Here is a 280,038-nt window from a genome sequence, read left to right as displayed (position 1 = left end):
ACGGATGGTCAGAGTCCATTTAATGTGTATATCTTGATTGTAAGGCTTGATCTTTTTTTTTCTTTCTTTGTTTCTTTTTTTTTTTGGAGGTGGAGTCTTGCTCTGTCGCCCAAACCCAGGCTGGAGTGCAGTGGCGCCACCTCGGCTCAATGCAACCTCTGCCTCCCAGGTTCAAGCGATTCTCCCGCCTCAGCCTCCTGAGTAGCTGGGATTACAGGTGCCCGCCACCATACCCAGCTAATTTTTGTGTTTTTAGTAGAGATGGGATTTCACCGTGTTAGCCCTTTTTCTTTCTTTTTGAGACAGGATCTGACTCTGCCGCCCAGGCTAGAGTGCAATGGTGTGATCACAGCTGTCACCTCTGCCTCCTGGCTCAAGCAGCCCTCCCGCCTCAGCCTCATGAGTAGTTGGGACTGCAGGCGCCTGCCACCATGCCTGGCTAATTTTTGTGTGTTTTGTAAAGACAGAGCTCACCACGTTGCCCAGGCTGGTCTTGAACTCCTGGGCTCAAGCAATCCCCTCACTTTGGCCTCCCAAAGTGCTGGGATTACAGGCGCGACGCACCACGCGTCCCCCCACCCCGCCTTAATCTTTATAAGGACCTTGAGGTGCTTGGAAGATGCAGAGATAAACAAGGTGGAATTTGTCGTTAAAGAGCCCCTTCTTAGTCAAAAGAAGGAGAGGAAGAATGGCTTGAACTTGAACTCTGCCTCTTTTGAAATGCAAATATCCCCAATTAGTGATGACACAGATTCTACAAAATCAATTAATAGACATATCCTTGGCAGCCCAGCTGTGAAAGCCTGTCTCAGGTCACTGCTGGAGAGGCTGCTGATACAAAAAATTGACATTTGATACTTTTGCTCTCAAGATTTGGGATTGAGTAAGTCAATGTGTTCATCAATGAAATAGCAGCCTTTGAAAAACGCACCGTCGTGGCTGGGTGCGGTGGCTCACGCCTGTAATCCCAGCACTTTGGGAGGCCAAAGTGGGCAGATCACGAGGTCAGGAGATCGAGACCGTCCTGGCTAATATGGTGAAATCCCGTCTCTACTAAAAATACAAAAAATTAGCTGGGCGTGGTGGCGGGCGCCTGTAGTCCCAGCTACTCGGGAGGCTGAGGCAGGAGAATGGCATGACTCGGGAGGCAGAGATTGTAGCGAGCCGAGATCGTGCCACTGCACTCTGGCCTGGCCGACAGAGCAAGACTCGTCTCAAAAAAAAAAAAAAAAAAAAAAAGAAAACCATCATTAAATGGGATTAGCAAAGCTTTATTATTTACGTATTTAATTTTATTTTTGAGATGGAGTTTCGCTCTTCTCGCCCAGGCTGGAGTGCAATGGTGCAATCTCGGCTCACTGCAACCTCTGCCTCTTGGGCTCAAGCAATTCTCTTGCCTCAGCCTCCCAAGTAGCTGGGATTACAGGCGACCGCCAACACGCCTGGCTAATTTTTTTGTATTATTATTATTTTGAGACGGACTCTCGCTCTGTCGCCCAGGCTGGAGTGCAGTGCCGCGATCTCGGCTCACTGCAAGCTCCGCCTCCCGGGATCACGTCATTCTCCTGCCTCAGCCTCCCGAGTAGCTGGGATTACAGGCACCTGCCACCACGCCTGGCTATTTTTTTTTTGTATTTTTAGTAGAGACGGGGTTTTGCCACGTTGGCCAGGCTGGTCTCGAACTCCTGACCTTGTGATCCGCCCGTCTCGGCCTCCCAAAGTGCTGGAATTACAGGCGTGAGCCACCGCGCCCGGCGGACATTGGGATTTAAGATTTCAAGGCAGGATTAGGCTGAGGTCCTCGGGTGGCCGTGTGACCTCTGCACACCCAGAAGCGCCTTCCTCCCTGCGCCTGCGCCAGGTCCAGCTCTGGGCTCCTGGGGTCTCAGCCAGTGCGCGGTCTTCCTGCCTCAGCTCCACGGGGAGCTCTTTGACGCTCCGCAGCGCTTTCCCAGAGTCCCCGGTTCTCCCGTCCCGCCGGGACTCCAGGAAGGGGTGGGTGTTTGAAGGCTCCTCCCACGGAGCGTGAGCATTTCCTGTACAGCAGCTGGGCAGCCTCTCAGCGGACTGGTGTGAGCTGGGGCTGCGGGGAAGGTTCCAGAACACCGGGCTATGTTTAACCTGGCACAGGTGCCCAATTCCCAGCTCAGGGAAGGGGCGTGGTAGGTGGGAAACAATCTTGCTTTCATTGTTTTTATCATTCATTATTTTTTACATTAAAAAAATTTTTTTTGAGACAGAGTCTTGCTCTGTCGCCAGGCTAGAATGCAATGGCACGATCTCGGCTCACTGCAACCTCCGCCTCCCGGGTTCAAGCGATTCTCGGCCGGGCGCGCTGGCTCAAGCCTGTAATCCCAGCACTTTGGGAGGCCGAGGCGGGCGGATCACGAGGTCAGGGGTTTGAGACCAGTCTGACCAACATGCTGAAACCCTGTCTCTACTAAAAATACAAAAAAATTAGCCGGATGTGGTGGCACGCGCCTGTAGTCCGAGCTACTCGGGAGGCTGAGGCAGGAGAATCGCTTGAACCTGGGAGGCGGAGGTTGCAGTGAGCCGAGATCGCACCACTGCACTCCAGCCTGGGCGACAGAGTGAGACTCCATCTCAAAAAAAAAAAAAAAAAAAAAAAAAAAATAGCCATTCTCCTGCCTCAGCCTCCTGAGTATCTGGGATTACAGGCGCCCTCCAACATGCCCGGCTAATTTTTGTATTTTTAGTAGAGACGGCATTTCACCATGTTGGCCAGGCTGGTCTCAAACTCCCAACCTCAGGTGATCCTTCTATCTCAGCCTCCCAAAGTGCTGGGATTACAGGCGTAAGCCACTGCACCCAGCCCATCGTTTATTATTTTATTAAACATTTAGGATGCTGGATTCAGTGGGCATCTTCACCTGGTTTCATTGCTAGTTTTCCTTTTCACAAATCCTTCCGGCTTGTTATTAAGAAATAACTTTAGGGGCCGGGCGCGGTGGCTCACACCTGTAAACCTAGCGCTTTGGGAGGCCGAGGCGGGCGGATCACGAGGTCAGGAGATCGAGACCATCCTGGCTAACACAGTGAAATCCCGTCTCTACTAAAAATACAAAAAATTAGCCGGGTATGATGGCAGGCACCTGTAGTTCCAGCTACTCGGGAGGCTGAGGCAGGAGAATGGCGTGAACCCGGGAGGCGGAGCTTGCAGTGAGCCGAGATTGCACCACTGCACTCCAGCTTGGGTGACAGAGCGAGACTCCGTCTCAAAAAAAAAGAAAAAAAAGAAATAACTCTCTCCCCCAGGGGCCAAAGAGGGCCGGGGAGAAAATGAAATTGACCAAGTGTCAATGAACGAGGGCAGGGGAGGGATAAATGCTCCATCCTGCTCCTTCAGCTGTGGGCATGGGTCCAAGAAGACTGTTAGACTCATAAATTGCTCACTTATCCTCCCTGTTTGCTCCAAATGGCTGGAAAAGCTATTTCTGCTAATCACAGGCGTAGGCCCGTTGCTGGAAGGGGGCCAGCCTGGGCCCAGCAGGAGTGTGAATTGCACCCGGATTCATTATCTAGTCCAACATTTTAGTGGTAGGTTTTTGTTTGATTTCAAAGTGAGATGGTTAGGTCATTATTTGTTAAATTATAGCTTTTAATTAGCAGATCTATTGAAATGAAAAGCCTGGAAGAGACGCACACACACACACGCCGCTAAGTTTTTGTTTGGAATTTATAATTATTACTGTTAGGAAAACATTAGTTGGGGGCGTTAAAGTCATTTTTTTTAAAAGAAAATCTTCAAATTATGCGCTGTTGGGGGAAGGGGGGAGGGAGACACCAGTGAGCTAGAGACCTCCCGTAATGCCAACAGTATTATTACCCAGCCCCGGGTCCTTGTCTTTTTAGAAAGAGAGGGAACAGATGGGTTTATAGTAATTCATATTCTTTCTCCTCAGGGCGGGAATCAGAGATTAAATCAGTGGGTAACCAAGACTGGCTGCCATGGAGTTCTGCTCCGTTCCTAATTCCCCTGGAAGGTAGGGAGGATGGTTGAGGGGCGGTGGGGTTGGAGCAGGGCAGTGTGGTGGGGAGTGGGTCAGCCTTGGTAGATTTGCCTCTGGGGGTTTAGTTTCTGCCTTTTGGAGGAACAAGGAGAGGCTAATATTCTCTCTCTCTCTCTTTTTTTTGAGACGGAGTCTTGCTCTGTCGCCCAGGCTGGAGTGCAACAGCGAGATCTCAGCTCCCTGCAACCTCCGCCTCCCGGGTTCAAGTGATTCTCGTGCCTCAGCCTCCCGAGTAGCTGGGACTACAGCGTGCACCCACTCCCGGCTAATTTTTGTATTTCTAGTAGAGATGGGGTTTCAACATGTTGGCCAGGCTGGTCTCGAACTCTTGACCTCGTGATCCACCTGTCTCGGCCTCCCAAAGTGCTGGGATTACAGGCGTGAGCCATCGTGCCTGGCCGGCAGTGATCTTGATCCCCACCCTCTTCCCCAGGGTTGGGGTGCGGGGGTGAGTTCCAATTCAGATGTCTTCCATCTTCTCTTATTTTGAAGCCCCTTCCTTTGAAAACAGGACACTTTGCAAAGGTCACTTGTAACCAGAGGCTTTCTGGTTGTGTGTTAGGGTTTTTCTGAGTGAGCTTTCCCAGAAGGGGAGATGAGAAAATAGCCTATTAATAAATAGCACATTGTTCTGAAAGAGTTAGGGGCTTCTGGCCAGGCGCGGTGACTCACACCTGTAATCCCAGCACTTTGGGAGGCCGAGACAGGTGGATCACGAGGTCAGGAGATCGAGACCATACTGGCTAACACAGTGAAACTCTGTGTCTACTAAATATACAAAAAATTAGCCCGGCGTGGTGGCGGACGCCTGTAGTCCCAGCTACTCGGGAGGCGGAGGCAGGAGAATGGGGTGAACCTGGAAGGTGGAGCTTGTAGTGAGCCGAGATGGCGCCACTGCACCCAGCCTGGGAGACAGAGCGAGACTCTGTCTCAAAAAAAAAAAAAAAAAAAAAAAAAAAAAAAAAAAAAAAAGAGTTAGAGGCTTCTGTTGTTATTGGGGAATTGTTTGTTTGTTTTGATTTTGCAAAACCTGAGTGTGGATCTGATGCTCCGCCTCCCCATCTTGCCTTCATCCTTATGCTTAACAATCCCATTTACTCCACTCTAGGAGTAATCAAAGATGTACAACCCTCTCCCTGTGGGGGAGAACAGCACAGATAAGAAGCGCAGAATCGGGAATTGTTTTCTGATGAGCAAATGTCAAATTTTATCGATGAGCTTTGGGGATGAGAGAAAGGGTTATCATGATAGCCTGAGGCAACTTAGATTCATTGCTCTGGATCTCTGATGGCAGAATACATGTTTGGGAAGTGATTCCACGCGCAAATTTTGGTCTCTGAAAAAGGCTAGAGCAAGAAATAAATACAAGAAAAGGCATTAAAGCTTTTTACTCCAGTAACAACAAAAACCAAAAATTTAATTTTTGTAATTTCATGTTATTGAAAATCTACTCCAACTACATGTTTTGTCATTTTTTAAGCACATAATTGCTGCAGCGGCAGCTGTGTGCACTGGAGGGAATGGAATTCCGTCTGTCGTTCACGTGACTTTTCTTCCCCTCCACAGCCCCCAGCGAGGGTCCCCATGATCTTCCCTCCACAGCCCCCAGCGAGGGTCCCCATGATCTTCCCTCCACAGCCCCCAGCGAGGGTCCCCATGATCTTCCCTCCACAGCCCCCAGCGAGGGTCCCCATGATCTTCCCTCCACAGCCCCCAGCAAGGGTCCCCATGAACACAATTAAAACCACTGCACTAGGGGCCGGGCGCGGGGGCTCACGCCTGTAATCCCAGCACTTTGGGAGGCCGAGGCAGGTAGATCACGAAGTCAGGAGATCGAGACCATCCTGGCTGATATGGTAAAACCCCGTCTCTACTAAAAATACAAAAATTAGCCGGGCGTGGTGGCGGGCACCTGTAGTCCCAGCCACTTGGGAGGCTGAGGCAGGAGAATCGCTTAAATCCAGGAGGCGGAGCTTGCAGCGAGCGGAGATCACGCCACTGTACTCCAGTCTGGGCGACAATGCAAGATACAGTCTCAAACACACACACAAAAAAAGATGGGAATTCTACCAAACCTTTCAAGAGAAGATAATACCAGGGCTATTTAAATTGTTCCAAACTATAGGAAAAGAAGAAAAACTTCCAAAATCTTTTAAAAGGATGAGCACAAGACTGGTACCAAACCCAGAAAAGATTTCACTAAAAATATAAATGTAGAAATATCTCAGGCATTAACATTAATGCAAAAGGTACACATTCAATATTAGTAAACGGAATATAGCATATTTATTTATTTATTATTTTATTTTATTATTATTTTTTTGAGACTGAGTCTCGCTCTGTTGTCCAGGCTGGAGTGCCGTGGCACGATCTCGGCTCACTGCAACCTCCACCTCCTGGGTTCAAGTGATTCTTCTGCCTCAGCCTCCCATGTAGCTGGGATTACAGGCGCCCGCCACCATACCCTGTTAATGTTTGTATTTTTAGTAGAGACGGGGTTTCACCATCTTGGCCACGCTGGTCTTGAACTCCTGACTTCAGGTGATCTGCCCGCCTTAGCCTCTCAAAGTGCTGGGATTACAGGTGTGAGTCACCATGCCCAGTCTAATTTTTTTTTTGAGATGGAGTCTCGCTCTCGCTGTGTCACCCAGGCTGGAGTGCAGTGGCGAGATCTTGGCTCACTGCAACCTCTGCCTCCTAGGTTCAAGTGATTCTCCTGCCTCAGCCTCCTGAGTAGTTGAGACTACAAGTCTGTGCCACCACACTTGGCTAATTTTTGTATTATTAGTAGAGACGGGGTTTTACCATATTGGCCAGGCTGGTCTTGAACTCCTGATCTTGTGATCTGCCCGCCTTGGCCTCCCAAAGCCGGGATTACAGGTGTGAGCCACCATGCCCGGCTAGCCTAATTTTTTTTTTTTTTTAGATGAGGTCTCACTCTGTCACCCAGGTTGGAGGACAGCAAGGTGATCTTGGCTCACTGCAACCTTTGCCTCCCAGGCTCAAGCGATCCTCTCACCTCAGCCTCCCAAGTAGCTGGGACTAGGGGAGTGTGCCGCCACCCCTGGCCTGCATATTTAAATTAACATATCATGGCTGGGCATGGTGGCTCACACCTGTAATCCTAGCACTTTGGGAGGCCGAGGCGGGTGGATCATCTGAGGTCAGGAGTTAGGGACCAGCCTGGCCAACATGATGAAACTCCATCTCTACTAAAAATACAAAAAATTAGCGTAAGCCTGTAATCCCAGCTACTTGGGAGGCTGAAGCAGGAGAATCACTTGAATCCAGGAGGTGGAGGCTGCAGTGAGCTGAGATTGCACCATTGCACTCCAGCCTGGGCAACAAGAGTGAAACTCCGTCTCACACACACACAAAAATAATAAAATAAAATTAACATGTTATGACCATGTGGTGTTTATTCTGGGAGAATTCAAGGATGGTTCATCACATGAAACTTTACCACAATAACCCAGAAATTCCTCTTCTGGTACTAGTGGATTAGATAATTTAGGACAATTCTTTCCTTGAAGAGAAATTTAAATACTGGACAGAATAACAAAAACACTATCCAAAGCCTCAAAGAGTTAACAAGATAAGGATCAGTTACTGGAGATGTTAGAAATGAAGATTGATGGGCTGGGCACGGTGGCTCACGCCTGTAATCCCAGCACTTTGGGAGGCTGAGGCGGGTGGATCACGAGGTCGGGAGATCAAGACCATCCTGGCTAACATGGTGAAACCCCGTCTCTACTAAAAATACAAAAAATAAAATAAAATAAAATAAAATAAAAAATCTTAGGGGGAAAAAAAGTAAAAAAAAAAAAAAGAAATGAAGATTGATGAGCAAAGCACTCGGAATCACTTTCTCCAGAAATATTTGATGAAGGTCTAAGATGTCCTTTTTTTTTTTGAGACAGTCTCACTCCATCGCCCAGGCTAGAGGGCAGTGGAGAAATGATCTTGGCTCACCACAGCCTCCGCCTCCCGAGTTCAAGAGATTCTCCTGCCTCAGCCTCCCAAGTAGCTGGGATTACAGGCGCGCGCCACCATGCTTGGCTGATTTTTCTATTTTTAGTAGAGACGGAGTTTCACCATGTTGTCCAGGCTGGTCTCGAGCTCCTGACCTCAGGTGATCCACCCGCCTCGGCCTCCCAAAGTGCTGGGATTACAAATGTGAGCCACTGTGCCTGGCTTTTTTTTTTTTTTTGAGATAGGGTTTTACGCTGTCACCCAGGCTGGAGTGCAGTGGCATGATCACAGCTCACTGCAGCTTCGACATCCTAGGCCCAAGCGATCCTCCCACTTCAACCTCCTGAGTAGCTGGGACTACAGGTGTGCAGCACCATGCCCAGATCATTTTTCATTTTATTAGAAACTGAGATGTCGCTGGGTTGCCCAGGCTGGTCTTGAATTCTTGGGCTCAGGAAGTCCTCCTGTCTTGGCCTCCCAGAATGCTGGGCTTACAGGTGTGAGCCACCACACCCTGCCTAGTTTACTTTCTTAATATGTAGTATTGAAACAGCTGTATCGAAAAACAAAGTTAGAGCCATACTTACTGCATATGAGCAGAAATTCCAATTGGATCAAAGATTAAAATGCAAAAAAACAAAAGAAGAAAATATAAAAACATGATTTTATGAGTGCAGAGTAAGGCCTTTCTTACCATATCACAGTATCAAAAATCCACCAAAAAGAAATTGGTAAATTTGGCTAAATAAAAAAGTCTGCAGGGAAATTGTAAAGTTCCACGGTTTGATTGTTTATTCCCTCCACAACTCATGTTGAAATTTAATTGCCATTGTAACAGTTTTTTTTTTTTTTTTTTTTTTTTTTGAGGAGTCTCACTCTGTTGCCCAGGCTGAAGTCCGATAGCACGATCTCAGCTCACTGCAACCTCCACCTCCTGGGTTCAAGTGATTCTCCTGCCTCAGCCTCCTGAGTAGCTGGGATGACAGGCGTGTGCCACCATGTCTGGCTAATTTTTGTATTTTTAGTAGAGATGGGGTTTCACTGTATTGGTCAGGCTAGTCTTGAACTCCTGGCGTCAGGTGATCCGCCCACCTTGGCCTCCCAAAGTGCTGGGATTACAGGCGTGAGCCACCGCACCCGGCCTGTAACAGTGTTCGGAGGTAGGACTTTTAAGAGGTGATTAGGCCAGGAGGGCTTCACCCTTGTGTGTAGGCTTAACGCTATCATCTTATAAAAGGGCTTTGCCCTCATCTGTAGTGGATTAATGCCATCATTGTATAAAAGGGTACGTCTGGGGACCTGTAGCTGCTTGCCTCTCCGCCCTCTGCCCTGTAAGTAACACGCTCCCTCTCCCTGGATGATGAACTTACAAGGCTCTGTCTTGGAAGCAGAGATCAGGCCCTCACCTGGCACCAGGCCTGTCGCTGCTTTTTGCTTTCCAGAACTGTGCATTTCTGTTAGTTATACATGTCCCAGTCTCAGGTATTCTGTTACAGCAGCACAAAATGGACTAATGCAATAAGCAAAGTCAAATGATAAGTGACAAGTTTGGAAAAATATTTTCAACTCATATCACAGGCAAAGAGCTAAGTTCTCTGGTATTTAAAGAATTCCTACAAATGAATAAGAAAAAGATTAACAGCCCAAGAGGAAAATGGGCAAAAGACTTAAACAGATGGGCCGGGTGCGGTGGCTCACACCTTTAATTCCAGCAATTTGGGAGGCCGAGGTGGGTGGATCACTTGAGGTCAGGAGTTTGAGACCAGCCTGGCCAACATGGCAAAACCCCGTCTCTACTAAAAATACAAAAATTAGCCAGGTGTGGTGGTGGGCGTCTGTAATCACAGCTACTCGGGAGACTGAGGCAGTAGAATCGCTTGAACCCGAGAGACAGAGGTTGCAGTGAGCCGAGATCGTACCATTGCACTCCAGCCTGGGCGACGGAGTGAGACTGCGTCTTGGGAGAAAAAAAAAAAAAAAAAGATTTCCACAGAAAACAGAGAAATGGCTCTTATTATGAAAACATTCTTAAGCCAGTCATAATAAGATAAATGCAAATTAAAACTATATTGATATATCATTTTCATGTGTTATACTAGTAAAATTCCAAAATTTGATATCACACTGCATGGGCCAGGGCATAAGAAAACAAGCACTCTCAGACATTGTTGGTGGGGCGGTACATTGACACCATGCTTCAAGGGCAGTTAGTATTTAGCCGGGCATGGTGGCACATGCCCAGCTACTTAGGAGACTGAGGCAGGAGAATTGCTTGAACCTGGGAGGCGGAGGTTGCAGTGAGCTGAGATCGCACCGTTGCACTCCAGCCTGGGCAACAAGAGCGAAACTCCATCTAAAAAAAAAAAAAAGCCTCAAACTCCTGGGCTCAAATGATCCTCCTGCCTTAGCTTTCTGAGGAGCTGGCACTACAGGTGCTGGTCTGGAACTCCTGGGCTCAAGCATTCCTCCTGCCTCGGCCTGTCATAGCGCTGGGATTATAGGCATGAGCCACCGCGCCCGCAGAGAGTTCTGTGAGGGTCCTTACGTCAACCCAGAACAGACATTTTTGTTTGCCTGCTCCTTTTTTCTTGCCAACAAGGCTCTGATTTCTCATGGGGAAATTAACGCTTCCCAGGTTCTCAGCCATGTGGTTTAGGTGCAATTAACCTGCGCCCTCAGCTCCAGGGATAGATGCTAGTTGGCTTACGGCAGTGCCCCTGGCAGCAGTGATTGGTTTAAAATAGAACGAGACCATCCTGGCTAACAAGGTGTAACCCTGTCTGTACTAAAAATTCAAAAAATTAGCCGGGCACGGTGGTGCACCCTCTGCCTCCAGGGTTCAAGCGATTCTCTTGTCTCAGCCTCCTGAGTAGCTGGGATTACAGGTGCCTGCCACTGGGCCCTGCTAATTTTTGTAGTTTTAGTAGAGATGGGGTTTCACCATGTTGGCCAAGACTGCGCCACTGCACTTTGGCCTGGGCAGCAGAGCAAGACTCCGTCTCAAAAAAAAAAAAAGAAGAGGCCGGGCGCGGTGGCTCACATCTGTAATCCCAGCACTTTGGGATGCTGAAGCAGGAGGATCACTTGAAGCAAGGGGTTTGAGACCAGCCTGGGCAACATAGCAAGACCTTGTCTCTACAAAAAATAAAAAATTAGCCAAAGCAAGTCTCTCTCAGTCAGTCTCTCTGTCTCTCTCTGTCTCTCTCTTTCTCTTTAAGTTCCAGTTGGAGAACCACCAAAGTGGACCTAGTTCCCCCAGGGAGAGGTGCCAGAATCGAGAGAGATGTTAATTTTTTTTTTTTTTTTTTTTTTTGAGATGGAGTCTCGCTCTGTCACCCCGGCCGAGATGTTCATTTTTTATCTTATATAATTCTGGATTCTTCCGGTTTTCTTTCACAAGCCCTTATTGCTTTTGTAATTTAGAAAATGTGGAAAACAGAAGTTGCACATGAGACCTTTGCTTGCTTGTTTCTAGAAAGAGAGGCGTGGAATTGGCAGAGCCCTGGCAGCATGATGAGGAAACAGACCCCATTCTGCAGTAATTAGAAAACGTCATGATACGATGCCATGTGAAGCACACACCAGCACCTGCCAAAACGCTCAACCTGGATCAAATTACGGGGAAACATCAGATGGGTCCAGATTACGCAGGACACTCTCCATGACGACTGGCCTGGAATCCTCCAAAACAGCAATGCTGTGAAAGACATAAATAAAACAGGAAAAAAGGTAGGAGGGCTGGGCGCAGCGGCTCACGCCTGTAATCCCAGCACTTTGGGAGGCTGAGGCAGGTGGATCACGAGGTCAGGAGTTCAAGACCAGCCTGGCCAAAATGGTGAAACTCTGTCTCTACTAAAAATACAAAAAATTAGCCAGGTGTGTTGGCACATGCCTGTAATCCCAGCTACTCAGGAGGCTGAGGGAAGAGAATCACTTGAACCCAGGAGGCGGAGGTTTCAGTGAGCCGAGACTGAGCCATTGCACTCCAGCCTGGGCAACAGAGTGAGACTCCATCTCAAAAAACAACAACAAAAACCAGGCACAGTAGCTCACGCCTGTCATCCCAGCACTTTGGGAGGCCAAGGTGGGCAGATCACGAGGTCAGGAGTTCGAGACCAGCCTGACAAACATGGTGAAACTCCATCTCTACTAAAAATACAAAAATTAGCCCAGTGTGGTGGCGCACACCTGTAGTCCCAGCTACTTGGGAGGCTGAGGCAGGAGAATTGCTTGAACCCAGGAGACAGAGGCTGCAGTGAGCCAAGACTGTGCCACTGCACTCCAGCCTGGCCAACAGAGCAAGACTCTGTCTCAAAAAAAAAAAAAAAAAAGGTCCGATAGCTAGAATATATGAAAACTCTTACAACTCAACAATAGAAAGGCAAACAGTGCAACTAAAAATTGGGTTAGGAATTTGAATGGACAATTTTCTAAAGAAAATATATAGATGCCCAGTGGGAATGTAACTGCCCAAGGGGTTCACCCTGCCCACCGCCCAGACAGGGCAGCTTCATCAAGACAGGGGATCACAATAGAGAAAGAGTAATTCACCCAGAGCCGGCTGTGCGGGTGACTGGAGTTCTATTATTACTCTAGTCAGTCTGAGCACTGGGGAGTAGAGTTTTTTTTGTTTTTGTTTTTGTTTTTTGAGACGGAGTCTCGCTCTGTTGCCCAGGCTGGAGTGCAGTGGCGCTATCTCGTCTCACTGCAAGTTCTGCCTCCCGGGTTCAAGCGATTCTCCTGCCTCAGCCTCCCGAATAGCTGGGACTACAGGCGTCCACCACCACGTCTGGCTAATTTTTTTGTATTTTTAGTAGAGCGCAAATTTCACCGTGTTAGCCAGGATGGTCTCGATCTCCTGACCTCGTGATCCATCTGCCTCAGCCTCCCAAAGTGCTGGGATTACAGGCGTGAGCCACCGCGCCCGGCCAATGGGAACAGAGTTTTTAAGGATAACTTGGTGTGTGGGGGAAGCCAGTGAGCCAGGAGTGCTGATTGGTCAGAGATGAAATCACAGGGCGTCAAAGCTGTCTTCTTGAGCTCAGTCTTTCCTGGGTGGGGTCCGCAAGATCAGAGGAACCAGTTTATTGATGTGGGTGGTGTCAGCTGATCCATCAAGTGCAGGGTTTCCAAAATATCTCAAGCGCTGATCTTAGGAGCAGTTTAAGGAGGGTCAGAATCTTCTGGCCTCCAGCTGCATGACTCCTAAACCATAATTTCTAATCTTGGGGCTAAAGTTAGTCCTGCAAAGGCAGACGAGTCCCCAGGGAAGAAGGAGGTCTGCTTTGGGAAAGGGCTGTTACCGTCTTTGTTTAAACTATAAACTATAAACTAAGTTTCTCCTAAAGTTAGTTCAGCCTACGCCCGGGAGTGAACAAGGGCAGCTTGGAGGTGAGAAGCAAGACGGAGTCGGTCAAGTTAGATCTAACACTGTCTCAGTCATCATTTTGGAAAGGTGGTTTCAAGAGCATGAATATGTGTTCATCATTAATTATTAGGGAAAGGCAAATGAATCAAAACCATGAAGAGGCTGGGTGCAGTGGCTCACACCGGTAATCCCAGCACTTTGGGAGGCTGAGAGGGCTGGGTGCGGTGGCTCACACTGGTAATCCCAGCACTTTGGGAGGCTGAGAGGACTGAGAGGGCTGGGTGCGGTGGCTCACACCGGTAATCCCAGCACTTTGGGAGGCTGAGAGGACTGGGTGCAGTGGCTCACACCGGTAATCCCAGCACTTTGGGAGGCTGAGGTGGGAACACAGATTGAGCCCAGACTTTGAGACCAGCCCCGGCAGCATAGTGAGATCTCGTCTCTACAAGACAGTTAAAAAAATAATTAGCTGAGTGCGGTGGCATGCGCCTGTGGTCCTAGCTACTCAGGAGGCTGAGGTGGGAGGATCACTTGAGTACTGGTGCTTGAAGCAGCAGTGAGCCGCAACTGTGCCACTGCACACCAGCCTGGGCGACAGAGCAAGACCCTATCTCAAAAACAAAACAAGGCCGGGTGCAGTGGCTCACGCCTGTCATTCCAGCACTTTGGGAGGCTGAGGGCAGGCGGATCACGAGGTCAGGAGTTTGAGACCAGCCTGACCAACATGGTGAAACCCTGTCTCCACTAAAAATACAAAAGTTAGCCAGGCGTGGTGGCAGTCGCCTGTAATGCCAGCTACTCAGGAGGCTGAGGCAGGAGAATCGCTTGGACCCAGGAGGTGGAGTTTGCAGTGAGCTGAGATTGAGGCACTGCACTCCAGCCTGGGTGACAGAGCAACACTCCATCTCAAGAAAAAAAAAAAACCCCGAAGGAAACAACAACCAGAGAAACCACAATGAGATACCACATCACACGCACTAGGGTGGCTATGATACAAAAAATGCACACTAGTGTGGGAAAGAATGTGGAGCAGTTGGAGCCCGTATACGCCGGGAAGGTAAATTGACGTAGATGCTTTGGAAACGGTCGGACTGTTCTCTGATAAGCGAAATTCAGAGTGACCATATGAGCTAGCAATTTCGCTCCTAAGCAGAAACAGAGAAAATGGAAAACATGTCCACACAAAAACTTGGACACGGCCAGGCACAGTGGCTCACACCTGTAATCCCAGCACTTTGGGAGGTCCAGGTGGACGGATCACATGAGGTCAGGAGTTCCAGACCAGCCTGGCCAACAGGGTGAAACCCCATCTCTACCAAAAATACAAAAATTAGCCGGGTGTGGTAGCACACACCTGTAATCCCAGCTACTCAGGAGGCTGAGTGAGGCAGGAGAATCACTTGAACCCGGGAGGCAGAGGTTGCGGTGAGCCAGGATGGCGCCACTGCACTCCAGCCTGGGCGACAGAGGTAGAATCTGTCTCAAAAAAAAAAAATCTATCTCTCTATCTCTCTATCTCTCTGTCTGTCTGTCTATCTATCTATCTATATTTATATATCAGACAAAGAGCATGAATGAATAATATAAAGGACTAGACAGGCCATGGCCGGCTAGGTGGCTCATGCCTGTAATCCCAGCACTTTGGGAGGCTGAAGTGGGTGGATCACAAGGTCAGGAGATCGAGACCAACCTTGTTAACATGGTGAAACCCCGTCTCTACTGAAAAAATACAAAAAAATTAGCCAGGCGTGGTGACGGGCGCCTGTAGTCCCAGCTACTAGGGAGGCTGAGGCAGGAGAATGGCGTGAACCCGGGAGGCGGAGCTTGCAGTGAGCCGAGATTGTGCCACTGTACTCCAGCCTGGGCAACAGAGTGAGACTCCATCTAAAAAAAAAAAAAAAAAAGAAAAGAACTAAACAGGACAGGTGCAATGGCTTAGGCCTGTAATCCTAGCACTTTGGGAGGCTGAGGCAGGTGGATCACTTGAGTCTAGCAGTTTGAGACCAGCCTAACAACATGGTGAAACCTGGTCTCTACAAAAAATACAGAAATTAGCTGAGCGTGGTGGCACGTACCTGTAATCCTAGCTACTCAAGAGGCCGAGGTGGAAGGATCGCTTGAGTCTCAGAGGCGGATGTTGCAGCAAGCTGAGATGGTACCACTGCACTCCAGCCTAGGTGACAGAGCAAGACCTTGTCTCAAAAAAAAAAAAAAAAAAAAAAGAGCTAGAGCATACTGGCTCACGTCTGTAATCCCAACACTTTGGGAGGCCAAGGAGGGAGGATCACTTAAGCCCAGCAGTTCAAGTCCAGCCTGGGAAACATAGGGAGACCCTGTCTCTGCAAAAAAGAAAAAAAACCATAGCCAGGCATGTAGTCCCAGCTACTTGGGAGGCTGGGGTGGGAAGATTACTTGAGCCCAGGAGTTCCAGACCAGCCTGGGCAACAGACCTCAAGACCTTGTCTCAAAAAATATAAAAATAAAAAAAGGACTATTACAAGTCAACTCTAAAAGGATATCCAATAAAAAATGGACAAAAGATGTAAACAAACACTTCATAAAAGAAAATATGCAAATGGTCAATAAGTACATGAAAAGATGTTATACATCATTAATAATCAAATTAAACCACAACAAGATAGCATTATATACCCACTAAAGTGGCTAAAGCAAAAAAAACTTACAACACTAAGTGTTGACATGCACATAGAACAATGAGATGCACACACATTGCTGTTAATAATGGAAAACAGGCTGGGCGTGGTGGCTTACCCTGTAATCCCAACAGTTTGGGAGGCCGAGGCAGGCGAATCACCTGAGGTCAGGGGTTCCAGACCAGCCTGGCCAACATGGCGAAACCCCGTCTCTATTAAAAATACAAAAAATTAAAAAAAAAAAAAAAGGAAAATAGTACAGACACTTTGGAAAACATTGTATGGTAATATCTTTAAAAGTTAAACATACAGTTTTGGCCGGGCGCAGTGGCTCACACCTGTAATCTCAGCACTTTAGGAGGCCAAGGCAGGCGGATCACGAGGTCAGGAGGTCGAGACCGTCCTGGCTAACACAGTGATACCCTGTCTCTACTAAAAAAATACAAAAAATTAGCCGGTCACGGTGGCGGGCACCTGTACTCCCAGCTACTCGGGAGACTGAGGCGGGAGAATGGCGTGAACCCGGGAGGCAGAATGAGCCAAGATAGCGCCACTGCAGTCCAGCCTGGGCGAAACAGCGAGACTTCGTTTCAAAATTAAAAAAAAAAAAAAGAAAAAAGAAAAGTTAAACATACAGTTTCCTTATGACCCAGCAATCCTATTTCTGTATTTTTTGTGGGGAATATAAATGAAAACACTTGTCCACACAGAGACAACTCCAATGTCTATCAACTGGAGAATAAACAAATAGGGGTATATTCATACAATGGAATATTCTTCCACAATAAAAAGGAATGAATTACACAAACTTGAATGACTATCTTTTATGTTTGTTGAGACGGAGTTTTGTTCTTGTTGCCCAGGCTGCAGTACAATGGTGCGATCTTGGTTCACTGCAACGGCCTGCCGAGTTCAATCAATTCTCCTGCCTCAGCCTCCTGAGTAGATGGGATTACAGGCACCCGCCACCCCGCCCAGCTGATTTTTGAGTTTTGTATTTTGTATTTTTTTTTTTTTTTTTAGTGAAGATGGGGTTTCAGCATGTTGGCCAGGCTGGTCTCACTGCTGATCTCAGGTGATCCGCCCGCCTCGGCCTCCCAAAGTGCTGGGATTACAGGCGTCAGACACTAAGCCTGGCCCTGAATGACTGTCTTAATCTCATCAAACCACACTTGTTTATCTGCAAAATAATGATAATAACACTTTTGTCACAGCGTTAGAATGAAGGTTGAATGCCTGTTTCCACCTAGTGTGTTAAAATGCCTATTTCCGACCCTGGGGTATGGGAAGGGAAGGAAGGAGATGTAAATACACAACAGTGCAGGTTGAACTCAGAAACACTGTGCTGTTTCAACAGTCCAACACCAAGACTACATTCTTTCATACAAGATTCTAGGAAGGGGCCGGATGCGGTGGCTCACACCTGTAATCCCAGCACTTTGGGAGGCCGAGGCGGGTGGATCACAAGGTCAGGAGTTCGAGACCAGCCTGACCAACATGGTGAAACCGTGTCTCTACTAAAAATACAAAAATTAGCTGGCCGTGGTGGTGCATGCCTGTAATCCCAGCTACTCAGGAGGCTGAGGCAGGAGAATCACCTGAACCCGGGAGGCGGAGGTTACGGTGAGCCGAGATTGCGGCCACTGCACTCCAGCCTGGGAGACAGAGCGAGACCCTGTCTCAAAAAAATAAACCAAAAACAAAGTTTAAACTTAATTTGCCAGGCCCTGGGACCTAGTGGGTGCTCAACAAATATTTATTGAATAAAGAAATGCCAGTGACAGATGCACCTGGACCAAGTTCTTACAAAGCTGCAGGACTACAGAATCTAGCAGGCTGAGCGTGGTGGCTCACACCTGTAATCCTAACACTATTTAGAATCCAGCAGGCCAGGCGTGGTGGCTCACACCTGTAATCCCAACACTTTGGGAGGCTGAGGCAGGAAGATCGCTTGAGCCCAGGATTTCTAGACCAGGCTGGGGAACATAAGGAGACCCTGTCTCTACAAAAAAAAAGAAAAAAAAAAGAAAAAAAAAAAGCCGGGTGTGGTGGTGTGCGCTTGGGAGGCTGAGGTGGAAGGATGGCTTGAGTACCGGAGGTTGAGGCTGCAGTGAGCTGTGATAGCACCACTGCACTCCAGCCTGGGTGACAGAGTGAGACCCTGTCTCTTTTTCTTTTCTTTTTTTTTTCAAGATGGAGTCTCACTCTGTCGCCCAGACTGGAGTACGGTGGCACGATCTCTGCTCACTGCAACCTCCACCTCCTGGGTTCAAGCGCTCCTCCTACCTCAGCCTCCCACCTCACCCGAGTAGCTGGGATTACAGGCACCTGCCACCACACCCGGCTAATTTTTGTATTTTTAGTAGAGATGGGGTTTCACCATGTTGGCCAGGCTGGTCTCGAACTCGTGACCTCAGGTGATCCACTTGCCTCGGCCTCCCAAAGTGCTGGGATTACAGGCATGAGCCACTGTGCCCGGCCTACCCTGTCTCTTAACAAAAAAAAAAAAAAAAAAAAAAAAAAAATTCAGCAGACGAGCTGTGTGGCTTCTAACCTCTTTGACCTTCCATTTCTGTCTGTCTGAAGCGGCGACAATAATACCTTCTTCACAGGGTTGCTGTGAGGAATTAGAAGAGATAAAAAATGTATGGCAGCTAGAGGTGTGGACTCAATAAATGTCAGCAGCCTACCCCTGTCCCCGTGAGGACCCAGAGCCAAGTCATAAAGCTTGAGCTATCCACCAGCTGGGGACAATGCAGGCTGCTCCTGGGATCTGTTTACAGAAGATGATGTGTGCTGCCATTTCCAGCTCTACTGGTCCTTGTGGAAAAAGTTAGTGGTGTTGGTAACAATTTCCTTGGGCCAAAAGAGAATCATACCACGGCTTTAATTAAAGGACAGATTTGAAACTGTCCTCCCAGGGAACTTGCACTTTCAGAAATGGATGCGTATTAGTAACCTGTGGTTTTCTTTTTCTTGGTGCATTTAAATATACATACTGAAACAGTTTCCAATCAATATGCTGTTGCCTGGGGTCATCCCTCACTTCTGGACTGCGCTTCCTCTCCCATTCTGAAATCTGTATACAGAGGCCAAGATGTCGTGGACTCCCTTTGATGGACTCTCCCTGGCGTGGGCTGGCGATAGGCATAGGAAGCTTCTCAGTCCTTCTCAGTGGACAAAGGAGATTGTGATGAGCCCTGGGGTGTGCAGTGAAGGTGGGAGAGAAAGCAGGTTGAGGAGCTAGGTGAAGGATTGAGAAATCACTCAAACTGGGGAATAGGAAGTTAGCGCATTTTATTTTTATTATTTATTTATTTATTTTTGAGATGGAGTTTCGCTCTTGTTGCCCAGGCCGGAGTGCAGTGGCACAATCTCAGCTCACTGCAACCTCCGCCTCCCGGGTTCAAGCAGTTCTCCTGTCTCAACCTCCTGAGTAGCTGGGATTACAGGCGTCTGCCACTACGCCTGGCTAATTTTTGGTATTTTTAGTAGAGATGGGGTTTCAACATATTGGCCAGGCTGGTCTCGAACCCCTGACCTCAGGTGATCCGCCCGCCTCAGCCTCCCAAAGTGCTGGGATTACAGGCATGAGCCACCGCACCCGGCCAAAGTAGTGTATTTAAAACACATGGGTGGAGCACGGTGGCTCACGCCTGTAATCCCAACACTCTGGGAGGCCGAGGTGGGCGGGTCATCTGAGGTCAGGGGTTCGAGACCAGCCTGGTCAACATGGCGAAACCCCGTCTCTACTAAAAATATAAAAATTAGCTGGGTGTGGTGTCACGTGCCTGTAATCCTAGCCACTCGGGAGGCTGAGGCAGGAGAGTCACTTGGACCTGGGAGGCGGAGGTTGCAGTGAATGGGGATTGCACTCCAGCCTGGGGGACAGAGTGAGACTCTATCTCAAAAAAAAAAAAAAAAAATAATAATAATAACAAAAAACATATCCATTTCTCCATAGCAGTCTGGCGTGAAGACAAACACTGGGATGATTCATGCCAGTGGCACACCGAGTTAGAAAGAAAGAAAGAGGCCGGGCGCGGTGGCTCACGCCTGTAATCCCAGCACTTTGGGAGGCCGAGGTGGGCAGATCACGAGGTCAGGAGATCGAGACCATCCTGGCTAACATGGTGAAACCCCGTCTCTACTAAACATACAAAAAACTTAGCCGGGCGTGGTGGCGGGCGCCTGCAATCCCAGCTACTCGGGAGGCTGAGACAGGAGAATGGCGTGAACCTGGGAGGCGGAGCTTGCAGTGAGCCGAGATCGCGTCACTGCACTCCAGCCTGGACGACAGAGTGAGATTCTGTCTCAAAAAAAAAAAAAAAAAAGGAAAAGAAAAAACAAAGAAGGAAGAGGGATATTAGTAAAATGAGTAAACACAGACTTTGGCAAGAAAGGAAATTCTTTCTTGGAGTTGACGTGTGGGAAGCAAATGTGCCCCAGTCCGGAGTGATTCAGTACAGGAGAGCCCAGCAGGAGGCAAGGAGGGGGTTCATGCATCTGTCTGTTTGTTCATTCATTCATTTCTTTCCTTCAACAATTATCAGTCATCTCTATACCACACTCTGCGAGAAGGTGTCGGAATACAAAAATGAAAAAAGACACAATCTCTGCACTTGAGGGGTTCTTAGAGTAGGGGAAACAGAAGGTCTCACTGGTAACTATAATAAAGTGGAGTCCAATGCAGTGCCTCACGCCCGTAATCCCAGCACAGTGGGAGGCCAGGGCAGGCCGATTGCTTGAGCCCAGGAGTTCCAGAGCATCCTGGGCAACAGTGAGACCCCCATCTCTGCGAAAAATACAAAAATTAGCCAGGCATGATGCCACATGCCTGTAGTCCCAGCTACTCCGCAGGCTGAGGAGGGGGGATGGCTTCCGTCCAGGAGGTCCAGGCTGCAGTGAGCAGTAATTGCGCCTCTACCCTACAGGTGGAATAGCCCCAGTGGCTCATGCTGGTAATCCCAGCACTTGGGGAGGCAGAGAGGGTGGACTGCTTGAGCCCAGGAGTTCAAGAGGAGCCTGGGCAACATGAGATGATGGGGGCAACAGCAGTGAGCACGACTTTGAGATGGTGGATTTTTTTGTCTTTTTGGGGGATTTTTTTTTTTTTTTTTTGAGACAGAGTCTCGCTCTGTCACCCAGGCTGGAGCGCAATGGCGTGATCTTTGCTCACTGCAGCCTCCGCCTCTTGGGTTCAAGCCATTCTCCTGCCTCAGCCTCCCTTGGGAGTAGCTGAGATTACAGGCACCCGCCACCACACCCGATTAATTTTTGTATCTTTGGTAGAGACGGGATTTCATCATGTTGGCCAGGCTGGTCTTGAAATCCTGACCTTAGGTCATCCACCTGCCTCGGCCTCCCAAAGTGCTGGGATTACAGGTGTGAGCCACCGCCACTGGCCGAGATGGTGGATTTGAAATTTGTTCCATTTGCTCATGGCCCCCTGCCGGTTCAGGGAGTGAGATGAGATGGAGAAGCCGTTGTCTCTCTACAGGAAAAGAAACAAAAAAAGGTGGAACAAGGGCAAACAAAGATAAAAGGCAGGCACGAGATCCAATGCTGATACAAACAAGGGCGAGGAGGGGCTGAAAAGGTTCATCAGAGGGGGAGGTCCCCAGGCAGTGGGGACTTTTGCAAGCGTGTAGGGAGAGATGAGAAGTTCCAAGGAAAAGGAAAAGGGTGTGAGGTCTTTGGGGCCAGCTTTGAGCTGGAAAGGCTAAATTATAGGAAGAAGGCAGCGACGTGGGCAGAGACCAGATGTGGGAGGACTTCCTGCATCAGGCCAAGGAGTCTGGACTCCACCCTGTACACTACGGGAGCCAAGAAAGGGCTTGGCGCAAATACATGGCACATTTGTGGTTAAGAAACATCTTCCTTGCTTCCTTGTAGCCTTGAGGAATTAATTAAGGGGCTGGAGAAGTGGGAGCAGGACGGCCTGTGCCCATGGTTCAGGTGAGAGCCGGGTGGGTGGCAGGGGCTACGGAGAAGGTGGCTGAGTTTAGCTCCAGTCCCCAAAAGGTGCTGTGGGGAGGAAGAATTTCCAGCTGCCAAGTCAGCCTCTTAGATCAATTTCTTTTTTTCTTTCTTTCTTTTATTTATTTATTTTTTTGAGACGGAGTCTCACTCTTGTCGCCCAGGCTGGAGTGCAGTGGTGTGATCTCGGCTCGCTGCAACCTCCGCCTCCCAGGTTCAAGCAATTCTGTTGCCTCAGCCTCCCGAGTAGCTGGGATTACAGGCGTCTGCCACCACACCCGGCTAATTTTTGTATTTTTGTAGAGACACGGTTTCCCCATGTTGGCCAGGCTGGTCTCGAACTCCTGACCTCAGGTGATCCGCCCGCCTCGGCCTCCCAAAGTGCTGGGATTACAGGCGTGAGCCACCGCGCCCGACCTCTTAGATCAATTTCTTCATGCTTAAAATGAAGGAAACGTGAATCATTGATAAGGTGTCCCCTCTTTAAGAAAGCACGAGATGGTTTATCAGGGCCTCTCTTTGCAGGCAGTGGGGCCTCATCCACAACCCGGGAAAAGAACTGGAAAGCCTTGCTCAGCCAGGTGCGGAGGGCAGGGCCACGTGGGACCCCCGTCTCCAGGCCCCCTCTCCAGCTCCCGTTTCTTTCTTTCTTTTTTTTTTTGAGATGGAGTTTCGCTCTTGTTGTCTAGGCTGGAGTGCAATGGCGCAATCTCGGCTCACTGCAACCTCCGCCTCCCAGGTTCAAGCGATTCTCCTGCCTCAGCCTCCCGAGTAGCTGGGATTACAGCCATGTGCCACCACGCCCGGCTAATTTTGTATTTTTAGTACAGACGCGGTTTCTCCATGTTGGTCAGGCTGGTCTCGAACTCTGGACCTCAGGTGATCCGCCCACCTCGGCCTCCCAAAGTGCTGGGATTACAGGCGTGGGCCACCGCGCCCGGCCCAGCTCCCATTTCTTGTCCTCCCCAGGGGAAGTGTCTGAGGCCGCAAAGAGGAGATGGAGTGGGGGGGGGGTCTTCGTAGACACCCACGCGGACCCTCCGCCAGGCCGCGGCCCCTGCAGCCACGGTTGGACTCAGTCCCCGGGGAGTCCAGCTTTGAGGTCCCGGGCGCCTCTAGCAGAGCCGCTTGGCTCAGTCATCCTTGAGTGTTTTTCCCGGAAAAGCTTCAGTGAGAAGAGGAGAGAAGCTTACAGGGGCCGACAGAACCCCGAAGCGTTACCCCCAGATTTGGACTAAACTGCTCCGTGATCTTCGTCACGTGAGTTTAAGGCACGATCGCGCCACTGTGCTCCAGCCTGGGCGACAGAGCGAGACCTGGCCTCAAAAAAGGAAAATCAATCAATCAATCAATCCATCCATCCATCCATCAATCCCGGCGCAGGGCGACCCCGCGGGTCCGCAGTGACACCAGCCACGCCGCCTTCAGCCCCCACGTCTTCCCCCGGCCCGGCAGGAGGGTGTCCGGGGCCCCGCGCTCGGGTGCAGGGAGCGGGGCCGACAGGGGAGCGGGGCGGGCGGGGTCCGGGGCCGGGAGCGCGCGGCGGGCGGGGAAGGCTCGAGTCCAGGCCCCGCAGCTCCCGCCCTCCCCCGGCGGCTCCGCGGCCCGAGCTGGCTGTGGGATGCCCGGGGCGGGTTCTCATCCCCCGGGCGCCCGCCCCCGCCACGAGGAGCCGCTGACGTCAGGGAGGCGAAACCCAGGAGGAGAAGAAAAGAGGAAGAAGACGGGGAAGAGGCGCGAGGGCGGAAGGGGACACTTGATTTTTCCTCTGGTCTCTTCGGGGGCCGCGGGGAAGGGTCGGCGCGGACGGAGCTCGGGGCATGTGGGACCCCCGCGCGTTCGAGCGGCGCTGGCGGGCCGAGTTCCCCGGGGCGGAGGCGCCGGTCCCGAGGCTGGAGTCGGTGCGGGACGCGGAGCGGGAGCTGGAGCGCTGCAGACTCAACCTGGAGCGGCTGCAACAGGTGCTGGCGGAGGAGCAGCTCAAAGCCTCGCTCCTGCAGGCCGCGCTGGCCGGGGGCGGCGGCGGAGATTCCGGGGACCCCGGGCGCCCCGACCCCGAGGCTGAGTCTCCCCGCGGGGACCCCGGGCGCCCCGACCCCGAGGCTGAGTCTCCCCGCGGGGACCCCGGGCGCCCCGACCCCGAGGCTGAGTCTCCCCGCGGGGACCTGCCCGCCGGGCCCGGGGCGGCCGGAGAAGCGGGCGGGGGAAGGAGCTGGGCCGACGCCGTCCACCAGCAGCTCCTGCAGCCCCAGCTGCGGTTCCGGGCCCGGGAGGACGACGCGCCCCTCGGGGACCCCCAGGCGGCTCCCGGCACGGACGAGGGGGGCGACGGCAGCGACCACGACTTCGAGATGGTGGATTTCAACGAGAAGTTCATCCTCAGCCACTGGCTGGTGGCCCCTTGCCGGTTCGGGACCCGCGAGCAGGCGCAGAGGCCGGGGCGGGCGTGCAGCCCCCACCGCTGGATGCACCTGATCCCCGGGGGGCGGCGGCCGCAGCGGGGGACCCGCGACCTGGAGCAGCGGGAGGCCGAGGCCAAGGACCGCCCGGGCTCGCCCCTCGCCGCGGCGGAGACCCCCAGGCGCGAGCACCTGCCCCCGTGGAGGCGCCACAGGTTCCTGCGGGTGCCCGAGCGGGACTCGCCCGGCCACAGCTCGCCGGAGAGAGACAGCGACGGCAGCCGGCACAGCTCCGACCGCGAGGAAGACTTCTCCGCAGGTGGGCGCCCCCCCCAGACCCCGCTCGACCCCGCCGCGCGCCCCCCACCCCGGGCTGCTGGGACCCCTTCCCGGCCGACTCCGCGGCCCTGTTTAACCTCGAGCTCGGGGCCGGGGAGCGGGCGGGAAGGAGGGTGAGCTGCGCCTGTGTACCCCAAAGCCACCTGTGGAAGTTAGAAAACACGTGCAAAGCGACGTTAAGCTCGGGCGACTCTATGAAAATGAACTTGCGGCGGCGGCAGGGCTGGCGGAACGGGGCGTGTGGCCGGCGCGTGGGAGGAGCCCAGGCCGTTGTGCTCTGTGGCCCTGACATCCCTCAGCCCCTCCCTCCGGCCTGGCCCCCGCCAGATTCCTTGGCACCACCGGGTGCTGTCACCCTTCTGTCTGTCACCCCTCTCTGCACACACCCCAGGGGCTTCCCATTTCCCGGAAATTCCCGATCCTTCTGAGCTCCCCTTTCCTAACCGTGGAAGGCCGAACCTTCCACTCCATTTTCTGAACTTAGTCTCCTCTTCTCCAGGCTGCTCTGTGTGTTGGGGCCACGTGCAAACTTCAGGGAAGGGCCACGGCCTTCACCAGCCCCCTCTGCGGACTCGTTTTCTTCTTAGAAGGCGGCGCCCGGCCTCTTGGCTTTCTAGGAGTCTGGGAGCAAGAGGGGAAGGGGAGGCTTAGGCCCATCTCGTTTTCCAGCTGGCCTGGTGCCCAGAGACCATGTCTAGTCCAGCGTCTTCACTGGATAAAAGAGGAAACTGAAGCTCAGAAAGATTAAGTGCTCGTTGGGGTGAGCTGAGACCTTCACCGGGTCTCCTGTCATCTCTCTCCCCTCGCATCTGCTCTCTTTTCTGAGGACAGGGCCTGGTCTTAGTCATCTTTGAACCCCCTTCTGGTGGTATGGACGGTGCTTTGCAGCAGTCAAAGCTCAACGAATAATGGCTGAATAAATGATTGCTTGGAATTGAGCGTCCACCGAGCTCTTTCTAGGTCAGGGAGTGGGAATGGGGCTAAGGAGGAGAGGTCAGGTGGGGATGGGGGTGGCGTGGGAGCCCTTTGCTGTGTCTGTGAACTGTCACGGTCTCCTCAGCCACGCGGAAAGCAGCACACTGGTGGTGTCCGGTTGGGTCAAGCTGCAAGCAGGAATTTAAGATGCCTTCCTGCTCAGTGAAGGAGGAAAAAAAATCATTGATGCTGGGATTGTTCCAAAATCTCCATTATTAGATTTTATCTGGATGAGTTTGCATTTGAATGAAAAACTGTCCACTTTGCTAAAAGCACAGTTGGAAGGTCCATCAAGTCATCTGTTTTGATCAATTACACTTATTCATTAGCAAAGATTGACTGTGTTTCCCACAGGCAATGCTCTTGCCGCACATGCTGGTAACATTTTTATATGTCTCTTTAACTTAAGGGAAGAGCCTGAAGATTTCACCCTAGCGCCAAGTTCCAAATGCCCTTGGTGGAGGCTACCCAACTGGCCCCAGCTGCTTCAGAGCTGGCTGCAATCTTGTCTCCCCCCAGACCCACATCCATCACCCTCCCCGGGGTGCCCAGCACACTAGACTTTTCCCAGGGAGTGATTTTTATTTCTGTGAGTCGTCGCCTGTCTCTCTTAGGACACTCTAGCACATAGGGCACCTTGATGCACGTTAGAAATCGGCGCTGCCCCTGGGAATTGCAAAAGATGCTCCCCTCTGGGTGGACCAATGATAACAAGAGTCACCTTCCTCAGGACTACAGACGTGAGCCGGGGCACGTGTCTGGCACTCATGGCTTTGGCTAGTGATGCCTGGGCTAGATTTCAGGCGCCATTCCAGCCCCCTCTGCAGGGCAAGCTCCTGTGGCACACTGCACAGCTACATGTTCGGGTTCTGCCTCTGTCTCCAAAGCCTCCTCAGTGAGGAAGTGAGTGGGGGGTGGACTTGCACGTGGTTACATGCATGCACACATAAATGCATAGCAGCACATGTATACACATGGTACACTGCCACATACATGCATGCACACATATACACACATACCTGCACGCGTATACACATGGTACACGGTCACATGCATGCACACACATACACGCACAGCAGCACATGTATATACATGACACACTGCCACATACATGCATGCACACACACCTGCACATGTAAACACATGGCATACTGTCACATACATACATGCACACATTCACACCTTCACATGTACATGCATGCACACACACCTGCATATGTACATGTGCACAGTGCCACATAAATGCATGCACACACATACCTGCACACCTGCACACGTATGTACATGGCACACTGTCACATACATGCATGCACACACATGCACACCTACACGTATACACATGGCACAGTGCTACATAACATGCATGCACACACATACACACCTGCACACGTATATACATGGCACACTGCCACATGCATACACAGACACCTGCACATGTACATACATGTGCACACTGCCACATACATGTGTGCACACACAATCTAGGAGAAAGAGCCCTCAAGCATACAGGGAGGCATTGGATTGGAGCGATTAAGGGAAGGCGTTTTCGCACTGTGGGTAACAGCTCATTGAAATTAGTGCAGTTGGCAACAGAAGCACCTGGGAGATCTTCCTTGGCCACCCTCGTCCTTTGTTGCTTCATTTTTCTCTACAGCATTCCCCAAATTACCACCGTGGATGCTGCAATTTTGCATGTGGGTCTTATTCACTGTCTCCCTCCAGTCAAACGCAAGCTCCAGGCGGGCAGGGGTTTTTCTCTCTCAAGATGAGTGCATTGGACACGGCGAGTATTATTCTGTTTTTGGACTCCGTTTCGATTCTATGCGGACGCGTATGTGTACACTGGGAGCTGATGTAGAATGTATTTCTTGCTGTGAGATGAACAAAAAGGTTTGAAAACACGGAATTAAACCATGTTTCTGAAGCTAGACTGCCTGTGTGACATTGGGAGAAGTTATTTGACTTTTCTGAGCCTGAGTCCCCTCATCTGTAAAATGAGGCTAATAAGCACCTCTTCTCTCCTGCTGTTGATATGAGAAATAAATGGATCATATTTCTAAAGCGTTTTGGACGGGTCCTGGCACGTAGGAAGCACCCATAAGTGTTAATTAACCACTACTACAGGTCATTTTTCTTTGAGTTGTTTCTTTTTTCTTTTTCTTTTTTGTTGAGACAGAGTCCCGCTCTGTCACCTAGACTTGAGTGCAGTGGCGTCATCTCGGGTCACTGCCACTCCTGCCTCCTGGGTTCAAGTGATTCTCCTGCCTCAGCCTCCTGAGTAGCTGGGATGACAAGAGTGTGCCACTACGCCTGGCTAATTTTTGTATTTTAGATGAGACGGGGTTTCACCATATTGGCAGGGCTGGTCTTGAACTCCTGACCTCAGGTGATCCGCCTGTCTCGGCCTCCCAAAATGCTGGGATTACAGGCCTGAGCCACTGTGCCCAGCCGAGTTGCTTCCTCAGAGCTTCCCACTCCCCAGTCATTCTGGATCGCAGATGGTTTGGTTTTCCGTGGTGCATGTGGCTGGTACAATGGCTTACACCTGTAATTCCAGCACTTTGGGAGGCTGAGGTGGGAGGACTGCTTGAGGCTGGGAATTTGAGACCAGCCTGGGCAATACAGTGAGACCCCATTTCTTTCTTTCTTTCTTTCTTTTCTTTTTTTTTTTTTTGAGATGGAGTCTCACGGTGTTGCCCAGGCTGGAGTGCAGTGGTGCCATCTGGGCTCCCTGCAAGCTCCGCCTCCCAGGTTCACGCCATTCTCCTGCCTCAGCCTCCTGAGTAGCTGGGACTACAGGCGCCCGCCACCATGCCTGTCAAATTTTAGTATTTTTAGTAGAGACAGGGTTTCACCGTGTTAGCCAGGATGATCTCGATCTCCTGACTTTGTGATCCACCCATCTCAGCCTCCCAAAGTGCTGGGATTACAGGCGTGAGCCACCGCGCCCGGTGAGACCCCATTTCTAAGAAAAAAAGAATCAGTCAGTTGTGGTGATGTGAACCTATAGTCCCAGCTACTCAGGAGGCTGAAGTGGGAGGATCACTTGAACCCAGGAGGTCGAGGCTTCAGTGAGCTATGATTGTGCCACTGCACTCCAGCCTGGGTGACAGAGCGAGTCCCTGTCTCTAAAAAATATGAATGAATAAGATACGTGTTTCCCCCTCCCAGCAAGGCTCTGACTCTTTCTAGAACCTTTCAGGCAGTAGGGCAGGACTCAAGGCAGAGGTCATCTTGGCTCATGAGTCTCTTTTTGCTGGATTGGCCTCCACCAGCAATCACCCTCATTATCTGCATTCAGAGGTCCTTAAGGTCAGGTTTTATTGGGCAATCCAGGCTTTGCCTTAGTCTCAGGGTTTCAGAGAGAGAACACGTGAGGCCTCACCTACAGAGGCCCAGAAGCAGAGGTGAAAAGGGCCATTTCCTTTTAGATGAGGGGCAGATTCCTAAGCCAAAACACATTTTGGCTTTTTTGTCCACGCACGATAGCAACAGTAGAGTGTAATAAATAAGTTAGTCTGCCAATTCGCTTAGTATCTTCCTTTTAGCACCTTGTAGCCTTGCTTGGTACCAGGAAAGACAAAGACCAGGCCGTGTTGGTGTGGTGAGGAGTGAGGGGACGGGCAGAGCCAGGATCAGCTGTGTTGGGTGGTGCGTGCTGTGACGTCAGGCCTGCCTCTCCCCAGGTGTGAGACCACCGGCCAGCCACTGACCCTTCCAAGCCTCCGTCTCTGACAGATGGGAATAATAAACGTCGCTAACCCTAAGGGCTTGCTTTTGCCAGCTCCTGTTCTGAGCACTTCATATGCTTTAATTCATGGATTCCACACAGCACCTTCAGAAGACAGGCACTGATAGGGTTTGGCTCTGTATCCCCAACCAAATCTCATCTCGAATTATCATCCCCACGTGTCGAGGGAGGGACCTGGTGGGAGGCGACTGGGTCATGGGGTGGTTTCCCCCAGGCTGTTGTCCTGATCACGAGGGGAGTTCTCATGAGATCTGGTGGTTTTAAAGCGTTTGGAAGGTCCCCCGCAGGCTTGCTCGCTCTCCTGCCGCCTTGTGAAGAAGGTGGTTGCTTTTCCTTTGCCTTCCGCCGTGATTGTCGGTTTCCTGAGGCCTCCCCAGCCACGGGGAGCTGTGAGTCAATTCAACCTCTTTCCTTTATAAATTACCCAGTCTCGGGTAGTTCTTTACAGCAGTGTGAACACGGACGAATACAGGTGCTGTTATTATTTCCATTTTCCATGAGAATCACGAGGCCTGGAGAACTTCAATAACCCTGCCCATGGTCACCCAGCTTATAAGTAGCCCTTAGGATTTGAAGCCAGGCAGTCTGGCTTCCAGGTCCATGCTTTCGCACCCCAAGCTGTACCGCCTCAAATATTAGCACTTCCCTCTCAGGATAGTTACGAAGATTAAATGCAAGAGAATAATTAAAGAGTGTAGCAGAACACCTGGCGTAGAGTGACCATGGAGGGTATTCGTGTCTCTCTGTGTGTGTGTGTGTGTGTGTGTTGTTATTGATTTTTTGTTTGAGATGGAGTCTTCTGAGTAGCTGAGATTACGGGTGCCCGCCACCAAGCCCGGCTAATTTTTATATTATTTATTTTTTTGAGATGGAGTATGGCTCTTGTCACCCCAGCTGGTGTGTAATGGCAAGATCTCGGCTCACTGCAACCTCCGCCTCCTGAGTTCAAGCAATTCTCCAGCCTCAGCCCCCCGAGTAGCTGGGATTACAGGTGCCCGCCACCACACCCGGTTACTTTTTGTATTTTTAGTAGAGACGGGGTTTCGCCATGTTGTCCAGGCTGGTCTTGAACTCCTGACCTCAGGTGATCTGCCTGACTCGGCCTCCCAAAGTGCTGGGATTACAGGTGTAAGCCACTGTCCCTGGCCTATTTTATTTTAAGACAGGGTCTTACTCTGTCGCCCAGGCTGGAGTGCAGTGGCATGAACACAGCTCACTGCAGCCTCCACCTCCTAGGCTCAAGCGATCCTCCCACCTCAGCCTCCCATGTAGCTGGAACTACAGGCACATGCCACGAGCCGGCTAATTTTTAATTTTTTGTAGAGACGGGATCTCACTGTTCCCCAGGCTCGTCTAGAACTCCCGGGCTCAAGCAATCCTCGCTCCTCGGCCTCCACAAGTGCTGAGATTACAGATTTGAGCCACCACACTTGGCCCTGAGACTTTTTATTTTTAATCTTTATGGGAAATGAATTTCCTACTAAGTAGTCATGTTACCTGAACCTGATTCATCTGTAACCTGATGGGTTTTCTGCTCTTCCCATCAGTAACTAATGAGATTGTTGCTCCAGGAAGAATTCCTTGTGTTCAGTGGATGTCTGAGTAACTTAATTTGAAGGATTGAATTTTCAGCCTTAGCTGTGATAGAGTAATTTTTTCCCATCCCTATTGTGAAGAGATATTAAGAAGCCATTTGAGGCCGGGCACGGTGGCTCACGCACGCCTGTAATCCCAGCACTTTGGGAGGCCGAGGTGGGTGGATCACTTGAGGTCAGGAGTTCGAGACCAGCCTGGCCAACATGCTGAAACCCCGTCTCTACCAAAAATACAAAAATTATCCAGGCAGAGTGGCACGTACCTATAATCCCAGCTACTTGGGAGGCTGAGGCAGGAGAATTGCTTGAACCCGGGAGGCGGAGGTTGCAGTGAGCTGAGATCGCAACTCTGCACTCCAGCTTGGTGACAGGGTGAAACCCCGTCTCACCATCGGGATCCTCGATGGTGCTGTTATCATTATACTTCCTCGATGGTGTCTTTATTGTTGCTGTTATAAGTCCAGGAATTTTCAGTTGGCTAAACCAGGCTACTGCTTATATTTGAATCTCTCCAGGTAATAAAGTTTCCCAAGCTTATTTTTTTGCCTTTCTCTCCTTTTTTACTTACCGCTGTCCCTACTCCAGAGGTGTTTTGCATCTTCAGAGGAAGACAACCTTTCCAGGTCCCCTGGGGTCCCTGATGCTTCCCCGTCAAGCCCTGTCTCTCTTGGCGTCTGCAAAGCCACCATCTGGCTTCTTATATTCTGTTTTCTACGCAGATCCTTTCTGCCATTGCTCATTCCATCCGGCGTCTTTTCCTGTGCCCTTTCTGGCATTTGAAGAGCCCTCCCGCCTTGACTTCCCCAAACCAGCCCCCAAACCAACCCCTCCTTTAAGGGCTGACTTTCCGTGGAATCTGGGATTGGTCGATAGGGGTTTGCTGCATATGACAAAACTGAAAAAAAGTAGCTTAAACAAGATAGAGGCTTATTTATCTCACATGTAACAGAATTCCAGTGGCCAGCAGTCCGGCCGAGAGTATGGTGACTCCATGATCATCAGGAATGGAGGCTTTTCAGTCTTTCTGCTTCTCTGTCCTCAAGCTCACCTCCTGGTCTGAAATAGCTGCTGGAGATCCAGCCATCACATTCACGTTTCAGGCAGGAATTAGAAGAATGGGAAGAGGAGCGTAAGAGTGAGTGGTGGCTGTTTGTCTGCCTTTTAAGGCACTTTCCTGGGAACCTCTTGACAGTTTCTGTTTTTATCTCCTTAGCCACCTTGAGCTATAAGAGAGGCTGGGAAATGCAGTATTTTATCTCGGTGTATGGCCACCTCAAGTAAAATAGGGGCTCTGTTACAAGGAAAAATAGAAGAATTGATACTGCGTAGGCAGCTAGCGGCCTCTGGCACAGCCTTTTCCAACAACTCCAACCCATCTTGCGGTTCTTAGAGCGGGCCCCACACGGCACAATTGTCTTCTTATTATGCCATCTATTAATTTATTGAGTCAGTAAACAAATAACAACGGAGCCACGGCCCTGTGCAAGGCAGTAGCCTTTTCCATGTTTACTGTGAAGAGCTGCTCTCAAACTGAGTGGTTAGCTGACTCCTCGAAAGCGGGGACCGTCGTTTACCCCTTTTCTCTCCCACAACAGTACCTTTCACAGGGCTGGGCTCATGGCCGGCACTCGATAAGTTCCTGGTTGATTTTAGAATAGTCACGAATGAGAAGTTCAGTGAAAAAAATACATTCCCTGCCTTGGTTTACTGTGCTGGAAAATGCTGGTTGTGTTAGGTTTGTTTTCAGCTTGTTCTGGTTTTGAGGAACCCATTGCAAGGAGGGTGGGGATGGGTCGCCTCCAAACCTCAGGGCTGTGTTGTAGTCACAGGGACCCGTCGTCCAGGTGTTGGGGCAGATTTGGCTGTTTTGGAAACTGGGCTCTGTATACCATAGAATCATAAGCAGAAATCCCCGTGACCACCTGACTTTGCACCACCGCCCTGTGTAGCTGTATTTACACCACGTGAGTCTCTCCTGTTATTTCTGCACCGCGTAGCTGCAGGGTAAATCTGCAAGTCTTTCCACAGCGATCCCGTTCCTGTCTTCCCATTCGACGCTCGCTACAGTCGGCCTGAGATAACACTGTCTGAGGGGAGGCTGCCTGGACCTCACGTCGCGTTTTTCAACTGCTGAGAAAAACGATTACTTTAAATTTTTTTTTTTTTAGACAGAGTCTCGCTCTGTCGCCCAGGCTGGAGTGCAGTGGTGTGATCTCGGTTCACTGCAAGCTCGGCCTCCGGGATCCACACCATTCTCCTGTCTCAGCCTCCCGAGTAGCTATTTGAGCTCAGGAGTTTGAGACTTGCCTGGTCAACATGGTGAAACCCCATCTCTACTAAAAAAAACAAAAATTATCCAGACGTGGTGGCAGGCACCTGTAATCCCAGCTACTCGAGAGGCTGAGGCAGGATAATTGCCTGAACCCAGGAGGCAGAGGTTGCAGTGAGCCGAGATCACGCCACTGCACTCCAGCCTGGACAACAGAGTGAGATTCTGTCTCAAACAAACAAACAAACAAACAGATAGAAAAGGATACTAGAATTAAACACCATGCAATCCTATTGTGTTCCTGATGTCATTGACCTAGTAGTATATTAACTTCATCTGTGAGGGTGGAAGGCCTAAAGATCTGATTGCTCAGCTCCCTGAAAAACGCGATTTCCTTGGGGATTTTGCACATTTGGAATGTATGAGGAATTCAGAGAAGTCTAGAAGTACACTGCAGTTTTCCAAGGTCTCTGTTCACTGGACTTGGGGGCCCATCTTGGCAACCTACTCATCACTTACAGCATTATTTCAAATCATAAAGAACAGACTCATCGGCCAAAGTTTGAAATCGTCCATTTGTAATTTGGGGATAGCTGACTGTAATGAGATGATTTTGGCATGCCGAATGTTGAGCAGAAGGGTAGGTTACACACATACTTTAATCAGTATGTTCCCATGAGACTAAGGATCATTCTTCTCATTCTGTATTAACAAGTCTAGAGACATTGAGTCACTGGTCTGTAGTCACACAGCTCACAAAAGACAGAGCCAGGATTGGAACACAGCTCTTTCTGGGGCCAAAGTTATTCTCTACTCCAGCTCACCACTAACTGTTAACCTCTCCAGACTATAGCTTTTCACTTTAAAATAAGGTGACTGGACTAGATAATTTTCCAGACAGACCTAAATTTTATGGACGCCAGTAAGTTAAATGAGCTGGGACTACGTACCAAGTAAGGTTAAGAGCCTGGCTTTGAATCAGAGGAAACTGGGTTTGGATCCAGGCTGTAGCCACTTGTTATTTTGTGTCCTTAACCAAGTTAATTCACCTGTCTATAAGCCTATTTTCTTTTCTATACAATGGGGATCATTGTACCTCACTTGGTGTTGCAAAGGTTAAATGAAATAATGTAGCATGGGGTCTGGCATGTGGTGAGCTCTGTATAAATGAAAACAGCTACTGGTGTGATGATCAAGAGCATGCTGTCCGAGGTAGCGGATTACTTGAAGTCAGAAGTTCGAGGCCAGCCTGGCCAACATGGTGAAACCCCGTCTCCACTAAAAATACAAAAATTAGTCGGGCGTGGTAGCACGTTCCTGTAATGCCAGCACTTTGGGAGGCCGAGGCGGGCGGATCACCTGAGGTCAGGAGTTCAAGACCAGCCTGGCCAACATGGTGAAACCCCGTCTCTGCTAAAAATACAAAAATTAGCTGAGCATGGTGGCACGTGCCTGTAATCCCAGCTACTCAGGAGGCTGAGGCAGGAGAATCGCTTGAACCTGGGAGGTGGAGGTTGCAGTGAACTGAGATTGCACCACTGCACTCCAGCCTGGGCCACAGAGCAAGACTCCGTCTCAAAAAAACAAAACAAAATAAAATAAATAAGAGCACGCTGTCTAGGACCACATTGCCTGGGTTCGATTCACGGCTCTGCCACTTAACTGCTATGTGACCTTGGGCAAATTCCTCAACCTTTTTGCACCTCAGTGTTTATATTTGTAGGCTAGGGGACGATGATAATATAATATCAATAGCCAATTAAGTTGGCGTGAAGGTTAAATAAGTCAATATGTATATAACATACCTTGAACCAGACCTGACACATGGTAACCACTCAGTATGTGTTGGTTAATTTTATGATTATCCCCACTGTTACTAGTTTGGCCATGCTTCTTGCTGAAATAGACTATAAAGGTGAAACATGGTATCTTGCTCATCTTGTTGCCTGGTCATAACCTTAATTGAAACTGAAAATCCTGTAATTTGAATAATCCAAGAGCTGGAACAGCGAAGCATCCAATTACAGATGCGTCACGGCTGCAGCCTGGGGGGGGACGGTGAGGCGGCCGCACTGTGCACTGGGGTTGGGGTCCTATTACGGAGAAAGCCTCGTTTTGTAGGCAGCTGCCTCGCCTTCTGTTTGGCTGCATAATTGCGCCTTTTCGTTTTATTTTAAAGCATCTTGAGGAATCCAGAGCCCACTCCTGCTGACAGCAGGGAAAGCCGCCGCATGTCCCATCTCTAATGAGCCTCCATGATGCTCTGTGGCCCCACCTAGGCAGCAGGCTGGGCTGGCATCCACTGGCTCTCTGAGCACAGCTCACCATGCTGGGCTTCATTATGGGGCTCCCTGAACACCCCTAGGATCCCCCCATGCCTGTCCTCATTGTCTCAGAGGGCACAGAGTTGCTTCCTGAATGCCGAGCTTGTTGGTAACCTTTGTGGGCTGGCAGTGAGCACGCAGAAATTAATTATTCATATCAATGGGCTGAAGGAGCTGTTGTTCACTGAGGTGACTCCCCTTTGGCCACCAGACCCAGAGTTCCCCAGGGTCTTTAGACAGGCAGAGGACAGCGCAGTCCTTAGAGACAGCTGCATCAGCAGGGTGGCACGTGGCCGGCCCCAGGCTAAGTGCAGTCTGCTGATGTGCTTTGTTTGGGCTACAGAGGGTTAAAACAAAATTGGATCCATTTAAATTCAGGAGGTTTTACCTAGCAATCTGGATTTCTGGATTTTCTTGAAAGATGGGCAATGTGTATGGGAGGCATTAGTTAGAGCCGACGGGCCCCTTCAGGCTGGACGTGATTTTGCCAATGGCGTCAGCTTTTCTCTGGCCCCTTTCTCCACTTCCGATGTGAGAGGAGTGAGTCTAGTGCAGGGAACAGAGGAAGACTCGGAGCTGGGTTTGCGGCTGCCTCTGCTACTCACTCCCGCGTGACTCTAGGCAAATGACAGCCCCTGCGGGCCCCGCTCTCCTCCTCTGGAGCAGGGGGTTATAACAGCTTCCCTACCTCGCAGATTTGTGAGAACTAAGCAAGTTGATATAAGGGCTGAGCCTGGCACATAGTAAGTTCTATTTAGGTGTTCAGTTTCTTTCTTTTCTTTTCTTTTTTTTAGTATTTATTGATCATTCTTGGGTGTTTCTCGCAGAGGGGGATTTGGCAGGGTCATAGGACAATAGTGGAGGGAAGGTCAGCAGATAAACAAGTGAACAAAGTTCTCTGGTTTTCCTAGGCAGAGGACCCTGCAGCCTTCCGCAGTGTTTGTGTCCCTGGGTACTTGAGATTAGGGAGTGGTGATGACTCTTAACGAGCATGCTGCCTTCAAGCATCTGTTTAACAAAGCACATCTTGCACCGCCCTTAATCCATTTAACCCTGAGTGGACACAGCACATGTTTCAGAGAGCATGGGGTTGGGGGCAAGGCTATAGATGAACAGCATCCCAAGGGCAGAAGAATTTCTCCCAGTACAGAACAAAATGGAGTCTCCTATGTCCACCTCTTTCTACACAGACACAGCAACAATCCGATTTCTCCTTCTTTTCCCCACATTTCCCTCTTTTCTATTCGACAAAACCGCCATCGTCATCATGGCCCGTTCTCAATGAGCTGCTGGGTACACCTCCCAGATGGGGTGGCGGCCGGGCAGAGGCTGCAATCTCGGCACTTTGGGAGGCCAAGGCAGGCGGCTGGGAGGTGGAGGTTGTAGTGAGCCGAGATCACGCCACTGCACTCCAGCCTGGGTGACATTGAGCACTCAGTGAACGAGACTCCGTCCGCAATCCCGGCACCTCGGGAGGCCGAGGCTGGCGGATCACTCGAGGTCAGGAGCTGGAGACCAGCCCGGCCAACATGGCGAAACCCCGTCTCCACCAAAAAAATACGAAAACCAGTCAGGCGTGGCGGCGCGCGGGCAATCCCAGGCACTTGGCAGGCTGAGGCAGGAGAATCAGGCAGGGAGGTTGCAGTGAGCGGAGATGGCAGCAGTACAGTCCAGCCTCGGCTCGGCATCAGAGGGAGACCGTGGAAAGAGAGGGAGAGGGAGACCGTGGAGAGAGAGGGAGAGGGAGAGCTCTTTCTTTTCTTTTTTTTTTTTGAGACAGAGTCTTGCTCTGTCACCCAGGCTAGAGTGTAGTGGGGAGATCTAGGCTCACTGCAATCTCTGCCTCCTGGGTTCAAGTGATTCTCCTGCCTCAGCCTCCTGAGTAGTTGGGACTACAGGCACACACCATCACGCCTACCTAATTTCTGTATGTTTTGTAGAAATGGGGTTTTGCCATGTTGCCCAGGCTGGTCTTAAACACCTGAACTCAAGCAATCTGCCTGCCTCCACCTCCTACAGTGCTGGGACTATAGGCGTGAGCCACCCCACCTGGTCAAGAGCAACACTTTTTTGGTCTGAGTATTTTATTTGGAGAGAAATAGAACTTGGCCATTGAGCTTATATACACCGAGATAGCTGCCACATTACAGGGAAAAACTATGTACAATCAAATATATATATATTTTTCTTTGAGGTGGAGTTTCGCTCTTGTTGCCTAGGCTGGAGTGCAGTGGCACGATCTGGGCTCGCCGCAACGTCCGCCTCCCAGGTTCAAGCGATTCTCCTGCCTCAGCCTCCCGAGTAGCTGGGATTACAGGCATGCGCCACCACACCTGGCTAATTTTGTATTTTTAGTAGAGATGGGGTTTCTCCATGTTGGTCAAGGTGGTCTTGAACTCCTGACATCAGGTGATCTACCTGCCTTAGCCTCCCAAAGTGCTGGGATTACAGGCGTGAGCCACTGCACCTGGCCAGGATCAGAATTTTTATATTCAAATCTTATATCTCTCCTTTATATTCCTTTAAATTGCTATTAACTGTAGATATTCAGCATTGTTAGGGTAATTTAAACTTGTTAAGGAATAATTTAAATATTTTGCCTAAGTCATCCCTGGGGTGGTGGTTACTCATGGAGAGGAAATATATATATATATACACACACATCCTAGTATCATAGATTCCAAAAACTGATGAAAGCCAAAATAAATGTTCATTTTAGGTTGAAGGGACCTGAAGTTAGCTTATCTTTAGGTTTAAGGTGGTGGTGGGGGGCGGGGAAGTCCAAGTCCTGTGTAACATTTCACATCTCAGGCCGGGAGCGGTGGTGGCTCACGCCTGTAATCCCAGCACTTTGGGAGCCCGAGGCGGGTGGATCACAAGGTCAGGAGTTCGAGACCAGCCTGACCAACATGATGAAACCTCGTCTCTACTAAAAATACAAAATTAGCCGGGCGTGGTGGCGGGCACCTGTAATCCCAGCTACTCGGGAGGCTGAGGCAGGAGAATCACTTGAACCCGGGAGGTGGAGGATGCAGTGAGCCGAGATTGTGCCATTGCACTCCAGCCTGGGCGACAGGGCGAGACTCGGTCTCAAAAAACAAAAAACAAACCATTTCACATCTCTCCAAAATAGAAACAGCACCTTAGACTGCCTTGTTTTCACAGTTTTGTCGCTTTGGAACCATAGAGCCTGTCATCTTTGAAGAAGTGAAATCACTGTGGGGTTAAGACAGTATCTTTGCACAGTTTGCGTGCAATCTCTGAGAAGCTAGCACAGAAGGACTTAGGAGTTAAGACCGTGACCTTTGGCCGGGCGCGGTGCCTCACGCCTGTAATCCCAGCACTTTGGGAGGCCGAGGCGGGTGAATCACGAGGTCAGGAGTTTGAGACCAGCCTGACCAACATGGTGAAACCCCGCCTCTACTTAAAAAAATACAAAAATTAGCCGGGCATAGTGGCATGCACCTGTAGTCCAAGCTACTCAGGAGGCTGAGGCAGGAGAATGGTGTGGATCTGGGAGGCGGAGGTTGCAGTGAGCCGAGATTGCACCCCTGCACTCCAGCCTGGGGGACAGAGCGAGACTCCGTCTCAAAAAAAAGGCTGTGACCTTCAAGCTCTGCAGCCTTAATTCACACCAAATAGTACCTGCTTAGTCACCTAAACTATGGCTACGTCTTCCTGCTCTTTGGACGCCCCTTAGTTTGCTAGTTGGGTCTCAAATCATGGTCTTTAGGTGAATTAATGGCCGGCACAGTGTTTGGGAGAAAAACAGAATCTGCAGCTTCACATCTCATCATTTCCCGGGCTGAGCTGTCTCCCACCCTGAGCATATTACAAAATTAACAGGTTTTAGAAGCTGAAAAGTGGAAATAACCAGCTTTCATTTCTGGGCTGCAGCTTGTTTAGTGCCACATCTTGGAGAAAGCTCTGTGTGTGGTTAGATGGGTTGACTCTGATTGTCTGCAGCTCCATTCAAGGATTTGTTGGGGGAATTTCACACTCCTTTAGCTGTTTTGTAAAAGGGTGAAAAATTTCTTAAGTCCAAATCCCCATCCCAGATATAGCTTCTCCCCAAGTATCTCTTTATCTCTCTCTCTCTCTCTTTTTTTTTTTTAGACAGTGTCTCACTCTGTTGCCCAGGCTGGAGTGAAGTGGAGAGATTTTGGCTCACTGCAACCTCCAACTTCTGGGCTCAAGCGATTCTCCCGTCTCAGCCTCCCAAGTAGCTGAGATTACAGGTGTCCACCACCACGCTCGGCTAATTTTGTACTTTCAGTAAAGATGGAGTTTTTCCATGTTGATCAGGCTGGTCTCGAACTCCCGACCTCAGGGATCTGCTGGCCTCGGCCTCCCAAAGTGCTGGGATTACAGGCGTGAGCCACCATGCCCGGCCAATTTTTGTATTTGTAGTAGAGACGAGGTTTCACCATGTTGGCCAGGCCGGTCTCGAGCTCCTGACCTCAAATGATCCGCCCGCCTCAGCCTCTCGGAGTGCTGGGATTACAGGTGTGAACCACTGTGCCTGGCGTCTCTTTTTGTTTTGTTTTGTTGTTGTTGTTTTTTCTCTTTTGAGACAGTGTCATGGTCTATTGCCCAGGCTGGAGAGCAGTGGCATGATCAGGGCTCACTGCAGCCTCAAACTCCTGTGCTCAAGCGAGCCTCCCACTTCAGCCTCTCAAGTAGCTGGGACCACAGGCATGTGCCACCACACCTGGCTAATCCTTATAAAACTTTTGTAGAGATGAGGGCTTGCTCTGTTGCCCAGGCTGGTCTCGAACTCCCGGACTCGAGAGATCTTCCTGCCTTGGCCTCCCAAAGTACTGGGACTATAGGCGTGAGTCATCATGCCCAGCCTCTTTGTATCTCAGTTTAACACTTGTTTCATTCTTCTTCTTGTTATAGTAATTTTTTTTTTTTTTTGAGATGGGGTCTTGCTCTTGTCGCCTAGGCTAGAGTGCAGCGGTGCAATCTCGGCTCACTGCAACCTCCACCTCCCAAGTTCAAGCAATTCTTGTGCCTCAGCCTCCTGAGTAGCTGGGATTACAGGCTTGTGCCACCACACCAGGCTAATTTTTTGTATTTTTAGTAGAGACGGGGTTTCACCATTTTGGCCAGGCTGGTCTCAAACTCCCGACCTCAAGTAATCTGCTGCCTTGGCCTCTCGAAGTGCTGGGATTACAGGCGTAAGCCACCCTGGCCGGCCTTGTTACAGTAATTTACATGTTGTTCCCACCTTGCTAGCATTGCTGAAGGCAGATACCACCTTATGGCAGTAAAGGATGCGGGTTCTGGGGTCAGACTGCCCACGTTTGAACCTCAGCTCTACCCCTTACTAGCTGTGAGGATTTAAAAACGTTATTTCACGTCTCTGTGCCTTGGATATCTTATCTGTAAAATGGATGTGTTAATAGTGTCTATTTCCTGGAATGTTGTGGGGATTAATGAGGAAATCGCAAGTCAGACACCTCTGCAGGAACAGCATAAGAAGATCGATTTTTGGTGGCTAGCTCCACTGAAATGGAATCCCACTGGGTCAGAGCAAAACCTGGAATCCATATTTTTATTTATTTTTCATTATTTATTTATTTATTTGAGACGGAGCCTCACTCTGTCGCCCAGGCTGGAAAGAAGTGGAGAGATTTCTGCTCACTGCAACCTCCGCCTCCTGGGCTCAAGCAATTCTCCTGCCTCAGCCTCCTGAGTAGCTGGGACTATGGGCGTCTGCCACCACGCCTGGCTAATTTTTGTATTTTTTAGTAGAGACGGGGTTTCACCATATTGGACAGGCTGGTCTCAAACTCCTGACCTCGTGATCCGTCCGCCTTGGCCTCCCAAAGTGCTGGGATTATAGGCGTGAGCCACCGCGCCCGGCCAGGAATCTCTGTTTTTAACAAGCTCAGGAGATTTTTCAGCAGCCAGCCCAGCACCCCAGAGTTTGGCAGGCTTTGCCAAGTGCTTGATATAAGGTGGTAAATGTCTGGCGCCTTTAAAATATAGGGCCCTTGCCGTCCATCTGGCCCCACAGGTTGACGTTAAAAGGATGCAAAAATACGGTTCTAAATGTACTTAAGAGGTTAAGGTTGGTCTAAGCAAAGCATGGAGGAAAAAGCCCTTTTGAGTTTGTGTGTGAGTAGACAGGAGTTGCCAGTTGGTTGATAAAGTGATAAAGTAATCCTTTTGTGTTAGGAGCCAGGAAGCAGAGAGAGAGGAAACAGCCCAAAGTGATTTTTGGCTTGAGAGCAAACACAATAGCAGAAAGCTGAGTGACACCTGGATGATAGTGCAGAGAAGCTGAGTGATACGTGGACGATAGTGCAGAGAAGCTGAGTGACACCTGGACGATAGTGCAGAGAAGCTGAGTGACACCTGGACGATAGTGCAGACAAGCTGAGTGATACATGGACAATAGCATGGAGAAACTGAGTGACACCTGGACGATAGTGCGGAGAAGCTGAGAGATACGTGGATGATAGCGCGGAGAAGCTGGGTAGGAGAGATGGCGTTTCACCATGTTGGCCAGGCTGGTCTTGAACTCTTGACCTCAGGTGATTCACCCACCTCGGCCTCCCAAAGAGTTGGGATTACAGGTGTGAGCCACGGCGCCCGGCTTAGGTCAGAACTTTCTACGCAGGTAAAAAGTGACAGCCCCCACAGTACCAACACAGCTGGGCTGAGCTTCTGCCTCTCTAGATTCTGTTACTTTCTACCTCTACTTTCTCCCTGTCTCTCTAAGAGATCAGCCTTCACTAATTTAGTGCTTTACTAATTTAGGTGTCCTTGCCATGAAAGATATGTGTTTTCTTTTTTTAATTTGTTGGAGGTTCTGAAGGCACTTTGGCATATGTATCTGTTTTCTTCAGCAGCAAAGATCATCGTGGAGTTAAGATGGCAGCTTTGTTGTGATTCGTAAATTTGCTGAATTTGTAAATAATTGGGGATACCTGCTGGACTTTGATAAATGCAACTTTTTCCAGTGCTTAAAAGAATTGCTGCAGAAAATTTAGAGTGATTATACCTCCAAACTGCTCAATGAAAAAGGTCAACAAAACAGTATAATTATCTATGTATATGTGTAACTCGTATGTGTGTGGGGTGTCCACGTCACCAAGTATTAGAAAGTTAACAGAGAAGGATGTGGACAATAAAACACCACCCACTTCAAAGCAGGTGCAGAGAGTAAGGCATTGTATGTCTGATTTTATAACCACGAGAGGTCAGTTCTGGGCTACCATAAACTCTATCTGGAAGAAAGGGATTCAGGCACCATTCAAGCAAACTTTGGCTGAGCATGGTGGCTCACTGGGAGGCCGAGACAGGTGAATCCCCTAAGTCCAGGAGTTCGAGACCAGCCTGGCCAACATGGCAAAACCCTGTCTCTACTAAAAATACAAAAATTAGCTAGGCGTGGTGGCGCACGCCTGTAATCCCAGCTACTTGGGAGGGTGAGGCAGGAAAATGGCTTAAACCCTGGAGGTGGAGGTTGCGGTGAGTCGAGATCACACCACTGCACTCCAGCCTGAAGGACAGAGTAAGACTGTCTCAAAAAAAAAGAAAAAAACAAACAAAGAGGTTAAAAGAGAAGGATGTGAACAATAAAACACCACCCACTTCAACGCAGCTGCAGAGAGTAAAACACTGTATGTCTGATTTTATGACCGTAAGTTCCAGGCTCCCATGAACTCTATCAATTCCAAGCTCCCATAAACTCCATCTGGAAGAAAGGGATTCAGGCACCATGAAGGCAAACTTTATTGACACCTGCATTGAGCCGAGCAGTGAACCACGGGAGAGTTCAAAATTCTGCTTCAGGAGCCTTCAGTGTAACTGTGGTACTAGGCTAGCAAACAGGTGTTAACTACATACATGTATGTACAAGAGAGACCCATACTAAGCACTTGCCGTCTTTAACTGACTTGGCAGGCACAAAGCAGGCTTTTTTTTTTTTTTTTGAGACGGAGTCTCACACTCTCACCCAGGCTGGAGTGCAGTGGCATGATCTCGGCTCACTGCAAGCTCCACCTCCCGGGTTCATGCCATTCTCCTGCCTCAGCCTCCCGAGTAGCTGGGACTACAGGCGCCCGCCACCACACCCGGCTAATTTTTTGTATTTTTAGTAGAGATGGGGTTTCACCGTGTTAGCCAGGATGGTCTCGATCTCCCGACCTCGTGATCCGCCCGCCTTGGCCTCCCAAAGTGCTGGGATAAGAGGCGTGAGCCACTGTGCCCGGCCAGCAGCTCCCTCTTGAACCTCTCCCTTACAGAGTCAACAAGGGAGCAGTGGTCAGCACTTCTCTACCGCGACGTTAGCAGAGAACTCGAATCTCATTAGTAGCAGGGACTTCTCTGCCACAGATGTGGCTCTGAGACTGGTTCTTCACAGGCTGACAGGGGACCGTGGCATGCAGTGATGGTGTGGGAATCACCCGATCGAGACGCAGCACACGCTGCTACTGTTCCCAGAGAGGAGAATGTCAACTCCTCAGCTGGCCAAGGGCACTTCACACTGGGGTGCCCTGCATTGCTGCTCCTGACACCTAGTTCCTTCGGGTCACAGGCAGAGCTGCCTCCTGTGTGTCAGTTGCCCAGGAAGGCCAGGAAGAACAAGTTCTAGTATCCACCATTTCCTTTCCACCCAGGGACTCATCTGGGGGTCGAGCAACTTCTCTTTTATAAACACTCATAACTCAATGGGTCTGCTACACCCTCATTCCTAGACAAGAGCAGGGAGGCCATCTCTGATATCAATGGCCCCAAAGTGGTTGATCTGGACAGGTGCAGTGGCTCCGGCCTGTAATCCCAGCACTTTGGGAGGCTGAAGCGGGTGGATCACCTGAAGTCGGGAGTTTGAGACCATCCTGGCCAACATGGTGAAACCCCATCTCTACTAAAAATACAAAAATTAGGCGGGTGCGGTGGCAGGCGCCTTGTAATCCCAGCTACTCGGGAGGCTGAGGCAGGAGAATCGCTTGAACCTGGGAGGCGGAGGTTGCAGTGAGCCGAGATTGCACCTCTGCACTCCAGCCTGGGCAACAGAGCGAGACTCTGTCTCAAAAACAAAACAACAAACAAACAAAAATCAAAGTTACTGAGCTTCTAAGAGAGGCTGTGCAAGGAATTACAAAGTCATAAGGTCTGTGATTCCAACAGTTTCCTTTTCCCCCCCACTTCTCTTTTTTTTTTTTTTTGAGACGGAGTTTCGCTCATGTTGCCCAGGCTGGAGTGTACTGGCGCCATCTCGGCTCACTGCAACTTCCACCTCCCGAGTTCAAGCAATTCTCCTGGCTCAGCCTCCTGAGTAGCTGGGATTACAGGCGCCTGCCACCATTCCCAGCTAATTTTATATTTTTAGCAGAGATGGGGTTTCGCCATGTTGGCCAGGCTGGTCTTGAACTCCTGAGCTCAGGTGATCCGCCCGCCTCAGCCTCCCAAAGTGCTGGGATTACAGGTGTGAGCCACTGCACACGGCCAAATATATGCATTTTAAATACAAATAGATATTGTAAAATTATCCTTCAGAAAAGTTGATCCAATTTATATTCTCACTTTACTTCTTTTTGAGAGAATCTGTTCACTTTTTGAGACACGTCTCACTGTTGCCCAGGCTGGAGTGCCAGTGGCACAATCACAGCTCACTGGCACCCTTGAACTCCTGGGCTCAAGCAATCCTTCCACCTTAGCCTGTGGAGTAGTAGCTGGGACTATAGGCACGAACCACAATGCCTGGCTTTTTTTTTCGTTTGTTTTGAGATGGAGTCTCACTCTGTTGCCCAGGCTGGAGTGCAGTGGTGAGATCTCAGCTCACTGCAACCTCCACCTCCCGGGTTCAAGCTATTCTCCTGCCTCAGCTCCCGAGTAGCTGGGATTACAGGCGCGTGCCACCACGCCCAGCTAAATTTTGTATTTTAAGTAGAGACGGGGTTTTACCATGTTGGCCAGGGTGGTCTCGAACTCCTGGCCTCAGGTGATCCACCCACCTTGGTCTCCCAAAGTGCTGGGATTACAAGCATGAGCCACCGCGCCCAGCCTAATTTTTGTATGTTTTTGTAGAGATGGAGTTTCACAAATTTCACAAAATATTTTTGGAGACATGGTGAAACCCAATATCTGGTGAGCTGGTTTGCAGACCAACTCAGGCTAGCCTCAAACTCCTGGACTCAAGCAATCCACCCACCTTGGCCGTTCAAGATCAACCCATCTAACCACAAGCACAGAGCTTTCTCCAAGATGTGGCACTAAACAAGCTGCAGCCCAGAAACGAAAGCTGGTTATTTCCACTTTTCAGTTTCCAAATGCCTGTCATCCTGGCTACTCAGGAGGCTGAGACAGGAGAACCGCTTGAGCCCTGGAGTCCAAGGCTGAAAGTAAGCTGTCATAGTGCCACTGCACTCCAGCCTGGGTGGCAGAGCAAGAACCTGTCTCTAATATTAATAATAATAAATTAATGTAGTGAATCATGCAGATTGTCTAATATTGAGCTAGGCTTGTATTCCTGGGATAAACCCTGTGTGATCTAAGGGGTCAAGGGATGCTCGGTTGTGCACTCAACAACCCAGTCACGTGGCAGTTATACTATAAACGCATCAGTGTCTAACCCATCACAGTGATGTGACGTCAGTGGTGACATGAGAGCTCACTGCAGCCTCAACCTCTCTGGCTCAAGTGATCCTCCCGAGTGTGCCACCACACCCAGCTAATTTTGTTTCTCTTTTTTTTGAGAGGGAGTCTCCTTCTGTCACCAGGCTGGAGTGCAGTGGCGCAATCTCAGCTCACTGCAACCGCCACCTCCTGGGTTCAAATAATTCTCCTGCCTCAGCCTCCCAAGTAGCTGGGACTACAGGTGCGCGCCACCACGCCCAGCTAATTTTTGTATTTTTTTTTTCTTTTTTCGAGTCAGAGTCTTGCTCTGGCGCCAGGCTGGAGTGCAGTGGCGCAATCTCAGCGCACTGCAACCGCCACCTCCTGGTTCAAATGATTCCTCTGCCGCAGCCTCCTGAGTAGCTGGGACTACAGGCATGCACCACCACATCCAGCTAATTTTTCTACTTTTAGCAGAGATGGGGTTTCACCATGTTGGCCAGGATGGTCTCCGTCTCTTGATCTTGTGATCTGCCCGCCTGGGCCTCCCAGAGTGCTGGGATTACAGGCGTGAGCCGCCGCGCCTGGCCAATTTTGGTATTTTTTGTAGAGATGAAGTCTTACTATGTTGTCCAGGCTGGTCTCAAACTGCTGGGTCAAGCAGTCCTCCTGCCTTGGCCTCCCAAAGTTCTGGGATTACAGACGTGAGCCACTGCACCCAGCCAATGCATTTTCAATAGAAAAGATTCAAACGCTACTGAAATCTTGGAAATGAAGCCTGTCATTTCCTGTCACCTCTCCCCCCGACCCCACTCCTCTCTCCAGAAGGAGCCTACAGAACAGGCTGTTACAGATGATACATTCTCAGGCCTTTCACGGCATGCTTAGAAGTATTTGTATCTCATTTGTGCACTGTTTCATTTATTCTCACAACCAGAGAGGTTTGTATTATTAGCCCCCATTTGATGTATGAGAAAACTAAGGCCTAAGAATATTGGGTAATGTGCCAAACAGCCCAGAGCTCATTACAGTCACTTAATAATGGGGATAAAACCGGGTATGGTGGCTCAGGCCTGCAATCCCAGCACTTTGGGAGGCTGAGGTGGGCGGGTCACCTGAGGTCAGGAGTTTGAGAGCTGCCTGGCCGACATGGTGAAACCTCATGTCTACTGAAACTACAAAAATTAGCCGGGCGTGGTGGTGCACCCCTGTTATCCCAGCTACTTGGGAGGCTGAGGCAGGAGAATCACTTTAACTCAGGAGGCAGAGGATGCAGTGAGCCGAGATCACGCCCTTGCACTCCAGCCTGGGTGATAGAGCGAGACTCCGTCTCAAAAAAAAAAAAACAAAAAAACAAAAAAACAAAAAAAGAGGTTCTGAGAAATGTGTAGATGATTTCACTGTTGTGCAATCATAGTATATTTTACACAAACCTAAATACAAAAATCACCTGGCTGTATATTTCACACAAACCTAAATACTAACATACAGCCCAGGTACAGAGTAGGCTCAATGGTATAGCCCACTATGTGATACAGATATGATATATGATATAGACAGCTTACTGCTCCTAGGTACGAACCTGTGTAGCAGGTCACTATACTGAATACTATAGGCCGTTGTAACACAGTGGAAAATGTTTGTGTATCTGAACACGTCTAAGCGTACAAAAGGTACAGGAAAAATACAGGATTATAATCTTCTGGACCACCTTTGTATATATAGTCCTTTCAGGTCATATGGCTCAGGACTGTAGTTTCAACCCATGTTTCTCATTTTTTTTTGGTTTGTTTTTTGAGACAGAGTCTCGCTGTGTCGCCCATGCTGGAGCGCAGTGGCGCAATCTCGGCTCACTGCAACCTCTGCCTCCCGGGTTCAAGCGATTCTCCTGCCTCAGCCTCCCGAGTAGCTGGGATTACAGGCGCGCGCCACCACGCCCGGATAATGTTTTGTATTTTAGTAGAGACGGGGTTTCACATGCCGTCCAGGCTGGTCTCGAACTCCCAACCTCAGGTGATCCGCCCGCCTCGTCCTCCCAAAGTGCTGGGATGACAGGCCTGAGCCACCGCGCCCGGCCCACATTAAGTCTTTAAATGCCCCGCTGGGGACTAAGATGATGCCCCTGGTGGAATCCAGGAGCCCTGGTGGTGGCTTCTGCGGGGCCCAGGCCGAGATGAGGGAGAGGCCGGGAGGAGTGGACTGGGCTGGCCCGTGGGCCGGGGGTCGGTGGTTTCTCGCGCCCTCCCCTCGGCTCCAGGGATTTCCCCCGTGAAGCCGGCACCGAGGTCCGGACAGGAAAGCACTTTGAGCCATGGATTTATGTTAAATCCAGATGAGGAGCTGGAGCTGCTTTCTCCTCCCGCGTCAGGCGGCGCCACCGGAACGTGCTGGCGGGACACACACTCACGCCACACCCCCTGGCGGGTCCCTCGCCACACGGAGAGAGCGCCCGAGCCCCCTTCGCCCCGCGAGGTTCCCAGGGTGTAGGCAGGCCCGGGGGGCGCCATCCGCCTTCCTGCGCGAGTCACGGACACGGCCCGGGCCCTGAAGGCGTCTGCATCACCGCTCCCGCCGAAACCTCAGAAACCGAGGCCGAACACTCGCCAGGCTCCTCGCAGCGGCGGCGGGCGGTGACTCGGGGGTTCCCGACTGGATTAACCGCGCCTGGAGGACTAGGCAGCCCGGGTGACTTACCGCAGCGTCATCACGTGACCAGGACCTGCGCCCCCGCCCCCGCGGGCCCCGCGGGCCCCGCGCGCCGCCGACTCCGCCCCCCTCAAGGCACCGCCCCCTCAAGGCACCGCCCAGGCTCCTCCCCGCGGACCCCGCCCCATGGACTCCGCCCCCACGGGCCAGGCCACGCCCCCTGAGGGCTGCGCGGGAGCCTGGCTGGATCCGAAGCCCCTTCCAAGGGGCCTCCCCAGGATCCTCTGCTCACACCGGCGAATGAAAGACCTGTTAAAAGGAATGGGGCCGGGCGCGATGGCTCACGCCTGTCATCCCAGCACTCTGGGAGGCCGAGGCGGGCGGATCACCTGAGGTCAGGACTTCGAGACCAGCCTGGCCAACATGATGAAACCCCGTCGCTACTAAAAATACAAAATTAGCCGGGCGTGGTGGTGCATGCCTTTAATCCCACCTACTTAGAGGCTGAGGCAGGAGAATTGCTTGAACTCGGGAGGCGGAGGTTGTAGTGAACCGAGATCACACCACTGCACTGCAGCCTGGGGGACAGAGCGAGACTCCATCTAAAAAAAAAAAAAGTAATGGCAAAAACAGCAATTACTTTTGCACCAACCTAAATAGTAGGGTTCGAGGAGAGCTGAGCTGACCACTTTCTCCCAAGCAGTAGAAGCTTCCTTGTTGAAACAAGAGCGCCATTTGTCTCCAAGGTCTCTGTTTCTAGCCGCAGTGTTTCCTAACCCTAAATCTAGGCCTATTTCATCAAGGGTCAGCGGATTGGGAGTAGATGGCTATGGATCACCTTCCCTTTCCTAACAGGGTCTTCATTTCATGCAACATTTGCTGCCAGCTCATATGTGAAGATGTGAAAAGGGGGCAGCTGGGGCCTTTCAGAAGAGGTTCAGGAATCTGAGCCTCTTTGTCCATAGGGGAAATACTCTGAATGCAACTTCATCGTGAGTGGGCACGTGTGTGTTTGGGGACTGTTCGCTGAAGAGTATAGGAAAGAGACAGCCGGGATCCCCTTTGAATTTGCAATTTAGAATGAGTGATCTAAGATGAGTAATAAGAGGTTGGAGATTCTCTTTTGAATGTGCGCTCTGGGGCTCTGGTATGGCTGAATCTGTTATAAAGAGGTTCTTGGGCCAGGTGCAGTGTCTCACACCTGTAATCCCAGCACTTTGAGAGGCTGAAGGGGGTGGATCACCTGAGGTCGGGAGTTGGAGACCAGCCTAGCCAACATGGGGAAACCCCATCTATGCTAAAAATACAAAAATTAGCTGGGCATGGTGGTGCCCCAACCTGGGCAACAGAGCGGCTACAGAGCCAGACTCTGTCTCGAAAAATAAATAAATAAAAGGAGGCGAAGGGATTATGTTTTTCTAGATGGATCTTCTTTTTCTTAATCTAGCTGCTCTTGAATAGCAAAGTATGGGAGGAACACACTTATGAAGAATAGCGTTGCTTTGACTTTTTAAGAAACACTAGTAAGCAGGCTGGGTGCGGTGGCTCACGCCTGTAATCCCAGCACTTTGGGAGGCCGAGGTGGGCAGATCACGAGGTCAGGAGATCGAGACCATCCTGGCTAACACGGTGAAACCCCATCTCTACTAAACATACAAAAAAATTAGCCGGGCGTGGTGGTGGGCGCCTGTGGTCCCAGCTACTCGGGAGGCTGAGGCGGGAGAATGGCGTGAACGTGGGAGGCAGAGGTTGCAGTGAGCCAGAGATCACACCACTGCACACCAGCCTGGGCAACAGAGCAAGACTCTGTCTCAAAAAAACAAACAAACAAACAAGCAAAAATGCTAGTAAGCTACCTCTGCACTGTCAATGAGACACCCCCAGAAAACAAAGCATGTGGTTTTGCTTTGGTGACCTTCACACCACGCACAATATCGGGTTGCCGTCATCTCTTCAGGGATCCTGTTTCACTTTTTGTCTTGTTTTTACCCTCCGGAGAGAGGTGTTGTGTGCGTGTGTACCCGTGCTATACACGCTCACATAAAAGTCAGCCAGCATGATGATAATAGCTGATACTGCGTGAGCGCTAACGAGGGAACAGGCGCTGTGCGGGGTGTCTTCTTTTCACGATCTCGCTGGGTCTCCTTAACAATCTCAGTTAAAGCACTTACTGTCATTACTGAAGAGACTGAAGCTCAGAGAAGTTCAATACGTCATGACACCAGGCCGTGAACCGGGTCTGTTCTGTCTCTAGAACCCACATCCTGACCTAAAGCATTACGCTTTGCATCCGGAGCAGCAGCCTCATGGACACCGGCCCCGTGAAGCTATTGCTGATGTGAACAGTCTTGAGTGATGTGGCTGCCTGAGGGGCACCAAAGCCTCCCGCGGCTGCTCCTCTGATCATTTTATTCCTATCAGGGTTTGGGGCTTGGGCCCTGAATCCAAACCGAACTTTCCCTTTACAAGTCTTCCTGTACTTTCCTCCCCCCATCCTCCTTAGTTTCCATTGCTGAAAGGCTGATGTCATTAACACAGCCCCTCCTGAGGCAGGTGGGTGGCCCTGGCCAACCCCAAGGCTTTCTCCCAGTCTCTAAGCTGTAGCCCTGCCCAGAGGAAGGAAGAGCCCCAGGACCTTGTCAGGAGCAATTCTCAGCTTGTTACTGAGGATGTTATAGATGAGGCTTTATCTCTGGTGTCCCTGGACGGTGCTGACAACCCAGGTCATGTTCCTGTCTCCCCGAAGTAACCGGAGACATCTTGCACTATGAACAAACCGGGATGACGTGCCCGGGTTTCCACCATGGGGATCCATCTTTGTGTCTGCACCACGGAGGCCCCGAATAAAGTGAGGTCATAGCTCATCTAGGTGAAACTTGTTCTGCTTGATGTAACGGGAGGAGGGGAGAAAATGAAGCTGGACCGGCCAAAGATCAGGCTGAGAAATTCCTGGGCACAGTCTGGAGAGCCACTCCAATTACACCTGTCCCTCCATTTTCATGGGGGATTGGCCCCAGGACCCCTGGCAGATACCAGAATCCCGGGACGCCCAAGTCTCTTATATAAGGTGCTGTAGTATTTACATGTAACCTAATCACGTCTCCCATAGACTTTATTTAAAAAAATTTTTTTTAATGGAGACAGTGTCTTGCTATGTTGCCCAGGCTGGTCTTGAACTCCTGGCTTCAAGCGATCGTCCAAAAGTGTTGGGATTACAGGCGTGAGTCACCATGCCTGCCCCCCACCCCCGTGTACTTTAACTTATCTCTAGATTATTTTTAATACCTAATACATTGCAAATGCTATGTGGTTGTTATGCTGTATTATTTGTATTTTTTATTTTTGTGGTGCTATTTTTTTATTGTTTTCCTCCCAAATATTTTTGATCTGTGGTTGGTTGAATCTGAGGGTGCCCTTGGATAGGGATAGTGTGGCTTCCAGCCAGGTGGAGAAGGCCAACTATAAAACTTTGTAAAGAGCTCTATGGTTGCAGCACACGAACATGGCACATGTATACATATGTAACAGACCTGCACGTTGTGCACATGTACCCTAAAATTTAAAGTATAATAAAAAAAAGAAAAAAAAGCTCTATTGTATGCATACAAAAAACTCTGGAAAATGCTAATTGGGGTGGTGTATTTTATGGGTCACATATTACTCTTTTATTGTCTAAAAGTTTTTAAAATTCTCGCTTTATGACTTATATGACAGAAAAAAAAAACTGAATAAACTTATAGTTTAAAAAAATTGGCCAGGTGCTGTGGCTCACACCTGTAATCCTACCACTTTGGGCAGCTGAGTTGGGCGGATCACCTGAGGTCAGGAGTTCAACTGAGGTCAGCCTGGCCAACATGTGAAACCCCGTCTCTACTAAAAATGCAAAAATTAGCCGGGCGTGTGGCGGGCGTCTGTAATCCTAGCTACTTGGGAGGCTGAGGCAGGAGAATTGCTTGAACCCGGGAGGGGGAGGCTGTGGTGAGACTCCATCTCTCCCTTCCACCCCCCAAAAATATCCCACCAGCTACAGTGAGCTGTGATTGCACCACTGCACTCCAGCTGGGCAACAGAGCAAGATCCTGTTTCAAAAAAACCAGAAAACAAAAACCCCAACAGCCTGTATGCTTTGTACCTTCCGTGTGGCCTCTTGGTGGTCTATGACATGGGTACAGATGAGCCCCTGCCAGTGTGTTAATTGCAGCGTGGCTTCTGAGCCAGCAGCCCGGGTGATCTTCCTAGCCGGGCCCTGGCTCACTGCCTCTGTTTCCCCCAGTCTTCCCTGGCACCTGCAGAGCCAGAGAGAGGTTTTGTTTTCCAGAACCAGGCATTCGTGACCCTGACCACTCCTGAGCAAAGTTTTCACACCTTCCCCGGCCCCCTCAGAGGAATGAAGGTCTGGGAGGAGATAGGGCCTCGTCCTTGGAACCAGGCACCTCTTTTTTTTTTTTTTGAGTCAGAGTCCCGCTCTGTTGCCCAGGCTGGAGTGCAATGGCACCATCTCGGCTCACTGCAACCTCTGCCTCCCAGGTTCAAACGATTCTTCTACCTCAGCCTCCCAAGTAGCTGGGATTGGCCAGGCGCGGTAGCTCACGCCTGTAATCCCAGCACCTTGGGAGGCTGAGGCGGGCGGATCCCAAGGTCAGGAGATCAAAACCATCCTGGCTAACACGGTGAAACCCCGTCTCTATTAAAAAAAAAAAAAAAAATTTGCCGGGTGTGGTGGTGGCCACCTGTAGTCCCAGGTACTGGAGAGGCTGAGGCAGGAGAATGGCGTGAACCTGGGAGGCGGAGCTTGCAGCGAGCCGAGATGGCATCACTACACTCCAGCCTGGGCAACAGAGCGAGACTCCATCTCAAAAACAAAAACAAAAAACCAAGTAGCTGGGATCACAGGTGTACACCGCCACGCCTGGTTAATATCGTATTTTTAGTAGAGATGGGGTTTCACCATGAGGCCAGGCTGGTCTCGAACTCCTGATCTCAGGTGATCCACCCGCCTCAGCCTCCCAAAGTGCTGGGATTATAGGTTTGAGCCACTGTGCCCGGCCGGAACCAGGCAGCTTTGATTGCAGAATCAGGCAGAGGCCAGGTGGGAAGTCGCCGTCTGTTGGTGTCTCAGGCCAAGCTCTCCTTGTCCAGACAGAACCTCTTCCTTTTTGGTCCTGAAAGTCACACTAAAAATCAGCAGCAGCTCGGCCTTGGGCAACGTGCCACGTGTACCGACGTTGGGGTTAGTGGTCTTTGCAGGAAGTCGAGGTTGTCTGTGGGCCTGGAAGGAAATGTGGCCTGCCTGCATGTACAGCCTCATGTGTGGCCTCTGGGAGGGGGAGCAGACAGAACCTGCAGCCCCAGAGACTGGGAGGCTTCTCTGTGGCAGCTTCCTCATTTCTGGTTAGTTGTGGCAGGAGGCAGATACAGTCTCTTTTGCAAAAGCAGCTCCTTTATGTCCAGAAGGCGACAGCTCAGCTCTCCTTTAGGGCCCCCAAAGAACTAACCCGCAACGTGGGGCCGCGGCCAGCTGGGCGCAGCAGCAGCAGCAGTGTTCCTGTCTCAGCTGCCTGCAGCATGGCTTTGATCTGACAGTCAGCAGGGTGTATTTGCCCCCAAAGCCAGTGGTCTGAGGAGCCCAGCTCCAGTTAGGTCTTAGGTGGGGGCACCATAGATACTGCTCTCTGGGGAAAACCAAGTCACGGTCTGGTTTGGGTGAGCGCTGATCTTCCCTCCAGTGTGATCCCAAGCTCCCTGGGATGTTGGCTATAGGGAGCAATCAGGAGCCACTCCGCAAGACTCAGGGGACCAGCCTGGGGTTCAGGAAAGAAGACTTCCCAGCACCCTCCCCCTCTCTGCTGGTGGTCTGGCACTCCCCTCATGTGACAGGCATGTGGCTTTTTGGAGGAAAGAATCTTTCACAGTCAGACAGAAACAGCAACTGGGAAAATAACTCATGCAGGGGCTTGGGCAATGAGTGTCTAGAAGGCTGTGGGCCACGAGAAGGGGATTAGGGTGAGGTTTCATCAGAGCTGTGGCTAAGATCCGAGGAGGCTCCTAGAGCTCAAGGCTTCAGAATGACCGGTCAGGAGCCAGAGGGATGGTGTCTTTCTCTCTCCAACCTCTCAGACCAAAAATGGGGCATGGGGCTGACCCGGCCCAATTTTTTTCAAACCCGCAGAGACAGAGGTTTGAAATCATTCACTCCAGCATTAAGTGGAGGTGGCTCCAGCTCAGAGCCGCCGGCCAAACCCTCCCTGCGCCACAGCAGGAGATCACGGCCTGTTTCCCAGAGGCTCTGAAATAGGAGTGACTCTCCTTAAAGTGCTCCTTGCAATGCTCATCCGAGCCTGGGCCAGGCAGGGCTGGGGGCTGCCTTGAAGAAAGAGATGCCCCCGAGATCCGATACCCTCTGGAGCGTTGCAGGATGCGTCTGTCCAGGAGGCACTTCAGGGGAGCTGGGATTCCCGGAGCGTTTGGGAAGGTTTCTGAGCAGCACAGGGTCCTTCCTTAGGAAGGTGGATCTCGGCCGGGCGCGGTGGCTCACGCCTGTCATCCCAGCACTTTGGGGGGCCGAGGCGGGCGGATCACGAGGTCAGGAGATCAAGACCATCTCTGGCTAACACGGTGAAACCCTATCTCTACTAAAAATACAAAAAATTAGCCGGGCACAGTGGCGGGTGCCTGTAGTCCCAGCTACTCGGGAGGCTGAGGCAGGAGAATGGCATGAACCCGGGAGGCGGAGCTTGCAGTGAGCCAGGATTGCGCCACTGCACTCCAGCCTGGGCAACAGAGCAAGACTCCATCTCAAAAAAAAAAAAAAAAAAAAGGAAGGTTGGATCTCCTGTAGCTTCCTGTGGTGCCGTCTTCTCCCAGGGACTCGAGCCTTGTTCAGAGCACTGACAGGATTTTCCAGAAAGTTCTGTGTGTGTGGCTGCTCTTTGGTAAGCCCAGGGCAACAGAGTCATCAACATTTAGGGAGGGGGTGGGTGAGGCAGGATGTAGAGTTAATACCCAGTTTTGTCCTATGCTCCTCTGAGAAGTTAGCTAAGAAATATTTTCTAAATTAAATTTAATTAATTAATTTGTTTTTTGAGCCAGAGTTTTTGCTCTTGTCACCCAGGCTGGAGTGCAGTGGTGTGATGTCAGCTCACTGTAACCTCCACCTCCTGGGTTCAAGTGATTCTCCTGCCTCAGCCTCCCGAGTAGCTGGGATTACAGGCACGTGCCACCATGCCCGGCTAATTTTTGTATTTGTAGTAGAAAGAGGGTTTCGCCATGTTGGCCAGGCTGGTCTTGAACTCCTGACCTCAGGTGATCCGCCTGCCTCGGCCTCCCAAAGTGCCAGGATTACAGGCGTGAGCCACCGCACCTTGCCTATTTTTTTTTTTTTTTTTGAGACAGAATCTCACTCTGTTGCCCAGGCTGGAGTGCAGTGTCGTGATCTCAGCTCACTGCAACCTTCTCCTTCTTGGTTCAAGCGATCTTCGTGCCTCAGCCACCTGAGTACCTGGGATTAAAGGCACCTGCTACCATGCCTGGCTAATTTTTGTATTTTTAGTAGAGATGGGGTTTTGCCATGTTGCCCAGGCTCATCTCGCACTCCTGACCTCAAGTGATCCCTGACCTCAAGTGATCTCTCCCCACAATCCCAACTTGCCTTCCCAAAGTTCTGGGATTACAGGCGTGAGCCACCGCGCCGGCCAATAATTTTTTTTTTTTTTTGAGACAGAGTCTCGCACTGTTGCCCAGGCTGGAGTGCAGTGACACAATCTCGGCTCGCTGCAAGCTCTGCCTCCCGGGTTCACACCATTCTCCTGCCTCAGCCTCCTGTGTAGCTGGGACTACAGGCGCCCGCCACCACGCCCGGCTAATTTTTTGTGTTTTTAGTAGAGACGGGGTTTCACCGTGTTAGCCAGGATGGTCTCGAACTCCTGACCTCGTGATCCACCCGCCTCGGCCTCCCACAGTGCTGGGATGACAGGCGGGAGCCACCGCGCCCGGCCAATAATTTTCTTTAAAATGCTTCTTATGCTACTTGCTGAGCCTGGGTCAGGCAGGGCTGGGGGCTGCCTTTGGGAGAGAAATACACCAGAGACTAGTTAATCACTGTAGCAGTAGAAAACACCCTTATGGGCTGGGCCTGATGGCTCACGCCTGTAATCCCAGCACTTGGAGAGGCCAAGGTGGGAGGATCATTTGAGGCCAGGAGTTCAGGAGCAGCCTGGGCAACATAGTGAGGTTCTGTCTGTACAAAATTAAAAAAAAAAAAATTAGGGTCGGGCGCGGTGGCTCACACCTGTAATTCCAGCACTTTAGGAGGCCGAGGCGGGTGAATCACCTGAGTCAGGAGTTCGAGACCAGCCTAGCCAACATGGCAAAACCCTGTCTCTACTAAAAATACAAAATTTGTAGGGCATGGTGGCACATGCCTGTAATCCCAGCTACTAGGGGGGCTGAGGCAGGAGGATTGCTTGAACCTGGGAGGTAGAGGTTGCAGTGAGCTGAGACCGCACCACTGCACTCCAGCCTGGGCAACAGAGCGAGACTCCATCTAAAAAAAAAAAAAAAAATTAGCCGGGTGTGGTGGTGCATGCCTGTAGTCCTAGCTATGCAAGAAGTTGAGGCAGGGGGATAGCTTGAGCATGGGAGGTCGAGACTGTAGTGAGCTATGATTGCACCACTACACTCCAGTCTGGGCGATAGAGTGAGACTTGTCGCTAAAAAATAAAGAAGCCTGGGCGAAGTGGCTCACACCTGTAATCCCAGCACTTTGGGAAGACGAGGCAGGCGGATCACCTGAGGTCAGGAGTTGAGACCAGCTTGGCCAACATGGTGAAACCCCTCTCTACTAAAAATACAAAACAAAACAAAAAAATAGCTGGGCGTGGTGGCGTGTACCTGTAATCTTAGCTACTTGGGAGGCTGAGGCAAGAGAATCACTTGAACCCAGGAGGCGGAGGTTGCAGTGAGCCAAGATCGTGCCATTGCACTCCAGCCTGGGCGACAGAGAGAGACTCTGTCTCAATCAATCAATCAAAATATAAATAAATTTAAAAAAACAAAGGAAACACCCTTGCCACCAGAGATCCTCCAGGTACAAACCTCATGTTCAAGGAGAAATCAAAAGACCCAGGAGCTTGTCAGATTTCAGTAGAGGAGAAAGAGGATGGAAATTCATCTTTGTGTCTTCCTTCCTCTGCCACTTCCCCTGGAGAGTAGCTTTGAGAGCTGCAGTAGCCAGGCGCAGGGCTCACACCTGTTATCCCAGCACTTTGAGAGGCCGAGGTGGGCAGATCACGAGGTCAGGAGATCAAAACCATCCTGGCTAACACGGTGAAACCCCGTCTCTATTAAAAATACAAAAAAAAAAAAAAAAAAATTAGCTGGGTGTGGTGGCGGGTGCCTGTAGTCCCAGTTACTCAGGAGGCTGAGGCGGGTGAATCGCTTCAACCTGGGAGGCGGAGGATGCAGTGAGCCGAGATTGTGCCACTGCACTCCACACTCCAGCCTAGGGGACAGAGGGAGACTCTATCTGAAAAACAAAAACAAACAAACAAAAAGGGCTGCACTGATGTGCTTGAATTAGCGTCAGTTGCCAGTGCTCCCTGGCATGCTGGAAACCGAGCTCTTCCTGAGTGAATGTCGGGCGGCATCTGGTCAGGATGCTTTCCTGAAGCTTCAGGACTGGTGGCCAGGTACAATTGCTCTGGACCGAGCCAGACCCGAGTGAGAACTTGGCTCTGTCACTCTCTAGCAGTGTGACCTTGAGCCTCTTCTGTAAAGCGGGCGTGGTGACTGTGGCTTCCACATAGAGAGGCTGCTTGCGAAGAGTGAAGGTTACGTGCTTAACGGGGTGCCTAGAACGTAAATACTGGCGATGCTTGGGACACGTCGGCCGAAGGGCGTTCAGCAAACTCGCCAGGAGAGCGGGGGAGTCCTGAATCCTTGTGGGTATTGAGGGGGAGGGGGTGTCCCAGAAAGGCTTCTCTATAAGGTGGATCTAAGAAAAGCTGCTAATTCTGTTGTTTTCCTGAATTCATGCTGAGGCCACACGTTAGATTAGTAGCAGTTTCTATATTCGCCCCCAGTTCCCAAAAGAACCTTCTCCACAGTCATCCATTCTAGCTCTTCGCTCCATTTCCACGTCTGCCTCTGTGCAAGTTTTTGTTTTGTTTTGTTTTCTGTTTTGAGATAGAGTTTCGCTCTTTTTGCTCAGGCTGGAGTGCAATGGCGCAATCTTGGCTCACTACAGCCTCCGCCTCCTGGGTTCAAGGGATTCTCCTGCCTCAGCCTCCCCAGTAGCTGGGATTACAGGCGCCCGCCACCACACCCCACTAATTTTCTATTTTTAGTAGAGAGGGGTTTTCACCATATTGGTCAGGCTGCTCTCAAACTCCCAACCTCAGGTGATCCACCTGCCTCAGCCTCCCAAAGTGCTGGGATTATAGGTGCCTTCCACCACGCCCAGCTATTTTTTTGTATTTTTAGTAGAGACGGGGTTTCACCATGTTGGCCAGGCTGGTCTTGAACTCGTGGCCTCGGGTGATCCTCCTGCCTCGGCCTCCCAAAGTGCTGGAATTACAGGTGCCTTCCACCATGCCCAGCTAATTTTTTGTATTTTTAGCAGAGACAGGGTTTCACCATGTTGGCCAGGCTGGTCTTGAACTCGTGGCCTCAGGTGATCCGCCCACCTCGGCCTCCCAGAATGCTGGGATTACAGGTGTGAGCCCCCGTGCCCAGCCCACATTCTTTCTAGAAGCTTTTAGTCATCAGCTCAGTTTGAAGTGGTACCTCCCTCCTGCCCCCTCCGTAACTCACTGTCCAGACCACTGTCTGTGCTTTCCCTCTCTGTGATTTCTGGGCATGTCTGAAGTCTATTATCATAAGCAGCCTGGGAAAAGGAACTCTGGTTTATACAGTAGGGCTCAGGGAATATTCAGTGAAATAATAAGTAACTTTTCTGCAGGGCGCCGTGGCTCATGCCTGTAATCCCAGCACTTTGGGAGGATGAGGCAGGAGGATTGCTTGAGCCTACGAGTTCGAGACCAGCCTGGGTAACATAGTGAGACTCTGGCTCTACAAAATAGTAATAATAATAACTTTTCTAGCCCTGAAAACCCATTAAACTTCCTGGAATATAGGAACTGAAGGGCGGGAAACAGGAAAGTTTCCCCCTTCCTTTATCAGCTACTGCCTGGGACTTACATCTCTTTGTGTGGAGGTGAGAACATCAAGGGACAGACAGGGAAAGGCAGTTCTTCAGAGTCACACAGCAAGTTAGTGGCAGAACCAGCAGCTGGATTCAGGCTGTGCTCGGTCGAGCGCTCTTTCCCTCCTGTTGGAGAAAGGCAGCAGAGTGTTGAGGGGCTAATGTGTGGCTCCTGGAGCGGTCGTGTGGCACGGTGACAATGAAGTGATTTAATACATGCAGAGTCCTGACGGCAGCCTGGGCGCAGGTAGCACGTGCAAGTGTTTGCTGCCTCGTTTCTATGTTACCCTCTGTTCTTCTTCCACACCCCTCATTTCAGGAGACAGAAGAACCCTGACACTGTTGAATATGTCAGAACAGGCCGGCCGCTCACGCCTGGAATCCCAGCACTTTGGGAGGCCGAGGCAGGTGGATCACCTGAGGTCAGGAGTTCGAGACCAGCCTGACCAACATGGAGAAACCCCGTTTCTACTAAAAATACAAAATTAGCCGGGCGTGGTGGCAGGCACCTGTAGTCCCAGCTACTCGGGAGGCTGAGGCAGGAGAATCGCTTGAACCCGGGAGGTGGAGGTTGCAGTGAGCTGAGATTGCACCACTGCACTCCAGCCTGGGCAACAGAGGGAGACTCTGTCTCAAGAAAAGAAAAGAAAAGAAAAATGCCGGAACATCGTTACTAGGCAGGGGTGAGAAGCTGGTGAGAAGCTTGGCGGGAGGCTGGCGGACCAACCGCCGTCTGCTGGGGTGGCTTTCTGGATCTTTACAAACTCAAGGCCCGAGAACCGGATCTTGATTTGACATTGGTTGTTTTGTTTATTTCTTTGTTTTGGTGACGGGAACATGGAAAGGAGCCTCTCCCCTGGGCACAGGCCCCCAGCAGACCTGGAGTCTGGTGTCGCACTGTACAGCGCCCTCGGGTCGGCGTGGTGGTCACCATGGCCCAGCGCAATCTGCAGCCACAGAAGTCGTGCCCAAGCCCTGTCTGTCAGGCCCTGCAGACTCGCTCAGGCCAGCCCCTTGGGAGCGTGAGGGCCCAGAATCCATTTCTATCATATTTCTCCCATCATTGAACTGAAAGCCAGATTTTCCATCTGTCTGGTTGGAGGTGCATCAAAGTCATCCCTGGGAGCTGGTGAGTCACAGCTTCGCCTGCAGCGCCGTGGGGCAGAGGGGTTGAGCATACCGTGAGCAACCAGCATCTTCTTTCTCGGAATCCCAGCAGACGGCGAGAGCAGACAGGACGGGCACCCACCTAGAAACTGCTTTCTTCCCAGGGAAGAGCTACTGTTTACCTCCCTCCCCCAAACACAAGTTTTTGTGTGTGTGTTTTTTTGAGACGGAGCCTCACTCTGTTGCCCAGGCTGGAGTGCAGTGGCACGATCTCAGCTCACTGCAACCTCCACCTCCGCCTTCTGGGTTCAAGTGATTCTCCTGCCTCAGTCTCCTGAGTAGGTGGGATTACAGGCACCCACCACCACGCCCGGCTAATTTTTGTAATTTTAGTAGAGACGGGGTTTCACCTTGTTGGCCAGGCTGGTCTCGAACTCCTGACCTCAGGTGATCCACCCGCCTCGGCCTCCCAAAGTGCTGGGATTACAGGCGTGAGCCACCGTGCCTGGCCTTAAAACAAGTTTTATTGCAAATTTGGGACAGGCCTCGGAGAAGGACTCTGAGAACTGAGACCGAAGTTCCCTTAGTGGGCTGAACCATTTCTGGGTTTCTGTGCCGTTTCCATGTTGGGGCCTGATTGGATAGAAAGGAATACAGCCTCCAATGCTGGCTGCTGAACAAGGGAACCCTGTGCACTGGGGAATTTTCAGCTAGGGTTTTTTGTGAGCAGTTAGAGAATTAATTGGAACAGCAATTCTCCCACCCCAAATCCCATCCCAGGGGCCAGTTGTTCTTTCTTTACATCTTTCCAGAGAGGGTGGTCATTCTCGGCACGACGTCTCAACCAGCCAAACAGTTCTTTTCCAGCTGGTGGAGGTGGGCTGGGTGGAACACCCGTACTGCCTCATTCCAGGCTCTTTGTGACCAGGAATATACTTGGTCATTCATTCATTCACACTCGCTCATTCATTCACTGAAACTATTTGTGCAAGGTCCTGGGGTTACAGTGAATCACAGAGATGTGGTTCCTATCCTCCAAGAGACCTCAGTCTAGCAGGAGAGACAGGCATTGAACGTTTACAAGAGTCCTGAGCATTCAGAAGCAGGGAACGACGCAGGCCTTCCTGGTCTGGTGGGTCGGGAAAGCTCCCTGGAAGACAAGATACTTAAGACCAGAAGGGAGAGTAGGAGTTACCCAGGCAGAGCGGGGGTAGAGCGTTTTTGCCAGTGATGTCAACCTATGCAAAAGTTCCAAGGCAGGAAAAAGTAGAAGAGAGCAAGGAGCAGAATGTGCCAGATGAAGCTGAAAGGGGTGCAGAGGCCCGGCCACAGGTTCCTTAGGCCACCAAAAGGATGTGTGGGTCTCTATCCCGACAGCAGTGACTCGGGAGACTGAGGCGGGAGAATCACTTGAACCCGGAGGCGGAGGTTGCAGTGAGCCGAGATTGTACCATTGCACTCCAGCCTGGGGGACAAGAGCGAGACTGTCTAACAAAAAAAAAAAAAAAAAAGGAAGCCATAGACAGGTCTTAGTAAGAGAGGAATGACATGCTACATGTGTTTTAGGATGTCTTAGAGCAAGTCTTCAGTTGTGTTAGACACTGGGAAACTCTTTCCTCTAATTGATCTTCATATCTTTGATGTCAGTCTCGTGAGCCTGGGACTGCTCCAACCAACAGACCCAGCCAAAACGCGGCCACTGTGGCCGGACTCTCACCCTTCTTCACTCGCCTTTCGGGAGAACACGAGTCATGTGTGCTAGTTTCTCGTGCCAGCTCCTGGCACCGGACTGTGTGTTCATGAGACTGAGCTGACCAGCTCAGGACAAGGTGCCAAGAGCTTGGGGAAGAGGAAATTAGGAGTCACGAGGTTTCACGATCAGAACCCGAAAGTGCTTTATGGAAAATTTGCATGTCCTGGGTGCAGCTCAGCCTAAGAGAAGCTGGTGCAGTGATTTCAGGGGTGTGTGTGCCTGGCTTCTGGGAGGGGCAGCCAGAGGCACCGGCTTCCCTTGTGAAGGCAGCTGGGTCAGACTGCCCCCTCCCTCCACCCCTACGTTTATGAAGGCGAAATTTAGTAGGAAGGACATCCAAAGCAGTGTGATGGGGAAAGAGGACCAGCTGGGGGTGAGATGGGAACTCGCCATCCGCCATCCTGTTTTCCCCAACCAGGCAGAGTTCTCAACGCTCTTGGCACTTACAACAGATGTTCTGTAGGGCAAGTCCTGTAGGACATTTTAACATTTCTGGCTTCTGCCTACTGAAGGCTAGTAGCGACCCCTAGTTATTGTGACCTCTCTTTTTTTTTTTTGAGACGGAGTCTCGCTCTGTCACCCAGGCTGGAATACAGTGGTGCGATCTCGGTTCATTGCAACCTCCGCCTCCCAGGTTCAAGCAATTCTGCCTCAGCCTCCTGAGTAGCTGGGACTACAGGTGCCTGCCACCACGCCCGGCTAATTTTTTGTATTTTTAGTAGAGTTTCACCGTGTTAGCCAGGATGGTCTCAAATTCCTGACCTAGTGATCTGCCTGCCTCGGCCTCCCAAAGTGCTGGGATTACAGGCATAAGCCACTGCAGCTGGCCTATTGTGACCTCTTTAAATGCTCCCACACATTGTTATTTTTATTTACTTATTTGTTTTTTTGAGACAGGGTCTCGCTCTGCCTCCCAGGCTGGGGTGTTAGTGGTACGATCTCAGTTCACTGCAGCCTCGATCTCAAGTGATTTTCCGGCCTCAGCCTCTTGAGTAGCTGGGACTACAGATGCCCGCCACCATGTCCGGCTAATTTTGTGTTTTTAGTAGAGACAGGGTTTCACCACATGAGCCAGGCTGGTCTGGAACTCCTGACCTCAAGTGATCCGCCTGCCTTGGCGTCCCAAAGTGCTGGGATTACAGGTGTGAGCCTCTGTGCCCGGCCCAATTTGATAATATTTTATTTATTTATTTATTTATTTTGAGAGGGAGCCTCACTCTGTCGCACCCAGATTGGAGTGCGGTGGCATGATCTCGGCTCACTGCAACCTCTGCAGTGATTCTGCCACCCAGGTTCAAGTGATTCTCCTGCCTCAGCCTCCTGAGTAGCTGGGATTACAGGCACCCACCACCATGCCCGGCTACTTTTTGTATTTTTTTTAAGTAGAGATGGGGTTACACCATATTGGCCAGGCTGGTCTCGAACTCCTGACCTCAGCTGATCCGCCCACATTGGCCTCCCAAAGTGCTGGGATTACAGGTGTGAGCTGCCACACCCGGCCCATTTGAGGATATTTTAGTGAAGGTTTTGTCCGGCGGGATGATCATTCTCCCCATGTCACTCCTGGGGGCTTCTGCTCTCTCCTTCCCGGACGGAGTTCCTCCTGACTCCCCCAGCTGTGTTCCCAACAGCAGCCTGCAGCCCTGTGTCCAAGCTGGAGATTTTTGTCCAGGCACTTGCGGGCCGCTTGGCTGGAAGCCTCTGGTGGCCGAGGTGCTGCTGTGCGGCCGCCAGATGGCGCTGGGGAGCCCCCACTCTGCCGCAGGACGGGCAGAGGCAGGACTGGACTGCAGAGGGAACTTGCCTTAAAGAGGCCTGGTCCTTAAAGAGACACAGCACACACGGCCCGACCGGCAGCCCCAGAGCAGAGACTCCACTGATGGCAGGCGCCCCTGGCTAGGCTCTGAGGTTCCTTTGCCCTCGCCTTGCTGAATGGTGAGCCGCTGCCTCTCGGAGCCTGTCTCCTTGACAGCCTGCCCTCGGCTCCTGCGGCCACTCCTGGGCCTGATGGGGACAGGGCCAGCCTGGTGGGTGGTGTCAGAGGTCCTGGCAGAGCAGCGTAGGCCTGGGATGCGTCTGCAGAATTCTGGCTGAACGAGCGAGTAGCACGGCCAGCTTCGGGGCCGTGGTGACCACAGGAGGGCAGAGGGCCAGCCCGTGAGCTCTGACCCCAGCTGGACGTGCTCTTGTTTCCCTTGGGGCTAAGGAGATTGGAGCCACTGAACTGAATCTCTGGGTTTTGGAGACTTAGAGAATCCATTGGACTCTTCTGCTGGCATCTTTCTGAATGCTGATGGGGACTTGGTGGTAAGTAAATGAGGAGGGGGCTCCAGGCCCTGCTGTCGAGCCCTCGGACGGACCCTTTGGGAAAACTCTGCTGTTGACCTGTGGGTGGTGTCATCTGAGCCATATCAGGTGAGGGCCACGTGAGCTGGGGCTTGACGAGACACCCTCCTAAAACAGTGGCTCGGGGAGTGCACAATCTAAGCCAGCGGCTCTGCCCAGGATGCTGCCCTTGCTGTGGCCCCTGGCCATGGGAATGGGGCTTCAACTCGGCCCCTGGGAAGTGTGTGGGGGCGTGTGGGGAGTGTCGCAGCTGCAAGGACCTGATGTCACTGTGCTTTATCCTGCTGTGATGCCTAGGGAGGCAGTGAGGGGGTGAATGCAGCTCCCCGGGGAGCAGGTCCACATCTTGCCAGGGCAGCAGGTCTTCCCATGACTCAAGCTGACACAAAACTTTGGTGCAGAAATGACTAACTGGGAAGGGCTTCCAGTTCACCTCTGTTGCCTGTAGATCTCACTGGCTGCTGGAAAAGCCGGGAGGCTGAGCAGAGGGCAGGTGAGAAGAGGGCAAAAGACAGACTCGTAGGCTGAGACTTCACCCTTACAGGTGACACTGTGGAGGCCTGGGGAATTTTCTTCTTTCCCCAGACTGGAGGGCTGAGGATGAATCTTAGAATAGTAAATGCTGGCTGCACATGGTGGCTCACGCCTGTAATCCCAGCACTTTGGGAGGCCGAGGCGGGCGGATCACCTGAGGTTGGGAGTTCGAGACCATCCTGGCCAACATGGCGAAACCCCATTTCTACTAAAAATACAAAAAATTGGCCAGGCGTGGTGGCGGGCTCCTGTAATCCTAGCTGCTCGGGAGGCTGAGGCAGGAGAATCGCTTGAACCCAGGAGGCAGAGGTTGCAGTGAGCCGAGATCCTGCCACTGCACTCCAGCCAGGCAATAAGAGTGAAACTCCGTCTCAGAAGAAATAAAAAAAAGAAGAATGGTAAATGCTGCTTTACTGTACCAAGGAAATGGGAATAGAGCAAAGCATGGAAAACAGGCCACCCCAGGATCTGACAGGTAGTTTATATTCTGCTAGTGCTCATAGGAGGCCTGGAGGTCGTCTTGTTGATCCACCTAAGCACATACCTTCTTTTTTTTTTATTTTTTTTTTATTTCTTTCTGAGACGGAGTCTCACTCTGTCACCCAGGCTGGAGTGCAGTGGCACGATCTCGGCTCACTGCAACCTCCGCCTCCCAGGTTCAAGCGATTCTCCTGCCTCAGTCTCCCGAGTAGCTGGGATTACAGGTGCCCGCCACCACGCCCAGCTAATTTTTGTATTTTTAGTAGAGACGGGGTTTCACCATGTTGGCCAGGCTGGTCTCGAACTCCTGACCTCAGGTGACCCGCTGGCCTCGGCCTCCCAAAGTGCTGGGATTACAGGCGTGAGCCACTGTGCCTGGCCCTGGGCGCATACTGTCTACAGATGTGAACACTGAGGCTGGAAACTCTTGAGACTGGCTGGAGGCATTGAAGAAGTGGGGTTTGGCCAGGACTGGCATTTGGGAGATTGTCACTGGACTTTGTTCAGCTTGTCTCCAGGGTCATCTGGCCTGCTGTAGTAGATATGGTTTTCTTGGGATACCAGTTCTCTTTCTACTTTATCATCAGTGGCCCTGGGAGGGTTCTGAAATAACGCTGCCTGCCTCCCTCGTGTAGCTCCAATTTCTTCCTCCCTGAGTTTAACTTCATTCTGTTTATTCATTCATTCACTAATTGCCGCTCAATGCAGAGATTACACACGGGAACCCTGGATTCAGACTTGGTTCATTTCCAAGCATCGCCATCTGCTAGTTAGCCAATGGCTTAGCCTCTCTGCACCTCAATTTCTTCTTCTGTGAAATGGAGATAATAGTAAATTGGCTTATTGTAAGGATTAGGTGAAATAACCTACATGAAGCAGATAGAGCAGTGCCTGGCACTTAAGAAGCACTCAGTAGACCAGGCACGGTGGCTCACATCTATAATCCCAGCACTTTGGGAGGGTGAGGCAGGAGGATCAGCTTGAACCCAGGAGTTCAAGGCTGCAGTGAGCTGTGAGAATGCCCACTGCACTCCAGACTGGATGACAGAGCAAGACTCTGTCTCAAAAAAAAAAAGCACTCAATAACTGTTAGCTGTCATTAATTTTATTTGTTCAATGTGCATTATTGAATGCCGATCTGCTAGGCTTTCGGCAGAAAGCTGATCTGGAGGCACCACGAGGTCGTAGCTGTGCTGGGAGTCTACCTGAGCCTTGTTCACCCACTGCGCTGAGCACTGGGTCTGCCCAGTGAGGAAGATGCAGTCCTGGTTTTTTTATTTTTTATTTTTGAGATGGAGTCTTGCTCTGTCCCCAGGCTGGAGTGCAGTGTCGTGATCTCAGCTCACTGCAAGCTCCACCTCCCGGGTTCACACCATTCTCTCGCCTCAGCCTCCCGAGTAGCTGGGACTACAGGCACCCGCCACCATGCCCAGCTAATGTTTTGTATATTTAGTAGGGACGGGGTTTCCCCGTGTTAGCCAGGATCGTCTCGATCTCCTGACTTCGTGATCCACCCACCTCGGCCTCCCAGAGTACTGGGATTACAGGCGTGAGCAACTGTGCCCGGCTCTGGCTTTTTTTTTTTTGAGAGGGAGTCTCACTCTGTTGCCCAGGCTGGAGTGCAGTGACAGGATCTCCGCTTACTGCTGGGATTACAGGCACATGCCACCACGCCTGGCTAATTTTTGTATTTTTAGTAGAGACGGGGTTTCACCATGCTGGCCAGGATGGTCTCGAACTCCCAGACTCAGGCTATCTGCCCATCTCGGCCTCCCAAAGTGCTGGGATTACAGGCGTGAGCCACCGCGCCCGGCCAGTCCCAGCTTTTAAGGACCTGATGGGCCAGTGAGGGTGCAAACTCTCGGTTTTTTGGTCATCACAGTCAATTTTTGGTTTTGGTTTTTCATTTGAATGTAGAGGGCCCCACTCCCTCCCACCCACTGTGTATTCAGCCTCTGCACGCACCGGGGCTCCCTGCCTGGCCCCCGCATGGGAACATATTTTTGTCATCAGCGGTGACCTCTGGGTGATCAAGGAAGCAGAGACTCCTGGGGCCTTCCTGTCGTGTGCAGTGGAGCTGAGCTGCTAACATGAGAAGGGAGGAAATGTGGAGATACCCAGTTTTGGTTCTAGGGCCCGTCCCCTTTTTTCCGTCCTGGCCAAGAACCAAGGCTTCTACCTTGATTGGTAGAAGCAAGAGTTGGTCGTTGGAGAGGCCGTGAGTAGCACGTGCTTGGGAATTAGGAGCAGGGCAAATAGCCTTGAAAATGGGATGTACCTTCTTCCCACTCAGCCCCTCATCATTAACCCAGTGCTCTTGGCGGTGCACCCAACCATGAAATCCCCTTTAAGTCCAGTGATGAGGCAGGAGCAGGCAGGTCACCCTGGGGTTGGGGAGCTGCAGACAGTCTGAGTGCACAGGCTGGAGGGAGGGCTGGGAGGGTGGAGAGCACTGGCCCCAGGGACTGTCTGGGGAATGCTTAGAAGGGGCCTGGAGGAGGCAGCTTGATAGATGGGGGTTCAGTGCCTTGGGGAGCACTGGCTGGTCCCCACCCGGTCCACATTTAGCTGAATCAGGAAGGTCTGTCTGCCACAGCTCCCCGCTGCTCTGACAGATTGGGGTTGATCGCTGGGGTTAGAGCACTTCAGGGTAGCATCACCTTTGGCAAAGCTCGGAGGAGAAGGACTCTTTAACTCCTTCCTTCCCAGTGCGTGACGTTGGATCTCCCCAACTCCTCAGTGCCAGGGATGCGGAGGTTTCTGTTCCCACCCAAATCACTGTGGTGCTCAAAGGCTCACACACTTGTCTCTGTGGCCAAGGTTAGCATCTGGCCGTGGTGTTAACATCTACTGGAAGCCATCCAACAAAGGTATCAAGGGAATCTCGAAGTGACTGCCCTTTCCTGAGACACGTTGTCTGAGACAGACGTCTGGAGATGGAAGAGGGTTGACAGGGTTTCCCAGAGGGTGGTCTCTAACCCCATGGACCCGCAGAGATTTCTCAGGACCTTCAGCACCTGGTGATCACCAGTTAGCTGGCCGTGGAGGCAGTATGCGTGGTGTTTAAGAGCATGAACAGGCCGGGCGCGGTGGCTCACGCCTGTAATCCCAGCACTTTGGGAGGCCGAGGCGGGCGGATCACGAGGTCAGGAGATCAAGACCATCCTGGCTAACACGGTGAAACCCCGTCTCTACTAAAAATACAAAAATTGGCCAGGCGTGGTGGCACGTGCCTGTAGTCCCAGCTACTCGGGAGGCTGAGGCAAGAGAATGGCGTGAACCCGGGAGGCGGAGCTTGCAGTGAGCCAAGATTGCACCACTGCACTCCAGCCTGGGGGACAGAGCGAGACTCTGTCTCAAAAACAAACAAACAAAAAAAGAGCATGAACAGAGTGCCAGGGTTCAAGTCCCAGCCCTCACTTACCCTCTGAGTGGGTTACTCAGCTGCTTAGGGCCTCGGTTTTCTGACCTGGAAAAGGGAGAAAACAGAGATAACAGTGACATTCACGGTGAGATCATGCTAGTGAACGAAACGCTAAGCCGGGCACACAGTCGGTGTTCTGTGTTCGTTATCAGAAGTTTCCTCCGTAGAGCCCTCAAGATTTGTCTCTCCCTCTACCCTCTATCGTGTTGTGGAGTGGAGGGTCCGAGAGTGCCAGGATTGGACAGAATGTAGACAGAAAAAAGCAAACTATGGCAACGCGAAGGAAAGCAACTGCCACATTTTAGCTTGGAGAATGCTGAAAATAGCTTGTTCAAGCCTTTGTAGATAAAAATGTAAAATGTACGCAAATGTATGTGACTCAGGCAGAAGCATACATCCATAGCTCCCTCACAGTCAGCGCCGGATGTGGCCATCAGGAAAACCCCACAGTGTGGGGAGAGGGCCCGGGCGTTCTTGCTTGTTGTTGTTTTGAGGAGGGGACGGTGCTGCTGCCTCCTGGGCTGGTGGCTCCTGGTGGCGGCAGCTCATGCCCGTTTCCGCCTTTCCCCTGGGCTGTCTTCCGAGAGTTCCAGGTGGGAAGAAGAGATGCCCTTCATGGCTCCTCCGGCCTCGCGGTCCTCCGAGAGCCTTCTCGTTCCCTTCCCATGCCGAAGCTCTATTTCTGGAGCGTCTCATTGGAGATGCACGCCCCCTCCCTGCCAAGCTCCAGGTGCCTGCTTGGCCCTCCCAATCCTGTGTGCTAGTCAGGGACGGTGGGAGGGTGACAGCTGCAGGGAGGGGCGGCAAGAGACAGCGCTGGTGCCTGAGCCAGGAGGATTGGGGCGGAGGGAGCCCTGGGGACGCAGGGACGGGCTAATAATATTGAAAACCACTTCTGCTGCAGCCACCTGTAGAGGCTTCCCCACCCAGAGCATCATCCCGTGCGTCTCCCAGGGGCTCCCCAGCCTGTGATGAGTGGGTGACCCCCATCTCCCCTGGGGCAGCTGCAGAGGCCTCTGCCCAAGCAGCTTATGGGGCTTCCTCTCAGCGTCCCGGGGGAGGAGCTGCTTCTCCCCTTAAGAACTAGATGTGTGTGTGTCTGTTTGGAGTGATGAGGACCGACCCCCACACCCCTCCAGCGTTCTGCGGGTGCCGACCACACCGCCCCCGGCAAAGGCCAGGCTGACTTAACCTTCCTGGTAGGCCTCTGTAGGGCTGGGCTCCAAGAAGGTTTTCCCCTTAAGCTGCCTGGGGATGGGGTGGGGTGGGGACAGCTCCGGTATCTGCAATGTCACTATCTGGGGTACCGGGCCCCCTGGGTGGGCCCCACTACTTCCCTTTCCCTGGGTTCAGGAAGGGGCTTCAGCCCCACTGCCCTGGACCCCCCTGGCCTGACTCCCCTCCTGTCCTTCCCTGCTCCAGGGTCGCTTGGCCCAAAGAGGTCTGTGGGGAAGCTGCCATGGCTCCCACAGAACCAGCCCACAGGAGACAGGCATGGGGCCCCCAATCTCTTCACTGCCCTTGGGCGAGGGGGTCTTCGTTAGAGGGAATTTCGTCTCTAAACGGTCATTTCTCAGGCCTCTTGACCCGACTTCCCACCATTTCTAGGTGATGATGCAAACACGATGGGCTTTCCAGGCCGCGGCTCGGGGTCCCCAGGAGGGGTCCTGGAGGGGAACGCGTGGAGCCCTTGGGGCTTCTCCTGGCTCCAGTTTGTCCTCTGCCCAGGAGCGGCACATGTGGGACTGTCCTGGCCCCACAGCCCCCGTGACTTCGGTCCTCCCGGGTCTCCACCCGCCCCCCTCCATGTGTGGCGGGAACGGCCGCGCTCTGAGGTCAGGGGTGTGGAAAGGGACGAGCGGGGGAAGGTTCGGGAGGAGAGAGGCGCCTCCTGCGGCGCGCAGGACGTTCACCCCGTGGGTACCGCAGCGGGTCTGGCTGGGGAGGGGCCCGGCCGCCGCTCCCGCCCGCGAAGCCGCGCTTGGAGATCCCGGGCGGGAGGTGATGTCACCCCTGTGGGCTCCCGGGCCCTCCACGGCACCTGGTTTGCGGATCGCCAGGATCCTGCTGAGCCCGGCGCGGGGGGGACGAGGGGGACCTGGGTCTGCGCCGCTGCCTGGAGACCCCCCGAGACCCCCGCGGCCCCTCCTCGCCCAGAGCCGGAGCCCCGCTGCCCCCTTAGCCCGGCCGGGGGCGTCCTGCGGAGGGCGGAGCCTCGAGCCTATTGGTCCCGCCCCGCCCCGCACCAAAGCCCCGCCCCCGCACCAAAGCCCCGCCCCCGCACCAAAGCCCCGCCCCACCACGAAGCCCCACCCCCGCCCCGCCCCCCGCGAAGTTGCTCATCGGCTCCGGGATCCGCAGCTGGGCTCGGCGCGGCCGCAGGGGCCGGGAGGGTTCGGGAGGGTTTTGGGGGCGCCCGCCCCGCCCTCGCCCCTGCCCCGGCCGCCCCGCGCTCCTCCCGGGGACCTGGTTCCCGGCCTCCTCGCCCCTCCGCGCTCGCAACTTCGGCCTCCCCCGGCTCCCGCCCGCCCTCCCTCCTTTGTTGCGCGATGAGGGTCGGGTTTCGGATCTGACCGAGCCGCCGCCGCGGGATGGAGCCGCTCAGCCACCGGGGCCTGCCGCGCCTGTCCTGGATCGACACCCTCTACAGCAGTACGTGTGCCGGGCGGGGGCGGGACCCCAGGATCGGGATCGGCACCCCAGGATGGAGATCGGGACCCCAGGATCGGGATCGGGACCCCAGGATCGGGGTTGGGACCCCAGACTCGAGATCGGGACCCCAAGATCGGGATCGGGACCCAGGCACCGGGCTGGTCCGGGGAGCGCGGGCGGGGGCGAGATCGGGGTCCGGATCGGGGTCGGGTTGGGAATCGGGATCGGGGTCGGGACCCAGGCGCCGGGCTGGTCCGGGGGGCGCGGGCGGGGGGGTCCCCAGAGAGGATTCCTGCGGTCCGGGGGCGGGGACCGTGGGCGGACCGAGCCGAGAGCTGCGTCCCCCCTCCCACCTGTTGTGAATCCGGCCTCCGCGAGCCTCAGGGGAGGGAGGCCCTTCTGGGTGCTGCCCCCGCCCCTGGACCGGCAGCTTCTCTGTCCAGGCTGAAGCCGAAAGGCCGTTTTGGGAGCAGTCGTTGGCACCCGAGTTTGCCACCCCAGGGGCACCGGGGCCATGTGTGGTTCAGGGCCCAGGGGTTCGGTGCTGGGGTGGGATCGAGTGGGAGGGGAGACGGTGGGTGCAGATATCCGCGGGGGCCGTTTGGATGCGGGAGCTGAAAATCCCGGGCTCAGCAATCTTTCCTGCCAGCCTCATCACCACCCCCACCCTCATCATCACCACCACCCTCAGAAGAAAAAAAAAAACAAACCTTCTCGAGTTCTCCACCCCCTCGCTCCCAAATCTCTCTGGATCATGTGATTGCTCTTGCATGGCCCCGGGGGATGCGTAACTGATCACGGGTAATGGTGTGGGGGGGGGCTTGGGGCGAACCGAGAGCCGCCCCCCGCCCCCACCACCGCACCTTGCTCCTGCTCCGGCGCTAGAAAGGCACCGCCCCTTCTCCCCACCCTTCCCTGAGACACCTTTCCTGAATGCTCTCGGGGATTAGGAAGAGGGTCCTCCTGGGCTTACATAGTGGATTTCGCCCTTCCTGGCCCACGTGAGTGGGACCCTCCCACTCTCTCAGCACATCTCCCAGGCAGGAGTTGGGGGAGGCACGTGGGGCCACGTGGAGCCTGGTTCAGCCTGATTCTAGGCACTGGATGCCATGGGACAGGAGCGTTTTCTTTCTTTCTTTTTTTTTTTTTGAGACGGAGTCTCGGCTCTGTCGCCCAGGCTGGAGTGCAGTGGCGCAATCTCCACTCATTGCAACCTCTGCCTCTCGGGTTCAAGTAATTCTCCCGCCTCAGCCTCCTGAGTAGCTGGGATTACAGGTACCCACCACCACACCCGGCTAATTTTTTGTATTTTTAGTAGAGATGGGGTTTCACCATGAGGCCAGGCTGGTCTCGAACTGCTGACCTCAGGTGATCCACCCGCCTCGGCCTCCCAAAGTGCTGGGATTACAGGCTTGAGCCAACAAGGGCATTTGTAAGGGTCACCCCAGCTAGAGTTCCTTGATAAGTTATATGGAGGGAGGTGGGGGAGTAGAGGAGGGTGATGCCTTGAGCCCCAAAGCCTTACCCTGGAGGCTGTGTGGTACCCAACATTCAACCTCTGATCTCAGCATCCCCTTGGGTTCAGGTCATTCCCTGTATCATCTTCTCCACCCGCCTCCTCCTCCATCCCATGTTCCTTCCTCTCCTCCCCCCAGGAGCTGTCCTTGTGATGGTTCATTCTGCTTTGGTTTCTCAACGTCAAAGGGGCAAAGCCGGATCCCCTGGGCATAGGTCCTGTGCCCAGTGCCGCCGCTCCATCTGCTCCTTCCCCTGTGGAGGCCAGCGTCGTTGGGTGAAGGTCAGGGCCCACGGCTGTGTGGCATGTGCGTGCACGTGCGTCTGCATGAATGGGGGCACACATCTGTTCGGAGCGCAGATGCAGATCAGCTCCTGACCCGGAGGCAGGATTAGTGGCCCTCTCTTAGCCGTGTGCTTGCAAACAGCCGTCATAACAATGCCTCAGATTCACGTGTGCTTATGTTCCTGAGTGTTTCTGGCTCTTTGCAAAACCCAGTTCTTGTTTCCCTATTTCCCGAAGCCTGCAATCGTATGGAACCCTGTCTCTAGCTTTCTCTGCGGCAGAAGACTCCTCTGAGCTGATCATTTCCAAGTCTTCCATACCCCACCCTCTTCTTCCCACGCCTGGAGCAAAAAAGCAAAATTGCCTGAGGCCACCTTGAAAATTCCTGACCAGAGGAATGCCAGAAAAGGGAATTAGGCCAAGGCCTCTTAGGGGGTTCTGTTGGGCAGCCCTGATTCAGGCAGTTTGGCACCTGAGCTGTCTACCCTCCTGCTGCTGCCCTGGCCTCTGGGCGGCTCCTGGGGTGGCCTGGATGGTGGGTGGGAGGGGGCACTGATGTGGCCGCAGTGTGAGGAGTCCCTGCCTCCCTCTTCGGAACAGCTTAGTGGAGAGCTGTAGCAGGAGGCTTCCTGGGGAGGTGCTGTGCAGTCATGTTTGGGCTGTTAGCCATCAACTTTCCTCTTGACAAGAGCCTAAATTAAAACAAATACCCGAGCTGTCATTTGCCTGGCAGCATGGTTTTGTGGCTCCTAGAGGAAGTTCCTCTGCTTCTCAGGAAGCTGTTTGCTTACAAGGCTCACAGTCCTGGGGTGACAAATCTCCACAAATGCCAGATCCATCGGGAACTGTAAAGGGGGTATACCCAGGGCACAGGGTGGCAGTGTGACTTAGAGATGGGAATGACTCGGTGTTAGAGGTTCCCTGCCTTCCCCTCTCTGAGCATTGTTACTGGTAACAATGATAATAGCATCTCCTGAGCACCTACTGTATGGCAGGCACTGGGATAGGCACTTTCTCTTTCTTTCTTTTTTCTTTTCTTTTTTTTTGTTTTTGTTTTTTGTTTTGTTTTGAGACGGGGTCTCCGTCTTTGCCCAGGCTGGAGTGCAGTGGTGCGATCTTGGCTCACTGCAACCTCCACCTCCTAGATTCAAGCAATTCCCCTGCCTCAGCCTCCTGAGTAGCTGGGATTATGGGTGCCTGCCACCACAACCCAGCTAAGTTTTGTATTTTTAGTAGAGATGGGGTTTCACCATATTGGTCAGGCTGGTCTCGAACTCCTGACCTCAGGTGATCTTCCCACCTTGGCCTCCCAAAGTGCTGGGATTACTGGCGTGAGCCACTGCGCCCGGCCTGTGCTAGGCACTTTCTATCCATTCTCTCCAAATCTCACAACTCTGCAACTCTTACAGATTAGGAAAGTGAGGCTCAGTTAGCACAAATCATAGACCTAAGATCACATAAGTAACAAATAGCTGAGCTGGAATTCAGATTGTACCCTAGAATAATGAGGAGGACCCCGAGTACCACCTGGGTATGTCTGAGTTTATTCAAGGCCTTGGAATGTCACGGAATGGGGGACACCATTCTCTATGGTCCTCTGTTGCAGAGTTCTCCCTGAAACGGTCCGGCAGGGTAAATGGCTTCAATGGCTGTGACCCCAACCTGGCCCTGTGCCTCTTGCAGGACCTGGGGGCTGGGCCTGGAGCCCAGGCAGGGACAGCTGAGGCTCTGTCTGAACCCACCGAGGCTGGTGGCTCTCTGCTCCTAAGGTGCCAGCCTGCCAGCCAGCCCCTCCCCTCACACACTTCTTTTTTTTTTTTGACACGGAGTCTCGCTCTTTCACCCAGGCTGGAGCTGGAGTGCAGTGGCACTATCTCAGCTAACTGCAAGCTCCACCTCCCAGGTTCACGCCATTCTCCTGCCTCAGCCTCCCGAGTAGCTGGGACTACAGGTGCCCGCCATCACGCCCAGCTAATTTTTTGTGTTTTTAGTAGAGATGGGGTTTCACCGTGTTAGCCAGGATGGTCTCGATCTCCTGACCTCGTGATCCACCCGCCTCAGCCTCCCAAAGTGCTGGGATTACAGGCGTGAGCCACCGCGCCCGGCCCTGAACACACTTCCTGCCTTTGGGGTTGGCAGTTCATTCTTTCTGGTTTTGACAGGAGTGTGCCCACTTCCATCACAGGTTTGGTGGCCATTTGATGAGGGTTGGGCAGCAAACCCCCCATCTCTCCTATGGTAGAAGTCCTGAAGGGCTGGGGTAAGTGTGATTTGTCTGCCTCAAGGAGAAGAGTTGGATCCCAGCTGCCAGGGGCCCTGGGGCTGATGGGAGCAGAGTCCTTTGCCTGTGGAGTGACAGATGGTTTCAGACATCCCTCAATTCCTGTGTCTGCGCCACTCATTTGCCTGCATTAATGTAGCAATGTCAGTTTCACCCCTCAGTACCTTACCTTTCTCTCCCTGGGGTTGGTATGATGCTCTCTCTGAGGCTCTCTTTTTTTTGAGACAGAGTCTTGCTCTCTCGCCCAGGCTGGAGTGCAGCGGTGTGATCTCGGCTCACTGCAACCTCCGCCTCCCCGGTTCAAGCGATTCTCCTGCCTCAGCCTCCTGAGTAGCTGGGATTACAGGTGCCACCACGCCCGGCTAATTTTTATATTTTTAGTAGAGACGGGGTTTCACCATGTTGGCCAGGCTGGCCTCCAACTCCTGACCTCAGGTGATCCACCTGCCTCGGCTTCCCAAAGTGCTGGGATTACAGGCGTGAGCCCCTGCGCCCGGCCATGTTTTCTTGGTCATAATGCCTCTAGGTCTTTAATCATCCTTTCCGCTAAACACGTATCATCTTCTCTTTGTTATTTTTTTATTTTTATTTTTTTATTTTTATTTTCCCAATCCCATGGGATTAAATTGGATTAAATTAAGTTCTGCGGAGTAGCCCAAAATGGGGGTGGAGGTGTGCTTTGAAACTTTCTCGGTCCCTGGGATTCTCCAAGCAGATCTGGATCAAGACATACGTGTGCCCCAGGCAGGTTGATCATCTGGCACCTCTTCAAATGGAAAATCTTTATATGTGTGTTTAGGACTTATTTAGAGGACAGGCAGAGGCTGTATTTAAAGCCTCTCCCTTTGCCACTTCGGCCTCCATTTGGTCCCAAGTAATTTAGTCCTGGTCTCAAACATACCTTCCCTGCTGAGCCAAGCAAGAGCCTGCAGTGGCTTGGCCCTCATGGAAAGCAGAACGTGACCATCTGTTGTTACTAGAGCCTGCTTTTTGGAGCTCACTTCTCTTACCCCAAGCAACACTTCCAAGGGCGATTTCATTCTCTTGTGATATTTTCATGCCCTTTATAGATTCAGTGCCCCATCTATGGGCCAGGAAAGTATTTGGAGCAGTGGAGATGTAAGCCTGTCTCCAGGTGATCATGAGCCTGCCTCAGTTTCTCATCTGAGCCCCACATTCTCTACACCAGGGACCAAGCCACTGGTCTGACAGCCTGTGTGCGTTTGATCAGAGCAGTTCAGTTCTCAGGGCCGCATCAGACCCCTCCGTGTGTGCTAGTGAGCGCCTGCTGGCGGATACTCGCTTGTTTTCGGAATAGCCCAGTAATTTATTGCTTTTTGTCAACACCGGCCCATAATCGTCATGGCTGCTGGAGTCTCAGAGGTGGGGCTGGCAGAAGAATTAAGTCATCTACTGAGAGAAACTTAGGTTTCTGTGGTTGTGATTGTTGGCTACTGTTGTTCTTCGGGAAAAGGAAGGAAATTTGTGGAGAATTGGCTGGAAGATGCTGTTAGGAGGATGGAAGATGGGGAATGGCGGGGAGGCTCTGCCTCACTCTTGCGGGTAGGATGGAAGACTTGTTCTCTGTCTGAGGTATGATCTGCTTTCTGGGACGATTCCGGTACCTTCCTTCTGCCCACACCTCTGAAGAGGGAGGGCATGATGGCTCTCGTGGGTGTTGTGTGGATTAATTCATATTTATAAAGTGCTTTGAAGGTGAGGAGAGCTATCGAGCCGCTCAGCTGTCCAGCTCATTGCGCTCCTCATCCGGGAAAGCCTTGAGGGACTGGGAGAGGCCGGCACGGGACTTAGGAAGGGGCAGTGAATGTGGCAGGAGGGCCGGCAGGAACAGGGTATCAGACCAGCTCTGAGGCGGCGCCTCCCACAGCGGCTCCCGCACAGGCCCTCCATAGGTGTTGGTTGTCTGAGTACGGGTGGGAAAAGAAAACTCGAGTTCTTGGCTCCTTGAGCTCCTCCCCGCAGCAGAAACCCCTGTTAGCTGAAACCTGTCAGCTGGCGCGTCCATGCGTTTCCTGCTGTGTGGATTTGGTCATTGTACTCGCTTGTAGTGGAGTCAGAGACCCCCAAAGGGAGTCTCGCGCTTTTGCCAGGGTTTATGATTGGAAGACTTCACTGCCAGCGTTGGCGGCAGCTGTTTGGCTGAGCTTGAGCCCTTTGGGCACAAACCTAGGGCAGGCGGCTTCAAGACAACCCTGCGCCCGCTGCCCCTGCCAGGCCCTTGGTGGTGGTGGGTGTTGGTGATGTGTGGGGGGTGGACTGAGGTGATGTGTTGGGTGGACTGAGGTGATGTGTTGGGTGGACTGAGGTGATGTGTTGGGTGGACTGAGGTGATGTGGGGGGTGGACTGAGGTGATATGTTGGGTGGACTGAGGTGATGTGTGGGGGGTGGACTGAGGTGATGTGTGGGGGGTGGACTGAGGTGATGTGTGGGGGGTGGACTGAGGTGATGTGTTGGGTGGACTGAGGTGATGTGGGGGGTGGACTGAGGTGATGTGTTGGGTGGACTGAGGTGATGTGGGGGGTGGACTGAGGTGATGTGTGGGGGGTGGACTGAGGTGATGTGTGGGGGGTGGACTGAGGTGATGTGTTGGGTGGACTGAGGTGATGTGTTGGGTGGACTGAGGTGATGTGTGGGGGGTGGACTGAGGTGATGTGTTGGGTGGACTGAGGTGATGTGTTGGGTGGACTGAGGTGATGTGTTGGGTGGACTGAGGTGATGTGTGGGGGGTGGACTGAGGCAATGTGGGGGGTGGACTGAGGCGATGTGTTGGGTGGACTGAGGCGATGTGTTGGGTGGACTGAGGTGATGTGTGGGGGGTGGACTGAGGTGATGTGTTGGGTGGACTGAGGTGATGTGTTGGGTGGACTGAGGTGATGTGTGGGGGTGGACTGAGGTGATGTGTTGGGTGGACTGAGGTGATGTGTTGGGTGGACTGAGGTGATGTGTGGGGGGGTGGACTGAGGTGATGTGTTGGGTGGACTGAGGTGATGTGTGGGGGGTGGACTGAGGTGATGTGTTGGGTGGACTGAGGTGATGTGTTGGGTGGACTGAGGTGATGTGTGGGGGGTGGACTGAGGTGATGTTTGGGGGGTGGACTGAGGTGATGTGTTGGGTGGACTGAGGTGATGTGTTGGGTGGACTGAGGCGATGTGTGGGGGGTGGACTGAGGCGATGTGTGGGGGGTGGACTGAGGCGATGTGTGGGGGGTGGACTGAGGCGATGTGTGGGGGGTGGACTGAGGCGATGTGTTGGGTGGACTGAGGCGATGTGTTGGGTGGACTGAGGTGATGTGTGGGGGGTGGACTGAGGTGATGTGGGGGGTGGACTGAGGTGATGTGTTGGGTGGACTGAGGCGATGTGTTGGGTGGACTGAGGTGATGTGTTGGGTGGACTGAGGTGATGTGTCGGGGGTGGACTGAGGTGATGTGTTGGGTGGACTGAGGTGATGTGTTGGGTGGACTGAGGTGATGTGGGGGGTGGACTGAGGTGATATGTTGGGTGGACTGAGGTGATGTGTGGGGGGTGGACTGAGGTGATGTGTGGGGGGTGGACTGAGGTGATGTGTGGGGGGTGGACTGAGGTGATGTGTTGGGTGGACTGAGGTGATGTGTCGGGTGGACTGAGGTGATGTGGAGAGGGGGTAGATTACCTGCTCTGTTCTATATTCTTGGCACTTTCTCCAAGTGACTGTTTGTACCGGGGGAGAGTTCTGCAGCTCACCCATCTCTGGGGCTGTGATAGGGGAGGCTGTTTGTGACATGTGGCCTTGGCTTGTCTCCACATGTGAGAAAGTCCATTGCTGCTGTGGGGAGTAGCTTGCTTTTCTTTTCTTTTTTTTTTTTGAGATGGAGTCTTGCTCTGTCACCCAGGCTGGAGTGCAGTGGGGCAATCTCGGCTCACTGCAACCTCCACCACCTGGGTTCAAGCGATTCTCCTGCCTCAGCCTCCTGAGTAGCTGGGATTACAGGCATGTGCCACCATACCCAGCTAATTTTTGTATTTTTAGTAGAGACGGGGTTTCACCATGTTGGCCAGGATGGTCTCGATCTCGTGACCTCGTGATCCACCCATCTCGGCCTCCCAAAGTGCTGGGATGACAGGTGTGAGCCACCATGCCCGGCCCAGGAGTAGCTTGCATTTCTTAGGGCAAGATATGGTCAGTTGGGGACATGGCGCTGCTGGGAGCAGCGGGAATGTTCCGCTGGTCCCTGAAGCTTGAGGAGAACCTGACCCAGACCTTGTGAAGGGGGAAGGAGAAAGAAATCAGGGCAATAGGCAGGCTACGGAAGGCACCCCTGTATGGAGGCTGAAGATAATGCCCAATCCCACCCCTGCCTGGGCATTTGGCAAAGAGCCCTTTGAGGCGGGACCAGCTGAGGCCGTGGCCACTTGTGGATGGAGCAGCGGGTTCTCTGTCCCCGGATCAAGACCTGACTGGGGCCTCTCGCCCAGTTTTTTGTCCAGGCTTTATCCTGCGTCCTCCTCCTGCCCTTCCTTCCTCCCCTCACACACTAGACCGAAAGATGAATCTGGGTTTACTGGCCGTATGGAAAATGTCAGAGTCAGCCTGGGCTTCAGTAGATGGAGGCAGATGTGGTCGGCTCTGTGGTGACCTGATTGATTAATCGGGTGCCGCTCCCCTCTTTCTTCATTTTTTTGAGGCAGAGTTTCACTCTTGTTGCCCAGGCTGGAGTGCAGTGGCGCGATCTCGGCTCACTGCAACCTCTGCCTCCCGGGTTTAAGCAGTTCTCCTGCCTCAGCCTCCCGAGTAGCTAGGATTACAGGTGCCAGCCATCACGCCCGGCTAATTTTGTATTTTTAGTAGAGAAGGGATTTCTCCATGTTGATCAGGCTGGTCTCGAACTCCCGACCTCGGGTGATCCGCCCACCTCGGCCTCCCAAAGTGCTGGGATTACAGGCTTGAGCCACCGTGCCTGGCCTCACTGCCCTCCTTCTTGTCCCTGCCCTCACCTCTGATGCCTTCGTGTGCCTCTAGGTCACAGGTGGACATGGCAGACGGGATCAGGCATCTTGCCTAAGGCTAGCAGGGTCTCCAGAAAGTCTTGGGTGGCTGGGAGGCCTCAGGTAAACCAGAGCCAAGGAAGCTCAGAGTCCTTGTCACTCCGGGCAGCGTGGCTGCTGGCCTCCCCGGGGCATCGGTGGAGCTGGTGCTGCCTAGAGAAGCCTGGTATTGAGCAGGGATCTGTGGGCTTACTCGGGGCTGTTGGGGAAGGATGTGGCCATCATTACCTTCGTGGGATTGAAGGGCTGCTTCTGTGAGTGTTCTGGGCTAACCCCTTCCTCCTGGTCAGCGGCTCCTGGTCAGCAGCAAAGGTTTAATGGATCGAGATTACGGGGACCAAAGACGCCGTGTAATTAAGCCAGTTATTTCTCTGGCTGGGAACATCTACTCCTCACAGCCGCAATTGACTTCGTCACTTGTGGTTACCCCGTTCGCGTTACCTCGGCCCTAAACAGCCCATACGTCATCTTTCTGAGTGAGTCTCTCCCTTGGAGGCAAAGTTTTAGGAGAAAGACCCCTCTGGGAGTTGTAGAGTTGGCGTGGCAGTGTGTGCTATTGAAGGTGAAGTTTTAGGAGAGAGACCCCTCTGGGAGTTGTGGGGTCAGCGTGGCAGTGTGTGCTATGCAAGGGTGCCCCCTGCAGTTGTTCTGTGCAATGGCGCCCACGGGAGCCTCTTTGGGAACTGTGTCTGGGTTCTGTAGAGGGACATAGATAGAAACCTCATCCTTGGGTCTCCCAGGATCCTGGGGTCCCGTGAAAAGAAAGTCCATCAGTCCTGATGGATTCATAGAAACTAGTTTTTAATTTGGTTTAGAAAGAATGGAAGAGAAGGCCAGGCACGGTGGCTCAGGCCTGTAATCCCAGCACTTTGGGAGGCCGAGGTGGGTGGATCACCTGAGGTCAGGAGTTGGAGACCAGCCTGACCAACATGATGAAACCCCGTTTCTACTAAAATACAAAAATTAGCCGGGCATGGTGGCGGGCACCTATAATCCCAGCTACTCGGGAGGCTGTGGTAGGAGAATTGCTTGAATCCGGGAGGCGGAGGTTGTAGTCAGCTGATCACGCTGTTGCACTCCAGCCTGGGCAACAGAATGGGACTCCGTCTCAAAATAATAAATAAATAAATAAACTAAATTAATTAATTCAAGGTCGCAGACTACAAGCCAGGAACTGTGCGCTCGGTTGGCCCCGCTGTAAACTGTGTTCTTTCTCCCACACTCTTACCCTTCACAGTGGTGCTGGTGGGGGCCCCTTGACGCTGGTATTTCACTGAGGTTGATGGATCTGGGTTCATTTCTCTAGCTAGAAAGACAGTTGTGAAGACTGCGTCTTGCCCCTAAGCCCCCGTGATATGAGGAGACAGCCCTCTGCCCCAGGTATCCTGGAAGCACTGGGAGCATCCACCAACTGGGCTGCCTCTTCCTAGGGGCATGAGCCTAAGGAAATCTCCTCATGGGCACTTGGAGCCCACGTGCCTGCAGTACCCACGTGCCTGCATTGCTGCGTTCCTGGGATTATTGGCAAGAAGTGCTGATTGTTAACATACACAAACACACCCCCCCCCACACACACACACAAACACAAACACAAACACACCCCCCCATACAAACACAAACACAGAGAAAGGGAGAGTGAGAATAGACTTTGGCGGTTGGGATGGAGCAGGGCGAGTGCCCAGTTTCTAGAGCTAGGCCAGGGGCAAGGACGCGGGGATTTGGCAGAGCCCAAGCATGCTGGCCCTGCTCTCCAGCCTTTTAAAATCCACCTCCATAGTTTTAAAAGGAAAATAAAGAGAGCCCTCAGCCATAAATCAGGCCACTGAGCATCGAGGTCCTTTGCCGAGGCCCAGGGCCTGCTGGGCTGCAGAGCCAGCTGCTGTGTTTGAACTCTCCCGCGCAGCATGTTAATGACGGGGCAGACCCTCCAGACCCAGGCTCACACCCACGACGGCCCTCGAGCCCAGAGAGTCCCCCGCGCAGAGGTCAGCCCCTGGGGAAGGCCTGTGTCTGGGGGGCTTACACCTTAGCGGAGCCCCCTTTGGCTGGGACTTCAAATCAAGCCAGACCCTTCTGTAGCTCTGGATTCTGGCCAGATGAAAGGCAACCCCTGACACAGATCTTTTGAGCCCATTTCCCAATAGGAATAAAAGTAACAAAGCAATTGATTGGACACCTCACGGGTGCAAGAGTAGAGCCAGTGTTCTCACATTCGTGATCTCATTTCATCTTCACAGTAAACCTATGAAAGGTTGTTACCCTGATTTTAAGGATAAGAAGGGGGATGGCCATTGTTCTTGGCCTCTGCTGGTGACTTCTGCCATGGGGGGCACCCTGAGGGGGACGCACCAGGTCTTCTCTGCCCTCCTCTGCTCACCCTCTTCCTGCGTGGCGGAAGCTCAGGCACCATCTGGCTTTGTGAGTGCCTCCGTCTAGACAAAATCCACGTCCTCCCTCCCTCCTCTTTCCCCTGCAGGGCCAGCTTTGGTGTTAATGGAGCAGAAAGCCTTGGTAGTTACTTTGCGAGTGCGTCATGGGGAGGGTCATGAGAGACCAGCTGGCGTCCACCCAGCCGCGTGGAACAGCCACCTTGACTTGGTCGAGGCCAGCAAGCGTTTTGCAGACCCCGTGGCAGCTCCTGACCCACGTTCCCCCTTGGGAGGCCTGGATGAGCTGGGACACCAAGTGCCATCTTTGGGTGTAGAATCAGCAGAAGCTGATTCGGTCTCCTGCTCCCTGGGAAGAAAGGATGGAATGCACATTGGCTGTCAGGAGAGCTGCTGCTTCTAGCCGGAGGACCTTGCTGCAGCTGGTCAGCTGCCAGCACAGCCAGGCCCTTGTTGTGGGTGCCTGCAGTGTCTGTGCTCAAGCCCCTCCCTGAGTGAAGGACACTGTTCCCTTTCCAACTGCCTGTAGCTGTGCTAAACCCATTTTCTCTCCTTTGCCCAGAAACCTTCAGTGGGTTCAGTGGGGCATTGCCTTTCCCACCACATTCAGTCCAGACTGGGGGAACCTCTTGTTATCCATTCCAGTTTCCCAGCACACTGCCCGTTCTCTAGCCAGTAAGGCCTCTCACCATCCTGCAAAGCTCTGTGCTCCAAGGATCTAACCAGCTTCAAGCCTCAGCTCAGCTACCACCACCTCCAGGAAACCCTCCAGGCCTGATTCGAGCACCGGCCTTAGTGAGATCCCTGGCTCAGAGTCCCTAATGCTGATTGCTCTCGCTCACATCGCTTAGCACTTTCTTATCTTTTTTTTGAGACAGAGTCTCGCTCTTGTCGCCCAGGCTGGAGTGCAATGGTGCAATCTCCACGACCTCTGCAGTGCTCACTGCAACTCCCACCTCCCGGGTTCCAGTGATTCTCCTGCCTCAGCCTCCCGAGTAGCTGGGATTACAGGTGTGCGCCACCATGCCCGGCTAATTTTGTATTTTTAGTAGAGATGGGATTTCTCCATATTGGTCAGGCTGGTCTCGAACTCCCGACCTCAGGTTATCTGCCCACCTCGGCCTCCCAAAGTGCTGGGATTACAGGCGTGCGCCACCACGCCCGGCTAATTTTTGTATTTTTAGTAGAGACGGGGTTTCACCATGTTGGCCAGGCTGCTTTTGAACTCCTGACCTCAAGTGATCTGCCCGCCTCGGCCTCCCAAAGTGCTGGGATTACAGGCGTGAGCGACCCGCCCGGCCGATATCATGTTGTTTTATAGTGTTTACCTGCACCGTGTTTCATGCCAGTTGTCATTTCTTCTCTGCCAGACTCTCAACTCCTTAGAGGCACGAGGGAGAATAACAAAGGCTGCCGTGATAGGATGCCAGACATTGTCCTCTCTGCTTTGCTAACAGTATCCCATTTAGCCTCCGGCAACCTGCTGAGTTCTTAGCCATTTTTATCCTGTTTCATGCTTCCCCAGGACTTCCCAGAGGTCACACAACACATCTGTCTGGATGCCTCAGCCTGTGTTCTTTGCCAGAAGCGCCCAATGCCAGGGCCTGGGGCATGAGACCTCAGGTTGGGGCCCAGGCCTCTGCATGTCTGAAAAGCTCCTCGGCTTACGCCCTCCGCTCGGGGGACCAGCCTTTCACCGTGGTGGTTCTCCCTTCCCCGCAACACCCAGCTAGGCACCGAGCAGGTGGAACCCTGGGAAATGCTGCTTTGTGATTGGTTGGGGTCAGGGGTGGCTATGAAGATGCTGCTTTGTGATTGGTTGGGTTCAGGGGTGGCTATGAAGATGCTGCTTTGTGATTGGTTGGAGTTGGGGGTGGCTATGAAGAGACGAAGCGCTCTAGGGCTCTGGGTGTCTGGTTCCAGCACTGGGGATGCCCCGGAGAGTCCTGGAGCAGGGAGGATGCAAGCAGGAGGTGGAGCTGGGTGTTAGGAGGGCAGAAGGGCCATCAGAAGGGGATACTGGAGACATCCAACTGGTGGCCACTCTCTCCGCCCAGCCAGAGCTCAAGGCTTTGCCTCACCCCGAGAAGATAAATCACTGGGGTATCACGGGGTCCCCCAGCCCCCGGGGAATGCCCGCCATGATGGACATGCACATTTTGATTTGGCAGGTCCGGAGCTCAGATTCTGCATTTCTTTTGTTTGCTTGTTTGTTGTTTTTGAGACAGAGTCTGGCTCTGTCACCCAGGCTGGAGTGCAGTGGCGCGATCTCAGCTCTCACTGCAGCCTCTGCCTCCCAGTTCAAGCGATTCTCCTGCCTCAGCCTCCCAAGTAGCTGGGACTACAGGCGCGCGCCACCATGCCCAGCTAATGTTTCTGTATTTTTAGTAGAGACAGGGTTACACCGTGTTGGCCAGGCTGGTCTCAAACTCCTGACCTCAGGTGATCCGCCCGCCTCGGCCTCCCAAAGTGCTGGGATTACAGGCGTGAGCCCCTGCGCCCGGCCTGGATTCTGCATTTCTAGCAAGTCCCAGGTGAGGCCCGCGCTGCCCACACTGGATAGGAAGGACCAGGCGCCTGCAGCATCTGCCCTCCAAGCCTTCGTAGCTCCCTCCTTCCTGCAGGATAAACTCTAAACTCCTTAGCACAACGTGGGAGCCTTCTCAGAGACTGGGTCCAACCCATCTCCAGCCGCAGCCTCCCCTCCTGGCCCCACTGCCACACCCCCGGGCCTCCGGCCACACTGAGCCTCTCCCGGTTTCCCAGGATACCACGCTCGCCCATTCATAGTTTGGTGCCTTTTGCACGTGCTGTTCCTCTGCCTGGGGATGCTGTTGGCCTTTCTCAGCCAGGTGAAGAGGACGCTGAATGTCACCTGCTTGAGTGTCAGGACCGGGGACTGGGCACTGGACCTAGACTCTTGGCCCTGGAGAGAAGCCCTGCATGGGGCCGCAGCCTGCCCCCGTCCCTGCTCACAGAAAAGCTCAGCCTTGCAGCCGCGTGGAGTCAGGAGACTTGCCTGTCCTGCTTTGAACGTGTGGTGTTCCTACCACCTTTGAGTAAAAATAGAGCTGAGAATGACCGAAGTGAAACTCCACCTTGGGGTCTGGGAGAGCGGAGGTGGGGACCGCGCTGGGGAGGGTGGGTGCGGACACTCCGGGGGCGGGGGCTGAGGTCATCTGCTTGGGCTCTGGGGAGGGGGCCCTGCGAGCCGGGCCAAGCTGCCGGGCACTGGGGGGTCTACGCCCTGGACTCAGAGAGACCATGGCACCCTCAAGGCTGCTCTCACTTGAAAATTTTCGTTTTGGGGCTGGACATGGTGGCTCACGCCTCTAATCCCAGTATTTTGGGAGGCTGAGGCAGGAGGATCACCTGAGGTCATGAGTTCGAGACCAGCTTGCCTAACATGGTGAAACCCCGTCTCTACTAAAATATACAAAAATTAGCTGGGCGTGGTGGTGGATGCCTGTAATCCTAGCTACTCGGGAGGCTGAGGCAGGAGAATCACTTGAACCTGGGAGGCGGAGGTTGCAGTGAGCTGAGATCACACCATTGCACTCCAGCCTGGGCAACAAGAGCACAACTTCGTCTCAGAAAAAAGAAAAAAAGAAAGTTTTCACTCTGGGCTGTGGAACTATTTCAGGACTTCCTGAGGGGTTTCCTCTGGAGCTTCCTGAGTTTCCTCCTGGACATTTTGTCTCCAGGTCCCAGCGCCAGGCAGGGGTGGCTCCCGGAAGGGCTGTGGGTGCCACCCTGGCTGACTGCAGCCCTCTCTTGCACCTCCTCCTGGTCATCCACCCGCAGGAGCTCTTCCCCCAGCACTGGCTTGTGAGGAGCTTCCTCTGCCCAGGAGAAAATGGCTCCTCCGGGTCACAGGCTCCCCTCCAGGGACTGAGGGGCATTTTTGGATTGTGGGAAGGCGCTCCAGGGCCCGGTTCTGTGGCCCCAGGCCTGTTGCTTGGCTGGGCGGAGGCACCTCTGCAGGCCGGGAGCTTGGTCTTTGAACACCTGCTTAGCCTGTGACCTCCAGCAAGTTATTTACGCTCTAGTGAGCTGTGTTTTTCTCACCTTTAGAATGGGAACAATCTTACCAACCACACTGAAAGCATTGCTGAGTTTTTCAGCAAATAAAAATAAGAATGCCCCGTTAAATTAGAATTTTAGATGAACAATGAATAATTTTTAAGTATATCCCATATGGCTGGGCATATTGGGAGGCCAAGGCAGGAGGATCACTTGAGGCCAGGAGCTCGAGACCAGCCTGGGCAACATAGTGAGAACTTGTCTCTAATAAAAATACAAAAAATTAGCTGGGAGTGGTGGCAGACACCTGTAGTCCCAGCTCCTACGGAGGCTGAGGTGGGAGGATGGCTTGAGCTGGGGAAGTCGAGGCTTCAGTGAGCTGAGATCACGCCTCTGCACTCCAGCCTGGGCAACAGAGTGAGACCCTGTCTCAAAAAAAGAAAAGAAAGTATATCCTATACAAAACTTAGGACATAGTAGACTGAAAGCTTGTCTGTTGCTCACCCGACGTTCATGTTCACTGGACGTCTTGCATTTTATCTGTTGACCGAAAGCTTGTCTGTTGCTCACCCGACGTTCATGTTCACTGGGAGTCTTGCAGTTTATCTGGGGTCCCTGTGTCTGGATTCAGTGCTGTGTGTGACACTTTGCCAGGGTCCTACCTAGATGCTCCGACATCCATGTTCGTTGGGCGTCTTGCAGTTTATCTGGGGTCCCTGCGTCTGGATTCAGTGCTGTGTGTGACACTTTGCCAGGGTCCTACCTAGATGCTCCGACATCCATGTTCACTGGGCGTCTTGCAGTTTATCTGTGGTCCCTGCGTCTGGATTCAGTGCTGTGTGTGACACTTTGCCAGGGTCCGTCCTACCTAGATGCTCCGACATCCATGTTCACTGGACATCTTGCAGTTTTTCTGGGGTCCCTGCGTCTGGATTCAGTGCTGTGTGTGACACTTTGCCAGGGTCCCACCTAGATGCTTCTTGCTCATCTTGTGACTTGCTTCTCTCTTTTGTGCCACCCCCTGGCTCCTAGAGGCCAAGCTGAAGAAAAGTTTCTATGGAATTGTCACAGAAACATTGAGATTTTGCTTTTACAGGGTCGATACAGAGTCGACACAAAAAATCATGATGCGATTGATGCAGAGTGGCCAGTGATAACAGCGAACGTTAGCCTAGCGCTTGCTGTGTGTCCCACACTGTTGCAAGCACTTTGTCTGTGTTAACTCCCTTATTCTTCACAAAGTCTATGAAGAAGATACTTATCATCTCCAGTTTACAGGAGAGAACAGAGAGGCACAAATTAATGGAGCAAAAGATTAATGTTCATGTTCTTTTTTTTGAGATTGAGTCTCACTCTGTCGCCCCGGCTGGAGTGCAATGGCAGGATCTCGGCTCACTGCAACCTCCACCTTCTGGGTTCAAGGGATTCTTTTGCCTCAGCCTCCTGAGTAGCTGGGACTACAGGCACCCAGCACCAAGCCCAGCTAATTTTTGTATTTTTAGTAGAGACGGGGTTTCAGCATGTTGGCCAGGCTGGCCTCAAACTCCTGACCTCGTGATCCACCTGCCTCAGCCTCCCAAAGTGCTGGGATGACAGGTGTGAGCCACTGTGCTTGGCCTAGCCTTTCAAAGTGCTGGGATGACAGGTGTGAGCCGCTGTGCTTGGCCTAGCCTTTCACAGTGCTGGGATGACAGGTGTGAGCCACATCCATTAGGGCCCGTCAGGAAGCAGATGCCACACTCAGGCTGAGGAGTGCGGGGAGAGCTATGACGGAAATGTGGGCAGGGTGAGGGCAGGGTCTGTGTCCTAGACCTGGAGGCAGAGGCCACGTGGTCAGGGCTTCTGGGCAGGAGCATGCACAGCCCGGGTGGCCCACAGTCGGGAGCTGGGGGTACCACATCCCAGCCTCATGCCCTTGTCTTCCTCTCATCTCCTGCTGGGGTGGAAAAGAGGATGGAGAAGCAGGGAGAGGGGATCCGGAGGGGCCCACACCAGGAAACCAGGCTGTGTCTAGGTGCAGCTGTTCTTGCCGAGTCTCTCCTGTCTGCAAAGTGAGGGTGATAAACGCCTGCCCCATGTATGTCCTGGGGCTGTTGTAAAAATCAGCTGAGAAGCTGGATGCTGGCGACGTGTGTTCATGGCACTGTTCTCTACCAGAGTAAGGGATAATTGTTACTGTTGATAAACACTCACTGGGTCCCCACCACGAACTGAGTCTTTTCACATCCTCAGTTCTGCTGGGAGTCTCTAACCTCTGGAGGATGTGTCGGCAAAGGAAAGAGAAATTGCAACATTGCAGAGCCTGGATTCGAACCCAGAGTCCCCGTGTAAAGTCCGTGCAGCACTGGGAGAGTCACTTAATGAGACTCCGCACTGAAATGCATCTCCCGGGCTGGTTTGGGGCTCCCAGGGGAATGGGTGCTATGATTACCATTAGCTAGTGGTGTAGAGGGTGGGAGAGGACCTAACAGGTGCCTTCGGCCCAGCTGTAAAAGGAGTGACTTCTGGCCAGGCGCTGTGGCTCACACCTGTAATCCCAGCACTTCGGGAGGCCGAGGCGGGTGGATCACCTGAGGTTAGGAGTTTGAGACCAGCCTGGCCAACATGGTGAAACCCTGTCTCTACTAAAAATACAAAAATTAGCTGGGTGTGGTGGTGCACGCCTGTAATCCTAGCTACTAGGGAAGCTGAGGCAGGAGAATTGTTTGAACCCTGGAAGCGGAGATTGCAGTGAGCCAAGATCATGCCAGTGCACTCCAGCCTGGGCTACAGAGTGAGACCTCATCTCAAAAAAAAAAAAAAAAAAAAGTGACTTTGACCGGGCACGGTGGCTCACACCTGTTATCCTAGCACTTTGGGAGGTAGAGATGGGAGGATTGCTTGAGACTAAGAGTTCAAGACCAGTCCGGGCAACATATCAAGACCCTGTCTCTACAAAAAAATTTTTAAAAATTAGCCAGGTGTGGTGGAATGCCCCTAGAGTCTAAGCTACTTGGGAGGCTGAGGTGGGAGGATCATGTGAGCCCAGGAGTTTGAGGTTACAGTGAGCTGTGATCACATTCTGCACTCTGGCCTGGGCAAAGGAATGAGACCTTGTCTTAAAAAAAAAAAAAAAGACTGGACTTGTGGGTGACGCGGATTTCCGACAGAACCTTCCCAGGATAGGTGCTGGGAAGGAGATGAGACTCCCGCCCCCCCCAGCCTTGCATCCCTGAGAAAGGATGGTGTCCTTGGACCGGGAATCCACATGGATATTTAGCAGGCAGGGCGGTCCAGCGACACCTGCCCCCTTCCCTCAGAAGGCACCGTCTGCAGCACTCGTACAGGTGGCGGGGCCAGAGAGCAACGGCTCGTTGGAGTGACGTTGCCTCCACCGCACGGGCGTCCCACCTTGGGAGATTTCCGTATCGCTGAAGTTCCCTTTGTGGAGCGTGGCCTCTGTGAAAAGTGTTAATAATTCACGGTTCTCAGATGCGCTCCGTCTGTCCTCCCCCACTTCTTCAACAGAGAATGGCAACACCTCCATTAACCTGAATGTGAGCTCCTCGGGGGTGGCCCTGGCTGAGTCATCTGCGCCGCCTCCCTCCCCAGAGCCTCGTACGCGTTCGGTGTCTGGCTGTCGCGTGAACTCAGCTCCACAGGGCAGACATTTGGTCTGTTTGCTGCTCCGTTGTACCCCTGGCACCTGGAACAGTGCCTGAACCGTGAGAAGTGTTTGGTGAGTGAATGAATGAATGAAAAATGAATGAACGGACATTCACTGGGATTCAGTTCTCCTTAGGGTCAGAGAGATGTAGGTTCTCTGGTTCCATGAAGCTGTTACATCTTTGAGCCTCTTTCCTCATCTGAATTTGGGGTGTAATTCCTACTGACTGTACAGTTGCAGAGCTGACATTTCATGAACTTTGCTTAAATAATGTGTGAGTGCCTGGCCCATAAGAGGCTGTGTTAGTCCTTGTGTGTGTGTGTGTGTGTGTGTGTGTGTGTGTGGTTTTTTGTTGTTGTTGTTTTTTGTTTTTGAGACAGAGTCTTGCTCTGTTGCCTAGGCTGGAGTGCAGTGGTGTAATCTCAGCTCACTGCAGCCTCCACCTCCTGGGTTCAAGCAATTCTTGAATCTTGTACCAGAGAGGAGAGGTACAGCGGCCCTAGACCCCAGGGCTCTGCTCCTATTGGTGTAAGTGTTTCCTCCTGCGCCCTACCTCCCTGTCTCCAGGCAGGGCCTGCTGTGGGTCCCTCTCCTCTCAGCCCCAAGGGACCTGTTCCCTCCAGAAGGCACCTTCCCCAGTGGTGGCAGCGTCACGTGTGGGGCCTGCAGTTCAGGGCCAGCATCCCTCATCCCTCAGCCGAGACCAGGCCCTGGAGGGGCTCCCATGGGTCTGACTCAAAGGCACAGGTCCCTGGGCCTCCCTCCTCAGCATCGTTGACCCACGACCAAGGACGTGGAAGGGATTCTGAAGATTAATGGTCATAAGTGTCACTGGCTTTTACTGAGTGCTTCCTGTGTGTGAGTACCGCATTCCTACTTCTCCTGTGTGTGTACCGCATTCTTACTTCTCCTGTGTGTGAGTACCGCATACTTCTCTTGTGTGTGAGTACTGCATTCTTACTTCTCATGTGTGTGAGTACCGCATTCTTACTTCTCCTGTATGTGAGTACCGCATTCTTACTTCTCTTGTGCATGAGTACTGCATTCCTACTTCTCTTGGACTCCTGAGAGTTCCATGACTAAGACAGCATTTTAATATAGTTGGTTTCCTTTGTCATCCTGCATAGTTTAGTTTTACGCATTTCAAAACATTCTTCAGAGAAAGGTCCCTTGGCTTCACCAGGCTGCTGTGGGTCCAAGGCATGAAAGCATGAAGAGTCTCTGCTCGTCGCCAGAGGACTGTGAGTCCCAAACAGGCTCCCTGTAGTCTGAACAGGCTTCAGCCTTCTCTGGGTAGTTCTGGGCTGTGGTTACAAGAGTGGCTTTTGCTGCACTGGGAGGCAGGAGATCTGGGTTTTTTTTTTTTTTTTTTTTTTTTTTTGAGACGGAGTCTCGCTCTGTCGCCCAGGCTGGAGTGCAGTGGCGCGATCTCGGCTCACTGCAAGCTCCGCCTCCCGGGTTCACGCCATTCTCCTGCCTCAGCCTCCCGAGTAGCTGGGACTACAGGCGCCCGCTACCACGCCCGGCTAATTTTTTGTATTTTTAGTAGAGACGGGGTTTCACCGTGTTAGCCAGGATGGTCTCGATCTCCTGACCTCGTGATCCGCCCGCCTCGGCCTCCCAAAGTGCTGGGATTACAGGCGTGAGCCACCGCGCCCGGCCGATTCCTTTTTTTTTTTTAAGACAGAGTCTCGCTGTGTCACCCAGGCTGGAGTGCAGTGGCACGGTCTTGGCTCATTGCAACTTCCAACTCCCAGGTTCAAGCAATTCTCCTACCTCAGCCTCCCGAGTAGCTGGGACTACAGGTGCCCACCATCACGCCTGGCTAATTTTTGTATTTTTAGTACAGACAAGGTTTCATCATGTTGGCCAAGCTGGTCTTGAACTCCTGACCTCAGGCGATCTGCCTGCCTCGGCCTCCCAAAGTGCTGGGATTACAGGTGTGAGCCACCACCCAGCCATTTTCTGTGTTATATGTGAAATGTAGCAATATGCAAAACAGCACATACAATGTCTGGGTTTGGTTTATTAAAGACCAACGAGACGGCTGGGCGTGGTGGTTCACGCCTGTAATCCCAGCAGTCTGGGAGGCCGAGGCGGCTGGATTGCCTGAGTCCAGGAGTTTGAGACCAGCCTGGGCAACATGGCGAAACTCCATCTCTACTTTAAAAAAAAATAAATAAATACAAATTTAAAAAAAGAATAAAAAGAAGAAGAATTACATTGTAAGTATGTTCCTGTGAGCTGCCCTTTTCTGGTTAAATTTATGTTTTTAGGTTCATCTTCGCTCCTGCCTGTAGCTCTAAACTGTGCACCGTCAAAGCTGCCTGGAATTCCATTGCAGGAATAAATGGCGGCTTACTCAGGGGTGGTCACGCTCCTTCCACCTGTTGGAAGAGAATCCATAGTGGAAAATCATTTCACACTGCAACGCGACACACATACGTACATCTGCACACACACATATACCCATGCACGCTTGAAATGAGCCTCATAAAGTAATACCTGCCCTTATTAGGCAAGAAAATCCTTTTCAATCCATTCCAGAAGGTGACCTACCAAACTGCACGATCCCTTCCTAGGCTGACCTGCAGCATGAATGATACGGGGCTGAGTGCACCCCATTGTGGGTCTGCCTGGGTGCGCCTGAGGTTCTGTGCCTGGCAGGCAGGCTCAGGTTATGGTCCTGCTGATCCCACCAGGCTGTCCGCACGCATTGGCGTGAGAGCGGTGTGCCTGCCGGTTCCTTTCCTTCATCTGCCGGGATTGTTGGCTTCCCCCTGTTCCGCTGGGCGTGTTCCAGCAGCGGCTCTTGCCTTGTAGTTGCTGCTTCTCATGGCCTGTGGCCTGAGGGACCAGCCCCCTAGGCATGTTAGAACTGTGTGCACTGAGGTCGGGCGCGGTGGCTCACGCCTGTAATCCCAGCACTTTGGGAGGCCGAGGCAGGCAGATCACATGAGGTCAGGAGTTCAAGACCAGCCTGGCCAACATGGTGAGACCCTGTCTCTATTAAAAATATAAAAATTAGCCGGGCGTGGTGGCGCACACCTGTAATCCCAGCTATTTGGGAGGCTGAGGCAGGAGAATTACTTGAACCCGGGAGGTGGAGGTTGCAGTGAGCTAAGGTTGCACCTTTGCACTCCAGCCTGGGCGACAGAGTGAGACTTCATCTCAAAAAAAAAAAAAAAAAGTAATGTGCGCTGTAGCACGACTGACTTAGTAGCAAGAGAGGGTAGTGTCTGAGACCAGACTGCCCGGGTTCCAAGCTTTGCCACTCAGTAGCTGTGTGACCTTGGGCCAGTCATCTGACCTCTCTGAGCTTCAGTTTCCTCATCCGTAAAATTGAGATAATATTAGTGCCTGCCTCCTGGCGCGGTGTGAGGCTGCAGTGAGTTAACTTATCGTATGTGTGTGTGGACTGTTGTTATTACTGAGCCTGCCTGTGCGTCAGAGCCTGACATTGATCTAATTCTTTGCTGGTATCCCTGGACACAGTGGCTGTGTTGAAATGAGCTCAAAACCCTCGGCTAAAAGGAGGTTGGAGGTGGACGGAAGAGCCGCTTCTCAGGCTGCCTGTATTCAGATCCCAGCCTCACCATTAACTAACTACGTGACTATGAGCAAGTTAGTCCATCTCCCTGTGCCTCAGTTTACTCCTCTATGAAATGGGGATGATAGTGGAACTCACTATTCACCAAGTAATTGTTAAGAGGATTACATAAGATTATGCACATAAAGCTTTTTTTTTTTCTTTTTGAGACAGAGTCTCTCTCTGTCACCCAGGCTGGAGTGCAGTGGCACGATCTCCACTCACTGCAACCTCCGCCTCCCGGGTTCAGGTGATTCTCCTGCCTCAACCTCCCAAGTAGCTGGGATTATAGGTGTGCGCCGCCACGTCTGGCTAATTTTTGTATTTTTAGTAGAGACGAGTTTTCACCATGTTGGCCAGGCTGGTCTTGAACTCCTGGCCTCAGGTGATCCTTCCACCTCGGCCTCCCGAAGTGCTGGCATTGCAGGCGTGAGCCACCACAGCATTTAGCTCTGCCGTCTACCCGGCTACCCAGTCAGGAACTCAGGAGAGGCCTTTTTTTTTTTCTTCACATGAAAAGAGGTTTATTTTCTCACTGGACACTGTCGCCCATGTGAAGGGAGCAGCCACCTGGCCCCAGGTTCCCTCTCAACAAAGGCTCAGTCCTCAGAATGGCTCCTCATGAGCCCCCTGCAGCCGGAGGCCTACGCTCTTCCCCACAGCGTGTGCCCCTTAGATACCCGTCTGCCCTCTGGTGTAGACTGGTGGGCATGGGTGTCTGAATTTGGGTCCCCACAGCACCCCCATTGAGGATCACAGTGTTGGAGTTGAACCTGGGGCCACCTGGGTACCAGGACACTGTGCTCCACGGTGAGCACCTCTCCTGTCCCTTGATGGCCAGCAGGATCTGGTCACCCACCTACCTGCCACCCTATCCTTTTTTTTTTTTTTTTTTTGAGACGGAATTTCGCTCTTCTGCCCAGGCTGGAGTGCAATGGCGCAATCTCGGCTCACTGCAACCTCCGCCTCCTGGATTTTCCTGCCTCAGCCTCCCGAGTAGCTGGGATTACAGGCACCTGCCACCACGCCTGGCTAATTTTTGTAGTTTTAGTAGAGACAGGGTTTTACTATGTTGGTTAGGCTGGTCTCAAACTCCTGACCTTGTGATCTGCCTGCCTCGGCCTCCCAAAGTGCTGGGATTGCAGGTGTGAGCCACTGCGGCCGGCCTAGATGTCTTTTTATCGTTGAGTTGTAAGATTTTTAAAATATAGTCTAGATATGTTTTCTTCCCCTCTGCACATTGTCTTTTCACTTTCTTGATGGGGTCCTTTGAAGCAAAGAAGCGTTCATTGATGACGTGCGGTTCCCCCGTGCTCTCTGTTGCTTGTGCTTTTGGTGTCGTATGTAAGAATCCTTTGCCAAGTTCAAGACCATGAAGATCTACCCCCCAGGTTTTCTTCTACATGTTGTTTAGCTTTAGCTGTTACATTTAGGTCTTTGATCCATTTAGAGTTATTTTTTGAATATAGTAGAAAGTAAAAGTTCAACTTTTACATGTGGCAATCTGGTTGTCCCAGCACCATTTGGTGAAAAGATTCTTCTTTCCCCATGAAGGGTCTTGGTGCCCTTGTTGACAATCCGTCGACCATAGATATGTGGGTTCCTTTCTGGACTCACTCAACGTGACTCCGTGGATCTGTGTGTCTGGAAAGATGCCCCCAGCCTGACAGTTTACCTCCTCTGCCCATCTGCTCCAGTCATCCTGGAGGCTCCCATAGTACACATTGCTGGGACATCCCAGAGCTGAACACCATCTCTCAAGTGGCCTCAGAGCTAATCACTTCCCACAGGCATCGAGGCGACCACAGAGAGGGCCCAGTGTGACTGGCTGGCCCCCAGGGCGCCCGGGAAGGGATCTGCAGATCCCTCCTCCTGGCACAGCCTCCTGGCAGGAGGCACGGTCCCAGAGCAGGCCCTGTTTGTGCTGAGGCCCTGCCGGGATTGGGTGGATGCCTTGGTGAGGGCCAGGTAGGAGGGAACGAATGCAGTGTGGGAAGTGGCTGCTGGAATGGGGAAGGGAGCGGGGCCTGCAGGAGGGAAGCATTCTTGGCGCTAGTGGCATCGTCACCAGGACACCGGCCTTGGGAGGGCGAGCACTGCATCCATGGGTAGGCGCCGGAGCCCTGAGGACACAGCATTGCCAAGCTCTTGTCCTGTGGCTTCCTTCCCTGTGTCCGCAGTGTGTTGGGGGTGGGCAGGCAGGCATGACGAGGTGACCCCCATCCTTTCTGTGTGCTCGTTCCATGAAATTGGGGGATGTGGATGCTTGAACGGGCTCTCAGCTAGTGTGCCTTCCGTGCAGAGGAGGTAACACTCCCCAGGGCAGCCAGACACCCTTGTGGAGTGGGATGGAAAGCTGGGAGGAGGGGGCTGGCCAGCACCATGGAGATATTTTGGCTTGCAGGGGGATTCTAGGCTTTATGAGCACTTTAATGCAACCAGGGCAGGCAGCACCATGGGACGGGAACTGTAAGCTGCACCTGTTGAATTCTGAAGGTCCAGGCTGCCCGTGGGCCCCGGGAAGTGGGGGTGCCCAGCTGGTGGGGTGGGGACCGTGTGGTGGTGGAGACGCCATGGTACAGCCTGTCTCCCGATCCCCCAGGTCCCCTGAGGCCTTAGAGATGACTCTCCCAGAAGTGGCAGCCGCGGCAGGGACACCAGGGTCATGAGGGACATGGGAGGTGAACCCGCTGCTCAATTCCTGGCCCTCGTCCCTTAGACCCATTCCTCGGAGCAGAGCTGGGGGAAGCTGAGATTTCTGTGGGCTGCGTGCCCACCTCCTCCCTCTTCGTTGGTCCTCCCACGCGCCCGCCCCCGAGTGGGAGCAGAGCCATGTGAGCTGAGTTGGAGCTGCTCGCTGCCGAGAATTGCATCAGCCCCGCCTGGCAGGCTGGAGCGGGAGCCTGTTGCTATGGTGACCACCAGGCTTCAAACCAGTGAGAAGGATGAGATGGTTGCTGGGCGAGGTTTTCTCACCATGTGATGCGTGTGACAGGCTGACAGGTTCGGTAGACCTGGACCCCAGCCCTCCCACAGGTGTGCCTGGACCCCAGCCCTCCCCGCAGGTGTGCCTGGATCCCCAGCCCTCCCACAGGTGTGCCTGGACCCCAGCCCTCCCCGCAGGTGTGCCTGGATCCCCAGCCCTCCTGCAGGTGTGCCTAGATCCCCAGCCCTCCCCGCAGGTGTGCCTGGACCCCAGCCCTCCCCGCAGGTGTGCCTGGACCCAGCCCTCCCCGCAGGTGTGCCTGGATCCCCAGCCCTCCCCGCAGGTGTGCCATCTGCTGGGGGGCATGATGGGCACTGTCCCAAAAGCCATCTGGGCATTGGCCAGGCTGGGGGGTATGACTGAGGGACACAGGGGGCCACGCTAGGCCCATGTAGTGTCAGGGGGCCTTCCTTGGTCCTTCTGCCTAGTTATGGGGGAAGGGGTATGGTGGGGATTTGACCAAGTGCACCTGATGATGGGGCAAGAAAGGGGTCCAGACTGGTCCCCATCTCCCAGAACAGAGGGTGGCTCTGGATCACACCTGATTAAACCTGCCCAGGCTGTGTCAGAATTTTTTTTTTTTTTTTTAACAGAGTTTCACTCTTGTTGCCCAGGCTGGAGTGCAATGGTGCAATCTAGGCTCATTGGTTCAGGCGATTCTCCTGCCTCAGCCCAAGTAGCTGGGACTACAGGCGTGCACCACCATGCCTGGCTAATTTTGTATTGTCAGTAGAGACAGGTTTCACTGTGTTGGCCAGGCTGGTCTCAAACTCCTGACCTCATGTGATCCACCCACCTCGGCCTCCCAAAGTGCTGGGATTACAGGCGTGAACCACCGCGCCCGGCCTGTGTCAGAATTTTTTTTGTTAACCACGTGACAAAGCTCATCATCTTGCTAAAGATAACAGAGCACTTGGCCAAGCCAGTGCAATGCCTGGGTTCAGATCTCCTCTCTCATCTTTTGCCTACAATGGGAAAGGAGGTAAAAAGTCTGTGTTCCAGGTGTGCTGAGCACTTGTTGTGTGCCGGGAGTTGTAGTAGACACTGTCCTGTCTTTTTTTTTTTTGAGACAGAGTTTCACTCTTGTTCTCCAGGCTGGAGTGCAGTGGCACGATCTCGGCTCACTGCAACTTCCACCTCCTGGATTCAAGTGATTCTTCTGCTTCAGCCTCCCGAGTAGCTGAGATTACAGGCACACACCACCAGGCCCGGCTAATTTTTTGTATTTTTAGTAGAGATGGGGTTTCCCCATGTTGACCAGGCTGGTCTCGAACTCCTGACCTCAGGTGATCCACCCACCTTGGCCTCCCAAAGTGCTAGGATTACAGGCATCAGCCACCAGCCCAGCCTGTCCTGTCTTTTTTTTTTTTTTTTTTGAGACAGAGTCTTGCTCTATAGCCCAGGCTGGAGAGCAGTGGCGCGATCTTGGCTCACTGCAAGCTCTAGGTTCACGCCATTCTCCTGCCTCAGCCTCCCGAGTAGGTGGGACTACAGGTGCCCGCCACCACACCCAGCTAACTTTTTTGTATTTTTAGTAGAGACGGGGTTCCCCCGTGTTAGCCAGGATGGTCTCGATCTCCTGACCTCGTGATCCACCTGCTTCAGCCTCCCAAAGTGCTGGGACTACAGGCGCTCACCACCATGCCTGGCTAACTTTTTTGTATTTTTAGTAGAGACAGGGTTTGCTCGTGTTAGCCAGGATGGTCTTGATCTCCTGACCTCGTGATCCACCTGCCTCGGCCTCCCAAAGTGCTGGGACTACAGGCGCTCACCACCACGCCCGGCTAACTTTTTTGTATTTTTAGTAGAGACAGGGTTTGCTCGTGTTAGCCAGGATGGATGTCCTGTCTTTCTGTTGTATCCTCTCCCTCACTTGGGGAGGAGGCAGTGACGTTCCTGTTTTGCAGAACAGCAGGATCGGGCAGCCAGAGAGTTGAAGTGACCTGCCCAAAAAGGGTTCAACCTAAATCCTTGGGCTTCCTGTCCAGGGCTCTGTAGGATGTCAGCCATCCCCAGAATCAGGCATTCTCAGGATGTCCCGTGAAGAAACACACTTGTCCATCCCCTGCTGGAAAAACCATGACAATCTCTCCGCAGGGAAGAACACGGCTTTGAGGTGGGGAGTGGCTGACCGAGGCCCTTTGTGGTTTCTAAATGGCAGAATGAGAGAGGTGGGGGCATTGAGGGTGTCACGCCCAGGAAGCAGTTGGGGAGGGCAGGGCTGGGCACTGACCAAGCCTAGCCTGGGTGCAGGAACTGAGCTTGGGATTTTTGCTTGGGGCCCTCTAGGGATTAGGATGAATTGTCAGATGAGTTCTCAGCAGACAGGGCTTTAGGGAACTGGTCCAGGGAAATAAGACGTAGAACCAGAGGGGAACCAGGGCCTCTGTGAGAGCCTGGCAGTCATAAGATCTGACTTGCTGAGCTTCTGAGGTGTGGTAATAGGAACTAATAGTCTCTTCGGTGTGCTTTAGATGTTTACTCGTTTCATCCTCACAGAAACCCTGTGAACTTGGGTGCTATTATTACTCCATGTTGAAGGTAAAACAGAGGCACAGAGAGGTTAAGTGACTTGCCCAAGGTCACACAGCTGGTAAGGGGTGGAGCCTGTGATTCAGATCCAGTCAGTCTGGCTGCAGAGCATGAGCTCTGAATCAAATGTTCTCCTGCCTCCATTCTTACCTTTTAGAAAGATGAAAGCAAGTTGCTTACGTGACCTCCTCACCCCCAGGAGTGTGTGTGTGCACATGTGTATATATATGCACACATACATGCACCAATAGCTCAGCAAGGGAGGGAGGCTCAGGAATGGGCTCGTGGGCCTCTGTGTGTTTATGGCTGGGTTTGCAGAACCTAGGGAGTCCGGCGTCTGTGTGCGTGATGCTCCTCCCTTCGTCCCTCCCTGCTCGCGTGGTTCCCAGTGGGTGGGGTGCCCTGTTGCCTCTGGTTTAGAGCCGTGCAGGATGTTACCGCAGACCGTGTACCGGGATTGTTCACCCAAACTTGTGAAGGGCCCTGGACTCCCGGGAAGGAGCTCAGATCTAGGACTGGGAGTGGACGGCGGCCGCCGGAGGAGTGAGAGGGGGCGGTGCGCTTGCCATGCCCAGGGCCCGTCCTCCTGGGCCTCTCTCGGCGCTTGGGCAACCTGTGTATTGCCCACACGTGTGCCGCTGCTTGCAGCTCCTGGCCACCACCCTCCTCTTTCTGTCTTGATGAATCTGACTGCTCTGAGCACCTCTTCAGAGTGGAATCATACAGGACAGTGTCTACCGCAACTCCCAGCACACAGCAAGTGCTCAGCACACCCGGAACACAGACTTTTTACCTCCTTTCCCATTGTGGGCAAAAGATGAGAGAGGAGATCTGAACGCAGACATCGCGCTGGCTTGGCCAAGTGCTCTGTTATCTTTAGCAAGATGAAGAGCTTTGTCAGGTGGGTAACAAAAAAAATTCTGACACAGGCCGGGCGCGGTGGCTCACGTCTGTAATCTCAGCACTTTGAGAAGTGTGTCAGCCCTTGAGAAGACACCGGACAAGCTGGCCTTCCTCTCGGTGTCTCTCCCAGGCCGGGACTATGGGGAGAAATCATAACAACAGGGACAACAGCAGTGACAACGTCAGTGATGACAATAATAGCCACTAACGTTATACCACGTGCCAGGCCCTGTTCTTAGAACTTCGCCTGGACTAACTCATTTAACTGTCACAAAAGCTGTATGGGATGATGTTGTTATGTTATTATCTTCATTTGACAAATGAGGACACTAAAGCACAGAGAGATGAAGCAAGTTGCCCCAGGACACACAGCTAAAACTGGGAGTGGAATTCGGAGAGCCTGGCTCCTGGCATTTGGAGCTGACAGGTGCCCGGCAACCCCTACCTATGGCCGAGCTGAGCTTGTCTTGTGCCAGGGAGTTGGCGGCAAAACAGAAATGAGCTCTGGGCCGGGCACAGTGGCTCCTTCCTGTAGCCCCAGCACTTTGGGAGGCCGAGGTGGGCGGATCACCTGAGGTCAGGAGTTCGAGACCAGCTGGCCAACATGGTGAAACCCCATCTCTACTAAAAATACAAAAATTAGCTGGGTGTGGTGGTGCATGCCTGTAATCCCACCTACTCGGGAGGCTGAGACAGGAGAATCTCTTGAACCCGGGAGGTGGAAGTTGCTGAGATCACACCATTGCACTCCAGCCTGGGTGACAGAGTGAGATTGTGTCTCAAAAAAAAAAACACAAAAAAACCAAAACCAGAAATGAGTTCTGGAGGTGGGATCTTCCTTTGTAATTCAGAAGGTGACTCCCAACCCCTCTTCAGAAGCTGGGTGGGCTCCAGGCCTGGTTCAGCCCCCTGGCCTCCTGTCGATACCCATGGAGGGGTCTCTGTCCCTGGTATTACTCCTTTCCTGTCTACTTTTTTTTTTTTAATTTAGATTTTATTCTATTTTTTTAAATTATGGCAAAATAGGCCGGGCGCTAGGTAGCTCACGCCTGTAATCCCAGCACTTTGGGAGGCCGAGGTGGGTGGACCATGAGGTCAGGAGATCGAGACCATCCCAGCTAACACAGTGAAACCCCGTCTCTACTAAAAATACAAAAAATTAGCCAGGCATGGTGGCGGGCGCCTGTAGTCCCAGCTACTCGGGAGGCTGAGGCAGGAGAATGGCGTGAACCCGGGAGGCGGAGCTTGCAGTGAGCCGAGATCGCGCCACTGCACTCCAGCCTGGGTGACAGAGTGAGACTCTGTCTCAAAAAAAACAAAAACAAAAAACAAAAAAAAAATTATGGCAAAATACACATGCCTAAAATTTTCCATCCGGTGTACGCATCAGTGGCCCGAGGCACATTCACAGTGTGGTGCGGCCATCAGCACCATCATCTCCGGAACTCTCCCCTGGCTAAACTGAGACTCTGCATCTGTGAAACCAGCGCACCAGGGACCGGTTTCGTGGAAGACACTTTTTCCACGGACCAGGGAAGGGTGGGGAGCGCTTTCGGGATGGAACTGCGATCCCTCGCACGCGCAGATCACGACAGGGCTCACGCTCCTACAAGAACCTAATGCCGCTGCTGCTCGGATGGGAAGTGGGGTTCAGGGGGTGACGCTCGCTCACCCACCACTCACCTCCGGCTGTGCATCCTGGTTCCCAACAGGCCACGAACTGGTACCGGTCCATGCCCGGGGGGCTGGGGACCCCTGTATTAAACAACAGCTCCCCGTTTCTCCAGCCCCCAGCTCCTGGCCACCACCCTCCTACTTTCTGACTTGATGAATCTAACTGCTCTAAGCACCTCATCCGAGTGGAATCATGTGGTATTTGACTTTTTGTGACCAGCTTCTTTCACGTAGCCTAATGCCCCCAAGGTTCATCTATGTCAGAATTGGCCTGTGTCGGAATATAAGCCGAATAATATTCCGTTTTATGTAAAGGCCACGTTTTGTGTGTCCATTCATCCACCCATAGACACTTGAGGTGTTTCTGGTTTTTGGCGAGTGTCAATAATGCTCTTAGGAATGCGGGTATTTCCCCGACAACCTTTGGGCTTACTTCACTCATCAGCAGCAAGCAGGCCATCCTTGAAGCTTACCGTGGGGTGGGCCCATTGACCAACCTGGGGAGAGTGGGTGGGCCCATTGACCAGCCTGGGGAGAGTGGGTGGGTCATTGACCAGCCTGGGGCCATCATGCTGGCCGGGAAGGCGTGGCCCTCAGGTGCCAGCTTCTACCCAACACTAAGCCGTTGGTGCTCCTGGCACTTACTTACTTGCTGGAAGACATTCCACCTTGCTTTCTCGTCTTTCCCCAGAAGAGGGTGCTGGGTTTCTGCTTCTCTCCTGAATGGGAAAACGGCGGCTGCAGCTTGCCATGAGGCTGGCGTGGGTGGGGTTAGGAGAAAGGACTGTCAGGTGCTGTGTTGGGAAGTGTGTGTGGAGCTTCCGTGAGGCTGGGATTGGCCTGCTGAGCATACATGGAAGGGCTGAGTGGGAGCAGGGTGTTAGGGTAGCCGGTCATGCCGTAGAACCAAATAAATGCTGAAGGCCGGGCGTGGTAGCTCACACTAATCCCAGCACTTTGGGAGGCTGAGGCGGGTGGGTCACCTGAGGTCAGGAGTTTGAGACCAGCCTGGCCAACATTGGGAAATCCCATCTCTACTAAAAATATAAAAATTAGCTGAGTGTGGTAGTGGGTGACTGTAATCCCAGCTACTCAGGAGGCTGAGGCAGGAGACTCACTTGAACTCAGGAGGCATAGGTTGCAGTGAGCCGAGATTGTGCCACTGCACTCCAAGCTGGGCAACAGAGTGAGAAAACCCCCCACAAATTACTGCTGAAATCCTCATCACTTAACACAAGCAAGCTGCTGCTTGCTCACAGTGGTCCCGGTAGACGGGGGGCTCTGCTCCCCGTGGTCATGCCGGGACCCAGCCTGATGGAGACTGCACCATTTGGAATATGTGGCCTCCAAGGGTCACAGAGGGAGGAGAAAGGGAGAAAGAGCTGTGTGTAATTTTTCACTGTTCAGCTGTGAAATGATACTTGTTACATCCACTTACAGTTTGTTAGCCAGGACTGAGCACCTGGCCCTGCCCAGGGACTGCCAAGTGGCCAGACAGTACAGCCTTCCATGTGCCCAGAAAGACAGGAGGATGGGGATATTGCTGGGCACTGGTCGTGTTGACCACATAGTGGCAAGTGGCTTATGTGAAGGATGAAGGCCCTTGAGCCTGCTCTGTGGCCAGGGCAGTGGTGTCATGGTGGCAGTGGTGGCAGTAGCGACAGTGGTGGCAGTGGCAGCAGTGGTGTCATGTGGCAATGGTGGCAGTGGTGGCAGTGGTGGCCTGGTGGCAGTGGTGTCGTGTGGCAGTGGTGGCATGGTGGCAGTGGTGTCTTGTGGCAGTGGTGGCAGTGGTAGCATGGTGGCAGTGGTGGCCTGGTGGCAGTGGTGTCATGTGGCAGTGGTGGCAATGGTGTCGTGTGGCAGTGGTGGCAGTGGTGGCCTGGTGGCAGTGGTGTCATGTGGCAGTGGTGGCATGGTGGCAGTGGTGTCATGTGGCAGTAGTGGCAATGGTGGCAGTGGTGGCCTGGTGGCAGTGGTGGCATGTGGCAGTGGTGGCATGGTGGCAGTGGTGGCAGTGGTGTCATGTGGCAGTGGTGGCAGTGGTGTCATATGGCAGTGGTGGCATGGTGGCAGGTGTCTGGGCACCGAAGGGACTTGGGTGTAACTGACTTCTAGGGGAAGTGGCAGAATCATGGTCATCTTCATGTGCCCCGCACTGTGCTGAGCTGTTTACAGACGTCATCTCATGGAATCCCCACAACAATCCTATCATTCCGTTTCACCTTTGGGGAAGCCAGAGCTCAGGGCCACACCCTCCAAGTGATGGCTGTGCTTGCTGGTAGGAGGGTGCTTATGGCAGCAGAGAGGCCGGGGGCTGAATGGAGTGTGGGGGCCAGAGGTGGTGGGGCCACAAGGATGTGATGTGTGTGTGTGTGTGTGTGTGTCTCCATGTGCCTGCGTGGATAGAAACAAGCAGAGACAAGCTGGCTGGGCTTTTGCCCTTTCCCAGCTCCGCGCACACCTAGCTTTGCACCACTCTGGAGGAATGGTGACGTCAAATGTCCAAGGAAGAGGCTAACCTGGGCACGTCCTCTTACCTGCCCTCCTTGAATGACACAAGACATTGGAAGTGGAAGTCACAGTCACCGGTGCTCTGGAGCTGGGAGTGGGGAGAAGGAGGTGACTTTTGAGGCACTCTGTGACAGCCCAGTTCAACAGTAGAATTATGTTTAAGGCCCAGGAAGGCTCTGGGTGGAGAGCCAGCATTTTGAGCCGAAGGCCAGTGAACGTGGCCACCCAGCAGCACTGGGCAGAGGTGCGGCTGCTTCTGCAGGTGTATGTGTGAAGGGGTGCAAGTGGATGCCTTGGGCGACTTCTGCGGACAGGGGCAGGAGCCTGGAGCTGCGTGGCTCTGGGATTGAAAGGCACCCTGGGGTGGAAGGCAGGGGTCGTGCATCCTGGTCCTGGCTGCTGCCACCCTGCAGGGCTGCTTTGAGAGTCTTGCTGGCCTCTCTGGACCTGGCATTACTCGTCTGTTCTCTGAATTGCCTCTTCCTACTTCTCAGCACTAGATTGTCGTTTAATTTTTCGTAAATACCCTAAGGACTTACAAAGCCATAGATGGGAGGGGGGCTCCGAGGAGGCCATCCCAGGCGGGTGGTGAGCACCGTTGGATTGAAAGGTCTTCCCAGGTCATCGCCTCCTGGCCACCCGCCTTCTGCAGCTCTGGGGCTGAGTGGCATTTCCCACAGGGAAAGACAGGAGGAAGAGCAGAGCCTTAAATCAAATCAGCCCAGGATTATTACTTGTTATCAATTCTTGAGGAGGTTCGGAGGGGAAGCAGGAAGTAGGCTGAAGCTGTTAACTCTAATAAGGGTTAGAACTCCTGTGGGATTTGTCAGAAGGACTTCCTGGACCCCAGACCCTAAATAATTGAATTGGTTGTTATGGGAAGAGATGAGGAGGATTATTAGGAGATCGTATCACTCAGCCAGCAGTTACAGAGCATTGGCTCTGCGTGAGTCCTGTCCTGGGCGCCACAAATAACAGGCAGTGAGCAGAAGGGGGCCACCACCTCGCAGGGAAGACAGAATATACCGATACCCCAAACGAACTCAGACTTGCTTTCTTTGTAGAGGATTTATTTTCTTTCTTTTTTTCCTTTATTTTTATTTATTTATTTTTTTTGAGACAGAGTCTCACTCTGTCACCCAGGCTGGAGTGCCATGGCACCATCTGGCCTACTGCAACCTCCACCTCCTGGGTTCAAGTGATTCTCCTGCCACAGCCTCCCGAGTAGCTGGAATTACAGGGGCCCGCCACACACCCAGCTAATTTTTGTATTTTTAGTAGATATAGGGTTTCACCATGTTGGTCTCGAACTCCTGACCTCAGGTGATCTGCCCGCCCCGGCCTCCCAAAGTGCTGGGATTACAGCCATAAGCCACTGCACCCGGCCCTAATTTTTGTATTTTTAGTAGAGACGGGGCTTCACCATGTTGACCAGGCTGGTCTCGAACTCCTGACCTCAGGTGATCCACCCACCTCAGCCTCCCAAAGTGCTGGGATTGCAGGCGTGAGCCACTGAGCCTGGCCCCTGCCCCCCTTTTTTTTTTTGCCTGATTGACTGAACGCGTTATTGTTTGTGAAATGCTCTTTTTATTTGGTATCTCTTGTCACTCCACAGGGGCAGCCCTGTGAACTGCGCAGGGCAGCTGTGTCTTGCCCGTTTTACAGATAAGGAAGTGGCGGCACCTAGAGATTAGGTCTGAACGCGGGACCCAGATCTGCCTCCTGGCCCCACGCCCACCTCGTTGAATCCCGTTGCCTTTCCATGGGCGACTCGTAACGGAGCTGGGGGTGCTGGAGTCTGTGCCCGCCACTGCATCTGGTGTGTGATAGCTTAGGAGATGTTTGTTGAATGGCTGTTGCTTGCATACACATGCCATCAGCTTTCGTGGTATCACGGCAAGGTTATACGGCCCGTCTGCAGTATGATTCCTCTATGTTCGGTGGGCACATAACTGTCTTTCCTACAGAGAGATGAGGAATTTTAGTTCCCTCTGCCAAGGTGGGGGGATTTTGTCAAATCGCAGGAAACAATGGCCTTGGTGCAAAGAGTAGCTTTAATATGTGGCTCAGCTGTTTCTCAGCCAGGTGGCCTTGGATGAGACCCAGAAGCCTCAGTTTTCCCCCGTGTCAAAGGGGGCCATTCATAGCTACTTTGACAACCTCCCTGGGCTGTGGGGATGAAATGAGATCCTGGCCGTGGGCTCACCGTGTAAAACACCGCGCAGATAATACTCAGCATGTCCCATCCATCCCCAAGAGCTGGAGACTGGTGAAGCCACATGCGCTTCTCTGCCCAGGGCTGCTGGCCACCCTGACACCCTGGGCCTCAGCCTCTGCCCCTGATGTCCAAGACCTATGATTCCTTTGTCTCAGGCTGTGGAGCCCTGAGTTTCTCCAGGCGGCCACTTCTCCAGGCGGCTACGGTCTCTGCCTCCCTCTTCCAGGGATCTTGGAGGTGGATGATTGGATTTCATCTCCATGGCAACCGGAGAGGCCATAACACCCGCCCGTGGTGGGGCCTCGAGTCTGTTCCCAGCAGTGGAGGCAGAGCCGCAGCAAACAACTCCTGCAACGGCAGCTGTCCCCCAGGAGCGAGCTGTCCCCCAGGAGCGAGCTGTCCCCCAGGAGCGAGCTGTCCCCCAGGAATGAGCTGCCCCCCAGGAGCGAGCTGTCTCCCAGGAATGAGCTGTCCCCCAGGAGCGAGCTGCCCCCCAGGACTGAGCTGTCCCCCAGGAGCGAGCTGCCCCCCAGGAATGAGCTGTCCCCCAGGAGCGAGCTGCCCCCCAGGAATGAGCTGTCCCCCAGGAGCGAGCTGCCCCCCAGGAGCGAGCTGCCCCCCAGGAGCGAGCTGTCCCCCAGGACTGAGCTGTCCCCCAGGAGCGAGCTGTCCCCCAGGAGCGAGCTGTCCCCCAGGAGCGATCTGTCCCCCAGGAGCGAGCTGTCCCCCAGGAGCGATCTGCCCCCCAGGAGCGAGCTGTCCCCCAGGAATGAGCTGCCCCCCAGGAGCGAGCTGCCCCCCAGGAGCGATCTGCCCCCCAGGAGCGATCTGCCCCCCAGGAGCGAGCTGTCCCCCAGGAGCGAGCTGTCCCCCAGGAATGAGCTGCCCCCCAGGAATGAGCTGCCCCCCAGGAGCGAGCTGTCCCCCAGGAGCGAGCTCCCTCCCAGGAGCGAGCTGTCCCCCAGGAGCGAGCTGTCCCCCAGGAGCGAGCTGCCCCCCAGGAGCGAGCTGTCCCCCAGGAGCGAGCTGTCCCCCAGGAGCGATCTGTCCCCCAGGAGCGAGCTGTCCCCCAGGAGCGATCTGTCCCCCAGGAGCGAGCTGTCCCCCAGGAGCGAGCTGTCCCCCAGGAGCGAGCTGCCCCCCAGGAATGATCTGTCCCCCAGGAGCGAGCTGCCCCCCAGGAGCGAGCTGCCCCCCAGGAGCGAGCTGTCCCCCAGGAGCGAGCTGCCCCCCAGGAGCGAGCTGCCCCACAGGAGTGAGCTTCCTCCCAGGAGTGAGCTGCCCCACGGCCTCTGCCCGGCCTCCAGTTGCCGCTTTGCTGGGCTAATGAGGGGCTCCAGGCCTCGGGGTGAGGGTGGCGCTGTCTGTGCTCCCAGTGGCTGCTACAGGCCAGGCTGAGGGTCCTGAGTGAATGAGACAGGGGCCGAACCCCACCCCACCCCTGCCTGTCTGTGGTTCACAATCAGAGCAAAGCCCTTTCCGTCCGTCTTTTCTTCTCTTCCCCGGCGAATCCCACAGTCCCCAAGACTGAGGTCAAGCCCTGCCTCTTCCAGGCAGCCTTCCCTGTGCTGGCTGAATTGATCACGCACCTGGCTGATGGCTTCATAGGCTGCTTCAGAGTTTTTTTTTTTTTTTTTTTTGAGATGGAGTTTCGCTCTTATCGCCCAGGCTGGAGTGCAATGGTGCGATCTCAGCTCACTGCAACCTCCGCCTCCCGGGTTCAAGCGATTCTCCTGCCTCAGCCTCCCGAGTAGCTGGGATTACAGACATCTGTCACCATACCCGGCTAATTTTTATATTTTTAGTAGAGACGGGGTTTCTCCATGTTGGCCAGGCTGGTCTCAAACTCTCGACTTCAGGTGATCCGCCTGCCTCAGCCTCCCAAAGTGCTGGGATGACAGGAGTGAGCCACTGTGCCCAGCAAGAGTCTTAGTTCCATTTGGTTGTAAAGACGCTCACTTCAGTGTCCTTGTCTGAACCTGGCGGCTCTTGGCCTTCCTATACATTAGAGTCACCTGGGGAGCTTTTAACAGGCCTGATGCCCAGGCCATTCCATACCAATTCAGTAGCAATCTCTGGGGTAGGAGCCAGAGAGCTTCCCAACTCCCCAGGTATTCCAGTGTTCAGTGAAGACTGGAACAGGTATCAGGATTCAAGTCATGAACTGGCTGGGCGCGGTGGCTCACGCCTGTAATCCCAGCACTTTGGGAGGCCGAGGCAGGTGGATCACCTGAGGTCAGGAGTTTGAGACCATCCTGGCCAACATGGTGAAACCCCACCTCTACTAAAAATACAAAATTATCCGGGCGTGGTGGCGGGCGCCTGTAATCCCAGCTACTCAGGAGACTGAGGCAGGAGAATTGCTTGAACCGGGGAGGTGGAGGTTGCAGTGAGCCAAGATTGTGCCACTGCACTCTAGCGTGGGAGACAGAGCAAGACTGTCTCCAAAAAAAAAAAAAGAATTTAAGTCGTAACTAGTCCACCAGCCTGTGCTGAATGGAGGCTGACTGATGAACAGCAGAGTTAGCTGACAAAGCTTGCTGTAGCCTTAACTCACTGCAAATTGCCAAAGCCCTGGTTTGTTTTTTAAGGGCCGGGAGGTCCCTAAGGGTTCTTGGTACTCAGGAAGGAGAGCAGGGGAATAATGATCATAGCTGCCGTTTTGTGAGCGCCAGCTTTGGGTGCCTTGCATAGCATATATTTCCTCATTGTAACCTCACAAAAGCTTCATGAGGTATAGATCTTGTTTTTATCCCCATTTTAGAGATGAGAAAACTGAGGCTCTGAATGGTTGAGTAGCTTGCCCAAGGTCACATGGCTAAGGTCACATTCCCGAAGTGCTAATCTCAGGAATGGAAACTGAGTGTGATTCCAAAGCCTCTGCCCTTGACCACTGAGCTGTCCTGGCTCCCCAACCTCTTCTCCATCAATCAAAGAGTGGGGGGCCCTGAGAAGGAGGTGGCTCGTCCTGTGGGAAAGATGCTGGTTTCCAGGATTCCTCCCCTTGGAGCCAGGCCCTGACTGAGGGGCTCCCGATGGTATTAAATATCTTCTGGATCAGCTGGGGTCACCTGGACCCTGAAGGTGTCTACTCTCCCATTCCCTACGACACCCACTCGGCTTCAGCTGACCTTTCCCGAGGACCCTTCTGCCCGGATAGTGTGCCCAGTCCTTTAACCTACATCATGTTATTTAATGTCATTTTCACAACCACCCTGTGACATGGTATCGTTATCCTCATCTTGTTTCTTTGAGACAGAGTCTCACTCTGTCACCCAGGCTGGAGTGCCATGGTGCGATCTCAGCCCACTGCAACCTCTGCCTCCCAGTGCAATAGAAGACTGGCCGGGCGCGGTGGCTCACACTTGTCATCTCAGCACTTTGGGAGGCCGAGGTGGGCGGATCACTTGAGGTCAGGAGTTCGAGACCAGCCTGGCCAACATGGTGAAACCCCATCTCTACTAAAAATACAAAAATTAGCTGGGCGTGATGGTGGGTGCCTGTGATCCCAGCTACTTGGGAGGCTGAGACAGGAGAATTGCTTGAACCCGGGAGGCGGAGGTTGCAGTGAGCTGAGATTGCGCCACTGCACTCCAGCCTGGGCGACAGATTGAGACTTAGTCTCCAAAAATAAATAAATCAATAAAATAAAGTGCAGTAGAAGACAGTGTCCTTATTGTTGTAGGTGAGGTGGTAGATTTTGTATCTGAGCCACCATCCCTGCTGAAATTGCCCTGGACAGGCTGATCTGGTACAGGTGGCACCTGGGAAGTGGCAGCCTCGCTTCCACTGGCTGGTTCCCTGGTTCAGGGTCGCCGGCCTCCCAGATCCACACCTGTGGTCCAGACTCTGCTGTCTGGCTGCCCGTTGGATCTTCTGACAGGGATGGCCATGAGTCTTCTCAGTCCAGACATGTCTCCACCTGGACTTAGGGTCTGTTCCCCAGGAACCAGCTCCCCCTTCCTGTCCATCGCTCAGTCCTCCAAGCCCAGAGGACCCTGCTGTGGCCGCACTTTCAGTCAACTCTCCCATCGCCAGACTTTGCCCTTGGTTCCCACCACGGTCACTTTTGACAAAGCATGGAGGGACGGTTTGCCCCGTTCCACATCATCTCATGCACCACAGTCAGCTTCGTTTTCCTGAAGTCACCTCTGAAATCACCTTGCCATTTTGGCATCCGTGGCTCCCAGTGTGCGTGAAATCTGACTCTTCAGGACAGTGTTCCAGGCCCTCTGCAGTCTGACCCCTCCAGAGCTCGGCTTCAGTGGTACCAGTCTGTTCATCAGGGCCAACCTCCTGCGTCCTGCCCCCATTCTGCACGCTGAGACCCTGCTGCAAATGGACCTTTTCCTTCCTCACGCTCTGTGACTGGTTGTTTCTTCCATGTGAACCCCTCAGGGCAGCCCACACACTTCGTGTTTGGTATTTGTATGAGTCCTACATATGATAACATTTTAAGAGCAAAGGTCGTGGAGTTGGACGACCTGTGTCCATCTGGTTTCCCACCTGACTGCCGTGAAATCTTGGACGAGTAACTTAACTCCCTGCGCTTTCATTTCCTCCATTGTAAATGAGTCATAATGGTACGGAGGCAGAAATTTAAAAATAAATATGTATGTATTTACTGCAAGAAAAGTAACAGGCAAGGCAAGGGTTAAAAAGAAAAAAAACAGGCCAGGTACAGTGGCTCACGCCTGTAATCCCAGCATTTTGGGAGGCCGAGGCGGGTGGATCACGAGGTCAGGAGATGGAGACCATCTTGGCTAACACGGTGAAACCCTGTCTCTACTAAAAATACAAAAAAATTAGCCGGGCATGATGGCAGGCACCTGTAGTCCCAGCTACTCGGGAGGCTGAGGCAGGAGAACGGCTTGAACCCGGGAGGCGGAGCTTGCAGTGAGCCGAGATGGCGCCACTGCACTCCAGCCTGGGCGACAGAGCGAGACTCCATCTCAAAAAACAAAAAACAAAGGAACAAAAAAAACCTATTTTTTTTTTTCTGCCTAGCAAGCTCACTTTAAGGAGTTATAAGATAACGCTGTTTAAGAAGCCAAGGCTAAAGAAATGGGCTCCACACACCCGCCTTTTAGAGCAAGGTTGAAGGAAAAAAGAAAGAAAAATTCCTTTACTGTTACTCCTTTCCCTGGCTTCCTAAGCATAACTGTGTTTACAAATGTCTGGATTTAGCCAGTCCTTGTTTTTCTTTTGACACAGCTACAAGCCACAAGTTATGCACTATATGATTAACTGCTTTTGTTTTACTTTTGTGAAGTCTGCTTATAAAAACCCCATTCTGTCTTTATTCAATGCTAAGCTTTTTAAATGCAAATCCACTGAGCTAGTGCATACCTAAAATAAACAGTCCTTCCCTTCTCCATATCGGTCTCTCCGGTCCTCAGTTTCCTGCAACAGTACAACTTAGATTTTAAATTTTTAAGAAGTTTTTCAGGCAGAGTGTGGTGGCTCATGCCTATAATCCCAGCACTTTGGGAGGCCAAAGTGGAGGACTCTTTGAGGCCAGGAGTTCAAGACCAGCCCGGCCCACATAGCAAGACCCTGTGTCTACAAAAACTGTTTCGAATCAGCCAGGCATGGTTGTGCATGCCTGTGGTCTCAGCTACTTGGGAGGCTGAGGCAGGGGGATCATCTGAGCCCAGGAGTTTGAGGCTGCAATGAGCTATGTTTGTGCCACTGCACTCCAGCCTGGGCAACAGAGCGAGACTCTGTCTCTAAAAAAAACATAAAACAAAAAACAAAAAAAAGCTTTTCAAGTGCACCAGTCTTAAGCATAGAGCTTGGTGAATATTTCCATATGTCTGCTTGTGTAACTAACACCCAGATCAAGATATGGAACATCTTCAGTGTCCTGGAAAGTTGCTTCCTGCCTCTTCCCAGCCAACACTCCCTGTCCCTGTCGTCCACCCCCAGAAAGCCACTGCCATGGACTTCTATCACCATCCATTTGTTTCGCCTGTTCTTGAGCTTTGTATTTAGGCTGGTGCAAAAGTAGTTGAGAGCTGGACGTGGTGGGTCACACCTGTAATCCCAGCACTTTGGGAGGCTGAGGTGGGTGGATCACCTGAGGTCAGGAGCTTGAGACCAACCTGGCCAACATGCTGAAACCCCATCTCTACTAAAAAAAAAAAAAAAAAATTAGCCGGGTGTTGGTGGTGGGCACCTGTAATCTCAGCTACTCAGGAGGCTGAGGCAGGAGAATTGCTTGAACCCAGGAGGCGGAGGTTGCAGTGAGCCGAAATTGTGCCACTGCTCTCCAGCCTGGGTGACAGAGTGAGACCCCGTCTCAAAAAAAAAAAAAAGTAATTGTGGTTTTTACCATTATTACCTTTGCTCCAACCTAAAGTAAATGGCCTCCTGCGGTGCAGGCATACCTCGCTTTACGGCACTCCTGTGATGCAGGCGTACCTTGCTTTACGGCACTCATGTGCAGGCGTACCTCGCTTTACGGCACCTCCATGCTTAGTTGAGCTTCAAAGATGCTGCGTTTTTTTTCACCAGTTGGAAGTGTGTGGTCACCTCGCATTCTCTCTGTTACTGTTGGTGGTTCTCACGATCTTTCAGACTTTTTTATTGTTATGACTCCTATTACAGTGATCTGTGATCAGCGATCCTCCATGTTAGCATTGTCATTGTTTTGGGCACCACAGACCGGACCCGGCGACCTTCATCTATGAATGTTGTGTGTTCCGGCTGTTCCGCCCACCAGCCTTTCCCAGCCTGTCTCCTCTCTCCGCTCCAGCCTCTCTATTCCCTGAGACACAAAAATATCCAAGTTAGTCCAGTGAGTAACCCTACAGTGGCCTCAAGGTGTGCGTCTGTCACTTTAAATCAAAAGCTAGAAATGATTCAGTTTAGCCCGGGCGTGGTGGCTCAGGCCTGTAATCCCAGCACTTTGGGAGGCCGAGGCGGGCAGATTACGAGGTCAGGAGAGTTCAAGACCAGCCTGGCCAACATGGTGAAACCCCATCTCTACTAAAAATACAGAAATTAGCCGGGCGTGGTGTCGGGCGCCTGTAATTCCAGCTACTCAGGAGTCTGAGGTGGGAGAATCACTTGAACCTGGGAGGCAGAGGTTGCAGTGAGCTGAGATTGTGCCACTGCACTCCAGCCTGGGTGATAGAGAGAGACTGTCTAAAAAAGAAAGGAAGAAAGAGGGAGAGAGAGAGAGAAGGAAGAGAGAGAGAAAAAAAAGAAATGATTTAGTGTAGTGAGGAAGGCTTGTTGAAAGCCAAGATAGGCTGGAAGCGGAGCCTCTCGTACCAGTTAGCCAAATTGTGAACACACAGGAAAAGTGTTTTAAGGAAATTCAAAGTGCTCCTCCAGTGAACACAAGAATGATAAGGGAAACAGCCCCACTGCTGATATGGAGAAAGTTTGAGTGGTCGGATAAAGATCAAACCAGCCACAACGTTCCCCTGAGCCGGAGCCCAATCCAGAGCAAGGCCCTCGCACTCTGCAAGTCTGTGAAGGCTGAGGTGAGGAAGCTGCAGAGGAAAGTTTGAAGCTGGCAGAGATTTGTTTATGAGGGGTCAGGAAAGAAGCTGCTTTCATAACAGAAAAGGGCAAAGTGAAGCAGCAAGTACAGATGGAGAAGCTGCGGCCAGTTGTCCAGAAGATGTAGCAAAGACCGTAAAGGAAGGTCACCACACTAAACATCAGATTTTTGGCCAGGCGCGGTGGCTCACGCCTGTGATCCCAGCACTGTGGGAGGCCGGGGTGGGTGGATCACTTGAGGTCAAGAGTTCAAGACCAGCCTGGCCTACATGGTGAAACCCTGTCTTTACTAAAAATACAAAAATCAGCCAGGCCTGGTGGTGCACATCTGTAATCCCAGCTACTCAGGAGGCTGAGGCAAGAGAATCACTTGAACCTGGGAGGTGGAGGCAAGAGAATCACTTGAACCTGGGAGGTGGAGCTTGCAGTGAGCTGAGATCGCACCGTTGCACTCCAGCCTGGGCAACAGAGCCAGACTCTATTTCAAACAACAACAAAACAAAACAAAAACAAAACAGATCAGATTTTCAATGTAAACAAAACAGCCTTCTATTGGAAGAAGACATATGTAGGACTTTCATCCTAGAAAAGGGATCCGTGCCTGGCTTCGAAGCTTCAAAGGACAGAAGGACAGGCTGAGTCTCGTGTTAGGGGCCAATGCAGGGGGTGACTTTAAACCAGTGCTCACTGACCATTCTGAATATCCCAGGGACTTTACGAATGATGCTCAAACAATGGTATTCTTCACAGAAATAGAAAAAAAAATGCTAAAATTTATATGGAACCAAAACAAAAATAACAAAACTGGAAGAATCACGTTACCTGACTTTATTTATTTATTTTTTTGAGACAGAGCCTTGCTCTGTTACCCAGGCTGGAGTGCAGTGGCCCAGTCTTGCCTCACTGCAACCTCCGCCTCCCGGGTTCAAGTGATTCTCCTGCCTCAGCCTTCCGAATAGCTGGGATTACAGGCACCTGCTACCAGGCCCAACTGATTTTTGTATTTTTAGTAGAGACAGGCTTTCACCATGTTGACCAGGCTGGTCTCAAACTCCTGACCTCCGGTGATCTGCCCGCTCCAGCCTCCCACAGTGCTGGGATTATAGGTGTGAGACACCGCACCTGGCCTCTCTGAAGACTTTTGATGCAGCTTTGGTGGAATAATGGTCAGGGCTGGGCTCCCTCAGCTGCTCTTCCCTCTCTCACTCCCATCCTCAATTCTTGGGCAGAAAATAAGTTTATCACTTACAGTCAGCCTTTGTATCACCCTTGCGACAGGCTGGAGGGTGTCGCTCCAGCCTGGGCCACAAGAGTGAAACTCTGTCTCAAAAAAAAAGAAAAAGAAAAAGAATAAAAAATAAAGTTAGCAATATTCAGCAATGATGTGGCCGGCAAGAGCCTGCAGAGGGTCATGGGCCAGGTCACCCATCCTCACTGAGTCCTGCACGGCTCTCGGCTCAGCTCACGAGGCTCTCAGGAGCAAGTCCCTGCCTCCTCTCCAGCATGGCCCTCTCCCCCTCTGCTCACTCTGTGTTCTAGCCCTCCTGGCTATTTATAGTCCCCTCCAGGGGCCCTGCTGTTTCCCACTGGGTGCCACTGCCAAGCCTCCTCTCACTGCCTGAAACTCTGCTCCTGTCCCCCACCCGCCTGGCAGGCACCCACACAGCTTTCAAGATCCAATTAATAACATTAATAATAGCAGCTGAGATGGATTGGGTGCTTCCTATGTGCTAAGTGCCGTATGCGTGTCATCCAGTTTAACCCCCACAGCGGCCCGTGCACTCGATCCTGTGTCGTCCCCCGTTTCACACGCATTTGCTAAACCCGTATCCATTTAGGAGCAGCCGCCCTGTGCCAGGCACTCCTCGGAGGCACAGAGAGGTTAGGAAGTGCCAGAGCGTGGGCTGGAACCTCTGCTGCCGGACCGCAGGGTCCCTGCTCTCAGCCACAGCGATGAACTGTCTTCCTTAGCGTGGCACCGAAGCCTCCCCAGCCACCTCCTCTCCCCGAGTGTTGCCCACACCCTCCGGTCCGCCTCGCCGGGCCTTTGAGGCCTCTGTCGTAGCATCTCGGAGATTTGATTGCTGATTGGACTCGCTTCCTCTCTGGGCTGTGAGGATATCATTTGGAAACGTGTTCATTGTAAGCAGCAGAAAACCCAATATATAGGGACTTGTATTTCCCATGAGCAGGAAATGAGACAGGCTCTTCCTAGTGTGGCTCAGCTGAACAGCATGAGGGAAATGGCTCTGTTCTTTCTTTTATTTATTTAATTTAATTTAATTAATTAATTAATTTTTATTTTTTGAGAGGGAGTCTTGCTCTGTTGCCCGGCTGGAGTGCAGTGCCACAATCTCAGCTCACTGCAACCTCTGCCTCCTGGGTTCAAGTGATTCTCCTGCCTCAGCCTCCTGAGTAGCTGGGATTACAGGTGTGTGCAACCATACCTGGCTAATTTTTGTATTTTTAGTACAGACGGGGTTCCATCATGTTGAGCAGGCTGGTCTCAAACTTCTGACCTCAGGTGATCCACCTGCCTCAGCCTCCCAAAGTGCTGGGATTACAGGCGTGAGTCACCACCCGGCTAATTTTTGTAGTTTTTGTAGAGATGGGGTTTCACCATCTTGCCCAGGCTGGTCTTGAACTCCTGACCTCAGGTGATCTGCCCGCCTTGGCCTCCCAAATTGCTGGGATGACAGGCATGAACCATGCGCCCGGCCTCTGTTCTTTCTTGACCTCTTCCTGGTGGCAGCAGTAAAGCCACCGTAGCTCCAGTCATAGGTATGAGTTCAAGGCAAAACGTCTCTTTGTAATCATCAAAGTCAGGGCCTTGCCAGAGGCCCCAGCATGCTTCACTTGGGTCTCAGTGGCCAGAACGGTGTAGGGCAGCCATTCCTGGTAATGAGAGAGGCAGAGAAAGCGGGTATCTTGCCTGGGACTGGTCTGTTGCCACTTCCTAGAAAACGAGGGTAGAGTAAGCAAGGAAGAAGGGAAGACGGGTGTTGGGTGCCTACCAGTGCCCTAGAGAGCAGAGACCGTACATTAATTTTTCCCAAATTTCCAGAATCGGAAGGCTCTAATGATTTTGTGTTGTAGCCTTCCAGCCTTTTTTCTATGCACGTACGTTTTTACTTTTTTCAAACATTGTAACATACTTTAATTATTGTTATTAATCTCTTTTTGTACTTGATAAGATGCTATTCATCATCCATATAGTTTTTAATGCTATATAGCAGCCCATCTTGTAGAAAAACCATAATTGACTCAACCAGTCTCATAATTCAGGTTGTTTTTCATATTTCACACTTACAGACAGCCCTGTGACTTATAACTTTATTTTTATGTTCATTTATAACTAGTATCATAGATCATAATCTTATTACGCTGGGTGTAAACTGTACCAACCACTAAACCTTTTGATACCAGTTACCAGATTGACTCTAGAAAAGTTGGGCCAACTGTTTTTTTTTTTTTTTCGAGATGGAGTTTTGCTCTTGTTGCCAAGGCTGGAGAGCAATGGTGTGATCTCGGCTCACCGCAACCTCCACCTCCCAGGTTCAAGTGATTATCCTGCCTCAGCCTTCCCAAGTAGCTGGGATTATAGGCATGCGCTACCACGCCTGGCTAATTTTGTATTTTAGTAGAGATGGGGTTTCTCCGTGTGGGTCAGCCTGGTCTTGAACTCCCGACCTCAGGTGATCCGTCCACTTCGGCCTCCCAAAGAGCTGGGATTACAGGCGTGAGCCACTGTGCCCAGCCAAAGTTGTGCCAGTTATAGGCAGCCTCCAAGAGTTTCTGCGAGTGCCTGTGCCCTGACAACTCTGGATAGTTATTATTATCTTAAAATCCTTGCCAATTTGACATGAACAGTGAAAACTATATAGAACTTTACATTTTCTTTGATTACAAATGAGGTTAACATTCTTTTTAATGCACTTTGAATGTTTGTAGTTCTGTTTTTAATTTTCTGTTCATTTCCCTTACACATTTAGAAAGTTGGGGTTTTCATCTTTTCTCATTGGCTTGTAAAAGTGCTTTATTGGCCAGGTGTGGTGGCTCACGCCTGTAATCCCAGCACTTTGGGAGGCCGAGGTGGGCGGATCACGAGGTCAGGAGTTGGAGACCATCCCGGCTAACACGGTGAAACCCCGTCTCTACTAAAAATACAACAATTAGCCAGGCATGGTGGTGCATGCCTATAATCCCAGCTATTCGGGAGGCTGAGACGGGAGAATCGCTTGAACCTGGCAGGCGGAGGTTGCAGTGAGCTGAGATCCTGCCAATGCACTCCAGCCTGGGTGACAGAGCGAGACTCCATTTCAAAAAAAAAAAAAAAAGTGCTTTCGGTATTCAAGTATTATCATAATATGCAGAATACAGGAAAGTTCCTGGGAGGGGGCACAGATGAGGCAGATTTGAGGGCAAAACAGGATTTCACCAGGTGGACAAGGGGTAAGGAGAGGTATATATATATGTGTATGTGTGTGTGTGTGTGTGTCTTTGTGTGTGTGTGTGTTCATAGAGACAGAGTCTCCTTATGTTGGCCAGGCTGGTCTCAAACTCCTGGGCTCAAGTGATCCTCCTGCCTCGGAGGATGCCCCGCATCGTAGTGATGGGATGACAGGCGTGAGCCACCGCGCCCAGCAAGGAGGGTTTTCTAGGCACGGGAGCAGTGTGTGCAAAGAGGGGGGAGCTGTGTGCGTGGCAAGCACTGCATTTGGTGTGCAAAGGGGGGAGCTGTGTGCGTGGCAGGCACTGCATTTGGTGTGCGAAGAGGGGGGAGCTGTGTGCGTGTCAGGCACTGCATTTGGTGTGCAAAGAGGGGGGAGCTGTGCGTGTGGCAGGCACTGCATTTGGTGTGCGAAGACGGGGGAGCTGTGTGCGTGTCACGCACTGCATTTGGTGTGCAAAGGGGGGAGCCGTGTGCATGGCAGGCACTGCATTTGGTGTGCAAAGGGGGGAGCTGTGTGCGTGGCAGGCACTGCATTTGGTGTGCGAAGAGGGGGGAGCTGTGCGTGTCAGGCACTGCATTTGGTGTGCAAAGGGGGAGCTGTGTGCGTGGCAGGCACTGCATTTGGTGTGCGAAGGGGGGGAGCCGTGTGCATGGCAGGCACTGCATTTGGTGTGCGAAGAGGGGGGAGCTGTGCGCGTGGCAGGCACTGCATTTGGTGTGCAAAGGGGGAGCTGTGCACGTGGCAGGCACTGCATTTGGTGTGCAAAGAGGGGGGAGCTGTGTGCGTGGCAGGCACTGCATTTGGTGTGCAAAGACGGGGGAGCTGTGTGCGTGTCACGCACTGCATTTGGTGTGCAAAGGGGGGAGCCGTGTGCATGGCAGGCACTGCATTTGGTGTGCGAAGAGGGGGGAGCTGTGTGCGTGTCAGGCACTGCATTTGGTGTGCAAAGGGGGAGCTGTGCGCGTGGCAGGCACTGCATTTGGTGTGCAAAGGGGGAGCTGTGCGCGTGGCAGGCACTGCATTTGGTGTGCAAAGACGGGGAGCTGTGTGCATGTCAGGCACTGCATTTGGTGTGCAAAGGGGGGAGCTGTGTGCGTGGCAGGCACTGCATTTGGTGTGCAAAGAGGGGGGAGCTGTGTGCGTGTCAGGCACTGCATTTGGTGTGCAAAGGGGGAGCTGTGTGCGTGGCAGGCTCTGCATTTGGTGTGCAAAGGGGGAGCTGTGTGCGTGGCAGGCACTGCATTTAGTGTGCAAAGGGGGGAGCTGTGCGTGGCAGGCACTGCATTTGGTGTGCAAAGAGGGGGGAGCTGTGTGCATGGCAGGCACTGCATTTGGTGTGCAACAAGGGGGAGCTGTGTGCGTGGCAGGCACTGCATTTGGTGTGCAAAGAGGGGGGAGCTGTGTGCGTGTCAGGCACTGCATTTAGTGTGCAAAGGGGGGAGCTGTGTGCTTGTCAGGCACTGCATTTGGTGTGCAACAAGGGGGGAGCTGTGTGCGTGGCAGGCACTGCATTTGGTGTGCAAAGAGGGGGGAGCTGTGTGCGTGTCAGGCACTGCATTTGGTGTGCAAAGGCGGGAGCTGTGTGCGTGGCAGGCACTGCATTTGGTGTCCAAAGGGGGGAGCTGTGTGCGTGGCAGGCACTGCATTTGGTGTGCAAAGAGGGGGGAGCTGTGTGCGTGGCAGGCACTGCATTTGGTGTGCAAAGGGGGGAGCTGTGCGCGTGGCAGGCACTGCATTTGGTGTGCAAAGGGGGGAGCTGTGTGCGTGGCAGGCACTGCATTTGGTGTGCAAAGGGGGGAGCTGTGTGCGTGTCAGGCGCTGCATTTGTGGCTTAATGCTGCCATTAGAGATTGCCATGAACTTGATGGCTTAGAACAACAGAAATCGATGCTCTCGCAGTCTGAAGACCAGAAGTCTGAAATCAAAGTCCCAGCCCCTCCCCAGGCTGCCGGGGCAGAGTTCCCACTTACTCCCCTCTTCCAGTGTCTGGTGGCTCCAGGCATTCCTTGGTTGGTGGCAGCCCCACTCCAAACCTTGCCTCTGTCTTCTCCTCTGTCTGTGTTTTCCCCCTTTCTCTTTCCATAGGGACACAGCATTGGATTTAGGACCCACCGGTTAATCGACAATGCTCTCATCTTGAGACCCTTCATTTATTCACATCTACAAAGAATGTTTTCCAAATAAGGTCACATTCCCAGGTCCCAGGAATTAGAATCTGGACATACCTTGTTGGGGGGCCACTACTGAACCCACCGCAGGGAGCTAGAAGGAGTCTGATGTCACGGGGCAGGAGAATAGGACCCTGGAAAGGTGGAGCAGGTGCGGACCACAAAGGGCCTTGAGCTGAGGAGCGGGGCTGTGTCCCTAAGTGAATGGGGGGCAACACCGTCTGATTTGTGACCCGGCTGCTGTGGGGAGGGTGCTGGAATTGTCCTTGTAAGAGTTGGTGAGGGTGGGGAGGAGGGGGGATGCCTCACAGTGCAGGAGATGAGGGGCGGGAATGCGGAGGCATCTAGAATGGCTCCCAGGTTCCCTAAGTGTGTGGTCTTTGGGAAAAGGCTGTATTAACTTTGGGAAAAGGCTGAGTTTGAGGCTCCTAAATGTGGAGATGCCCAGGAGTCTGCAGCCCAGACTTCTCCCGGGAGCAGGAACACAATTCGGGAGAGGAAGGTGATGCGGGGTTGATGGAAGCTGGCGAGTACCAGTCCCTGCCACCACCACCGTTTTATCATGAACAATTGTAAGCACACAGAAAAGTTGAAAGAATTCACAGTGAACACCCATTCACCTGCTGTCTAATGTTCCCAGTGATGATTTTTATGCGCTTGCTTTATCACACAGCTGTCCATCTTTCCATCCCTCTGAACATCATCATTCCATCTTGGTTTTTTTGTTGTTGGTTGGTTGGTTGTTTCGAGACAGAGTCTCACTCTGTCACCCAGGCTGGAGTGCAATGGCGCAATCTCAGCTCATCGCAACCCCCACCTCCCGGGTTCAAACACTTCTCCTGCCTCAGCCTCCCAAGTTGCTGGGACTACAGGCACCCGCCATCACACCCCGCTAATTTTTGTATTTTTAGTAGAGAGGGGGTTTCACCATGTTGGCCAGGCTGTTCTTGAACTCCTAACCTCGTGATCCACCTGCCTCGGCCTCCCAAAGTGCTGGGATTACAGGTGTGAGCCACCGCGTTCAGCCCATCTTATTTTTTATGTATTTTGGAGTAAGTTGCAGAGAGTTGTACACTTCACTCCAGCATGTCACTCACTGGAGCCCAGCATTTGCTGAAGTGCATGAATCTTTTTTTGTTCTTGTTTTTGTTTTTGTTTTTTTGAGACGGAGTCTTGATCTGTCGCCCAGGCTGGAGTGCAGTGTCGGGATCTCAGCTCACTGCAAGCCCCGCCTCCTGGGTCCACACCATTCTCCTGCCTCAGCCTCCCAAGTAGCTGGGACAACAGGTGCCAACCACCACGCCTGGCTAATTTTTTTGTATTTTTAGTAGAGATGGGGCTTCACCATATTGGCCAGTATGGTCTTGATCTCCTGACCTCAGATGATCCGCCCGCCTCGGCCTCCCAAAGTGCTGGGATTACAGGCGTCAGCCCCTGTGCCTGGCCCTGTCATCTAGGTTTTAAGCCCCGCGTGCATTAGGTATTTGTCCTAATGCTCCCTCCACCCTCCAACAGGCCCCAGTGTGTGACGTTCCCCTCCATGGGAACAGCAATTTTTAAGGGATGGGTAGAGAAAGAAGATTTCACCAAGGAGCCTGAGAAGGACGGTGACAGTCAGAGGAAAAGCACCGAAGCGGGGACGTCAGGGAAGATCACCTGGGTCAGTTACCTTAGGTTTGACTGCAGATAATAGAAAAACCAAGTAACAGAGGCTCAAATCGCATTTGGCACTTTTTCTTTCTTTTATGTAAAAACATCCCGAGGTAGACCTTCCTGGGGTGGGCTCCACTGTGCCCTCAGTGACCTGGACTCCCAGCTTGTGAAAACGTCCCTAGGTAGACCTTCCTGGGGTGGGCTCCACTGTGCCCTCAGTGACCTGGACTCCCAGCTTGTGAAAACGTCCCTAGGTAGACCTTCCTGGGGTGGGCTCCACTGTGCCCTCAGTGACCTGGACTCCCAGCGTGTGAAAACGTCCCGAGGTAGACCTTCCTGGGGTGGGCTCCACTGTGCCTTCAGTGACCTGGACTCCCAGCTTGTGAAAATGTCCCGAGGTAGACCTTCCTGGGGTGGGCTCCACTGTGCCCTCAGTGACCTGGACTCCCAGCTTTCCGCTCAGCCGTCTTGAGTGGTGGCTTCTGTCCTCAGCTCACCTCATGGTTCAGGATGGCTGCTGGGGCTCCAGCCATCCCATCAACTCTCCAAACCAGCAACAGAAGGAGGAACAAGGGCAGTGGGGATAGTGTACCTTTCGGCTAAATCAGTCTCTTCCAGCAGCTTCCTGCAAGTTCCACACGTACCTGTGTAACATCTTGTTGTCCAGAACGTACTCATACGGCTCACACCATCAGGAAAGGTGTCTTTGGACTAGCTGCTGGGTGCACTGCCGCTCCGAAGACAGTAGGATTTCTGTTAGTCGGCGGGGAAATGGATATTGGCTGCCAGCAGCCTTTGCCTTGTCTGCCTTTTCTTCTTTTTTGAGATGTGGTGCCCAAGCCGCTGTCTGCTCAGCATACCCACCTGTGGCCGTCGGAGACTGAAGCCTGTGCTCGGCAGGTCCTCATCTTCCTCCCCCAGGGTTCCTGCCTTCTCCGAGGATTGCTTTCCCCGTCTTTTCTGTACCCCTTTTCCTGGTTGGAGTCTCCTGGGCTCTCATGGTTTTGTGGGGGCAGAAATGAAAGGGGAAGGCCCTGGAAATGTTCGCAGGCCGAGCCCTTTCGCCGCCCCTGGGCCTCCCCCCACCAGCACCCTGTCCTCAGGCCCCCTGCGTTCAGCTCCATGGTCAGCCCCCCTTAACCAGGAGGGATATGGAAGGGGACTTCTCTGGAGTGAGATTCAGAGGGAAAGGGAGGGCATTTGAGACCTGGGTTCAGATCCTGTGACCTTCGGCAATTGTACGTAAATTGGGAAAAATAAGAACTGCCTCCGCGCGGAACATCCAGGCTGGAAGGAGCAGGGGATGGCAGGGCCCGTGGTCCTCTGCTCTGATCAGGATGAGCTGTGCACGTGGGGAGACTGGCAGAGACCTTCCCCCGCCTTCCCTGCCGTCCCTTCCCCCGCCCGTTGATCTTGGACGATCTCCCAAGTGTGTGGGGTCCATTCCTGCGACCCCTGGGAATTGGTCAGTGTACAGGAGAGTCTGCTTGGCCGGCTGGAATCTAAACTGTGGGCAAAGCCGGGGTCCACTATTGCTTATTTTCCCTGGACTCCAGGCACCAACAGGGCAGCCTGGAGCCTCCTGGAGAGGAGGAGGGAGGAGGGAGGGGCCGGCGGGAGGCTGCCCTCCATCCCCTCCTGTGCTTCTCCAGAGTGAGGGGGTGTCACCAAACGGCCAGGCCCTTCACGGACCCAGACTCAGGCCAGCTGGGTGCCGCTGTGCCTCTTCCTCCTCCCCCTGGAAGGACCAGAGTCATTTCACATCCCTCCAGCCACAGACACAAGTGTCATGGTCTCCAGGGCACTGGGCCTTATGTCCTAGGTGCGTGGCCTACACACATCTCAGTGGGAGGGCGTCCTGGGTCCTGCCCAGGTGCGTGGCGTACACGCGTCTCAGTGATGGGGCATCCCTGGGTCCTGCCCGGGTGTGTGGTGTACACTCATCTCAGTGATGGGGCATCCCTGGGTCCTGCCCAGGTGCGTGGCGTACACACATCTCAGTGGGAGGGCGTCCTAGGTCCTGCCCAGGTGCGTGGTGTACACGCGTCTCAGTGATGGGGCATCCCTGGGTCCTGCCCAGGTGTGTGGTGTACACTAATCTCAGTGATGGGGCATCCCTGGGTCCTGTGGTTCTTCATACACAAGCCTGTCTAGGGAAAAAACTAGTCCATGTCCCCTGGCAGCTGAATGGGGCATTGGCTCAGGGACGAGGAGAGGCAGCCGACAGAAGCAGGTGCAGCGAGCCTAGGGGAAGCGCTCGGCTGCCAAAAGGCCAGATTGGGCAGAGTGTGGCCACGGCCAGGCGTCCCGGTGACCTGTTGACACCATTCTCCAGCTGCTGGTTGCCTGTGGGCTGGTGTGTTGTGACAGAGGAGGGAAGAGCTGGGGCCCCCGTGGAGAACTTGGCTGGCTGGGACTTGGCTGAAGCCTCAGACCTGAGACAGACGGTGCGATCCTCTGCTCATTCATTCGCTCCACGCACTTTCCCCGAGAGCCTGCCACAGGTGGGGGTGTGGGTGCTGGCGTACAGTGATGACTCAGATGCTCACCTCCTGCCCCAGGGGCTCAAGGACAAAGGGGCAGGATTCACTAAGGTGCCAGGGGGCCAGGTACCATAGGGAGGGTGACCTGGAGGAAAGGATGTCTGGGCAGATGGCAGGGCAGGCTCAGCCAGCCTCCCCCATCACACTGTGCGAGATCTGAAGATGCCTGGCCAGGGAGTCCCGCCCGGAAGATACCCGGGGAGGTTTAACAAGCGGACGCCGCCACTGGGCAGTCCAGTGCGTAGGAGGCTCCTGCTGGCCCCAAGGCTGCCGGCACGGTGATCTTCGTGTCTCCAGGACGCCCTGCGGTGCCAGCTCCCGCTGGCCTGCACGAGTGCTGAAGCTTACCCCTGCTCTGCGATGAGTGTGAGAGGGGTGTCCACCCCCCGCTGGCGGCCCCAGCCCAAGGAGGTCCACCACGGCCCTCGGAAGCAACACTGCCACGTTCTCCGTTCCCGGTCGTGGTGGGTCAGAGCTGGGGAGCAAACAGGCCAAGGGGCAGGGGCCGGTTTGTGGGAGGGTCCCTCCTATAGCCAGGCTGGTGGGGCTGGACGCAGGGGCCTTTCTGAGGCCACCCTCGTAACCCTTTTGGAAAATGTGAAGCCCTGAGCTGCTGACCTGCACACCCCCCTCGCTGCACTGGCTCAGCCTCCCCTCCCAAGGTGGGTGGGCTCCGTGCCTGGGTTCTGGAGCCCAAGTGGTGCTGGCAGCCCTGGGGGGTTAATGCGGCTCAACTTCCCGGCGGCCTTTCCTTCCCTCCTCCTTTGAAGGAAGCCCACATTGGGGTGATAGAAATAAGCACCGGCTCCGAGGAGTCTGCTGTGAGCCCCTGTCCCTGCCAGGCCTGGGCACAGCCTCCTCGCCCACGCCCTGCTGCCTTGGGCTCTGTCCTCTGTGCAGGGCCTTGTTCTGAGGGCTGAAGGCTCCCCTCCCACACTCCAGAACCTGCCCTGGCCCCCTGGAGGGAGTGGGCTCAGTACAAATGGTACCCAAGGAGGAGGGCCACAGGAAGTGACATCGACGGGCCCCCCCCACCTCCTTATTCCCTATAAAAAGCAAAATGGTGACTCAGAGAGGAGAGTTGGAAGCGTCCTGCCTCTTGCTCCCACTGTTAATTTTTACACTTGGAATTAGGCAGAAGGCAAAGAAAACAGCAGCTTGAAATACGCGGCTGACATGCTCTTCGTCGGATAGCAACAGCAGAGCCGCTCCTCCCCGCCTCCCAGCAGCCCCGGAGCGTGCAGGGCCCGGTGCCTGCTGGCTCTCCCCGGCCCCTCACCAGGCCCAGGCCCCCGCACAGCCCCCGCCCGGGCCAGGCGTGGATGGTGCGGCCGGGGCCATGGCAGCCGGGGGCCGCCGCCGGCGCCCACTACGCTACCAGTCCCTGGCAGCTCTGGTGGAGGATTCTCAGTGGCCTTTCTTGTTCCTTGTCTCAGACTTCAGCTACGGGACGGACGAGTACGACGGAGAGGGGAATGAGGAGCAGAAGGGGCCCCCGGAGGGCTCAGAGACCATGCCGTACATCGATGAGTCGCCCACCATGTCCCCGCAGCTCAGCGCCCGCAGCCAGGGTGGGGGGGATGGCGTCTCCCCGACTCCACCCGAGGGACTGGCTCCTGGGGTAGGTACACCGGCTTTTCCTTCTGGGTTTGGGGAGGGGTGATGGGAAGGCCTGGGCGTCGTGGGCCAGGCCCTGCTTGGGTTGGTCTCGAGAGATTGGGACTGGAGACGTTTGGACCTGGCCGTTCTTGGTGCCTCGTCATCTCGTCCTGGCCCTGGACCCCTCTCAGGCTCAGGCTTCCCTCCCCACCTGCTTTGCCAACACTGCCGCCCCTGTCTCTCCCCCTCTACCAGCCATCTGCTCCCTAGGCCTCCCAGACCCCTCCCTGCCTCTTTCAGCTTTCCCCTGTCAGCCTGTCTCCTTGAGAGGACCCAGGAGAGGACCAGGCTCTCCTCCCCTCTGCACCTAGGCCAGGCAGTGGCTGCATGCGTGGCCCATGGGCTCCAGGTGTTCAGATGCTGCACCCGCAAAGCCAGTCTGGGCCTGGTGCTCCCTGTGGGTGCCATGAGCTGCCCGCTCCAGCCCTCCTCTGTTCACTTTGGAAGGGAACAAACTCTGATGGCGTCCACCTCTCCTTGTTGACAGAGACAAGAGCTCTGCTCCAGAGAGAAGCGTTGTAGAAGGAATATTAAGTATGTGCTCTGAGACAGGCCAGGGATAGAAACTGTGGAGGGTTTGCAGTCCTTGTCATTAACGTGTTCCTGGCGACAGGGACTGACGCTGTCTGAGCGCAGCTTGTGTGTGCGCGTCGGAGACACATGAACGAGCAAAACAGAGGTTCTTGGGGTTGTTTGCCTGGAGCTGGCGGGGGAGAAGAATCCAAGCCGGTCGTCTGTGGGGGGTGTGTGTTGCAGGGGGCACTGGGAGTGCCCCATCCTTGCTTGGTCCTGCTCGTCCGGGTGTGTTTTGTAGGGGGTCTCCGTTCTGCCTTCTGACGTCCCCAGAGGAGCAGTCGCTGAGATGCCACGGGCTGCCTCTTCTTCCTCCAGGGGCTAGTGCCCCCCCACCCCAGCTGAGGCCGCCTGAACCCTCCCATTCTTGAGAACCCCCTGCTCCTTCCAGCCTCCCTGGCCACCCTCCACCCCCCACAGAGCTCTCACCCCCTCTGCACACACCGGGGTGGCTGTTATAGCCTTTGGCAACAAGGGCCTTGGCAACGGGCTTCCCACTTGGGGGAAGCCACATTGTTGCCATGGCAACAGAGGCCGAGGCCGAGTTTAGCGGCAGCCCAGGCGTGCACCTTTGGGAAGGGCTGGCGGGGGGCAGGTGGGAGGCAGGGGGGCCGGCGAGGGGGTTGGTCAGTGTGTTGTTGACCTGCCCTAAGACGGGAGGCGGGTTAGAGACAAGCGTCTCGGACCTGCGGGGGCAGGTTTTTTGCCCTGGTTCTCCTGGAGGCATTGGGCTCAGGGTACAAATAGTAACCCAAGGAGGCAGAGCAGGTGTTCAGGGACCTGAACGGGGGCCAACCAGGGGAGAGCAAGGAGGAGAAGACTCTCGCTCCCATCTCTGCCTTCAGCTCTCAAACCACAGCAGGGCTCAGAGCCCCGCCCGGGGGGACTCAGCTCTCACCCCACTGTGAGCAGCTGCAGGAAGATGCTGCGGAATCCCGGTGTGGGGCCAGGGTCTTTGCCGCTGCCTGTCCCCGCGCCACCTCCCTCTTTGCTCCCTGTCCCTGTGCCCTGTCCTTGTCGCGTGACCACCATGACTGGTGTCCGTGTCCGTCGATTTTCCGATTCCTTTGGTGCTGGCAGGTGCCTTCTCTCGGGAGACAGATCACGGGCGTCACGCACAGATGCCCCCGCCTGGCGCTCCGGGGCTTTGGGGCAGAACTTGACTTGGTGGCTGTGCGTCTTGCTTGGTGGCTCACGAGGGACTCACTTGGCTTGAGGACCTTGAAATCCAGAGATGCTAGAGTGACTGCCCCCTAAAGTGCTTGTGGCCCCCAGGGTTGATGTTTACACCATCGACTAGAAGCCACGCAAGGCAGGAGTAGGGAGCACTTGTCCAGCCTGGGGATCGTCCTGGCAAAGGTCCCATCCGCGCACCTGCCTTCCCTCTTCGGGGAGCGTTTCTGCCCTTTCCGCTGGGTCACCGGCCCCACCTAGTGGACTCTGCAGGTATTGCTGTTTACACGGGATGCCTGGAGGGAGCTGACGCCTCTTCCTGAGTACTTGGGGATGTTTTGGTTAAAAAATACTATGAATAAAAGACCGAGGTTTCTGCGGCTTGGCTGTGCTTATTTGGCCAAACAGGTCCCCTCCCCTACCAGGCTTCCTGCTGGGGCCTTGGGAACAGGGGGGACTTCTGGACCAAATCAGACAATTGTTGTAGATATTCAGATATCTGGCTTCTGGCACCGCCTTATCGCTGAGCCTTCCACGCCCAGATATGCAGCCAACGGGAAGCCCAAGGTTGAGTCTTTGCGTTAGTCAGTGTTCTCTAGAGAAACAAAACCAATAGGGTGTGTGCGTTACCTGTATCTATATCTACATACGAAGAAAAGTATTAGAAGGAATTGATTCAGGTGATTATGGAGGCTTAGAGGTCCTAATCTCTGCAGTCAATAGCTGGAGACCCAGGACAGCCAATATGAGTTCCAGTCCAAGTCCAAAGGCCTGAGAGCTAGGAGAGTCAGGGATGTAAATTCCAGCTCAAAAGCCAGTGGACTCGAGGCTCAGGAAGAGCCAGTGTTTCAGTCCGAGTCTGGAGGCTGGAGGAGGCCAACATCCCAGCTCACGCTCAGGTAGTCAGGCGAGAGGAGCTTCCTCTTATTCTGCCTTTTTGTTGATTCAGGTGTTCAGTGGATTGGATGAGGCCCACCTACACTGGGGAGGAGTCTTTTTACTCAGTCCACCAATACACGTATCAGCCTCATCCCAAATGCCTCACAAATATGTCCGGATTAATGTTTGGACAAGTATCTGGACACCTTGTGGCCTAGTCAGGTTGGCCTAGAAAATGAAGTGTCACACTATTATTCCTTCAGCCACCCAGGATGGAAAGCAGATAAGCTTTGCGCAGATGAAAATCTATTACTCTCAGGCTGGGCGTGGTGGCTCATGCCTGGAATCCCAGCACTCTGGGAGACTGAGGCAGCCAGATTACCTGAGGTCAGGAGTTTGAGACTAGCCTGGCCAACATGGTGAAACCCTGTCTCTACTAAAAATACAAAAATTAGCCGGGCGTGGTGGCGCATGCCTGTAATCCCAGCTACTCAGGAGGCTGAGGCGGGAGAATCGCTTGAACCTGGGAGGTGGAAGTTGCAGCGAGCTGAGATCTTGCCACTGCGCTCCAGCCTGGGTGACAAAGTGAGACTCCATCTCAAGAAAAGAAAAGAAAATCTACTACTCTTTAGCTGTGAGACATTGGGCAAGTGTCCTCATACTGCTGAGCCTCAGTCTCCTTGTCTCTAGATAGCTCTAACTCCCCTGAAAGGTAGTGGGGAGGAGGCCCCACTGTGAGCAGCTCTCAGACCACAGCAGGGCTCAGAGCCCTGCCTTGGGGACTCAGCTCCCATCCCACTGTGAGCAGCTCTCAGACCACAGCAAGGCTCAGAGCCCTGCCTGGGGGACTCAGCTCCCATCCCACTGTGAGCAGCTCTCAGACCACAGCAGGGCTCAGAGCCCTGCCTGGGGGACTCAGCTCCCATCCCACTGTGAGCAGCTCTCAGACCACAGCAGGGCTCAGAGCCCTGCCTGGGGGACTCAGCTCCCATCCCACTGTGAGCAGCTCTCAGACCACAGCAGGGCTCAGAGCCCTGCCTGGGGGACTCAGCTCCCATCCCACTGTGAGCAGCTCTCAGACCACAGCAGGGCTCAGAGCCCTGCCTTGGGGACTCAGCTCCCATCCCACTGTGAGCAGCTCTCAGACCACAGCAGGGCTCAGAGCCCTGCCTGGGGGACTCAGCTCCCATCCCACTGTGAGCAGCTGCAGGAAGATGCTGTGGAATTTCAGCATGAGGGGAGGCCTGCAGCATTAGGCCTGGCTCACCAAAGCGCACAGCCCTTGGCCACCAGGGCCCACAAGACTTTTCTCACCAGGTTTAGAGGGCTGGGGGGCCAACAGCATTACCACTGCAAAGACCAAGTCAGATCAATATCTGCTGCACCATGACCGAACCTGCTTTTGCAATGAACCTCCTTTCTGCCACATGGGGTGGCCCCGGGTGAAGCCGGGTCTCTGCGGTATTGGCAGGACATGCTCCTCTCTCCCCAACACGCCCTTCCACAGCCTTGCTCTCTGCCTTTGTCTTCGTTTGTGTCCCCAAGACATGGATCCCACAGAGGTATTAGGGTGAAACCTGAAGCCCTGTCCCATAAACCCTGCCCAAGTCCAGGCTGAGCAGGGCAGCACGGCAGGGCCAGGCCCACAGACCACGGGTGGCTCCATTCAGCTGAGACTACCCAGTTTCACTAGAGAAGGAAGGGCCAGGACTCATCTCAGCTGACAAGTGGGGGTGTAGGTTCCTAAGGCAGGACCATGGTCTTACAGAAAACCCGCCTCCCCACAGGCCACAGACTCCTCTGTCTGCTTGCCTCTTGGGAAGCTTAGTAAAAAGGGACCACAAGGCAGAGAGAAGAACTGGGTTTTGTCCCCACTCTACCACTGTCTCACTGTGTGGCCTGAGGGGTATCACTCATGACTCCCCACCAGAGCTGCAGTTTGCTCATCTGTAGTATGAAGACACTGAGAATTTCCTCCCTCCTGACCTCACAGGGCTCAAACCTCACAGCTGTTGTGAGGTTTCTGTGAGATGGTGTTTGGCAGAATGCTTTGTCAATGCAAAATCGAAACAGGGGATTAGACTCCAGCCTGCAGGAGAACCCAAAGATAAGGGTGGAGGTGAATTGAAATCCTCACCATTGGCCGGGCGCGGTGGCTCACGCCTGTCATCCCAGCACTTTGGGAGGCCGAGGTGGGTGGATCACCTGAGATCAGTAGTTCAAGACCATCCTGGCCAGCATGGTGAAACCCCATCTCTACTAAAAACATACACAAAAAATTAGCTGGGTGTGGTGGCAGGTGCCTATAATCCCAGCTACTTGGGAGACTGAGGCAGGAGAATTGCTAGAACCCAGTGGGGGCAGAGGTTGCAGTGAGCTGAGATCACGCCATTGCACTCCAGCAGCCAGGGGGACAGAGTGAGATGCCATCTCAAAAGAAAAAGAAAAAAAGGAAAAAAAAATCATCATCATTGTCCCTATCATCCTCTTCTTCCCCCTCCCCCTCATCACAGCTGCTTAGAGAGGCTTGTGCTGAACCTTTCATGTGTGTGGTTTCATTTAAGAGCCCCAACAACTCTATGAGGTAGGTGCTATAACCATCTCCACATTACAGGTGCGAAAACTGAGGCTCGGAGAGGTGACATAATTTGCCTAAGATTAGCTGGGCATGGTAGTTCACTCCCATAATCCCATCTACAAGGGGAACTGAGGCAGGAGGATCGCTTGAGCCCAGGAGTTGGAGGCTGAGAGGTGCTAGGATCACGCCTGTAGATAGGCATTGTACCCCCGCCTGGGTGACAGAGCAAGACTCCATCTCTTAATAATAGCTATTAATATTATTGTTTGTCCAAGACCATGCAGCCAGCGGGGCCGCGTGTTATTGAAACTCGGGTTTCTATGATGCTAGAGCCTGCACAGCACTGTCAGGTCCCGCTCACATGCCCTCCCTTGTGAAGCTTTCACACCCACCCCGCCGCTGATCCTACTGCAGTTTGGGAGGTATGCACGGTCACTTGTGGGGTGCATCCGCCCTGTGAGATCAGGACCTTAATCCCTGATCATCTGTATGGACCCCAGTGGAAGCTTCTCGGCACCTAGGGGTTCTCAACTGGTATTTGTGGAATGGAACCAAGTAGTTCTGGGATGTTCAGTCAGGAGGAAGGGAGGAGCAAAGGAAGGCTCAGGCAATAATGCTGGGAGGAACTCAGGCTCAGGGATAACGCTGGGAGGAACTCAGGATCAGGGATAACCCTGGGAAGAACTCAGGCTCAGGGATAACGCTGGGGGGAACTCAGGCTCAGGGATAACGCTGGGGGGAACTCAGGCTCAGGGATAACGCTGGGGGGAACTCAGGCTCAGGGATAACGCTGGGGGGAACTCAGGCTCAGGGATAACGCTGGGGGGAACTCAGGCTCAGGGATAACGCTGGGGGGAACTCAGGCTCAGGGATAACGCTGGGGGGAACTCAGGCTCAGGGATAACGCTGGGAGGAACTCAGGCTCAGGGATAACGCTGGGAGGAACTCAGCCTCAGGGATAACGCTGGGGAGGACTCAGGCTCAGGGATAACGCTGGGAGAACTCAGGCTCAGGGATAACGCTGGGAGGAACTCAGGCTCAGGGATAACGCTGGGAGGAACTCAGGCTCAGGGATAACGCTGGGAGGAACTCAGGCTCAGGGATAACGCTGGGAGGAACTCAGGCTCAGGGATAACGCTGGGAGGAACTCAGGCTCAGGGATAACGCTGGGAGGAACTCAGGCTCAGGGATAACGCTGGGAGGAACTCAGGCTCAGGGATAACGCTGGGAGGAACTCAGGCTCAGGGTTGACGCTGGGAGGAACTCAGGCTCAGGGATGACGCTGGGAGGAACTCAGGCTCAGGGATGACGCTGGGGAGAACTCAGGCTCAGGGATAACGCTGGGAGGAACTCAGGCTCAGGGATAACGCTGGGAGGAACTCAGGCTCAGGGATAACGCTGGGAGGAACTCAGGCTCAGGGATAACGCTGGGAGGAACTCAGGCTCAGGGATAACGCTGGGAAGAACTCAGGCTCAGGGATAACGCTGGGAAGAACTCAGGCTCAGGGATAACGCTGGGAGGAACTCAGGCTCAGGGATAACGCTGGGAGGAACTCAGGCTCAGGGATAACGCTGGGAGGAACTCAGGCTCAGGGATAACGCTGGGGAGAACTCAGGCTCAGGGATAACGCTGGGGAGAACTCAGGCTCAGGGATAACGCTGGGAGAACTCAGGCTCAGGGATAACGCTGGGAGAACTCAGGCTCAGGGATAACGCTGGGAGGACTCAGGCTCAGGGATAACGCTGGGAGGAACTCAGGCTCAGGGATAACGCTGGGAGGAACTCAGGCTCAGGGATAACGCTGGGAGGAACTCAGGCTCAGGGATAACGCTGGGAGGAACTCAGGCTCAGGGATAACGCTGGGAGGAACTCAGGCTCAGGGATAACGCTGGGAGGAACTCAGGCTCAGGGATAACGCTGGGAGGAACTCAGGCTCAGGGATAACGCTGGGAGGAACTCAGGCTCAGGGTTGACGCTGGGAGGAACTCAGGCTCAGGGTTGACGCTGGGAGGAACTCAGGCTCAGGGTTGACGCTGGGAGGAACTCAGGCTCAGGGTTGACGCTGGGAGGAACTCAGGCTCAGGGATGACGCTGGGAGGAACTCAGGCTCAGGGATCACACTGGGAGGAACTCAGGCTCAGGGATAACGCTGGGGAGAACTCAGGCTCAGGGATAACACTGGGAGGAACTCAGGCTCAGGGATAACACTGGGAGGAACTCAGGCTCAGGGTTGACGCTGGGAGGAACTGCAGCCTCTTCTTCCCTTTCTTGGTCTCTTCGGAAGGCTTGGGGCTTGGGTTTGGAGGTTGCTGGTAGGTGCGTGAAGAGGCGGCATGGCAGCCAGGAACTCCTGAGATGGTGCCTGCTCCACTCCCTCCTGACTGCTCCGGACCTGGGTTGTGTGGTTCAGGGACTCCTCGAGTTTCAGCCTCTGCTCCCCAGCAGCCGGCCCCTGCATTTCTCCCCTTCCTGGATCTTGGGTCCCTGCTGCAAAGAGAAGGACACGAGCTGGACCCTCCCATGTGCCAGGTGCTGTGCTAGGAGCCCAGGGGCTGCCCTGCCACCCAAGTCCTCCAGCCATGGGGCCGCCCCCGTTTAGTAGATGAAGACACTGAGGCTCAGGGTGGCTCCTGGGCTTGTCCCAGTTGGGAAGGAGGTGAGTCGGAAGTAGGTAGACTAGTGCCTTGGTTGTGACCCTGGGTCCCGTCATCGCTGGCTCCCGTCCTCTCTGGTCCTCCTACATTCACACCTGGCTGGGATCTTGCTCACCTCTGCATACTGTTAATCTTCCCTGATGAACCACACCTGGCTGGCCTGGCGCATCCCACAGCTCTCACGCCCTGTCTGGGATCTCCGTCTTCTGGCTAACTAGCAGCCCTAGAGTTGGTGCCGTAATTACCCCCATTCTATAGATGAGGAAACGGAGGCACAGGGAGACTAGATGACATGGCCCAGTTCACACAGTTGGCAAGAGGCAGAGCTGGGGCTCACATCCAGAGTGCAGGGGAGTTTTCTTTCTGTTTTAGTTTATTTGTTTCACTGTATAAACAGTGTTGTGTACCGGCTTCTCCTCAACATTAGCTTTATTTTATTTTATGTAATTTATTTATTTGAGATGGAGTCTCCCTCTGTCACCCAGGCTGGAGTCCAGTGGCGCAATCTCGGCTCATTGCAGCCTCCGCCTCCTGGGTTCAAGTGATTCTCCTGCCTCAGCCTCCCAAGTAGCTGGGATTACAGGCCACCACATCCGGCTAATTTTGTATTTTTAGTAGAGATGGGGTTTCATCATGTTGGCCAGGCTGGTCTTGAACTCCCAACCTCAGGTGATCCGCCCGCCTCGGCCTCCCAAAGTGCTGGGATTACAGGCGTGAGCCACCTCGCCCAGACTATGTATCTTATTTTTTTGAGACTGAGTCTCCTTCTGTCACCCAGGCTGGAGTGCAGTGGCGTGATCTCGGCTCACTGCAGCTTCCGCCTTCCGGGTTCAAGTGATTCTTCTGCCTCAGCCTCCCTAGTAGCTGGGATTACAGGCACCCGCCAGTACGCCTGGCTAATTTTTTGTATTTTTAGTAGAGACGGGGTTTCACCATGTTGGCCAGGCTGGTCTTGATCTCCTGACCTCAGGTGATCTGCCCGCCTCGGCCTTCCAAAGTGCTGGGATTACAGGCGTGAGCCACTGCATCTGGCCAACATTAGCTTTATGTAGTTGAACTATGGATATGATTTTGGAGTGACTTGTACTAGAACAGAGAGGAGGCAGAGGGAGGAGCAAGGTGATCTGGAAGGTGACGAATCCAGTCCCATCTGTGGCTGCAGTTAGTGGCTGCAACTGCCCTGGCACTTGCCCTTTGGTGTCGGTTCCCATTGGCCGAAGAGCTACTGAGCTTCATACAGTCTGGAGGTGGGGCTTGAGTTTCTGCCAGGAAAGCTGGGAGAGCCAGGGAGAAGCCAAGAGGCGGGAGAAAGTGCTTCAAGCCGAGGACCTGCTGTTGTTAAAGGCCTGGAAGTGAGAACGTGCCAGGCCCTTTGAGAGGTTACTGTCAACAGTGAGATGGGTGAGTCATCAGCTGGGGCCCCACGGCCCTTGTTTGGGCTGGCTTGGTGGCTTCCTGCTGGGCACAGAGTGAGCAGTATTTTAGAAAGAGTCATCTGATGTCAGCAGGAGGGATGCAGGATGAATGTCCTGTCACACCTGGCCTGAAATCCTTCAGCACCTTCCCTTCGCCTATAGGGCCCCCCTTCCCTTCGCCTATGGGGCCCCCCTTCCCTTTGCCTATGGGGCCCCGCTTCCCTTCACCTATAGGGCCCCCCTTCCCTTTGCACAGCTGTCAAGGCCTTGTCTGACCTGACCCCTGGACCCCCTGCCTACCTCTGTGGCCTCAGGACCAACTCCCTGCTAGAATTGTGAACTCTCACGAGAGACAGATTTTGTCGGTTTTGTAACAAAACTTGCTCATTGCGGTCTCTGGTGCTGAGAACTGTGCCTGGCACACAGTAGGTGCTCAGTAAATATTAGCTGAATGAATGCATGAACCAGCCAGACTAAACTCATGTCATTGTGCCTCACACAGTCTCTCTCCTGTCTGTTCCCCAGCCCCACCAGCATCTCTAACCACTGCTTTTTTTTTTGAGACGGAGTCTCGCTCTGTCACCCAGGCTGGAGTGCAGTGGCGCGATCTCGGCTCACTGCAACCTCCGCCTCCTGGGTTCAAGCGATTCTCCTGCCTCAGCCTCCTGAGTAGGGACTACAGGCGTCCACCACCACGCCTAGCTAATTTTTGTATTTTTAGTAGAGACGGGGTTTCACCGTGTTAGCCAGGATGGTCTCGAACTCCTGACCTCAGGTGATCCGCCTGCCTCAGCCTCCCAAAGTGCTGGGATTACAGGTGTGAGCCACTGTGCCCGGCCAGAATTTTTTTTTTTTTTTTTTTGAGACAAGAGCCTTGCTCTGTCACCCAGACTAGAGTGCAGTGGTGTGATCTCAGCTCACTGCAACCACTGCCTCCCGGATTCAAGGAATTCTTGTGCCTCATCCTCCAGAGTAGCTGGGATTACAGGCCTGTGCCACCCTTCCTGGTTAATTTTTGTGTTTTTAGTAGAGACAGGGTTTTACCACGTAGACCAGGCTGGTCATGAACTCCTGAACTCAAGTGATCTACCTGCCTCGGCCTCCCAAAGTGCGGGATTAAAGGCGTGAGCCACCGCGCCCAGCCTAATTTTTTTTTTTTTTTTTTTTTTTTTGAGACAGGGTCTTTCTCTGTTGTCCAGTCGGGAACACAGTAGCACAAACACAGTTCATTGCAGCCTCAATATCCTGGCCCAAGCAATCCTCCTGCCTCAGCATCCCAAGAAGCCGGGACCACAAGAGCATGCCACCACACTCAGCTAATTATTTTTTAAAATTTTTATAGAGATGAGGTCTTGCCATTTTGCCCAGCTGGTCTCAAACTCCTGGGCTTGAGTGATCCTCTTGCCTCGGCCTCCCGAACTGTTGGGATTTCAGGCGTAAGCCACTGCACCCGGCCCATATGTATAGTTTATTCGTGGACACAAATAAGGAAAAATGTATAACTAACTCTTAGAGGCTCCCTCTGTCAGAGGGAACCAGAGGAGACTTTCTCTTTCTTTATTATGTGTGTCTACAGAGTTAGAATTGTTAGTGATGTAACAGGAAAATAAAGAAGTTAAAATAGAAGTGCCACGATTGGGAACGTAGAGTGGGCTCTGAGGGCACCAGTGGGCACATCTGACGCAGCCAATGGGGAGTCACGGGAGGCTCCCTGGAGGAGGTGACGTTTAAATTCGAATCTAAAAATGAGCAGTGGGCCAGGTGCCGTGGCTCACACCTGTAATCCCAGCCCTTTGGGAGGCCGAGGCGGGTGGATCACCTGAGGTCAGGGGTTTGAGACCAGCCTGGCCAACATGATGAAACCCCATCTGTACTAAAAATACAAAAATTAGCCGGGCCTGGTGGTGGGTTCCTGTAATCCCAGCTACTTGGGAGGCTGAGGCAAAAGAATGGGTTGAACCGAGGAGGCAGAGGTTGCAGTGTGCTGAGATCACGCCACTGCACTCCAGCCTGGGTGACAGAGCGAGACTCCGTCTCAAAAAAAAAAAAAAAAAAAAAAAAAAAAATCGCAATAGGTGTTCCCATGTTATCCCTTCTAGAAAAGTGGCACCTCAGCTGCAGAGTTCTGACACTGCTCCCCTCCTCAGTACAGCCTTGCCCCTCCCTTGACACTGCCTTGGGAGTCAGTCACCAGGTCAGTCTGTCCCCGAGACTGTCAGCTCCACGATGGTAGGCACGGGGTTCCCTGTCCATGGCTGCATTCCGAATGCTAGCACACTGCCTGGTGCACAGCAGGCGTTTAACAACTGCTTGCTGATTGGGTCAGGCGGTTAACAACTGCTTGCTGATTGGGTCAGGCGGTTAACAACTGCTTGCTGATTGGGTCAGGCGGTTAACAAATGCTTGCTGATTGGGTCAGGCGGCTAACAACTGCTTGCTGATTGGGTCAGGCGGCTAACAAATGCTTGCTGATTGGGTCAGGCGGCTAACAAATGCTTGCTGATTGGGTCAGGCGGCTAACAAATGCTTGCTGATTGGGTCAGGCGGTTAACAAATGCTTGCTGATTGGGTCAGGCGGTTAACAACTGCTTGCTGATTGGGTCAGGCGGTTAACAACTGCTTGCTGATTGGGTCAGGTGGTTAACAAATGCTTGCTGATTGGGTCAGGCGTTAACAAATGCTTGCTGATTGGGTCAGGCGGTTAACAAATGCTTGCTGATTGGGTCAGGCGGTTAACAAATGCTTGCTGATTGGGTCAGGCATTAACAAATGCTTGCTGATTGGGTCAGGGAAGGAGGGAATGGAGGGTGGGTGTGGGGGAAGACTGTGGGGAGTCAACCATTGGAGACTGAGATTTAGACTTGATGGTGTCAGAAATCTCAGTGGCTGCGAAAGATTTCAAACATTAGCTAGGTGTGGTGTGTGCTTATGCCCCTCACCCTCCATGATGCTGTTCAGCCCACTTCTCCAAGTTCATCTTCTGTCCTCTAGCAAGCAGTGCTTCTTAACCTACCTTCCTTCCTCCTTTCCTTCCTCTCTTCCTCCCTCCCTCCCTCCCTCAAGACAGAGTCTGGCTCTGTTGCCCAGGCTGGAGTGCAGTGGTGCGATCACAGCTCATTGCAGCCTCCAACTCTTGAGCTCAAACGATCCTCCCACCTCAGCCTCCTGAGTACCTGAGATTTCAGGTGCGCCACTGCAACCAGGTTGCTGAAGCTGCTTAACCCTTTCCTTTCGGGCCTTCTCTTCTTTGCCTGGAAACCCTTCCCTATTTCCAGATGCTACTCAGAAGCCACTGTCCTGTGAAGCTTTCACTCTCAGGCAGCGTTAGTGCCACTGTTCTCCATCCCCAGGGTGGCTGGTAAACGAGAACACTGCCTCGTGTGTTCACACGTCCTCACCCCAGACGGATCGAGAGCCTGCGAACGGCAAGGGCCCCGTCTCCCAGCCTTGTATGTGTGCCATGCCAGGCCTTTTCTGGGTATGAATGAATGAATGAACAGACAGATGGACGGACAAGATCAGGAGCCAAAGTGGGGAAGTACGTGTGGTCGTGTGGGTGTAAGAGGCTCTAAAGCTTGGTGGGGTGGTGGCTTTGGAAAAGGAAAAGAAGAACCGAAGGACTTGGTAAAAGGGATGTGGGGGTTGAGGGAAGGAAGACTGGCAAGATGGCGGCCGCACTAACAGAAGTGGAAACCCGGAAGGGGAAGCTGTTTCAGAAGGAGGAAGGTCCTTTGGTCCAGATGTGTGGAGTGGAAGGGCTGTGGCTGGGGCTTCCAAGTGAGGAGACCCAGTGGCCGGGGCAGGTGCTAGACCTAGAGCCCAGCAAGACACCAGGGCTGGAGCTGGCAGTGGGCCACCACTGGCCTGGAAGGGAGAAGGGCTGCTTCTCTGGGGGAAGGGAGCAGAGGGCTGAGGCTGGGCCCAAGCAAGTGACTCCACATTTACAGGAGGCGGGAGAATGAAGGGCCAGCCTACACCAGAGAGTGCTCGGGGCAGTGCCTGCATCAACAGGGCAGCTGAGGGCTTGGAGAAACTCTAGACTGCGGAGGCCAAAGAGTCGGAGAGGGAGGCCTCTGGCTTTGGAATAAACCGTTTGGGGGGCCTTTGAAGCAGGCTGCTTCTATGGAGAACATTAGGAGCCAGGCCGAGGCAGACGGAGTGTGGAGCTCAGGTCCAGGGCTGGCTCAGGGCATTTGTAAGGGAAGGGGAGGGAAGCTGTGGGGACTGGTGAGTCACTTCCCCTCCAGGGGGGCACCGAGGGCCTGTGAGTGGAGTCTGTGTCTGATGGAGGGGCACTCTCATTACTCACTGGAATTTCCAGCCACCGGGGACGGGGTGGAGTAGAGAGGCCCTGGATACTCAGGGAGTCACTTGTGTGGGGTTCAGGAATTTTGGGAAGAAGTGGGCGTCAGTGTCACCATGCCGTGTAGAGGTGTGGGGAACGGGGACGAGGATATCCTGGCAGACTTCCAAGGGCACCTCATGTCCTCTTGAGTGGAGGAAGGAACACAGCAGGGGCCTGTGGGGTTTTAGGCCCTTCTTCGTGTCACCTGCAGGTCTGACTCATGTGGGCAGCCCATACCATGCACTTGGAGCCCGCTGGGTGGGAGACAGTAGAACCCGTGGTACCAGGCCCTGAGCTGGCATACTTGTGCCCTGGGGAATGCCAGGCCTGGTCGTTCCCAAGCCCTGGCCACAGCCTCACCCACCCGCACCAAATGAGGAATTGTGGCTGAAAGGGCCCTTCAGATGCGCCCTGGCTATTTATAACCCACCCGGGCAGGGACAGGGGAAAACCAGGGGCTGGAAGGAGATGGGTGGGGTGGGGTGGGGTGGGGGTGTGCCTCTGCTGAACCCTGGTGGCACAGTTCCCTGATCAAAGGCTGTTAGCCCTGGGGCCCCCCAAGGGCTCACCCCCCAATCCCCTGCTCTGTATTTCAGCTCTGAAACAGGATGGAGCCTCTCTCCAGAGAGAGCAGCTTCTCTGCTGCCAATGGAATTGCATGAGCCCCACCTAGAGCCCAGAGCTTCTGAAGAATTCTGGGGGGAGTGGGGGGCTGTGGCCTGAACTCGGGCCACAGGTGTGGTTCATTTAGACGGCACCATGTTGTTTTAAAATGTTAATTATTTGCCATCGTTTTAAAATCAGGAGCATTCCTGTTAATAAGCCAGATTTTAGCTTATTTTGAACAGAGATCAGGCAGCCATGAGCTTGCGTTTCCTCCAGCAGCCATCAGCTGGAGTGAGTGGTGGTTTCACCCTGCCCTACCTGGCTCGCTTCACCGGCTGGCCTCACCCGCAGGCCTCACCCGCACCCTCATGGGTGCCGTTTGCAACCTTTGCTCCATCGTTGGGTTGTAAAAGAGCTTTTCCCAGGGCCTCCCCTGGACTCCTCCTCCCATGGAAGGAGGTGTATGTGCATCCGGGAACTAGGGCCAGGGGGACCAGAATGTGGCCTCACTCCCTGCACAGTTGGGGGTTCTGCAACCGTTGGAGAAGCCAGGGGAAGCTGGCTGGGAGTGGGCAGGGCCGGCGATGGTGCCTGTCCTGGGTTCTGGGTGCCTGTCCTGGGTTCTGTGTGCACTCCACTTGCAGGATGGCCCCCTGCGGTGGGGTGGCTGGGGGGCTGCTCGGAGGAGGTGGGGGTGCTGGTGTCAGTAGCGTCCGTGAGTGGGGGGACTGCTCGGAGGAGGGGGGCTGCTCGGAGGAGGTGGGGGTGCTGGTCTCAGCACCTGTGAGTTGGGGGGACTGCTCGGAGGAGGGGGGCTGCTTGGAGGAGGGGGATCCTGGTCCCTGTGAGTGGGACGCCCACCGCTCGTGAGCAGGACCGTGGTGGCGCCACGCTCCTGCTTGGGGGCAGGTCAGGCCTGTCTGTTGCAAAGCCTGACTCCTCCAGCGGCGGCCGGGACGCGGCTGTGGCTTCTGGGCGGGCCGGGGCCTCCCCTCCGGAAGGGGGCTCCGGCGCATGGGGACTCCGGGGTGGCTCTGGGGGTCGCCCCTGCTCGCCGGGCTCCTGGCTCGGCCGCGCGCGGGGAATGAAGATGCGTCTGGGAAGCGGCCTCCCCGCTCCACCCCACCCCACCCCGGCCCGGCCCGGCCCGGCCCGGCCCGGCCGCGGCCTCCTCGCTCCTCCTCCGCCGCAGAAGCCTCCGCCAGCCGCGGCCCCGCAACCCCAGAGGACGGGCGGCTCCACCTCGCGACGCGCGTTTCCTGTGTGTTCGGAGCGAGCGCGAGCCCGAGCCCCGGAGCCCGGGAAGGGCGGGCCCTGCGGGGCCGGGCGGGACACGGAGGAGGGCGCTGGGCTGCTGTGCGGCGGGTTCGCCTCCGCCACGGGCCGGGCACGGCGTCAGGGGCTGCCCGGGCCTTGCTCCCCCTTTCGCCGGGCGAGGACGCGCGAGGCGGCGGCGGCGGCGGCGGCGGCGGAGCGGGCTGGACTAGGTCCGGGATGCAGTCCCGGGTCGGGAGCCCCAGGCCGGGCGCGCGGGTGTAGACCTGCCCCCCCTCCCGCCCGCCTCCTCCCTCCTCCCTCCTCCCGCCGCCGCTGCGTGGACCCCGCTTCCTGTCTGCCCTCCGCGGGCTCCGGCTGCCATGGAGGAGGAAGAGGAGGCGATAGGCTTGCTGGACAAGGTTCTGGAGGACGAAGATGTGTTTCTCCTGGAGGAGTGCGAGCTGGGAACCCCGACCAGCCCCGGCTCAGGGTCCCCCTTCCTGGTGGCTGTGAAGGTGGGAGCGTGACACGCCCTGGGCGCTGGGGGGGGCCGGGCCGGCGCTGCCGAAGGTGCGCGGGAGAAATGGCTGATGGGGGCGCAGAGCGCGCGGCCGGGTGGAAGCCCTCGGCGGAGTCCGCGAGGGTCCCGGCCCCGGCAGCTGTTCCCGGGGGAGAGGGGCGGGCCTGCCTCCCCGACCGGTGTCCTCGGGGGAGTGGTTGCCGCCCCCTCCAGGCCAGCCCAGCTCAGGGCTCCGGCGGCTGTGCCAGGAGTCACCTGGCGCGCCTGTCAGCCCGAGCCTCGCAGCCTCCCTGGAGCGGGTGGGCAGGAATCCCCCGTTTCCACGGCAACCGCAAGAGAGGGGCCACCCTCTTCCCAGCCAGGAGACAGGGACTTGGTGTCTCTGAGCTGAGGCAAGAGGGTGTTTGCAAAGGGCAAGAGCCAGAGGTCACTGAGCTTCCTTGAAGGAAAAGCACTGGGTCAGCTGAAGGGGGGAGGGAACAGCTGGCTTGGAGGCTGCAGCCAGGTGGGCAGGTGCCCTTCCCGAGGCGGGACAGGCAGGGAGCATCTGCTGGGCCCTGGCCCACCCGCTCTGGGGCTGACGGCGTTCTCTGCAGCAATGCCCCGTCCTGTAGGAGAGGTTGCCTCCCGGTGGAACTGGAGGGCAGTGGTGGCCAGAATCCCTTGAGGAGCAGGGCGGCCCCGGAACCACGCCGGCTCTGTGAGTCTGGCCCGGCACACCACAGCGGTCTTCCCTTTTCTCTCCTGGACACACCTCTCAGAGCTTCCACCTCAGCCTTTTGCTCAACTGCTCTCTGGTTCTGTGTCGAGAAGGGAGGCCCAGTGAGGATGCGTTTCGGGGAGTTTGCAGACTGCTAGGCGAGGCTGCCTCACCGAGTGCCCATCGGCGGGGCCTAGAAGGCATGTGCAGCCAGCATTGCTGGGGACGGGAGGCTGTCCCTGAACCTCTCTGGGCCTCCCTGCCCCTCACAGAAGATGGGGATCACAGTCCTGCCCCACCCACTCTACAGTGTGGCTCTGAGGAGGAGCCAATGGAGGTAAAAATAGATGCAGAACCACGGGAGATGGCTGATGTGTGAGGATGGGTGGAGCGGTGGCTGCAGGCCTGGGTGGGGAGTGGAGCTGTAGGGAGGCTGGCGGTGGCTGGCACCCCACCCTGTCTTCTCTGATCTGGTGCTGGCGTAGGGCCGTGGGGGTAAGTCACGTCTCCCGGTGGGCTCAGGGAGGCCTCTGCACTTAGGGTCTGACCAGCCTCCCCACTAGGAACAGGGTGGGAAAATCTGCTCCTGAGCCAGGAGTCAGGCTGGGAGTAGCAATGCTGGGATGGGAGGTGTGTGGCCCTCATGGGCCTCCTCTGGGAAGCCCCCAGCACAGATGTGGGCCCACTCAGAGGCTGCCTCCTGGACCTCCCCTTCTGCTGGACCCTGGCGTATGCCTCAGCTAAGCCCGTATTTCATTCTGCTCAGATGCTCAGAACCCTAGACATTTGCCTCCGCAATTATATCCCATTCTCCTGGAGGAGCAGGACCATGTCATATTCATTGCTGAACACTGCACAGTGCTTGGCGTGGGGCTGGTGCCTGTGAGCATCTGCACAATGTGTGAGGCCCGCTGGGGCCCACGAAGGGTGCACCAGGTTCCCAGCCTCGCTCCATCTCAGAGGTGTCCTGCTGCATACGGCGGTGGCCCACGGACGCCGAGAGAGCCTGAGCACGTGTCACACCTGAAAACGCTGCTCCTCCTGGGTCCCCGTGAGCACCGGGATGGGGTCTTCCCCTCTACTTTGCTGCCAGCATGGGGGAAGGGGACCTTTCTCGAATGCTGGGGAGTTCCAGGCTCCCTGCTCCATCCTGAACACCTCTAGAATTCCTCCCTCCTCTACCGGCATTGGCCTCAGAGGGAGAAGACAAGCAGGTGGCCACAGAGCGGTGGGAAGAAAGCTCCTGGATTCATTCAACAAACACTCTCAGGTTAGGTGCTCTTCAGAGCACCCTGCCTGGCACTGTAGAGATGACAACAGGAACAAGGCGTGATCTTCCCTCACAAGGCGTTCAGAGCAAGGGGCAGGTACAGGGAGTAGGAATAGAGTGCGGGAGTAGGAATAGAGTACGGAAGTAGGCAGGGTGGGCCAGATGCGGTGGCTCACGCCTGTATTCCCAGCACTTTGGGAGGCTGAGGTGGGCGGATCACCTGAGGTCAGGAGTTCGAGATCAGCCTGACCAATATAGTGAAACCACATCTCTACTAAAAATACAAAAATTAGCTGGCCGTGGTGGTGGGCGTCTGTAATCCCAGCTACTCAGGAGGCTGAGGCAGGAGAATCACTTGAACCTGGGAGGCAGAGGTTGCAGCAAGCCAAGATCATGCCACTGCATTCCAGCCTGGGTGACAGAGTGAGACTCAGTCTCAAAAAAAAAAAAAAAAAAAAAAAAAGACTGTGAGAATAGAGTACTGATAAAAGGGCACCAACTTCAGGGGAGAAGGGACCACTTCTAGTGGAGTTGGGGATGGCCTGGATGCGTGCATGTGTGTGTGTGTGCAGGCCAAGGGTCATTTCTGGATGATACACTCCTGTCCTGGGCTGCAGAGGTTCTTGGCACACCCTTCCCTGGCAGCTGGTAGGAATCCAAGGCAATTCTCTTTGCTATTACTTTACTTTAGGGGTACTTACCTTAAGCAGCAGTTGCATTGTGAGCATGTGCCCAAGTGCCAGGCCCATAAATCAATCCTGTTTCCAATGTCATTTCCAAGACGCTTCGTCTTCCTGGGGGGCAGAGGTAAAGTTGGCTGCAGTTTTCTCCAAAGCTATAGCTGCAGTTTGCTGCATATCTCAGCCCAGACTTACCTTTGAAGAGTTATTGATCTGTAAAACTGGTAATGCAAATACTGATAGCAGCGTCACGTTGCATCTGTAAAATGGCGGACACTTGCCAAAAATGTTTCATGCCATTCTATTTAAAGATAGGTAGGGTTGTGACGGGGGCGTTGTAGAAGGTGCTATTTTAAGGAACTTATTTGTCAGGAATAAAAACCCTTTTGTAATGCAGATTAACCCTTTAGGTATCATTCTGTGCCATTTTTTTTTTTTCTTTTGAGACAGAGTCTCACTCTGTCACCCAGGCTGGAGTGCGGTGGCACAATCATGGCTCTCTGTGGCCTCCACCTCCCAGACTCAATCAGTCCTCCCACCTCAGCCTCCCCCTCACTACAGGCACATGCCACCACGTTGGGCTAATTTTTATATTTTTGTAGAGACAGGGTTTCACCATGTTGCCCACGCTAGTCTGTAACTCCTGGGCTCAAGCAGTCTGCCCATCTTGGCCTCCCAAAGTGCTGGGATTACAGGAGTGAGCCACTGAGCCCAGCCCAATTCTGTGCCAGCTTTTAATGGATCATATGAAACATCTCTATTTCTGTTTCACCTGCCCAGGTCTCTTGTGCCTCCACATCATGCCTGTATCCCCCATTTGGATGTTTTTCTAAGTGCGGGCCCCACATGTGGTGATTTGAGAAATGATCGGTGGCACCTCGATCTATATTTTGCATTTTAATGGTTAAGTATATATTTTAATATATATTAGAAAAAATATGACCTGTACATTTTTCTTACGATTTCAAATACGTGTAGGGTAAGACTGCTTTTTACAAGTCAGTTCTTGGGTGCAGTGGCTCATGCCTGTAATCCCAGCACTTTGGGAGACTGGGCGCGGTGGATCATGAGGTCAGGAGTTCAAGACCAGCCTGGCCAACATGGTGAAACCCTGTCTCTACTAAAAACACAAAAAGTATCTGGGCGTGGTGGCGTGCACCTGTAATCCCAACTACTCAGGAGGCTGAAGCAGGAGAATCACTTGAACCCGGGAGATGGAGGTTGCAGTGAGCCAAGATCCTGCCACTGCACTCCAGCCTGGGTGACACAGTGAGACTCTGTCTCAAAAAAAAAAAAAAAAAAAAAAAGTTACTGTAAAGAACAATATTGAGTAAAGAATAGTGCAGGTGGTGGTATGTGAGTATGGCAAAATTTTAAGGGTGGGATATGAACAACCGAAGTTTCAAAACATTGCCTGTGCCCCATGGTGCCTGCCTAAGACTTCAGACAGCAACAGGGAGCCCAGAATACGGGGATCCACCCTTCAGGAGAGAGGGGCTGCTGGAATTTGGTCTTTGTCCCCCAGCAGTTGACCCGTCTTCTCTGTTCTAAATTCTGCCAAGGAAGCAGCTGAAAGAGACTTCCTCAGCGCCTAGCGCTGGGAGAGGAGAGGGTCTCTCGATGTCTCTACACTGCCTCAGCTGTCCTGAGACTGAGATGGGCCAGTTGTCCTGAGGTTGGTGCTTGGTGTGGGTATAAGCCCCAGGCACGGCCACCCCCACCCCCAGGCCCGGTGGCATCTACTCTGAGCAGATCCTGCTGGGTACTCCTGGCAGCCAGCTGTGGCCCGTGAACTGACTTCTGCCGTCTGTGAAGCCTCAGACCCTCGCTGCATGCCCTATAGCCTTGAGTCGCAGCCAGAGAGCCAGCCCTGCTTGTTGTCTTGGAGGCCAGTGCTCCTGGAGAGATTGTGTCTTTGCTTGGCCTGGATCCAGATGTTTGGAGGCTTTATTTAGCCTCTCAACTCTGTGGAGGACCAGGCCTGAGCTGGCCACGCCTTATCTCTAGACACTGTCCCTACCAGAGTGACCTGACGTCTTTGGATTGGCGGCTTCAAGCTGCCACACTGTCAGCCTAGCAGATTGTGCAGGATGCTGAGGATAAACGAACCCACCAGGACTGCATTTCACAAGTTCTGGCTGGGAGGAAGTGAGGACAGGCAGCTTCCCGGTGCTAGAGACAGGTAGGCAGCGTGGCAGAGGCTGTGGGACCTGGAACTCTTTAGAGAACTCACTCCGGAGCATTCTGGGCACGTGGGCACCTCTCCTTCACCTTCGTATTCCCGGTGCCTGGCTCCCGGTGGGAATGGGTGAGTGAGTGGTGAGCCTGTTGTTTGATGAGACAAGAGACGCCCTGCAAAGACTGAAGAAACAATGTGAATTTCCTCATGGCTCTAAACTGGGAATTGTGGAGTCTGAGGAAAGCTGGAAAAGATGGGAGATGGAACAGGCCTTCCTTTGGTGGTGACTGAGCAACAGGTCTCCTGTTAGCCAAGTGCACCGAGGCTAATTTCCCATCCGTACACTCTCCAACGCCTTTGCTCCCATCCCAGCCAAAACTGCAGCGTGAACGGGGCCCAGAGCAGGACTCTTGGGGCTGACTGTTGCCTCTTGAGGGAGGGTCTTCCTGAGTTGTCTTCCCATCAGAACCAGCCTTTCAAGACTGGATTGTGAATGGAAGTCTTGAGGGGAGGATCTTGCAGAAATGGGCGATTACAGGGCTTCCAGGGTCTATGCTCGTGCCAGGGGGGATGAAGCTTGTTTGTGGCTGGGGCTGCAAATCCCTTTCTTCCCCCTATCCTAGTCCAACCAGCTCTACAGTTAAAGCTCACGGTGTGGCATTTGCTAAACCCTCAGGCAAATCCTTGGTTGGCAGGGAACAGGAGGGGGTGCTAGCCCCCAGCACAGGGGATGAGTTCCCATTTGTCAAGGCTGGGAAGCAGCAGGAAGACCCCTGAGGGTCTGACCTGGAGGGGCTGGAGCTGGGGGCTGTTCCAGGCTCTGATCTTGTCCCCCGGGGCTACGTGTGCTGGAGGCTGTGCAGGCCTCTGGCAGTCCCGACTCTCGGTGCCTCAGGAAGATGATAACACCTGCCAGGTTTTGAGACTCTGGTGAGTTGAACCACGAAGATAGCTAAGCTCAGTTCCTGGAATTTGTGAAGCCGCCAGTAAGTAACTATTGCCCTTGCCTGAAGCGTGGGGTCTGTCTTGCTTTTCTAATGCTGCTGAAACAAATCGCCACAAACTTAAGGGCTTAAAACCACACAAATTTGTTCTCTTATACAGAAATCTAAAAAGGATCTCGGCCCGGCTCCATGGCTCACACCTGTAATCCCAGCACTTTGGGAGGCTGAGGCAGGCGCATCACCTGAGGTCAGGAGTTTGAGACGAGCCTGGCCAACATGGTGAAACCCCATCTCTACTAAAAATACAAAAATTAGTGGGTGTGATGGTGGACGCCTGTAATCCCAGGTACTCGGGAGGCTGAGGCAGGAGAATCGCTTGAACCTGGGAGGCAGAGGTTGCAGTGAGCTGAGATCATGCCATTGCACTCCAGCCCTGGGTGACAGAGGGAGACTTTGTCTCAATAAGTAAATACATAAATAAATAGATTAATTAAAATAAAAAGGATCTCCAGGGCTGCATTGCTTCTGGAAGCTCTAGGGCAAGCTTATCCAGCCTGTGGCCATACGGCCCAGGACTGCTTTGAATGTGGCCCGACACAAATTTGTAAACTCTTAAAACATTATATATATTTCTTTTAGTTCATCTGCTGTCGTTAGTGTTATTGTATTTTATGTGTGGCCCGAGACAGTCGTCTTCCAGTGTGGCTCAGGGGAGCCAAAAGATCGGAAGCCCCTGCTCTAGGGGAGTGAGTTCATTTTGTTGCCGTTTCCAGCTTCCAAAGGCTCTCTGCATTCCTTAGCTCGTGGCCCCATCCTCTGTCTTCAAACCTACCAGTGTAGCATCTTCCAAGCAGTCCCTCACCACTACCCTGTCTCCCCGGCCCTCTCACTCCCCTTCTGTGGCCACGATGCCTCAGGGAAAGATGGCATTTTAGGCAGCAGGTAAAGAACGAACCGAAAGCTAGAGACCTTTGAAGATGAGGAAGCTGGTTCTCCTGCGTGTGGGGGAGACTGAGCGATGTCCTGGCTGTGGGAAAGCCTGGAAGGGTAGGGACGGGCATCTGGGCCACTGCAGGTGGCTCATAAAGGATATGGTGGGCCCCACGTCCCAGTCTAGGGCCGAATCTTTACTTGTTTTTTGAATGTCTTTCCGGCAGGGTGCGGTGGCTCACGCCTGTAATCCCAGCACTTTGGGAGGCCAAGGCGGGCGGATCACGAGGTCAGGAGATCGAGACCATCCTGGTTAACACGGTGAAATCCCGGCTCTACTAAAAATACAAAAAGTTAGCTGGGCGTGGTGGCGGGCGCCTGTAGTCCCAGCTATTCAGGAGGCTGAGGCAGGAGAATGGCGTGAACCTGGGAGGCAGAGGTTGCAGTGAGCCGAGATCGCGCCAGTGCACTCTAGCCTGGGCGTAAGAGCGAGACTCCGTCTCTAAAAAAAAAAAAAAAATGAAAAAATAAATGTCTTTCCCACTAGAGTCTAAGCCACTTGAGAACGGGGGCCACTGTCTGTTTCCCATGGTATCTATAGGGCCTGGTGGACATTCAGTAAATATTTATTGAATGAATAAATAAATGGACACATAGCCCCGTGGAATCCCCAAGTACTCGCATTTTGCAGTATTCATACTCGGTCCTTGGCGAGCATCGGGTAAGGTGGCACTCTTAGAAGTTGAATCCAGCTCTGGTATGTGGGACAGGCAGGAGGAGAGGAAGAGAGGGGGGAAAAGTCGGTTCGAGAACCCAGGCGACAGAGTGAGGTGCCGGGGGCCTCAGCCACAGGAGAGGGGAGGGGTGGGACAGAGGGAACAGGAGGCGACAGGGTAAGATGCAGGGGTCCTCAGCCACAGGAAAGGGGAGGGGTGGGACACAGGGAACAGGAGGTGACAGGGTGAGATGCCGGGGGCCTCAGCCACAGGAGAGGGGAGGAGTGGGACAGAGGGAACAGGAGGCGACAGATGAGCAGGGAAGCGCGGAAGGGCTTGGGGGCTCGGTGTGGCAGAGGGAAAGGAGAGAGAAGGAAGAGGGGCCCAGGGATGACTCTTGGGGGTCCTGGCTGAGAAGAATTACTATGCATGTTTTTCCACTGAGGAAGACTTTGGGGGTACTTTCTCTGTGCCAGGCACTGTGCTAGTTGGTGGACATCCAATGCCCAATAGCGTGTGACCTCCACACTAAGGAGCAGCAGTTCTGGAGGGAGGAGAAGGCCACTTTGGATCTGTTCCCGGCACAGTGAGGTGATCAGGAAGTGCTGGGGCAAGTGTGCGGGGCAGGGGTGCGGTAAGGCTGAGGGGCTCACAGCTGGCCTTCTGTTGTGGGATTGAGCCCCTGGGGACAAGAGGATAAGGACAGAATTGTGACTAGGAGGCCTCAAGGCTGGGGCCCTTCCATTCCGTTCTCTGCACCCGCACTTCTCTCGGTTTATCTGTCACTTCCTCTGGGACCCCTCTCTGCCCCCCAGACTTAGATTCTGGCCCCTGGTGTGCCCTCCCTTGTGACCGTGCCCTGCCTCAGTCATGACTCTGATTTTCCCTCCTGAACATCCTTATCCCCGCACAGCCCGTTAAACTGCCCAGCAGACCTGGGGCAGGTCCTTGTGTCTTGCTCACCATGAGAAGGTTGGCTTGGTTGGCAGGTGGATGAATCGATGGATGAATATCAGATGGGGAAATGTGGAAGATAGATTGAGGGAAGCAAAACGAGATGTTACAGGAGGAATATGGGTGATTGTCTTTTCCTTTTATATTTCTGCATGTTTTGTATATTTTTTATCATAATATCTGACCTTTATCCACTATGAAAGTGTCGCTTAAAATAAGGGGAAAGGGGAAAGGGGGGCCGGGCGCGGTGGCTCACGCCTGTAGTCCCAGCACTTTGGGAGGCTGAGGCGGACGGATCACCTGAGGTCAGGAGTTCTATACCAGCCTGGCCAACATGGTGAAACCCTATCTCTACTAAAAATACACAAAAAATTAGTCTGGCATGATGGCTGGGCGCGGTAGCTCACACCTGTAATCCCAGCACTTTGGGAGGCTGAGGTGGGTGGATCATCTGAGGTCAGGAGTTCTATACCAGCCTGGCCAACATGGCGAAACCCCATTTCTACTAAAAATACAAAAATTATCTGGGCATGGTGGCAGGTGCCTGTAATCCCAGCTACTCGGGAGGCTGAGGCAGGAGAATCACTGGAACCCGGGAGGCGGAGGTTGCAGTGAGCCGAGATTGTGCCACTTTACTCCAGCCTAGGTGACAGAGCGAGACTTCGTCTCAAAATAAAAAAAAAAAAGGTCGGCGGGGAAGGGCAGGGAAACAGACCGTCCACGCAGGGTTTTGGCCTCCTTGCTCATGAGCTGTTGGCTGTGCTTTGCGTTTGTGCAGGTGGAAGCAGGGAAAGGCCTGGAGATGAGGAAGCTGGTTCTCTCGGGGTTCTTGGCCAGCGAAGAGATCTACATTAACCAGCTGGAAGCCCTGTTGCTGGTGAGTACAGTCCTTGCTCTGGGGCCTTCCGGTCGCCCCGCCCGTGTTGGGTGATGTCATGCTCTGAAGCTGCTTTCGGAGTTGGAGAGGAAAGGGGACCTGTACCCGTCCCTCCCTGTGGACAGAGTCTGCAGCTGGTCTGCTTCTGGCTGGGCATCAGGCAGCCCGGGTCATTGCTAGAAAGGGCCTGTGCCTCTCAGCTCCAGCTCTCAAAAGGCAGGAGAAGCAGCACACCCGGCTTAGAGATGGCAAACACACCTGTCACCCACGACCCTGGCATAGGGCATCATGAACCCATCACGGTGCTCTGCCTGCCTGGGCGGGGGCCGAGCGCCTTCTCCACGCTGGGCTCTGGGCAGTCACTCCCAATCAATCCAGTTAAGAAGTCTCTGCCGTCTTGCGTCCAAGTCCTTCTGCCTCCCTGGGTGAGGGAACCGTTAGTGCCATCCTGAGGCCCCGTGTCAGGAAATATGAGGTGGGAGGCTGTGTTCTTTTTTTTTTTTTTTTTTTTTAAGACGGAGTTTTGCTCTTGTCACCCAGGCTGGAGTGCAGTGGTGCGATCTCGGCTCACTGCAACCTCTGCCTCCCGGGTTCAAGTGATTCTCCTGCCTCAGCCTCCCGAGTGGCTGGAATTGCAGGTGCACGCCACCACTCCTGGCTAATTTTCGTATTTAGTAGAGACGGGATTTTATCATGTTGGCCAGGCTGGTTTCCAACTCCTGACCTCAGGTGATCTGCCCGCCTTGGCCTCCCAAAGTGCTGGGATTACAGGCATGAGCCACTGCGCCCGGCCTGTCTGTGTTCTTTTGAGAAGCGGCACAGCTCTGAGGCATCAGGCCAAACTCAGCTCTCGGTAACATGCCTCAGTTCCCCTCCCAGATGGAGGCATCGTTGTTGAGTCTTATTGGGAGGGGAATATGAAAATGTTTTCGGAAGATAAAAGTACTACACAGATGTGAGGTGGTTTTGCCTTGGAAGAAAGTGCTCCTTAGATGTGTCTGAATGTTACGCAGAGTGATCGTGGCGTGTCAAGTTCTTTCTTCTGGGTGTTTTGCAGCCTGAGACATAAGGTAATTGTCAGAAAAGGGAGACGCAGAAGTGTGGATCTGTGGAAGCTCATTCTTAACAAGAATTCTAAGATGCACATTTAAGTACTTGCCATGACGTGAGGTGTTGTCACACGTCAACCCTGAGATGCTGTCAGTGTCCCAGGGGACTTGACATTTATGTTACCCAGGAATGACTGTGTAAATGTGCAGGTGCAGGCCGGGGCGCCGTGGCTCAGTGCCTGTAATCCCAGCACTTTGGGAGCCCCAGGTGGGCAGATCACTTGAGGACAGGAGTTCGAGACCAGCCTGGCCAATGTGGTGAAACCTTGTCTCTACTAGAAATGCAAAAAAAAGCCAGGCGTGGTGGTGCATACCTGTAATCCCAGTTACTCAGGAGGCTGAGGCATGAGAATCGCTTGAACCTGGGGGCGAAGGTCGTAGTGAGCTGAGAGTGCGCCACTGTACTCCAGACTGGACGACGGAAGTGAAATTCCTCAAAAAAAAAAAGGCCGGGTGCAGTGGCTGACACCTGTAATCCCAGCACTTTGGGAGGCTGAGGTGGGTGGATCACCTGAGGTCAGGAGTTCGAAACCAGCCTGGCCAACATGGTGAAGCCCCATCTCTACTAAAAATACAAAAAATTAGCCGGGCGTGGTGGCGGGCCCCTGTAATCCCAGCTACTCAGGAGGCTGAGGCAGGAGAATCGCTTGAACCCGGGAGGTGGAGGTTGCAGTGAGCCGAGTTCGCACCATTGCACTCCAGCCGGGGCAACAAGAGCGAAACTCTGAATGTGCAGCTGTTTTGCCACACGCCAGGCCGAGTACGTCCCATCTCTCCAGGAGTTAATCTTTGTGTACGGAGCTGTTTTCCAAGTGAGGGGCAGTGTGGCAGGTAGCTGAGGGTCCCGGCCTGGGGCCGGAGCTAGGGCAAGACTTGGCCCTGCCATGAAGAGCAGGCGTATTGCCCTGTTTCCCAAACTGTGCCTCTCAGCCCATCAGTGCATTGGGTTGTGAAATCAGTACAGTGGGTTGTGAAACCAGTACAGTGGGTTGAACCAGCATTTTTAAACCAATGAAAAAATGTCAGCATGCATCATACACGGGAAAGATAAGTGAGGGAACTTTCGGTTTGTTGTCTGTGTGTGCCTGTATATATATGTAATTGCCGGGCCCATGGTGTCTTACACCTGTTGTGGGTTTGAAAACTGCTGGCTTTGGCCGGGCGCGGTGTCTCAAGCCTGTAATCCCAGCCTTTGGGAGGCTGAGGTGGGCGGATCACGAGGTCAGGAGATCCAGACCATCCTGGCCAACACGGTGAAACCCCGTCTCTACTAAAAAAGTACAAAAAAAAATTAGCCGGGCGTGGTGGCGAGCACCTGTAGTCCCAGCCACTCGGGAGGCTGAGGCAGGAGAATGGTGTGAACCCGGGAGGCGGAGCTTGCAGCGAGCTGAGATTGCGCCACTGCACTCCAGCCTGGGCGACACAGTGAGACTCCATCACAAAAAAAAAAAAAAAAGAAAAGAAAACTGCTGGCTTTGGGCGAGCTCTACATAAATTCCTTGAGCCTCCATTTCTGGATCTGAAGATGAGAGGGATGCCGTTCTTTCTCTCTCTTTCCATGGGGTTGAGAAGATCGGGAGATGCTTTTGGGACCTCATACAGCGTTGAGTTACTTAAGACACTCAATTGTTAGTGGAAGAAAGGAGGACAGGCAAAGAGACAACCCGTCAGACATTTGTGAAACACGTCTTCCAAACCGTGAATTGCTGTCCAAAAAGGAACATAGTTGTCATTACTAACAGGATGTGTATTTGAAAGGAGTTCAGACAGAGGATCTAGACTGCCTGGCCGTACTGGCTCCAGGCTTTCAGCAGGTGGATGAGCTATCGTGCCTCAGTTTTTCCATCTGCAAACTGGGTATACAAATACTATGCTTTTCATGGGGTCGTTGTGAGGATTAAAGGAATTTATACACAGAGTTCTTTTTTTTTTTTTTTGAGACGGAGTCTTGCTCTGTTGCCCAGGCTGGAGTGCCGTGGCACAATCTCGGCTCATTATAACCTCCGCCTCCTGGGTTCAAGCCATTCTCCTGTGTCAGCTTCCCAAGTAGCTGAGATTACAGGCACCCACCACCACGCCCAGCTAATTTTTGTATTTTTAGTAGAGATGAGATTTCACCATGTTGGCCAGGCTGGTCTTGAACTCCTGACCTCAAGTGATCCGCCCGCCTCAGCCTCCCAAAGTGCTGGGATTACAGATGTGAGCCACTGTGTCCGGCACATAAAGCTCTTAGAACACAGCCTGAGTGTTCGTTGACACTGTTAATTTCTCTATTGCTGGGAGAGGAGACAGGTTAGGGCTTCGTGGTTTCTGCCACAACACACCCGTTCCCTGAAGGAGGGAGTGGCGCCTGTCCCCATCAGACACGGAGCCCTTAGATCCCACCTGCCACCCACGAGCCTCTTCCTCTGGGCCAAGACCAAGAGCCCCTCCCTGCTCTGCCTTTCTAACAGCTCATGCCCCAAAGGCAGAATCTGTGGGGCAGGGGCCCCCTTCCTGATATGCCTGGCGCAGGTTCCCCCCTTCCCGAGCTCTCTCCTCCCGGGGCGGGTTCCCCCCCTTCCCCGGCTCTCTCCACCCGGGGCGGGTTCCCCCGCTTCCCCGGCTCTCTCCTCCCGGGGCGGGTTCCCCCCCTTCCCCGGCTCTCTCCTCCCGGGGCGGGTTCCCCCCCTTCCCCGGCTCTCTCCTCCCGGGGCGGGTTCCCCCCCTTCCCCGGCTCTCTCCTCCCGGGGCGGGTTCCCCCCCTTCCCCGGCTCTCTCCTCCCGGGGCGGGTTCCCCCCCTTCCCCGGCTCTCTCCTCCCGGGGCGGGTTCCCCCCCTTCCCCGGCTCTCTCCTCCCGGGGCGGGTTCCCCCCCTTCCCCGGCTCTCTCCTCCCGGGGCGGGTTCCCCCCGTTCCCCCGGCTCTCTCCTCCCGGGGCGGGTTCCCCCGCTTCCCCGGCTCTCTCCTCCCGGGGCGGGTTCCCCCCTTCCCCGGCTCTCTCCTCCCGGGGCGGGTTCCCCGCCTTCCCCCGGCTCTCTCCTCCCGGGGCGGGTTCCCCCCGTTCCCCCGGCTCTCTCCTCCTGGGCCCCTGCTTGGCTCTTTCTTGAGCAGAGACCAGAGGGAGCAAAGGAAGAACTCGCTGGGAGGCCAGGTCTGTGGTAGGAGGGCTCAGGAAGAGGAGTAGGACCCTCCACAGCCACAGCCTCAGAAGAAGACCTCAGAGTGAAAGAATCACACCCTTCCTCCTCTCCTCCCTGAGCTGGGAACCCCTGCACCCTCCCCACCCCTCAGCTAGGAGGAAGCTAAACCTTCTGCTCTTCGGGGTGGCCTCGCAAAGGTGCCAGCTTGAAGGAGAAGAAACTCGTTCCCTCCATGCTCGCTTTCCCACTCCTGACCCCATTCCCACCGCTCTGTCCCAGCCTGTTTGCTTTCATCTGAACACTTCCTGATATGCAAAGGGCTGGGTGTGTGTACCTAAAACCGTGTGCACACACGGGGCAGACGAGCCTCCACACAGAAGCCTCCGTCCTGGCCTCTGGGGTGCTTGTGGGGGTCATCTTCTGGGGCCCTCCTGCTTCCTGGTGGGCTCTGATGACAGGAAAAGCCTGGGAGCCTGGGTCGAAGTAGGGGGTGAAGGAAAAAAGATGAAGCCAAATGCATTGAAATTCTGGATCTCCTTGACACTGGGAACTGAGCTTGGGAACTGTGTCTTGCTACACTGGGGCCACAGGGTGAGGCCACTCCCCAGAGCCCCTCCCACCGCTGGCCACGACTGGCCCTCCTGGGGTGGACTCCTTCTGGCCACACTGCATCACAGGCTCTTTATGTATAAAACAGGTGAATGAGGCCTTCCTCCCTGGGCTCCAGTGACGAGTGGCTCGGGTGGCATGGCAGCAAGCATGCCAGGCCTTCTGGGGCAGGAGGTGGAGGAAGTGGGTACATTTCTTTCCCTTATTTCGAAAGGCCGGTCGCTGGGGGACAGAGCTGACAAACGGCTGTGTGAAGTCCCACTGGCAAGTGAGAACCGGCCCAGGCCCGTCTTCCTGAGAAGCAGCTGGGCTGGGAGCCAGGGTCGAAGTCACTCACGGGTCCTCTCTGAGAACTCGAGTGGTGAAATGGAGAGCCGGGGCCTGCCCTTGTCCCTGCAGCAGGACTGGGGAGGAGGGGGTGCCTGAGTGGTGTGCTAGTGCTTTGGCAGAACGGCTGTGCCATGCCAAAGCTCAGTGTGGGTCACCTTGCCTTTCAGTCCACCCTCCTGCCCCTGAGCCCATACGCAGGACTTCACCAGACACAAATAACGGCCTCAAGGGTCCTGGCCAGCCAAGGGCGCACACCCAGCCCTGTCCCCTCCCCGCGAGTGAAATCAGGAGTAACAGCCAAGGTCCCCATCGTGTCATGAGAACCATCTGATGCCCCAAGCACAGGCCCCGTCCTTGTGACTGGCTGTGGGTGAGTGTCCATTTCTTCCCCTTTTGCAGACGGGGTGGGAAGTTGAGGAGGAAGCGTAACCATTGTGTCTCGTCTCCGTGTGGGTGGCAGATGAGCGCGTCGCGGCTTCTGAGAAGTCCCATCTCCTTGGCCTTCCTGGGACTCCCGCCTTCCTGCTTCCCTTATTTCCCCCTCAGTGGGGACTGCGCCAAGGCAGGGACAAGAATTCTTGGGTCTGGGGACTCTGTGGCGACTCTGCGGGCTCCTCTGTGGGGTCCTGCGTCGAGGTGAAAAGGATAAACTCTTACGACGATGTCAATCCTGAAGCTAGTTCCATGTCCCTCATGGAGGGTGGGGAGTCCCCAAAGCTTTCAGCTCACCCACCTGGGCTTGGGGGGACACTCTTCCCTTGCTCCTGCCCCCCGGTGCGTTCTGTTTCCCTGTCTGGCATGCCTCCCTACGCCCCCACTCCTCCACCTGCTCAGCTCTCCAAGGACCTGGTATGTCTGCCTCCTCCATGCAGCCCTCCAGGCTACTCCAGCACAACCTTGGAACCACGTGGTTGGTGCTTACAGTCGGTCGCATCGTCCATAGTCATTTCATCTGTGTTGGCCCATTTTGCCCAACTGGATTATAAAGGTCTCAGCCAGGCACGGTGGCTCACACCTGTCATCCCAGCACTTCAAGAGGCCGAGGCACATGGATCACTTGAGGTCAGGAGTTTGAGACCAGCCTGACCAATATGGTGAAACCCCGTATCTACAAAAACTACAAAAACTAGCTGGGCGTGGTGGCGGACGCCTGTAATTCCAGCTACTCAGGAGGCTGAGGCAGGAGAATCGCTTGAACCTGGGAGGCGGAGGTTGCAGTGAGCCGAGATTGCACTATTGCACTCCAGCCTGGGTGACAGAGTGAGACTCTGTCTCAAAAAAAAAAAAAAAAAATTGCAGTCTGGGACCATGATCGTGTACGCACTGACGGGAATGCCAGTAGGTAGCGCATGGCTGTATTATCCCAGTTTCACACATGAGGCTGCTGGTGACACGAAGCCCAGGGATGCTGAGTGATATGCGCACAGCAGAGCTGCGACTCAAGCCCACCCTGCCTGGCCTGCACCAGGTGGAACCCCATGCGCTTGCCTAGCAAGGACCGGACACCGAGGGGCCGTTGGTTCTAGGACGGTGAGGGTCAGGAGGGGCCTGACCGGACACTGAGGGGCCGTTGGTTCTAGGACGGTGAGGGTCAGAAGGAGAGGCCTGACCGGACACCGAGGGGCCGTTGATTCTAGCACGGCGAGGGTCAGAAGGAGAGTCCTGACTGGACACTGAGGGGCCATTGATTCTAGCGCGGCGAGGGTCAGAAGGAGGGTCCTGCTTTGTCCTGCATGGATTGTTGGATCTGGGCTTTTTAGAGCTCGGAGGATGAAGGAGCCAGAAGGCAGAGCACCATCTGGGTGTCTGAGTAGATGAGACGACTTCTTCCAGTGAACATGGATTCTGTCTCCATCAGAGTGAGGCGATATGTCTGAGTAGATGAGACTTCATCAGAATGAGGTGATGTGAGGCTGGAGTGAGGCTGGGCTGGGAGTTTGCCGTGGTTGGCTGGAGCTGGTGGTCGTCGTTCAGAGGGAGCTGGCGCTGGCTTTGGTGTTCCCTTCAGTGCAGCATTTTCAGCAGTGGATTCACCCATTCTCTGCTAGAATGCTTCTCTTGTCGGAAAGCTCACTACTTAATCCTACGGGGGACAGCTCTAGTGAGCCCGAATCTGACCCCATAACTTTTCCCCACTGTTCCTGGGTCTGCAGAGCAATGCAGATTAAGTCTAAGCCTCGTTTTTGTTTTTGGAGACAGAGTCTGGCTCTGTCACCCAGGCTGGAGTGCAGTGGCGCAATCTTGGCTCACTGCAACCTCTGCCTCCTGAGTTCAAGAGATTCTCCTGCCTCAGCCTCCTGAGTAGCTGGGATTACAGGTGTGCACCACCACGCCCAGCTAATTTTTGTAGTTTTAGTAGAGACAGGGTTTCACCATGTTGGTCAGACTTGTCTCGAACTCCTGGCCTCAGGTGATCTACCTGCCTCGGCCTCCCAAAGTGCTAGGATGACAGGTGTGAGCCACCGTGCCCAGCCAAGTCTAAGCCTCTTTCCACGTGGCCTTCAGGTAGGTGAAGAACATCAACAGAATCCGACATGGATGGCCGGGCGCGGTGGCTCACGCCCGTAATCCCAGCACTTTGGGAGGCCGAGGTGGGTGGATCACGAGGTCAGGAGATCGAGACCATCCTGGCTAACACAGTGAAACCCCGTCTCTACTAAAAATACAAAAAAAATTAGCCGGGCGTGGTGGCGGGCGCATGTAGTCCCTGTTACTTGGGAGGCTGAGGCAGGAGAATGGCGTGAACCTGGGAGGCGGAGCTTGCAGTGAGCCGAGATCGCACCACTGCACTCCAGCCTGGGTGACAGAGCGAGACTCCGTCTCCAAAAAAAAAGAATCTGACGTGGCTGCTCTCCCTCTGGCCACCCTGCCCTTCCCTGCCACGCCTTCCCTGTATGGCAGGTTATCAGGCCCTGTCTCCTGCAGGGCCTTTGCAGTACAGCTTGGTCATCTTTGGTTTTTTTTTTTTTCTGATTATTCATATTTATTCATTGTAGGTGATTTATAAAATGCAGAGAACCACACTGAGGAAATGCCTGCACATCCCATTATCCCACAGTCCCACTGCTAGGCTGGAAGGTGATGGCATCAGCTCCCGGCCAGTGCTGGGGGTTGGTCTGTGTTATCTGCCACCTCACCGTCTACACTGGCAGGCCCTGGAGCATCTTGGTATATAGACAGGCAGGCATTGAGAAAGAGTCTGAGACTGGAGACCCCTGCCATGCGCAGTGGGAAGGGCCATCACGGTCGCTTAGCAATGTCTGCCACGGGGGTGGGACGCAGTGGGGGACACGTGAACGCCCGTGCCTCTCCCTGTGCCAAGTGACGGGAACTTGGAATATCAGTGAGGCCAAGACTGGTCTTGAGTAACTTCGGGTCCCTACCCTCTGAGTCCTAGAACCACATTCTGTTTCTTGGAAGGAAACAGCTATAGGCTTGAGTTCCCTGTCAACCCTCCCTTCCACTGAAGTGTGACAAGGAGCTTATGACTTGGGGCACAGGCTATCGTGGAAGAAAGACGCGGATCCTGTTAACCCAGCACAGGCTGCTGCTGAGCTCAGCTGCGTGGTAGGGGAGTGAGCCCCGGCACCACCCCTCGGGCCTGGCACAGCTGCCAGGCCAGGTTCCTGCTGTCGAGTGTGCGGCATGTTGGGGCCTGTGGCAGTGGCTCCTTGATACAAAGCTCGCTTCAGTGCCCTGCCTTTGGCAGCCTTGTCTGGGCAGGACTTGGGCAGCGGGAAGGGCTAACGATAGGCCCCGGGGCCTGCCGACACTCTGGTTTGTTTACCCCCGACCTCTGCTCTTTCTTCGTCTGTTTCTCCCAGCCCATGAAACCCCTGAAGGCCACCGCCACCACCTCCCAGCCCGTGCTCACCATCCAGCAGATCGAGACCATCTTCTACAAGATCCAGGACATCTATGAGATCCACAAGGAGTTCTATGACAACCTGTGCCCCAAGGTGCAACAGTGGGACAGCCAGGTCACCATGGGCCACCTCTTCCAGAAGCTGGTGAGTCCGCCAGGGATGGAGGGTCCTCACGCAGGGCCTCAGTGGAGCCCATAGTGTTGCAGGAGCCTCAGGAGAGGACTGGGCAGCCCTCTCGGACTCCTTGAAGGCCTGAGACCTCTCCGAGTCCGGGAGGAAGGCCTGGGCCTGTGTGTTATGGGGCACCTGGGGCCGGGGCCTTGACTCTAGGCCTCCCCTGGTGCAGCCCTGGGAGCTTCTGGGGTGGTGGAGACGGGCTGTGTGGATAGGTCCTTCTAGGGGTGGTGGAGATGGGCCGTGTGGATAGGTCCTTCTAGGGGTGGTGGAGACGGGCCGTGTGGATAGGTCCTTCTAGGGGTGGTGGAGACGGGCCGTGTGGATAGGTCCTTCTAGGGGTGGTGGAGACGGGCCGTGTGGATAGGTCCTTCTAGGGGTGGTGGAGACGGGCCGTGTGGATAGGTCCTTCTAGGGGTGGTGGAGACGGGCCGTGTGGATAGGTCCTTCTAGGGGTGGTGGAGACGGGCCGTGTGGATAGGTCCTTCTAGGGGTGGTGGAGACGGGCCGTGTGGATAGGTCCTTCTAGGGGTGGTGGAGACGGGCTGTGTGGATAGGTCCTTCTAGGGCTGGTGGAGACGGGCTGGGTGGATGGGTCCTTCTAGGGCTGGTGGAGACGGGCTGGGTGGATGGGTACTTCTAGGGGTGGTGGAGACGGGCTGGGTGGAGACGGGCACTTCTAGGGGTGGTGGAGACGGGCTGGGTGGAGACGGGCACTTCTAGGGGTGGTGGAGACGGGCTGTGTGGATAGGTCCTTCTAGGGGTGGTGGAGATGGGCTGGGTGGATGGGTCCTTCCAGGGGTGGTGGAGACGGGCTGGGTGGAGACGGGCTGGGTGGAGACGGGCTGGGTGGATGGGTACTTCCAGGGGTGGTGGAGACGGGCTGGGTGGAGACGGGCTGGGTGGAGACAGGCACTTCTAGGGGTGGTGGAGACGGGCTGTGTGCATAGGTCCTTCCAGGGGTGGTGGAGACGGGCTGGGTGGAGACGGGCACTTCTAGGGGTGGTGGAGACGGGCTGTGTGCATAGGTCCTTCTAGGGGTGGTGGAGACGGGCTGGGTGGAGACGGGCACTTCTAGGGGTTGTGGAGACGGGCTGGGTGGATAGGTCCTTCCAGGGGTGGTGAAGACGGGCTGGGTGGAGACTGGCTGGGTGGAGACGGGCACTTCTAGGGGTGGTGGAGACGGGCTGTGTGCATAGGTCCTTCTAGGGGTGGTGGAGATGGGCTGCGTGGAGACAGGCACTTCTAGGGGTTGTGGAGACGGGCTGGGTGGAGACGGGCACTTCTAGGGGTGGTGGAGACGGGCTGGGTGGATAGGTCCTTCTAGGGGTGGTGGAGACGGGCTGTGTGGATAGGTCCTTCCAGGGGTGGTGGAGACGGGCTGGGTGGAGACTGGCTGGGTGGATGGGCACTTCTGTGGGAGCACCATCTCTCTCCCGGAGGGTGCTCCGTCTCCCTCCCGGAGGGTGCTCCTTCTCTCTCCCGGAGGGTGCTCCTTCTCTCTCCCAGAGGGTGCTCCGTCTTTCCCGGAGGTGCTCCCTCTCTCTCCCGGAGGGTGCTCTGAGGAACCAGCCCTGGAATGAAGGCTCCTTGCTGGGCTTCAGTCTCCTGTCCCTCAGTGAACAGAGGGGCACATGCCGGGTTGGGGGCATGAGGACTGCTCCCCTGAGACCTCGGGTCTGTAAAAGGAAGCAGTTGGGCACACTGGCCGATGATCCTCTCCTGAGGTCCCAAGAGCAGGAAGCACTGAAGCCCAGCCCTGCTCACCACTGCAGGGTCGGGAGCGGCAGGAGCGGGTGGGTTAACATGCAGACTTCGTGTTGGGAAACGTTCACGGAAGTCTTCTGGTTCCCTGTGCTTCTGTGACACCCTCTCCCCCAGCTCTGCCCCATCTCTGGCTGTGTCCCCTGGAGGACCCCCACGTCAGACTCATGGAGCCCCCTCCCCAGCTCTGCTACGTAACATCTGACAGCCCAGCAGGCAAGAGGGAGACTGGGAGTCCAGGCCGCGGTTCTTCTCTGGGTGTGAGAGGCCAGAGGACCTTCTCCTCCTTCCTGCCCTGTTCTCTGGGTGTGAGAGGCTGGAGGCCTCCTCCCCTCCCCTGCGGTGTTCTGGCTGAATGGACAGGGCTCTGCCTTTCTCACGCTGGAGAAGACTCTCCCTCTCCTGCTTGGACACTCCTAGGACCTCTAGCTGAGTGTGTTCAGAGCTGAGCTCCCTGCCTCCGGCGTCACCTGCTCCGCTTCCTGTCTTTACGTCACCGAGTGCTTCAGACTCTTTCTGGCTGCACCCCCTCCCCCACCTGTCCTGTGGACTCCACTTTTTGGCCGTTGCTCACAGCCGCCTTTTCCTCTTCTTGGCCACCCGTGGCCCTCACCTGGACAGCTGCGTATCCTCCTGTGTGGCTCCTGCCTCCAGGCCCACTCACCTCCCACCCCCACCTCTCCTTAGAGGGGAGAGAGTCACTGAAACCTCGACGGCCCCTTCAGCAGATCCCCACGGCCCTCGGATGAAGGTCAGGCTCCGAGGAATGGCTCGAGAGACCCTTTGCACGCTGACCCGTGTCCAGCCCCGGCCTTGGCAACTTCCTCCCCGCACCTCTGTGCTCCTGACACTGGACTTTCTGTTCTCAGTTCCCAGGGCAGGCACTTTCTTAACTCTTGGTACTTGAGGCCCCGTGTGCCTGAAACGTCCTTCCGCCTCTCGTCTGGCCTCCCCTGGTCAGTTCCCAGCTTAGAAGGGACCTCTTCCGAGAAGGCTTTCCAAGTCGCCAAATGCAGGCCTTGTGCCAGTCCTCGTAGTGAGCACTAGTAACTGCCTGACTCCCCCAAACCACAAGCTGCAGGAGGACGGACTGCATTTCCTTTTTTTGTTGAGACGGAGTCTCACTCCTGTTGCCCAGGCTGGAGTGCAGTGGCGTGATCTCGGCTCACTGCAACCTCCTCCTCGCGGGTTCAAGTGATTCTCCTGCCTCAGCATCCCGAGTAGCTGGGATTACAGGCGCCCGCCATCACACCCGGCTAATTTTTGTATTTTTAGTAGAGACGGGGTTTCGCCGTGTTGGCCAGGCTGGTCTCGAACTCCTGACCTCAGGTGATCCGCCCACCTCGGCCTCCCGAAGTGCTGGGATTACAGGCGTGAGCCACCGCGCCCGGCCTACATTTCCTTCTTCTTAGACTCCCAGAACCAGCCCAGTGGTCACTGCTTGAATGAGTGAATGCACCGTGACCTTGACCACTGGGCCTCGGGAGAACTCGGAAGGGCATGGAGGGAGACGTCGCAGGGCCTGAGATTTCTGTCCTGAGAGTCCTGTTTCTCAAGCACAGCTTCTAGAGCTGTGTCACAAAGTGGGCTTGAATCCCAGCGCTGCCAGATTAAACCTGCAACTGGGCAACTTACCCAACCGCTCTGAATCAGCTTCCTCATCTGTAAAACACAGGATAGTAACAGTATTTACCTCATTGGGTGATATCTGAAAACTGCATGGGGCTGAGTGTGGTGGCTGACGCCTGTAATCCCAGCACTTTGGGAGGCTGAGGCTGGAAGATCACTTGAGGCTTAGAGTTCAAGACCAGCCTGGGCAACATAGCAAGACCCTATCTCTACAAAGAAATAGAATAGGCCTGACTGAGCGTGATGGCTCACGCCTGTAATCCCAGCACTTTGGGAGGCCGAGGTGGGTGGATCGTGAGGTCAGGAGTTCGAGACCAGCCTGGCCTACATGGTGAAACCCCATCTCTACTAAAAATACCAAAAAATTAGCTGGGTATGGTGGCATGCACCTGTAGTCCCAGCTACTCAGGGGGCTGAGGCAGGAGAATCGCTTGAACCTGGGAGGCAGAGGTTGCAGTGAGCCAAAACCAGGCCATTGCACTCCAGCCTGGATGACAGACTGAGACTCTGTCTCAAAAAAAAAAAAAAAAAAAAAAAAAAAAAAATGGCTGGGCACAGTGGCTCACGCCTATAATCCCAGCAACACTTTGGGAGGCCAAGGTGGGCGGATCACCTGAGGTCAGGAGTTCAAGACCAGCCTGGCCAACATGGTGAAACCCCGTTTCTACTAAAAATACAAAAATTAGCCGGGCATGATAACACGCACCTGTGATCCCAGCTACCACTCGGGAGGCTGAGGTGGGAGAATCGCTTGAACTCGGGAGGCAGAGGTTGTAGTGAGCCGAGATCATGCCACTCCACTCCAGCCTGGGCGACAAGAGCAAGACTCTGTCTCAAAAAAAGAAATAGAATAAAATAAAGTAAAAGAAAAAGTGCTTGGAACAGGGCCTGGAACATCATAAATTAATAAGTACTCAATAACTGGTCATTATCATCAGTGCCATTATTATTATTATTATTATTAAATTGGGAAGAGGCACCCTGGAAGGTATCCTTTCAAGGGAATGCCACACTCTGGTTCTGGCAGACCCACCTGCTCCCTCCGGTTCAGGGATGGTGAACACCTGTCATCACTGCCTGCTCACCTGAGCTGAGTGGCCTGGGGGGCATCCTCTCCTCATCCCTCAGGAGGGTAGAGGAGAGCAAACCTAGGGTTGCTGGAAACGCTGTCACAGTTTATCTTTGTCACTTGGACCTGGCTGTCCCCGGTTCTGGTCTTGGCTCCACAGGCCTGGCCGTGAATCTGCTACCCACCACTTTCCCTCCCCAGCATCGTGAACTGATGCCTGAGGCCCCTGGGGCTGCAGGTTTGGGAGGGCCCGGGGAGAGCCGGGTCAGGTCTGGCATCCGGAGGTGGTTTATTTTCAGCCGAAGACTCTGGGTATTTGATTATTCGTTACTGAGAGAAGGGAATTAGCGTCTCTGCTGTTTGTTTTATGAGATCACTCCAGTGCCAGGCTGCTGTTTCCAGGCAACCTGCACTTCCCAGTTAATGAACCTGCCAAGCCAGGCCTCGGGCCCTACAGCCTGGGGTGACTGTGGCAGCGGCAGTCCCTGAGATTACCGTGACCCTGGACGCAGGCCTCCGCACGGCTGGCTCCTGCCCCGGGCTCCTGGGAGGGTGGTGTGCCAACCCGGGCCTCCGGGCTTTCTCCTTCTTGTGGGAAAGGGGGCAAGAGGAGCCTTTTCCTGGAAGAATATCGGTGATTTGACTTTGGCTTAGGCAGCGACTGTCTAGTACGCCTCGTGTAGCGTGGGCATTGATGGGCCGGGCCTCAGTACTCCCTGGAAGAGGAAATAAACTCCCTCCCGTCCGGCCCCGCCCCCTTTTAAGGTCAGGCCCCACCCCCTTTTAAAACTCAGGCCCCGCCCTCTTTTAAAAGTCCGGCCCCGCCCCCTTTTAAAGTCCTGCCCTTCTGCAGCTGAGACCTGAATGCCTCTGGCCTTGGCGTCACGCCAGGCGTCCCCACTCGCGCTCCCGTCTGACTTTTCCAGATGCCCCTCGCTCCCCTGCCCCACCAGCTTCCTCAAAGGGCTCTGCCTCTGTACTGGGAGGCTCCAGGCTCAGCCGATGCTGCGGCCAGCCTGCCCCCACCCCTACCCCCGACCCCAGCCTCTCTGGGTCCTTGGGGAGCATGAGGATCCTGCAGAAAGCAGAGTGGTCCGGGGTGGGGGTCCACAGCAGCCCACTTCCCCCAGCACCTCGGTGGGAAGCAGAGGCCCCTGAGGAAGCCAGGCAGCAGCTGTATCCCCCTTGCTGCTGTATTGAAAAACATTTAAACCAGAAACTCCAAAGAATAATAGCAGAACCTTCTAATGAAGAAAATACAGCGTCACACATGAAGGTGGAGTCTCCCCTCCCTCCTCCTCCTTGAAGCAGCTACTGGCATGAATTTGGTGGATAGCCTTCCAGACTGCAGTTTGTGTGTTTACTACATATCTGTATCTATTTTGGGTTGGCCTGTACTTCAAAAAAAAAAAACAAAAAACAAAACGGTCTTGCTATGTTGTCCAGGCTGGACTTGAACTCGGGCTCAAGTGATCCTCCCACCTTAGTCTCCCAAGTAGCGAGGGCTATAGGTGTGTGTACCACAGCTCCCAGCTGCATGTACTTTAAAAATGTGTCTAAGCCAGGCGTGGTGGCTCACGCCCGTAATCCCAACACTTTGGGAGGCCGAGGCGGGTGGATCACCTGAGGTCAGGAGTTCAAGACCAGCCTGACCAATATGACGAAACCCTGTCTCTACTAAAAATACAAAAACTAGCCGGGTGTGGTGGTGCGTGCCTGTAGTCCCAGTTAGTCAGGAGGCTGAGGCAGGAGAATCACTTGAACCCAGGAGGCGGAGTTTGCAGTGAGCCAAGATCGTGCCAGTGCACTCCGGCCTGGTTGACAGAGCGAGACTCCATCTCAAAAAAAAAAAAAAGTGTATAAGTATACACATATATCATATTTTACAGTTCAACCCATGTTCGTTTTGGAGCTTGTCAGCAATCGTGTTTTACAGTTCAACCCATGTTCGTTTTGGAGCTTGTCAGCAATGCTATGTGTAAATCGGGTGCATCCATGTTCATGGCTGTGTGCGCGGCTTCCCCCGTTTGTGAGCATTTGTTACCAGTCCCTCCACTATGAGGAGGAAAAGTGAGATGGTGAACACCCTTGAGTCCCCTGGGGCACACACATAGGCCATTTGCTCCAGAGCACTGCTGTCTAATGGAAATAGCTTATGAGCCACATACATCATTTCACATTTTCTAATACCCACCTTTTTTTTGTTTTTTTGAGACGAGGTCTTGCTCTTGTCACCCAGGCTGGAGTGCAGTGATGCAATCTGGGCTCACTGCAACCTCCACCTCCTGGGTTCAAGCGATTCTCCTGCCTTGTCCTCCCAAGTAGCTGGGACTACAGATGCGTGCCACCATGCCCGGATAATTTTGTATCTTTAGTAGAGACAGGGTTTCACCATTTTGGCCAGGCTGGTCTCGAACTGCCAACCTTAGGTGATCTGCCCGCCTCGGCCTCCCAAAGTGCTGGGATTACAGTTGTGAGCCACCGCGCCTGGCCCCTAATACCCACATTTTTAAAAGTAAAAATAGGCAGGTGAAATTAATTTTGAGAATATCTTTTATTTATTCCCGCAGATCCAAATATTATTTCAACATGTAATCAGTATTTAAAAATTAACGAGGTAATTTACATTCTCTTTTACATACTAAGGCTTTGGAACCCACTGTGTATTTTACATGTCCGGCACGTCTCAGTTTGAACCGGCCGTATCTCAGGTGCTTGGTAGCCTCAGGTAGCTGGTGGCGACTGCACTGAACGATACAGCTCTGCAGTTTGTATGTAAAAGTGGATTTGCTAAGCAATCGATGGGCTGTGCCTATCCACACTGTTATTAGTTCAGCTGAAAATAGGCCATGCCTATTCTCAGCTTTATTAGTTATTAACAAATTGCTCTCCAAATAATTGTACTAATTTACACTTCCCCGAGTAGTCTAAGAGTTTAAATTGGCCGGGCGCGGTGGCTCACGCCTGTAATCCCAGCACTTTGGGAGGCCGAGGCGGGTGGATCACGAGGTCAGGAGATCGACACCATCCTGGCTAACATGGTGAAACCCTGTCTCTACTAAAAAAAAATACAAAAAATTAGCCTGGCGTGGTGGCGGGCGCCTGTACTCCCAACCACTCAGGAGGCTGAGGCAGGAGAATGGCGCGAACCTGGGAGGTGGAGCTTGTAGTGAGCCGAGATGGCATCACTGCATTCCAGCCTGGGTGACAGAGCGAGACTCCATCTCAAAAAAAAAAAAAAAAAAAAAAAAAAAAGTTTTAATTGGCCGGGCGCAGTGGCTCACACCTGTAATCCCAGCACTTTGGGAGGCTGAGGCAGGTGGATCACCTGAGGTTGGGAGTTTGAGACCAGCCTGACTGATATGGAGAAACCCCGTCTCTACTAAAACTACAGGATTAGCCAGGCGTGGTGGCGGGCGCCTGTAACGCCAGCTACTCGGGAGGCTGAGGCAGGAGAATCCCTTGAATCCGGGAGGCGGAGGTTGCGGTGAGCCGAGATCGCACCACTGTACTGCAGCCTGGGCAACAAGAGCGAAACTCCATCTCAAAACAAAAACAAAAACAGGGAGTTTAAATTTCCCCATATGCTTGCCAGCCGTTGCTGTCAATTAGACTTTTAAATTTTGACCCTTCTGATGAGTATAAAATATCTCGTGATGGCTTTAATTTGAATTTCTACCCTTTGGTCCCTTAAGAGGAAGTGCTTATATACAGCGCAGCGAAGCCTTTCCATAAATATTTGGGGAATTGACTTATGGAGCCTCGGTTTCCCCTTTTGCAGAAAGGGGCGATGGGGTCTGCCCTGCCTCTCAGAAGAGGCGAGGCTCTGTGTGGTTGTGACTCAGGTTGTGACTGTGTGAGTGACAGGCAAACGTGTAGTAAGGCTGGGGCTTTGGCTCCTTGGAGGTAGAGGAGGTGGAAGAGGTGAGGACGGGGCCTCAAGGCCAAGGGAAATGGAAAGACAGCATCTTCATTTGTTGTTTTGTTTTCTTTTTGAGACGGAGTCTTACTCTGTCACCCAGGCTGGAGTGCAGTGACACGATCTTGGCTCACTGCAGCCTCCGCCTCTTGGGTTCAAGCGATTCTCCTGCCTCATTCTCCTGAGTACCTGGGATTACAGGCACGCGCCACCACGCCCGGCTAATTTTTGTATTTTTAGTAGAGATGGGGTTTCGCCATGTTAGCCAGGCTGGTCTGGAACTCCTGACCTCAGGCCTTCGAAAGTGCTGGGGTTACAGGCGTGAGCCGCCGCGCCCGGCCAAGACAGCACCTTTAAGTGTCATGCCCCACGCTGCACGTGGGGAGGGAGGCCTGAGCAGGCCACACGTGCCAGCTCCCCCCAGCACACACACCCCCCTCTCTCCCTGCTCCGGCTAATTCCAGGATGTGAAGGAAGTATGAGACATTAAGGGATTTCAAACCCTGGGAGACCTTCACCGTGCTGAGGAAAGCTGGATGCTGTGAAGAGCTGAATTTCTAGCAGGCCAACAAAGGCCCTAGCCTGGTCTCCCCAACCCCAGACCCCCTCGTTAACCTTATTGGCTGAGCTGGTTTCCATGGAAACTGTCCAGTTCAAAGGGACACTGTAATATGTTCATCCCTGCGTTTCCCCAAGTTCCCAACGAGCTGAGTGAGAGGTTTTCAGTGCACGGGAGCTCCTGGTGCTCCGTGAAGCTTTCATCCATTCATTAATCCTCTCCCCTCCCACCCTCCTCTCCCTCTGTTCCCTGACTCCTCCCTGCAGGCCAGCCAGCTCGGTGTGTACAAAGCGTTTGTCGATAACTATAAAGTTGCTCTGGAGACAGCTGAGAAGTGCAGCCAGTCCAACAACCAGTTCCAGAAGATCTCAGAGGTAGGCCGCTCCCCGCACAGCCGCCCTGATGGACAAGGAGCTTTGGGGGCTGCTCAGAGCCCTTGGTCTCCCCTCCCTCGCTTGCCAGTCGGTGAAGTGGTTACTCTAATGGGTAACACTTAGCCTGATATTTGCTTTCTTGCACCTGACATTTTCCCTCTTAATAGAAAACGATCTATTTTATTTTATTTTTTTATTATTCTCTTTCAGATTAGAGAGAGGAACAGGGGAGGCAAAAAAAAAAAAAAAAAAAAAAAAAAAAAATCCAAGGCAGTGTTCTCCCACACCACACTATGGTGACCTTGAGCAAGTCACGTCCCCCCTCTTGGCTTTTATGTCCTGTCTGGTAGAATGAGGGGTTTAGACATGGCCAGATAATCCTTTTTTTTTTTTTTTTTGAGACAGAGTCTTGCTCTGTTGCCCAGGCTGGAGTGCAGTGGCGCGATCTCGGCTCACTGCAACCTCTACCCCCTGGGTTCAAGTGATTCTCCTGCCTCAGCCTCCCAAGTAGCTGGGATTACAGGCACACACCACCACGCCTGGCTAAGGTTTGTATTTTTAGTAGAGATGAGGTTTTGCCGTGTTGGCCAGGCTGGTCTCGAACTCGGGTGATCTGCCCGTCTCAGCCTCCCAAAGTGCTGACGTTACAGGTGCGAGCCACTGAGCCCGGCTTGGCCAGCTAATCCTGACCTTGCTTGATAAGAATCACTGGGGCATTGTTTAAAACACAGATTTCCTGGCACCTTCCCCGGAGCTTCTGATTCAGAAGGCTTTGTGTGGGGCCCAAGATTCTATATTTGAACAAGCTTCTGGGTAATATTTATGACAGGGAAGTCTTGAGGAAATTTGGACTACAGGTCGTCTTTTAAGGTTCTTGCCAACTCTAAGACTGCAATCCCATAAACACAAAAAGGGTAAGAGCCACTTATGTGGAGAAGGAGCCTTAGAATCCCTGGCCGGGAACACGCGTGCTTCTCCTCCTGAGGCCCAGCCTACCTGGCCGGGAACACGCGTGCTTCTGCTCCTGAGGCCCAGCCTTCCTCCCGCACTCCTCCGCAGGGCAGAGGTGCAGTCCTATCTGCCATCAACATTTCTACCCAAGAGGTGGCATGGAGGGACAGTTGCTTAGGATCCTTCAGGACAGAGCCCAGTTCATCCCTTTGTCCAAAAAGACCTCAGTGGCACCCCTGAAGCACTGGCCTGAGAGGAACAGCCCCCAGCTCGGGGCAAGAGAACCTCCATCCTAGAAAAGGGGAGAAGCTTCTGCAGTTTTGGGAGTCCTGCCTTAAAGGCCCCTCTTGGCCCTTTGTGTTCCCGTCTCAGCTCTTAACACTAGAAGAGTTGGAGAAACGCAGGGTAGTTTTCCTGAAACTTCAGGGGTGACGGTCGATGCCCACGTTTAGAATCCACTGAGAGGCGGCAGAGAAGCTGACAGTTGGAGATGAACATGTCAGCTTCATTACTGTTAAAAAAAAAATGCAGCTTGGAAAATGTGGATTTGGATCTGTAGCCACAGTGGGCTTGCTGACACTTCGCCTCTGGAATGAAACGTACCTATAGAAGCCGGGCGTGGCGGCTCACACCTGTCATCCCAGCACTTTGGGAGGCCGAGGCGGGCGAATCACCTGAGGTCAGGAGTTTGAGACCAGCCTGGCCAACGTGGCGAAACGCCGTCTCTACTAAAAATACAAAAATTAGCCGGGCGTGGTGGTGCACACTTGTAATCCCAGCTATTTGGGAGGCTGAGACAGGAGAATCTCTTGAACCCGGGAGGTGGAGGTTGCAGTGAGCTGCGATCACGCCACTGCACTCCAGTCTGGTGACAGAGCGAGACCCTGTCTGGAAAAAAAAAAAGTATCTATTGAGTCCCTTGCAGGAATAGGAAACCACAGGCCCCTCTCCACAATGAGGACAGAGCCCACGCCTCTTACCCAGTGTGCAGAGAGAGGATGGCTGACCATAGTTTCTTCTCCCAGACCCATGGAGCAGATGTGTCACCCTCTGCCTGAGAGGACGAAGTGCAGGGTGGGGAAGTCCCTCTCCATGGAGTCAGGTGGCTGAGAGGCCAGGCGCAGTGGCTCACGCCTGTAATCCCAGCACTTTGGGAGGCCGAGGCGGGAGATGGGCTTGAGCCCAGGAGTTCAAGACCGGCCTGGGAAACGTGGTGAAACCCCGTCTCTATTAAAAATACAAATAAAAGGGGCTGGAGAAATGGTGCTTTCCCTGCGGTTTCCAGCCCAACCCAGGAACTACCTGGACTCCCCTGGTCTGTGTTCAGAGCAGCCCTGCCGAGGCCGCCCAAGATCCCGGGGTCAGACATGGTGCAGAGAGTGTGGGGTCTTCTCTTGGCCTGGGCTGATTGCCTGTTCTCTGTGCCTAGGCAGAAACCCCCACACCCAACCATAAGCCCCTCAAAGCCTGCCCACCCTGGAGGGCAGAGCCAGGCCCCTGGCTTTCTGCCAGGTGGCTTCTCATCCTGACTCACTCGATGACGTGCTTGCTTCCTGCTGAGGCTGCCACTTAATTACTGCAATTAGGCTCCTCTCTGCAGCAGGAGTGATTTCATACCCTAGACTTCACTGGAGGGGGCGTGAGGAAACATTCCCGAAATCTGGGAGTCCAGGCACCAGCCAGAGACACAGCCTGGGGACGCTGAGTATCCCCCACCCCCCGCCCTCAAAATATACACACACTGGGAATCCAGGCACCAGCCAGAGACACAGGCTGGGGACGCTGAGTAAACCCCACCCCCCGCCCCCCAAAATATACACACACTGGGAATCCAGGCACCAGCCAGAGACACAGCCTGGGGACGCTGAGTAAACCCCACCCCCTGCCCCCCAAAATATACACACACTGGGAATCCAGGCACCAGCCAGAGACACAGCCTGGGGACGCTGAGTAAACCCCACCCCCCGCCCCCCAAAATATACACACACCCAAGCTCCGTCTCCGGGAGTTTTCTCTGTCTAGAAACAGCTTGAGACAGAAGTAGGAAGTTCCTGCTGTCTGAGCGCTTCCTCCCCTGCAGACCAAGCAGGTGGCATCACCTCGGCAGCTGACCTTTGCCTCATCACCTGGGCACCTGACCCTGGCCTCATCACCTGGGCACCTGACCTTGGCCTCACCTTGCCTCCTGCCTTCCCTCCCACACCCCTCTTTGAGGCTCCGTGTGCTCTGTCTGCCAAGTGGGGATGGTATTACAGCTCCAGTTGCAGGCTGCACTGTCCTGTTAGCAAAAGCTAGGGCTGGAACGTCTCTAAAGGAGGATAAAGAGGCTTGGAGCAGATGAGTCATCCCTGGGGTCTGTTTCCAGTACTCACTACCTGCTGCCTGGCTTGGGGTCCAGGAGGGGCATTGGCTGTTCCTCCCTCGGAGCTTCCTCTCGGACCCCCAGCATGGGCAGTGGTGGGTGGGGAGTGTCGGGGGTGCTGGGGGCTGAGTAAGTGCTCTCTGATGGGGGTAGGATGCAGCTCACTGTCCTGGGGAGCTCAGCATCTCTGCCGAAGGTCCACCACTTCCCTGCTGGCGTGTGGGACCCTTCCTTCCTACCTCATGGGTTCCTCATGCCCTAAAGATTGGCTGGAGTACCTGGCGCTGGTCAACTCAAACCCTGTCTGCCCTTGGCCGACGTGTAGGGTTCCTGAGTCGGGGTTCCTGTAATCACAGGGCTCCCTGCCAGCCTCTCTCATCTCTGGGACCTGGAGTCCCTTCCTTCTTGCCCACACCCCAGCCACTGGACTCCACGAGGCCCCGGGAGTTCACAGGGATTGGGGTGGCAGAGGCAGCCCATGGCCATGGGGCTCCTTTGTCTTTCTTTCTTTTTTTTTTTTTTTGAGACAGAGTCTTGCCCTGTTGCCCAGGCTGGAGTGCAATGGTGTGATCTTGGCTCACTGCAACCTCCGCCTCCCAGGTTCAAGCGATTCTCCTGCCTCAGCCTCCCGAGTAGCTGGGATTACAGGCACCTGACACCACACCTGGCTAACTTTTGTATTTTTAGTAGAGATGGGGTTTCACCGTGTTGACCAGGCTGGTCTCGAACTTCTGACCTCAGGTGATCCGCCCACCACGGCCTCTCAAAGTGCTGGGATGACTGGCGTGAGCCGCCACGCCCGGCCTCTGTTCTCATACGTGCACCCTGAGCTTCAGAACTCCCCTTCTTGCCAGGCTCACAGTGGGGGCTGGGAGAGGTGAGGGACAGAACAGGCCATGACTCCTCTCCTCCCTTTGGCAGGAACTCAAAGTGAAAGGTCCCAAGGACTCCAAGGACAGCCACACGTCTGTCACCATGGAAGGTACCTCGGGGAGCGGGCTGGATTACAGGCACCTACCTACCTTTGTCTGGCTGTGCAGGCAACAGGCTGCGTGAACGCGGCGCCCTTCCCCTTGTGTGTGCGTGTGTGTGTGCGTGTGAGTGTGAGCGTGTGTGAGCGCGTGTGAGTGTGAGCTGAGTGCGTGTGTGCGCGCACGCGAGGACTCCAGCCTCGTGCCCAGGCAGCCAGCCAGCTACAAACGTGCTCCTCTTTAGGATGCCAGCAGGCTGCTGGGTCCCTCCCTCCCTACCCCTCCTCCCCTTCCCCTTCCCTCCTCTCCTCGCCACGCGCCTCCCTCCCCTCCCCCTTCCTGGAAGAGCACTCCGGAGCGGCTGCTCGATGCTGGAGTCTGTGCGGCAGCATCAGCAAGGTGGCTGAGTGGCCGGGCTGCTGGTGGGCGCCGGGGAGCCTGGAGCGATGGCTGCACGCTCCCGCCGCGGGGACAGAGGCTGCCATGGAGATTCTCCTCATTATTCGCTTCTGCTGTAACTGCACCTATGGTAACCCAGGTGCCCGCTGTGGGAGGTGGCGGACCCTCCCACCTCTGGGGGCCGGCTGGAGTGGGCTTAGATGTGGCCGGGGAGGTTAGAGGGCCGCAGGGAAGGAGGGTGGGCAAGCGGCTGGACCTGAATTCCCCCTTCGTTTTGGCGGCGTCCAGCCTAGAGTTGAAACCTGGGGGCTGCTCAGAGCAGGGCCGCTTGCAAATGGAAGGACCAGGCTGGAGGGGTCCAGGTGGCCCCGAGGATCGGTGGGGAATTGGAGGGCTAGTGTGAGAGAACTTCCTGGAGGGGCTGTTAGGGAGAGACGGCGACGAGCTGTGCCCGCAGACGTAGTAGCCCTGAGGCCAGGGAGAGGGTCTGCGGGGGCCAGGCACAGCGTGGCGACGGGTGGCGATGGTCCGGACGGCGGCGTTGCCAGCCGAGAGGGCGCCAGCGCGAGCCGGAGGGAGAAGTTGGGAGTTTCTTTGTTTCTGGAGAGAGGCGCGGAGGCTGGGCGGCAGGGTATTGTGTGCTCCGCGCACATGCAGCAGTAGGCGGAGGACACGGAGGGGCTGTGGGAGCAGGAAGGAGAGGTTTGCTTCCAGCCGTGAGAGACCCCCAGCCGAGGTCTGGGCCCTCAACTGTGGAAGGCAGGTCGGCAGGGCCAGCGGGAGAGGGGTGTGGCAAGCTACTCTGTGAAGGTCACACACACACACACACACACACCACCTTTCGGTGGAAGGGACCCGGACCATCCTCCTTGCAGCTCCCGCAGCTGGCTGGGGGCTGGGGGAAGTCCCGGGACAGGTGCATGTCATCAGGTGCATGTCATCAACACGACTGTTGGTCGTAGGAGGATGAAGCCGGCCCAGGTAGGGAGGTGTCCAGAAGCCCGTGGACCCTGCCTCAAGAGGCAAGACGTGCCAAGGGGTGCCCTGCCTGCCTGTGGCAGGGAGTGGGGTGGGCACGTGTGGCTCCCAGGCCGGCTGCTCTGGGCCTGAGTCTGTGCGAGCAGCGGGCGGCTGGTTTTAGGACCTTCCTCTTCCTTCCCACCAGGTGTTTCGGCTCTGCACCCTTCTCAGTCACTTTGCTTTCCTATCTCCCTGGTAACCCGGAGCTCCTTGTCGAAGGCTGACGTGAGGGGGATGGTGGCTTGCCGGTAGAGAGATGGCAGGTTTCCTGGGCTCCTTCCCAGGGGCGGCTGTGCTGGAGGGGCTGTGTGGGGCCAGTGTCCCCTGACTTTCTCAGGACCCTCTTGATGGAAGCAAGCTCTGAGGCAGCCTCTCTCCTGCGGCCCAGCAGGACGGCTGCAGGAACCCTGTTCTCACTTGAAATTGGCCTGGTCAGCGATCGGAGGAGAAATGGTCTTTTTGGTCTGGCCTAGGAGTTGGTCAGGTCTTGACTGTGCCTCCCTGAAAAGGAAACGTACCCTTGGCTTCCTCTCCCTTCCCCAAAAGGAAGCTTCGACTCAGTGAAACGGACCTGGGACCTGGAGTTCACGTTGCTTCGGTCTCCGTGATACTGTTGTTGAAGTCGGCTTCAAAGTGGGGAATGAGGAGTGAAAGGGCCAGCTCGTGAGGAGGGGGCTCACCCCATCCTGGTCACTCTTTCCAAGAACCCTCCTGTGGTTCATTGAGGTTTTACAGGTGCTGCCTTCCCTGAAGAGGGTGCAGCTCAAAGCAAGGAGTGCGGGTGGATCTACCCAGCTCCCACCACTTGTAGCCACAAGTCTCTGGCCTCAGTTGCCTTGTCTGTAAAATGGGGCTAGTGAGAATTGCTTCCCGTTTTAATCACAGGAAATAATGAGAGCAAAGCAGTTAACTCAGTACCCTTGGGCACAGAGTGAGCACCCAGCAAACTAGAGAGAGACCAGCTTGCTGCCCAAGTCAGTGTCAGTGGAGAGGGAGAGTGGGTGAGGCCGGGCAGGAAGCAGGCCAGCCTGCAGGAGCCCAGGGACAGGGGAAGGGCCAGAGCGAGTGCCTCACCCTGAGTTCTCAGGGGACCCTGGCGTGCAGGGGCCGTGGGGAGCACAAACTTCAGGGTCGCTCTTATTCCCCCGGTTCCCTCCATATCTGATGTGGTCCCAGTGCCACCCCACCCCTTCCCCCCCCCCGTGCACCTGCCCTCCTGGCCGCCCTTCCAGGGCTCATTCCACAGCCTTACTCAGGTGGACTCTGGAGGTGACCACAGACATATTAATAACCCCTCTGAAACCCAACCTGCCAGTGTTCAGACCTCTGAGCTTAGTCAGAAACCTCTTCCTCTTGGGACCCAAGAGAGGGCTGCGGGGAGCCAATAATGCAGTGTCAGTTTTCTGTGGAGCCGCCACTGCGGAGCCCACCCTGGCAGGTGTCTGCTGAGCTTGTGCTTTCTTTTGGGTCTCTGGGGTTCTCGAGTGTGATTTTTTCCCCCTGAAGATGGGCTGAGCCACAGGTGGGTGCCTTAAACAGCCTCAGAAATGGATCCCACCTGAGCTAGGACCTGGGCTGCACCCTCAGTGCCGAGGATACCCCAAGACTGGCCTCCTTCCTTCAAGCTTCCATGGCCCATGGGGAGGGTCTCTGGAAACTGCTAGATAAAAAAGGGCTACAGATATGTCATATGAAGTGTATTTACGTAAACCAGTGGTTGGCCGGGTACTCATGCCTGTATTCCCAACTTTTGGCAGACTGAGGCAGGAGGATTGCTTGAGGCCAGGAGTTCAAGACCAACTTGTATTTGGCTTGAGGCCAGGAGTTCGAGACCAGCAACATAGTGAGACCTTGTCTCTATATTTATTTTTATTTAAACGAAGACTCACTGTGTCGCCCAGGCTGGAGTGCAATGGCGCAATCTCAGCTCACTGCAACCTCTGCCTCCTGGATTCAAGAGATTCCCCTGCCTCAGCCTCCCAAGTAGTTGGGATTATAGGCGCCTGCCACCACACCTGGCTAATTTTTGTATTTTTAGTAGAGATGGGGTTTCACCATGTTGGCCAGGCTGTTCTTGAACTCCTGACCTCAAATGATCCACCCGCTTCGGCCTCCCAAAGTGCTGGAATTACAGGTGTGAGCCACCGTGCCCGGCCCCTCGTCTCTATATTTTAAAAAAAATTAAAATAAATACATAAATAAAACATAAAGCAGTGGTTTTCAACCATTATTATACATTCAAATCAGTAAAGAAGCTTTATAGAAATGCTGATGGCCCTTGTGGTCTTGCAGAGATTTGGGTTGAGTTGACGGGGCTGGGGAGCAGGCATCTGTATCTTTTAACCGCTCCCCCAGTGATTCCGACGGGCAGCCAAGCTCGGACTGCGGGTAAGGCTGGTGGCCCTGCTGAGGCTGCATTTTCTTCACAGCCAGCAGATTGCTCCCTGAAGTGTCTGCTTAGCCGCGCACGGCGTATTTATATCTCAGGCTTTGGAGAACTATCGGGTTTGGGGCCCGGCTAGGGCGTGCGTGTTCACGCTGGGACCTGTCACAACCTGGTCCTATGGGACACCCAGTCTGGGATCCTTCTTCCCAGATGACCACCCTGCCTCTGTCACTGCCCCTGCGGCAGGAGGCCCAAGGTCATGACCCCAGGGACAGAGCATCCAGGTGCAGGACTGAAGCTGAGCCTCCTGTTGGGAGGGTGGGCACAGCCGCGTACAGGAAGGGTGTTGGGAAGTGTTGATCCACCAGCTGCCACCTCCACCTGTCCCTGCTGAATCCCAGCCATCCTCACTTGGTGTCTGGGTTGTGGAGGGTGTGGCTCTTGGGGGCCTGGGCTGGCCTTGCCTGCGTCCTCCCAGCCTCTTTGGGGCTCTCATATGTGAAGCCTAACCTGAGTTGCTTCAGGAAACCTTTGCCCCTCAGGCTGCCACGTGTTTGAGAGCACAGCCTTTTTTTTTTTTTTTTGAGATGGAGTTTTGCTCTTGTTACCCAGGCTGGAGTGCAGTGGCATGATCTTGGCTCGCTACAACCTCCGCCTCCCGGGTTCAAGTGATTTCCCTGCCTCAGCCTCCCAAATAGCTGGGATTACAGGCATGTGCCACCACGCCTGGCTAATTTTTGTATTTTTAATAGAGATGGGGTTTCACTGGTTGGCCAGGCTGGCCTTGGGGAGCAGAGCCTTTCTGTGGAGATCAGGCCAGCCTCCTGGCCTCCAGCCTCCCTGCCTCCAGCCTTCCTGTGCTTTGCTATCTGGGGTTTGAGGATGTGGGGAGGGGTCTTTCCTCTGAGAGATGAGGCCAGTCCTGTGGATCACAGTGAGGCATGCCAATCCCAGCTGGCTGTGCCTGGCCTTCAGCTCCAGGAGCCTGAGAATCATAAGGTCTGGGGAGCTGCCCTTCCTGGAAACACAGCATGTCTCCTTCCCCCATTCTGGGGTCCTGCATGTGGCAGGTGTGCTAGACTCTGCAGGGCATGGCTGGGTGGAGCTGTGTGATTCTGGGGTCCTGCGTGTGGCAGGTGTGCTAGACTCTGCAGGGCATGGCTGGGTGGAGCTGTGTGATTCTGGGGTCCTGCGTGTGGCAGGTATGCTGGACTCTGCGGGGCGTGGCTGGGTGGAGCTGTGTGATTTTGGGGTCCTGCGTGTGGCAGGTATGCTGGACTCTGTGGGGCATGGCTGGGTGGAGCTGTGTGATTCTGGGGTCCTGCGTGTGGCGGGTGTGCTGGACTCTGCGGGGCGTGGCTGGGTGGAGCTGTGTGATTCTGGGGTCCTGCATGTGGCAGGTGTGCTAGACTCTGCGGGGCATGGCTGGGTGGAGCTGTGTGATTCTGGGGTCCTACATGTGGCAGGTGTGCTGGACTCTTCGGGGCGTGGCTGGGTGGAGCTGTGTGATTCTGGGGTCCTGCGTGTGGCAGGTGTGCTGGACTCTGCAGGGCGTGGCTGGGTGGAGCTGTGTGATTCAGGGCTGGGGGTCCAGGAGAGCATCTGCCTTGAGCCAGGTGAGGCCAGGACAGGCCTGGGGAGGGGGGCAGGGCGGCTCTCGATGAAGCCATGTCTGATGGGAGAGGAGGCAGGGCTGCGGAGGGAGCAGGGGCTGCCAGGGCTGTGTGTCACCTGTGTCTGCTGTTTGGTCGGCCCCGGGAGTGAGAACAGAGGTGGGGGCTGCCATGGGCTCACTCTGGTGTCCCTCGAGGGGTGTTCACGTGGGAAGCATGCGGGTGGGGGGACGAAGCTGGTCTCTGGGGTGTTGGGTTGCCCTCATCCATCATTCTCTTCCTCCTTCTCCCTGTCTCCCCCGACAGCTCTGCTCTACAAGCCCATTGACCGGGTCACTCGGAGCACCCTAGTCCTACACGTGAGTGTCAAGCCCCCGAATGGCCAGAGAGGGCTTAGGAGTTCAGTGGAAGACAGCCTGGGTGAGAGGGTGCTGGAGTCACCGAGAACAGTCCACCTGGGGAATCAGGGGTTCCTAGGCTCCAAGGATGCCTGTCTGGCCCGCGGTATCCGTGCCACCAGGCCAGGGCCTGAATACAGCTTGGCTACTAAGCTTGACGTGGCCAGGTGCTCCCGGGGAGGCAGGCATTCCTGCTTCCCCACCCGCTGCCTCCTGGTCTCCAGTGTCCTTGGAGCAGCTGCAGGGCAGACACAGGGTTTCTCTCCCAGCTGCTCGGGGGGATGAGCCTCCACCTGGTCTCCGCACTGGGGAAAGAGTATGACTGTGGCCAGGAGAAGAGGGGGCAGCCAGGGCCCTCTCCCCTGCTGTGCTGGCTCTGATTTTTTTTTTTTTTTTTTTTTTTTGAGGCGGAGTCTCACTCTATTACCCAGGCTGGAGTGCAGTGGCGCGATCTCGGCTCACTGCAAGCTCCGCCTCCTGGGTTCAAGCAATTCTCCTGCCTCAGCCTCCCGAGTAGGTGGGATTACAGGCGCCTGCCACCACGCCCGGCTAATTTTTATATTTTTACTAGAGATGGGGTTTCACCACGTTGCCCAGGCTGGTCTCGAACTTCTGACCTCAAGTGATCCCCCGCCTCGGCCTCCCAAAGTGCTGGGATTTCAGGCATGAGCCGCCGTGCCCGGCCTGACTCTGATTTGTAGTTCAGATTTTGCGGGAATTAGGCAGGTCGCTGAGTGCCCACCCTTTGGATGGGGACTGAGCACTCCCCGGTGGCCACACATCAGGCCCCAGAGCCGCTCCCCTCAACTCACCGCCTCACCCTTCCCAGGACCTGCTGAAGCACACACCTGTGGACCACCCCGACTACCCGCTGCTGCAGGATGCCCTCCGCATCTCCCAGAACTTCCTGTCCAGCATCAACGAGGACATCGACCCCCGCCGGACTGCAGTGACAACGCCCAAGGGGGAGGTGAGCTCAGAGCCCGGCACGGCCCCTCACCCAGGCTGAGAAGTATCAGATCCCTCGTCCCCTTCTCTCACACACGGGCGGCAGGTCCCTCGTCCCCGTCTCTCACACACGGGCGGCAGGTCCCTCGTCCCCGTCTCTCACACACGGGCGGCAGGTCCCTCGTCCCCTTCTCTCACACACACGTGGCAGGTCCCTCGTCCCCTTCTCTCACACACACGTGGCAGGTCCCTCGTCCCCTTCTCTCACACACGGGCGGCAGGTCCCTCGTCCCCGTCTCTCACACACGGGCGGCAGGTCCCTCGTCCCCTTCTCTCACACACACGTGGCAGGTCCCTCGTCCCCGTCTCTCACACACAGGCGGCAGGTCCCTCGTCCCCTTCTCTCACACACACGTGGCAGGTCCCTCGTCCCCGTCTCTCACACACAGGCGGCAGGTCCCTCGTCCCCTTCTCTCACACACACGTGGCAGGTCCCTCGTCCCCGTCTCTCACACACACGTGGCAGGTCCCTCGTCCCCGTCTCTCACACACGGGCGGCAGGTCCCTCGTCCCCGTCTCTCACACACGGGCGGCAGGTCCCTCGTCCCCTTCTCTCTCACACACGTGGCAGGTCCCTCGTCCCCGTCTCTCACACACAGGCGGCAGGTCCCTCGTCCCCTTCTCTCACACACACGTGGCAGGTCCCTCGTCCCCGTCTCTCACGCACGGGCGGCAGGTCCCTCGTCCCCGTCTCTCACGCACGGGCGGCAGGTCCCTCGTCCCCTTCTCTCTCACACACGGGCGGCAGGTCCCTCGTCCCCGTCTCTCACACACGGGCGGCAGGTCCCTCGTCCCCTTCTCTCACACACGGGCGGCAGGTCCCTCGTCCCCTTCTCTCACACACGGGCGGCAGGTCCCTCGTCCCCTTCTCTCACACACGGGCGGCAGGTCCCTCGTCCCCGTCTCTCACACACGGGCGGCAGGTCCCTCGTCCCCGTCTCTCACACACGGGCGGCAGGTCCCTCGTCCCCGTCTCTCACACACGGGCGGCAGGTCCCTCGTCCCCGTCTCTCACACACAGGTGGCAGGTCCCTCGTCCCCTTCTCTCACACACACGTGGCAGGTCCCTCGTCCCCGTCTCTCACGCACGGGCGGCAGGTCCCTCGTCCCCGTCTCTCACGCACGGGCGGCAGGTCCCTCGTCCCCTTCTCTCTCACACACGGGCGGCAGGTCCCTCGTCCCCGTCTCTCACACACGGGCGGCAGGTCCCTCGTCCCCTTCTCTCTCACACACGTGGCAGGTCCCTCGTCCCCGTCTCTCACACACGGGCGGCAGGTCCCTCGTCCCCGTCTCTCACACACACGTGGCAGGTCCCTCGTCCCCGTCTCTCACACACGTGGCAGGTCCCTCGTCCCCGTCTCTCACACACGGGCGGCAGGTCCCTCGTCCCCTTCTCTCACACACACGTGGCAGGTCCCTCGTCCCCGTCTCTCACACACAGGCGGCAGGTCCCTCGTCCCCTTCTCTCACACACGGGCGGCAGGTCCCTCGTCCCCGTCTCTCACACACGGGCGGCAGGTCCCTCGTCCCCTTCTCTCACACACACGTGGCAGGTCCCTCGTCCCCGTCTCTCACACACGGGCGGCAGGTCCCTCGTCCCCTTCTCTCACACACACGTGGCAGGTCCCTCGTCCCCGTCTCTCACACACGTGGCAGGTCCCTCGTCCCCGTCTCTCACACACGGGCGGCAGGTCCCTCGTCCCCTTCTCTCACACACACGTGGCAGGTCCCTCGTCCCCGTCTCTCACACACAGGCGGCAGGTCCCTCGTCCCCTTCTCTCACACACGGGCGGCAGGTCCCTCGTCCCCGTCTCTCACACACGGGCGGCAGGTCCCTCGTCCCCGTCTCTCACGCACGGGCGGCAGGTCCCTCGTCCCCGTCTCTCACACACAGGTGGCAGGTCCCTCGTCCCCTTCTCTCACACACACGTGGCAGGTCCCTCGTCCCCGTCTCTCACGCACGGGCGGCAGGTCCCTCGTCCCCGTCTCTCACACACGGGCGGCAGGTCCCTCGTCCCCGTCTCTCACGCACGGGCGGCAGGTCCCTCGTCCCCGTCTCTCACACACGGGCGGCAGGTCCCTCGTCCCCGTCTCTCACACACGGGCGGCAGGTCCCTCGTCCCCGTCTCTCACACACGGGCGGCAGGTCCCTCGTCCCCGTCTCTCACACACAGGTGGCAGGTCCCTCGTCCCCTTCTCTCACACACGGGCGGCAGGTCCCTCGTCCCCGTCTCTCACACACACGTGGCAGGTCCCTCGTCCCCGTCTCTCACACACGGGCGGCAGGTCCCTCGTCCCCTTCTCTCACACACGGGCGGCAGGTCCCTCGTCCCCGTCTCTCACACACGGGCGGCAGGTCCCTCGTCCCCTTCTCTCACACACGGGCGGCAGGTCCCTCGTCCCCTTCTCTCACACACGGGCGGCAGGTCCCTCGTCCCCGTCTCTCACACACACGGGCGGCAGGTCCCTCGTCCCCGTCTCTCACACACACGGGCGGCAGGTCCCTCGTCCCCTTCTCTCACACACGGGCGGCAGGTCCCTCGTCCCCTTCTCTCACACACGGGCGGCAGGTCCCTCGTCCCCTTCTCTCACACACGGGCGGCAGGTCCCTCGTCCCCTTCTCTCACACACGGGCGGCAGGTCCCTCGTCCCCGTCTCTCACACACGGGCGGCAGGTCCCTCGTCCCCGTCTCTCACGCACGGGCGGCAGGTCCCTCGTCCCCGTCTCTCACGCACGGGCGGCAGGTCCCTCGTCCCCGTCTCTCACGCACGGGCGGCAGGTCCCTCGTCCCCGTCTCTCACGCACGGGCGGCAGGTCCCTCGTCCCCGTCTCTCACGCACGGGTGGCAGGTCCCTCGTCCCCGTCTCTCACGCACACGTGGCAGGTCCCTCGTCCCCGTCTCTCACGCACGGGCGGCAGGTCCCTCGTCCCCTTCTCTCTCACACACGGGCGGCAGGTCCCTCGTCCCCGTCTCTCACACACGGGCGGCAGGTCCCTCGTCCCCGTCTCTCACACACACGCGGCAGGTCCCTCGTCCCCGTCTCTCACACACGTGGCAGGTCCCTCGTCCCCGTCTCTCACGCACGGGCGGCAGGTCCCTCGTCCCCGTCTCTCACACACGGGCGGCAGGTCCCTCGTCCCCGTCTCTCACACACGGGCGGCAGGTCCCTCGTCCCCGTCTCTCACACACGGGCGGCAGGTCCCTCGTCCCCGTCTCTCACACACGGGCGGCAGGTCCCTCGTCCCCTTCTCTCACACACGGGCGGCAGGTCCCTCGTCCCCTTCTCTCACACACGGGCGGCAGGTCCCTCGTCCCCGTCTCTCACACACGGGCGGCAGGTCCCTCGTCCCCGTCTCTCACACACGGGCGGCAGGTCCCTCGTCCCCGTCTCTCACACACGGGCGGCAGGTCCCTCGTCCCCGTCTCTCACACACGGGCGGCAGGTCCCTCGTCCCCTTCTCTCACACACACGTGGCAGGTCCCTCGTCCCCGTCTCTCACACACGTGGCAGGTCCCTCGTCCCCGTCTCTCACGCACGGGCGGCAGGTCCCTCGTCCCCGTCTCTCACGCGCGGGCGGCAGGTCCCTCGTCCCCGTCTCTCACGCACGGGCGGCAGGTCCCTCGTCCCCTTCTCTCACGCACGGGCGGCAGGTCCCTCGTCCCCTTCTCTCTCACGCACGGGCGGCAGGTCCCTCGTCCCCGTCTCTCTCACGCACGGGCGGCAGGTCCCTCGTCCCCGTCTCTCACACACGGGCGGCAGGTCCCTCGTCCCCGTCTCTCTCACGCACGGGCGGCAGGTCCCTCGTCCCCTTCTCTCACACACGGGCGGCAGGTCCCTCGTCCCCGTCTCTCACACACACGTGGCAGGTCCCTCGTCCCCGTCTCTCACGCACGGGCGGCAGGTCCCTCGTCCCCTTCTCTCACACACAGGCGGCAGGTCCCTCGTCCCCGTCTCTCACACACGGGCGGCAGGTCCCTCGTCCCCTTCTCTCACACACGGGCGGCAGGTCCCTCGTCCCCTTCTCTCACACGGGCGGCAGGTCCCTCGTCCCCGTCTCTCACACACGGGCGGCAGGTCCCTCGTCCCCGTCTCTCTCACACACGTGGCAGGTCCCTCGTCCCCGTCTCTCACACACGGGCGGCAGGTCCCTCGTCCCCTTCTCTCACACACGGGGGACAGCGGCAGGTCCCTCGTCCCCGTCTCTCACACACGGGCGGCAGGTCCCTCGTCCCCGTCTCTCACGCACGGGCGGCAGGTCCCTCGTCCCCGTCTCTCACGCACGGGCGGCAGGTCCCTCGTCCCCGTCTCTCACGCACGGGCGGCAGGTCCCTCGTCCCCTTCTCTCTCACACACGGGCGGCAGGTCCCTCGTCCCCTTCTCTCACACACGGGCGGCAGGTCCCTCGTCCCCGTCTCTCACACACGGGCGGCAGGTCCCTCGTCCCCTTCTCTCACACACACGTGGCAGGTCCCTCGTCCCCGTCTCTCACACACGGGCGGCAGGTCCCTCGTCCCCGTCTCTCACACACGGGCGGCAGGTCCCTCGTCCCCGTCTCTCACACACAGGTGGCAGGTCCCTCGTCCCCTTCTCTCACACACAGGTGGCAGGTCCCTCGTCCCCGTCTCTCACACATGGGCGGCAGGTCCCTCGTCCCCTTCTCTCACACACACGTGGCAGGTCCCTCGTCCCCTTCTCTCACACACACGTGGCAGGTCCCTCGTCCCCTTCTCTCACACACACGTGGCAGGTCCCTCGTCCCCTCCTCTCACACACACGTGGCAGGTCCCTCGTCCCCTTCTCTCACACACACGTGGCAGGTCCCTCGTCCCCTTCTCTCACACACGGGCGGCAGGTCCCTCGTCCCCGTCTCTCACACACGGGCGGCAGGTCCCTCGTCCCCTTCTCTCACACACACGTGGCAGGTCCCTCGTCCCCGTCTCTCACACACAGGCGGCAGGTCCCTCGTCCCCTTCTCTCACACACACGTGGCAGGTCCCTCGTCCCCGTCTCTCACACACAGGCGGCAGGTCCCTCGTCCCCTTCTCTCACACACACGTGGCAGGTCCCTCGTCCCCGTCTCTCACACACACGTGGCAGGTCCCTCGTCCCCGTCTCTCACACACGGGCGGCAGGTCCCTCGTCCCCGTCTCTCACACACGGGCGGCAGGTCCCTCGTCCCCTTCTCTCTCACACACGTGGCAGGTCCCTCGTCCCCGTCTCTCACACACAGGCGGCAGGTCCCTCGTCCCCTTCTCTCACACACACGTGGCAGGTCCCTCGTCCCCGTCTCTCACGCACGGGCGGCAGGTCCCTCGTCCCCGTCTCTCACGCACGGGCGGCAGGTCCCTCGTCCCCTTCTCTCTCACACACGGGCGGCAGGTCCCTCGTCCCCGTCTCTCACACACGGGCGGCAGGTCCCTCGTCCCCTTCTCTCACACACGGGCGGCAGGTCCCTCGTCCCCTTCTCTCACACACGGGCGGCAGGTCCCTCGTCCCCTTCTCTCACACACGGGCGGCAGGTCCCTCGTCCCCGTCTCTCACACACGGGCGGCAGGTCCCTCGTCCCCGTCTCTCACACACGGGCGGCAGGTCCCTCGTCCCCGTCTCTCACACACGGGCGGCAGGTCCCTCGTCCCCGTCTCTCACACACAGGTGGCAGGTCCCTCGTCCCCTTCTCTCACACACACGTGGCAGGTCCCTCGTCCCCGTCTCTCACGCACGGGCGGCAGGTCCCTCGTCCCCGTCTCTCACGCACGGGCGGCAGGTCCCTCGTCCCCTTCTCTCTCACGCACGGGCGGCAGGTCCCTCGTCCCCGTCTCTCACACACGGGCGGCAGGTCCCTCGTCCCCTTCTCTCTCACACACGTGGCAGGTCCCTCGTCCCCGTCTCTCACACACGGGCGGCAGGTCCCTCGTCCCCGTCTCTCACACACACGTGGCAGGTCCCTCGTCCCCGTCTCTCACACACGTGGCAGGTCCCTCGTCCCCGTCTCTCACACACGGGCGGCAGGTCCCTCGTCCCCTTCTCTCACACACACGTGGCAGGTCCCTCGTCCCCGTCTCTCACACACAGGCGGCAGGTCCCTCGTCCCCTTCTCTCACACACGGGCGGCAGGTCCCTCCTCCCCGTCTCTCACACACGGGCGGCAGGTCCCTCGTCCCCTTCTCTCACACACGGGCGGCAGGTCCCTCGTCCCCGTCTCTCTCACACACGTGGCAGGTCCCTCGTCCCCTTCTCTCACACACGGGCGGCAGGTCCCTCGTCCCCTTCTCTCACACACGGGTGGCAGGTCCCTCGTCCCCGTCTCTCTCACACACGTGGCAGGTCCCTCGTCCCCTTCTCTCACACACGGGCGGCAGGTCCCTCGTCCCCGTCTCTCACGCACGGGCGGCAGGTCCCTCGTCCCCTTCTCTCACACACGGGCGGCAGGTCCCTCGTCCCCGTCTCTCACACACGGGCGGCAGGTCCCTCGTCCCCGTCTCTCTCACACACGTGGCAGGTCCCTCGTCCCCTTCTCTCACACACGGGCGGCAGGTCCCTCGTCCCCGTCTCTCACGCACGGGCGGCAGGTCCCTCGTCCCCTTCTCTCACACACGGGCGGCAGGTCCCTCGTCCCCGTCTCTCACACACGGGCGGCAGGTCCCTCGTCCCCGTCTCTCTCACACACGTGGCAGGTCCCTCGTCCCCTTCTCTCACACACGGGCGGCAGGTCCCTCGTCCCCTTCTCTCATGCACGGGCGGCAGGTCCCTCGTCCCCTTCTCTCACGCCCGGGCGGCAGGTCCCTCGTCCCCGTCTCTCACACACGGGCGGCAGGTCCCTCGTCCCCTTCTCTCACGCACGGGCGGCAGGTCCCTCGTCCCCTTCTCTCACGCACGGGCGGCAGGTCCCTCGTCCCCTTCTCTCACGCACGGGCGGCAGGTCCCTCGTCCCCTTCTCTCATGCACGGGCGGCAGGTCCCTCGTCCCCTTCTCTCATGCACGGGCGGCAGGTCCCTCGTCCCCTTCTCTCACACACACGGGCGGCAGGTCCCTCGTCCCCTTCTCTCACACACGGGCGTCAGGTCCCTCATCCCCTTCTCTCACACACGGGCGGCACGTCCCTCGTCCCCTTCTCTCACACACACATGGCAGGTCCCTCGTCCCCGTCTCTCACAGACGGGCGGCGCTGGGTGCCTTCTACCTCTCCAATGCTGATTCCCCATTCCCAGCCAAGGAGAGGTTTTCAGTCCTTGGTCACCCTGATGACCTGCAGCTTTCCAGGCCCTAGGCTGAGAGCTTTAAGTCCAGTGTCTCATTAATCCTCAAAATAATCTAGGGAGGCTGGGCACGGTGGCTCACACCTGTAATCCCAGCACTTTGGGAGGCTGAGGCAGGTGGATCACTTGAGGTAGAAGTTTGAGACCAGCCTGGCCAACATGGTGAAGCCCCGTCTTTACTAAAAATACAAAAATTAGCTGGACGTGGTGGCGGATACCTGTAGTCCCAGCTACTCAGGAGGCTGAGGCAGGAGAATTGCTTGAACCCAGAAGGCGGAGGTTACAGTGAGCCGAGATCGCACCACTGCACTCCAGCCTGGGTGACAGAGTGAGACTCCATCTCAGAAATAATAATAACAATCCAGTGAGCCAGAAGAACCTGAGGCTGGGGAGTCTCTCCAGGTCCACCACGCAGTCTTTCAGCCACTGGTGTCAGAGCTGGATTCCTCACCTGGGACTGTCTGGAGGCCCACGCCGGGGAAGTGGCCTCCGGGTGCCTCGTTCTTGAATGCAGACACCTGCCTCTGGCCAGTGTGATGCCGTCAGGGTCTCCTAGGAAGCGAAGGGAGCAGGAGCTTGGAGCTGCTTCAGCTCGGCCTGCACACGCAGTAGCTTGCGGGGAGCCCACAGCAGGAAAGGCTGGCGTTGGAGGCGGTGGAGGCCGTCCAGGTTGCCGGAATGTCCAGTGGGCACCTGCATGTGGGACAGCCGTTCCCTGGGGGCCCTTCTTGGTGCAAGGGTGGGGACAGCCCAGCGAGGGGAGTACCAGGAAGCATGAGAGGGACAGTTGCCCTCGTGGGTTGGCAGCCGGGCCCGGGTGAAAGGCTTCCTGTCCAGGGGAGGCCATTAGGCGGCTGTTACGAGTGAGGCTGACAGGGTGTCTGCTCCTGTGGTCTGTTTACGAGCCCCCAGGGTCTCCTGGGGAGAAATTGGTGAGGGACAGGCCTGGACAGTGTCCACCGGGCAGAGAGAGCCGATTCCGTGCGGCTCCTGGTGCTGATGTGCAGCGTCTGGGGATCCCGTCGTCTGTTTTACTCTGGGGATATGTGAACAATCTCCAGAGGGCTTAGCGTACCCTCCGTTTTCAGTCATCCTTTTTTTGAGACTGAGTCTCACTCCATCGTCCAGGCTGGAGTGCAATGGCGTGATCTCAGCTCCACTGCAGCCTCCACCCTCTGGGTTCAAGCAATTCTCCTGCCTCATCCTCCCGAGTAGCTGAGATTACAGGCAGGCGTCACCATGTCTGGCTAGTTTTTGTATTTTTAGTAGAAACGGGGTTTCGCCACGTTGGCCAGGCTGGTCTCAAACTCCTGACCTCAGGTGATCCTTCCTCCTCGGCCTCCCAAATTGCTGGGATGACAGGTGTGAACCAACGCGCCCGGCCTCGGTCATCTTAATTGTATACTTTGAATACGCTCACCTACGTATTACAGCAGATGTAGGTCACACCGTGTATCATACAGGAAAGGCTGGCACAGATGGGGACGACCCCCCGGCTCTGAGCGGGGGTTGGAAACTCTGGAACTCCCACGTAGAGCAGAAACCACCCAGAGCCCAGGTTAGAGTTGGCTGCAGGTCCCCTCTGGGCACTGCTGCAGTCCCAGGCTGGACGGCCCAGGTCTCATCCCCAGGGGGCTGGAGAAGCCAGGGAGGAGTAGCACGGACAGGCCTGAGCGGGTCTCGGGTCTCGGTTGAGCCGGGGCTAGATGAAGTTCGCCGCCGCGGTCAGGAGGGATTGCAAACGGGGATGTTCGTGCCCCAGGGTGGAGAAACCAGGTTGTCCCGGGCAGGGGGCTCCAGGGGTAGCCGCGGAGAGCCCCGTGCATTGCGCACACTTAATGTGCCAGGCACTGTGCTGTTTCACACGCACCATCTCGATGAGTCACCTTATGAGGCAGACATCACCATCCGCACTTTACAGAAGGTGAATCTGGGATTCAGAGAGGTCAGGGAGCCCGTCTGAGATCACAGCTGAGAAGCCTGTTGGCTTTCAAACCCGTGTCCATGTGACTCCGAAGGCAGTGCTTGAACCACCTTTGGTTAAGGGATGACAGGCGATGCCGCCTCTCGGTCCAGTCCTCCCTGGCTGGCCGTGCCCCCGCGTGCAGGCTCTGCCCTCGGCCGCATTCCCCTCTGAGCAGGCTGGGGGGGTCTGCCATCTCCCTCAGACGCGACAGCTGGTGAAGGACGGCTTCCTGGTGGAAGTGTCAGAGAGCTCCCGGAAGCTGCGGCACGTCTTCCTCTTTACAGATGTCCTGCTGTGTGCCAAGCTGAAGAAGACCTCTGCGGGGTGAGTGTGCGAGTCCGGGGCAGGGGGCGGGGGAAGCAGGGGCCCGGACCTCTGCGGGGTGAGTGTGCGAGTCCAGGGGGAGGGGGTCCGGACCTCTGCGGGGTGAGTGTGCGAGTCCAGGGGGAGGGGGTCCGGACCTCTGCGGGGTGAGTGTGCGAGTCCAGGGGCAGGGGGCGGGGGAGGGGGTCCGGACCTCTGCGGGGTGAGTGTGCGAGTCCAGGGGCAGGGGGCGGGGGAGGGGGTCCGCACCTCTGCGGGGTGAGTGTGTGAGTCCAGGGACACGGGGCGGGGGAGGGGGTCCGGACCTCTGCGGGGTGAGTGTGCGAGTCCAGGGACACGGGGCGGGGGAGGGGGTCCGGACCTCTGCGGGGTGAGTGTGCGAGTCCAGGGGCAGGGGGCGGGGGAGGGGGTCCGCACCTCTGCGGGGTGAGTGTGCGAGTCCAGGGGCGGGGGAGGGGGAGGGGGTCCGCACCTCTGCGGGGTGAGTGTGCGAGTCCAGGGACACGGGGCGGGGGAGGGGGTCCGGACTTCTGCAGGGTGAGTGTGCGAGTCCAGGGGCAGGGGGCAGGGGAGGGGGTCCGCACCTCTGCGGGGTGAGTGTGTGAGTCCAGGGGTGGGGGCGGGGGAGGGGGTCCGGACCTCTGTGGGGTGTGTGAGTCCAGGGGCAGGGGGCGGGGGAGGGGGTCCGGACCTCTGTGGGGTGAGTGTGTGAGTCCAGGGGTGGGGGCGGGGGAGGGGGTCCGGACCTCTGCTGGGTGAGTGTGTGAGTCCAGGGGCAGGGGGCGGGGGAGGGGGTCTGGACCTCTGTGGGGTGAGTGTGTGAGTCCAGGGGCACGGGGCGGGGGAGGGGGTCTGGACCTCTGCGGGGTGAGTGTGTGAGTCCGGGGGCGGGGGAGGGGGTCTGGACTTCTGTGGGGTGAGTGTGTGAGTCCAGGGGTGGGGGCGGGGGAGGGGGTCCGGACCTCTGCTGGGTGAGTGTGTAAGTCCAGGGGCAGGGGGCGGGGGAGGGGGTCTGGACCTCTGTGGGGTGAGTGTGTGAGTCCAGGGGCACGGGGCGGGGGAGGGGGTCTGGACCTCTGCGGGGTGTGTGTGTGAGTCCGGGGGTGGGGGAGGGGGTCTGGACCTCTGTGGGGTGAGTGTGTGAGTCCAGGGGTGGGGGCGGGGGAGGGGGTCCGGACCTCTGCTGGGTGAGTGTGTGAGTCCAGGGGCAGGGGGCGGGGGAGGGGGTCCGGACCTCTGCGGGGTGAGTGTGCGAGTCCAGGGGCAGGGGGCGGGGGAGGGGGTCTGGACCTCTGTGGGGTGAGTGTGTGAGTCCAGGGGCACGGGGCGGGGGAGGGGGTCTGGACCTCTGCGGGGTGAGTGTGTGAGTCCGGGGGCGGGGGAGGGGGTCTGGACCTCTGTGGGGTGAGTGTGTGAGTCCAGGGGTGGGGGCGGGGGAGGGGGTCCGGACCTCTGCTGGGTGAGTGTGTGAGTCCAGGGGCACGGGGTGGGGGAGGGGGTCCGGACCTCTGCGAGGTGAGTGTGTGAGTCCAGGGGCAGGGGGCGGGGGAGGGGGTTCGGACCTCTGCAGGGTGAGTGTGTGAGTCCAGGGGCACAGGGTGGGGGAGGGAGGCCGGACCCTGCCACCCATGGAGCCTTCAGCAACTTTGTTGGTTTTTTTCTTTTGAGACAGGGTCTTGCTCTGTTGCCCAGGCTGGAGTGCAGTGGTGCGATCTCGGCTCACTGCAACCTCTGCCTCCTGGGTTCAAGCGATTTTCCTGCCTCAGCCTCCTGACTAGCTGGGATTACAGGTGCACGCCACCACGCTACCATGTCTGGCTAATTTTTGTATTTTTAGTAGAGACAGGGTTTTGCCATGTTGGCCAGGCTGGTCTCGAACTCCCAACCTCAGGTGATCTGCCCGCCTCGGCCTCCCAAAGTGCTGGGATTACAGGCATGAGCCACCGCGCCTGGCCGGTTTTTTCCTTTTAAAAACTATATTAATTAACTTAATTTCACTACATAGCCTTTTTTCCTGAAAGTAAGTCATGTTTTTAATTATAAAGATAATATAAGGACATTGGAGGAAACCCCGTCCCCCACTGAAGCATGAGGTCCGCCTCCTGCCGCGCTGCTTCCTTCCCTGTTTTTAAATGTTCTCATGTTTCTTCACACAGTCGTAATCACTGTGAATGCCCAATTTGGGGCTCTGCTGTTTCTGTTTCGTGTCATAAGCATTTTCCCTGTTGCTGCCTCATCTTCATAATCATCCTTTTACTTTCCTGCACGATGTTACCCGTGGATGTGCCATCGTCTACTTAAGCATTCTCCTTTTATTAGACATCTCTGAATTTCTGCTAACTGCAGTGCTGTGAATATTCACCACGTCTCCTGCTACTATTTATTGAGGGTTTAGGCCATGCCAGGTGCCGTGACACATGCTTTGAATACATGATTTCTGGTCCTCCCAACACCTCCACAAAGTAGCGACTGTTGTTCCCTAATCATAGATGAGAGAAGAGTCTTGGAGAAGGTAAATAAGCAGCCCAAGCTCGCACAGCTAGAGGCACAGGTGGGACTGGAACCCCAAGCTGACGTGCAAGCTCCTTTGAGCCTCCTTCTCTCTACCCGGGAGGGTGGGACTGGAACCCCAAGCTGACGTGCAAGCTCCTTTGAGCCTCCTTCTCTCTACCCGGGAGGGTGGGACTGGAACCCCAAGCTGACGTGCAAGCTCCTTTGAGCCTCCTTCTCTCTACCCGGGAGGGTGGGACTGGAACCCCAAGCTGACGTGCAAGCTCCTTTGAGCCTCCTTCTCTCTACCCGGGAGGGTGGGACTGGAACCCCAAGCTGACGTGCAAGCTCCTTTGAGCCTCCTCCTCTCTACCCGGGAGGGTGGGACTGGAACCCCAAGCTGACGTGCAAGCTCCTTTGAGCCTCCTCCTCTCTACCCGGGAGGGTGGGACTGGAACCCCAAGCTGACGTGCAAGCTCCTTTGAGCCTCCTCCTCTCTACCCGGGAGGGTGGGACTGGAACCCCAAGCTGACGTGCAAGCTCCTTTGAGCCTCCTTCTCTCTACCCGGGAGGGTGGGACTGGAACCCCAAGCTGACGTGCAAGCTCCTTTGAGCCTCCTTCTCTCTACCCGGGAGGGTGGGACTGGAACCCCAAGCTGATGTGCAAGCTCCTTTGAGCCTCCTTCTCTCTACCCGGGAGTGTGGGTCTGCTCTGTGCCTTGAGCAGAGGCTCATTCTGCGTTCATTCACACATTCTTCCACCCACACTTAGTGATCAACTGCAGTGTGCCAAGCACACCCCTTCTCACGGCTGAGAAGCGGCAGTCTGGATTCAAACCCGTGTCTGTGGGACTCGTTTACCATCAGGCTATCTTGCCTCTCCCTTCAGCCCTCCCTGGTTGGCTGTGCCCCCAAGTACAGCACAGGGGACTCCACAGCCAGTGTGTTACACCACCAGGCTATCCTACCTCTCCCTTCAGCCCTCCCTGGCTGGCTATGCCCCCAGGTATAGCTCAGGGGGAGCAAGCCACGCGCCCACCACAACACTCAAGGGTCAGAATGAGAAGTGCAAATCTAAGTCCTAGGGGAAGGATCGATGATTATGAACGTCAATAAAGGGATGACTGGGCAGGCACGGTGGCTTATGCCTGTAATCCCAGCACTTTGGGAGGCCAAGGCGGGTGGATCACCTGAGGTCAGGAGTTTGAGACCAGCCTGGCCAACATGGCAAAACTCCGTCTCTACTGAAAGTACAAAAATTAGCTGGGTGTGATGGCAGGCACCTATAATCCCAGCTACTTGGGAGAATGAGGTGGGAGAATCGCTTGAACCCTGGAGGCAGAGGTTGGAGTGAGTGGAGATCGCGCTATTGCACTCCAGCCTGGGTAACAAGAGCAAAACTCCATCTCACAAAATAAAAATAATTTAAAAAATAATAATAATAAAGGACATGACTCCCTGGAACTAGATCATGTTTGAGATAGTTCTGAGGCAGAGATGGCGATAATAAGCACACATGCCTCTGCCTGTCGTCCTTTGCGATGGCAGACATTACTAATCACATATGCCTCTGCCTGCCGTCCTTTGCCATGGCAGACATTACTAATCAACTAGGGCACACTTTCTTGCTAGACTTGGATGTGGCTTTGTAATCCTCCACCCAGTGTTGACCCATGTGACCACTCTTGATAAGAGGTGGCATTTGGAATAACACCTGTATTCCATTGCTAGCCTGAAGGATATTGAACACGGATAGTCTAGAAGGGAGGGAGGGGATTGTGGTGGGGAATAGGAAAATGTGAGCCCAGCCAGGAAGGCTTCGCTCTTCTTGATACCTAAGTGGTTTGGGATGTTTGACAACATGAGTCATCTGGGCCAGAAGCCTGGTAAGGTGAAGGGGTGGAGTTGCTCCCTGTGGGCGGGGCGGACCCCAGAACCCAGCTCTCATCACTCCAGTGTGTGTTTCCCAATCAGGCTCCTCAGGAGCAGGGATCGTTCTTGCTTCTGGCGAGTTCTCAGTCAACCCCTGTCAGTGGTTCTGTGGTTCTGGACCCAGGAGTTGAGGCTGGAAGAGCCAGGCTCCCTCTGGCTCATGGCTCCCTCTGGCTCGTTTGCAGGAAGCACCAGCAGTATGACTGTAAGTGGTACATCCCCCTGGCCGACCTGGTGTTTCCATCCCCCGAGGAGTCTGAGGCCAGCCCCCAGGTGCACCCCTTCCCAGACCATGAGCTGGAGGACATGAAGATGAAGATCTCTGCCCTCAAGAGTGAAATCCAGAAGGAGGTGAGCAGAGCTTGGTATCTGAGCCTGGGGCCCTTTGAGCCAGCTGTGTTGGGGGAGGTGGAGGCGGGAAGTTGTAAGGTTTGAGACTTTGAGAGGGAGCCTTGAGTATGTAGTTACTAAGGGAAAGACCCCGACTACAGTAGCTCCAAGCAGATCGAGGGGGTCAGTGCTCAGGATTTCATAGGGCTAACATGGGAAGTGCCCTGGAAAGCAGTGCATGTTGAACACGATAGAAAGGGGAAGCAAGTAGCCAGGCGCAGTGGCTCACACCTGTAATCCCAGCACTTTGGAAGGCCGAGGCAGGCGGATCACCTGAGGCCAGGAGTTTGAGACCAGCCTGGCCAACATGGCAAAACCCTGTCTCTACTAAAAGCACAAAAATTAGCAGAGTGTGGTGGTGGGCACCTGTAATCCCAGCTACTCGGGAGGCTGAGGCAGGAGAATGGCTTGAACCCGGGAGGTGGAGGTTGCAGTGAGCCAAGAACATGCCATTGCACTCCAGTCTAGGCAATAGAGTGAGAGTCTGTCAAAAAAAAAAAAAAAAAAAAAGTGGAGGTAGAGGGAAGCAAGAGAAGAAAAAGCAGGCTTTTGTAAGGAAAAGCAGGACCTGTGCAAGGAAAAAGACCTGGGAGGCCTCTCAGAAACTGACAGATCAAGTAGGCAAATAAATAAGGAGAGAGAGGACCTGAATGCCACAATTAACATGCTTGACTTAAAAATGCAGAGAAGCTTGTGCCCTGACAGAAAACTGAGATTCTTGTCACACACGTTTGGGACATTCACATTTATCCTATAATAGGCCACTAAGGAAATCTCAAAATTTTTCTGCAAGTTGATAGCATACAAGTCATGTTCACAGACCACAGTGGAGTAAAATTAGAAGTGAACAAGAATATTGGTCAGCCTGGGTGCAGTGGCTCACACCTTTAATCCCAGAACTTTGGGAGGCTGAGGAGGGTGGATCGCCTGAGGTCAGGAATTCAAGATCAGCCTGGCCAACATGGTAAAAATCCATCTCTACTAAAAATACAAAATTATCCAGGCGTGGTGGATCATTCCTGTAATCTCAGCACTTTAGGAGGCCCAGGCAGGAAGGTCACCTGAGGTTAGGAGTTTGAGACCAGCCTGGCCAACATGGTGAAACCCCATTTCTACTGAAAATACAAAATTAGCCTGGCGTGGTGGCTTCTGTCTGTAATCCCAGCTACTCAGGAGGCTGAGACAGGAGAATTGCTTGAACCTGGGAGGCAGAGGTTGCATTGAGCTGAGATTCCACCGCTGCACTCCAGCCTGAGCAACAGAGTGAGACTGTCTCAAAAAAAAAAAAAAAAAAAAAGCATTGGTTTGGAAAGTTCAAACTGACAAGGTAAAGAGGAAATCAAAATTCAAAATGAGAACTGCAAACTGTTTAGTGCTGTCTGGAAATGAGTGTACTACATACCAGTACCCATGGATGCAGCCAAAGTGCTGTTTAGAGGAACATGAATAGCCCTCAGTTCACATAACAACAGTGTCTAGAGGAACATGCATAGCCCTCAGTTCACATAACAGTGTCTAGAGGAACATGCATAGCCCTCAGTTCACATAACAGCAGCATCTAGAGGAACATGCATAGCCCTCAGTTCATGTAACAACAGCGTCTAGAGGAACATGCATAGCCCTCAGTTCACATAACAGTGTCTAGAGGAACATGCATAGCCCTCAGTTCACGTAACAACAGTGTCTAGAGGAACATGCAAAGCCCTCAGTTCACGTAACAACAGCGTCTAGAGGAACATGTATAGCCCTCAGTTCACATAATAGCAGTGTCTAGAGGAACACACATAGCCCTCAGTTCACATAACAGTGTCTAGAGGAACATGCATAGCCCTCAGTTCACATAACAACAGTGTCTAGAGGAACATGCATAGCCCTCAGTTCACATAATAGCAGTGTCTAGAGGAACATGCATAGCCCTCAGTTCAAATAACAACAGCGTCTAGAGGAACATGCATAGCCCTCAGTTCACGTAACAACAGTGTCTAGAGGAACGTGCATAGCCCTCAGTTCACGTAACAACAGCGTCTAGAGGAACATGCATAGCCCTCAGTTCACGTAACAACAGCGTCTAGAGGAACATGCATAGCCCTCAGTTCACGTAACAACAGCGTCTAGAGGAACATGCATAGCCCTCAGTTACAGTGTCTAGAGGAACATGCATAGCCCTCAGTTCACATAACAACAGCGTCTAGAGGAACATGCATAGCCCTCAGTTCACGTAACAACAGCGTCTAGAGGAACGTGCATAGCCCTCAGTTCACATAACAACAGCATCTAGAGGAACATGCATAGCCCTCAGTTCATGTAACAACAGCGTCTAGAGGAACATGCACAGCCCTCAGTTCACATAACAGTGTCTAGAGGAACATGCATAGCCCTCTTCAAATAACAACAGCGTCTAGAGGAACATGCATAGCCCTCAGTTCACGTAACAATAGCGTCTAGAGGAACGTGCATAGCCCTCAGTTCACATAACAACAGCATCTAGAGGAACATGCATAGCCCTCAGTTCATGTAACAACAGCGTCTAGAGGAACATGCACAGCCCTCAGTTCACATAACAGTGTCTAGAGGAACATGCATAGCCCTCTTCAAATAACAACAGCGTCTAGAGGAACATGCATAGCCCTCAGTTCACGTAACAATAGCGTCTAGAGGAACGTGCATAGCCCTCAGTTCACATAACAACAGCATCTAGAGGAACATGCATAGCCCTCAGTTCATGTAACAACAGCGTCTAGAGGAACATGCACAGCCCTCAGTTCACGTAACAACAGCGTCTAGAGGAACATGCATAGCCCTCAGTTCACGTAACAACAGCGTCTAGAGGAACATGCAAAGCCCTCAGTTCACGTAACAACAGCGTCTAGAGGAACATGCATAGCCCTCAGTTCACGTAACAACAGCGTCTAGAGGAACATGCAAAGCCCTCAGTTCACGTAACAACAGCGTCTAGAGGAACATGCATAGCCCTCAGTTCACGTAACAACAGCGTCTAGAGGAACATGCAAAGCCCTCAGTTCACGTAACAACAGCGTCTAGAGGAACATGCATAGCCCTCAGTTCACGTAACAACAGTGTCTAGAGGAACATGTATAGCCCTCAGTTCACGTAACAACAGCGTCTAGAGGAACGTGCATAGCCCTCAGTTCACGTAACAACAGCGTCTAGAGGAACGTGCATAGCCCTCAGTTACAGTGTCTAGAGGAACATGCATAGCCCTCAGTTCACGTAACAACAGTGTCTAGAGGAACATGCAAAGCCCTCAGTTCACGTAACAACAGCGTCTAGAGGAACATGTATAGCCCTCAGTTCACATAACAACAGTGTCTAGAGGAACGTGCATAGCCCTCAGTTCACGTAACAACAGCGTCTAGAGGAACATGCATAGCCCTCAGTTCACGTAACAGCAGTGTCTAGAGGAACATGCATAGCCCTCAGTTCATGTAACAACAGTGTCTAGAGGAACATGCAAAGCCCTCAGTTCACGTAACAACAGCGTCTAGAGGAACATGCATAGCCCTCAGTTCATGTAACAACAGCGTCTAGATGAACATGCATAGCCCTCAGTTCACGTAACAACAGTGTCTAGAGGAACATGCATCGCCCTCAGTTCACGTAACAACAGCGTCTAGAGGAACATGCATAGCCCTCAGTTCACATAACAGCAGTGTCTAGAGGAAGGCACCACGGGAGGAGCATCCCTGTGAGTGGAGGAAGGGCCTGGAGCCATTTGGTCAGCTTGGTCTGTTTTCCTCACCTCTCAGGTTCAGCTTAGGCCTCACCATCCCTGGGAAGCTTCTCTGACACCCACGCCCACCACAGTCTTGGTTGGGTGCCCTGTCCCCAGATCCTGTGGCTTTTTGTTCATCTGTGGCTTTGCTTAAATGGTACTGAATTGTAAGTGCATTGTCAGACTCCTCTCTTCCCCACTGGAATTTGAACTCCAGGGACAGCGCTATTTTCTTCTGTTCCATGTTCCTCATATTCGACACGTAGAAAACAGGTGGTTAGGGCCCAGCGTGGTGGTTTACACCGGTAATCTCAGTACTTTGGGAGGCTGAGACTGGTGGGTCACTTGAGGCCAGGAGTTCAAGACCAGCCTGGCCAACATCATGAAGCCCCGTCTCTATGAAAAATATAAAAATTAGCCGGGTGTGGTGGTGGTTGCCTGTAATCCCAGCCACGTGGGAGGCTGAGGCAAAAGAATTGTGTGAACCCGGGAGGTGGAGGTTGCAGTGAGCCGAGATCGCGCCACTGCACTCCAGCTTGGGCAACAGAGTGAGTGGGACTCCATCTCAAAAAAAAAAAAGGCACTTAGTAAACAAACAATTATTGAAGAAAACATAACCAGATGGCCTCTCTGAGGATTCTTTCAACTCAAGCATCTCCCTTTGAACAGGGGAAAGCAAGATCAGCATTACAGCCCCAGGAGTGTTCAGGGCTGGGGGATGTCCTAGGACGGAGGGTCCAACTGGGGGTACATCTGCCCAGAGGGCTCCCTCGCCAGCACAGCTGTCACCCTCCTGAACGGCTGGGCCCTGCCCACAGTGCCCGCCCAGGAGCATCCTGTGTGCCTGTTTCCCACCCGCCCCTGGGAGGCTTGCTGCCTCCCCGTTGCCCCAGCTGTGCAGACGTGGCCTTGTGCCCAGTCGAGTCAACAGTCAACACTAACAGAGCCCCACTGGCTCTGCTGCCTGGGGTGTGCCGGGTGCCTCATGTATATCCCTGTCCAGTGGAGGAAGCAGACACGCCCCTTGCTGACCACAGAGTGTGGCACATGTGAGTCACTGGAGAGGCACAGGTGCCGTCCTCTGAGTCACAGAAGAAGCAGTGATTTTTTTTTTTTTTTTGAGATGGAGTCTCACTCTGTCACTGTCGCCCAGGCTGGAGTGCAGTGGCACAATCTCGGCTCACTGCAACCTCCACCTCCCGGGTTCAAGTAATTCTTCTACCTCAGCCTCCTGAGTAGCTGGGAATAAAGGCGTCCGCCACCACGCCTGGCTAATTTTTTGTATTTTTAGTAGAGACGGGGTTTTACCGTGTTAGCCAGGCTGGTCTCAAACTGCTGACCTCATGATCCACCCGCCCCGGCCTCCCAAAGTGCTGGGATTACAGGTGTGAGCCACTGTGCTCAGCCTTGTTCTCTTGATAATAATTTTTTAAATTTTCATGTTTTTTCTAATCACCAATATAATACTGGCTGGTTTTAATGAGAAATGCTCACAGTACCAGCATGTACAGGGTAAAGCTGGTCGCCACTCACCTCCCGTTGCTGACAGTTTGAGGTGTATTCTTCTGAACTCTTCTTCGCTTATACTGGTGTGCGCCCGCGTGTCCAATGAGACTAGACTACACGTGCTGTTTTGCAACTTCAGCATTTCACTCCACAGTGGGTCTTTGAGCCCTTTGGATGTATCAGATTCTTTTTCTTTCTTTTTGAGATAGAGTCTCGCTCTGTCACCCAGGCTGGAGTGCACTGGTGAGATTTGGGCTCACTGGAACTTCCACCTCCCGGGTTCAAGCGATTCTCGTGCCTCAGCCTCCCAAGTAGCTGGGATTACAGGCGCCCGCCACCACGCCCGGTAGTTTTTGCATTTTTAGTAGAGACGGGGTTTCACCATGTTGGCCAGGCTGGTCTCGAACTCCTGACCTCAAATGATCTGCCCACCTCGGCCTCCCAAAGTGCTGGGATTACAGGCGTGAGCCACCGCGCCCGGCAGTATCAGATTCTTTTTAACAACTGCCTCCTGCTCTGTCGCTTGGCTGCGTACAAATGTTTTTGGATGTTTGGATTGTCTCTGATTCTTCGCTCTTAGCAGGCAAGTCGACATCACTGCACAGGTGCTTCTGCAGTAGGTTCCCTCCAGGTGGGATGGGCAGGGCAGGGTGAGTGTGCGCTTAATTGACAGGCTTTTACCTCTGAAAAAGCTGTGACTGGTGGCATTCCCCCTGCGGTGTGTGAGGGTGACTGTCCCCCACAGTGTCACAACACTGGCTGTGAACATTCTTTACAATTTTGCCAGTCCAGTGGATTAAAAAGAACAAAACACCATAGAGATGAATTCTAACTGAGGAGCTTGAGGATGGCCTTGGGAGCTGAGACTTGAAGCATAATGGTGGTTAATAAAAGGGAGGGGCTCCTTTATGAAACAGACAGAAACTTGGAACACTGAGGGAGCAGGCTCTGCCCGCAGAGGATGAATGTCTGGTGAGGCGGGGAGGCTGAGCCGAGGGGGCCGGGTGGGTTGTCTGCCGGGCAGGGAGGCTGGAACCCTGCCATGGGGGCCTTGGTGCCAGACAAGCAGGTGGGGCTTCAGGCTGAAAGGTGTCTGAGGTTTCTTAAAGCAGGTGTCTCTGTTGTACCCAGGATTTAATGTGTAGAGGCAGCAGAGTGACAGTACAGAGAGGTTAATGCTACTGTAATATTTGTATTATTTAGGGTTCCCAAGAGAAGGAGGCATAGCACCCCACCCAGGGCCACGTGGGGAGGTGCCAGCTTTGAACAGGAGGCAGGAATGGAAAGAAAGTGTGGCCACAGCTTTTCTGTGGAGAAACAGGGCAGGGAAAGGGCTTGGCACCAGCTAGCTTCCGTTATGTTGGCAGCCCTGGGCTAGAGGGGTGGTCTCTAGTGACCTGGTCCCTGGCCCTGGGTGACGTGGGGCAGAGGAGATGCTGGCTTGGCGAGTGAGCGTCGGGTAGAGAAGGTGGTTGGGGACATGGGCTCTGGATCAGTGGTTGTGTGTATGAAAGCTGTGCTCATAGGGCGTCACTGACAGGCTTAGGAATTAGCGAGCCCTGCGGGGGAGCAGTTTCTCACCCAGCTACCCGCCTCTCCTGCCGCAAGATGTCAAAACATCACGAAATACGGAAAATGTAAAGAGCATGTTAACACACAGCGGAGTGTCGTGCTTAGTGCTGCTCGTGAGAAAGGCCCGAGTGTGAGGGGAACCCTCTGTGTCCCCATCTCCTGCAGAAAGCCAACAAAGGCCAGAGCCGGGCCATCGAGCGCCTGAAGAAGAAGATGTTTGAGAATGAGTTCCTGCTGCTGCTCAACTCCCCCACAATCCCGTTCAGGATCCACAATCGGAATGGAAAGGTCAGGACGGGTGGGGGCGGGACCGAGACAGCCCCTTCCTTAGTCCAGAGCAGCCCACTCTGTGGCTCCCGGCCCTGACCTGTACGAACCGGAAACTCAGGCCCCCTCTTCCTGAGGAGGCTGCCGTGGCTCCAGCTGTTGACTCGCTCTCCCCTCTCGTGGGGAATGAGTGCCCTCTGCTGGCCGTCCCTGGCATAGCCGCTCCTGTCACCTTGGCTTCCCAGGAAGGAGCTCCCCCTTCACCCACCCACCCCCAGCTGCCTTCTCCTGCAAGGTCAGCTGTGCCTGGATAAGGAGGCGCTTTGGGCCGGGCGCGGTGGCTCATGCCTGTCATCCCAGCACTTTGGGAGGCTGAGGCAGGCGAATCACCTGAGGTCAAGAGTTTGAGACCAGCCTGGCCAACGTGGCAAAACCCCGTCTCTACTAAAAATACAAAAATTAGCCGGGCGTGGTGGTGGGCACCTGTAATCCCAGCTACTCAGGAGGCTGAGGCAGGAGATTGGCGTGATCCCAGGAGGCGGAGGTTGCGGTGAGCCGAGATCGCGCCACTGCACTAGAGCCTGGGCAACAAGAGCGAGACTCCGTCTCAAAAAAAAAAAAAAAAAAAAAAAGATAAAAGGAGCTTTGTTGGGGTCCCCAGGATCTGGGAGTACGCTTTGCCTGACTGTGGTCACCCACTTTATTCTTATCTCCTCTCTTCAGAGTTACCTGTTCCTACTGTCCTCGGACTACGAGAGGTCAGAGTGGAGAGAAGCAATTCAGAAACTACAGAAGAAGGGTAAATTCCTGCCTCTTCCACGCTCCCCGATGATGTCCGTGGCATTGATGGGCCTTTTGTATTTCTAAGCGTTTCATGTCCAGTATCACGTCTTTGGCCCTCGCAGTCACCCTCAGAGGTGCCCGGGATGGGCGTTTAAGGATGTTACGGATTAATTGAGACCCAAAGAATCTAACTGATTGGCTGAAAGACATGATGATTTAGTCCTGGGACTGGACCCAGAGCCCAGCCTGGGCTTTCTCTCTCTCTCTAACTCTCTCTCTCTCTCTCTCTCTCACACACACACACACACACACACACACACACACACACAGAGGCTGGGTACGGTGGCTTACGCCTGTAATCCCAGTCAGGAGTTTGAGACCAGCCTGGCCAACATGGTGAAACCCCCGTCTCTACTAAAAACACAAAAATTAGGCAGGCGTGGTGGTGGGCACCTGTAATCCCAGCTACTCAGGTGGCTGAAGCAGGAGAATCCCTTGAACCTGAGAGGCGGAGGTTGCAGTGAGCTGAGATCACACCACTGCACTCCAGCCTGGGTGACAGAGTGAGACTCCGTTTAAAAAAAAAACAAAAACAAAACACATACCACACACACACACACACACACACACACACACACACACACCCCTCTTCAGTTAGATTCTCCTACTCTGACCCCTCTCACAGCATCTACACCAGTCCCGCTGTGTCCACAAATCCTTCCCCCTCCCTCGCAAGGACCAAGTCTGCCCCAGGGATTAAGCCGTCTTCCTGCAGCAGCCCCCAGGGAAGAGCAGCCAGTCCTGGTGGACCAGTGCCCACGCTCCCTTCTCTCTCGGCTCTCCCTCCAGATCTCCAGGCCTTTGTCCTGAGCTCAGTGGAGCTCCAGGTGCTCACAGGATCCTGTTTCAAGCTTAGGACTGTACACAACATTCCTGTCACCAGCAATAAAGACGGTAAGCTCGGGAACCAGAGGTGGCCCAACCGGCAGGTCCCAGCCCTCAGAGCGTGGCTGGCTTCCCGTAAGGACTCAGACAGACATGTGGCTGTAAATGGCTGATCCCTGCTCGGCTGTGCTGAGACTGTTCAGTGGCCAGGACACAGCTTGGGTAGGGGCGACTGTCTACTGAGTTCCCAGATGACCCCAGCTTTTCCTTGGGCCCCTCTGTCTGGCTTGGGAGAACTGGCACCCTGGTGCACTGAGATTGTGCTGTTAATGTATTCGTGAGAGAGCAGACCCGGTAGATAAAATGGTGTATGGGAAATGAGGCTGGAAGTTTCCAGGGACCAGCTCTTGAAAGGCCTTGAATCCCAAGCAAGGGAGTTTGGAATTCATGCTGTAAGGCCGGGAGTCCGTGGGGGTTTTGAGCAGTGGGGAGCTGTGATCAGGGCTGGGAACTGACCGGAGTGGGTGGATTCTAGCTGCCTGTGTGCTGGGAAAGGGTCCACTTTGTGAACGGGGTCCTGAAGGCAAGCTTTCCTCGACATAGGAGGGGCCTGGGCCTTCTCTCTTCCATTAGCAGAATGATTTATCATATTGGTCAGTTTTCAGTGCCAGGATAGGCAGGATTTGGAGGGAGAGACAGTACCCATGGGGAATGGTACTAAGTCCCTAGGCCAGGATGGTGGGTGTGCTGGACCCCCCCAGGCTGAGTGGAGGAGAGAAGGACCCCCCAGCCCTACCCCGGGCAGCTCACATACAAGGCCGCCGTGGCCTTCGGAAACTTTTTCATCTGGCCACCAGGTGGTGATGTTGGACCAAGACTCAGCTGAGTCTCATACCCCGTCTGCCTCCCGCCGGCCTGGGGTGGAGGCTGAGGGGAGCCGCTGACCACCCTCTGCCCTGGGGGCTTTTCTCTCTTGCAGACGACGAGTCTCCAGGACTCTATGGCTTCCTTCATGTCATCGTCCACTCTGCCAAGGGATTTAAGCAATCAGCCAGTAAGTGCCCTGGCCAGGACGAGGTTGGGTGGGCCATTGTGGATTCTGCACTGCTCTGCCCAGGATGGGGCCCTGCCAGCATGCCTTTAGACATGGGGCATTCCCCTGAAGGCCAGAAACCAGCTCCTCTTGGCAGGGAGGTCACCCCTGGCCTTTGTCTCCAAAGTCCTCTTTCTCAAGCCCTCCCTGAAGCTGTCTGAAACCTAGGGGCTGGGTGCGGTGGCTCACGCCTGTAATCCCAGCACTTTGGGAGGCCCAGGCGGGCGGATCACGAGGTCAGGAGTTCGAGACCGTCCGGGCCAACATGGTGAAACCCCGTCTCTACTAAAAATACTAAAATTAGCTGGGCATAGTGGCGGACGCCTGTAGTCCCAGCTACTTGGGAGGCTGAGGCCGGAGAATCCCTTGAACCCGGGAGGCGGAGGTTGCTGTGAGCTGAGATCATGGCATTGCACTCCAGCCTGGGCGACAGAGCGAGAATCCGTCTCAAAAAAAAAAAAAAGAAACCGAGTGCGACAAACACATGGACTCCAACTTCATATCTGAGGGCGACAAACACATGGACTCCAACTTCATATCTGAGGGCGATAAACACGTGGACTCCAACTTCATATCTGCCCATGACAAGCTGTGTGACCTTGGGCAAGTTTCTTAACCTCTCTGGGCCTCCACTAAAAGGCAATCACGCTTGTGAATTTTGACCCGAGAGCAGGCTGGGATATGATCGTGTGTGTGCAACGCTGGTGTGCTGCCACGCTCATCCCTTTTTCTGCCCTTCCCCCTTGTGGGTTCCTTGTACTAAATCTGTTTTTAGTGTCTCACAAAGTAGGATTGCACTTTTTAATTTTTAAAAAATTTTTTTGTAGAGACAGGTTCTCCCCATGTTGGCCAGGCTGGTCTTGAACTCCTGGGCTCAAGCCATCCTCCCACCTCGGCCTCCCAAGATTACAGGCGTGAGCTGCTGCGCCCGGCCTGGTTGCGCTTTTTATCTACCTGTTATCCACACGGGAATCTGTGAGTCAGTTAGACAGCTAATAGTTTCTACTCATTTGTCAGAGGAGGTAACCGAGTCACAGAGAGGAGAAAAGACTTAACATCACAGAGGATCAGAAACCCTGACTCTCTCCCTCTCCACCTGCCCCTCCCACTCCCTGCTCTTCACTGGCAGGTGGGGTCCGCCCTTGCCCCTCCCTGCAGCGCCCCACACAGAGGTGACTCCCTGGGCCGTTAGAGCAGCCTTTCCCAGGAAGCCTCCCTGAGTTCCTGGGGGCAGACTGGCCTCCCTTCTTTGTCCCTTCTTTGTGCCCCCATCCCCTGAGGTTCCTTGTGCCCCCATCCCCTGAGGTTCCTTGTGCCCCCATCCCCTGAGGTTCCTTGTGACCCCATCCCCTCAGGTTCCTTGTGCCCCCGTCCCCTCAGGTTCTTTGTGCCCCCGTCCCCTGAGGTTCCTTGTCCCCCCATCCCCTGAGGTTCCTTGTGCCCCCGTCCCCTGAGGTTCCTTGTGCCCCCGTCCCCTGAGGTTCCTTGTGCCCCCGTCCCCTGAGGTTCCTTGTCCCCCCGTCCCCTGAAGTTCCTTGTGCCCCCGTCCCCTGAGGTTCCTTGTCCCCCCGTCCCCTGAGGTTCCTTGTCCCCCCGTCCCCTGAGGTTCCTTGTCCCCCCGTCCCCTGAGGTTCCTTGTGCCCCCGTCCCCTGAGGTTCCTTGTGCCCCCGTCCCCTGAGGTTCCTTGTCCCCCCATCCCCTGAGGTTCCTTGTGCCCCCATCCCCTGAGGTTCCTTGTGCCCCCATCCCGCTCAGGTTCTTTGTGCCCCCGTCCTGCTCAGGGCAAGCTGGTTATGGCACCTGTCATGCTGTTTTGTCACTTAACAATTTGCGTCTCCCACTGTGAGTTCTCTGAGGGCGGGAACCAGGTCTCCTTTACCCTGGGATGAACGGGAGCTCAGAAATGCGGAATGAAGTCGTTAATTTACACAGCACCTACCGTGCACCTGGAGAAGAGAACACGGCTGGCATGTGGACGTACTCACACGTGCAAAGCCTGTGGCGTGTTCAGAGCCTCTCAGTCTCACGGCCCGCTCTGAGCCTCCGGCGTCCCGCTGAGGTCACGGAAACCATCCCTGTTTTACACACGAGGATGCCGAGGCTCGGAGGGGCTCAAGGTTCCTTCCTGGGGTCACACAGTAGCAGGTGGTGCAGCAGAATCCACGTCTTCCGGCACCAGAGCCCGAGCTCTAACCTTTCGGGCACTTCTCGATGTCTGGCCGGGAACACCACACGGTCCCTCAGGCTGCTTGTTACCGTGGAAGCTTCCTGAACCCTCTCCAGACCCACAGACCTCCCTTCTTGGGGGCTGCCGCTTGGGAGCTTCTGGCTAGTGAGCTCCGTAGCACTGTCCCACCCATGTCTGGACCAGGCGCCGCCACTCCCTCTCCTGCTTCCCGTTGGCCGGGAGGTCCTTGCCTCAGGGAGCTGGCCCGTGGCCTCCCAGCCTGGGCGGGTGTCAGAGCCGGCTGAGCTGCTCCAAAATCTCTCTTTACCCCCAGATTATCCTCACTCCCTTCGCCGCCGCCACCCCTGACCCACTCATATGTCTGTTCTCACTCAGAGGTGAGGCCCTGTGTCTTCAGCCGTGGTAAACTCAGGACCTCTGGACAGGCAGGCCCAGGGTGTAGGCACCATGACTTTTCCTGCTGTGCAGACAGGAACCCGGGGAGAGAAGGGAGGTGATTTGTGCAGAGCCGGGGTGTGGACCCAGATGCTCTGACTCCGGAACCCTCACTCTGACCCTGTGAGCCGTCCCCAGCCCCTTCCTGAACCCTCCCTCTGACCCTGTGAGCCCTCCCCCAGCCCCTTCCGGAACCCTCCCTCTGACCCTGTGAGCCCTCCCCCAGCCCCTTCCGGAACCCTCCCTCTGACCCTGTGAGCCCTCCCCCAGCCCCTTCCGGAACCCTCCCTCTGACCCTGTGAGCCCTCCCCCAGCCCCTTCCGGAACCCTCCCTCTGACCCTGTGAGCCCTCCCCCAGCCCCTTCCGGAACCCTCCCTCTGACCCTGTGAGCCCTCCCCCAGCCCCTTCCGGAACCCTCCCTCTGACCCTGTGAGCCGTCCCCCAGCCCCTTCCGGAACCCTCCCTCTGACCCTGTGAGCCGTCCCCCAGCCCCTTCCGGAACCCTCCCTCTGACCCTGTGAGCCGTCCCCCAGCCCCTTGAGGAGGGTTGGCTTACACCGAGATCAATCCATGATGACAGCACTTCATGGCCCGTCTCAGACACACAGGCCCACTCCCTGGTCTGGCCCAGGCCGGGGTGCCCAGGGCCTCTGTGTTGTTCACCTGCGAATCCCCAGCCCCGTTCTGTGTGTTCTGAGGCCCACCTGGGTCTCCTTTCTGTTGCTCCAGCTGGAGGCTTCTCGGGGTAGCTGCACTGTCCTTTCTGCAGGAAAGCTGGTTTTTTTTTTTTTTTTTTTTTTTTTGAGAAAGAGTCACTTGGTCGCCCAGGCTGGAGTGCAGTGGTGCCATCTCAGCTCACTGCAACTTCCACCCCCCAGGTTCAAGCGATTTTCCTGCCTCAGCCTCCCGAGTAGCTGGGACTACAGGCATGTGCCACCACGCCGGGCTCACTTTTGTATTTTTAGTAGAGATGGGGTTTCACCATGTTGGTCAGGCTGGTCTCAAACTCCTGACCTCAGGTGATCTGCCCACCTTGGCCTCCCAAAGTGCTGGGATTTACAGGCGTGCGCCACCTTGCCCGGCCAGGAAAGCTGTTCTGATGGAGAATGGCCCAGCTGGGCAGCTGCAGGGGCCAAGTGGAGTAAGCCACCTGCACTGTATGCCCACACTGTGACCTCTGACGTTGTTTCACGCTGCAGAGGGTTGGCCATGGTGTCCCAAAGGCACCCCCCACGCCACCTCTGGTACCCTGGGAACAACTTCGGCATCTCCCTGGAGGTGGGAGGACTGCTGGGTTCCGAGCCCAGGGCGGGTGTGGGTTTGCAGAGGGCCTGGGGTCCGTGCCGGTGCTGTGGCCTCAGCAGTTGGGTCCCAAGGTAGATTTTCAGCCTGAAGGCCAGGGTGGAAGATGGAAATGCCCGGGAAAGCCCCCGGCCCTGCCCTCCCGCCCCAGCCCTCCACTGCCTTGTTACCTGGAGCGCTTGGTGGTGGTGGGAGCCTCGTTCACCGTGTGCCAGCTGGGTTCCCAGCCCTGTTCTTGGTACTGCGGGTACACCGGCAGGCAGGAAAACCCAGGCTTCTCTCCACATGGTGTTTTCGTCGTGGGGGGAGAGAGACTAGGGACGCACGGGTAGAGAAGATCCCTTTGGTTTATGTTAAGTGCAGCGGAGGAAACCACAGCACCCTGGGCTTGGGGACGTGGGCGTTGTTGGTCGTCACCGTGGCAGGGGATGCTCCGAGCATTCAGGACCCAGAGGCAGGGCTGCTAAACGCCTCCTGCGCCTCCCACCCCAAATGCCGGTGTCGAGGCCTGGGCACCCATGTTACGGGGAGAGGTGGCTCCAGGGCGGTCAGTGAAGAGTTTGTGGTGTCGTCTCCATGGTGAGGAAGATGTGGAGACGGAACAGTCAAGGACCCTTTAGAGGGAGGAGGAGGCCAGAGTGTGGGGAGGGCCGAGGTGGGAAGGGCAGAGTGTGGGGAGGGCTGAGGTAGGAAGGGCAGAGTGTGGGGAGGGCCGAGGTAGGAAGGGCAGAGTGTGGGGTGAGCCAAGGTAGGGAGGGCTGAGCCCCTAAGAAGGGGGCAGGGGAGAAGCCAGATGGTCCCGGGCTTCAGGGAGGAGAGAGCCAAGATGCCATCCGTGGGGACGTTGGAAAGGACAGATGCGATGTCCCCCTCCGTCCTGAGCGCCGCCCCAGCTGCCCCACCCTGGCCCCACTCACTCAGTATCTCCGTCTGTCCTTCCCCCACAGACCTGTACTGTACCCTGGAGGTGGATTCCTTCGGCTATTTTGTCAGCAAAGCCAAAACCAGGGTGTTCCGGGACACAGCGGAGCCCAAGTGGGATGAGGTGAGTGGCAGGGGCTGGCGTCTCTGTGGGGACCCCACCGCCCCGTGCTCGTGGCTTGTCTGCTGGGGACGGCCAGCCCGTTGGTTGGACCAGCTGTGTCTGCACCCCCCTTTCTGCTCCCTGCTCCTCTGGCTTCTGATCACGGTGTGTGTCTGGGTGTCAGACCCTGTGGTGTCAGCTCAGGCCCCCAGACTCCAGGGGTGATGGGAGGCCTCTGGGAGCTCCAGAAAATCTGACGTGTCCTTCGTGGGCCGTGCTTACTCCCTCCTCCTTGCAAAGCTGAGGCGCGCACCTGCCGGAAAGCCAGGCCTCCCAGCTTCGGAGATTCAGGGCCCTTTGTCCCATCTTTTCCCAGGAGTTTGAGATCGAGCTGGAGGGCTCCCAGTCCCTGAGGATCCTGTGCTATGAGAAGTGCTATGACAAGACCAAGGTCAACAAGGACAACAATGAGATCGTGGACAAGATCATGGGCAAAGGACAGATCCAGGTGAGGCCAGGGCGAGGCTGAGGGAGCCTCCAGGAGGTGGTTCCAGTTGAAAAGGAATTCTGGTCAAGGAGCCTGCTCTTGCGTGATTTTGGTTCCAAGCTGGTTGGAGGAAAGTTCCCCAGGAGGTGGTTCTCCCCTCCCTGCTAGAGGTGGCTGCCTGTTGTGGCCCCGGAAGCCCAGGTGTGTGCCTGGCTCCTCAGGTGGGTCATCTACGCTTCTGCAAGATGGAAATGACCAGCTTTGTTTTCACACCCCAGCATTAGTCTATGGGTGGTTGTTTCCCGCAACGCCATGTTGAGAAGGATTCAGAGGCTGCGTCGGTGAATGGGAGGGAGGAATGCTGTGTGTGAGGAGCCGTGTCTGCCATTGACGGGGGACCGGAGTTAGGCACACGGACCAGGCGTTTGCTCTTCTGCCCGAAAGACTTAGGGTCCTGCTTGTTGGCTTGGGGGGAGGGCGGTCTCTGACTTCTTGTTAGGGTGGCTGGACCTTACTCAGCTGCGTTGGGAGTCTGTGGCTTCGGGTGGGGACTCTGGGTGTTAGTAGAGGCTGCGCCTGGGGTTAAGGGTATTTATGCTTCTGGGCGCAGTGGCTCACGCCTGTAATCCCAGCACCTTGGGAGGCCGAGGCAGGTGGATCACGAGGTCAGGAGTTCGAGACCAGCCTGGCCAACATGGCGAAACCCCATCTCTACTAAAAATACAAAAATTAGCAGGGCGTGGTGGCGTGCGCCTGTAATCCCAGCTACTCAGTAGGCTGAGGCAGGAGAATCGCTTGAACCCAGGAGGCGGAGGTTGCAGTGAGCTGAGATCGCGCCTGGGTGATGGAGTCAGACCGTGTCTCCAAAAAAATAAAAATAAATAAAAACAGCATTTATGCCTCAACTGTGCTTTTGGCTCCCTATAAACATATATAGGAAAAAGGCCTTTGTGTGTGCAGCCTGTGTCTCTGAAACATTCTGCCAGTTTTGAAGATGGCTGCTATTCACCAACCTATTAAGAGAAGTAGGCTTGGGAGCGGGAAAAGGCGTAACATGGTGGAGCCACTCACACTCCCGTCTGGTACCTCGTGTGGCCTCGTGCTGTGCCGCAAATGGTCTGGTTTGGGGGTAGCTTCTGTGACCATGAAATGAAGGGAGACGGTAACTGACCCGTACTGAGGTTGAGCCTCGGGCGTTGGGCATGCTGAGCTTCTTGACAGTGGCCGCAGACGTGATCCAGGCGCAGCTGGGCGCCGAGCTCCTTGACAGTGGCCCCGGACGTGATCCAGGCGCAGCTGGGCGCCGAGCTTCTTGGCCGTGGCCCCGGACGTGATCCAGGCGCAGCTGGGCGCCGAGCTTCTTGACAGTGGCCCCGGACGTGATCCAGGCGCAGCTGGGCGCCGAGCTTCTTGACCGTGGCCCCGGACGTGATCCAGGCGCAGCTGGGCGCCGAGCTTCTTGACCGTGGCCCCGGACGTGATCCAGGCGCAGCTGGGCGCCGAGCTTCTTGACCGTGGCCCCGGACGTGATCCAGGCGCAGCTGGGCGCCGAGCTTCTTGACCGTGGCCCCAGAGGTGATCCAGGCGCAGCTGGGCGCCGAGCTTCTTGACCGTGGCCCCAGAGGTGATCCAGGCGCAGCTGGGCGCCGAGCTTCTTGGCCGTGGCCCCGGACGTGATCCGGGCGCAGCTGGGCGCCGAGCTTCTTGGCCGTGGCCCCGGACGTGATCCGGGCGCAGCTGGGCGCCGAGCTTCTTGGCCGTGGCCCCGGACGTGATCCGGGCGCAGCTGGGCGCCGAGCTTCTTGGCGGTGGCCCCGGACGTGATCCGGGCGCAGCTGGGCGCCGAGCTTCTTGGCCGTGGCCCCGGACGTGATCCGGGCGCAGCTGGGCGCCGAGCTTCTTGGCCGTGGCCCCGGACGTGATCCGGGCGCAGCTGGGCGCCGAGCTTCTTGGCCGTGGCCCCGGACGTGATCCGGGCGCAGCTGGGCGCCGAGCTTCTTGGCGGTGGCCCCGGACGTGATCCGGGCGCAGCTGGGCGCCGAGCTTCTTGGCCGTGGCCCCGGACGTGATCCGGGCGCAGCTGGGCGCCGAGCTTCTTGGCCGTGGCCCCGGACGTGATCCGGGCGCAGCTGGGCGCCGAGCTTCTTGGCCGTGGCCCCGGACGTGATCCGGGCGCAGCTGGGCGCCGAGCTTCTTGGCCGTGGCCCCGGACGTGATCCGGGCGCAGCTGGGCGCCGAGCTTCTTGGCCGTGGCCCCGGACGTGATCCGGGCGCAGCTGGGCGCCGAGCTTCTTGGCCGTGGCCCTGGACGTGATCCGGGCGCAGCTGGGCGCCGAGCTTCTTGGCCGTGGCCCCGGACGTGATCCAGGCGCAGGCTGCGATGGCTCCGTCTACAACAGGGAGCTGAATGATGCTTTTTAGCAGGAAGCATTTGTTCTCTGATGCATTGTCATGGCCACCGAGTTTGGTATCTGGCTCTTACCTGCAGGTCCTTGGTAGCGTTGCCCCTGGGGAGCTGTGTGGGTCTCCCACTCGCTGCCCCATCTCAGGCTCCAGTGTTTGAACCAGGGGCCCCCACGTGGAGGGGCCTGGCCTCTGCCGCATATGCCCTGTGTTCCTAAACACGTCTCTTTCCGATGCTGTGGGGCCTGCACCCTGCTTCTCAGTACTCGTCACTAGGGAGACAGGGCTGCCAGGCAACTGCCAGCCAGTCCTTCGTGATTTAGGAAATGGGCTCTAGAGATTCAGTCCCTGGGACCTGCTCTCTGTGGGGATAAGGGGAGGGAGCCCCATCTCCCTGTCCCTGGGCTGGGCTAGAGGGACAGGCACGGAAGGGTTCTGGGCTGGCCTGTCCAGCCCCAGGAGACGCCCAGGCAAGAGACGAGTGGCCGCCACGCCACACTCCCTGGGCCACTGGTGGCTGTGGAATAGACGAGTTACAAGGATGTGCCGGGCAGCCAGCCCCGTGGGCACGGTGGGCCCCAGCCCCTTGAGAACTCAGCTCCCAGATCCCGAGGGCACATTCCCCCACCTGGACTTCAGCCCCATTGCTTCTCTCCTTCTCACTCAGCTGCACAAGCCCCAGGGGAAACACACCATCAGTCACTGCAAGCCTCTTGGAGACAGGAGCAGATGGAGGCGGTGGGGGAGGGAGGAAGCCAGGTTATGTTTGGCAAAGCAGAAGGCAGAGTCTGGTAAGGAAAATGTTTCTGTGTTTAAGCTTCGAGGAATGTTAAATGCCTGGGAGTTGATATTAAAAGAAACATAAACCTTCCTGCTGCCAGCTGACCTGGGCCTGTGAGCGGACAGTTCAGAGCCAGAGTCCCCTGGAGGCCTTTGAAGTCCCCCAGCACTCAGCGTGCCAAGGCCCGGCCCTGGCCCTCCGCTGCAGAACCATCTCACCAGCCTGCCTTCGGCGGGGGAGGCATGCCCCAGGGGCGGGCCGTGGCTTAGGAAGTCTCGCCCCGTGACTGCCCTCAGAGCCACCGTGGATGGCCAGGCTGGGTGACGAGTCCACACGGAGCTGTTCCCACGAACCCGGGCCCCACGGAGCCACGGAACGGTCTGTCCCCACAGCTTGTCCCTGCCTTCACTCCGGCCACACATCTAAGGAAGGGAACTGGCACTAGCCTCTGGAATGCAGTCTTTCTGCCCGCCGGCAGGCGCTGAGGACATAGTCAGAGGTGGCTTTGAGATAGGGCCCAGCCCTCGGGGATATTCAGGGGGCCTGAAGGAAAGGCAGGAGGAGGGGGGCAGTCTCTGAGGCCCCCACTTCTCTCTAAGCCCCCTCCCAGCAGCCCATCCAGAGAAAGCAAGGGGCCCTACGGCCTAAGCGCAGGCATTTGCTGCTGTGGTGAGGCCCCCACTCTGGGTCGCCTGATGGGGCAGTGGGGCAGGAGTCTCAGCGGCGGGGTGGGGTGGGGGAAGCATTTAGTGACAGACAGACGGCAGCATGCGTCCCAATGTGTGTCCAGCACTTGTGCTCCTGGAGGCCGCTTCCCAAATGCCATCTCCTCGTGTGATCCTTGTCGTGATCCTCCAGGGAGAATGACAGTCCCTCCTCCCCATCTTACAGATGAGGACACTGGGGTACTGAGGTTAAGTACCTTGGCCAAGGCATCTCTGCGTATGGTATGTGGGAAAGGCCATGTTCCCTCCTCTGTGCCATGTCCCCACGTCTCAGGCCTTTGTCAACAAATCCCCCAGCCCGGACAGAGGGCCGTGGCATGGCTAGTGGCCTGGAGAAGCAGCTGAGGTGCTGCTTTATGGCATAAGGTAAGCGTCCTTTGTCTTGGAGTCCTCTGGGCAGGGGACACTTGTGCCTGGTGCCCCTGGGAGGAAGGAGAGGAGCACGTGCGGGAAAGAGCAGGAGGCCGAGGTGGGCTGATCACGAGGTCAGGAGTTCGAGACCAGCCTGGCCAACATGGCAAAACCCCTTTCCTACTAAAAATACAAAAATTAGCCAGGCGTGGTGGCACGCGCCCATAATCCCAGCACTTTGGGAGGCCGAGGCGGGCGGATTACAAGGTCGGGAGTTCGAGACCCGCCTGGCCAACATGGCGAAACCCTGTTTCTACTGAAAATACAAGAATTAGCTGGGTGTGTGGCCCACGCCTGTAATCCCAGCACTTTGGGAGGCCGAGGCGGGCGGATTAGGAGGTCGGGAGTTTGAGACTCGCCTGGCCAACATGGCGAAACCCCGTCTCTACTAGAAATATAAAAATTAGCCAGGGGTGGTCGTGCGTGCCTGTAATCCCAGCACTTCGGGAGGCCAGGGCGGGGGGATCACCTGAGGTCAGGAGTTCGAAACCAGCCTGGTCAACGTGGTGAAACCCTGTGTCTACTAAAAAAACAAAAATTAGCCAGGCGTGATGGCGGGCACCTGTAATCCCAGCTACTTGGGAGGCTGAGGCAGGAGAATCACTTGAACCTGGGAGGTGGAGGTTGTAGTGAGCTGAGATTGCTCCATTGCACTCCAGCCTGGACAAGACAGAGTGAGATTCTGTCTCGGGAAAAAAAAGAAAAGAAAACAGCAGGAGGGGTACTTAGCATGCGTCTGTGAGGTCCCCAGCCCAGGACGGGGTCCTGGCCTCCAGGGACCCACTGTCAGATTGGAAAGACGAGTATATTGGTCCATGTTCTCCAGTGAGAAGAATGCTAGATGTCAGCCACAATAGCCGTGCACACATGAGCGAGCCCAGGACGAGCCCAGCACAGTGCTAAATGCTTCCATCTGCTGTCTCAGGAGATCTTCCCAGGACCCTGTGGGAGAGGAATATCATCACAGCTAGAAAGATGAGGAAGCTGCGGCTAAGGAGCCCGGCCAAGGCCATGTGCCCAGGAGTGAGCCAGGGCGGGCAGCTGGCTGCAGAGCCCATTTCTAGATGTCCTGCTGCCTCCTGCTGTAAGAAGATGGAAGATTGTCCTGCTGTAAGAAGACGGAAGATTGTCCTGCTGTAAGAAGACGGAAGATTGTCCTGCTGCTGCTGTAAGAAGACGGAAGATTGTCCTGCCGTAAGAAGACGGAAGATTGTCCTGCTGCTGCTGTAAGACGGAAGATTGTCCTGCTGTAAGAAGACGGAAGATTGTCCTGCTGCTGCTGTAAGAAGACGGAAGATTGTCCTGCCGTAAGAAGACGGAAGATTGTCCTGCTGCTGCTGTAAGAAGACGGAAGATTGTGCTGCTGTAAGAGGACGGAGGATTGTCCTGCTGTAAGAAGACGGAAGATTGTCCTGCTGCTGCTGTAAGAAGACGGAAGATTGTCCTGCTGTAAGAAGACGGAAGATCGTCCTGCTGTAAGAGGACGGAGGATTGTCCTGCTGCTGCTGTAAGAAGACGGAAGATTGTCCTGCCGTAAGAAGACGGAGGATTGTCCTGCTGCTGCTGTAAGAAGACGGAAGATTGTCCTGCTGTAAGAAGACGGAAGATTGTCCTGCTGTAAGAGGACGGAGGATTGTCCTGCTGTAAGAGGACGGAGGATTGTCCTGCTGTAAGAAGACGGAAGATTGTCCTGCTGTAAGAGGACGGAGGATTGTCCTGCTGCTGCTGTAAGAAGACGGAAGATTGTCCTGCTGTAAGAGGACGGAGGATTGTCCTGCTGCTGCTGTAAGAAGACGGAAGATTGTCCTGCTGTAAGAAGACGGAAGATTGTCCTGCTGTAAGAGGACGGAGGATTGTCCTGCTGTAAGAGGACGGAGGATTGTCCTGCTGTAAGAGTACGGAAGATTGTCCCGCAGGAATTCAGAGGCAGAAAGGTCACCATGGGCTGGAATTAGGGAGGCTTCAAGGAGGAGGTGGAACAAGAGCGATTTGGAAGCCTGGGTTTTTTAATTCCAAAAGCAATGTTTGTATGAGAAAGAAAATTGCAGTAGAAGCAAAGAGACTTGAAACCTAATCAGAAACCATCCCTCCGGCTCCTCTGAAGCAGCCGGTTTATTCTGTGCCTTTTCCCTTCTTGAGGTATACACATTCTTATGTAGATTTAATCAGGGCCTGTTTTGTCTGTTTTTCTGTTTTCATGGATTATTATAAACCTCCTTTTCTCTAAAGCTGTATGGAATCTTCCTAAGCACCTTTTTGGATACTTTGTTAAAAGTACTTTATATTCTTTGTAGAAATCTTGGTATAGAGCGGCCAGCGCAATTGCTATGCTAAGGCTCTGTGTTATTCCAGCAAGGTGGGCAGGCCCGCTTCCGCAGAAGGGAGTAGGGTGGGCGTTCCGGAGGACAGACCCGCCTGGCAGGGAGGCAGGAATGTGAAGGGAGGGTCCCAGGAAAGTCAGCCTCAGCAGGGGTGGCGGGGAGCTGCAAGCAAGGCCAGTAGAAGGAATGAATAAAAGGAGAGGATTCCTGGGGGTTTGGCCGGAAGAGGTCTTTTTTTTTTTGAGATGGGGTCTTGCCGTGCTGCCCAGGCTGGAGGGCAATGGCGCAATCTCGGCTCACTGCAACTTCCGCCTCCCAGGTTCACACCATTCTCCTGTCCCAGCCTCCCGAGTAGCTGGGATTACAGGCGCCCACCACCACGCCCAGCTGATTTTTATTAGTAGTAGTAGAGACAGGGTTTCACCATGTTGACCAGGCTGGTCTCAAACTCCTGAGCTCCGGTGATCTGCCCGCCTCAGCCTCCCAAAGTGCTGGGATTACAGGCGTGAGCCACGGCACCCGGCCTGGAATAAATCTTAGAGGGCGTTTAATCCAATCCTGTTTTCCGGAGAGAAGGAAATGGACACCAGCAAGGGTGAGCGAGGCAGCCGCGGTCACAGAGCTTGTTAGTGGGTGAACAAGGGCCCCAGACTCAGGGCCCCCATCCAGGTCCGCTTAGCTGGGAGCCCCCCCTCCACCGGCTCTTGCCCCTGCCCCCCGGCGTAGTCTGCCCTGGCTCCTGGTCCCAGGGGACTCCACTGTGTTTATCCTACTCTATTTCCAGCCTTGCCGCTCCAGCTGCAACCTACCCGCTAGCTGATTAGCATATTCCCAGGGTCCGGCCCTTCTTGGCGGGCTGGGCCTGAGGAGAGCGCTTTCCCTTGGGGCCCCACAGCTCAGTTTCTGCCACTGTCCCCAGACTGGAGAAAGGCCTGAGACCAAGAAGCTACTTAAACCCGAGGGGCCCTCTGCACCCCCTGCCCGCCCCCCGGCCCTGCGTCATTCCCTCGCTCACCGCAGGCTGGGGACAGCCCCCACCCCACAGTCCACCTCTGCTCCCTGTGCCTGGGAGGCAGCTCCACTTCCCCACGTGCCTGCCAGGGCAGCCCCTCCCTGGGCACAGCAGTGCTGAAGACCCTGTGGTGGGAGGGGCAGGTTCCAGGCCAGGAAGGGAGTGTGAGCCACCGCGTCAGGCCTTTATTCTTTTTAAAGAAAAAATAGTGGTAGAAGCCAGGCATAGTAGCTCACGTGGTGTAGCTGTGGACTACTCGGGAGGCTAAGGAGGCGAGAGTGAGCTAAGGATTGCGCTACTGTACTCCAGCCTGGGTGACACAGCAAGAGTCTATCTCCACTGAAAAAAAATAAAAAATAAAAAATAAAAGATTGTAGTGAAATATACATAACATAAAGTTACCATTTTAATAAATTTTAGGGGCCGGGCGCGGTGGCTCACGCCTGTAATCCCAGCACTTTGGGAGGCCGAGGTAGATGGATCACCTGAGATCAGGAGTTCAAGACCAGCCTGGCCAACATGGTGAGACCCCATCTCTACAAAAACTAAAAAAAATTAGCCGGGCGTGGTAGTGCACGCCTGTAGTCCCAGCTACTCGGGACACTGAGGCTGGAGAATTGCTTGAACCCGGGAGGCAGAGGTTGCAGTGAGCCAAGATCATGCCACTGCACTCCAGCCTGGGCAATAGAGTGAGACTCCATCTCAAAAAATAATAATTTTTGGGTGCACAGCTCCATGGCCATAGGTGGATTTGGTGTTGTGCAGCCGTTGCCAGTGTGCATATCCAGAACTTGTTGGCCCTCCCCAGCCGAAACCCCATCCCCATTAAATCATAACTCCCCACTCCTGCACCCTTAGCCTCCAGTAACCACCTGCCTGCTTTCTGTCTGTATGAATTTGTCCAGTCTGGGAACCTTACGTAGGTGGAATCAGACAGCATTTGTCCTCCTCATGTCCTTGAGCTTCACCCATATGCCGTTGTGTGTCTGAATTTCCTCCCTTTCTGAGGCTGGATACAATTTCCCTGGATGTAGATGCCACGTCTCTTTATCTGCCCGTCCGTCCGTGGATGTAGGTGCCACGTCTGTTTATCCGTCTGTGGATGTAGGTGCCACATCTGTTTATCCATCCATCCGTCCGTGAATGTAGGTGCCATGTCTGTTTATCCGTCCATCCATCCATGGATGTAGGTGCCACGTCTGTTTGTCCTTCTGTCTGTCCGTGGATGTAGGTGCCACGTCTCTTCGTCCGTCCATCCGTCTGTGGACGTAAGTGCCATGTCTGTTTACCCATCCATCCGTCCATGGATGTAGGTGCCACATTTGTTCGTCCGTCTGTGGATGTAGGTCCCACGTCTGTTTATCCATCTGTCCATGGATGTAGCTGCCACGTCTGTTTATCTGTCTGTCCGTGGATGTAGCTCCCACATCTGTTTATCCATCTGTGGATGTAGGTGCCACATCTGTTTATCCATCCGTCCATGGATGTAGGTGCCATGTCTGTTTATCCACCCACCCGTGGATGTAGCTGCCACGTCTGTTTATCCGCCTGTCCATCTGTGGATGTAGCTGCCATGTCTGTTTATCCATCTGTCCGTGGATGTAGGTGCCACGTCTGTTTATCCATCCGTTCGTGGATGTAGGTGCCACGTCTGTTTATTCATCCGTTTGTGGATGTAGCTGCCACGTCTGTTTATCCATCCATCCGTGGATGTAGGTGCCACGTCTGTTTATCCATCCATTCGTGGATGTAGGTGCCATGTCTGTTTATCCGTCCGTCCGTGGATGTAGGTGCCATGTCTGTTTATCCGTCTGTCCGTCCGTCCATCCGTGCACATTTGGGTTGTTTCCACCCAAAACGCTCTTGCCTTTCGTTGAGAAAAAGAACCTCGTCCCTGAGGATGGAGACAGCACAGCCTCCTTCTCTCCAGACCCAAGCTCTGTCCCCCACCTGCCTCCCAGCTGTAATAGATGAGCAGGACCCGTGACCCTAGGGCATGACTGGTCACTATTAGTCTCCTGTAGTTGAAGCACACAGTTGGGCCCCCTGCCTCGGCCTCCTCTCCCCCCCGGCCAAGTGTCCCTGCCCCTTGACCCCTTCATCCTTCTTCCTGGGTCAGCTCTTTCCTCCCCCGGTCAGTGGTTTAGGTGCATCGAATGCAGACGCAGTCACCCTGAGGCCGCGGGAACAACCTCTGGTCCCTTGACCTCTTGGCATCTCAGTTTCTTCTTTTATTTATTTATTTATTTATTTATTTATTTATTATTTATTTGAGATGGAGTCTCTCTCTGTCGCCCAGGCTGAGTGTAATGGCGCAGTCTTGGCTCACTGCAACCTCCGTCTCCCGGGTTCAAGTGATTCTCCTGTCTCAGTCTCCTGGTTAGCTGGGATTAAAGGCGCCCACCACCATGCCCAGCTAATTTTCGTATTTTTAGTAGAGACGGGGTTTCGCCATGTTGGCCAGGCTGGTCTCGAACTCCTGACCTTGTGATCCACCCGCCTCAGCCTCCCAAAGTGCTGGGATGACAGGCGTGAGCCACCGCACCCGGCCAAGTTTCTTTATTGATTCATTGGGGGTAACTATTCCTGCCCCACCTTCAGCACTGGCTTAAAGGATCTCACATACCTGGAAGAGCCAGTCGGTGCCGTGACGTGCGCGTCCACGCTTTCACCCGTTTACTCACTTGTTTCTGTTTACGATACATCCTCTGAATGGCAGGCCCCGGGCTGTGGGTACAAAGACCCACAGACGGTGGGTACCAGGACCTCACCGTCTGGTAAAGAAAACAAGAGAACTTAGGCCAGGCACGGTGGTTCATGCCGGTAATCCCAGCACTTTAGGAGGCCGAGGCGGGCGGATCATGAGGTCGGGAGTTCGAGACCAGCCTGGCCAACATGGTGAAACGCCGTCTCTACTAAAAATAGAAAAATTAGCCGGGCGTGATGGTGCGCTCCTGTAATCCCAGCTACTTGGGAGGCTGAGGCAGGAGAATTGTTTGAACCAGGACCCGGGAGGTGGAGGTTGCGGTGAGCCGAGAATGCGCCATTACACTCCAGCCTGGGCTACAGAGCGAGACTCTGTCTCAAAAAAAGGAAAACAAGAGAACTTGGATCGTTAGCCAGTGTTGCCGGGGTTTTGAGGCCAGACAGATCTTGCGGGGCTGAGTCTAGCTTTCTCCATCGTTAATTGGGAGAACAGAGCAAGTATCTTTGCCTCTGAGCCTCAGCTTCCTGACCGTCAGATGGGCTGTAAGAGGACTGAATGTGAGGGTCCATGAAACCCTGGACCCGGGGCCTGGCATGGAGTCAGTACGCGGTTTGCCCTAAGCTGGCGGGTTCAGGCAGCCTGTCCCCCACCCCTCTCCAGTGGTTCTGGGTGTCACTTGTCCAGCAGCCCCCTCCTAAAGGCTGTCACCTATAAGTGGTCCCCTGGGTCGGGGCCTTTGGCTGGCCGAGGCAGCATTATTTTCTTAAGCTGATGGGGTCAGACTGGCTTTGCTGAACCAACCTCATAGCAGGGGCGGGGAAGTCAAGGCCGGGGCCCTCAATGCCGGCTGGCCCGAGGTTTCCCTGCCATGACCCAGCGCGGCAGCTCTGAGCTTGGCCTGGTGTGGTTGGAAACAAGGGGCCTTTGTCAGCGGCTGGGGAGCAGCTTCTGGTTTCAATTACTCTGGAGAGCACGAGGAAGCTTGCAGAGAACGTGGGGCCGCAGCCCGCCAGGGTAGGAGTCAAGGGCTCCCCTGCCCCACTTCCCTCCCTCTGACCCCCAAGGGGTGTCTTGTCCCCATTCGACTCTGCCTGAGGGTCCTGCGTGTGTGTCCTGGGGGCCCTGGGTTGTGAGCCCAGAGCCCCTTCCAGCTCCGGCCCCCTCTCGTTCTTCATGGTGGTACTGGGACCCCTCCCAGGAAGATGATCGACGGCCGGTAACGTGGGTCCTCAGTGCTTCCCCTGTTCCAGGCCTCACGCGTGGGCCACACTGCCCACAGCTGGGCCCCTGGCCCTGAGGGAGGCCTTGATTCAACTGGGAAGGAACACAGGCCTTTCTCTTTGGTTCCATCTCTCCCGTCCCCAACCCCTGCCCTGGCACTCACAGCCCCCATAGCTCCCTGTCCTGGGACACCGGAGTGACCTCTCCCTGGAAGATCAGCCCGCGTCGGCGCCCGCCAAGGCCAGGAGTGCATGTCAGGCCCTGCCTCGGCTCCTGGCTTAGGAGTTCCGCCTCCCTGCTGCTTGCCACCCTCACAGCTGGCCCACGTGGGGCTCTTCCCTCTGCCGCCACCCCCACCCCTGTGCCAGTTCCCCAGGCACATGGGGACCGTGGAGGCTGAGCCCCAGGCCTGGTTCTACTTCCTGCTGACTCTCCACTTCCTCCCAGGGCCCTGTGACTGCAGCCATTGTCCTGCTCTGGCCCTGCCCACCCCAGCTGTTTCGGGCACATTTGTTCTCCAGCCCAGACTCCCACCTGCCGTCCCTCTTCAAGGCAGGTCTAGACGCCTGGTTCTCCTTGGAGAGTGGGCAGCAGAGCCTCTCCTGGGTGGGGGAAGTCGGGGGAGGGTCCCTCGAGAGTGCCTGCCCTGCCATCGAAAGCTTTTCCAAACGTGGGGCACGAACCTCTCTAGTCAGCCCTGCTCAGCTGCCTCCATCGCCCAGGTGTTCCTGATTTTGGGAGCCTGGACTCTGCCCAGTGGATTCTGGGCAGGAAGCATCCAGCAGGAAAGCAGATGGAGGCGTGAGTTGGCTCCCCCCGCTCCCCTCCACCCCTGGGAAGTGCCACCTCAGCAGGCAGGCTTGGCGCCCGCTCCCCCTGACCCGCCTCTGAAGGGTGGGCACCATGCAGAGAAGCCGGTCCAGACAGGACCTCAGGAGCTGATGCAGTCAGGCCCTGAGAACATCCAGCCTCCCGACAGACCAAAAAAAGGTGTTCTCAGCTCTGGGTGCCGGGCTCCCAGACTCAGAGGCACGGGACCTGGGTTTGATCTTAGCCGGCCAACCTTGGGTGACCCTTCAGAGAGTGTCCTCTCGGGTCCGTGGCATTCAGCGAACTCGCCAAGGCGAAAGCCGCAGACATAGATGCCTCCCCGTGAGCCACTAACCTCCCTGCGGGCGGAGGCTGCTGCTTCCTCCTAGGAATCCAAAGGATCAGCTCCAGGGTTGTCCCACTTTCCATGTTTTCTGAAAGCTTCAAGAGAAGGACGCCACAGAAGGGTTGCCAGAGAATTTCTTGAGTTAGGGCTGAGGCTGCAGATGAATGCTGAGCGGGGGTCACCTTTAGGGTGGGCTCTGCTGGCCTCCCTCAAGCCTGCGGCCACCGCAGACTCACAGCAGCCCCTCGTGGCCAGCCCCGCCCTTGCCGTGGCCTGGGGGCGTGGACCGTGGTAGTGCTGGGCGAGGGTCTAAGCCCCAGTGTAGCCTGCAGCTTTGGGCTGGGGCAGGGAGGGATGGGCACAGCGTGTTCACGCCCTCGGAGGCAAGTGCTGAGCTGCCCTGGCTTCGGGAAAGACCCTAGCGCGGCTGGAGACGCAAGATGACCCAGACACGCCCGCCTGACCCACTAGACAGGCGCTGTCCCCTCTCGAGGCTGCCGGGGCGAACCCACAGCCACTGAGCAAAAGCCCTGAGTTTCCCAAAGGAGGGAGAGAAGCAGAGACAGGACTGGAGCTGCAGGTTCAGCGTCTGACCCAGAGGTGTCCTTACAAAGCCCCTAATCTCTCTGACCCCCACGTCCCCCACCCCGAGGGGGAGCGAGGCCTTCGGGAGAACTGCCTCTAGGAGCTGCTGGGAACCTAAGGTTTGAGCTGTGGGTGCCTGAAAGGAGGGCGGGGTGCTGAGGTGTGCCTCAGATTCTGCCTGTGGGGCGTGGGAATTCCGGGGAGGGACATGAGCCCCAAGGCAGGCGAGGGGTGGCGGAAAAGCAGGTGTGAGCCGGTGGGCCCCATGTCCCCTCTTCAGCCAGGGCGCCTGCTCTCTCTGCTTCTGCTTTTATCCGACGAGGTGGGCAGGGAGACGTCGGCATAAAATTTCATTTGGAAAAAACGGCAGGGGTGCGTCCTCAGCAGAAAAGAAATCTCACCGGAGACCGTGTGTCTGTTCCGAGCTCCTGATTTGACAGCTGTGGAAACTGAACCCAGAGAAAAACACAGCCGTTGAGTCCACAGGTCCCTGGCTCCCAGGGCTTTGCTTCTGGCCACCGTGAGCTCGGAGCTTGGGTGGAAGGGAGGCGTTCGGGAATCCAGGATGAAGAAAGAGCAGGGAGGCTCGGCGACCCCATCCCACCTTCAGGCCTCAGCCCCTCCTGCCTCAGGCTGCAATGTACGGCTGTGCTGGGAGACCCGGCCACACCTCCTCTTTCCCGGGAGGAGGAGCAGGCAAGCAGCCCGGGGGGCTCCGGCGGTAGGGACAGCATACTGAGGGGCCACGCCCTGCCCACTCTGTCCCTGGGTGAGTTTTGTTCTAGATAAGCAAGATGTTCCCAAAGGCTCAAGTGCATTTTTCACCCTTTTCCATGACCAAATGTGCTGTGAGAATCGCTAGGGGTTGCCAGGGACGGGCTGTCGGGACACTTCTCCTGCAGCAGACAAGCTCTTGGGCTGTTTCAGCCTCTCCTCCGTACCTAGAACCACCGAGCACCCTGGCGACACCAGCCTGACGTGGCCAGAGAGAGGCTGGAGGTCAGGCAGAGGGAGGCTGGAGCTGTGTGAGAAGCAGCACGTACTCGGGACTGCCCTAGGAGCCGGCGCAGGCCTTTGGGGAGTTGGGAGGACAGCAGGTTACCTTGGGCAGGCCTAGATCTGGGCCGTAGAGCAACTGATTTCATCCTGACTTTCATCCTGACTGCCTTCCTCCTTACACTGTGCCCATCTTCAACCTTGAGCCCACCCTGGACCCCTCTCCCAGCCCCACCTGGATGGATGGGTGGGTGGGTGGATGGGTGGGTGGGTGGGTGGGTGGATGGATGGATGGATGGATGGGTGGGTGGGTGGATGGATGGGTGGGTGGGTGGATGGATGGATGGATGGAAGGATGGGTGGGTGGGTGGATGGATGGGTGGATGGATGGAAGGATGGAAGGATGGGTGGGTGGGTGGATGGATGGATGGGTGGAAGGATGGGTGGGTGGGTGGATGGATGGATGGATGGATGGATGGAAGGATGGGTGGGTGGGTGGATGGATGGATGGATGGATGGAAGGATGGGTGGGTGGGTGGATGGATGGATGGGTGGAAGGATGGGTGGGTGGGTGGATGGATGGATGGATGGATGGATGGAAGGATGGGTGGGTGGGTGGATGGATGGATGGATGGAAGGATGGGTGGGTGGGTGGATGGATGGGTGGGTGGATGGAAGGAAGGAAGGATGGATGGATGGAAGGATGGATGGATGGAAGGATGGATGGATGGAAGGATGGGTGGGTGGGTGGGTGGGTGGGTGGATGGATGGAAGGATGGGTGGGTGGGTGGATGGATGGATGGGTGGAAGGATGGGTGGGTGGGTGGATGGATGGATGGATGGATGGATGGAAGGATGGGTGGGTGGGTGGATGGATGGATGGATGGATGGAAGGATGGGTGGGTGGGTGGATGGATGGATGGATGGATGGATGGATGGAAGGATGGGTGGGTGGGTGGATGGATGGATGGGTGGAAGGATGGGTGGGTGGGTGGATGGATGGATGGATGGATGGATGGAAGGATGGGTGGGTGGGTGGATGGATGGATGGATGGATGGAAGGATGGGTGGGTGGGTGGATGGATGGATGGAAGGATGGATGGATGGAAGGATGGGTGGGTGGGTGGGTGGGTGGGTGGATGGATGGAAGGATGGGTGGGTGGGTGGATGGATGGATGGGTGGAAGGATGGGTGGGTGGGTGGATGGATGGATGGATGGATGGATGGAAGGATGGGTGGGTGGGTGGATGGATGGATGGATGGATGGAAGGATGGGTGGGTGGGTGGATGGATGGATGGATGGAAGGATGGGTGGGTGGGTGGATGGATGGATGGATGGAAGGATGGGTGGGTGGATGGATGGATGGGTGGGTGGATGGAAGGAAGGAAGGATGGATGGATGGAAGGATGGATGGATGGAAGGATGGATGGATGGAAGGATGGATGGATGGAAGGATGGATGGATGGAAGGATGGGTGGGTGGGTGGATGGAAGGAAGGAAGGATGGAAGGATGGGTGGGTGGGTGGGTGGATGGATGGATGGATGGAAGGATGGAAGGATGGGTGGGTGGGTGGATGGATGGATGGATGGAAGGATGGGTGGGTGGATGGATGGATGGATGGATGGAAGGATGGGTGGGTGGGTGGGTGGGTGGATGGATGGATGGATGGAAGGATGGGTGGGTGGATGGATGGATGGATGGATGGAAGGATGGGTGGGTGGGTGGGTGGATGGATGGATGGATGGAAGGATGGAAGGATGGGTGGGTGGGTGGATGGATGGATGGATGGAAGGATGGGTGGGTGGATGGATGGATGGATGGATGGAAGGATGGGTGGGTGGGTGGGTGGATGGATGGATGGATGGATGGAAGGATGGGTGGGTGGATGGATGGATGGATGGATGGAAGGATGGGTGGGTGGGTGGGTGGGTGGATGGATGGATGGATGGAAGGATGGGTGGGTGGATGGATGGATGGATGGATGGAAGGATGGGTGGGTGGGTGGGTGGATGGATGGATGGATGGAAGGATGGAAGGATGGGTGGGTGGGTGGATGGATGGATGGATGGAAGGATGGGTGGGTGGGTGGATGGATGGATGGATGGATGGAAGGATGGGTGGGTGGGTGGGTGGGTGGATGGATGGATGGATGGAAGGATGGGTGGGTGGAAGGATGGGTGGGTGGGTGGATGGATGGGTGGGTGGGTGGATGGAAGGAAGGAAGGATGGAAGGAAGGAAAGAAAGAAACAAACATAGCTCCTAGGGTCTAATCTGCCATTGGCTGCTGGGTGACTCCTGTCCCCAGGCCGAATGCAGGCTCTGAACATTGCAAATACCCAGAGGTATCCGATGGGTGGGGAGAAAAATCTAGAGTGAGTCTCAGTGTCTCATTCTGGGAAGACACTTGGCCTTCCAGTCCGTAGGTTTTGGTTAGGGTCGGTACAGGAAATGGTCAGAACACACAGTAAGAATGCAGTGACCACAGAGCCACCGAGTTGGGGGACACTCCCATCCACACTCCCCCACAGCTGTCCCCGGAACGTGCCATCCTCCCGCCCAACTCGCACGCCCTCTGTGTGGGCGCTGGGCACCCCGGGCTCCCATGCTCGGCCTGCTTGTCTCTCTCTCATCCTGGAGCCTGCACCTGTCTTTGGGCAGGAGCCACTGGCAGGCTCTCTGCAGCCCCCAAAGCCTCGGGTCCGCCCTGCTCTCCTCCAGCACCTTCTTGCCCCCCAGCCTCGGGTCCGCCCTGCTCTCCTCCAGCACCTTCTTGTCCCCCAGCTCTGGTCCTCTGATGCCCAGCCGGTGCCCTGATCCTCTGGTGCTGAGAGAGGGAGTGTTCTTGGCAGACCTGAGCCACATCCCCTCGGTCCCCGTCCTCAGTTGGGTGCCAGGCTCCTCCTGGGCTCTGGACTCTCTGGGCGGCCTCTTGGGGCTCTCCCCGCCCCAGCTGGCTCCCAGGCTATCCCCACTGGGGCGCCTGTGGCCTTGGTCTAGCTGGCTGCTCAGAAACCCCCTCTCCTGGAGTCATTTGCGCTAGCGGAGAGGACGAGGAATCGGGGTTCAAGTGTGGGCTGGGGGAGAGGAGCGTCGTTCTGGTGGGAAAGAGGAGGTCACTCCAGGAAAGCGGCAGCTGCATTTCTAGGTTCTGAGGCAGAACTTTCCTCCTGGTGCTCACAGGCTGGAGGATTTGCCTGGAAGCCGTCCCCACCCCCAGCTGTCACCGAGGCAGCCCCGCTGCAGCCCTTGCCCCTCCCACTCGCACGGGGCAGGATGTGACCTTTTTTCCTCGTTGATGCCGCCGCTGACCACCTTAACCCGATTTTACCTCAGTCACAGCTGTGCTGGGTGGCATGACCCCCTCCCTAGGTGTAATGCGGGGTCCCACCCACGTCTCCCCGGGGACAGCCCCTCTCACTCCCCTGGCAGAGAGCCTGGGGAGGGGCTGAGGGAGGATGGGATGGTCCACTAGGAATGTTTTTAATTCCAAAGGCAGTGACATCTGTTCGTGGGGGCCTTAACACCAGGCTCTGTTTATCCAGCCTGGGGAGTCGTCTGAGGAGGGCTCTGGCAGGTGTGGGGGATGGAAGGGGTGGGGGGAGCAGGTATAGGGGGATGGAAGGGGTGGGGGAGCAGGTGTGGGGGATGGAAGGGGTGGGGGGAGCAGGTGTAGGGATGGAAGGGGTGGGGGGAGCAGGTGTGGGGGATGGAAGGTGGGGGAGCAGGTGTGGGGATGGAAGGGGTGGGGGAGCAGGTGTGGGGGATGGAAGGAGTGGGGGGGAGCAGGTGTGGGGGATGGAAGGGGTGGGGGAGCAGGTGTGGGGGATGGAAGGGGTAGGGGGAACAGGTGTGGGGGATGGAAGGGGTAGGGGGAGCAGGTGCGGGGGATGGAAGGGGTGGGGGAGCAGGTGTGGGGGATGGAAGGGGTAGGGGGAGCAGGTGTGGGGGATGGAAGGGGTAGGGGGAGCACGTGTGAGGGACGGAAGGGGTGGGGGAGCAGGTGTGGGGGATGGAAGGGGAGGGGGAGCAGGTGTAGGGGGATGGAAGGGGTGGGGGGAGCAGGTGTAGGGGGATGGAAGGGGTGGGGGAGCAGGTGTGGGGGATGGAAGGTGGGGGGAGCAGGTGTGGGGGATGGAAGGGGTAGGGGGAGCAGGTGTGGGGGATGAAGGGGTGGGGGAGCAGGTATAGGGGGATGGAAGGAGTAGGGGGAACAGGTGTAGGGGGATGGAAGGGGTGGAGGAGCAGGTGTAGGGGGATGGAAGGGATGGGGGGAGCAGGTGTGGGGGATGGAAGGGGTGGGGGGAGCAGGTGTAGGGGGATGGAAGGGGTGGGGGAACAGGTGTGGGGGATGGAAGGTGGGGGAGCAGGTGTGGGGATGGAAGGGGTGGGGGAGCAGGTGTGGGGGATGGAAGGAGTGGGGGGGAGCAGGTGTGGGGGATGGAAGGGGTGGGGGAGCAGGTGTGGGGGATGGAAGGGGTAGGGGGAACAGGTGTGGGGGATGGAAGGGGTAGGGGGAGCAGGTGCGGGGGATGGAAGGGGTGGGGGAGCAGGTGTGGGGGATGGAAGGGGTAGGGGGAGCAGGTGTGGGGGATGGAAGGGGTAGGGGGAGCATGTGTGAGGGACGGAAGGGGTGGGGGAGCAGGTGTGGGGGATGGAAGGGGAGGGGGAGCAGGTGTAGGGGGATGGAAGGGGAGGGGGAGCAGGTGTAGGGGGATGGAAGGGGTGGGGGGAGCAGGTGTGGGGGATGGAAGGGGTAGGGGGAGCAGGTGTGGGGGATGAAGGGGTGGGGGAGCAGGTGTAGGGGGATGGAAGGAGTAGGGGGAACAGGTGTAGGGGGATGGAAGGTGGGGGGAGCAGGTGTGGGGGATGGAAGGGGTAGGGGGAGCAGGTGTGGGGGATGAAGGGGTGGGGGAGCAGGTGTAGGGGGATGGAAGGAGTAGGGGGAACAGGTGTAGGGGGATGGAAGGGGTGGGGGAAGCAGGTGTAGGGGGATGGAAGGGATGGGGGAGCAGGTGTGGGGGATGGAAGGGGTGGGGGGAGCAGGTGTAGGGGGATGGAAGGGGTGGGGGAACAGGTGTGGGGGATGGAAAGTGGGGGGAGCAGGTGTGGGGGATGAAGGTGGGGGGAGCAGGTGTAGGGGGATGGAAGGGGTGGGGGGAGCAGGTGTGGGGGATGGAAGGTGGGGGGAGCAGGTGTAGGGGGATGGAAGGGGTGGGGGAACAGGTGTGGGGGATGGAAGGGGTGGGGGGAGCAGGTGTGGGGGATGAAGGTGGGGGAGCAGGTGTGGGGGATGGAAGGGGTGGGGGGAGCAGGTGTAGGGGGATGGAAGGGGTGGGGGAAAAGGTGTAGGGGATGGAAGGGGTGGGGGGAGCAGGTGTGGGGGATGGAAGGGGTGGGGGAACAGGTGTGGGGGATGGAAAGTGTGGGGGGAGCAGTTGTGGGGGATGAAGGTGGGGGGAGCAGGTGTAGGGGGATGGAAGGGGTGGGGGGAGCAGGTGTGGGGGATGGAAGGTGGGGGGAGCAGGTGTAGGGGGATGGAAGGGGTGGGGGAACAGGTGTGGGGGATGGAAGGGGTGGGGGGAGCAGGTGTGGGGGATGAAGGTGGGGGAGCAGGTGTGGGGGATGGAAGGGGTGGGGGGAGCAGGTGTAGGGGGATGGAAGGGGTGGGGGAAAAGGTGTAGGGGATGGAAGGGGTGGGGGGAGCAGGTGTGGGGGATGGAAGGGGTGGGGGAACAGGTGTGGGGGATGGAAGGGGTGGGGGGAACAGGTGTAGGGGGTGGAAGGGTTGGGGGGGAGCAGGTTTAGGGGATGGAAGGAGTGAGGGAGGAAGGAGTGTGGCCCCTTCCCAGGTCGTTGGGATAGCCTGAGCTGAACCCAGCAGAGATGAGGAGGGGTCCGTGGTGGGCTGCAGCGACTAGAATTCAGACTTCTGCTTTTGCTGGGGACATCTGTCTTGCACAGATCTTCTTCCACCCAAGACCATTGACTCCAGGAAGCAATGAGTCGGGCTTGGGGGAGAGAAGGCAAGTCTGCGCTGTCCCCAGAGGAAGCCCCCAGTCCACAGGGAGGAAGGGAAAGATGAGCGTCTCAGGGGAAGACTCCCAACTCGGCTACCCATCTGCGAAGGCACTTATGTCACCATGGAGACCAGCTGGCCATCGTTCATCCAGTCCGAGCTTGCTTTACCCAGACAAGTATTGAGCCTGTGGTTCCTAAGACAGATGAGTGCTGGGCCTTGGGAACAGGATTCACACGGCCCCCTTCTCCCACACACCCGGCGGCAGGGAGGGGCGTGCATTCTCTCAGTCTGCACCCTGTGGCCTGGGACCCAGCCCGAGGGAAGGGGACCATAGGCCAGTGAGGGGCCGATTCCGAAGTTAAGTCACGGCGCCAGGAGCACTGCAGCGCAAACGTGGAGAGCAGTTATAATGGCACCCTACCAGCCAGTTACACGACAGCCATTGCACGTTTGCTGGAGGGAGGTAGAGTAAAGCTGGGACCCAGCGAGGGTGGATGGCCTTTCCCCACAGCCCCGAGGGCCCCACGCTGACCCCTCTCCTCCAGGAAGCCTTCCCCGGTTGCCTCCAGCTGGAAATTGTGTCTCTCGATGTTCGTGGCATTTTGTCTGTCCTGTTCTGAGGCCGTAATATGGGATTTTGTGCGGGTTTTGTCCATCTGGGCGTGGTGCCTAGTAGGTGCACAAGTGACCCGTGCCACATGCACAAATGCTTGTCTGCCTCCTGTTGATGGACATCTCTGCTTTCTTGGCTGCCCCTTTGTCAAGCACTGACTTTTGATTCGTCTCTGTGATGCCTTAACCCCCACCCCAGGGTCGGGCACGCAGCCAGGGCCCTCAGTCACTGCCTCTAGAGTGACATGAGTGGGGCCAGGTGCAGTGGTTCATGCCTGTAAACCCAGCACTGTGGGAGGCTGAGGTCAGGAGTTTGAGACCAGCCTGGCCAACATGGTGAAACCTCGTCTCTGCGAAAAATACAAAAATTAGCCGGGCGTGGTGGTGGGTGTGTATAGTCCCATCTACTCAAGGGGCTGAGGCAGGAGAGTTGCTTGAGCTGGGGAGGCGGAGGCTGCAGTGAGCCAAGATTGCACCACTGCACTCCAGCCTGGGCGACAGAGCAAGACACTGCCTCAAAAAAAAAAAAAAAAAAAAAAAAAAAAATGACATGAGTGGGACCAAGCAGTGGGGCCTGAGGAGTGAGCAGAGCCTTCCTGGAGGAGATGGCTTTGTGGCTGTGTGAAGGGGCTGTCTGGGTCCTCCTGGAGCCCTGGAAGGGGCAGGCGAAGGAGGGGTGGAGAAGGGTGACTGAGGCCTCAGTTAGGGGACACAGGCATGTTCCTACCTCCGTTCGTCTCTCCACCTCCCCCTCAGGCGGTGCTGGTGAGGCTGTTGTGGCTCAGCCCCCACTTAGCAGCTCAGGTTTGAGGAAGTTCCGTGTGCACTGTCCAGGGGTGCGTGTGACGTGTGAGCCAGGAAGAAGCGGAGCTGGTCTGGCCGCCCCTGCAGGGACAGTGAAGACCGAGGCCCGATTCTAGCCCAGCAGGCCCCAGGCAGGACGCCCCAGGGCCCCCCTCCACCAGCCAGGTGGAAGATAGTCCGGGGCCAGATCCTGCCACACTAGGGCATCACAGTGAGTGACAGGGGTGTGGGCTTTGGAGTTGGCCAGACCTCCGTTTGTGTTCCAGCTTGTCCTGGCTTTGGACACGTAGCTCAGCTTGTCAGAGCCCTTCGTTTCCTCAGAGGTAAAGCGGGGATGCTGGTACTGACTTCATACAGTTGGGAGGGGTAAGTGACTTAATCGATGATGCCTGGTCCCTGCCAGCCTTCCACGAAGGACAGCTCTGACTACGGCTGTCTCTGCAGGGAAGCCACCTATTCCTCAAAAACACCAAGGCCTCCGAGAAGAAATCCTGACACCTGCCTGGCCGGTGACGCCAGATGCCGAGGGCTTGTCTCTGGGCCCCGACCCACCTGCCTTGGGGTCAACCAAGAAATGTCCTGACCCAGCTCTTTTTCCTGAATCCAAAGCATCATCCGTGTTTGAGTAAGGCACGGTGCTTGTGAGCACCAAGGGCTTTGGGGGGACCTCCCCATCCTCACTTGGCACTGTGTAACCCTGGCAAGAACTGGACCTCCTGACCCCCTGTCCTCACCTCTCTAGAACAGGGCAGTCACACCAACATGACAAGAATGTGAGGCTCACATGCAGTCGGGCGTTTGAAAGACCTGGTTCGCGATTGCCACGGTGCAAATACTGGTTTCCTTTCTGTGCCGTGCTGGGGTCTGCAGAGGTCCGAGGCCCCAGACACCCCTGGGTTTTGCATAGTTAAACATTTGGGATTCAGCCTTTCTCTTTTCTCTGAATACCGTACTCTAACTTGCACTGTTACCTTGAGACGTAATTTGTGTCCTAGTCTGCGGTTAGAAAGTTCACTAAATTGAGGGTCAAGAACAAGTTCTTCTCTCTCTCAAGGCACCCAGCACAGACGCGGGTAGTTGCCCGTGGTGTCCTCTGAGCCCAGCACAGACGCGGGTGGTTGGCTGTGGTGTCCTCGGTGCCCAGCACAGACGCGGGTGGTTGCCCGTGGTGTCCTCTGCGCCCAGCACAGACGCAGGTGGTTGCCCGTGGTGTCCTCTGAGCCCAGCACAGATGCGGGTGGTTGCCCGTGGTGTCCTCGGTGCCCAGCACAGACGCGGGTAGTTGCCCGTGGTGTCCTCTGAGCCCAGCACAGACGCGGGTGGTTGCCCGTGGTGTCCTCTGCGCCCGGCACAGACGCGGGTGGTTGCCTGTGGTGTCCTCTGCGCCCGGCACAGACGCGGGTGGTTGCCCGTGGTGTCCTCGGTGCCCAGCACAGACGCGGGTGGTTGCCCGTGGTGTCCTCGGTGCCTGGCACAGACGCGGGTGGTTGCCCGTGGTGTCCTCGGTGCCCGGCACAGACGCGGGTGGTTGCCCGTGGTGTCCTCGGTGCCTGGCACAGACGCGGGTGGTTGCCCGTGGTGTCCTCGGTGCCCAGCACAGACGCGCCCAGCACAGATGTGGGTAGTTGCCTATGGTGTCCTCTGTGCCCAGCACAGACGCGGGTAGTTGCCCGTGGTGTCCTCTGTGCCCAGCACGGATGCGGGTGGTTGCCCGTGGTGTCCTCTGAGCCCAGCACAGAGGCGCCCAGCACAGACGTGGGTAGTTGCCTGTGGTGTCCTCTGCACCCAGCACAGACGCGGGTAGTTGCCCGTGGTGTCCTCGGTGCCCAGCACAGACGTGGGTGGTTGCCTGTGGTGTCCTCGGTGCCCAGCACGGACGCGGGTGGTTGCCCGTGGTGTCCTCTGAGCCCAGCACGGACGCGGGTGGTTGCCCGTGGCGTCCTCTGCCCCAGGCAGCGGAAACCTTTTTTGGTGAGGTGCAAAGGGCCACAGTTCAAAGTGACCCCTCAAGAGGCATCTCTGGCTGGACGTGTGACCCGCGTCGTTTCGGGCTTTTGCTCCTGTCCCTGAGCAGATCAGTGACCCGATTCCCACTGGGATTCCCACACTAGGGGTCTCCTTTATCCTTACATTTCTCACCTGAGGAGGCTTCTGAGTGCCGGTCCACAAGGGTCTGGCCGGGTCACCAAGCTGGTTCTGAGGAAGGTGCCTGGGGCAGAAGTTGGGGGTGGGGAAGTGCGACCCCAGGGCTGTCAGAGTCTTTTGCCCGGGGAGGAGGGCAGCTGTTTGTGGCCAAAATGCAGCCCCCGCCTGGCCCCCGGCCCCTGCCGGCCCCTCCGCTTGGCCCCTGGAGCAGCCCGGTGGGCAACACGGGGACCCAGCAGGGAGGGACTGGGGTGTGGGGCTGGTGTAAACTTTATTTCGAGGGAGGGCGGCGGGGTCGGGGAGGAGCAGCGCCCTTGCCAGGGATGAAACCCGGGGTTGGGGCTTGGAGGGGCGGCCCTGGGCCTGGGAGGCGGCGCTCAGCCTGGGCTGCAGCCTCGCGGAGGGCGGGGAAGGAGGGATGCGGAGGAGGGAGGAGGGAGGAGGGACGTGGAGGGAGGGAGGGAGGGAGGGAGGGGAGCGCGGGGAGGGAGGCGAGCACGGGGAAAGCCGGCGGGACTAGGAAACTAGCGGGACTGGCAGCCGGGGCTGAGCGCTCCACAGGCGCCTTCTCTCCAGCGCCGCGTCCCGTCCCCCCCCCGGCATGACCGACGTCCTGCCCCAGCCCGACTGCAGCCCGAAGGCGGGGCGCGAACCCCTGGAGCTGGAGGAGTCGGGGAGCAAGCGCCCCCCCAACACCGGCGCCCGGCTCTGGGGCCGCGTGCGCAACAAGCTGCTCCGAAACAAGGTGCCCGCGGGGGCTGGAGGTTCCAGGGGGTGGGGGCTCGGGGGCGCTGCGGGGGCTCGGGGAGCTGCGGGGGCTGATGGGGTCCCGCTCGCCTTTCCCGCTCCCGCCCCCTCTGTGGAGTCCCGGGACAGAGCTGGGGTCTGTGCGTGTCCCTCTAAGTGGCTTGAACTTGATGGCGAATGCTGGGGCCGCCCCCACCCGGACCCTGGCGCTTGGGCATCTGCCCCTGCCTCGGGAGAAGGGAGGTTTCTTCTCGGCAGGTGGACCCTGCTTTCCACTCCGGGAGCGCAAACAGCGCACGAGGAGTCGCCTGCCTCTGGGTCTATGTCTTGCCGCCCTGTTCAGCCTCGACCTGACCCCTGCATCCAGCGGGCCTTGCTGGCTGCCCCTTTGCTGAGGGGCGCCGACCGCAGCACCGTCTGCCGTGTGAGGTTTCTCTGTGCAGGGTTGTGGGGAGGGGGGGATGCTGCCGGGTCTGGGGGCTCCAGGCTTCCCTTCAGGGACCACCCATCTGACTGTGGGCCCAGTGCCCGCCGGGCACCAGGCGTTCCGTCCGTGTGCCAGGGCAGACCGCCGGTGCCCCTGCAGCCCCAGACCTGAGTTGGGATTAAAATCTGAGATAGAAGCCGACTGTCCTGCAGCTGGGCAGGCTGCCTCGGGGCTGGCTTGGGGCCCTGGCATCGGGCATGTGAGGAAGAGCCAGACCCAGCGCCCAGCACACAGGAAGTGCTCGATAACTCTGCAGATCAAATCAACTGTCCGAGTAAGCTGTCCCAGAGTGCCAGTCCGGCTGGCCAGAGCTGGGCCCATCCATCAAGAGAGCAATAAGGGAGGCCTTGGCCAGTCCGTGGTGGGGATCTGCAGCTCCTCCTGAGGCTCACAGGACCTCTCTGCAGGCTTTTACTGCCAGCTGGCATTGAGGCTCCTGGCATCAGCCAGGACGAAGTGATCTTGGGCTCACTGGCCCCTCTTTTTGTTTCAGCTCCTGCCATGGGGCGTACTTGACCTCCCAGAGGTGACATCAGCCCTGGAAAGTGCTGGGCAGGGCAGCAACTTGAGCTGTACTGCACTGGCTCCTGTGTCACCTTCAGCCTCCCTGGGGACTGGGCTAGCAGAGCCCTGCTGGCCCCAGCTGCTGCCAGAGCCCCTCTGTGCTGAGGCAGCTGTCTGTGCCCGGCAGCGTGGACTCATCCCCTCCCCAGCCCCTGCTGAGGCCAGCAGGCACCAGCCCAGAGCTCACCATCCATCCCCAAACGTCAGGGTTGGCAAGAAACTGACCTGGCAGGTTCCGGGTCCAGCGCCAGCCACACAGGGCGCTTCCAGTTTACCTGCCCCTTTGAGGAGGCGCCTGGTGGGCAGGGGGCAACTTTTAAACCTGAGTTCCCAGACTCTCAGTTCTTTCCCTATGCATTTGTGGCCGGCAGAACTGAGAAGCCCCTTCAGGAATTCCTTAGCTGGGTTTGCCTCTGGCAGTGCCTGGTGGCTCCGTGTCTGATGGGGATCTCTGGGCAGGGGTGGCGGCCAGGCAGACGCCGGGCTATTGAGCTGCTGAGCAGTTGGCGTCAGTGCAGCTCAGGGTGGCCCCGGCCCTGGGCTGCTCTGTGTGACGAGCAATTCCGTCCCCTAACGTGTGCTGCGTGGCACAGTGTGTCCGTGTCGTGGACGCAGGGGTCAGCGCTGTGGTGGACGGAGGGACGTCTGCCACAGTGTGTTGTGGACACAGGGCTCAGTGCTGGGGTGGACGGAGGGACATCCGCCCCGGTGTGTCCGTGTCGTGGACGCAGGGCTCAGCGCTGTGGTGGACGGAGGGACGTCCGCCACGGTGTGTCCGTGTCGTGGACGCAGGGCTCAGCGCTGGGGTGGACGGAGGGTCGTCCGCCACGGTGTGTCCGTGTCGTGGACGCAGGGCTCAGCGCTGGGGTGGACGGAGGGACGTCCGCCACGGTGTGTCCGTGTCGTGGACGCAGGGCTCAGCGCTGGGGTGGACGGAGGGACGTCCGCCACGGTGTGTCCGTGTCGTGGACGCAGGGCTCAGCGCTGGGGTGGACGGAGGGACGTCCGCCACGGTGTGTCCGTGTCGTGGACGCAGGGCTCAGCGCTGGGGTGGACGGAGGGACGTCCGCCACGGTGTGTCCGTGTCGTGGACGCAGGGCTCAGCGCTGGGGTGGACGGAGGGACGTCCGCCACGGTGTGTCCGTGTCGTGGACGCAGGGCTCAGCGCTGGGGTGGACGGAGGGACGTCCGCCACGGTGTGTCCGTGTCGTGGACGCAGGGGTCAGCGCTCTGGTGGACGGAGGGACGTCCGCCACGGTGTGTCCGTGTCGTGGACGCAGGGGTCAGCGCTCTGGTGGACGGAGGGACGTCCGCCACGGTGTGTCCGTGTCGTGGACGCAGGGGTCAGCGCTGGGGTGGACGGAGGGACGTCCGCCACGGTGTGTCCGTGTCGTGGACGCAGGGGTCAGCGCTGTGGTGGACGGAGGGACGTCCGCCACGGTGTGTCCGTGTCGTGGACGCAGGGGTCAGCGCTGTGGTGGACGGAGGGACGTCCGCCACTGTGTGTCCGTGTCGTGGACGCAGGGGTCAGCGCTGTGGTGGACGGAGGGACGTCCGCCACGGTGTGTCCGTGTTGTGGACGCAGGGGTCAGCGCTGTGGTGGACGGAGGGACGTCTGCCCTGTGCTTCCCACCTCGCTGTGCGCAGGCCAGCGGGTGAGCAGCAGAGTCAAGGGGCCAGGCCTCTTCCTTTCTATCCTCAGCCACATTAACCTGGCATTTTCCTGCAGCAGCTTCGCAGTTGGGCCGAGGGGCTGGGACTAGGCAGTTTCGTTTCGGTGGGGTAAGGGAAGGGTGCCTGGTACTGCCCAGACTGGCAGGAGGGATTGCCTCATTAACTCCTCGTTAACTTTGCCCTGAGTGACGCTGTGGGTGCGACAAACACGGGTGGCCCTCCTGCTTCCACTGACCTGAAGGTTCATTAAAGGCTGGAGGCGGGGGCGTGACTCATCCAGGGCTGGGATTAAACAATCTGTTCAGATGGAAAGGTCTCATGATCAGAACTGAGCCTTTAAATAGCGCAGGGCCTCTGGTTTCTGGGGGAGAGGAGGCAGGGACACTCACGGAGGATCCTTTGGGTACCAGCGGGGGTCCCCGTGGTTGGGCTGTTCTTGTCCCCAGAGGAGAGTTCAGGGGCCAAAGCCTCATTCCAGCCCCTGACTTGGCAGTCAGCTTTTTGTGCGAGTGTTTAGCTGGGGACACGTGGCATCTGGGTTTGTGGGTTCAGCCAGGGCTCTCGGTATTGAACTTTGCGTTTCTACTTTTCTTTCCTTTTCCCTGTTTTTTTTTTTTTTTTTTTTTTTGCCTCAAATCACACTCAAGTAGACCAGGCCCGGTGCCTTCCTCTCCCTCCCATCCTTCCCTCTTCTAGATTCTTGGTTGAGCTTTGGATGGGAAGGGGCTGAATTCTAGATTCTCGCTTGAGCTTTGGAAGGGAAGGGGCTGAAGGAGGAACCCCCCCACCCCACCCCCGCAGCATCCCCTTGTGGGAGCCATGAGGAGGCTAAGAGGGCCTGAAGGGAGGCCAGTCCAGAAGCATTTGTCTTTCGGGGAAGTTGAGGCCCTTATAGAGCAACCAAGTCCAAGACGCTCCTGACCCAGACCAGGCCAGATGCTGGCCGGCGGTGGGGACTCAGGCTGAGCCGGCAGGGTCTAAGGAGATTGAGTGCAGCTTCAGGTGACCTCGTCTCTGCCCTGAAGCACAGCCACGTGGGTCTGGGAATCTCCTACTTCCAAAGAGCTCCTCCTAAGCTGGACACCGGCACTGCTGACCCCCACGGCGAGTCCCGTGTTCTGTGATGGGAGCTGCTGCCTTTGCTTCAGAGAGGATCAGAGGTGTTACCCGAGGAAGGGCGGGGTGGAGAGCCCCTCTTGGGCCATTCGGGGAAGCTTCAGGCTCACGATGGTCTTAGAAGAAGGTCCCTTTCTTGGATCACCTGATGTCAGGAGTCCAAGACCAGCCTGGCCAACATGGAGAAGCCCCGTCTCAACTAAAAATGCAAAAATTAGCCAAGTGTGGTGGCTCACGCCTGTCATCCCAGCACTTTGGGAGGCAGAGGCGGGTGGATCACCTGAGGTCAGGCGTTCGAGACCAGCCTGGCCAACATGGTGAAACCCTGTGTCTACTGAAATACAAAAAAAAAAAAAAAAATAGCCGGGCATGGTGGCGGGCACCTGTAATCCCAGCTGCTAGGGAGGCTGAGGCAGGAGCATCGCTTGAACCTGGGAGGTGGAGGTTGCAGTGAGCCAAGATCATGCCACTTTACTCCAGCCTGGGCAACAGAGCGAGACTCAGTCTCGGGGTGGGGGGAAAAAAGGGTCCCTTTCTTTGTCAGCTTGATCGCCACTGCAGGACAACCCCACCCCTCACAGAGCCTGTCGTTTATTCCTTCCTGATGGCACCAGGTGTGCAGACCACGTGCACACCCCAGAGGTTCACTCTACCACTCACTTGGCCATCGAGGGTACACAGGTGCTGGGTACAAGATACAGATATGTCTTGGGCTCGTCTACTTTATTTTATAATCCAGTCTGGGCGTCAGGAAAGATGTCGCAGCCTTCTGCAATAGGAGTCTGGCCTGGCCCGGCTGCCCACCGCCCTTCCTTGTTTCCCGGTGGGAAGAAAGCTTCATCGTGTGTCTTCTCTGTTCACACACACCCCCATAGTGACCCCTCAGCCACAGACGGGACTACAGTGGTGCCTCCCCCGAGAGCTGGAGGCCCCTACACCAGCCCACTTCTTCCTGGGCCTATGTGTGGCTCCTGACTGCGGCCAGGCTGGCTGACAGGTTGGCAGTGGGGTCGGGCGACCCTCCCTCTTTTCCACAGCACTTACCCACCTGCCGAGTGGGCAGACCTCACTGCTGGGGCCTCATGAGTACTCTCTGATCTCTCTGCCAGGCCAGCTCCCAAGAGGCTTGCTTGAGTCCGCAGAGCGGGAACCCTGGACTCTGAGAATCTGATGAAGGTTCTGGAGGGCACTCAGACACAGAGCCACCCCATGCACACACTGTGTGCGACTTCAGAGGGGGCTGTAGACATCAAGGCGGGAACCCTGCTCTGAGTGAACTTGGCAAGGTGCCGCTTCTTGGTACCTAGGGAAGGTAGAAGGGCGCTGGTCCTCCCCAGCCTCCCTGTAGGCCACAGACGGCTTGGCCAGCCAGCGGTGCTGGGCGCGGTGCCCCAGCTTTTGGATGGCTCTGGACCAGGGAGAGGAGAACCTGCCAATCAAGGGGGTTCCTCAAAGGCCAAAGCTGCCTGAGCCCAGTGTTGCTGTAGTACCCAGAGGCAGTGAGGCCCCAGGCATTTTGGAAGGAGCCCCCAAGCCTGCAGTTGTGAGTCTGGGGGAGCTGCCCCAGGCATTTTGGAAGGAGCCCCCAAGCCTGCAGGTGTGAGTCTGGGGGAGCTGCCCCAGGCATTTTGGAAGGAGCCCCCAAGCCTGCAGGTGTGAGTCTGGGGGAGCTGCCTCAGGCATTTTGGAAGGAGCCCCCAAGCCTGCAGGTGTGAGTCTGGGGGAGCTGCCCCAGGCATTTTGGAAGCACCCCCAAGCCTGCAGGTGTGAGTCTGGGGGAGCTGCCCCAGGCATTTTGGAAGCGCCCCCAAGCCTGCAGGTGTGAGTCTGGGGGAGCTGCCCCAGGCATTTTGGAAGGAGCCCCCAAGCCTGCAGGTGTGAGTCTGGGGGAGCTGCCCCAGGCATTTTGGAAGCACCCCCAAGCCTGCAGGTGTGAGTCTGGGGGAGCTGCCCCAGGCATTTTGGAAGCGCCCCCAAGCCTGCAGGTGTGAGTCTGGGGGAGCTGCCCCAGGCATTTTGGAAGGAGCCCCCAAGCCTGCAGGTGTGAGTCTGGGGGAGCTGCCCCAGGCATTTTGGAAGGAGCCCCCAAGCCTGCAGGTGTGAGTCTGGGGGAGCTGCCCCAGGCATTTTGGAAGCACCCCCAAGCCTGCAGGTGTGAGTCTGGGGGAGCTGCCAGGTGTTGGCCACAGGGCGCTGGTGCTGGAGAGGCCTGGCCCTCTGCTGAGTGGCCCCGCTCACTGCCCAGATGGTTGGGAACTGGTCAGCAGGTGCTGTTCTTTGGCCTCCTTTCCCCTGTGAACTCATGCTGGGGCAGGAAGATGTTTGTGTCCTGACGGCCCCCCAGCACCTTCGAGGAACAGACAGTCCCCTGCGCCTGTGACCTGCCTGCCCCACCCTGGGGAGAAACGCAGCGTCAGTCCTGGGTCCAGTGAGCCGTAGACCCTTGGCCCTCCAGGATGGGCCCTGGAGAGGCGGGAGGGGCCCGTGGAGCAGGTCCTGGGCTTCTGTAGAGAGGCCAGGAGGCCCCAGGTTCCCCACAGAGACTTCCCCAGTCCCGCTTCAAGACAGCGGAACCAGCTCCTGAGCCGAAATCTGGAGGGGTCTCCTTCCTGGACCGTGACCCCAGCCGGGGCTGGTACCGATGACCAGCACAGCCAGAGTCGTGACATCCACAGCGCCCTTCCCATCCGATGCCTGGATGCCGTGGCTGTGCTCGGGGAGGCCTCCAGGGTCCCCAGCCCTCAGTCTCATGTGGCACAAGGTGCCAGAGAAGACAGGGCGCCAGGCTGGTGGGAGTCAAGGTTTCCCATTTTTCTCGTCTCAGTCTGCTACTTAACTGCTGTGTGCCCGCGAGTACATCCCTTTGCCTCTCTGGTTCTCTGGTATCAGCTCAATGAAGGAGCTGAACAGGATGATCTCCTGGAATCCAGTTCATGTGATGATCTTGGCCATGTCTCAAGATTCCTAGTCCTAAACCTTAAACCCTGAGCACCCTGGGAGAGTCTGTCACAGGGCTGCACCTGGGCCAACGCCAGCCATTCAGTGGACACGGGAGCAGGGGGTTTAGTGGGAACACAGGGCTTCCTGACCCCTGTCCTGAAGCAGCCCCGGCGGGGAGCCATTGTCACCTCCTTCCCCCATGCCCCAGTTGGCTCCTCTGGCCTGTGAGTATTGCCGGAGCACCTTCCACGTGCCAGGCCTGCAGGAACTAGGGACACAGAGGCGCCCGAGACAGACGAGACCCTGTCTGCAGGAGGAGTCCGTCAACAAATGAGATCCTTGCGGGTCAGATGAGTGCTGTGAAAAAAATAAACACAACTGGGTAACGCAGTAGAGAGTGACGGGGGGATGCCTGGCTTGAGAGGATCACTTTTGAACGAAGATTTAAATGACAAGAAGAATTCAGCCATAAAAAACCTGGGGGCAGTGCATTCCAGGCCAAAGAACCGGCAAGGTCCACACCCCGAGGCAGGTGTGTTCAGAGGCAGAGGGGGACAGTGTGGCGCGTTACGTGGGGTCAGGGGACGGCGGCCAGGCGACGTGGGGCCCTGCGGTTCAGGACGGGGAGCTCGGCCTTTAATCCGAATGCGGTGGGAAGCCGCGGGGTGTTCAGGCACAGTTCTGTGACGATATGTTTTGAACACGTACCGTACGAGGCATCAGTCTTAGCCTGTGACGCAACTGAGGTGACACTTACAAGGTGCTGTTATTCACACTGTTTATTTATTTATTTGTTTGGGTTCTTTTGTTTTTGTTTGTTGCTGTTGTTTTGAGTCAGAGTCTTGCTCTGTCGCCCAGGCTGGAGTGCAGTGGTGCGATCTTGGCTCACTGCAACCTCCGCCTCCCGGGTTCAAGCGATTCTCCTGCCTCAGCCTCCTGAGTAGCTGGGATTACAGGTGCCCACCACCACGCCCGGCCAAGTTTTGTATTTTTAGTAGAGACGAGGTTTCACCTTGTTGGCCAGGCTGGTCTTGAACTCCTGACCTCAGGTGATCCACCCGCCTCGGCTTCCCAAAGTGCTGAGATTACAGGCGTGAGTCACTGCGCCAGGCCTAAATGTGTTTTGAATTTTGTTTTACATTTTTTAATTTTTTTTTTTTTTTTTTTGTGGGAGTCTCACTCTCTCGCCCAGGCTGGAGTGCCATGGCACCATCTCGGCTCACTGCAGCCTCCATCTCCCAGGCTGAAGCAATCCTCCCACCTCAGCCTCCCAAGTAGCTGGGTCTACAGGCATGTACCAACATGCCTGGCTAATTTTTGTATTTTTTGTAAAGACGAGGTTTCGTTATGTTGCGCAGGCTGATGTTGAACTTCTGGCTTCAATGGATCCACCTGCCTCCGCCTCCCACAGTGCTGGATTACAGGCGGGAGCCCCCGTGCCTGGCCCAGACTGTTTTATATATGAGGAATGAGGCTCAGAGAGTGACCCAGATGATGTCACGTGAGTGGCTTAGCCGAGGGGCAACGTTCAGACCCCGGCCGCTCAGTCTCAGCGCAGGCTCTCACCCGCGGTGTCCTGCCTTCCGTGGCCGGTTGGGGTTGGGCTGCGTGCCCCAGATGGGGGCGTCTGGAGACGCCGGGCTCCTGCTCGTCAGGCATTAGTGTGGTGCCCAGCCTGGCACGCCGTGCATAGCAACAGGCACGACAGTTCTTCTCGACGACGCCACCGAACGTGAGACTCGGAGCAAGGCGAGGCCTGGGAGGGGCCGCTCAGAGCTGACCTGGGCCCTGGAATTGCTGGAGCCCCTCACGTCCCCGGCGGCAAGCTCCATGCCCAGAAAGTGTTCTGGGCCCGGGCAGGGAGGGTGAAGCTGGTATCAGAGAAGGCTGTTGATGCTGCTTTTTTTTTTTTTTTTTTTTTGAGATGGAGTCTCGCTCTGTCGCCCAGGCTGGAGTACAATGGCACAATCTCGGCTCACCGCAACCTCCGCCTCCTGGGTTCAAACGATTCTCCTGCCTCAGCCCCCTGAGTAGCTGGGTTTACAGGCATGTGCCACCACGCCGGGCTAATTTTTGTATTTTTAGTAGAGACGGGGTTTCTCCATGTTGGCCAGGCTGGTCTCGAACTCCTGACCTCAGGTGATCCTCCCGCCTAGGCCTCCCACAGTGCTGGGATTACAGGTGTGAGCCACCGCGCCCAGCCCTGTTAATGTTTCTTAACCACTCCAGGTCCAGCTCGAGGCTTCAGAGCCCATGGAGGTCTGACAGGTCCTTGGCCTTCCCGTGGCCTCCAGCGTGAAGCTTCCTAGTCAGGACCACAGAAGGCCTCTCATCTTGGACTTTGACCTCTGAGGGCGCCCCTTTCCTTTCAGGACAGGGCCTCTGTGTTGCTTTGGCCCTGGCCTGTTCCTTTTCTCAAGAGGGCCCCACTGCCCCTGCCCTTGCTACCCTGGCATCCTCGACCTGCCCTGGGCTGGGGCAGGGCCAGCTTCCTGGCTGGTATTTGTAGCCCAGTTCTGAGCTGAAGCTGAAGCCTCCAGGCTGCCTGCACAGGGAGGCAGTGGTGGGATGGGCTGGCCCTGAGGAAGACGGAGCCCCAGGCCGCTGGGGGAGATGTGCCTGGCTGTGGGGCCTCCAAGAGCAGCCCAGGTTTGGGTTTTGTCTGCTTCTCCTCAAGGTCAGCCATGCCCAGCCCGGGGGCTAAAAGCAAAGTGGGTGCCAGGGCAGGCAGAGGCTCTGGAGTGGACGTGGGGCAGGCAGAGGCGCTGGAGTGGACGTGGGGCCGGCAGTGGCTCTGGAGTGGACGTGGGGCCGGCAGTGGCTCTGCAGTGGACGTGGGGCCGACAGAGGCTCTGCAGTGGACGTGGGGCAGGCAGAGGCACTGCAGTGGACGTGGGGCAGGCAGAGGCTCTGGAGTGGACGTGGGGCCGGCAGAGGCTCTGGAGTGGACGTGGGGCCGGCAGAGGCTCTGGAGTGGACGTGGGGCCGGCAGAGGCTCTGGAGTGGACGTGGGGCCGGCAGAGTCTCTGGAGTGGACGTGGGGCCGGCAGAGGCGCTGGAATGGACGTGGGGCCGGCAGAGGCTCTGGAGTGGACGTGCGGCCGGCAGAGGCTCTGGAGTGGACGTGGGGCCGGCAGAGGCTCTGGAGTGGACGTGGGGCAGGCAGAGGTGCTAGAATGGACGCTGGGGAAGGCAGGTTGCTGCGGGTGCTAAGAGGCTAGCCTGCCTTCGACAAAAGCGTCGTTCAGAGCTGCTAACCCCCTTCCTTCCATGAGGCTTGGGGAACTTCGAAGTTCTCTGGTGTTGGAGGGGAGGCCAGCCGAGGCCCTGGGACACGGCATCAGCCCGAGCCTATCTGTGGCTGGCCTGGGTATGGCAGGTGGGCACACCTTGGCTGCAGGCCACCTTGGCTACAAGGGAGCCTGGCTGACCCTGCAGGGTGAGGGCTGGAGAGGCGGAGCCTGCCTGGCCTAGCAGTGTGGATGCCAAGCCATGGGAAGATGTGTGGAGAGTTTATGGAGCCTGGCCCGGTGTCCCCAACCCAGCTGCTGAGCTGGAAGCCAGGGGTAGGTCCTGGCAGCCCCTCCCTCTCTGCCCTGCCTCTCTCGGAGTCGCTCGGAGCAGCCACGTTGACGGAATCCTCCGGCGCCTCCTCGAGGGAGGAGAGGCAGGGTCTTGGCAACTCCCGTCTCCCCCGTTGCCAGCTTGCCAGCCCCGCCGTGCCTCTCACGCCTGTGGTCTGCCCCAATGACAGGCCGGCTTCGGTGTCCCAAGGGGACCCAGCCCTGAGCGTGGGGCTGCCCTTGGGGGAGGGCAGGGGAAAGCCAGCCCAGGCTGCCACCGTGGCCGCTGGCCTGGGAGCCCCAGGAAACGTGCCCACCCTCAGACCCGATGCCTGGCTCAGGGCCTGGGCTCCGCGGCCCCTCCAGGGCAGGCGTGAAATGTGCCCACACAGCTCCACCTTCCACGTGGTTCCCTGTCCGGGGGCCACTTGCACTGAGGTCCTTCTGGAGTCATTTTCTGTTGTTTTTTTTTTGTTTTTTTTGAGACAGAGTCTTGCTCTGTTGCCCAGACTGGAGTGCAGTGGCACTATCTTGGCCCACTGCAACCCCTGCCTCCCGGGTTCAAGTGATTTCCGGCTAATTTTGTATTTTTAGTAGAGATGGGGTTTCGTCAGGTTGGCCAGGCTGGTCTCGAACTCCTGAGCTCGAGTGATCCGCCCGCCTCTGCCTCCCAGAGTGCTGGGATTACAGGCATGAGCCACCGCGCCCGGCTGGGAGTCATTTTCTAGCGTTCCTGTCCCACTTCTCAGGAACAGATTTACCACCTTTGTTGTGCAGAAGCGTTTTTTTTTTTTTTTTTTTTTCTGCCTCCAGGCTGGAGAGCAGTGGCGCAATCTCAACTCCGGCTCACTGCAACCTCCGCCTCCCGGGTTCAAGCGATTCTCCTGCCTCAGCCTCCCGAGTAGCTGGGATTACAGGCACCCGCCACCACGCCTGGCTAATTTTTGTATTTTTAGTAGAGACGGGGTTTCCCCACATTGGTCAGGTTGGTCTCGATCTCCTGACCTTGTGATCCGCCCGCCTCGGCCTCCCAAAGTGCTGGGATGACAGGCGTGAGCCACCGCACCTGGCCGAAGCAGCACTTTTTTTTATGAACCTCTGCAACCCCCTCTGAGGGAAACCCTCCCGCATTCTGGGTTGCCGGGGCTCAGAGGGTGGAGGGTAGAAGAGCGCCAGCCGTGAGAGGCAGGATGGGGCGGCCCCCGAGGGCAGGGCTGTGCCTGGAGGCAGGGCTTCTCGGGGGGTCAGCTCCTGGGCGGTGGGAGTGACCGAGTGGGCTCCTGAGGGAAGCGGCTTTCAGGAAGGAGGCGGAGGCCTGGGAGCCCCTGGATCACGTCCTGAGTGGTGTCCACTGAAGGCTGCTTGGGACGTCTGCTCCCCCCTCCACTGAGACCCCCAGTGGCCAGTTCTAAGTCCCACCTGCCTTGGGCAGGGCCACCACAGGCCCCTTACTGTGGATTAAAGGGCCCTGGGTGAGGGCTTGTGGGAGGGAGGTGGTGGAAACCATCTCCGAAGACCTTGGGGCGAGCTGCGCGCTAGAGTGGAGAGTGTGGCCCAGCAGGCAGGAGCACTGGGTTGGAATGGGGGCTCTGCCACCTCCGAGGGAGCAGAAGTGGAGACCGGAGGGAGCGTGCCCCTGAATCCGAGCACGGGGAGCTGGCCGGGAGCAGCCCTCCGGGCAGAGGCAGGAGAAATGGGGTCACCTGCCCCAGGGGGTGAGAGGTGAGCCGAGAGGAAGGGCTGAGACCCTCAGGGGCATCCCCAGGATGTTCCTGAAACTCAGCCCTGGAGGATGCTCAGGTGTGCGTGGAGCACCCTCTACCCTGGAGCCTCAAATCCTCTCCCCGCTGCGGGGCCACTTTGCTGATTCCTGCCCCAAACATGAGGTCACTTCGGTCCAGAAAGGCGAGGCGACCTCCACCAGCCACCTACGGGATTCTTGGCAGAGAATCCACGCTCACCTTCGGGTCTCCACTCCTGCTCCCTCGGAGGTGACGGAGCCCCATTTCAACCCGGTGCCCCTGCCTGCTGGGTTTTCGCCGCAGGGGACCTGGTCGTCTCCTGGACATGAGCCCCCAGCGCCAGCGTTTCTCTTTGGGAGAGGCCTGAATGCACAGTCATGATTTGACCAGGCGAAGTGCCCAGACAAAGAGAAAATAGTCGGCCGGACGCGGGGGCTCACGCCTGGAATGCCAGCACTTTGGGAGGCCGAGGCGGGTGGATCACCTGAGGTCAGGAGTTGGAGACCAGCCTGGCCAACACGGTGAAACCCCGTCTCTACTAAAAATACAAAAATTAGCCGGACGTAGTGGCTCGTGCCTGTAGCCCCAGCTACTCGGGAGGCTGAGGCAGGAGAATCGCTTGAACCCGAAGGTGGAGGTTGCAGTGAGCTGAGATCGCGCCACTGCACTCCAGCCTGGGCGACAGAGTGCGACTCCGTCTCAAAAAAAAAAAAAGAAGGAAATAGTTGAGCTGCTCTCAGTGACCATGTATGGCCCAGTCGTCGACCCCTGGCCCAGTCATTCGTCCGCCTTTTGGCTCCACGATGTTTTGCAGCCTGTTTCTGTCTCCCGCCTGTGGCCCACCTTGGGGAGGCCCCAGTGCTCCTGTGCCCCAGTGGTCTTCCCAGCCTGACCCTTCACGAGCTCCCTCTGTCTCCCTGCTTCAGGTGATCAGACATCCCCCAAGTACCTGCTCCCCTGGGCCCATGGAAGGCACCTGTCTGCTGGGACCAGAGGGTGAGCAGTCAGGTGTCCCATCCACCAACGTCCCAGGGGCCAGCCCCTCCACCCCGGTGCTAATCTCATCAGGAAATAGCAGAGTCCACATTTCCCAGGAGTTATAAATAGCCAGCGCAGTTTCGGGCAGCAGCGTTTCTCTGGAAAATGTACGCTGTCCCTCTCCCTCCCTCCTCTGTGTTTAAATGATATCCTGAAATAGACTTGGTTTCTGGAGGCTGATGGCCTCCTGGGAGACAGAGCGTCGTTGTCAGGGCACCGTGGGGCCAGGCAGGCCTCTCTGAGCGGATACCAGGGCCACACCTGCAGCAGATACCAGGGCCACACCTGCAGCAGATACCAGGGCCACACCTGCAGCAGGCACCGGGAAGATGTCAGGGCTTGAGGGGCTTACAGCTTAGGAAAGTGCCCCTGGCCCAGGCCTGGCCTCAGAAGGGGCTGGAGTGTGTGAGACAGCAGCAAGTGTCGCCTGGGAGGCTGCAGAGGGTAGATCTTAGTGGAGCAGGGAGGCAGAGAGGACCCAAAGTTTCCCACCGTGACCTGGGGCTCTCCGAGAAGGCTCCCTGGAGGAGGCGGGGCGAGAACTGGGCCTTGGCATCAGGAGATGCAGTCCTGGGTCAGATGCGCCCAGGTTGAACCTGGCAGCTGGAGCGGAGGTGATGGGCACGAGGCAGCGGGAGGGCTGTACTGGGGGTGGCCTCCCAGCACCCAGGTCTGCCCACCGGGTCGGGACGCACACCAGGAGGCCCGATGTTGCCTTTCTGAGGAAGCAGCAATTACAGCAGCTGCGGGTCATGGACTTCACACATTCTGCAGTTTCAGCAGAGAGGGTGCTGGGGGCCTTGATTTTGCACCCCAGCTCTGACTTCCTAGGTGTGCACTGGGTAAATTCCTCGCTCTCGTTAAGCTGCAGCATCCTCATCTGTGAGATGGGAGCGGCTATGAGAGCTTAAACCGCATATGTCTGCTATCATGATCATGAACGCAGATGCTGTGTGTAGAGGATTCATCAGTGTCAGACTTGCCGGAAGAGCTCGAGATAAGTCCGTTGCTCTCACTCTTCCATAACAGCCCTGTGAGGCAGGTGTGGATGCCTCCATGAGGAAATTGAAGTTCACGGAGGTGAAAGGCCTTGCCCGAGTGCGCACGGTTGAATGGGAGACTCAGATCAGCCTGCCTCCAAATCCTGCACACTCCCCCCCACCAGGTTGTGTCCAGGTCCCCCTGAGACTTGGGAAGGGACCATTGGCTCAGCTTCCTGCAGAAGCTGCCAGGAGGCAGCTGGGGGGAAGCTGGGGCGGGGGAGGGGCTGTGGGTGAATCGGAGCAGGGGCCATGGAATTGGCCTGAGGCTTATGCTGATGTGTGGAGAGACCTGCCTCAAGAAGGGGTGGTCTCAAAACATCAAACTGCGCCCCATAAATACATACAACTGCAATGTGTCAATTAAAAAATAAGGGCCCGGGCCAGGTGCGGTGGCTCATGCCCGTAATCCCAGCACTTTGGGAGGCCGAGGTGGGCGAATCACGAGGTCAGGAGATCGAGACCATCCTGGCTAACATGGTGAAACCCCGTCTCTACTAAAAATACAAAAAATTAGCCGGGCGTGGTGGCGGGCGCCTGTAGTCCCAGCTACTCAGGAGGCTGAGGCAGGAGAATGGCGTGAACCCGGGAGGCGGAGCTTGCAGTGAGCCAAGATCGCGCCACAGCACTCCAGCCTGGGCGACAGAGCAAGACTCCGTCTCAAAAATAAATAAATAAATAAAAAATAAGGGCCCACACAGTGGTACATGCCTGTAATGCCAGCTCTTCAGGAGGCTGAGGCAGGAGGATCACTGAAGCCCAGGGCAACATAGCAGCCTGGACGGCACAGTGAGACCCTGTCTCTAGAAAAATAAATACAGGCCGAGTGCGGTGGCTCACGCCTGTCATCCCAGCACTTTGGGAGGCCAAGGTGGGCGGACCACCTGAGGTCTGGAGTTCAAGACCAGCCTGGGCAACATGGTGAAACCCCATCTCTACTAAAAATAAAAAAATTGGCCAGGCATGGTGGCTCACACTTGTAATCCCAGCACTTTGGGAGGCCGAGGTGGGTGGGTCATTTGAGGTCAGGAGTTCGAGACCAGCCTGGCCAACATGGTGAAACCCTGTCTCTACTAAAAATACAAAAATTAGCCGGGTGTGGTGGTGCGCACCTGTAGCCCCAGATAATCGGGAGGCTGAGGCAGAAGAATCGGTTGAACTTGGGAGACGGGTTGCAGTGAGCCGAGATCACGCCATTGCACTCCAGCCTGGGCAACAAGAGCGAAACTCTGTCTCAAAAAAAAAAAAAAAAAGAGGGCATGGCCGCTCCAGAATGTTTCTCCCAAGGGTAGCATCTCAGTCGACAAAGAGCATTTGATTCCTCCACCCTGTGTGGCTACTGCTGGGGGACAGAGGTGGGGACAGACCCAGGCCCGGCTCCGTGTCCAGACGAGATGAAGGAACTACGAGGGACAGCCTGTGTGATCCAGGAGGGTTTGCAAAGAACAGAAGCAGCTTAGAGGGGAGAGAGGTTTCGGGAAAGTAAGGCCAGAGCTGGGGCTTCCTTTGAGACCCTGTAGGACCCTTGCCTCCAGCCGGGCTGGTGATGGCCTCACGCTTCCTGTGTGTGAAGAGGTGCTCGGAGCAGTGGTTCTCCCTGAGGGGCACTTGGTTCTCTGCACACACCCGACTTCTTCTGTCTCCTGTTCTGGGTTCCATCCCTTCTCTGGGCAGGGAACAGCCAAAGACAGGGCCTGGGCCACAGCTGGCCCCAGATGCGGGGCCCAGGGCGAACCCAGTGCAGACCCAGACCCCGTCGGAGGCTTGGGTACCACCTGCCCCCAGCCAGTGTGTGGGTGATAGAAGATGTGGGAAGGACCTACATCGAGCTGCAGGAAGCCCAGGGCTGACCCAGATCCAGTTTCCCTTCCGTGATGACAGTGGCCTGTTATAGCAACTGCGTTCAAACCGTGGCACGCACACCTCAGAGTGCACAGAGACGTTCTGAGGGTGACGTGGGCAGGAGGGTTTTCAGGAAATCAGTTTGCAGATTCTCAGCTGCCATAGGTGCTATTGCCAGAAAGCCATCTGCCTGAGAGCCAGCATCTCGCCATCCTGTCCTCTGCAGAGGAGAGGCCTGAGGCTGGCTGTGGGGGCTTGGCCCGGGGTGCGCAGACCTCCTGGGTGGGGAACAGAGGGGCTTTTAGAAATGTTGGGGTAGCCCCGTCCGGGAGGGAGGTGGGGGGGTCAGCCCCCCGCCCGGCCAGCCGCCCCGTCCGGGAGGTGAGGAGCCCCTCTGCCCGGCCACCACCCCGTCTGGGAGGTGTACCCAACAGCTCATTGAGAACGGGCCATGATGACAATGGCGGTTTTGTGGAATAGAAAGGGGGGAAAGGTGGGGAAAAGATTGAGAAATCGGATGGTTGCCGTGTCTGTGTAGAAAGAGGTAGACATGGGAGACTTTTCACTTTGTTCTGTACTAAGAAAAATTCTTCTGCCTTGGGATCCTGTTGATCTGTGACCTTACCCCCAACCCTGTGCTCTCTGAAACATGTGCTGTGTCCACTCAGGGTTAAATGGATTAAGGGCGGTGCAAGATGTGCTTTGTTAAACAGATGCTTGAAGGCAGCATGTTCGTTAAGAGTCATCACCACTCCTTAATCTCAAGTACCCAGGGACACAAACACTGCGGAAGGCCGCAGGGTCCTCTGCCTAGGAAAACCAGAGACCTCTGTTCACTTGTTTGTCTGCTGACATTCCCTCCACTATTGTCCTATGACCCTGCCAAATCCCCCTCTACGACTTCCCTCCACTATTGTCCTGTGACCCTGCCAAATCCCCCTCTGCGAGAAACACCCAAGAATGATCAATAAAAAAAAAAAAAGAAATGTTGGGGTAGGGGCCAGGCATGGTGGGTCACACCTGTAATCCCAGCACTCTGGGAGGCCGAGGCGGGTGGATCGCCTGAGGTCAGGAGCTCAAGACCAGCCTGGCCAACGTGGTGAAACCCCATCTCTACTACAAATAAAAAATTAGCTGGGCGTGGTGGCGGGCACCTGTAATCCCAGCTACTCGGGAGGCTGAGGCAGGAGAATCGCTTGAACCCGGGAGGTGGAGCTTGCAGTGAGCCGAGACTGCACCACTGCACTCCAGCCTGGACGACAGAGCGAGACTCCGTCTCAAAAAAAAAAAAAAGAAAAAAAGAAACGTTGGGGTCGGTGTTCAGAAAGTAAAAGACTCTAGTGGCCACTTAGAACCTTTCAAAAGTCAGGTGGTATCCAGTTCTTTGCCTTCCACAAAACTGATGGAGGACTCAATTTTCACCTGAGAGATCATTTCAAGTAATTTTCAGTAATAGGTATATATGCGATTTAAGGCGGATAGCATGGAGAGAGGTTAAAGAATGGTGTAACGCGGCTGTGATAAAACTCTTTTCGACCTCATCTACTTCTTTATGTGAACAAAATGTTTCATTGTTCACATCTTTCTTGTTCATTTTAGAGACATGGTCCTACATTGCCCAGGCTGGTCTCGAACTCCTGGGCTCAAGTGATCCTGTGGCTGGGAGCCACGGCACCTGCACATCTTTACAACAAAACCAGAAACATGAACCGAATTGATGCTGAGCCTCGTTTCACTCTAGCAAAAAATAATACCCTATAGATACGCGAACTAAAGCAAAAAATGTTCCGCCCATCTCATTGAGAGAGCATTCCACCAAAAAGTTACTCTGCTACTTAATATTTATTAAAATGTATAATGAGGCCGGGCGCGGTGGCTCACGCCTGTAATCCCAGCACTTTGGGAGACCGAGGCGGGTGGATCACCTGAGGTCGGGAGTTCGAGATCAGCCTGACCAACATGGAGAAACCCCGTCTCTACTAAAAATACAAAAAAGTAGCCGGGTGTGGTTGTGTGTGTCTGTAATTCCAGCTACTTGGGAGGCTGAGGCAGGAGAATCGCTTGAACCCAGGAGGTGGAGGTTGCTGTGAGCCAAGATCGCACCACTGCACTCCGGCCTGGGCAATTAGAGTGAAACTGTGTCTCAAAAAAAAAAAAATAAAATAAAATGTATGTAATGTGTCGGCTTACTTTTTTTTTTTTTTTTCCTTGAGACAGGGTCTCACTCTGTCGCCCAGGCTGGAGTGCAGTGGTGTGATCTTGGCTCAATGCAACCTCCACCTCCTGGGTTCAAGCAATTCTTCCATCTCAGCCTCCCAAGTAGTAGCTTGGATTACAGTGCCCGCCACCACACCCGGCTCACTTTTGTACTTTTAGTAGAGACGGGGTTTTGTCATGTTGGCCAGGCTGGTCTCGAACTCCTGACCTCAGGTGATCCACCAGCCTCAGCCTCCCAAAGTGCTGGGATTACAGGCGTGAGCCACCGTGCCTGGCTGTCTTTTTAATTATGTACTGCCAATCATGGTACTAACTAATCCTGAATATATTTTGAATATTTGGAGCCTTGCGGTCTCTGGAAATTTTTGTTTTCAATGTATACAGATTTTTTTTGTGGAAGCAAAATGTAACGGTGAATAAAGGACTTGAAAATATAAAAATATAAACTAGGACAACATTCTTTAGGAGAAATGGAATAGAAACAAATTCAAGGAGAGAAGATCCAGGGGCTCTGTGAGGGAAAGAAGAGCTTGTTTATGTAGTTTTTTGTTGTTGTTGTTGTTGTTTTTGAGACGGAGTCTCACTCTGTCGCCCAGGCTGGAGTGCAGTGGTGCGATCTCGGCTCACTGCAACCTCCACCTACTGGGTTCATGCCATTCTCCTGCCTCAGCCTCCCCAGCAGCTGGGACTACAGGCGCCCGCCACCAGGCCCGGCTAATTTTTTGTATTTTTTTTTTTTTTTTTTAGTAGAGATGGGGTTTCACCGTGTTAGCCAGGATGGTCTCGATCTCCTGACCTCGTGATCCGCCTCCCTCGGCCTCCCAAAGTGCTGGGATTACAGGCGTGAGCCACCGTGCCTGGCCTGTTTTCTTAATATTGAATTTTGAGAGTTTTATATAATAAGCCCTGAAATTGGGTAATATTAGCCCTATAGCTGTGTTCTTTTTCAACATTCTTTAGATGTTTTCTTTTTTTTTTTTTTTGAGATGGAGTCTCGCTCTGTCGCCCAGGCTGGAGTGCAGTGGTGCGATCTTGGCTCACTGCAAGCTCCGCCTCCTGGGTTCACGCTATTCTCCTGCCTCAGCCTCCCAAGTAGCTGGGACTACAGGCGCCCACCACCACGCCCGGCTAATTTTTTGTATTTTTAGTAGAGACGGGGTTTCACCGTGTTAGCCAGGATGGTCTCGATCTCCTGAGCTCGAGATCCGCCTGCCTCGGCCTCCCAAAGTGCTGGGATTACAGGCGTGAGCCGCCACGCCCGGCCTCGTGTAGTTTTTAAATGGATGAGTGTGGGTATCACGTCACTGGGGTATTTAGATCCCACTGAATCCATGAGAAGGAATGATGTCACACTTTTATTTTAGGATGGCAATATTGACATGATTTTGGAAATCATACTCTTTGCAACTATTTAAACTTGGAAATGTTCAGATGTTGACTTCAGAAAGTGCCAGGGAGTGCACAGTTGCTCAGAATTAGTTCGCAGGTGCACAGGCAGACGGGCGCGAAGGCCCCTGAGTTACAGAAACAGAACGTGGAACAGTCCTGTGTGAGGGTTGCCTCTGACCTCCCCTGGGGTCCGCACCTCCCTGGGCTCCAGCCCGAGCCCGGGGACTTCCCCTGTGGAGGATTTGCTTATTTGGGAGCCAATGGCTTGACCCAAGTTTTCTCCCTGAATCTTCCCAGCAATCCCAGGGAGGCAGGTTCTGTTGCAGATGGAAAAACTGAGGCTTAGTGAGTTTAAAACTTGCCAGGATTCAAACCCAGGCAGCCTCCTGTGCGCGGGCTCCTGACTCTTCAACACCTCCACGTGGATGGGCTGGTTCCCTCCTGATGGACTTGAGCGCCTCCTAATCAGGTGCTTACCTTTTGTGAGCCTCAGTTTCTGCATCTGTGAAATGGGGTAATAATACCCATGTCCCGGGCTGGCAGCCAGGAGTGCCTAACAGGGTGTGCCCTGCCTCCCCCATGGTGGGTAACAGAGTGTGCCCTGCCTCCCTCACGGCGGGTAACAGGGTGTGCCCTGCCTCCCTCACGGCAGGTAACAGAGTGTGCCCTGCCTCCCTCACGGTGGCCACAGGGGCCTGGGGGCTAGGGTCCCCCCAAAGGGTTGATTTCCAGGTAAACATCAGCTTATCCCAGCTGCTCACTTCCGCCTTCCTGACCGTGTAGCTGGCTCTGAGCAGTGCTGACCCACGGGGAGATCTCTGGCTTGGCCTCCGAGCTGGCACCTCTCTCACCCACATTCTCTCTCTGCAGCTGGACCCACAAACCGTGGAGACCAAGAACTGGCACACGGACGTGATTGAGATGAACGGGGTGAGCCGGGGATGGGAATGATCAGTGGGGTGAGCCGGGAGGTGGAACGTCTGTGCAGCAGGTGGGCAGCCCGGCCCTGTGGCTGCTCCTGGGGCCGCTGTGCCGCCTCGACCTCCCCGCAGCCCAGCCCCCTCTCCCCTCCTGCCCACACCCTGCCCGCTGCTGTCCTGCAGGTGTTGTGTTGAGGGAGCCCTGGGTGTGAGCTAGCCCTCGTTTGCAGTCTTGGGGAGGGGACCCCTGTGTTTTGGGGGCATTCCTCGGGCACTCACACCCTGGGGAATCTTTACCTGCCTCACCCCCCAACCAGATCAAAGTGGAATTTTCCATGAAATTCACCAGCCGAGATATGAGCCTGAAGAGGACCCCGTCCAAAAAGCAGACCGGCGTCTTCGGTGTGAAGATCAGCGTGGTGACTAAGTAGGTGCTGCCTCCGGTCTCCCAGTCCTGGCGTCAGTGCCCTGGGTCCCCCCCAGCCCTCCCTGCCGGTGCCCATCCTGGCACCTAATCAGTCACCCCCAGCTCGGCGGTGGCAGACGGCCGGTGTGGATCTAAAGTGGCCGCAGAGGCGCTCACAGGACACTTCAGAAGCACGCGAGCCAGCACCTAAACGCTGGAAGGTCTCTTGTGAGATCCCAGATCGTCTGCTCCTCGTAACAAGCGGGAAGCTCTGTCAGCCGGGGGCCTGCGTTTGGGCTCGGCACCAACGGGGACTGGCGGCCCCTCGGGAAAGGGCACGTGTCCCCCGGTTCACCACCACCCTGGCCCCTTGTCTCAGGCCTGACCCGCCTCCTCGTATGGGCTGCCTGCTGGGCCTCCTACAAGCATCTGAATCTGGGGGACGTTGTTTCCCTAGAGTCTCGGCCTTACCTTCCCGAGTTCCCGAGGCTTCTCCTGCCCACGTCCGTCGCTGCCCCTTCCGCAGGCCTCGGGTGGGCTGGCTGGGGTGGGGTGCGGTGGCCTCTTTCTCTGCCCTGCCCCTGCCCCCGCCCCAGCTCTCCATCCCAAATGCTAGAAGCTCTCCAGGGTGTGTGTGCTGGGTGAGGGTTGCTACGGGAGAGCTGTCGTGGGGGCCGCCCTCCACCCATCCTCACGCTCCACCCCAGGCGGGAGCGCTCCAAGGTGCCCTACATCGTCCGGCAGTGCGTGGAGGAGGTGGAGAAGAGGGGTATCGAGGAGGTTGGCATCTACAGGATATCGGGCGTGGCCACGGACATCCAGGCGCTCAAGGCCGTCTTCGATGCCAGTGAGTCTGGGAGGCCCAGCCGGGGCGGGTGTGGCTGTGTCTGAGCAGGCTGGTGGGATGGACAGGAGAGCTCGGGGGACCCAGGAGCCTCCCTGGAGAGGAGGCTTGGTCTGCTTCAGAGTCCCCGTGGCAAGTGCTTTCTCTGTGTTTTTTCACGTAATCCCCTCCCCTCCAATCTCCTGTCCGTTGCTGCAGGTAAGAAACTGCAGAAACTCAGAAGGGCCGAATCACTTGCCCAGGATGACCCAACTTGTAGGTTTTGGTTCTGGACTTAAAACTCAGATCTGACTCCAGAGTCTTTCTTGCTAGTTCCTGGGTGCCTGGTGAGCCGCAGGGAAAGAGCTTTGAGCCTGCACCTGCTGTCTCCAGGGCCCCAGGTCCCCTCTGGGGCAGTGCTGCCTCTGCGTGAAGCCCACCATGGTGAGGCCTGACCTTTCTGGTTTCTCCTCCCTGCTCCTGCTGGTTCAGGTGCAGCAGCCACATACCCCACTGTCAAGAAACCTGCACTGGCCAGGCAGGGATGAATCCGTGGGGAGCCTGGAGTGGAGGACGGGGTGGGGCCTGGGAACTGGCCGGCGTTGGTGCCTCTGTGCAGCCTAGAAGCTGAGGCTTTGTCAGAACATGCTTTTACGTGTGAAAAGTGTGCAATGCCTTCCAGAGAGGGGCTTAGCGATGGGGAGGTTCCAGTCGGAAGGAAGCTGCGGGCCACACGGTATGAATGTGGCTCTGAACTCTGGGTGATGGATTTCACTCCCCAAACACCCTTTCCCAAGCAGCCACAGCAGATGGCCCCCAGGCTATCTCTCCCTGTTCCCCCAACCCCGACCCACAGAGCCGAGTCACAGACACCTGTGGGCCCTCTCTACATCCCGCTCTTCCAGGGGAGACCAGAACCAGAGCTGGAGTGGGTGGGGGCTGTGTCAGGATGGGTCGGGGGTGGAACGGGGCTGCTGGCCCGGCTAAGGCTGCCTGACCTCGGCCCCACCCCTGCAGATAACAAGGACATCCTGCTGATGCTGAGTGACATGGACATCAACGCCATCGCCGGGACGCTCAAGCTCTACTTCCGGGAACTGCCCGAGCCGCTCCTCACGGACCGACTCTACCCAGCCTTCATGGAGGGCATCGGTGAGGCCCTGAGGGCTCCTAGGACTGGGCTGGGCCAGACTGAGCCAGGACTCCCTGCCCGGAGAAGTCACCAGCAGGAGAAATATCTGTGGCTTCCTTTGCTGGCTGACCTTCCCAGTGCACTGGGGCCTGTGGCTGAGGGGTCCGAGGGTGAGGTGTGGCCTGCTGGGACCTGGTGCAGACACTGGGCCCTTTCTCGCCTGCCTCTTGCCCCTGATGTCCCCATGGGCAGCCCCTTCTGCTTCCTATTTGGACGTTGGCCTCTTGCTTGGAAGCTCGAGCATCCAGGGAAGACTGCCCTGAGGTGAGTGGCCAGAAGCCAGTATCCCAGAGCCAAGGAGGAGGCTGGCTCAAGCCATAGGGCACTGGAGACGGGTTGTGCTGAGCCTTCCAGCGGGACCACACACCGTCCCGTCACCTCTGCTGAGGGCCCCGGCCAGCAGGCCTTCCGCCTCCACCCACCTGGGCCAAACCCAGCCCCAAGGAATCCCTTCAGCCTTCTCTGCTCCTGGGGCAGACTGGAGCTTCAGCCCCCCACGAAGGCTGCTTGCACCCATGCTCCAGCAGCAGAGGGGGTGGAGAAAGAGAATCCACCGCTGGCAGGATATGTCCCTACTGGCTTAACCGTAGCCACACAGACCAGGGGGTGTCCTGTTACGAGACAGGGGATGCCCCAGCACCCAAGGCCTATGCAGTCAGCTGCAGGAAGGGGGTCTGCTCCCACCAGCCGGCCTCCTGGCTGAGTTACCAGTCGTGGTGGGGCCTCCTGGAGGAAGCAGCTGCTGACAGCCCACCCAGACACCAGGCCCTCCCCTGTGGGGTCTGCTCCCCAAAGGCCTGGAAGCCTGGGCTCTCTCCCGCAGGGGCCCACAGCCTCACGACCACAGGGGCCCTGGCGGGGAGCCCCAGGAGCCAAACGCCACACTGGCCCTTCTCTCCCACAGCCCTGTCAGACCCTGCTGCCAAGGAAAACTGCATGATGCACCTGCTCCGCTCCCTGCCCGACCCCAACCTCATCACCTTCCTCTTCCTGCTGGAACACTTGAAAAGGTAACGGGGAGCGGCCCCAACCCCACCTCCTCAGTCCCTCCTCGTGAAAAGGTAACAGGGAGGGGCCCCAACCCCACCTCCTCAGTCCCTCCTCGTGGGCGCTGGCCTCCATCGGGCTGTCTGTGGGGAGTGAGAGTTTGCTTTCCAAGTTCTTGCACTCATGTTTTTCTGTTTTGAGAAATATTTGGGTCCCGTAACCAGTAGTAACCTCAAATATTGACCACAGAATGCTCAGAATGGCAGGGTGAGAGCCCAGGACTACAGGCAGGTTTTATAATCATGGGTCCTGACCTACCAGTGGTTCATTATGTCAATTCAGCCTTCTATAAATGAAATGGAGAACAGATAGTATTAGGACTGTAGGCAGGTTTTATAATCAGTGGGTCCCAACCTACTGGTGGTTCATTCAACGAATGCAGCCATCTCTAGATGCAGTGGGGGGTGGACAGCAGTGGGGGGTGGACAGCAGTGGGGATGGACAGCAGTGGGGATGGACAGCAGTGGGGAATGAACAGCAGTGGGGATGGACAGCAGTGGGGAATGGACAGTAGTGGGGATGGACAGCAGTGGGGAATGGACAGTAGTGGGGATGGACAGCAGTGGGGAATGGACAGCAGTGGGGATGGACAGCAGTGGGGAATGGACAGCAGTGGGGATGAACAGCAGTGGGGATGGACAGCAGTGGGGATGAACAGCAGTGGGGATGGACAGCAGTGGGGAATGGACAGCAGTGGGGATGGACAGCAGTGGGGATGGACAGCAGTGGGGAATGGACAGTAGTGGGGATGGACAGCAGTGGGGAATGGACAGCAGTGGGGAATGGACAGTAGTGGGGATGGACAGCAGTGGGGAATGGACAGTAGTGGGGATGGACAGCAGTGGGGGAATGGACAGCAGTGGGGATGGACAGCAGTGGGGGACAGACAGCAGGAGGATACATTGCAAGCCTTGATGCAGGTGCTGCTTTTCAGTTACATAGAGACGTGTGGACTGTGTTACAGCATGGGTTGTATTGTGGGCCACAGTCAAAAAAGGTGAAACCCACTGGTCTTGGCCCACACCTCACTAGACATAGGGAAACTGAGTCCCCACACCAGGCGGAGACTTGCTTGGGTTAGTAGCAGACCTGTCCTTAGAACTCTCAACTTCCAGATCCTAAATTCAGACCCTTCTTGCCTTCCCACCTCCCTTTCTAGTCAGGTCCAAGCAAGAGTGGCTAAAGTTGGTTGTACTTGTAGCAAAGTTCAGAGGTCCTCAGGCTTGCGTGGGGAGGTGGTCCCTGGGCGTCCCTTAAACCCACCTGCACGCCAGGACCGGGGAGCCCCCTCAGACTGCTCTGCGGAACAATTCTTCCCTGAGCTCAGCCCCAGCTCAGGGCCAGGCCCCCCGCTGCAGCTCAGCCAGGCCAGGCTCGGGAGAGCCAGCGGAGACCTGGACGCGCCCGGGACTGGTGTCTTGTTTTTCCCATCATGAAACATTTTTCCTCTGGTTTGGCCAGGACTAGAGCCCCAACCAATTCCGAAAGCATTTGGCAAGCCTTGTGGGGAGGAGTGGGAAGGGAAAATTCATTCGGCTTCCACCCTGGGAACTGGGCACAGTCTGTTCCCACATCTGGGCCCCTGGCTGGACCGTGTGCGCGCGTGTGGTGAGGGGCTGGCCCCGCCGCACAGCTGCCTGTTGGCATCACAGTGTTTGTTTGCCTGTTTCCAAAGCAGGCGCAGCCACAGCTCCTGCCTGGAGGGTGGGAATGATGGTATTGAGGGTGAGAGGCGCTGCTTAGGGTGGGTGGGTCTCAGCCCAGAAACATTTTTTGAGACTGAAGGAGAACCAGAGGCCCTCTGATATGTTTGCTGACCCTGGGCCTGCCTGGACACCAGCCCTGATGGCAGCTCCTGCTGTTACCCCAGGGAAGCATCGCAGAGCATCTGGCCTGTTGAGTAAGAGAAGCAGGAGAGGATCCAGAGGGAGGACAATCCTGGGTCCCACGAGGCAGACGGAGAGGCATAGGAGGCAGCCCTGGGTCCCACGAGGCAGACCCTTCCGGAGAGGCACGGGGGGACAGTCCCCGGGCTCATCTGGAAGTAGGGCTGCTCCTGCCCCAGCACAGCTGGCAGAGCCCCGGGTCTAGCTAGTGACTCCTGCTGGGCTCCAGGCCCCGCCTTTCTCCCCTGCCCCACCCACCTTAACTCTTCTTTTGGGCCACTTAGCACATGAGAAAGCAACAGAGCGGTAGGTCCTGGAGGCAGCTACCGGGGTTCAAATCCCAGCTCTACCAGTTGCTGGCTGTGTGACCTTGGGCAAGTCACTTACCCCTCTGTACTTCGGTTTCTTCATCTACACTATGGGGGTGACGATAATCATATTTACCTCAAAGGACTGCGGCGAGTGTGAGTTGTTCCAGGGAGTTTTCAGAACAGCATCTGCTCTCAGGCAAGGGAGCTGGAGTTGGCATCTGTGGGCTCCCTGGCTCTGGCAGTTCACCATCAGTTCAGGGGGACCCAGCAGCTGGAGATGTTAGCACAGAACACTGGCACATGGCTGGGGCCCTGCTCTCCTGGATGAGTCCCCTTCCCCCGGGGGAGGTCCCCACTCCTAGGAGACAGAGACGAGGTGACCCCTTCCAGGAGTCCTTCAGGAGATCCCACAGCGAAGGCCAAGGGTTCTGGAGCTCCGAGTGGCTGCTGAGGAAGGGCTTCTTTCTTCCCCATCTTCTCCTTCTTAGGGTTGCCGAGAAGGAGCCCATCAACAAAATGTCACTTCACAACCTGGCTACCGTGTTTGGACCCACGTTACTGAGACCCTCAGAAGTGGAGAGCAAAGCACACCTCACCTCGGCTGCGGACATCTGGTCCCATGACGTCATGGCACAGGTACCCTGGCACCGCCCGGGCCCGTGGCTGGCAGAGGGTGACGGTCCCATGACATCATGGCTGGCGCAGGTACCCCTGGCACCGCCCGGGCCCGTGGCTGGCAGAGGGTGACGGTCCCATGACATCATGGCTGGCGCAGGTACCCCTGGCACCGCCCAGGCCCGTGGCTGGCGGAGGGTGACGGTCCCATGACATCATGGCTGTCGCAGGTACCCTGGCACCGCCCGGGCCCGTGGCTGGCGGAGGGTGACGGTCCCATGACATCATGGCTGGTGCAGGTACCCTGGCACTGCCCGGGCCCGTGGCTGGCAGAGGGTGACGGTCCCATGACATCATGGCTGGCGCAGGTACCCTGGCACTGCCTGGGCCCGTGGCTGGCAGAGGGTGACGGTCCCATGACGTCATGGCGCAGGTACCCCTGGCACCGCCCGGGCCCGTGGCTGGCGGAGGGTGAGACCAGCCCCTTAGGAGGAGAGAGAACAGCTCAGAGTCCCCACACCTCTTCCCTCGTGGGAAGCTGGGTTGATGGGCTATGGGGTGTCACCAGGGAGGCAGGACTGCAGACACTTCTGCCCCTCCCAGGCCAAAACAAACATGTGAGCCTAGACCAGGGCCCAGAGATGCCGGCTGCATTCTCAGGAGGGCCTCGGTCTCAGAAAGCAGGCCCAGGGGTGGGGAGATGCTGGGCCCTTGTCCTCATGGGTGGAAGCTCTGAGGTTGCTTCCAAGGGCGGGAGGCTTCCCTGGGATTCCTGCAAGACCCAGAGCAGGGGCCAGACTGTGGCCGCCTCAGGACAGAGCAGAAGCTTATGGCCAGGTTGGGGAAGTGGCCCTAGGCCCCCCACCCTCTGCCCCGTAGCACCTTCCACGGCTGCAGAAAGGCAAACACACCTGGGCTCCCCAGGAGGGGGCGGTGGGCGGAGCCAGTCTAGGGAGTGGGAGGGGCAACCCAGGCCGGAGTCAGCAAGGACGACGTCTTCTCGCACGTCGACGGCGAGGCCAAGCACAGGGAGCCCAGCCTCCGCCTTCCTGTCTCCCCACAGGTCCAGGTCCTCCTCTACTACCTGCAGCACCCCCCCATTTCCTTCGCAGAACTCAAGCGGAACACACTGTACTTCTCCACCGACGTGTAGTCCGAGGCAGGGCGGCTGCGGGGGGTGGTGGAACCAGCCCCTGCAGCCCGGGGTCCAACTCAGACTTGAAAGACTGCAATAGAAAACTCCCAAACCCAGCACTCCAGACTCGAGGGAAGCCAGCTTCCAAGAACTGGAATGCGTACGTCTTTTGTGCCACCTTGTACAAAGCCGGCTGCCCAGCCCCAGCCTCACCACCGCATCCCACCTCCTGCCCTCCATACCTCTAGTTGTGTCTGATGCTCCGTGCTGTTCGGGAATTGTTTTATGTACACTTGTCAGGCAGAAAAGGTAGTGACCGGCCCGGCGTGGGCACACAGACAGCCCGCTTTGTTCTTTCATTTCCTCCAGCACTTTCTTTCCGCCTGAGTCCAGCCCAAGGCCTTTTATTTTGCGCTGTGTAACTGCTGCCAGCTTCTCTCTTGGCCCTGCTCCCAGATGGCGGTCTCCTGGCAGCCTCCCCTCAGTCTTCCTCCACCCGCTCTTCCTTCCCAGCCTGCCTGCATGCATGTGCACCCTTGGTCTTCGCTCCATCGCCTTGAAAGCTCTGAAGAGGCCCTGGGTTGCCGGGGCAGCAGCGGTCCGTTCGATGCTGCCGTTTGCCGCTGCCAGCCCCTCCTCAAACTCCGCCTTTGGGAGCACACCTGCTTTGCCTTGCTGCCTGTGCAAATGTTGGACAAGGAGACACACTCACACTCGTCCCCAGCTTAGCACAGAGCTGGAGCGCCCATTTCTGGAATTTTCCGTTTGGGAATCTCCACTTCTGGGGTTTACCTGTTCGGCCTCCTGCCTATCAGTGAGGCATCTCTGACTGTTTCTTCTACTGCTTTTCAGTTCCCTTCCCTGCTGTTCTATTTCCTTTGAGTGTAAAGACTCACAGGTGACCTGCTATCGAGATAGCCAGAGGGTCAGGAGAGAATGGGGGAGGAGGCGGTCAGGCTGCTGAGGAAACACCACAGGCTGAACGGGGGAGGAATGCACATGCCACGCTGGGTGTCCCGGGTCGCGGGGAGGCAGCTCAGCTCTTAGGAGCGAGTTGTGGGGGCTTTTCAAGAGGGGCCAGGCTTCCTGGAGGGTGACTGATGTGGCCGAAGCAGGTGTCCAGGCAGGTAGGCTGCAGCCAGGAGCTCCCTGGCACTGCAGGACCTCGTGGTACTCTTGCCTTAGATTTTACACACACTCCACAGCCAAGCACTGCCACGGTCCTCCAGGACCTGGGAAGCAAAGGCCCAGGCCCACGGTGGCCAGCCATTGTGGTGCTGCCCCAGCTTCTGGATACAGCCTTTTGGGTAAACACTGGGAACTCCAGAAGTTGTGGGGAGAGTGGGGAATCAGACAGCCGCCTCTAGGGGCTGGGTTCTGCCGGGGCCTCCTTGTTGGTGCTGTAGGCACCCGCCAGGGAGCAGGGACCCGACTTGCAGACGCATTGCCCGGTACTAGGAAGGAGTGAGGTGTGTTCCCACCATACACTTCCCACACGAGCTGCGGCTGCCAGCCTCGGGCCATCAGCCTAGGAGAGCAGATGCAGCTCCAGGGGCTCGACTTATAGCCAGTTACAGCTCCCCGGCTCTTCTGTGTGGCAGAGCGTCGTTTCGGGGCCCTCAGGGCTGGGGAGCTCAGTTCCCATTGCTTGTGCTCAGGGCTGAGTCTTAAAGAAGGGTTTGCCGGCCCTAACGCTGCAGCGCGTGCGCGGTGAGAGGCCCTTTTTGAGCCTGTTTACTCCTGTGGCCTTGGGCAGAACAGTAAATACTCTGTGCACGGAGGAAAGACATGCCCAAGAGGAAGGAAGTACTGACCATCGGCTGCCTGTGAGCAGCTTAGCAAGGAGCCCTTGCTCCCTGGGAAAGGCGGTGAACTTGAGTCTAAAGATGCAGCGCCTGGCCCTTCCTAAGGTCCCTGCCTGGCATCCGAGTGTCGGTGTGTGGCACAGAAGGCTCCTGCTTGCTTCCAAAGTGATGGACAGGAAGGGGCAGAGTGAGTCACGGCCCAGACTGGGCACCTTCGCGTCTCAGCCTCAGGGAGCCCCACAGCCCCAAGCTCGCTGAGGCAACGTGAGAACAGGCTATGGGAAGGCTGCAAAGGCTGAGAAATGCAAAGGCTCATATTTATAAATCCCACCCCCAGAGTGGGGAGGGTCAGGTGCCAGACCTGGACTAAACTGCACCAAGGAAACACCCAGCAGGGTCTCCTGTGAGCCGGGGACCATGCAGCCCGGAACCTCCAGTCACTGCGCCCGGCAGGAGTCAGGAGCCAGGGACTGTGCAGCCCGGGACCTCCAGTCGCTGTGCCCGGCAGGAGTCAGGCTAAGGGTTCTGTGAGCAGGGACTGTGCAGCCTGGAACCTCCAGTCACTGTGCCCAGCAGGGTGGGCTGTGCCCAGCAGGAGTCAGGCTAAGAAACGCCAGGTCTGCCTGTTCTTGCTGGGCAATGGCTGATGGCTGCCAGTTTCTGCTGATACACAGGTAGGATGGGACCCTTCATGAATATCTGACTTTAATAAGTTGGTAAGGATATATTTTTTTGTCTATGTTCTGTTTCAACTTATGTAGATTATTATAAATTGATGTAAACCACGTGAGAGGAAAATGTTAATAAAAAATGCAAAGCCCCAACATTTGCACAAAACTCAGCCCTGTGGTGTGGATGTTTGTGTTCGCGGTGGTCCAGGGAAGCCACCAATGTAAATATTTAACTCTTGCAGCTGCATCCAGATGTGAGTTTCCAGGAATCTGTTTACCTAGTTCACTCCCCTTGAGCCTCCCTGTGGCCCACGGGGGCTGGGGCAGAGCTGCGGGGAGGTGAGCTGGAGCCCTCTCCTTGCTCTTCACAAAGGCCTCCGGATCAGCCAGCATCCAGGCTGCTTCTGGCTCGCCTTTGCCATGTGCTGCTACAGTACAAATGTCCCACCTGGGACCTGGCCATCGGTGTGCCTTGAAAGTGGCATGAAGTTGTCCACTGAACAGGAAGCGTCTTCTTTTATGTAAACGCTTCTCAACGCTTTCCTTCAAAGTGGCATATCTTTGAGGCAGCCTTTTGGTCTAATCTGCTTGTCAGAGAAGCTGGGTCTCCGAGGGCCCACCCTCCCTTTGAGAGAGTCAGTGGCGTGAATATTGGCTCCCACCAGCCGAAGCAACTGGACACTGAGTTTATTCTGAAGATCAGGAACAGATGTCTCTGAAAATTGCTGTTTGGTTTATGAGCTCATACTGGCTCCCCAGCCATCGAAAACAGGAAACTATTCATCTCTCGAGTGAATAGGCAGCGTGGACAAAGCCTCGCTTACTGAACCGATGGCTACTGACAGCCCTGGCGCTCATCTTTTCCAAGGCTGTTGTGAGGGCAGCATCTCTTGTATTTGGTCCCACGTGCTAGACTGAAAGATGGAAGATCCCAGGCATCCTAGGACTTTGACAGGTACCAGGTGGGAATGTCTGCCCTTGCTTCAGAGTGCTTGTAGGTGTCCTATATTTAGGGACAGCAGAGGAAACAATTTGTTCTGAGCTCTAGGGAATGCTCCAACTGGCCTAGCAGTGATGAAGCCTCCTGGCTGTGAGACTGGGAGGGGCGTTATATAGAATTCGCCGTAAAAGGACATGAGCCCTGAGCAGGAACTCACATTCATTCCAAGAAAATGGCAAACATGACCCAAGGAAGGTGTTACCAGCTGGGTTTGACATCATCACTCATGTACAAACACTCGGGCCTCCAGGCCATGTACACTGAGTGTGAACGCTGGTTAAGAGCGTGTGGGCCAGAAGACAGGGCAGATGAGGAAGAAGGCAAAAAAGGAAAGGACAGAGGAATTACCGTATTATAGGAAAAAGGAGACTCATCACCACTGGCTGAAGGTGCCCAGCACTGTGTGGCCCCCGCCAAGTGACCTGCCTGTGCCCCACCCAAGAGCAAAGGCCTGACTCCAGCAGTGTCATCCCCCCACAGAGCACCAGGGTAAAGCAGCACCAGTGCTGAAGCCCAACTGTAGACGGATTTTTTTTTTTTTAAATATCCATGGCACACAACTAGGCCAAGAAAAATACCACAAGGTGAAGTCGAAAACACGACATGTTAAAACACTTCCTTGACCCTGGAGAACGAGGATGGTGGTGAACAGCCCCTCAGCGACGTCTGATCTTGGCCAGTAGCTGCTGTGACCGAGTCACCAAGATGACCACAGCAGGACCCTTCACACGTGGCCTCAAGCTCGGCCAGGTCCAGCAGTCACGTCGTGAAACCAGTGTGTGCCTCTCGGCCGGCACAGGAGGGTTTTTCTACAAGGGGCCCATCGAGTTCACGGATGGGATTTCACTGCATCCCAGGAAAAGGCTGGGCTGGGCTTCCTGAGGCAGGCCCTGGCAGATGTAATGATCTTGGTGAGGATGACACAGACCTCTAACAACCCTGCCTCAGCGCCCCATCCCCCGCTTCCCTGGGAGCTTTCTCATTCTTTCCCTTCAGATGTTATCTTTGGGCCACCCGGCACTATTTTTGGAATAGGGAATTTGAAAATAAAATACAAATAAACCAACCTTTTGAACTGTAAGGTGTGTGGCGGTGGGGGAGGGGAGCGTATTTTTAAAAAAAAACAAGGATGACAGAACACAAAACAAGTGAGATAATTGGTTGGACGGCATCAGTCCGCCTTGCCCTGCCCTGGTATTCGAGACGGATAGTTGCATGGAGTTCCAAGGTAGAACAGCTTCCTGAGTGCCTGCAGAGACACTGTCACCTCTGTGCCCACAACACCAAACAACCTAGAGGGCCAGCTGTGGTCAGGCCTGAAGCTTTGTGGAGCTGAATTCCTGTATGTCAACATCCTGTCTCCCGATCTGCTGTGAGAGAATCTGGCACGGGACGCCCTCTGTGAAGGCTGGCTGGAGTCCAGGAGCAGCAAAGTGTGGCTGCCCTGAAGGCTGGAGGCAGAGGAGCCAGGCAGCTCCCTCAGAATACCAACGACATGAGGGAAAATGAATGTCTTCAGGCCCTGAAGCAAGGCCCTGGTGTGGTACAGAAACTGTCCTCCAGAGAGCAGCCCGGATCCGGGGCTGGCATCATCCTTCCCTGCAGGCAATTACTCTCACCGGAGGTAATAATCAATCGCAGCAGAGAAAGCAGCAAAACCTCCACAACCAATGGCCCCAGCCTTTAAGCCAGCTGTCAAACAAACAGAAAGAACATGACCTGTGGTGACAGCTGCTGGGTCACGAGGCACTCACGGAAAGTTGGCACACCCTCAGTGTCATGAAATGAGCTTAAGCAGTGTAAGTCATTCAAACGATCATAGCTCTGGAAGACATCAATGAAGCAGTGTATATGATCTAATCCAGTGCGCTTTATCTAACTACATTTGTTTAGCTTTTCTCCTTCAAAGGGTATTTCTAGTCTTAGGGAAATAGCCCCTCGCAGGCAGGAAACTGGTTGAGAGAAGCAGCCCTCGGAATCAAACGAAAGCATATGGCCTTGACCCTGATTTGTTTATGGAATACATTCCTGGGAAGGTGATCAAAGCAGTACTGGAGACAGCAGAGCTTCTCAAAGAGGCCCTGGCGAAGCTGAACAATGGGACGACCGGCGGAGAAGTCACTCCGTCATCATAAATGGTGCTTGAGGAGCAAAACCAGGTTTCATGACAGCAAATCATCCTGTCTCTCAGAAGTGAGAAAACCGGCTTTTTGCTCTGGGTAAGTTAGGGCATGACAGATGGAAAGTGGCCCAGTGATAAAACACTGCTGCTTCTAGGAAAGTCAAGTCACCAAGGCCCTCCACCACGCTCTGAATGGACATGCCAATGGGGAGAAGAGGCAGCAAATTGGTTTTCTTTTTTTTTTTTTTGCAGCTGATAATCTAATATTTCTAGAATATCTGTACTTAGCATTCAATGGGTAGAAATCAGAATCCCCAAGGGCAGAAAGATATTACTGTTATAATTTATATCTAAAATTAAAAGACAATTGTCTAGAATTATTGAGAAAAATGTTGGCCACACGTGGTGGCTCATGCCTGTAATCCCAGCACTTTGGGAGGCTGAGGCAGGCAGATCACGAGGTCAGGAGTTCGAGACCAGGTGAAATTGGTCTCTACTAAAAAAATAAAAGTTAGCTGAGCATGGTGGCGGGTGCCTGTAATCCCAGCTACCTGGGAAGCTGAGGCAGGGGAATCGCTTGAACCCAGGAGGTGGAGGTTGCAGTGAGCTGACATCGTGCCACTGCACTCCAGCCTGGGCGACAGTGAGATTCGGTCTCTTTAAAAAAAAAAAAAAAGTTGTTACAACGGACGGGGGTGCTACTTGCATCTCGTGGGTAGAGGCCAGGGATACTGCTCAGCATCTTAGAATGCACAAAACAGACCCAATCCCGACAAAGATTCATCTGGTCGAAAATGTCAGTAGTGCCAACGATGGGAAACCCTAATCTGGATCCTAGCAAGTTTCCAAAACCGAGTTAACACAGAAACAAACATGATTTATTTGTCAGAGGGAAGAAGATCAAGTGTCCCTGGAACACTTGTGTGTTTGGAAATGACAACCTCAGCACGTTGTCCAAGGCCACAAAGAAAAAGCATTCAAGAGCCGTTTACTAACCTCTGAAACCAATAGCTCCTCCCGTGATGCAGCCACTGATGACACTGTTCTTCCAGTCCGATGTTCCCCGGTGCTGTGGGCGGAGAAGTACACATTAGAGCCAAAGAAACAAGCCAAGGCAGACCATTAAGGAGGAATACGCAGGGTTGCTCGTTAGCTCATTCAGTCCCTACCCAAAGGAAACCTAATCTTTCTTGAAAATATAGTTCCTAAGTATACAGTGTGTATATTTATATATATATATAGTATGCGTTCATAGATGCTTCCTGCAGGTGGCACCAGAGTGCTGAAACCAAGTCCAGCATTTGGAATGTAATCAAAATTTCTTCAAGGGGCTCTCCAATAAGTCTCATTTAAAATCATTAGCTAACTTCTAGCCTACAAAAAGTAAAAAATAATGCAAGCCCATACTGTAAACACACAAAAAGTCTGCCACAGGGACTATTTTATGGAAGTTCAACCTAGAATGTATCTGATGCTTCTGATCTGCTTTCTAGTAACAACTTTCAAATGACTTTTAAAGAGCAATTTCTCTTTAAAAGTAATGAAATGGTGGCCCCAGCAAGGATTTCTCAGAAGGCAGAGACACTTACAGATTCTATCAAACACTCAGTACAAGAAAACATGGCTCCCACAATGGCGAAATTTTTGGCATAGGACATTCCTCTCTGCCCCATGTCTTTCAGCACTTCTTTTGCAGTCGGCGTACGGTAAGGATCCTTAGGGTCAAAGCCCACGTTGGTATCGATGCCAGCGGTAAACACCCCAAATGCACCTCCTAAGACAAATCCTAGAAGCAAACACAGAGATGAAGGTGTCTTTGGCATGTTTTCTGCATTACTCTATTGGGATCATCCTGGAAGGGACCATACTTTTGGATGACCACCGGCGCAGAGGATACCCCCCTCTTGCCACTCAAACTCTCCACTTGCCTGGTGGAGGGTTTTGCACAATCCAGGGTCTATGTTACTGACATCATCTTCTCTGTCTCTAAGATTTCTTCCTCCTGTCATTCCCTAACATTTCTCAAGATTCCATCTTTAACCCTCTATTCTCTCTACACTCTCTCATATGTAAACCAGCCACCCTCAACTTCAGCTATCAACTTTGCAAATCACTCTCTTGGCCACTGTGACATTCACAGTAATGCTTTACTGAGCACCACATGCCAGTATGCCACAGCCTCATTCATTCTTCACAATAATCCAGTGAGACAGATGCTATTAGCCTCTCCTTTCTATAAACTGAGGCTCAGAGAGGTTAAGCAACTTCTCCCAAGGCCACACAGCTACCTAATGGCAAATCCCACACTGCTGCCACATCTGTCCTTCCTGAGCCGGCTGGACATGTCCAGATGGATGCCCTCTCATGATCTCATGGTCAATATGAGTTTAATAAAATCATGGGCACCTCCCCTTCAACTTAAGGGAAAAACAGAAGGACAAGTGCAGACTTCATCTCTCCTTGCTCGGGGCTGTCTAGTCACAATGGTCTTTCAGTTTTTCAAACCTCAACCGCTGCCCTAGAGTCGTCTGCATGTGCATTTCTATATGTCTGCATCCTTCCTCTGCAGTGTTCCTGCTCAACATTCTTCTCCACATAGTATAATACAGGCCCCATGAAGACCAGGCTCTTGTCTCTTTCACCTGGCACGTGATATTGCTTAGGAGCAATTTGTTGAAAGAATTATTTAAGAGAATGAGTGAATTTAAGGGAATGAACGGATGAATGAAGTCACCCACGTAATAACTTTTTGTTGTTGTTGTTGAGACGGAGTCTCGCTCTGTCGCCCAGGCTGGAGTGCAGTGGCGCGATCTCGGCTCACTGCAAGCTCCGTCTCCTGGGTTCAAGCGATTCTCCTGCCTCAACCTCCCGAATAGCTGGGACTACAGGCGCCCGCCACCACGTCCGGCTAATTTTTTGTATTTTTAGTAGAGACGGGGTTTCACCGTGTTAGCCAGGATGTCATGTAATAACTTTCAGGCCCCAACCACAGCACCGATTCTCTGACCCAATTTTCATCAGGAAAGCCGACCTGAGGGGGCAGGAGAGGTGACGCCCGATTCACGAACGAGGCGAGGGTGTGGTCAAGGTCAAGGCCCGCAGTCCCTCGCCTCCCAGGCGCGTGGTCTTCTCGGCAGAGACCCCCACTGCCGTCCAGGCCCTCAGCCTCCCAAGGGTCCCATCGCCCGGCCTCACCTCCCACGCAGGCCAGCGCAGCCTTGAAAGCGCAGCTTTCCATCGCCTTCTCGATCATCTTCTGCTCCTCACTCTTGGCTGGACTTGGGATCCCGCCCAGGCTCCCAGGCTCCAGGAGCCGGGGCTGACGCTTGTCACCCACCAGGTACTGCAGGAGAAGGCTGTACTGCAGCGGAGCTTCGGCGGAACCCGCTGCCTCAGGGGCCGATCCCCCGGCATTGGGGGCGGCCGCCGCCATGACAGTCGCTGCCCAAGCAACCCTCGCGTCCTTCTCCCCGCAGCAGATTCGACAAGCGTCACGTTGCGGGCCCTGAGACTAGCCACTGTGACGCAACGGCAGATTCGCCGCAGGAGGAAGCCGCGGCCGCAACGCTCGTCGTGCGCACACCAGCGAGACCGCTATCATGTTTCCAAAAAGAAAGCCTCCTGTGAAAATGGAATTGGGCTTGGACAGCTTTCCCCATGTCACAGACAAACGAGATTCAGATTCACCAGAAAGCGCCCGCACGGTCGGGGCTGCAGCGCGGTGAGTACCGGGATTTGTAGTTCTAATCCGACATCCAACTACATTTCCCAGGAAGCGTTGCGCGTGCTCTCGCGCCTCGGCCCCGCGCGGGGCTCTTACGAGCTCCTGAGGGGAGCGAGGAGTGGCCGCGCGCTCCGGGGCTGCCTTGCTCCGGATCGCCGGGAGGGGACGCGCGAGCATTGTCGCTGCCCTTTCCGCCTCGTGCTGTCATCGGGCGGTGAGGCGTTAAATCCTGTGGTCCCGGAAGGTGCGGTGAGAGGTAGATGCTTTGTAGATAAGCGTGAACTTGTGCTGTAAATGCACGGACCGGGCGCGGGGGCTCACGCCTGTCATCCAGCACTGTGGGAGGCCGAGGCCGGTGGATCACGAGGTCAGGAGTTCGAGACCAGTCTGACAAACATGGTGAAACCCCATCTCTACTAAAAAAAAAAAAAAAAAAAAATACAAAAATTAGCTGGGCATGGTGGTGCACGCCTGTATTCTCAGCTACTTAGGAGGCTGAAGCAGGAAACCCCGTCTCTACTAAAAATATAAAAATTAGCCAGGTGGTGGCAGGCGCCTGTAATCTCAGTTACTCGGGAGGCTGAGACAGGAGAATCTCTTAAACCCGGGAGGCGGAGGTTGCAGTGAGCCAAGATCGCACCATCGCACTCCAGCCTGGGCGACAAGAGCAAGACTCCGTCTCAAAAAAAAAAAAAAAAAAAAAAAAAAAAAAAAAAAAAGATCCTAACTGACAGCATTTGCTGACTTGTGTGGTGTTAATATCCCCATCATGGCTGATTTCAAACTACCAAGCGAGGTCATCAGTCAGAATTGGGAAGACGTACAGCAGCATGTGGTTACATGGTGTTTCTATCACACAGATACAATCTATGGAAATAACCTCAACAGCATAGATAGGAGTACAGTGTAGTAAAATTTTTAGGAGGGGATGAGTTTTGAGCACATATTACCTATTTTTAGTGTAATTTATTATAAATGTATAGAATGTAATTTTTAATAATAACCCTGCTTAACAACCAGCTCAAAAACTCCTGATAATTTGTTGCCTTACTTTTTAAAATTATTCTTTTGAGACAGAGTCTTGCTCTGTCACCCAGGCTGGAGTGCAGTGGTGCAATCTCCGCTCACTGCAACCTCCACCTCCCGGGTTTGAGCGATTCTCCTGCCTCAGCCTCCTGACTAGCTGGGATTACAGGCACATGCCACCATGCCCGGCTAATTTTTGTATTTTTAGTAGAGACAAGGTTTCACCATGTTGGTCAGGCTGGTCTCAAACTCCTGACCTCAGGTGACCCACCCGCCTCGGCCTCCCAAAGTGCTGGGATTCCAGGCGTGAGTCACTGCGCCCGGCCAGTTAGGGCCTTTTTGTTATTGTTGTTAAACATTTACCATTATACCACTGCACCGCAAGCATATTTTGGGAACCAAGAACACTTCCTCCTCTTTGAGGAAACCAGAATTGGGGCCTGGAGGCAGAGAAATTGGGAATGGATTTCTGGTCGTATCCAGGAAAATCCTAGGGGATGTTGGAGAGAGGTTTTCAGTCCCAAGAATGCTAACACTTTGGCATCATTTTGTACTCCTCGTATGAACAAAACGTGGCCTGGGAACACCTCTGGGCATTTAAGCACACTTTTTGCTAATGGCCTGAAGGCAGTGCCGTAGCAAGCATCTGCCTACTTGGGCCAGGGACTCTCAGAAGATGTTGATTGGAAAAGATTCCTCTGCTGGGCACGGTGGCTCACACCTGTAATCCCAGCACTTTGGGAGGCTGAGGCAGGAAAATTGCTTGAGTCTGGGAAGTTGAGACTGCAGTGAGTCATGATCGTGCCACTGCACTCCAGCATGGACGAGGGAACGAGACCCTGTCTCAAAAAAAAGAAAAAAAAAAGATTACTCTAAGTAAACAGTGGTCATTTTATTCAGAGGGCTGAAAAACAATTTCCATCAAGGGCTGCGAAAGGGCTGGGGTGTTCCATAGCCCAGGAGCCTCACAGGTATGTCTGAGTTGTAAGAGGAAGTGAAGTGTCCTTCTTTTAAGGGTCTTGGCTGGGCGCAGTGGCTCACGCCTGTAATCTCAGCACTTTGGGAGGCTGAAGCAAGGTCAAGAGATCGAGACCATCCTGGCCAACATGATGAAACCCTGTCTCTGCTAAAAATACAAAAATTAGCTGGGCATAGTGGCTGCACCCCTGTAGTCCCAGCTACTCAGGAGGCTGAGGCAGCAGAATCGCTTGAACCCACGAGGTGGAGCTTGCAGTGAGCCGAGATGGTGCCACTGTACTCCGGCCTGGAGACAGACAGAGACTCCGTGTCAAAAAAAAGAAGAAAAAGGTGGGGGGTGGGTCTTTGGGGTCCCAGAGAAGAAATGGGTGGGACCTAAGGAGCCGTACTGGAAACCATACTTTTGGGACATGTTGCCCGAGATGAGGATGGAATACCCCACCCGGCAGAAATGGAGACCAGACAGCTGCACAGTCTTATGTGAGGGTGGATTATGTGAGGTGGATTATGTGAGGGTGGATTATGTGAGGTGGATTATGTGAGGGTGGATTATGTGAGGGTGGATTATATGAGGGCGGATTATGTGAGGTGGATTATGTGAGGGTGGATTATGTGAGGGTGGATTATGTGAGGGTGGATTATGTGAGGGTGGATTATGTGAGGTGGATTATGTGAGGGTGGATTATATGAGGGTGGATTATGTGAGGTGGATTATGTGAGGTGGATTATGTGAGGGTGGATTATATGAGGGTGGATTATGTGAGGTGGATTATGTGAGGTGGATTATGTGAGGGTGGATTATGTGAGGTGGATTATGTGAGGGTGGAGTGGCTCTTAGCTTTTCTCTCTGAATCACTTTCCCCACAAGAGGACATTTATCGTCTGGCCTGGTCTGACAGATGGAATAAGGCTTGACGTCGCTGGCTGCAGCAGATGGAAACAAGGCAGGGGGCGTAGGGCCTCCAGCCGTGAGTCGTGGGTTCCCACGGGCAGCCGGCGATAAAGAGCACTCCAGGCTCCGGATGGGGTCCTCCAGGCCCAGCCCTGAGCACCGTCGGTCCCTCCCTTCTGTCTCCACAGTGAAGGGCACGTAATAGCATCATCTGTTCATCTTCATAGAGTATTGGCCTGGTGAGGGGCTGGGCTTACTGGAGGTCCGTGAGGCTGCCCTAAACCATCACTGAGAACCAGGTGGTTAAGCTGCTGAGCGCAGAGTTAGTTTCTGACTCAGAAAGGTCTGAGGTGGGTGTGAAATTTTGGATTTCCCAGGTGATGCTACTGCTGGTTGAGGACCACATTTTTTTTTTCTTTTTTCTGAGATGGAGTCTCACTCTGTCGCCCAGGCTGGTGTGCAATGGTGCGATCTCAGCTCACTGCAACCTCCGTTTCCCAGCTTTAAGTGATTCTCCTGCCTCAGCCTCCTGACCCTAGCTACAGGCGTGAGCCACCACGCCCAGCTAATTTTTTTGTATTTTTAGTAGAGACGGAGTTTCACCATGTTGGCCAGGCTGCTCTTGAACTCCTGACCTCAAGTGATCTGCCCGCCTTGGCCTCCCAAAGTGCTGGGATTACAGATGTGAGCCGCCGCACTCAGGCCCTGGTGAACTTTTGCTAGTAATTCTTTTTTCTTCTCACAACACTCCACTCATGCCCCTCAGCTCTGTCTTTAAATATTCCTGCCCTTCAAAACTTACCTTTTCTGATTAATCTAATTGGAAGTAATGTCTTCTCCGAGACTCTTTTTTTTTTTTTGAGACAGGGTCTTTCTTTGTGGCCCAAACTGGAGTGCAGTGGCCCCATCGTGGCTCGCTGCAGCCTTGACCTCCTGGGCTCAAGGGATCCTCCTACCTCGACCCTGCCAAGTAGCTGGGACCATGGGCATGTACCACCATGCCGGGCTAATGGGCTAATGTTTTTTTTTTTTTTGAGACGGAGTCTTGCTCTGTTGCCCAGGCTGGAGTGCAGTGGTGTGATCTCAGCTCAGTGCAAGCTCCGCCTTCCGGGTTCACGCCATTCTCCTGCCTCAGCCTCCCGAGTAGCTGGGACTACAGGCACCCGCCACCACGCCCAGCTAATTTTTTGTATTTTTAGTAGAGACGGGGTTTCACCGTGTTAGCCAGGATGGTCTCGATCTCCTGACCTCGTGATCCGCCCACCTCAGCCTCCCAAAGTGCTGGGATTACAGGTGTGAGCCACCGTGCCCCGGGCTAACTTTTAAAAACCTTTTTTACAGAAACTGGTTCTTACTCTGTTGCCCAGACTGGTCTGAAACTCCTGGGCTCAAGCAATCCTCCCACCTCAGCCTCCCAAGGTGCTGGGGTTACAGGTGCGAGCCACCGCTCCGGCCTCTTAATTAATAGGCTCTTCACTGGTTTTTGAGCCTCCTACCTTGCTCCTCTCCAAATGATTCACAGAATGATCTTCCCACACAGGACTGTGATCGTGCTCCCTGCTCTGGATTCTACCTCATGCCAGGATAAAATCTGAACTCAATGTGTTGCTTTTACAACTAGTGCCCAGGAAGACACAGGTGCTTCCGTCCAGGTTTAGTTCTTTTTTTTTGAGACAGAGTCTTGCTTCTTCACCCAGGCTGGAGTGCAATGGTGAGATCTCGGCTCACTGCAACCTCTGCCTGCTGGGTTCAGCAGTTCTCCTGCCTCAGCCTCCCAAGTAGCTGGGATTGCAGTCATGTGCCAGCACGCCCGGCTAATTTTTTGTATTTTTAGTAGAGATGGGGTTTCACCAGGCTGACAGGAATGGTTTTGAACTCCTGACCTCAAGTGATCTGCCCGCCTTGGCCTCCCAAAATGCTGGGATTACAGGTGTGAGCCACTGTGCCTGGCCTAGGGGTACAAGTTATAATCCTCAGATTTGATCTGAAAAGTATTGGGATTACAGGCATGAGCCACCGTGCCCAGCCTAGGGGTATGAATTATAATCCTCAGATCTGATCTGAAAAGTATTGGAAGCAGATAGAAAAATGCACAATGTTTTCTCCAGCACTTTACGCTTCTACAAGAAAGTCAGAAAAGAGTTAGGAAAGTTGTTTAGGAACTAGAGACTAATGGCCGGGCATGGTGGCTCATGCCTGTAATCCCAGCACTTTGGGAGGTCAAGGCAGGAGGATCACTTGAGCCCAGGAGTTCAAGACCAGCCTCGGCCACATAGTGAGACTGTGTCTCTACAAAAAAATACAAAAATTAGGCTGGGTTTGGTGGCTCACACCTGTAATCCCAGCACTTTGGTAGGCTGAGGCGGGCAGATCACGAGTTCAGGAGATCGAGACCATCCTGGCTAACACGGTGAAACCCTGTCTCTACTAAAAATACAAAAAATTAGCCAGGCGTGGTGGCGGGCGCCTGTGGTCCCAGCTACTCAGGAGGCTGAGGCAAGAGAATGGCGTGAACCCAGGAGGTGGAGCTTGCAGGAGCTTGCAGATCATGCCACTGCACTCCAGCCAGGGCAACAGAGCAAGACTCCATCTCTAAAAAAACAAAAAAATACAAAAATTAGCTTGGCATGGTGACATGTGCCTGTAGTCCCAGCTACTTGGGAGGCTGAGGTGGGAGGATTGCTTGAGCCCAGGAGGTCAAGGCTTCAGTGAGCCATCATTGTACCACTGCACTCCAGCCTGGGCG

The 280,038-nt window shown here is 55.4% G+C and overlaps 4 protein-coding genes and 1 long non-coding RNA gene across 19 annotated transcripts in view; 4 read left to right on the top strand and 1 right to left on the bottom strand.

Moving 5' to 3' along the window:
- Window positions 1-12,339, top strand: part of LOC107972386 (uncharacterized) — a 12,861-nt gene extending 522 nt beyond the window's left edge. The window contains exons 1-3 of one of the 2 annotated variants that reach the window (XR_008540130.2): window positions 1,910-2,162; window positions 3,924-4,004; window positions 11,479-12,339. This is a non-coding gene — a long non-coding RNA (uncharacterized LOC107972386). Of the gene's footprint in view, window positions 1-1,909; window positions 2,163-3,923; window positions 4,005-11,478 lie in introns of those variants that run through there. The other variant, XR_001715084.4, reaches the window with a different exon arrangement.
- An 11,381-nt stretch (window positions 12,340-23,720) lies between these two features.
- On the top strand, window positions 23,721-25,676 carry LOC107972384 (breakpoint cluster region protein). Its single transcript, XM_016946819.4, has 2 exons — window positions 23,721-24,722; window positions 25,242-25,676. The coding sequence occupies exons 1-2, from the start codon at window positions 23,825-23,827 to the stop codon at window positions 25,391-25,393; spliced, it is 1,050 nt and encodes a 349-aa protein (XP_016802308.2). The 5' UTR covers window positions 23,721-23,824; the 3' UTR covers window positions 25,394-25,676.
- Window positions 25,677-64,690: 39,014 nt separating this feature from the next.
- On the top strand, window positions 64,691-267,720 carry ABR (ABR activator of RhoGEF and GTPase). 14 transcript variants are annotated; one of them, XM_024350157.3, is made up of 23 exons: window positions 64,691-65,244; window positions 127,738-127,922; window positions 153,112-153,210; window positions 162,204-162,389; window positions 171,626-171,733; window positions 175,968-176,028; window positions 181,742-181,794; window positions 182,663-182,803; window positions 192,269-192,390; window positions 196,998-197,163; window positions 204,179-204,301; window positions 205,004-205,079; window positions 205,913-206,017; window positions 206,928-207,002; window positions 211,916-212,013; window positions 212,369-212,500; window positions 257,610-257,669; window positions 257,977-258,086; window positions 258,773-258,912; window positions 259,906-260,040; window positions 260,985-261,090; window positions 263,813-263,960; window positions 265,003-267,720. In XM_024350157.3, exons 2-23 carry the CDS (start codon window positions 127,815-127,817, stop codon window positions 265,090-265,092), a joined length of 2,442 nt encoding a protein of 813 aa, XP_024205925.1. In that variant the 5' UTR covers window positions 64,691-65,244; window positions 127,738-127,814; the 3' UTR covers window positions 265,093-267,720. The 14 variants fall into 14 exon arrangements, with proteins under 14 accessions (XP_024205925.1, XP_063655568.1, XP_063655567.1 ...); XM_063799498.1 differs by having other exon boundaries at window positions 64,745-64,872; XM_063799497.1 differs by lacking the exon at window positions 64,691-65,244 and adding an exon at window positions 70,800-70,920.
- On the top strand, window positions 237,450-255,294 carry LOC129135261 (uncharacterized). The gene is made up of 3 exons (XM_063799479.1): window positions 237,450-237,551; window positions 238,386-238,476; window positions 238,737-255,294. Exons 1-3 carry the CDS (start codon window positions 237,450-237,452, stop codon window positions 239,939-239,941), a joined length of 1,398 nt encoding a protein of 465 aa, XP_063655549.1. The 3' UTR covers window positions 239,942-255,294.
- A 1,342-nt stretch (window positions 267,721-269,062) lies between the features above and the next one.
- On the bottom strand, window positions 269,063-274,489 carry TIMM22 (translocase of inner mitochondrial membrane 22). The gene is made up of 4 exons (XM_001153337.8): window positions 273,868-274,489; window positions 272,262-272,458; window positions 271,669-271,741; window positions 269,063-270,242 (listed from the first exon to the last, which is right to left on the bottom strand). The coding sequence occupies exons 1-4, from the start codon at window positions 274,103-274,105 to the stop codon at window positions 270,166-270,168; spliced, it is 585 nt and encodes a 194-aa protein (XP_001153337.1). The 5' UTR covers window positions 274,106-274,489; the 3' UTR covers window positions 269,063-270,165.
- Window positions 274,490-280,038: the final 5,549 nt, after the last annotated feature.

Source organism: Pan troglodytes, chromosome 19, assembly GCF_028858775.2.
Source record: "Pan troglodytes isolate AG18354 chromosome 19, NHGRI_mPanTro3-v2.0_pri, whole genome shotgun sequence".
Lineage (NCBI taxonomy): Eukaryota > Metazoa > Chordata > Mammalia > Primates > Hominidae > Pan > Pan troglodytes.
The sequence above is the reverse complement of the archived record's forward strand: the minus strand, read 5'-3'. Positions and strand labels throughout refer to the sequence as shown.

Excerpts from the sequence above, each read along its gene's own strand:
- TIMM22 (XM_001153337.8), bottom strand. The coding sequence starts at position 274,105 with ATGGCGGCGGCCGCCCCCAATGCCGGGGGATCGGCCCCTGAGGCAGCG. Across the intron at positions 272,459-273,867 it reads TGCGCTGGCCTGCGTGGGAG|GATTTGTCTTAGGAGGTGCA; the intron begins GTGAGGCCGGGC and ends GTTTGCTTCTAG. Across the intron at positions 270,243-271,668 it reads AGGAGCTATTGGTTTCAGAG|CTGGCTTAAAGGCTGGGGCC; the intron begins GTTAGTAAACGG and ends TTTGTTTGACAG.
- LOC107972384 (XM_016946819.4), top strand. The coding sequence starts at position 23,825 with ATGTGGGACCCCCGCGCGTTCGAGCGGCGCTGGCGGGCCGAGTTCCCC. Across the intron at positions 24,723-25,241 it reads CGAGGAAGACTTCTCCGCAG|GCTGCTCTGTGTGTTGGGGC; the intron begins GTGGGCGCCCCC and ends CCTCTTCTCCAG.
- LOC129135261 (XM_063799479.1), top strand. The coding sequence starts at position 237,450 with ATGTCTTGCCGCCCTGTTCAGCCTCGACCTGACCCCTGCATCCAGCGG. Across the intron at positions 237,552-238,385 it reads ACCGCAGCACCGTCTGCCGT|GGTTGGCAAGAAACTGACCT; the intron begins GTGAGGTTTCTC and ends CCCAAACGTCAG. Across the intron at positions 238,477-238,736 it reads CCCCTTTGAGGAGGCGCCTG|CAATTCCGTCCCCTAACGTG; the intron begins GTGGGCAGGGGG and ends CTGTGTGACGAG.
- ABR (XM_024350154.3), top strand. The coding sequence starts at position 72,313 with ATGGAGCCGCTCAGCCACCGGGGCCTGCCGCGCCTGTCCTGGATCGAC. Across the intron at positions 207,003-211,915 it reads GGGATTTAAGCAATCAGCCA|ACCTGTACTGTACCCTGGAG; the intron begins GTAAGTGCCCTG and ends CTTCCCCCACAG. Across the intron at positions 258,087-258,772 it reads AAGATCAGCGTGGTGACTAA|GCGGGAGCGCTCCAAGGTGC; the intron begins GTAGGTGCTGCC and ends GCTCCACCCCAG.